The sequence below is a fragment of the Ochotona curzoniae genome, unplaced genomic scaffold, assembly GCF_017591425.1.
Source record: "Ochotona curzoniae isolate NIBS_2020 unplaced genomic scaffold, NIBS_Ocur_1.0 contig_2723, whole genome shotgun sequence".
Taxonomy (NCBI): domain Eukaryota; kingdom Metazoa; phylum Chordata; class Mammalia; order Lagomorpha; family Ochotonidae; genus Ochotona; species Ochotona curzoniae.
The window spans coordinates 4,981,855-5,270,212 of NW_024465573.1; the positions used below are offsets into that span (position 1 = coordinate 4,981,855).

Here is a 288,358-nt window from a genome sequence, read left to right on the forward strand (position 1 = left end):
TCCACTTCTGCCTCCAGCTCCCTGCTAATGCACCTGAGAAAACAGCAAAAGGTGGCCCAAGTGTTTGGCCAAGACTTTGGCCCAGACCAGCCCTGCCCATTGTGTCCATTTATGGAGTAAACCAAGTGGATGGAAGTGCATGTGGCCTGTTCTTCCCTTGTATTCTAACGTTTCCTTTCAAATAAATCTTTTTTTTTTTTTTTAAATTGGAAAGACATGTATACAGAGAGAATGAGAAACAGAGAGGAAGATTTTCTGTCCGATGATTCACTCCCCAAGTGACTGCAATGGCTGGTGCTATGCCGATCCGAAGCCAGGAGCCAGGAGTTCTTCCAGGTCTCCCATGCTTGTGCTGGGTCCCAAGGCTTTGAGCCGTCCTCGACTGCTTTCCTAGGCCACAAGCAGGAAGCTGGATGGGAAGCGGGGCTGCCAGGATTAGAACCAGTGCCCATATGGGATGCTGGCACATTCAAGGCGAGGACTTTAGCCGCTAGGCCACTGCACTGGGCCCTCAAATAAACCAATCTTTAAAATAATGCAACACAGGTAGTCATGGCTGAGTCGTTAAGGTGGTGGACTTGAAAAATAGTGAAACACAAACCTTTAGTGAACAATCACAATTCCTTTTTTTAGGAAGTATTTACAGAGAGGAGAGACAAAGGTCTTCCATCCACTTGTTCACTCCCTAAATGGCCGCATTGTCTGGAGATGAGAGGACCCGAAGAAGCCAGTGGGTCTCCCACTCAGGCACAGGGCTCCAAAGCTTTTGGACATCCTCTACTGCTTTGTCAAGCCATAAGCAGGCAGTTGGATGGGAAGTGGAGCAGCCAGGACATGAACTAGTGCCTGCTGTTGGCACCTGCAACGTGAAGATTTATCCATTGAACCATTGTGCTGGGCCCCACACAATAATTTTTATTCACATTAATAATTAAACATTGAAGGTGTTTAAATGTGGTGATGAGGGTGGTGTATCGGTTAAAGCACTGCATACAACGCAGGCATCCCATATGGGCGCTGGTTGCAATCTCAGCTGCTTCACTTCCGATCCAGCTCCCTACTAATGTGCCTGGGAAAGCAGTGGAAGATGGTCCAAGTCCTTGGGCTCTGCACCCATATGGGAGACATGGATGAATCTCCTGGCTTCGGCATGGCCCAGTCCCAGCTGTTGTGGCTACTTAGGAAGTGAACCAGTGGATGGAAAATCTGTCTCTACCTCTCTGTAATTCTGCCTTTCAAATCATATATATGCAAATACAGTAAAGACACTAGTTAGCATGCTTGTATCCCACTCCTGGCTCTGATTGCCCCAACTCCCAGCTTCCTGCCAACGCAGAGCCTGGGAGGCAGTGGTGGTAGCTTAAATGATTGGGTCCCAGGCACCCAATTAAGAGTGTTGTTAGGTTCCTGGCTCCTGGCTTTGGTTTCCAGGCTGGTGTGAGTCTTTAGAGTGCAAACCAGCAAAATGAAGCTTGTTTTGTTTCAACTAAACCAAAAAAAAAAATTTTAAATGGGTTTGCCTGTGATGCCAGCATTCCATATGGCTGTTCCACTTCCAATGCAGCTCCTTGCTTATGGTCTGGTAAAGCAGTGCAGTATGGCTCAAGTCTTTGGGGTCCTGGAAGACCTGCAGGAAGCTCCTGGCTCATGGTTTCAGAATGGCTCAGCTCTGGTTATTTGCGGCCATCGGGATAGTGAACCAATGGACGGAAGATCTTTCCTCTTTCTGTAACTCCTGGTGTTTGCCATGTGAGCATTGAGCCATCACGCTGGACCCTATAACTCTGCCTTTCAAATAAAAATATATCTTTTAAAAAGTAAGCAACTTACACATTGGAAGAAAATAAAGGTATCTTACAACTGCCACAATTTAGTTTTAACTGGAAGATAAATCCAAGTAATATTGGCACACTGCATATGGAAGGACTCCTGGCAGTAAGAACACCCTGACCCTTCTACATGGGCGCTATAGTTTCTGGAACACCTGTTTGACTACCACATTCCACTGCCTGATAGAAGCAGCAGCAGAGTAGTGCAACTTCAACATACAGATTTCTCTAAAACCAAGGTTTTTATTGAATCAAATGTAAAGGTTATCTCCCCCCCCCCTTTTTTAACTTAAGGAGACAATCAGGTAACAAATATATCATTTTAGAGATGAACGACGTTTTTTTTTAAGATGACCACACATATCCCAAGAGTCTATGGCTTTCATGCGCAACACCATGTTCTATTACATGGCTGGAAGAATATCCACATAGTCTCAATTACTTGATCATCTTTCTTCTCTCCTACTTTCAAGACCCTAGAATGAAAAAGCAAAACCTCGGGGCGATAACAAGCAACTGCCTGATAACTGCTCCTTTAATCTTCACAACTCAGGTTAATTGCGGCTTACCTTGCTTACCACAACAGACGTATGAGAAAACATAAACTGAAGCAGTAGCCTGCTACTGGAAGTGCAAGAGTTGAAGCTGAATCCAGTCAAAGCTCAGGCTCTTTTCAGCACACTGGTTCTCACAGTGGCGTCCATGACCCGTTAGTGGACACCAGGACTCTCTCAGGGGTCAACATTATTATCAGAAGACCACTAAGGCTTTCGTTACCTTTTTCATGCTGACATTCACAGACGAGTCTAGCGCAACGGAGGGGGGAGCTGCCGGCAGCTGACCACCAACCGAAGCTGTGGTGCTGCATCATACGGTCACAGTGAGGACTGCCTCACTGCCGCTCACTGGCTATGAAACAACTGCCAGTTTCACCTGAGAATGCCCTTGGTGATACTGTAAACATGGTACCACATGCCAACCGCAGCCTCCAGCCCACGTTTAAACACTACATGTGGGAAGTACTCACACAGACCTCCTGCTGCACACAAAGGCAGCAACTACACAACTGCAATTGTTTTAAAGATTTATTTATTTTATTGGAAAGGCAAATAGGCACAGAGGAGGAGAGACAGAGAGGAAGATCTTCCGTCTGATGATCCACTCCCCAAGTGACCACAGCAGCAGGTGCTGCGCTGATCCGAAGCCAGGAGCTTCTTCTGAGTTTTCCATGCGGGTGCAGGGTCCCAAGGCCTTGGGCCATCCTCACTGCTTTCCCATGCTGCAAGCAGGGAGCTGGAGGGAAGCAGGGCCGCCGGTATCAGAACCAGTGCCCATATGGGATCCTGGCATGTTCAAGGTGAAGACTTTAACCACTACGCTATTGCACCAGGCCCACACTGCAATTGTTTGAGTTGACAGCTAAACTTTCTTTTTTTTCTTTTAAAGCAGAAGACCAGTTGGATGTGAAAGAATCAGTTAGCAATGACTATTCAGGCTTGGGCATTCCGCAAACAGTTTCTAAAAAATGATAAAAGCAAGTATGTTCTTTCATGGAAAATCACTGTATTTGTAACCAATTAAAACATTCAAGCTGTAAAAAAAAAAACACAAAGATTGGCATCGACAATCATGAGACTTTCCTGATGAGATTAGCTGTGGTGTGGTTTTTGGAAAACATTATATAAACAAATGTGCCAACGTTTAGAAGACTTGCAGATATAGCACACAATATTCCAAATGATCAACACAAGATAGTGCACCGCCACGCATGGACAGAAGTGTAAAGTGCAGCACTGATGGCTAGGGTGAGAGTAGGAAATCTACTGATAGGATTTCAGTCCACGCTGAAGTTCTTAAAAAAGACGACCACCCGTCAAGTTCTGGTGTAGTATCAAACAAAAACGTCTCTAATTATCTGCAAGGCTGTAAAACATTTTCCTTTGTAAAATGTGTGAGGGTGAGTTCTGTTGACATGCAACAGCTTACACGCAGAAGCACACGAGAGAGGCACCAGCACTGAGGAGCAGCGAGCATGTTGCCACCTGAGGACCAGCACTCCATATTAGCTGCTATACTCCCAGTCTAACTCCCTCCTGTATCTGGGAAGGCTGGGGCCCTGTCACATGCGTGCAAAACCCAGAGGGAGCTCTAGGCATCTTACTTCAGTTTGTACCAGCCCCAGCCAGTGTAGCCACTTGGGCAGTGAACACCTGCAATGGAAAATGTTTCTGCCTCATGCACTCTGCTTTTCAAGTAAACATTTCTAATGTGCACAATGCAGCTATCTTCTGTGTATCAAACATCAGACATTTTAAAACTATATGGAAACTCTCCATAAATGTCAGTGTGGCAAGCAGCAACTAAAAAGTCTTACCTTTTGTGATAAGCACTCTTATTTATATCAATATTTTTATTACCATTCTCATTTCTCACACTTTCGCTCATTTTAACGAACTCTAACTCTCCATCTTATTCCCTATGGACTTTATTTTTAAAAAGATTTATATAAAGAATTATTTACTTACTTGCCAGTCAGAGTTAAGAGACACAGATGTAGACACAGGGCTCTTCCATCGGCGGTTCACTCCCAGATGTCCACAACAGCCAGAGCTGAGCCAGGCCAGAGCCAGAGCTAGAGCTGAGCCAGGCCAGAGCCAGGCCAGGAGCTTCAATCCAGGACTCCCACATGGGTGACAGCCACCCCAACACTTGGGTCATCTTGGCTGCTTTCCCAGCCTATCAGCCAGACAGGAATTGGAGCAGCTGGGACTTGAATCCCTGTGTACGCATACTGCTGGTGCTGCCGACAGCGGCTTTACTTGCTAGGCCACAATGGTGTTCCTTCACTTACATTTCTAATACAGGAAATATCAATACATACAATTCCACAAGAATAGATGATCTTCTATGAAGTTCTCTAAAAGTATAATTTTTGAGACCAAAAGGACTGAAAACTGCTGCATCAGATAATGCTACCTGTATTTGATATTTAAAATGTTAGAAAACATCTCTGTAACAGATTCTTCTCTAAAACCAACTTTTAAAAAATCACAGCGATACTGATCAGGATCACTTAGGCAGCCTCAATCCCATGGTTGCAGGCTGCCCAAAATGAAATGCTTGCACACAAGTTTCAAATGAACAGGTATGTCCAAAAGCACCTTACCAACCTAGGGAAAAAGGCTAGGAAGAGAGCACAAGTCACCTTAAAGAAAAAACAAACAAACAAACTTCACTCCAGTGACGTTCAGGAATGCTAGTGCCTCCCTAGTTACCATAGAAGGCAGACAAACATACTCCCCGACAGGTAAAATCCAGGATATGGTTCTAATTAGTAGTAAGAATTATCCCTGACATTACAGGAAAAATGGAAAACGCCTACAACTAGCTAATTAGGTACAATGTTTTATGGCACTCATCATGAAGACATTATCCTATCTTTAATGCTAGAATGAAGAAAACTTTGGTGATCCAGGTATTAGACTTGAAAGGGAACAGTAAAAAGGAGAAGGAGCGACTTATATCCCTATGAGAAGATGCCTAAAAGTGAGTGCAGTATGGATGTTATTTGTTCTGGCAGACAGTTGAAGGCATCTTCAATAAATTTATGGGAAATGCATATTATGAAAAAAAAATAGTTTTCAAAAACATTTGAAAGTTTGGTACCAGCATGGTACTCTAGTGGCTAAAAGTTCTCGCCTTACATGTGCCAGAATCCCATATAGGTACTGGTTCACATCCTGGCTACTCCACTTCCCATCCAGCTCTGTTTGTGGCTTGGGAAGGCAGCAGAAGACTCAGGCCACTTGACCCATGTGGGAGGCCTGCAAGAAACTCCTGGCTTAGGATCAGCTCATCCTTCGCCCATTACAGCCATTTGGGGAGTAAACCAGTGGGTGGAGGATCTCTCTGTCTTTCCTTCTCTTTCTGTAAATCTGTTGTGTCTTAAAAGAAAGAAAAACGTTTATCTTTAAAAGCTAAATGTGTCTGAGAATTAAAACACCACATCAAGAAAAAGTCAAATTACATATTTTTGAACCTAGACTACCAAAAAACACTGAAAGCTGATGAGTCTTAGCAGTTGAAATGGTATCCATTAGAACACAGAACTGCTGGTACACTAAGGAAGCTCAGGCCTGGAGACAGGAATTATAATGAAGACATCATATGTCTTATTTAGGGTGGCATTAAATCAAACTTATCTTCAAGTAAGCTATAAAAGCTAGTCCATTAATCTCATTGGATTCTGTACTTGCAAACGGTCAAAATGGCAAATTTTACACTTTATATGTTTTATCACACTGTAAAAAATTAATATTATACTGTATACTTTAAAAAAGTGTATTTATTTGAAAGAAAAACAGAAAGAGAAAAGAGAACATGAGAGCGAGAGAAAGATCTCCTGTCTGCTGACTCACTCACAAAATGCCTGACACATGTAGGGTTGGGCCAGCTAGGAGCCAGAGACTCCATCCACGTGCCCCCTCTGGTGGCATGGACTCGGACAGTAGGGCCATCAATCTGCCAGGATGCACCGGCAGGAAGGAGTATAGGAAGTGGAGCAGCCAGGTCTCTAAGCAGTGCTGATATGGAATGTGTGTGTGCAAGCAGTCTTTGCTTTCAATCTAGCTTCCTGCTAACGCTCATCTTGAGCGCAGCAGCAGATGATGACGGAGTTCCTGGGCCAGCCTTGCCTGCTGCGGGGGTGAATCAGTGGATGGAACCTCTCTGTCACTCTGCCTTTCAAATTAATACAAACACACACACCCTCAACCTACAGAAGAAAAACCAACACCACCATACAAATAAAAAGTCGCATACTTGGTTTCTTTAAGCTTATTTAATATTTGAACTCTTATTTTCTATTTTCCCAGACCCCAGAAAACAGAAAGTTTTTAGATTACCAATATTTTGTTCCAGAAACATACAGCCTTATGAGCTAATTCATAAAAGAGCTATTTTACAAAGGTACATCTGGATAATTAGAACAATAAAGTCTTTTAGGCATTTCAAAATGTGATCAGTAAAAATACATGATTATTAATAAAGTTTTTAAAGATAGTTCCAGATTTTTCTTTAAAGCAATTTCTGTTAAAGAGTACATGATTGTATGGTGAACAAGGAAAATAAAATGTTCTAGTAGGAAGAGGCTTATTAAAAATAACCAACAATGTGCACATTACAGTCACTGTTTTTGCAGTACATCTGCTTAGCAGTTGGCACCTGGAAATGGTGGGGAAAGCTTCCTTCTAGGAGGTACGTTTTTTTTTCCTACCAATTTACTATCAAAATCCTTGGTACCAGTGGGGAAAACCTAAGGAATGACATGACACAAAAGCAACTCTTTTCTGAGGAAAGGACAGTTTTTCAGGTCTTTTTGAAAAGGGGGCAGGGAGGGGGAGATGTCAGAAAATACATGATTACAATACAAAAACTGTAATACAAGAGTGAAATTTTCCTAGCCAGCAGTAAGCTGACTGTAAATCCTGCTAAATTTGTATTTTGAAGTCCTCCTATGCACAGTTTTCAATGCTGCCCTCTGTAATATACTGGGAAGGAAACATTGACCAAAGCTCTAGTGACTCAAAGCAACATCATAACCAACTACAGATTGAAATATGGAAGTCCCGTGTAACACACACAATTCACTAACATCAAAGATGGGGGTTGGGGCGAGTGGAGAGTATGCAAGTAACATAACTCATAGCAAGCATAATCATTTTCTGTTGCTTTTAAAAACAAGGGGAAAAAAGCCCCAAACTTTTCTTATCACAATAGCTCCTCCTTCACCTCCCAGAGAATGAATAAATAACATTATAAAGGAGATTTGTCCTTTTGAACAGTCATTAGAAGCTGAAAAAAAGAAAACCAAAGGCTGAGGAAATGTAAGTTTACCTCCCATACAATATAGTATAATCAATTCCAATTTGAGTTCTAAAAGCCAACACAATTCAAGTAACCCAAGTCAGCTGATTTTAAAGCATGCAAAATACATGTCTCCTAGAGTAATGAGCATGATTTTAAATTATAGCACTTTGGTGGCTTGCTGATTTGCCTTGATTAACTTTGTTCTCTGAAAAGGAAGGAGACACTCCAAACGTAATTTGCCACTTAACAGCAGAGGCCCCAGCAGGATTGCAGTGCCACAGGGGATCCCTCAATGGCCGAGACACAGCATTCTTGCTCTGGGACAGCTGCTTTGCCCACTGCCCCTGCATTTTTTTAGACTCATATTTCTAGTCATAGAACTCTGAGAAAACTACTTTGATGGTAACCAGTCTCAAAGACAGGATGAATATCTAATCCCAGAATCCTGAAAGGGAGCTAATAATATGGAAGCCAAATGGACGTGACTAACAACCAAACTGAAATGGAAGGCATATGTGGCAAGGTTATGAGGGGAGAAAGGAAGAAGTGAGGCTAGTAAAATAAAAACAACTCCAAAAATTTTGGGAGTTTTTCAAAATAAGACTCATCTTGAGGCACCATTTGAAAATCTAGTTATGAACTTATTTGGAAGTACTAGAGCCATGGTCAAATATTTTTCCAGTTAGTCCTGTTAGAACTTTGAGGAAAGGTTAAACTGCAAGAAAAGAAAAGCAAGCAGCTGCTTAGGACAAGATACGGACTAATCTAGAATAGAATCCAAAACTTTACTAACCTACAAGCTTCTTAACTGAGTGTTAGAAAATTATGTAATTATCCTGTAGTGTCTGAAGTTAAGGTGAAAGTTCCATTTTATTCACCTTTCTCTAACTGCCACCTGATGGTCTTAGTGTTAAGTGGCCACAGTGTTAATTCTGGTGGGTGGGGAAACAGAACACTTTTTCCAGCAGCATAGGGTAAGCAGTTGGCTTCTACTTGCTTATCATAAGAGATATACAAGATTCCAACTTCCATGTTTCACATATATATTAGCTTCTAATTCTAAAACTTTTTATTTGATTCTGAATTAAATTATACTTTGGCCTATAACTTGAAATAGAATTTCAATGTATAGATGAGGTCCAAAGATCCCATCTATGGAAAAACACCAACTTTGAAAGGACAGAAACAGGAATCTGATGCAGACGGGTGAATCTGTTAAGTTGTAGTGGTGTTTATGAAAACAGTTAGGATTCCTTACCACTTATGGCAAGAACAACTTTTTTCCTCTTTTTACCTGCAGGAAAGAATAAAATTAGATCCTACTACCACGGACTTCAGAGGGCACTACTGAAAGTTGTGAACAATGGTGCACTCCTCATTCAACCACAAAATTGACAGATTTCATTTGACAAATGTTTTGAGTTGGAAAAATACTCAAAGAACATCTATGCTTAATGCGTGAAGAAAACCACAGAAAGCCAATATAAATGAAGGAGTCTCAAGTTACAATTCTGAGATATTTATTCTCTGTTGGACGCTGCCAATACTACCATTCATTCTACAGCAGGCAGTTGCCAACATCTTGCCTGCGGTGTCCAGTGTATGCTCTGGTCTGCAATTTGGAAGGTCAGTCAGGGCCCAGTGTGGAGAGCTACAGCAATGACGTCAGAGGAAGTGCTCTGGAGTTGGTGAGGCAGTCTGCCTGCTCCACCGTTATCTGTCCACTCTGTCCTGGGCTCTCCTCTTGATTCCAAGAGCCCTTTGGCACCATCAGTGCAAAAGTTAAGAGTCAAACCTCCAGGTACTAAAGTTTTACTGGCCTTATAATCAGCAGTACCCGCAGCTAACAATAGCCATGGTTCAACTCAGTAGTGATTCAGTTAGATAACCCCCAAACTTCACCCACTCCTATCCCACCCTTCCTTAGCAGCCCCCACCCCTGCTACCATATGAAGCATTTCCATTGGCTTGCTTACTTCCTGCTCAGTCTGCAGGGATAATTTTACACAAGTGCCAAAGTGTAATGTATAATTATAAAAATGAAACAATACCAAGAATAACAAATTTATAGTCAAGAAAATAAAATTTGCTTTCCTCTCCCTCCCAACTCCCAACCCTCAATAGAAAAGACAACAGAAGAAAACACATCCATTTTCAAGTGCCTGTTATTTAGTACATTGAGGATTCCTGTTAAGTGAGGGGTTGATCCCAGCTACAGGGAGGAGGTGCTTGCCTTAGAGTAGGATGGAAGCGCATCTGCTCTCGGACCACCTGGGCAGCACACAACTCAAGTCCTTTGCACAAACAAGTCACAGGGCATACTATGCAACCTGCAGAAAAGCAGCCTAGTGGCCAGCAGAGGGCATGGAATACAGTTCAGTGAAGGTAGGGTGTTCTTCCCTTCCTCTTCTCACCTTCTTTTCTTCCAACTCTTCACCCAAACTTCAAATACCCATTCCTGACCTCTTTGCTTCAGGAGCAACTGATCCTTGGGTGTACTAAATACAAAACTCACTACTCAATGAAAATAAAATGAGGCAAATAAAAATTAAAATGTGCTTTCAAATACGGAATGAAGTCAAATAAATACATCTGATTTACTTTCTTAAGTCTAAGTACAATTTCATATCCTACACCCAAAGCTCTATACATTTGGTTTTCGTTCTGAATCAAAATGAATTTCCAACAGTGAGGAGAGTGAGAGAATGGATGCCCTCTCCCTGACAGACTAGTGCAACTGCCAGACTGTGATGAACAGTCCAACTGTGGGCACCTTGGACATAGCCAACCCGTGGCTGTTAACAGGCAGATCCTCCGTCACACATTCTCTCTGCATCCACACTTGGAGTCAGGATGTGATGATACAAGGCTGGTGCTCAAAATCCAACAACCTGTGGTCATCTCCAGGACACGCAGCTCTAACTTTTATCTGAGAAGAATAAAGATATGTGGAAATCAGATTAAGAACAAATAAATCAACACTGCAAAGAGTCCCTATGAAATATGTGGGCATGGCTCCATGACTGTTATTGAATCAAAACAGCCCCTCTGGAAAGAATGCAAACAAATGACTACCATCTGCTGATGAGAGGAGATGCTGATCTCATGGTCAGGGGCAGCAGAGAAGCATGAGACCAGAAGATGATCCATCCTCTACTCTAGGGGTCACAGCAGCATGTCTACATCTCACGTGGCAACTGCCATCTACCAGGTTCCCCCAGCACTCTGCCTTCTGCTTCTAAGAAGGCTGGGAGACACAAGAGGGGTGGCATGGGAACTGATAGCTGCAGTTCCTCTTGGACAGGAAGAGCAGTCAGCAGTCAAGAGCCTCTACTTGACAGATGATGCTTAGAGACAGCAATTCTTTAAAAACGGAAAAGAAACATAATCTCAGAAAGTGTTCCCTTTAAGGAACAGTGAATATTCATGCAGTGGACTGTCAGGCAAGAGGAGTCTTAGCTTTCGGATCCCACACTTTCCACATACCTGAGTGTTTATCTGTGAGGGCTGATCCAGCCAGCCTTTGGCAAAGAATGGTGTAACTTTCCTCCACCTTCTGTAAAATAAAACCCATACATTTTTCAATTAAACACCATGGCAAAAAAAAGAGCTGAAAATACACCCCCCTCTTTTTAAAATTATAGGCACATGCTCCCAGATTTTGACATTAACAATGAGCATTTTAAGGGGGCAATAAATTTCATTTTGTTTATTTCCCCTCTGAGTGTATAAATGTCCAAGAGATGATCAGAAAAGGCGATTCTTACACTCTAACAATTACCCTAAAAATCACCCTAAATCATGTGACACAGACAGCCAGCCTGCCCACAATGACACTTTGGTTGTCTCTTCTCATCAGTCACTAGATGATGTTACACAGAGTCCTTCAAACAGAGGAGATGCTAGCATGCTAAGTTAAAAGGCTAAGAATACTTTAAAATCTGTCCCTAGAGGCAGGTATTTGGTCTGGAGGTTTAAACATCAGTTGAGATGCTCACATCCCACTCTCAAGTCACTGGGTTTGACACCTGACTCCAATTCTTAACTCCCAATGCAGAGCCTAAGAAGCAGCAGGTGATGGCTCAAGCACCAAGGTCTCCGCACCCACATGGTAAACCTGTATTGAGTTCCCAGCTCTCAGCTTTGCCACGGTCGGGCTGAGCTATTGCAGGCATTTGGGGAGTAAACCAGCAGAGGGGAACTCTCTGTTTCTGTCCCTCTCAAACAAACCAACCAACCAACCAATAAGTAAATCTGTTCCCAAACCTCTCAATTAAGTGACATTAAAAAAATGTTTTGAGCTGTAACAGCTGTGCCCATCAAGGCAACCTTGAACAAATGGTGCTTTTCTCAGAAACTGTTACATAAATAAGCTTTCAGGTAGTCAGACCTTTAATTATCAATTTATAAAAATTCCATCCATACTCAGGTTTTAGATTACAGGAACCACTGAAGCCCATTTCTGTCTGTCATAGCATCTGGGAAACTGCCAACTTTGCCTAATGAGTCACAGGTAATTAATAGATGATAGTAAGGTACAGCGTTTCCTAAGACTAGATTCTTAACTATACAAACCCCACTTATCCCGGTCTGATGTTTCTATCATCCCATGTAGGCCAGCCAACCACCCAGGGGCGTTTTTAGGTTCTTAAACTTATCAATTTACACAAACACACCATTTATAGAGCTACACCGTTTTCTGTCACAAGAAAAATTAATGCTGATCTGCCATTTTGTCCAAGCCTACTTATGGATATTAGTTACAGCAAACACAAAGATCTAAAACCTACACAAAGTCATGAACACTGGCATTTCGGGAACTCTGTACTTCCTCTCTGCTAAATGTACTTCATTATCAAGTCCTAACATGTTGACATGTGTGAGGTACCTTTAAGTGTTCAAGGTCAGCCTCTATTTTATGAATGTACTCCATGATCTGGCTGTGTGAATCTGTACAAGACAGAGGACTCTGGATCTCAAAGCAGGAATCCTCCATAGCTCCCCAGCGCTGCTGCATCAGGAATTCCGGGCTGAAGGGTGAAACAACCTCCTCAGAACGAGTATTCTGGGGAGAATCCTGCTGCGGGTAGGGGGAGTCCACAGAGGGCATGCCTGTGGTGGGCTGCAGGCCGAGTGAGGAGGCGACCTCCTCGTCTGTGGAGCTCTCCTGCATCAGTTCATAGCCATCAAGGAGCAGACAGGTTCCTGTCGACAGAGACAGAGCAACTTCAATGAGATCAGTGCTGCCCTCACAAAAAGAAGCAGGATGCTGAGACTTGGACAAGCTGGCAAACAAGAGGAAACATCATTAGTTCCCAAGTTTAAGTACATCAGAATTCTCTCACTTCAGATTAAAGATAAACTTAGCCAGTTTTTATGGCAATTTCTGAGTAATTTTGTGAATTTGCATTCTGAAAGTTTAAGGCTGGAAACAACAGTCTCTATATGATCCTGCTACCATTTCTCCTGCCAGTAACCTCCTCCACCTCAGAGAACTACAGAACCTAAATACAGAAACCTCGCTACTAATGCTCAGCCCACCCCGCTCTCCACACAAACTCTATGCTCAGGTATCCACACGGTTTTCTCTAAGGACTAAGAGCTCTACTGGAACACTACCTCAACAGAGGATCCTTATTGGCTTCCGTTCCCTTACTCTGACCCAGTCTTCCTCCTAGTTGCTATCTGATGTCAATTATTTATTTGTCTATTTACTACTACTCCTTTTCCTCCTAGTACTTAATCTTAATGAAAGTGGAAATGTTTTTCTCCGTTTTACTCACGGTCACGTATTATAGCAACAGGATGAAGTCTGATATACAGCAGAGTAAATATTTACTGAATGAAGGAATAAATACTACACACACACACACACACACACACACACTGCTTCAATACCAAAACACTGAATTCAGCACACAGGACATTTAACAAGCATCAAAATCAAGTTTAAATGTGAAAGAAACTTGCCTGAGATGTGTAAATTAACATCGCTCTCTTCCTTTTTAGCTGTGCCATCACCTTCTGATGGATTATCATCACTATGTGCTTCACGGGCATCAAAAAAGTGCTCTCCACTTTCATCCAGACCCCCTTCTGGCTCTGTGGTAGGTATCTCTGGGGTCATAATCATGTGGTCCATTACTAAAATGCTACTTGCCTGGCTCTCTTGGGATGCCAGTACCACTGAATCCCGTCGAACAGAAGATTCAGTTGAAGTCCGTGCACTGTAACAAGTTGCAATGTCACCAGTTCCAGTTCTAACAGGCACCTGTCCTTCACCAGCGTGACAGTCCTTAACAGTTTCAGAGTTCCTGGTTCCGCTGTCTGCCTGTACCCCCTGAGAGGCTGTCCTCTGTCTTGGGAAATGTTGCCAATCTTCCTGAGTGCTTTTCTCAGTCAAACCCAACTCTTGGACCAGCAGCTGCTTCAGTAAGTCCACTAAAGATTTAAGAATGGGGTAAGAAAAACAGAAAGCACATTTGCAACTAAAGTCTCAGACTGCCAAATTAAATTAGTTGAATTATGAATGATTTCTGAATTAGGTATCTTTTACAAACACATAGTAAAATATTAATTTTACACCATTTTTAAATTTTGCTTTGAAAAGCGGAATAAAGCACCACCTCCCAGAGAAGACACTGGACTAGAAAAAAGCTGGCATTTTGAATATAGAAATATTTCTGCTTAGAATTCCTAAAAATCCAGTAGTTGCCTCTATTTTCTCTGTGATTTAACTAAAATAATACTCCAAAAGTGCTTGGGGTGCTGAAATACCCCGAAAGGATGTTGGCATGTTGTCTTAAACTAGGTAAGGAAAGCTAGAAGTTCTATTCTAGTAGCAGACACCACAGGCTTGGGCTTATTTTTTCTAGTTGTATCAGACACTTAGAGCATTTACGATTTATAACAACCCAAAAACTTTCTCTAAATAGCGAGAAACAAAAAAAATTTTTTTATGAAATTTTAATTTGAACAATTGTGGTAACATTGTAATTTCAAGGACTAAGTCTTTTTTTTTTTTTAATTACCTTACTGCTAATTTCTTTAGCTCAGTGAAAATAAGAACCAGCTCAATTTTAATGGCCAAAGTGCATTCACACAGTGCTAGTTACGAGAGCAATGCTAATTAAACCACTTTAACTCACTCAAACTGCTACTTTTGGATGAAACAGAAGAAACTAGATTCAAACATTTGAGACAATCCCCCTCTCTTTATCACAGTTTTGGCTTCTACCTGTTTTTTGAAGTAGCAGTTTCTAACCAGGTCTGAGTGCCTGACCCTTTTGTCTTTCTGCTTTACATTCACTTACTGAGACATGCTCTAGGGTTTGACTTTGACACTCAAATCTATCTCTTAATCACTCTTCAACGTTCCGGTGCTAAAACTCTATTCCACTAATCACTTCCTCATGAAGGGTTTTCCATCCATTAACTTAATCCCAGCATGCTTTAAAACTGAGCCTATAATCTCTAAAAAAGGGGGAAAAAAATCAAGTGCATTTGCAGCAGGAGATGACAGAGGCACTGGTGGTCCTTCCTCTTATTTCTGGTGAGAACACTTAAATTACCTTAAACACGCCCTTTCCTTTACACTCACATCCATGGATGTCAATTGTGTTAAGTCATTGTTGATTTCTTACTTTGCATTTATTCCTTTAGACACCATTTTTGTTGAAACCCTTTTACTCTGAAGCCCAGATTATTACAATTATAGCCACAGTAAACATACCATTCCAAACCTTCTATTCAAATCCTTGCACAGCTCTTAGCCAAATTAATATTTTCTCATTAGCTACTTCCTAGCTTAAAAATTTCAAATGTTTTGGGCCAGTGCTGTGGCACAGTGAGCTCAGCTGCAGTGCCTGCATTCCCTATGGGAACCAGGTTGAGTCCTGGGTGCTCCACTTCTGACCCAACTCCCTCCTAAAGTGCTTGGGGAAGCACTAAAAGATGATCCACGTGCCAGGGCCCCCCGCCCATGTGGCAGAACCAGAAAAAGGTCTCAACTCCTGGCTTCAGCATCGCTTAGCACTGGCTGTTATGACCATTTAGGGAGCAAAGTAGCAAATGGAAGATCTCTCTCCCTTTGCTTCATCTCCCTCTCTATCTCTGCCTTTTAAACAAACTTTAAAAAAAAATTCATACAATTAGGGCAATTTTCCCCTATCTTGGTCCAGCTGAGAGATGTGCTGTCTTCCCATTTAAACAGTGATTCTCAACTAGACGTGGCAGTGAATGGGGCGGGGGGAGGAGGGTAGGAGGCAACTGTGCAATGTATACATACATAAACATGTACCTAGACACGTGTATGACATAAGCCATGTGGATAATACTATAAATCCACAACAAAGCCACAGGAATATGCATGCAGTTTGGGAAACTCCTCAAAACATTATGCAGTTCCATTTTTAAAGTTTAGAAGACCCAATTTCATATTTCAAGTTCATCTGAGCTAGAATCAAGAGCACATCTATATTCCCACCCCCATTACTCATACTCCTTTAACTTACATGGTCTATCATAGGCCACTGCCTCTGTGCTTCTAGTCCTATTACTATCTTTATCAGGATGGGTTCTATTCTACTATATATCCATTTGACTCTTCAAGGCATAATCCCGTCTCCATTCTTTCTGCAGTGTCTCACTTCTCTGGTTACCCTACTCAGATCAATTCTTACATACCCACATTGTTACTATTTGAGTGTCTGTATCAAAAGGCAGGAGTGGCAGAGATATGGGGCTGCAGGAGTAGGGTGGCGAGTAGAATTTCTATCATCTTTCCCAATTAGAATCTAAGTTTTTTAAAGGGGGAAGTCACACTTTATACTTCTTGAATTCTCCCTGAATGGCTGTACACTATCCATCGCCATACTTAATAACCACCCATAACAACTTATGTATAAAACTTACAATTCCTTAGTGCATCCGTAGCCCACCGTTCTTCTGAGACAGGCAAGTACGAATCTGGGATTGTGATCTGATAATTTACTCCAGCTTCCTTTAGTGTTCCATCTGAATTCTGCTCCTTTGCAAACTGTCTCTCAGTCACAAAGAGATCATCTACCTCCGATTTTCCAGAAGTACTCAGTGAATGAGACTGAGGTTTTGATGATATTAAGGGAGCTTCTAATCCCAAATCTCTATCTATTCAAAGGAACAGAAAAGGTAGAGCATATCGTAATATAACTTTTAATATAAAAAATAACCACATAAGCTAGAGAAGTCATCTGTTAAGTAAAAAAACACAGCATTAGTACAATGGCACTCAGAAATGACTTGTCAAATTTGTTAACCTAAACTCCAAATTTGCATGACTACAAAAGTTTCAAAGTTTCTTTGCATTTCAATAATCTAACAGACTACATTTTTCCTGGTAAACTTAACAGATAGGTTTACCTGGGCTTCGCAGGCCAGTGACTGAAATGCCATGATGTTCTCCTTTTAATTTTGAAGGTTCTTCTTCATCATTGTCTCCTCTGTAAAATAACAATTTAGCTTCATGAGGTGACTAAACATCACTGTAACAAAATGTAAGTTTTCCATTCCTTTAAAAATCAAGACCACAAACTAAGTCCTACTAAAGCCAAAAAACACTCACTCGCAAGATGGAGATTCTGATAATGGGATTGGCTTTGTGGATTGCTCCTTCACTGATGCAGCCATCCTACAGATAAGGTCCTGCCAGCTTCACAAAGTTACAGAAGAATCCAAAGCACAAAAAAGAAAGGAAAACAGAAACACCTTTGAACACATTCAGAAAGTAAAACTTAAACCAGAACAAATCAGAAACTGAGCCAATCAATCCAGAAACAAACGAACTTTAAAAAAACAAACAAAAATTCCTCCAATTATGGCATCTTGATTTCAGCAATATGCCATTAATTAGATATTCCAGAACCCTTTTAAAGAATAACTTAGCACCATTGTGGGTACATTGTCTACTACAAAACTCACTTAATGCTTCTGAAAAATTTCTTAGGAAATACATTTTCAACAAAATAGAACCAAAATAAATGATCTCAATCTAGAAAGAATAAATTCTTAGCGGAACATTGCTAGTATACAGAAAAAGTGGATGAATTCCATACAGTTTTGGTTTTTAGAGTCCTATTGTAAAAACAAAGGCTTTTGGAATATTATACTTTGAAGCAATGCTACAATACAACAAGCAAGCTATATATAATACATACACAGTCTTCTCTGAAACCGTCTGTGCCACTAGTTCATAAATTTGGGCTCCATTGTCTGACATGGAGATGACAAAAAAAGCTTTGTTATCTGGAAAAATAAGACAAAAATTACTCTACCATTTAAGAGAGGTCATGAGGGTTACTTCTAGGGCCTTGAAAACAGTCTCCACACTAATCTAGATAAAGATTATACATGTTTATTTTGTAAAAATGCATCAAATTGCATTTAAAATATGTGCAGTTTATTTCTATGTTGTACATATATTTCAATAACATAAATATTGTAAAATTAACAATGATTCCACAGTAACTTTTGTTTAATGTCAAAACTTAAAACTTCTGGGGCAGGCACTTGACCCAGCAATTAGGGCACTGGTTGGGAAAACTGCATCCCATATCAGTGTGCCTAAGTCTTAGCTTCCCTCTCCATTTCAGCTTCTTAAAGAATTTACTTGAAACGCAGAGTTACACAAAGAGAGGAAGAGACAGAGAGTGAGCAACAAGACAGAGCGAGCTTTCACTGCTGGCTTGTTCCACAAATGGCCACAGTGGTCAAGACTGGCCCAGGCTGAAGCCAGGAACCTCATCCAGATCTCCTGCAGAGATGACTTTCTGTTCATTTTTCAGGTCATTAGCAGCGAGCTAGACTGGAATTGGAGCGGCTTTGAAGCAAACCATGCCACTATGGGATGCTGGTACTGTAGGAGACAGTTTTCCTGCTACAATATCAATTGCTATTCCAGGTTCTTACTAATGCATTGCCTTAGAGGCAGCAGTGACAGCTTAAGTAACTGGGTTCCCATCACCCATATGGAGGGACCAAAACAGAGTTCAGTATTTCTGACTCTGGCCTGGCCTACCCCTGATCACTGTTGGCATTTGGGAAGGGACCAAATAGATGCTGGCTTTGTCTCTCAAATAAATAAGTAATTATAAAAATCTGAACTGCTAAACACTATTTACTGTATTTACTGTATTTATTTTAAACTACCCTTTTATTAGTTAATAAAACTTTGTCCTCATGGAACCGTAATGTTTAAGAGGGTCCTTCTAGTTAGTGCCATTAAAGTACTACTTCCCAATTTACACTGATTTTTTTCCTTTTTACTATTTTGTTTATAGGAGGGGAATAAATTTTATGCATTTTATAATACAGGTCTATCAGCATGATGGTACCACCTACCTTCTTACCTACATCCCACGCTACCTCCTTTTTTTTTAAATTAACTTTTATAATGACATACTTTCAGTTCATTTCATAATCACAGACTTAACCTTCCATTCCATAAACAAACAGCAAGCAGAAAGAGGCAAAATATACCTACTTCCTTCCATTTTACCAAGTCAAAAACATACCACCCTTCTTAATGCAGATTACCTCTCAAGGCACTATCTTTGCTGGAATAAAAGACTGAAGGGATTGAATAAAAACTTCAAAATACAGAAAATGACTCAGAGAAGCTAGACATCTGAAATAATTTTGAATTAAAATTTTGTGACTCACTTTCTAACCAGTGAATACATTTCATGTAAGTTGCCCAGGAATCTAAAAGAAAAACTGCATGCCAGTTGTGCTGTTTAAGCAATGACTATCTCTTACAAGCCTATAATGAAGCTGTAGGCTAGTACTCTGCGGTGAACATACTTACCTGTTGCCACCTGGCGAACCAGCACTGTATTCAACTTAATGACAGGGCTAAATGTGTGTTTGCTATCAGCTGTAGATGCCAGAATCTTACTATGACACCTTAACACCAATCTATCATCTTGCTTTTGTAACAATACAAGAATGTCTTCCAGCAGCAATGTATACAGATCTAGAAATAAAAATGCAGGAATGGTGTAAGTACATAATGTATTTAATAACTTTATTTTTGATCAACATAGTAAATTTTCCAAATTTACTTGTACAATGACTTTTCACAATTTCATATAATTGATGTTTATTTTATTTCACAAAGTGTCAGTCTATGACTAGCAGGAAATAAAAGCAGGATTTTCTCCTCACAGATTGTTTGAGATCTACTGTTCTAAAGAAAGTTTAAAAGACTTACTAGAACACAAGAATGATGGAGACAATTAAATTATTACAAAGCCTCCTACTAAATTCTTTAGCACCTTAAATGAATACTTAGCACACTTTGCATGTAACATTATAGGACAGCAAATCTTTCAAATTACTCTGACTGCATCACTTTGGGATATGGAACATTTCTTATTTTCCTTTCTCCATGCCATCTAAAATTAATGAACAACATCAGACCTACCAATAGTTTTATCTCTATTCACTTTCCAAACCAATGGCCCTTCATGAATCATCTTCCTTTTTGTTAAGTCCAAATTCTGCCAAAATAGAGAAAATCGTGTGCAAATTATACACAAGTACTTCATTAAATCAAATTGTATATTTTACTCTTTTCAATAAATCCTTGTATAAAAGATACCAATTGCATTCAATGATCATTACTGCTATCAGTTTTGTTTCTTTCTTTTTAATTGCAGAAGTAGACAGTGAAAAACAGCTCCCATTTCTTGGCTCACTCCTCAACCTGACAGAAACCAGGAACTCAATCTAGGCTCCCATGTGGGTGGCAGAAACAGCTGCTGAAGACATCAGCTCTGTTTCCTAGTGTTTGTATGAGCAGGAAGCTGGAATACAGATCTGGAGGCACAGACAGACAGGAATCTTAGCCTGCAACTTGACTTAAAGCTTAATGTCGGTCCCTGTGTTAATGTTGGAATAAATACTACATTAAACTGCATATATTTTTCTAAAAAGGAAAAGCAACCTCTGAGGTCTAAGGCTCTAATTCCAAAGAAAATTCTAAGAAACAGCACTCATCATTGCAGGACTGCTTTTAAGTAGTAACAACTTACTAGCAAGAAATTCATCGCTTAGTGTTAGTAGCTATACAAAAATCTCACTCTCTGGAAGTTAAGGACATGCTTTTTGATAAACTGTTACCTATATCTCAAAAGTTTATAGTAAACAGCTATTAAATAAATCAGCTGTAACAACCACATAGTTTGCTGAAAAATCAATTGCTGAAAAGTTAAAATAAATGCTCAAATAATGGAACTGGTAATTAGCAAATATTTTACCATTATTCTTGTAAAACAACTTCAAGTTTTATGCTTCTGAAGAGCTTCTTGGGGAAAAAACCCCAAGCTTACTTTTATTCAAGATCTGGGAAGATACTGTAGAAAGCAGTCTTACTTTTATTCAAACTACAGAAGGTAGTGAAATGAAATAGTAATTACTATTCCTTACTAGTGTACAAATTTCTGACATGTGAAGCTAAAATAATCTTTCACACCAATCAAACATTCAAAAGGCAGAAAAAAGTCATAACTACAGATAATCTATGACACAGAGACTCCCTGCTCAGGTTATACATATTCCCCCTGATATGTTAATTACCTGCCAGGTCTTTAGTACATTTTATTTTTTAATTATGATTAGACCATCTCTCACCCTGAGCTCTTCCACATTTGGGTACTCTGACAACTTCAGATTGGAAGTATCAAGACGACGCTGATAATCTTCTAAGCGCTGTAAATTAGACAGGATGGAGCTAAGATTACTACTTCAGTCATCAATAACATTTTTTTCTACATCAAATGGATGTTTTTAATCTGCATTTTGCTGAGCTCTCTGAAGCATTAGAAGTGACTGACAACGTACTCTCTTCAAACAATTCTTCCTTTGGCTTTGGAAATACACACTCCTAGTTTTCTTCCATCCTTTGGCTGTTCTTCCTCAAACTTTTTTTTCAAACTCATTAGCATCTAATGAGTTTATGTTTATTTTCTGAACATGCAAATCATGCACACAGTACCAAATTGAAGAAGGAATGTGAGGCACACAAAGAAATGCTAAGTTTCACTCCAACCTGTCCTTTCTTCATGACCCAATTTTCTCAAAACAAATAATCATTAACACTCCACCTGGGCGATCTTTCAGAAAAATCCTTCACACAAATAATCCATGTGGAAGTAACACATAAGCCTCTACCTGGTATATGTGTGGATCCTTTTAAAAAACTAGATATGACAGCATAATATACTCATATGTGGATTCCACTGTGTATAAAACTTAAACAATGTATCTTGGAAACTGTTTCACCTTACTACATACAGAAAGCAGACATTTTTCTAAAATAGCCACATGGTATTCAACTACAAGAATGAACTGTAATTTATTTAACTATACCTTACTGATAGATATTATGGTTGCTGCTAATCTCCCATAGTAAATACTTTAACTGCATGGCCTTAAGCACTTGACCTGTACACCTACATAGTTTTATTTGTAGAACACATTTCTAGAGCTGTTGGATCAAAGTTATGCACATTTTCCTTGAAAACTGTAAAAATTCTCAAAGAAAGGTCTGAATCAATATACTGAACATCCATATACCCTCACCTACACTCTGCAAGTAATATTCACTATATCTGTTTTATTATTTATCTATGCATTTAATTCATCCTTCTACCTACCTATCAGTCCATTTATTGGATGCATTTCAAAACAAACCTTATATAGAAATATAACTTAGTTCTAAACATTTCGATATGCATATCATTAACAAAGGTTTAACATTTGTTTACAAATTTTTCAAAAGTAAGTTTTACACAATGAAGCACACACTTTTCCATGAATTTTGACAGGTATATACATTTATGCAAATCTGTATCAAGATACAAAACACTATCAGTACTCCAGAAAGTTTCCTCATACCTGTCCACAGGTAATGTTTACCCCAAGTTTCCAGTCCCAATCATTTTTCTGATAACATTAGTTTTACTTCTTAAAATTTCAAAAAAAAAAAAAGAGTTACATGCATATAAGTCTTTCAGGTCTGGTTCAACTCAGCATAATGCTTATGAGCTTTATCTGCATATCAGCAATTTATTCTTTTTTATCACAAGTAGTATTCTATATAATGACCAAACTATAGCTGGTTTCTCTCCTCTCCTGCAAATGAATTCTTGAGCTGTCCCCAGTTTCTTGTTACTGTGAATAAGGTTGCAGTAAACATCCCTATGTAAGTTTGTTGGTGGGCATTTATCTATTTATTTTTCTTCTCCTGGGTAAATCACAAAAGTACAGAATTTGGGTAAGGGGCAGATTTAGATAAGTATGGTCAAGTTTCCCTCTGTGGTTTTATTGTTTCACATCCAATACAATATTTGTTGTACTTCTGTTACCACATCCTTACCAAGATTCTGAATTCCTAGAAATTCACACCTATGTTCATGGACTAAATTATTCTTTGCATGCTCACCATCTTAAATTCCTCTTCCTCCATTTTTTTTTAAAAGATTTATTTATTTTTAAAGAAAGGCAGATATAAAGAGAGAAGGAGAGACAGAAAGATCTTCCATCTGCTGTTCACTCTCCTAGTGGCTACAATGGCCGGAACAGAGCTAATCCAAAACCAGGAGCCAGGAGCTTTCACCAGGTCTCCCACACGGGTGCAGGGTCCCACGGCTTTGGGCCTTTCTCAACTGCCTTGCTAGGCGCAAGCAGAGAGCTGGATGGGAAGCAGCCTATTCATGTTGTCTTGAAATTGTACTGCACAGTGGCTATCAACACATACATAAAATATAGGCACTATCTATAATCAGTTAAATACCTTTTTATATTGTTAAGACACTAAATCAGTATGGACAGTTATTGTGTTCATTTCCCAACCATTCTATATACCCTGTGCCTAGCAGATAGTGCATGCTCTATAAATCTTTATTTAAAGTTATTGAGCAAACAAGCAATAACAGACGCTCAAAAAAAAAATTATTCAAATACAACTCCGTATACCACTGCAAAATTGATCTGGACTCATTTTACATGAATAGCTAATAAATGTCCCCTCTATCAATTATGTGACTAGTTCCAATTATTATTTTATAGATTCCATGTAATACTAATACTCTCCCAACTTCATTCTGCATCTTTTTGCTTTCTTTTTTTACCTGCTTGTTTTCTGCCTCCTTGACAGCTTGATTTACATAATTTAAGATCTGACGACAGTGATCTGCAGCTTTCTTCACCTTCTCCTTCTCTGTGGGCCATTCTAAACACAGGGAAAAATTCAAAACGCAAAATGGAGGAGATTAGAAAAAACACATAAGTCATACAAGTGAAATGTAACTTATGGCAACATTTATAGGAATACATTTTTAACGCTGAGTTTTTAAATCAGGTCAAACCTATTCAGATTCTCTAATCATTAACAGTTGATACTTCTTATGATAGCACATTAAAGCATAAACTCTAATTTTTAAGAAAGAAATCATAGTATAGAACCTCCAATCTGAGGGTGATGCTTTAGATAACGTATCAGGTCACACTGCAGGGTGCAGGTCTCATTCATTTTTTTTTAAAGACTTATTTTTATTATTTTTTTATTGGAAAGGCAGATATACAGAGAGGAAGATCTTCTGTCCGATGATTCACACCCCAAGTGAGCAAAACGGCCGATACTATGCCGTTCCGAAGCCAGGAGCCTCTTCCGGGTCTCCGACGCGGGTGCAGGGTCCCAAAGCTTTGGACCGTCCTCGACTGCTTTCCCGGGCCACAGGCAGGGAGCTGGAAGGGAAGCAGGGCTGCCAGGATAGAACTGGCGCCCATATGGGATCGCGGGCGTGCAAGGCGAGGACCTTAACCACTGCGCCACCGTGCTTGGCCCAATCATTCATTTTTATAAGCTGTGCAAGTTGGACCGATCTCTCTGCCTATAATTTCAGTGCAGAGCTTATGTAAAATTATGTCCAGTAAGCAGTATTTTAAATAACATAATAAAAAAACCCTGAGATTTATTTAAAGCAAATGTATTACAACATTTCAACCAATAAAATTAATGAAAATGCATTATATCTACAAATATAAAGAGTAACAAATGATTAGAACACTCAAAATTGGAGCTGGGGTTGTAGCAGACTACCAGTTAAAATCGTGGCTGCTTTTTCTGATCCAGCTTTCTGCTAACACACTCAAGAAAGCAACAAAAGAAGGTCCATGTGCATGGGCCCCTGTCTCCCACACAGGAAACACAGATGGAATTCCAGGATCCTGGCTTTGGTCTGGCTTAGTCCTGATCACTGTAGCTATTTAGGGGTGAACCAGCAGGTGGAAGTTCAACTTGTCTCTCTCTCTTTTTTTTTTCTTACACCCTCTCTGACTGTCTGCCATTCAAACAGATAAATACATTCTTTAACAACAGAACATTCAAAATTATAACCCTATAAATATAGCCCCAACTATAATGGACATGCACACAGATTTTTAAATTATTTATTCATCTATTTTGTTTAAAAGGCAGAGAAAAGGAGAGAAGGGAGTGGAGGAGAGCAGGGAACAAACACATGTGCTCCTATCCACTGATTCATCCCCCAAATGCCCACAAAAGCCATGGTTGGTCCAGTTCAAAGACTGGAGCCAGGAACTCAACCACTTGGCCATCACCTGCTACCCACCAGGGTCTGGATTAGCTGGAAGCTAATTTTAACCACTCCAACAGACACCTGCCCCCAAATATGCATGTTAAAGTGTAAATATAAAGATGTACGAATGTAAAATCACTTCTGTTACCAAGTACCAAAAGTCAGAATTTTCCAATTATGAATTGAAATTCCTGAACGTAAGAAACAGGAGTTAGGCTCAGCACAGTAGCCTAGTGGCTAAAGTCCTCGCCTTGCACACACTGGGATCCCATATGGGCACCTGTTCGTATTCTGGTTGTTCCACTTCCCATCCAGCTCCCGATCTGTGGTCTGGGAAGGCAATATAGGATGACCCAAAGCTTTGGGACCCAAGCAGGAGACCCAGAAAAAGCTCCGGACTCCAGATTGGCTCAGCTCCGGCCGTTGTGGCCCACTTGGGGAATAAATCAGCAGACGGAAGATTTTTCTGTCTCCTTCTCTTTGTAAATCTGCCTTTTCAATAAAATCAATAAATCTTAAAAAAAAAACACAGGAGTCTGATTGTATGAAATTATTAACAAGCTTTAACATCAACAGAGAAACTCAAATCCATGTTTTAGAACAGCAGAGTGTGGAAATAACAAATTAGTTCAGCTACATAAAAATATAGATAGAAGCCATCTCTTCAACTCAAAACAAGCTTCTTCAAGGCAAATGTAACATATAATAAAAATCAGCAAACTTTTTCTATAAAGGGCCATATAACAAGCATTTTTCAGGCCAGATAGTCTGTGTTATGTTTACTCAATTCCACTGTCATAGTGAAAAAGCAGAGATAATGCACAAACACAGGATGTGTGATTGTATTCCAATATAATTTTATTTATAAAAACAGGAAGGTTGGTTTGGTCAACAACCCATAGTCTGTCAAACTCTGTATTAGAGCCACCAACACAATACATTGCACCAAACCATGTGAAGAGTGGATGCTAGAAAAGCTTGCTATTGTATTTGAAAATCTGATTTCAGACATCAGATCATTGCGAAAGGTGATGTACCAGGACATTTTTGTTCCTGAACATTTTTGGAAAAACAAATTATTTGACATGCAGAAACACAGAGGCTAAACAAGTGAGTGAGAGAAAGGGAAAGGGCTAGAGAGAGTCTCTCATCTATTGGTTGATTCTACAAATGCCCAGAATAACCAGGGCTGGGTCAGGCTGAAGCCAGGAACCAAGAACTCAGTCTAAGTCTCTCATTTGGGTCGAAGGAACCTGGGTATTTGAGCATCACTTGCTTTCACCTCAGGTGTGCATTAGCACACAGTGGGAACTGGGAGCAGAGCTGGTACTCAAACCCAGGCACTCCAGTAAAGGGTGCAGCATATCAAGCAGCATTTTAACCACTGTACGAAACATCTACCCCTATCCTCAGATGTCAAGCTTGACTTCAGTGAGCAGCTGTACCTGTATACTTGGCAATGTTATCCAACAGAAGTGGATATTTTGTAAGCCTCTGCATTTGAGTGGGAATGATATCCTTTAGCTGAAGACGACGACACAGAGGATTACTCTCAGCATCCTAAAATGAAAGTAAAATAAATTAATCTATAATTCTTATTAGGACTATGATTATCCAAATACAAACTATCTGCTCACTATAAAGTTTCAGCAACATTAGAATTCTAATTAATAAAACAAGATGTTTTTAAAAATGCTAACACATATCACTGTCACACCATACTTGGTCCTTTCACTGCATAATGGGGGAAGGAAGGAAATCTCTATCATAAGCCAAAGGCTTCTATGTTTTCGGTTTAAGCAAGGACTGATGGTATCCATGAAAGACTCTGAGAATAGCTCTTTTGAATTAACAATTTATTCAGAAAATCTAGGTACACTTTCCTGTGATTTGCATTCCCATCAAAAGGTAGCTGAACTGCTATCTACCCATTCACAAGTATACACAACAGACCACCAGGCTAATATGCTGGCTCAACTACATCAGAGGTCAGCAAACTTTTCAGTGAAGTAACACTTGGCAAATATTTTAGCCTTCACAGGCCACAGTCTCTCTCACAAGTATTCTCACACAAATAAAAGGGCTTTGGGTAATAAAGAAGTCTCAGAAAACTTGAAGGATTCCCCGTTCTCTGGTGTACCTACCCTATAAACTACCACTCCCTTGGGTGGGGATGGATCATGGGACAATGATGGCTATCACTTTTAACAGGTTAGGTTACTGCCAGTTGACTCTAGGTTGATTAAAAAGCAGATCACATGGGTGTGACTTAATCAGGTGAGCCTTAAAAAAAAATCCATGTCAAAGAGATGTATTCCTAGTGTCTAGAAGAAAGTAAATATGCCTCAGAGCCAGAGGGCAGACACAGGCACTTTCCAGGAGCCTACAGAGCTCTCAGCCATCAACTAGGAGGGAGTGGGAATTTTGGTCACATCTTTATAAGGATACATTTTTATTAAAAACCAGTTCGCTCAGAAGAGGAACTCTGAACCTCAGATGAGAGCTGCAACTCAATAGACAATTCAATGTGTAAAGAAATCCTGAAGAGAGAATTCACATAAATTATATCTGTTTTCCTAAAGCACAAAACTATGAGATAATAAATGATTAAGTGGCCTATGCACAGCAAAAGAAAACAACTACACTGTTTTGGAACAATACTCAACAAATAAGGCAATGGACAAGACATGTCCTGTGGATCACAGTTCATTGATCTTTGAGCCCTATCAAAGTATACCCCAGTGAGTACAATTGTACTTATATTCTTCTCCAGTGTAAAACCATTCTCACATTCTGACTTTAATTCTGCTTATCAATAACTTCAAGATAAAATCCTATAGCGATGTGAATTTGGCATTTACATTATTCCTGATACCATTCAAAAATTATTTTTATACCTTTCAGTAATTTAAGAGAAAACATTCAGCTTCTGAAAATGTTGGGGCAGATATAATCCTTGCAAAAGACTTTCATGAAGTTCTATAATTGATAAACTTGCGTAATAGTTTTCATGACATGACTCATTCAACTTACCTGCACAAAAGTCTGGAATCGAGAATCCTTTTTCTGACGAGCCTTGATCATTTCCAGGGCAAAAGGCTGGTTACTGCAGAAGGTGGCAGCAGCGTGTTTCAGTCTCTCTTCCCCCGGTCCACTGAACTGTGCCAAAAGTGCAAAGAAAACAACAGGGAAGGAACACTGAGCTTCTTGAAGGTCCAGGAAAACAGGAGACAAGTGCAATCTTTTCACAGTAAGTATTCTCAAGTAACTGGCAACACAAAACTACATATCTACAGGGATTACTGATTCTTCATGAAAAAGGTATGCCTCTGATACATTCAGAACTTTTCAATGTTTTCTTGCCTATCATAACTTACTACCTTTCTATTCTTTATCACTTCTAAATTAGATAGAAACATTGACATTTGGGAAATACAACACATTAAATGCCAGGAGAATGAAACTGAATTACATTTTTGTGGATACTAACATTTTTACAAGAATTATTTCACACTGCTCCAGGAAGCAAATCTTTTTACTCCAGCTTTTTTTCCTACTTACTACAAAATTACAGGTGATAACTTCTCTGGGTCAAAACAAATTAAATCACTTCTACTCATCTGTGCAGAAACTGGACATGGTTTGTAAGGGGTAGGGTTTGTGAAGCTATGAATCTCTTTTTGCCAACATTGTACTTCATGCTAATATTTTAAAATTTAATTTTGTATATGTATGGTCATAATTTTAAAGTTTCTAATAAAATACCTAACAACTGCTTCACTCATAATGCATGTGCCCTTAAAGTGTAAGTCAAATAAGCTGCTTTCTAATGCCATCTCTATATTTGTAAGTAACTGCTTTATGTTTTACAATTAGATGTTCTATACACTCTTCCATTTAAAGCCATATTTTTAATAGTTTGCACATGAAGACACTTTATAAAAAGTCATTTTGCAACGCATTTGTAGACAAATTCAGAGTATTTTTTTCTTTGAGCAGGACACACACAAGTGATGTTCTAACAGCCCTATAGTTAAATCTGAGAGCAAATTTAAAGATGAAACTGACAGCATTTTTTGATGTTAGTCAAAACACATAAATAAAAAACTAGCTGGGTTTACAGAATGTAATGTTCTCGATTTTAAGAAATTCTACTTGCACTTTTAGAAAAAGACTATATTTATAAGACGATTCTTAAATTTTTAAAGAAAGATTTCAGGGTTGGCATTATAGATAACAGAAAAAGCTGGTGCCTGCAATACTAGCATACTCTATCACTCAGCCCTGGCTGATGTGGCCATCTGGGGAGTGAACTATCAGATGGAAGCTCTGTCTCTCCCCTCTCTTTAAGGGCCAGGCTGAAGCCAGGAGCCAGGAGCTCATTTGGATCTCCCACATGAGTAGCAGGGGTCCAAGTATTTGGGCCATCTTCGTTTTTTTTCCTAGGGCAATAACAGGGAGCCAAAATGGAACTGGAGCATTTGGGATTTGAAGCAGTGCTTATATGGGATGCTGGCATCGCAAGCAGTAGCTTTACCCACCATACCACAATGTTAGCCCCTGATAAAGTAAAATTAACAGACAAAAACTAGAAACATACCCCAAAACTACTGTTTCAAAAAAGCACAAGTCAATCTACTGCTTGATCTGACAATGGTTTATGCTTAATTTATCTTTCATATTTAATAGCTTCAAACTCAAACAGTTACTATTCATTCTATTTTCTTCAACTTTTTATAAATATATCATGCTGTTCAAGAACACACTTTTCTCCCAGCTACAGGCAACTGCCTGTGTGTCTTGTACCTAGGCAAGTGTTACACTACTGGGAGAAAAGTAGCCAACAGCTAGCTGGCAGGCATTCTGAGGCTGGTTAATGCAACTTTGTGTTAACTATACCAGTGTGCCAGCAGAGTTGTCTGGTCTTTTTATTTATTTATCTTAAAGATCTGGGGCAACTAGATGCAGTACACCTATTGCAACACTGGGTGCACACCAGCATCATGTGTGTGATGGGGGTAGGTGAAGGTTGCTGTGCATTACCAGGGGCCAGGAAATGGGGATGGGTCTGAATGGGGGCTATTTCATCTATCTGAAATACATAAATGATTTCTGGGGTGTCCACAGACCAGGCCACGGCACCTGCAGGTAACTGAGGGAGGGAGCTGAGACAGGGACAATCAGAAGTGGGAATCTGAAGGGCCTCCTTGGGTCAAGCCAAAGCACCTGTCCACATGCAGAAGAGTCAGGGCTGGGGTGAGGTAGGCCAGGATAGGTTGCATTATCTGCAGGTGCTTGTCAGAGACATGTTTGGGGGTAAGTCTAGTAAGGGTACTTTGAGGTTGCCTCACCAAGACTGTAGCACCCACCAGTGCATGCAAAAGCTACAGTTCAAGCAGGCCACACCGAGTTGGGCTGTAGCACCCACTGGCTACATAAGAGCTGGGGCTGGGAGATGGGACAGCTAGGCTGCAGCACCCAACGGCATATGCAAAAACTGGGGCTGAGGGCAGGCAAACTAGGGATTTCTAGAGGTTGTCCAGACTAGGCTGCAGCACCTGCCATAGAACTGGGCTTAGGGGCAGGATAAGCCAGGTTAGACTGTAGTACCTACCACAGCTGAAGGCTATACTATGTCATAGCATAAAATGAAATGATAGGGCCTGGCATGGTAGCCTAGTGGCTGCAGTACTTGCCTTGCATGTGCCAGGATCCCATATGGGTGCCAGTTCATGCCCTGGTAGCCCCACTTCCTGTCCAGCTCCCTGCTTGTGGCCTGGAAAAGCAGCTGAGGAAAGCCCAAAACATTGGGGCCATTCACCTGTGTGGGAGACCTGGAGGAGGTTTCTGGCTCTTGGGTTTGGATTGGTGCAGCTCTGGCCATTGCAGCTGCTTGGGGAGTGAATTAATAGAGGGAAGATCTTCCTCTCTATCTCTCCTCCTTTTTGTATAACTGATTTCCCAATAAAAATAAAATAAATATTTAAAAAATAATAAAATGATAGTCTTACTCTGCAATAGAGCCAGTGCTGTAACATAGTGCATAAAGCCGCCCCCTGTGGTGCCAACATTCCAACATGAGCAGTGGTTTGAGTGTTGGCTCCTCCATTTGCAACCCAGCTCCTTTTTAATGCAACCAGTGAGAGCAACAGAGCATAGCACTAGTGACTGGCCCCTGCCACTCACGAACCCCAGAAAGTTCTTCGTTCTTGTTGTTGAACCAAATCTGCTTTGAACATTTGTAGCCATTTGGGGAATAAACCAGTGATGAAAAAATTTGTCTTCCTTTTATCTGAAACTCTGCCTTTTAAGTAAAATCAAAATCTTCTAAAAAAATCTTCTAAAAAAAAATCTCTAAAATAATATCAAAGTATGTCTACAAAAAAACAGAACAAAACAAAACAAAAAAGCTGTGGGGCCCAGCACAGTGGCGTAACGGCTAAGATCCTCGCCTTGAAAGAATCAGGATCCCATATGGTCACCGGTTCTGGTCCTGGCGGCCCCACTTCCCATCTAGCTCCCTGCTTGTGGCCTGGGAGGGCAGTTGAGGATGGCCCAAATCTTTGGAGGAGGCTCCTGGCTTTGGATCGGCACAGCTCCAGCCATTGTGGCTGCTTCAGGAGTGAATCATCGAACAGAGGATCTTCCTCTCTGTCTCTCCTCCTCTCTGTATCTATGACTGTGCAATAAAAATAAATCTTAAAATAAACACTTTGGTAAGGGCAATACACGTCATGACATGACAGTAGGTATGATTTCTTGTACCTATTCTGTGAGTCAGAGGTTAAGAAGTGATCCACAGTCAGTGAAAGAAAAAAGATGGTTGTTCCAGTCTTTAGTCTTCTAAAAAGTTACTATAGAACTACCAAAACCTTGAGTCATTTTCCCAAGCAGTGCATAAAAGGAAGAACTTTCTGTGAGCATACCAGTAAAATTTTGAGAATGTTATCTTAGGCTTTACTATTATTCAGAGTCTTTACTAAACAGTACTACTGTAAAAAAAATTAACTCAAACAACATCTCCTTAAAAAGGCTTTCTGTATGTTTTACGTTAGGTATCTGCTACATATTCCTGTTAACAATTTGTGTTCTCCTCTTTTTGTCACATTTATCATGCCTGAAATAACTAAAGCACTGACTTTACATTGATCATAAGCAGTACAAGTATGGGAGCCATGTATACCAGGATTGTCACTACATTCTCATGCCTACACACAGCACTGTCAAACCTGAAAGGCAGACAGAAAAACAGAATTTGAAAACAATGGTTTCAGTCTCTGAATTCTTATCCTTAGATAATAAACAAGATTAAATAACTCGCTTCTCCACTGTTGTAGTAATAGCTCTAGATTTATGTTTTGCAACTGTCTAACATTACACAGTAAGATTCTGAAATCTAAACAACTAATAACTAAACTTCTACATTAAATTATTTTCATCAAAATCCACTATATATTGTTTAAAACACAAATATCCAGTGTCAGTAATTTACGCAAAAAGAGGACTTAGGTAATTATCAGGAACTAGGAGTTCACACTTGGAATCTTTTTTCAGCTCTATCTTAGCTTGACAAAACAGATGAGTCTTCATATTTTGAAAGCTTAATTATTTCACCTTAAATCTGATCAGTTAGTGTCTAGAAAAGTAATACAAAAAACAAAAAAATTTTCTTACCCAGGTCAACAAATCTTCCCCAATTTGATCAATAACAGAAGTCTCATTCCTCTTTCGAACAGCCTTCATTTGTTCATTCAGCCCAACTAAAGCAAAAGATTACAATAATTAAGTTTACACTCATTTTAGGTTGAGCAACTGGCAGCACAAGTAGCTACATTTTTTAAAAAGGATTTTCAGAATAGTATACCTGCTTCTAATTTTCTCAATTATAACATATAGATATTGCAAGCTTTACCAGAAAAACAGGTGTTAAAAAAAAGTTTTGCAAACTAATATATTACATAGACTGTAGTTACATCAAATATGCATCTAACCTCAAGACTCCCATTTTAACCATGCTCAAAAACAAATTTCAACAGTGCCAAGTGATTCTGCTCACTGTTCCTCTCAAAACTGGTGTGTTCACAGGCAATGGATACAATCAATCATGCAATCAGTGAATGCCTGTGAACCCTAAAATTACCCACAAAGGCATAAAAGGCCTCAATTTGGTTGGCAGGAATTGGTAGGTGATAATGACATTTTTGATAAAGAAAAACTGAAAACAGAAAAATAGTGATCTACAAAGAGAGAGAATCCTACTGTCAATGAAGGCCCAAGATGACTACAATAAGGGAAAGCCAACAAGGTGAAAATTTTCATTACTTACTCAAGTGTTCCAAGCAACAAAATATTTCTGAAAATGGTCTCACCATGAGATAATATACAGTATATTATCATTTATAAAATACATGTATGCATACGTAATTACATGATACAAATTATATATCACATTGTAATTGATAGGAAAGCCTCAGGGTGATCTTGAGGATTCACGTTTTTCACAAGCACTAACTGTAAACTTAAATTTCTATGCTAACATTCTGTACATGAAAGCTGATTGTGGGAACAAAGGATAGAGGCAACATTTCAATCATTTATTTATACTCTATGCTCACAAAGAACTTCCAGAATGCTGTCATGGATACATTTATAAAATCCAATAAAGGTATCTCCCATAGTTTCTTTATATGTTCACAACTTTTCTGTACTGGAAATGCTAAGGGCAAAGATCAGAATAAATTTTTCTTACTATGAAGCTGAAGAATATCTTCCAAGTTAGAAAAAATCTTCCGTAGTTCTGACGGTGACAAAATTCCTTCTCTAGACACTCGCTGATAAAACACTTGATCAAGAACTTTCAGTGTTCGAACATGAGCTCTTTCCGTGTAGAACAATTCTAAACAGAAGAAAGGAGATGTGAAATGTTGTCTTAGAATGATTCCATAGGACCAAACATAATCGTCAGCTGGAATTAGATAGTGAGGGAGTTATAAACTAAGTTATGTATCATTCATGAAGTATAAAATGGCCCAAAAAATGCTTTGATTCCATGAAATTTCCCAACGGTTTGACTCTGAGAGATAAATATTAAAAATGAAAACTATCATTCAAAGCTATTTTGTACTATTTTGTACTTAAAAGTTAACACTACACTGCTGAACTCATTGTTCTGTTTATAGTAATAACCACCCACCGCAACAAGAACATTTGAGACTGTAAAGCCCCATGATCATATCTATAGCCTTAAGTCCTTTTCTGAATGTTATTTTTGTTTTTCTAAATTATGTGTAAGCCATCAAGTTTGGAGCCACACTTGTAATTTCACTATGTCTCATTATGTTGTGAGAGTGTCTATTCAGGACAGTAGAGCATACAGTGTCTATGTCACATATGTCACATACATGCTAACGTCATAATGAGCACCCAATAGGGTACAGGAAACCCTGATTCGTAGCTTTCCCATTATTAGTTATATCAGCTTAATTAACCAGTCTTTCTGGGCTTTGGCCTCCTCACTCACAACTTATCCATAAAAATAACTAAGCCTGATATTAAAATGAGGTGCAAATGCTGTAAGGTTTTTCACTTTTAAGAACTAAGATGCTAAGAATCTTTTTTAAAAATATATTTTTATCTTGAATTTTGCATTATGTGTTACAATTTCATATATGCCGGGAGTCCCCTTCAAACTCCCACCCTCCGACAGATTTTCCCCATTTTACTACAATGATGTAGTCCTTCATAAGGAATCATAATTCTATCAGTCTCTATTTAAGTGTACCCCGACACTGTTGGTACACAGTCAGAGTCCAGCACTCCATTGAATACACATATCCAACAGTTTCATTGGGAATCCATCTTTCATCTGGAAGCAGGGATGCATGTACCCCCAAGCCTGTATAAGATAGACCCCCAGTATTCCAGATGATGCTAAGAATCTTACTTACACTGAGGGTTCAATACTTTATCCTTTTGAATTATTAATAAGAATAGGAGAATTATTTCCAATTTTTGAGTTGAAGAGTTCAAGAATCACCTACCTGATTTAATATCCTTTTTATATTCCTCAAAAGGAAAAAAAAAAAAAGGCTATGCAGAAATCTAAAAATCTGAAGCAAACTCCAAGGGTTTGCTTTACTTTGATACAACTCAGTATATGTTAACAACAAATTGATTACACTCACCATTAATTACTTCTTGCCTTTTGATTTCAGAAGGTTTCAGTCCCAGTAACACTTCTCGACTAACAAGCTGCTGCCAATTAGGTGGATCTGTTTCTAAGTCATTTTCAAATTGTTCATCTTCACTTTGACTTTCTCCAAAAGCTAAGCTGTCAAACCTAATGAAAAAAAGTTAATGAGTTCTAGTTAAGGACTCAGGTGGACAATGTGAAACAGCCCAGTTTTTACATTACAGTGTATAAAGATCTATGTCTGATTTACCACAGAGCCTGACACAGTATCCTCCTGTTTGTTAAAAATATTTCAATATACATCTTTAGAATACTTATTAAGAATGTTCTTTTATGCTTTTAACAGATTTGTGTATGGAGCTTCTTTTAAAACAGACTTTAGAGAAAAAAATTGCTAAGTTTCTTAAAATGTGCCTTTATTGAAAGTTACTGCAGATTTACTTACTTTCGAAAGGGCTTTGGTGTTCCATGTTCAATCACCCTAAAATAATGGAGAAACATAAGTCAACATTAAAACAAAATAGTGATCAAGTATCTTTGTACTAAATACATTTGAAACTGGGTTTATCCCCAGCAGCCTAATAAATAATTTTATTGGATATACTGATGATTTCATATAAAGCAAACTGAAGAAAGCTTCAAATTCTAGTTAATACTAACAAGTAATAGTTCTTTCTCAAAACATTACGTAAGGGGAAAAACAAAGTTGTAAAGTTTAAGAACAGTAATGAACTTTAAAAACATGGGTGAATACAAGTTAAATAACCTCTTGGGATACCTGCACCTCCTACTGGAATGCTTGAGTTACACCTCCATTTCTGACCAGGCTTCTTATTAAGGTGCCTGGTAGGCAGCAAGTGACTTCCCAAGTACTTAGGTTCCTGTGCTGCATTTGGGAGACCAGATGGAGTCCCCTACCTCCTGGTCCAGCCCTAACTGCTGCAGGCATTTGAGGAGTGAATCAGCAGATGGAAAATTTCTTTCTGTGTGCTTCTTTACCCTCTAACCATGTCACTCTTTTAACTAAACAAATCAATGAAACTTAAAACAAAAACCAAAGATAAGCAAGTCTCCTGAGCTTCTCGAAGGAGTCACTGAATTACCTTTCTACTTCACATTCCTCCTCCTGCACTTGGTCTAATGGAGGAGGTGGAAAATCAAAGGCAGTATTGGGAGTGCGAGGTGGGCCATCCAAGGAGTCTCCAGATGCTGGGGTTTCTCCAATTTGCTTTGACCCTGAAAAATAAAACATTTCAAGAGCATTAATCCTTAATGAAATCACTGACTGGCAAAACAAAGTTAGTCCCCATAAGAGCTTCAACCTCATTAACAAGCCAGACATTCACACAGTTACAAGTTAACTAAAAATTTTTATATGTAAGAACTTTAACTGTACTAAAAAAATTATCTTTAAAATGGCATATTGAAACCCATATAAAACATGACAATAATGCAAACAGTTTAAAAGAGCACATGATAAAGGAGAAACCTTCCCCTGCTTTTATCTTTTCTACTACCTCCAGTAAACTTTTTTCGTGTTTTCAAGTTTTAGTTATTATGCGGTCCAACCCTAAATAGTAATCCCTTACTTGTTTCACTTAACTGATTTTCTTAAAATGCTGCTATGGAGAGAATTTTAAAGTTAATGTTGACCCAATAGTAGGTACCATAACATTAAATAACTTTCTTTTAAAGCTTTGTTTATTTTTATTCGAAAGACAGATATATAGAGAGGAGGAGAGACAGAGAGGAAGATCTTCTGTCCAAATTTCTTTCTCCAAGTGACTGCAACGGCCAGCGCTGTGCTGATCCAAAGCCAGGAGCCAGGAGCCAGGAGCCAGGAGCCAGGAACCTCCTCCAGATTTCCCACACAGGTGCAGGATCCCAAGGCTTTGGGCCGTCCCTGACTGCTTTCCCAGGCCACAAGCAGGGAGCTGGATGGGAAGTGGAGCTGCTGGGATTAGAACTGGCGACTATGTGGGATCCCAGTTTGTTCAAGGCGAGGACTTTAGCCACTAGGCCATTGTGCTGGGCCAAAGAATCATTTTTCCTTATACATAGAGTTTTTCTGTTTATATTCTTTATGTCAACTAGTATGTTTGGCAACTTGTATTTACTTAGGCCTTGACTCTAACAAGCAAATTTTTCTAAGAGTTGGTGGGGTTGTATTAATTTAAGATGAAAGACCAGCAGCTGACTTGGCTTTCTTTTGCTATATGAAAATAGGTCCACTCCAGTTGAGATCTCTCTTGAGCTGGGTGAGTCCCTGGCATATTCATACTCACTGTCTCCAAATTGTCAAGTGTCAGAACTCCAGGTATTGCAACGAAGAACCAAACTCTCCCTACACAATTAACTCTACCTCCCTAAAATAGAGCAAATTTTCTTCTGGTTCTTATCACAGACTGCAGGTCCAGTGCAGTAGCCTAGTGGCAGAAGTCCTCATCTTGCATGTGCTGAGATCCCATGTGGGTGCTGTTTCATTTCCTGGCACCTCCACTTAGCATCTAGCTTCCTGCTTGTGGCCTGGGAAAGCCGTAGAGGATGGCCCAAGCCTTGGGACCCTGTAACCACATGGAAGACCAGGAAGAAGCTCCTGGCTCCGGCTCAGTTTAACTCTGGCCATTGTAGCCACTTGGGGTGTGAACCAGCAGATGGAAGATCTTCCTCTCTGTCTCTCCTCCTCTCTGTAGATCTGACTTTCCAATAAAAATACATAAATCTTAAAAAAACACACAGTATGCTTATACACATACTCTATAATGCAAGGATTAGAAGCATAGCTAATAGAGCTGTTTTGTTATAAACCTTCAATTAGTTCATCCTTTTCAGCTGTATCTCTTATTCATAACCCCCTCATGTAAAGTTGCATCACAAAGTCTCCGCAGGCAAAGTGCGTTCCTCCTTCAACTACTTACAAAAATTACAGGCTCTGCTTCCTTAGGTTGTTTTGCCCATCAAATAACTTGTCTACTTTTAATTTCCTGGATAAATATCTGTTGGAACATCTTATATGCTGGTAACATACTCTATTCTTCTAGCTCCTTTCTTTTTATGATTCCTGTTTATTCACTTATCAAGTAAGTTTTTTATTTCAATGAATCCTGAGGAGCCCTGAAATACCAATGCAAATTTATCTGACATCTTCAGAATTCCACTATTTGAAAAAAAATCCCCAGACTTTTCTCAAAATGTTGGCTTTCTTCTTTAACAAAAACCTGTTGATTCTGATGGTTACCTCCTCCAGTAAAGGTCTGTCAAACAGAAGTTAACATTTCTGCCATATACTGTGCACTTATAAAAGTACTTGCTCCACTGAAACTCTCAGAATACTATCACATGTTCTCCCATTCCCAATAGTCATCCAATAACATTAAGCCTTTGGTTGCAGTCACATTGTTTTTGTCTCTGTGACATAAATCATATTAGGTGATCTCAAAATCATTTATGCTAAACTGTTTCAACCCCTGGCTCTTCACTTTTATACCTAAGACCTTCCTTTATGTTGCCTTAGTGATCACTGCATAGTCTCAGACTTTGTGGTCACCAGACCTTGAACCGCCTCCAGAACCAGTGATATAGACAGAAGTCCTCTGAATTCTCCAAATAAAACCAATTCTCTCAGCTCACTTGCTTAAGAGATCCCTTATAACAAACATGAAAAATATGGTATTGAGCTTCCAACAGTACTCTTCAAATTGTCTTGCTCTTTGCAACAGAGTCTCATTTTCAGGTAATAAATCCTGACATTCACGTATACTCTGCATCTTACGAAATTTCTCTTCCCTATTTTGTTGTTTAGACCACGGGTGGGTAATGTCCAGACTCAGGGCTATACAACACCCTCTCAATCATTTGGTGTAGCCCTGTCAAGGCCACTGCAGGCAGGACTTGAACTCAGCAAGTCTGAAGCAGCCTAATTTTTAAATTGCAAATTAGCATAGCCTGCCAGTGATGCTACAAATATCCAAACAGCCCTTGGCAGAAAATGGTTCCCACCTCAGGCTCAGATAAATTCAAATTTCTCTCAGCTGGTTTCCTATCAAGAGTCAAATAAAATAAAAACCTCTAATATTCAGATTTTTTATAAGTCTTCTTTAAAACTCCTACAACTGCTCTAGCTACTGACCAATCCCATTAATGCTTCCTTACCTTTCCCTATTGGATTTAACACAATGTTTGTGTCTGTGTAAATATACACTCCCTGAAACTTAAGCTGGTAGAGGACAAGCATCTGTGAATAGATATTTCATGTTAACATCTGCAACAAAGTCAATGCATAAAAGACAGCTTCAGAAATATATTTTTGATGTAAGAGAACTAGAAATTATTACTCAGCATAGATCGTTACTGGCTATAGAATATAAAAATGTGCAAATTAAACTAAACTGTGATACGTTCTTGATTAAAATAATCTACAAACTATTTAGATTGCAGTGGTGTTCTTGCAAGCTATTGGCTCACCCGTATCATTCTCTTTTCCTCCTTCCTGGGAAAGAGCAGCCCCTGAAGCAACAGATGACACGGAATTGGCAGGTGGATAGCCAATGTCTGCTGCTTCACTTGCTAACCCGCTCTGGCGCAACTTTGTAGAGTCTTGAGGTTCAGGACTCACAGATGAGGGTGTGGATAAGTGCTTAGGGTGGCGCACCTTCTGCAGCTCCATGGCTCTGCCAACTGAACAGAGAAAGTAATGGTTAATAAATGCTAAATTGCAAAAATGCTAAAAGGAAGATACTGTAAAATAGCCTGTGAAAAGTCCTATGGCATAGTGGGCCTCCTCAAAGTACAAAAATAAACTGTGACACAGAGCAAAGGAACAGCAAAGCAAAAAAGGATAGAGGGAAGGCGAGGGGAAGGCAGAAGAGTAAGATGAGGTTAAGGCATCAGAAGTTGTGGCTAAGGCAGAGGAAAAGAAGGTGCAAAAGATAAGGATATGACAGCAATGGTGGACCTGAGGACTTGAGCAGGAAATGACACAGGAAATTTTTGAACTGTATGCGTTTGTATGTAGCTATGAAAAGGCCTTTATCTTTGCAACCATTTAGTAAGCCCCGTGCCAATTCTCCAACTCTCAGAACTTCATCACCATAAATCCACCAGAGAATACTCAGACTAATCCCTGTCCTGCTCATACCCATAATCCCCCACAGTACTCTACAGCATCTTTACTGCTGATACAATCCCACCACCCCAAATTCAAAACATCTTATTCTGTATCTCCTAGAACTTATGAAATATTCCAGCACCCCAAACACCTCTCTCAGGACTTCACTTTCTGTTTTTCAACAAGGGATACACTTGTCACAGAATTGCTCAGTGTATGGAATATTCAGTGTCACAGCATGACCATTTTCTCCCACCCCAACTATGTTAATATTTTCACATGTGGCCCTGCCTAAGATGAGAACCACTCCCATGGCCTAGTTACTTTTCCCATCCCTGCTTTTCCTGCAGCATCTCTAGTAGGCTGCTCAGGGGCTGAAAGGAGATCAGAAAATAAAGCACAACAGAATGATGGAGATATTCTAGAAGAATGGGGAGAGTAACATATGGATAAAAAGATTAAACCGAGTATGGGACAGAGAATTCACGTTTGCACTTTGTTCCACTTTAATAAGCTCAGCTTGTATGCAAACATAATTTAAAGAATCAACTGGTAGAATATACATCTGACAGAATAGCACTGATAAAGAAAAATGTTGATGACATGACAAATTTATGGCAAGATGGGTGGATTTCAATTCAGAAATAATAACATTACAAATTCAGAAAACCTGTCTGAAGGACACCTTGCTCCAGTAATTCATTCCAGCCAAACGAGCCTCTGGTGTAAACATGGCACACAGAGGCACACAGCATTTCAAACTACAACGTACTTGCACTGTTGTCATGACGACTTGGTCTCCTTGGAGGTCCCAAGATGCTAGGAAATCCTCTTCGCTTCCCTTTGTCTTCGCCTTCTCTATCTTTCTTCATACTTTGCTAGAATTCAAATACAATAAACAAGATAAGATTCACCTAACAGATTCTTTTTGCTGCTTTCAAACATAGAAATGTGAATTCAATGGTTAGTTGAAAGAAACTGGATTAAATGTTTATGAATATACACATGCACACACATACAGAGTGCAGCACTATATTATATACACCTCAAATTCAGGAAGTTTTTTAAAGATTTATTTATTTATTGGAAAGTCAGATCTACAGAGAGGAGGAGGAGACAGAGAGGAAGATCTCCCATCCGATGATTCACTCCCCACGTGAGCGCAACGGCCGATGCTGTGCCAATCCGAAGCCAGGAGCCAGGAACTTCTTCCAGGTCTCCCACACGGGTGCAGGGTCCCAAAGCTTTGGGCCGTCCTCGACTGCTTTCCCGGGCCCAAGCAGGGAGCTGGATGGGAAGCTGGGCTGCCGGGATAGAACAGGCGCCCATATGGGATCCCGGGGTGTTCAAGGCGAGGACTTTAGTCACTATGCCATTGCGCTGGGCCCAAATTCAGGAAGTTTTTTCAAATTCTTTAATGCTGACAATTTTGAAATATAAAAAGGCAGTTGTAGAACACATTTACCAGGAGCTTGCTCTAATTCATTCATTCATTCAAATTCATAATGTGCAAAGGCACTGTGTTACTAGCCAACAAATGAAGAATAATGGCTTTACAGAGCTTTACAACATTGCAAACATTAGACAAAAACACAAATAATTACACAATATAACAGGCACTACTAAAAGTATGTAAGGGTACTAACAGTTGAAGCAAGCAACATATAAACTGACATTTTCATTTTTCACATTCTGGACTTCTCTCAACACACTGAGCTTTTCGAGATCACATACTGTATCTTTTAATTCCTAATACGTTGAGCACTGACTGACTAATGAATTTTTTTTTAAGATTTATTTACTTTTCTTTCAAAGTCACAACTGCAGAGAGAGAGAGGGAGAAGGAAAGGCCTTCCATCTGTTGGTTCATTCCCCAAATGGCTACCACAGCTAGAGCTGGGCTGGTCTGAAACTGGGAGTCAAGAGCTTCTTCCAGATCTTCCATGTGGGTGCAGGACCTGGATCACTTTCTACTGCTTTCCCACACCATTACCAGGGAACTAGATGAGAAGTGGAACAGCTGGGACACGAACTGATGTCCATATGAGAAGCTGGCACTCAAGGTAGAGGATTAAGCCTGCTACAGCATTGCGCTGGACCCTGATCAACTGAATTCTAACAAGAAAAACAGCTGTCAAGTGTAAAGAAGCATGTAGACCTGAATGCTGTTATATTCCAGGTTTACCTTGATTTTTGGAAGGAATCCAATCCGACCCCGCTTATGCTCCAAATTTCGAGGTTCTTTCACTTTTACTCCCAAATGTTTCATATACATGAGAATAACATACTGCATTGTGGAACTGGATGGGAAAATTAAAAAATAAACAAACAGAAAAGAAGACAATAAATACAGAAATTAAACACTACTTCTAAGAAAGGAGTCAGTAGAATAAAAATAGCAAACAATTTCCAAAATCTCAATACTAGAATTTTAAATTAATTATGCAGAAAAATTTTAACAATCTAATCACAGCACAAAGAAAAAAAAATTCTATTCAACATGCAAAAATTAGTTCAATAAAACAGAGGCCACCAGAGGGAGACCACAGTCTATATTTCTAAGTTAAAAGAAATTATAATCTGGAGGTGGCAAGAAAAAACAGGCTATTTTGCTAAAATTCTAGGAATAAAATTCTATTACCTCTTTTCTTCTTCAACAGCCTGAGCAGTCATCCTAAAAATATAAACATTTATAAATCAAATATTAAGGTTTGACAAGTTATTAAGTTTATACAACTAAAACAGAACATAATAGGACAAAATATTTTTGGTCTTAGGTGACTGTCATTTGGAATAAAACACATGAAAGAACCCTATATTCTCAAAGAACCTACATACTTTACATGTTCTTGTCTTCTGCTTTACATGTTTTATAGCAAATATTTCCAAAGTGTATGAATTGAAACCAATAAAGACATTCACCAGTTTATCAGTAATTACAAATTTTGGCTATTCATTTACCGGCACTCAGAAAAAGAAGCAATTATCTAAAATATCACAAATTCCAGTTTACAAATTATTATGACAAAATAAGCATCCCTACACCTACAATCTAACTGTCCTAAATTTTTTTCAAAGAGTTCTTCAAGCATAATTAGCATGTCAGCAGATAGGGCATTTCCACATTTACTTCCACTACTTACAACACTTCTTCAATTTTGGCAACAATCTGCTCTGCACACGCCCGCTCCTTCTCCAGAGTGATGCGGTCCTTGTCTCGCTCTGCATCAAGTTTAGTCAATTCACTTTCTGCCAAGGTCAGTCCCATGCTACGTTTCTGCCTAAAGGGAGTAAGAGAAACTTCCTGAGGTGGCCTAGAGCAAAGCTATCCCGCTCCAGAGATGCCCCACCAGTCTCCATATAACTATGCATCTCTAGGGACAGGCAAAATGCCAGTTTTCTACTTATGGGGCTATGTCACCTGGATACCAAAAGAAAAACATCCCACAGGCAATCACTGACAAAACACCCAGCCCGAAGGATCATGGTACAGAACACAGCACTGAGCTTGAATCCTCAAAGTATATGGTTAGAATACAAGCTTTCAATTCCACTCTGGCAATTCTGATGGCCACTATTGTTTGTACAATGGGGCTAAAACAATATTGGTTTGCTTATACTAAACTAAGCATTTAATGTGTAATGTTTTGCCTCATAATGAATCTAGAATGACCACATTGGAGTTCGTTTTATCACCAAGCTTACCGAAAATCTTCTAAGTGCCTCTGAACTTCTGGGTGGACTCTTTCTTGCATAGTCTGGATATAATGGCGATGCAGCTCCTCGGGAATAAGTTCAGGTCGTCTCTTTTCTGTATAAAAAAAGAATTATTTGATACGACAGTCTATTCTGGGCAAACCTATAATTGGCAGCATGTCAATGCTATGTGGTCCAAATTTACTTAGAATATACCAAAGAGAAATCTCCACGTGCATGTCATATATTTCATCTCAGAATTTAGATTTCAATTATGCTTAAATGTGGTATAGGTTCTTCTCTTGCTGCCATTCAAGTGATCAATTAGTCATCATGTGATAGATACAACCTTTAGGGCTCAGCTGAGCTAAAATCTTTAGAGAAGTAATTCTCTCCAAGATACTGATGCTCCAAATCTTACCTAGATCCATAGAGATCTCATCAGGAACAGAAACTTTCAGATGCTAAAACAAGAGATAAACAAAGATGAAATAGCATTAAAGATTTTCCAAGATGTAGGTAAGTACTCACATAAAGTACAGATAGGATGTGGATACCCAGTATAACAAACATATCTACATACAAACTCAAGTATTCATTTAAGTTCCATAGTTATGTAATGGTCGACTGTTAAAAGCTGAAAATAAACCCTTTTCCCAATTATCACACTATAAAAGAAACATCTAGTTATTCCCATAGATGAATGAATGCTTATGTGTGACACTTTTCCAATGAATATACTAGCTTTGGTTTTGCAGATTCATTGATAATGCATTTAGTTACACATGTTTTGAGTCAATACAGGTAAAGCCCAAATGATGTGCACATTACCATGTGAAAAATTTACTGATAAAGATTTTTTATTTCATATATGTATGATGTTCACCAAAGAGACTACAATACTCCTAAATTATTGCCCTATGTAAACTCAAAGGAACTTCACAACAGTCACACTCCCAATGAGAAAGCACTGATTGATTTGGGGAGTCTTAAATCTCTAAACATCATCCATAGTCTTGCTCTTAAGGTGCCTTATAACTTAGTTCTCCTGAGCTATGATTTTTCTTTATAATAATTGCAGTTTTTGACTATACTGCTAGATTGTTGTATTTACCAGTTTTGGAAGAAAACATTTCTATTCTATACTTACAGGAATTAGCCTCGTGCTTATTTTACATTGTTTACCTATATGAACCATATGCTTCCACAATCTAAAAGATTCCTATAAGATATGAAGTTTTAAATTTGAAAATAAGTCACCATTAAAAAGTATGGGATCTCTTATATTAATTAGAATAACAGTGAAATACTTTAAAACCTTTTATCTTTAACTGAAGCCGTCAGGAAGTAAGACAAAATAACATTTTCTCCCCTTCAGACTGCTTTATTTATTTGAAATGAAGAGTGACAGATAGACACTAAGGGAATTATCTGCCATCTTGGGGTTTACAGCTCAAATGGTCACAACAGCCAGGCTGAATTCAGGAACTTGGACTCCCACGGGATTGCCCATGTGTATGCCAGGTTCTTAACACTTCAGTCATCTTAGACTAATTTCCCAGGTGCATTAACAAGGAGCTGCATTGCAACTAGAGCAGCCACAAACTAACAATAGCATGGCATTACAAGTGATAGCTCAATATACTGCACCCAATGCCAAAACCAAAATCAAATCAACTATCTAACAACAACAACAACAAAGGGCTTATTTATTTATTTATTTATTTGAAAGTCAGAGCTACAGAGAGGGAGGGAGGGAAAGACAGAGAGTGATCTTCTATCCACTGAGTCACTCAAAAGATAGCGGCAATATCTGAGATTGGACTTCATCCATGTCTTCAACATGGGCAGTAGAAGCCCAAGCACTTGAAGCTTTTCCTCCTGCTTTTTCCAGACCATTAGCAGGGAGCTGGATCAAAAGTGGAGCAAATGTACATGAACCAACACTCACAAACTACTATGTGACCCCAAAATTGAACTTTCTTAAAAGTGTTTCCAAGTATGAGAATAAAAACTATTTACAAAAAGTTCGTTTGTTATATGAGCATTATATGAAATAAATATGCCTTGTAGCATAAAAGAAAAATTAGATTATTCAGAATTCTCCTTAAGCCTTTATGCTGGCTGATACACACACACACACACACACACACACACACACACACACACACACATCGGTAGTTAAGATACAGATATGTATCACAAAAATAACAAGATATGAAGTTTTAGTTAGCCTGGTATTCTCTTAAGAAATGTGAAATTAAAATCTGCTTGAATTACTATTAAGTCTCTTAATTTTAAAAAATTTTTACTGGAAAGTCAGATTTACAGAGAGAAGGAGAGACAGAGAGAAAGATCTTCCGTGCGCTGGTTCACTCCCTAAATGTCTGCAACAGTCAGAACTGAGCCAACCTGAAGCCAGGAGTCTCTTCTGGGTCTCCTAAACATGCGGGGTCCTAAGGCTCTGGGCTTTTCCAGGCCCCAAGTATGGACTCAGAAGGGAAGTGAAGCAGCCAGGGAAGCCAAAGATTTTAGTTACTGGGTCATTGCACCAGACTCTATCAATTCTTCATGAATATAATTTTAATAAAAATGGGTAATATTTTAGACACTGGTTGCATAATCAGCCTCTTCATTAATTCAATTAATAGTGAAGTGATCACTATGTGCCAGGAACTATTCTATGCAGTGAACTAGAACAGAGATATCAGTCCTGAATGCTGAATGAATGAAGAACAGAGAAGCAAGATATAAGCAAAAATAAATAAACCAATAAAACAAAGCTCTATGGACAAAAATAACACAGAAGTGGTAACAGAAAGTGAAGAGGACAGGATTGTAAGTGTCTTGGTAAAACTTCATTGATGATAACTGCATTTAGCAATGTTAAAGTATGTAGCAAATTTTGTAAAGGAATACAAATAAAATAGGACAAAAGCTACAGGGGATAGTGAAGCCAAAACATTTGTGTATTTTTATTTTAAGGCAGTAGAGATAACAATGTTTGTGTCCCTATGTGAATGACTCAGTAGAAAAACAAAACAAAAACAGATGATATGGGAAGGTAATTGCCAAAATAAGGTATCTGAGTAAGTATGAAGAAAAATAATCTTATGTAAATGGAAGAAGAGTTGTTTTTGAATAAAGAATCGACATTTCCTCCATAGTAACCAGGGAAAGCGGTGTACCGCATATGATAAGAGTAGGTGACATACATATACCTCAAACGTCTCAGAGAAAAGGCAAGGCTGTCAGCTGAAAAAAGGTTAAGAAAGAAGTGATGGAAGTTTCAGGAAAAAGTATGAAGCAGGCATTTAGGAGAATTGCCAATGAGAAAGGACTACAAACCTGCAGCAAGATTATCCAGGAAACATTAAGGGCAATAGTCCACTCCCCACGCAAGGCTCATAAGAAAACGTACTAATTTAAAAACCTTGTTAGGACTACTATTGGCAAAATAAAACACTACTATTGTTCTTTCTGTCAGTGTGAGATCTTTTTGACTACTTTTTAAAGATTTATTTATTTTTACTGGAAAGTCAGATATACAGACAGGTTACAACACTTTTTAAACCGGTCCCTCTAAATTTCACAGTGAGTACCGACAATTCAATTATGAAACTATCAGCCCTTGGATCCCTTTACATTTATTTTTTTAAAAGATTTATTTATTTTTATTGGAAAGTCAAATATACAGAGAGGAGAGACAGAAATTGACTGCTGAGTCACTCCCCAAGTTACTGCAACAACCAGAGCTGAGCCAATCCGAAGCTAGGAACCAGGAGCCTCCCCCAGGTCTCCCACGCGGGTGCAGGGTCCCAAGGCTTTGGGCCGTCTTCCACTGCTTTCCCAGACCACAGGCAGGGAGCTGGATGGGAAGCAGGGCTGTCAGGACTAGAACCAGTACCCTTTATGAGATCTCAGTGTGCGCAAGGCGAGGAGTTTAACTGCTAGACTATTACACCTGGCCTTCCTTTTACATTTATATATTATGTATGTATACATATTCTTCTTCATTTCTTCATTCTAATTATGTACATGTAAAACTCATACATTTAAATAAATACATAAACAAACAAACAAATAAATACAGAAATTTGGGACCAGTAGTGGGTAGGGGATGCAATCTTGCAGGAATCTCATGTGGGTGCCAGTTCAAATCTTGGCTGCTCCATATTAAGTTCCGCTGCCTGCTGATGTACTTGGGAAGGGATTAAAAGATGGCCCAAGTGCTTGGACCCCTGCATCCATGTGGGAGATCCAGAGGAGGCATCAGGTTCCTGCTCCTGGCTTCAGTCTCTCCGAGCCCTAGGTGCAGCACGGTTTGGCAGGGTGGTGACCAATAGGTGGAGGGTCTCTCCTTCTCTGTCTTTTCCTCACTCTGTAACTCTAACTTCGAAATAAACATATAAATCTTAAATAATAAAGAACTGTGGGAATTCATGTGCCTAAAACTAATATAGAAATGATTTTTTAAAATAATAATCAATAATTGAGATATAACAGACATTAGAAAAACAGTAGAGTCCAAACACATGAGGGGGAGAATTGGAAGTAGGAAGACAGTAATTCAATGTACTGCAGCAAAAATAATTAACTTGGTAACTTACTGCCGATCGATCCAGGAAGAACTGATGAAACTCCAGGAAGATGCGGCGAGTTTCCTTGGAATTGGTCTGTTTATACAAGTCTGAATAGAGATAACAGAGCTGTAGTGGAGAAAAAGATGGTTAAGACAAAGTAAGAAACCAAAAAAAGATGTAATATGCTACTGCTTTTTGATTAGGAATATCTGCAAAAGGTGGATCATGATCAACAATGTAGTCATGACCATGTAATCATATTTGCATATTAAAAAAATCAACAATAAACAATGTTTTTCCCTGAAAAAAAAATCTAGTAACTAGATTTATTTTCTAGTAACATTTTACATATTTCACAGCTATCCCTTTATGTTTGGAAAACTGAAAGAAGTCTGTTCACTAACCTTATAGATACAAAACATTCTAAGGTATACACATCAATAAAAGAACTTTAAGTCAGCTAAATTATAAAATATATTACCAATGTTGCAGGGTCAAATTGTGAAACTACATGGTGTAAGAAAACAGCCAAGTGAGCAGGGCGAGATTTTAGCAGTTCAATGCTCTGGAAACAGCTGCACTGCCCATTAATCTAGAGGAAGAAATAATTACACATCAGTAACTCCAATTCATATATACAAAATGCAGTGTGGCTCAACTGAACATAGCTATCAAAACTATACTGACTTCTTTATATAAAAAACTCAGCATTTTGAAAATTTCACTAAATGAAATAGTAACAAAGCTATGGCTAACTCTGCCTCTAAAAATCAATCCTCTTCTCCCTCCCCCTCAAAAAAAATCAATCCTCTTTTGGGAACACTTTAGAAGAAGTTCATATTGGAAAAATGGAAGCAAAGGAGATGATTATCAAGGCTCAAATGCCTATAAATAGTACAGGAAAAATAGTGTTAATAATTCTTACAGATAGAGATGGCTGTATGGTCAACCACAAAAGAACTGTTTCTTTTTCTTTTGGGCTAATCATAGACATGACAGTGGAAAGTTCACTTATATGCTATTTAAAAAGACCACTCCTTGACTATTTGTATAAAACCTAAGTACACTGAACACAGCAAATATTAAGTTGGGGCCAGCACTGTAGTGGGGTGGGTTAAGCAGCCACTGCTGAAGTCAGCATCCCACATGAACAGCAGTCTGAGACAGAGCTGTTCCACTTGTGATCCAGCTCCTTTGGAACAGGCCTGGGAAAGCAGAAGATGCTGCCCTCTACATGGGAGTCTCACATGATGTTCCAGACTCCTGGTTTTGGCCTGACACAGCTCCAGCTGCTGCAGCCATCTGGAGAATGAACAGCATATAAATGGTTGATCCATCTTTCCCCTCCTTGCTCTATCTCTCTGCAACTCTACCTTTCAAATAATCTTTATTTTTTAAAAAATTAAAATAGTGAATTAACATTACAATTTCCATTTAAATCTTTCATTTAAATAAGAGAAGAAAATTAACCTAAAATGTTAACATTAATTTGCAACACTACAGGCCAGAAAAAATGCATGGGCATTTCTTAAATCATTCCAAAGGCCATCATTACCACATTGTCAAAACTAGTCAAAGATATTACAAAACATAAAAACCAATATCCGGGACCCAGTGTGATAGCCTAGCAGCTAATGTCCTCGTCTTACATGCCCAGAATCTCTTATGGGCACCAGTTCTAATTCCAGAGGCCTGCTTCCCATCCAGCTCCCTGCTTGTGGCCTGGGAAAGCAGTCAAGGATGACACAAAGCCTTGGGACCCTGCATCCATGTGGGAGATCTGGAAGCGGCTCCAGGCTCCTGGCTTCAGATCGGCCATTGCAGCTGCTTTGGGAATGAATCAACGGATGGAAGCTCTTCCTTTCTGTCTCTCCTCCTCTCTGTATATCAGCCTTGCCAATAAAAATAAAATAAATTAAAAAAAAAAAAACAGTATCCCTCACGTACATGAATACAAATTCTATAGCAAAGGACTAGTACATTAAATTCAACAGCATATAAAAGGGATAGTATGTCAAGACCAATTGGAAATAATTCTAAGAATGCAAAGCTGGTTCTACATTATAATACCAATGTAATTTATTACTAAGAGTGAGAAAAGCCATATGATCTCAAGAATTCAACAAAATTCAAAATGTATTCATGATAAAAATCTCTTAATGAACTAAAATTTTTCTTTAACCTAATGATCCTTAACCTAATAAAGCGTATTAGCAAAAATCCAAGAGATATTATACATAATAAATTAAGACTGAGTGCTTCGTCCCTCAAGTTAGGAAGAAGGCAAGGATGTCTGGCAACCTCCATTCAACCTCACACTGAAAGTCCTAGCTAGTGAAGAAAGAAAGAAGACATAAGTCAATCAGGAACAAGGAAATAGGACTTCTCTTCAAAGGCAACAAGCTCTCTACTAGAAAATTCCAATTGTTATTTCTAAAAACTACTTGACATAAGTAATTTAAGGAAGATTACAACATACAAGGAACCAAACTAATCATCTTTTATGATCAATGAGTACAGCTTGAAATAACTTTAAAATGACTACTTCAAATTAACAGCTTCTTCCTCCCCAAACCATCACTGATATTATTTTAATATTTAGTAAACAATAAATCAAGTATCTGAAAGTTAGTAATTTAGGGGTGAAAATGCCCTCACCTGTTCGTGCTCAGTTCCAAAATCATCATCCTCTGCTCCAATAATATGAGGTGTCATACGGGTTGAGGGACTCCCAATGAGTGCCTGAGTGTCCTGGTAGCATGCAAAGATAAAGAACACACCAACAGAAAAGTTATCTGGTGGCAGAATCCAGAGGGAGAATAAAGCCTAAGTATGCAAAAGACATGAGTCACTTAATCATGGAATTTCTGTTTATTTTCTTTGAAGGAATTTATTTTCAAATGAATAGTTGTCAAATTTTCAAGGCGAAGAAGCACTTCAGCACAAAAAATAATCACATTATCAACTGTTCTTATGAGAAAAACATTTCCCCTGAAAACAGTAAATATTCTTTGCTCACTACACTCTTGATTATGATTTTAATTACTTCACGTACCTAGACACTGTTACCAAAAGAGATGAAATGATCTTTACTTGAATAGTTAGAATGACTAATATTTTTTTAAAAAGTGAATGAAAACAGTAGAGCACAGGAAAGATGAGAGTAATGCCAAATTTACTAAAAAGATGAATGTTTCTGGGAAGTACTAACCAAAGGTTTCCACTACTCACAGAGGACTAAAAACAAAGAATTCTATTTTTTCATTTTTAATTATTTTTCTAAATGCATAATCCCAATTTTTCAAATTTTGACACCACTGGTATCTGGGCTATACAAGTCTTTGTAGAGTGAGTTATTTAGCAGCACCCCGCTCTCTAATCATTAAATGATAGTAGCCATTTGACTGTAAAGACAATCAAAATGACTCTAGACAATGGCAAATGTCCCTTCTAAAAGACAAAATCATTTCTGGTCAAAAATAATTTGCATAACACAAAAGAATTTTCAAGTTGTCTCACAAACACTGCTTAGAAACAGTTAACAAAATTGTGAAAGAAAAGTCACAATTTGCGGGAAAAAAAAAGTAATTATATCCCATGTAATATCTCATTCACTTGTGATGCAGGGGCATGGATATATAACTCAATAAGCATGAGATGTATGCAGATCACAAATACTAAATCAAAGGTCACACAAAACTGGCAGAAATAAAAATGGGGAAGACACAGGCAAAAAGGATTTGACCTCAGTTCAACAGCAGCTGAATAGTAACATCTAGAATTCAACAAAGTGGGGAGAGGCTATCAGGCCTTGGATGTCTTCTGTGCAATAATTGTGGTTGAAAACATGTAAAGAGATGCATAATCCATAAGCCAGGAGAATAATAAAATGTATCTTCAGGTTTTCTTTCTTAAGTATGTTGCAATATCAGGTATTCACTTCCTAAATTATACTAAAAACAAATAATTTTAAAACTCCCCGAAAAAAGTCAGGTGAAGGAGCGGATACATTGCCACTATGACCACTTGGATCTTATAATTATCTAATGGCTCCAATTTCTCAGTAGTCCTTATGATCTTAATAATATAGCAATACACTGTTTTATTATAAAACTGAACAGATTTAACTTTAAAATAGAATGCTAAAATCATTCTACTTAGAAAATATAATTTCAGCAACCACGCTTCTAGGTATACAACCTACAAAAGAACTGAAAAGTTGAAAAACAATAACTGAAAACAGGGCAGTATTATTAACAGTATACAGGGGATAGAAGCAACCCAAGTGTGTCCTTTGACAGATAAGCAGATTAACAAACTGTGGTATACATCACAAAATATTCAGTCTTTTAAAAGAAAGGAAATTTTGACACGTACAACTGAGACAATCTTAAAAACAGTAAGCAAGTTACAAAAGGAAAAATATTATATGATTTCATTTTTTCTGCACCTGAAGTAATCAAAATTACAGAAAAAAAGAATGCCATTAGGAGCTGGACAAAGGCAGAAATGCAGACTTAGTGTTTAATGGTACTGAGTGTCACCTGTGGAAAACAGGTTGTACAAGTGACAACATATGTAACAACACTGTACAATTAAAAATGGCCCAAACACTAAATCCCAGGATATGCATGCTTTGCTACCACAGCAAAAATTGTGCCAAGCAACCTAGAAATGCTAAGTAACCAGGCAATGTGTATCATTTATTAGAATTTTGGAGTTCCTTTAAGAAACTTTAGCTTTTTTCTTCTTCAAAAATTAAATATGCAAACATAAGATCTATCTTACTGTGATGAAAAACTAAACACAGTGGTAACAGTGCCTGGGCATCATACTCACAGTGTCCTGAACTGCTTCGGTTTTCTCTGGGTTTTCTTCCAGAGAAATCCTCTCTCTGAGGCCACTCCTGGGACTCTGATGAGAAAGAATTAGAGAGAGGGTGGGAAGGAGGAAAGAGGGAGGGAAGGAGAGGGGTGGGAGAAAACAGGGAGAGGAGTGGGAGGAGAGGAGAGGCCTTTCAGTACATTTCAATGGACTCACTAAAACAAGCAATGGCAAAATGTGAAAAAATAACATTCTGACTTTCACATTGAATCTAAAACTAGTAGTTTTTTTTTTTTTTGTATAATATTTGGATCTGCTACTTTTATCCTGGCTTTTCAAAGCTCTTACTCTATTAGTTTTACAGCTTTGTGTGGGTAAACAACATAGTACTAACTACTTTGCCTTCAGGTCTGGCAATTAATTTTCGAAGCATTTTGCCTTATTAATTAAGACTTAAATTTAACCCTTTGGGTTATTTATGTGTGTATGTATTTATTTTTTGGTCAAGATTTCACATAAAAGCTGCTACATGGACTTTCATATGGTAAGTCTGGGATAACCTAATATAAAATACATAGTATAGGACATGAAGAAAATTCGGTTTTGGCGGATGAGGAACACCCAAAAAGTAAGGAGTCATTCTTCAGAGCTAACTGAAAATGAAGAGTAGAGGCACTATCTATGCATACAATTAGATATGAGAAAACAGTAGTTTCTGGTGATTGCGTCTAGGTTTTAGATAAAAGATACAAAAGACAGAACTACACTATTTCTGTCAGAGAAAACAAAGGAAGCTTTCAAAGATATTAGAGTTACAACAAAAACAACAAGGCAAAATGGGAGGTTCAATCAACCAACAGGGTAACACCTTAAAATATGAATTCACAATGTTTCACACACATAAACGTTTCACTAATCACCAGTAAGGTTTGTTAAGGTAAAGACTTTTCTTAAAAGAAGATTCCTTTCAAATTCTTCCTTGCCAAGAGTCAACCGAGTTATCCTGTGTTACCTGTATAAGGTATATTTTAGGGTTACCTGATAACTATTAATGGAAAACTCTTTTATAGGATAATTCCCTCTAAAAAACACAAGAGTAAAAAAATTCTAACACCATCCTTTTGAAACTCATAATTAAAATAATACACCCAGACATTTTGATCATCAACAGCACACAAACATTTATATATATAAAAGATTTATGTGGCAGGCATTGTGGCACAGCCTGGGACACTCCACCATATGTTAGAATGCCTGTTCAAGACTGGGTAGTCTGCTTCTGGTCCAACTTCCTGCTAATACATCCTGGAAAGCAGTAAATGATGTCATAAGAGCTTGGGCCCCTGCGACTCACCTGGGAGATCAAAATGGAATTCCAGGTTCCTGGGTTTGAATTGAACTAACTATGGCTATTGTAGCCATTTGGGGAGTGAACTAAAGAATAAAAAATTTTGTGGGCCCGGTGGCATGAACGCCTTGAATGTGCCAGGATCCCATATGAGTGGCTGGTTCTAATCCCGGCAGCTCCACTTCCCATCCAGCTCCCTCTGCTTGTGGCCTGGGAAAGCAGTCAAGGACGGCCCACAGCTTTGGGACCCTGCACCCGCGTGGGAGACCTGGAGAAAGTTCCTGGCTCCTGGCTTTGGATCGCCACAGCACGGGCCGCTGCAGTCACTTGGGGAGTGAACCATCGGATGGAAGATCTCTCTCTCTATCTCTCTTCCTCTCTGTATATCTGACTTTGTAATAAAAATAAATAAATCTTTAAAAAAAAAAGGAATGGAAAGTTTTCTTCCATTCTTTGTGCCATTTAATCACATGAAAATAAAATTATTGAGCATCAACCAAAAAAGACTGATGAGGAATTTATGATGAAGGAATCATACTGACATCACCATTAAAAAAACGTAAAACCACAGTAAGACAACGGGTCACCTGATGTGAGATGAGATGTGCTACGATCTGTGAATTCCTACTAAACAACAATTGCCATCTAATTCAGGACCCACAACTAGCTATCAGTTTTCAGGTATCACAGACAGAGCAACAGGTTACATAACATCATAAAAATACAATTAAGAAGTAGTTGTTTGACTGGACATCTGACTCCACTTAACAAAACATAAAGTTAATGAAAAAAAATCAAGGAAGCTATCAAAAATTATGATATAAAATGCCTTAACAAGGCCTGGTGTAGTAGCCTAGAAGCTAAATCCTTACATTGCATGCACTGGGATCTCCTATAGGTGTCAGTTTGTGTCCAGTTCCAATCCAGTTTCCCACTTGTGGCCTGGGAAAACAATCGAGGACGTCCCTAAGTCTTGGGACCCTGCACCCGCATGGGAGACCCAGAAGAAGCTCCTGGCTCCTGGCTTCAGACTGGCTCAGCTCCAGCTGTTGCAGCCACTTGGGGAGTGAACCAGCGGATGGAAGGTATTTCTACCAATGTCTCCTTCTCTGTAAAATCTGCCTTTCCAATAAAAAAATATATATGTATTACAAAAAAAATTTTTAAATACCTAGTTTTTTTAAAAAAGTCTTAACAATCAAAGTTGACTTGAATATACTGAACAAATTCTGATTCAAATAAACAAAGTGCAAATGTATTCTGAGACAATTAGGGCATATGAAGTTATACTAAGAAAAAGATTAAAAGGAACAAAAACAAAAAAGAAACAAAAATTAAAAACAAAGTTACAATAAGAAATTTTTTTTAATACATCTGAAAGGCAGAGAGAGATCCAGGACAGTCTCTTTCATCTGCTGGCTCATTCTCATTCAGCAAAGGCCTTTAATAACCAGGACTAGGCCAAGATGAAGCCAGAGGCCCAGAACCCCATCTGGGTCTTCCAACTCTGTGTGTCAGCACTCAGTTACTTAAAGCATCACTGGCTATGCAGTAGCAGGAATCTGAAGATCCTCAGACTCTCCGATCCAGCATGCAGGCACCCTAAACATTATCTTACAGGCTCTGCCAATATGCACTCCAGAAAATATTAATTTTTTTTAAGATTTATTTATTTTTATTGAAAGGTGGATATACATAGATGAGGAGAGACAGAGAGGAATGTCTTCCGTCCAACGGTTCACCCCTCAAGTGAATGCAACAGCTGAAGCAGAGCCAATCCAAAGCCAGGAGACAGGAGCCAGGAACCTCCTCCAGATTTCCCACACAAGTGCAGGATCCCAAGGCTTTGGGCCGTCCTTAACTGCTTTCCCAGGCCACAAGCAGGGAGCTGGATGGGAAGCGGGGCTGCCAGGATTAGAACCGGAGACCATATGGGAACCCGGGCGTGCAAGGCGAGGACCTTAACCACTAAGCTATTGTGCTGGGTCCTGAAAATATTAATTCTTAAGGTTTTTTTTAAAGGCTTATTTTATTTTTATTGGAAAATCAGATACACAGAGAGAAGGAGACTCAGAGAGGAAGATCTCCCATTCGTTGATTCACTCCCCTAGCGACCACAATGGCCAGAGCTGACCCCATTCAAAGCCAGGAGCCAGGAGCTTCGTCTAGGTCTCCCATGTGGGTGCAGGGTCCCAAGGCCTTGGACTGTCCTCAACTGCTTTCCCAGGCCATAGGCACAGAACTGGGTGGGAAGTAGGGCCGTTGGGATAAGAACTGGTAGTCATTATGGAATCTCAGTACATTTTAAGCGAGGACTTTAGCTGCTAGATTACGTGCTGGGTCCTAAATCTTAAAGTTTGATAAGGACATAAATAGTTATATTTTGACAACACCTTTCTATTTATTACATATATCTTAATGAAATGTCTTGTATTTATATTTCTTTTGAGTGTTCAAAGAATATGAAGAAGTATGAACTTGTGTTAATGCATGTTGAGGCTCCTTTAGCAGGAACATGGAGATCCATATTAGCTCATCTGCTTTTGAATGCTTAAGAAATTTCCAACTTTTCAAAATATCCAAACAGCATCCTCACATGTTCTTAAAATGGTATACACAAAATACATGAAATGTACTCCCTTCATATAAATTTCTTAAAACTGTAAGAATATAACGTATTTAGTGAACGAGATCTTTCTCCAGAGCCATCAGAGAAAAGAGTCCTGTTAACATCTCAATTTTAGAGTTCTAGGCTCCAGAATCCAAAAAGAATAAATTTCTGCTGTTTTCAAGAGAAAAAATTTTTTCCAAAATGAGTAAAGCAGGGAATATTTTTTAAAGCATTTTTTTCCCCAATGGGCCCAGCACTAGACAGTGGCTAAATCCTTGCCTTGCATGTACCATGATCCCGTGTGGGCACTGGTTCATATCCTGGCTACTCCACTTGCCATTCAGCTCCCTGCTTATGGCCTGGGAAAGCCACAAGCCTGGGAACCCTGCACAAATGTGGGAGACTCGAAAGAAGCTCCTGGATCCTGGATTAGGATTGGCTCAGGTCTGGCCATTGCAGCCACTTGGGGAGTAAACCAATGGATAGAAGATCTTTCTGTCTCTCCTTCTCTGTATACATCTGCCTTTCCAAAATAAACAAACAAATAAAATCTTAAAATGGTGAAATATTGTAAAAAGATTTTATTTATTTGAAAGTCAGAGTTAGAGAGAGAGAGAGAGAGAGAGAGAGAGAGAGAGAGAGAGATATCTTCCATCTGCTGTCTGACTCCCCAGATGGCCATAAAGGCCAGGACTGGGCCGGCCAAAGCCTGGAGCCAGGAGCATCATCCACGTCTCCCACATGGGTCATCTTCCACTATTTTTCCCAAACCATTAGTAGAGAGCTGGTTCTGCAATGCAGCAGTCAGGACTCATTCTGGCTCCCACACAGGATGTCAACTTCACAGGTCCCATATTTATTTTCTATGTATGCCTCAACACAGGCTCCAAGCAGAGATTACATTTTTACTTACTTACTTTTAAAGATTTATTTTATTTGAAAGGCACAGTTACAGAGACAAAGAAGGAGAGACAGGTATCTTTAATCCACTGGTTCACTCCCCTGAATGGCCTTAACAGCAGGAGCTGGGCCAGTCCAAACCAAGGGGCCAGTAAATTCCTCTGAGTCTCATAGTTGGGTTCAGGGACCCAAGGCTTTGGGCCATCTTTCACTGCTTTCACAGGCACATTAACGGGAACCTGTAACAGAAATGAAGCAGGCAGAACTCGAACAAGCGCATATATGGAATGCCAGTGCAGGTTTATCCTGTTAAGTCATAGCCCTGACCCCGTATTTTTAAAGTGATAATAAGAAACAACCATGAGAACACTATTTTGTAAAAATTTGAAGAAAACAAAAATATTTTTAAAATAGTTAAGCCTGGTTTTCTAAAACTAACTGCAGTAAAACTGAAATAAAAGAAAATCCACAAGTAAAAAGCAGTATAGTTTTTGCCTCAAAATTTGTGGTAAATTAGTTGTTACGAGTTCAGTAAATGTTCTAATACACATTAGTAATTTTTTTTTCTTTTTATTTTTATTGCTTTTTAAAATTAATTATTTATTTATTCCCTTTTATTTCCCCTGCCCTCTCCTCAGATACCCTCCCCACACTGAATTCCCCTATATTATTACTACAGCATAGCTCTTCATAAACAGTCACATGTTCATCATCACAAGCATGGACAATGGCAGAGTCCTGCTTTCCATTGTCAAGAAACAGCTAACAGTTTCATTGGAAGTCCATCTTCGATCTGGAAGTAGAGACACACGCTGCACTGCATCTTTACATCTGGATATGATAGTCTCCACTACAGCACCACACATCCCCCTTAAATGAAAAGCCACAATACAAAAATCAACAACAGGATCCTCACTTTCACATACAGTGTCCGTATCCATGGATGCCCCTAGGCAATATTTTGTTACCCCAATTCTCCAGGGCTCATTGGTGGGTGGCCTGCAGGCAAAGCCTGGCACGCAAAAGGTGCATTGGCTGCCTGCCAAGACGGCGCTGGCTGCTTAAAAAGCAGGTAGGGGGTGGGCTGCTTCCTTACTTCATCAGCTGATGAAGTTCGGCTCCGTGTGCCCAACCCCCATGTTAATCATTTCTGACCTGGGATTTTCAAAATATTCATTTACTTGTTTGGCTTTGGTTTTCATACCTCTGAAATGGTGAAACAGTCTAAGATTATTATGAGTGTTTAAACTCTAGTACAAAGTAGATATTCAGGAAGCGATAACTACTGAGGACATTTGTTGCCCAACCTCACACATGGGAGCATCTGGTTTTGATATTTATCTCTTCCTATGTATTTTTAAAACATTTTATTTATTTGCAAGGGAGTAGTACACTGAAAAAGGAAGAGACAGACAGATTCCATCTACTGGCTCATTCCTCAAATGGTTACCAATAGCTGGGGCTGGGCCAGGCAGAAAGACAAGAGAATGGAGCTCCATCAGCTCTCCCACGTAGGTGGCAGGGGCCCAAGCACAAACAACAGAAGGTTCACCTTCAGTTGCTTTTCGAGGCGGACTAGCAGGGAGCTATATATAAAGTATAACAGCTGGGACAGGTAGTGACGATTATATTAACCGTAGTGGAAGACCTGCAGTGAATTTCCGAGATCATGGGCTTCAGATCTGACCAAGTCGTGGATATAATGGGTATATGTGGGGTGAACCAGAAGATGCGTGCTTTCTCTCTAATAAATAAATATGAGTAATCTGATAGTAACATCCATTTGTCAAGCAGTTGTCTTATCTGGCAAATCTCTCTCCCTGTCTTTTTCTCTAATTCATCCTGGATGCTGTCCTGTTTTTCATGGTGCCTTTTCCTTCATTCTTTCTTTCTTTAAAAACATATTTATTATGGGCCTGGTGCAATGGCCTAGCGGATAAAGTCCTTGCCGGGAACGCCCCGGGATCCCACACAGGCGCCGGTTCTAATCCCAGCAGCCCAGCTTCCCAACCAGCTCCCTGCTTGTACATGGGAAAGCAGTCAAGGACGGCTCAAAGCTTTGGGACCCTGCACCCGTGTGGGAGACCCAGAAGTTGTTCCTGGATCCTGCTTTCGGATCGGCATAGCATCAGCCGTTGCGGCAGCTTGGGGAGTGAATCATCGGACGGGAGATCTTCCTCTCTGTCTCCTCCTCCTCTCTGTAGATCTGACTTTCCAATAAATAAATAAATCTTTAAAATAAAATAAATTAAAAATAAAAATAAAAACATATTTATTGGGCCCGGCATGATAGCGTAGCCGTTGAAGTCCTTGCCTTGAGTGTGCCAGAATCCCATATGTCTGCCAGTTCGTATCCAGGCAGCTCTGCTTCCTATCTAGCTTCCCACTGTGGCCTGGGAATGCAGTGGAGGACAGCCCAAAGCCTTGGGACCCTGTACCCGTGTAGGAAACCTGAAGGAGGCTCCTGGCTCCAGGCTCCTGGCTTTGGATTGGCTCAGCTTCAGCACTGTGGCCGCTTGGGGAATGAACCATCAGATGGAAGATCTTCCCCCTCTGTCTCTCCTCATCTCTGTATATCCGCCTTGCCAATAAAAATAAATAAATCTTTTAAAAATGTATTTATTTTGGAAATTAGATTATACACACGCAGAAAGGAAGAGAATCAGATAGAGATCTTCTACCTGCTGTTCCACTCAGATGGCTACATAGGCTGGGGCTGTACCAGCCTCAAAGCCAGGAACCAGGAGCTTGATCCACATCTCCCAAGTGGGTGCAGGGATCCAGGTACTTGGACCAAGCTTCCACTACTTTTCTCAGTCATTAAGAGAGAGTTGCATGGGAAATAGAGTAGCTAGGATTCGAACCCGAGTCCACCACATCCCTCTCCTCCTACAAGATAGACTACTCATTATTTCTGTTCATTCAGTACTGCTATTTTTCAACTATATGCCAGTCTTCAATCAATGGAATGTCAACATCTATACTCAACAATGCATTTCATTTTTTAAAAAGTTTTTATTTCTGGAGTCAGCACTGTGGTATTAGCAAGTTAAAGTGCCACCTGCAGTGCTAGCATCCCATAGAGGTGTTGAATGGAGACCTGGAAGCTCCACTTCCAACCCAGCTACATGCTAATATGCCTGACAGCAGAAGCTGGCCCAAATGACTGGGCCCCTGCACCCATGTGGGAAACCCACATGAAGCTCCTGGATTCAGCATGGCCCTGCCCAGACCACTGTAACCATTTGGGAATGAACTAGTAGATGGATGCTCACCTTCTCTGTAATTCTGTCTTTAAAAAAAAACCCACTTTTGTTTCTATTCTTGTTTTTTTAAGTTATAGTCCTAAGTCACATATATACTTTAATATAACCTTTATCTAAATATAAGGCAAATCCAAATTTCTCATTTGCTCAGAATGCCTATGGTTATGAAATATCAAGTCAGATAAGAAGAGTCCCTGGGCTTCCAAGGAACTTGATACGCACTAGCAGAGACAAGTCATTAAAAAACCTTATAGAGGGCCCGGCACGGTGTCGCAAGTGGTTAAAGTCCTCGCCTTGCAGACCCAGGATCCCATATGGGCACCGGTTCTATCCCAGCAGCCACACTTCCCTTCCAGCTCCCTGCCTGTGGCCCGGGAAAGCAGTCGAGGACGGCCCAAAGCTTTGGGACCCTGCACCCGTGTGGGAGACCGGGAAGAGTTTCCTGGCTTCAGATCTGCATAGTATCGGCCGTTGCACTCACTTGGGCAGTGAATCATCGGATGGAAGATCTTCCTCTCTGTCTCTCCTCTCTGTATATCTGCCCTTCCAATAAAAAAATAATAAAAAAATAAATCTTTTAAAAACCTTATAGAAGTAAAACCTAATCAAAAAGAATATGACAACAACTTCCAAAAGTAATACTACTTGATCAAATTGAAGGCATCTGGACTAAAGACTCTCTAAAATAATCTGTGTTATAGATTTCATTCATAATCCTAATTTGCCATGATGCCCTACTAACATTTTTCACGCTTTCCCAAAATGTTATGTTTTCACACCTCCATGCCTCTGTTCATATTTAAGTACTAATACTTTGGATCTAGGTAGAGATACATTACGTATTGCTTGGGTAAGCAAGCACTATTAAATTTGGTCACTTTGGTTATTTCTCTTTGGCATCGGTATTTGCTTTTGTAAATTCACAACAACACCAGGCCATTCAGAGAAGTAACTAAGACCACAACACACTTATCACACTGTATAGTACATATCCTTGGCAAATGGTAGGTATTATAATTTTTTTCCTTGAGTCAAAATTGAAAATTTTTCCACTAAAACCTTTAGCAAAGCAAATTCACATGACTCCTTTAAAAGGGTTTCATACAAAAAAAATTTTTTTTCCTCACATGAGAGAGTGAGTCACTGGGCCCAAGCCTCAAAAGATAGCTTGATAGCTCAGACTGTAGTTTTTTCTTTTTAAAGCACAATGTTCAGTAAGAACTTTTATATTAATCAGCATGAAGATATACAATAAAAGTCACAAAAAGTATTACCTGGTTCTACACAAAAAATATCTTTATTTCCTACTCCAGTCTTCAAAAAAAGTCACAACCCATCAAACTGATTTCATGATCCACAGTGACAAATACACTGGCTTAATCTACTTTGCCTATCACTTTTAAAGAGGGTGACCTATTTTTAAACCATTATTCTTACCATTGTACAAACCTTAAAATTATTGTAGCACTAGCTCTGCTTTTAAATTTTCATATCATCATGACAAAACATCACAATTCAAGTTAAAATATTTTATTATTAACATCACCTTAATAAACACCAATGTTTATCTGATAGTCTCTTTGTTAACTGAGAAAGTGTTATTGCTAAACCTGAGCTTTTAACTAAAGTCTAGCTAACAGGACGAAAGCTTTTACTCTTTGTAATGGCAAAGTGTCCCATGATTCAAGACTGAGTCACTCTTGTCCACAAATAGAATATTAACATGCTCTTAAAAGATATCAACAGTTGGCCTCTTGGTTCATAAGAAACAACTGGCATTATTAATTTCTCTACCCACAAGTAAGACCATGCTGCCGGGAAATTCCACTCAAACAAAAGAAACATTTGGTAATGGATGTGTAAGGAAAAAAGTGACCTGTGGGGACCTGGCACGGTGGCGCAAGTGGTTAAGGTCCTCACCTTGCATGCCCGGGATCCCATATGGGTGCCGGTTCTATCCCAGCAGCCCCACTTCCCTTCCAGCTCCCTGCCTGTGGCCCGGGAAAGCAGTCGAGGACGGCCCAAAGCTTTGGAACCCTGCACCCATGTGGGAGACCGGGAAGAGTCTCCTGGCTTTGGACCAGCATAGCATCGGCCGTTGCACTCACTTAGGGAGTGAATCATTGGACGGAAAATCTTCCTCTCTGTCTCTCCTCTCTGTATATCCGCCTTTCCAACAAAAAAGTAATAAAAATAAATCTTTGGAAAAAAAAAAAAGTGACCTGTGAATTGAAACACTTATTTACAACAATATCCATGATTTAAAATTGACATATGGAAGACTGGGATGAGGGCTAATGCTATAAAACAGCCAAGTTGGACCACTGCCTGTAACATGAGCATCCTATGTGGGTGCCACTTCATGTCCTATCTGTTTCACTCCAGCAGTCCTGCTAATGTGCCAGACCAGGAGGAAGGCCTTGGCTTCTGGCTTTGGCCTGGCCCAGTCACAGCCTTTATGGCTATTTGTGGAATGAACCAGAGGTGGAAGAGCTCTCCTTCCCTATCTCTACCTCTCATCCCCACCTCTCTCTTTTACTCTGCCTTTTAAATAAATAAATATACCTTATAAAAAATGAAAACTGGGATGGAAAAAAGTGACCAGTAAGGCAGTATCTCTAGTGCACATAACTTCAAATTAAGAAAAGGGCTGTAAGAAATACTCCAAGAAGACACTGATTTAAGAAATGTCATGCTTACATCTGCACTGTCACTGTTCGGCCGAGAAGTATCTCCAGAGCTGCAATCAGCCCTGCCTGGGATATCTCCAGGATCTACTTCTGCCTCACTGACTGTTAAGGTGTCACCTAGAGGCCTGGAGGGTGTAACTAGAGCTCCATCCTAAAAGAGATCAAAGGAACACACACACATAAAAGAAAACTTTGATTAATGACTGTGTAAACAAAGTGGCACAACAATCTACATTGAGAATGCAAAAAGTTGGACATTCTGATGTGATCAAGAATGTTTTACGCAATATCAGTAAAAAGAACAAGTAATTACTAAATTCTATCATTTTAAAATGCCATAACCAAAGATAAGAATATTACAGACAAGAAGTGATATTTTAATAAAAAGAGAAGTTTCCATTTCCAAATATAGCAAAAAGGTAAAACAGTCAAATAATTTATGGTATCTGCTCGCTGTTTACGATTATTACACTATAACTTTTGGTTAACTATCTTCCAATACTTCAGAGTTAGGGTTATAAATTGCCAATTTTGGCACATAATGAATTCTTATAAACTTTTAAATCAGAAACTCCTTCTTTACTTTTGGATCAGAATGAGAATTTTATCTTTCTCAGGGGTAAAAACATAAGGCTTACAATACTACTGAAGCATAACACTCAAAAAAATGTGACATGAGAAGTGGGGCTGAAAGCAGCAAAAATAATGTGTAATGGAAAGTATACTAAATAGAATATAGGAGACCTTTACACACTGTGTATGAGTGATCTTGTATAATCATTCAGTTTAGGCCTAGTTTTTCCAAACACAAAACATGACTTTTCCATTAAAAAAAAAATATTAGGCTATCTGATTTCCAAGATCCTTTACTGCTCTGAAAATGTGGTTTCTACTTCAGATCTAACTCAGAGATACTGACAAATAAACAGCCTTCACCCATTTTAAACACACAGGCAATTTGTCTATTTTGTTTTAAGATGTAATGCAAAAAGCTTTAATTATCAAAAAAAGGAATATTAAAAAATATAAACTTGGCTGACTAAAAAAGTTTAACATTTTTTTTCTGATGAGACCATTATCCCTATCACTAACATCTATATAGAGAATTCTATTGAACTACATTTAAAATTACAAAAAATAAAATTATTAAGAGAATGAATGTGCTCTAAGTCCTCAGACTGGATCTAAATTCCATTTCTACCACTGCTAAGCTCCATGGTCTGAGACCCTAACCTCTCTTTTTGTTCGAGTACGTAAAATGGGAGAACCACAGGATTTACCTAAACTCAGAAGGTTACTGTGCACATTAAACAATAAGAGAATGTCTGTATATGCATTCAGCACAATGCTTGTCAATCTATAAAATCAATATCCTCCTGGAAAGCATAAACTGTCATTCTGTATACAGATAGCAGAATGAACCACAAAAATTAAAATGTTATCTGAATATATTTTAGTAGTTTGTCACATCAAAGCAAAAGCAGTCTTTTTTGAAGTTATTATGGAACAAAGAAAAGTGACATGAGCAAGCAAACAAGCAGAAGCCAACATTTATTTTTGTTAATTATTACTTCTGTAACATCCTACACAGGACATCCTGTTGCCCTATACTAGAAAAATAACGTTTTAAAAAGGTGACTGCAACATTCTCTGACACATTCCCAGAAGAAAACTCTCCTGCAAAAAGTTGGGTAGCATGTGTAAAGTGATGCTACCTGAGCAGAGCCTGTGGCTTTGGATAGCTGCTCTTGCAGCTGAGGAATGTGTTTCTTGGCCTCTTGGATCTCTTTTAGCAATCTTTGGGCAGGTGTTCGGTTGTAATCTTCCTGCAATAACTGAAAAGTTATAAAAATATTTTGAGAATTAATTATGTATGTCAAGAAAATATAGAAAAAGTCTATTCTTAATCATTAAAATAGCTGATAGCATTGATTATAATACTTCTTGACTGTGATTATGACAAACACCAATTCAGCTATGCCCACTCACATTTTTACTGGTTTATAAACAGTCCTAGTTCCAATTTAGTACCTGTAGCCGTTCCTGTTCTTTCTGTAACATTTTTCTCAGAATTTCTACTTTCTGGTTATGAACCACATTGTTTTCCTCCTAGGAAAAGATAAACAACCAACATAGGGAAATGAGGTTAAAACAAATGCTGAAAGCAACATATACAATATTCTAAGCTCTAAATACAAGTACCTATGAGAATTTTCTTTATTCCCAGTGGCTCAGAAGACAGGCATTTTAACCTGACTTCTACCAAAATTAAAGGCTCCAGGGAAATGCTCACCACTCTATTTCACTTTTACTACACTGGGTTCAAAAGAACATTAAATATTTATACGTTAGCTGAACTTGTAGGTACAAAAATAATACACTTTTCCCTCCTTTGAATCTTTGTGTGGCTCATATTCTCAGTACTTTCCCCTGAAATATGAAGAGTTTTCTAACTCATGTTTTATCACCTCTCCTTGTTTCACAACCGTATCCTTTCCAAATTAGCCTTCTTACAATCTTATTATAAACAAGTAACTCTTTTGCTCACAGAAATAGTTAATGCATTCCTACAGTGTGCTCTATTACATAAAATTAGTCTCACAGTTGTGATATTTCTCAAGATACAATCTACTTTTTTCAAGCTCATCTCCCCAAATGTATATTAACAAGGCCCTAGCCAAACAGAAGCTCTGGCTATTTCCCAAAAATATTTCATGCTTTCTTGACTGCCTATTCCGCTTCTAACTGGGCTGCCTTCCTTCCCATTCTACCAATGTTAGTAACACCTGTATTTTAAGCATCAATTAAAATAAAGGCTTTCTTTAAAGGCTTTCCTTGTCACAATCAGATGTGCTTTCTCTGAATCCTCAAACAATGTAGTTCTTACTACTTGCATAAACTTTGACCTAATTTTTGTCAACAATAGTTTATTAAACACCTACCAAATGCCAAGTAGTATTTCAAGCACTAGGAAGACAACAGGAAATAAACAGAAAACCCTTATTCTTCTAAAGTGTACATTCTAAGATGACTGAAGACCTTGAACAAAGGATCGTTATATTTTTTGTGGGTAACACGTTGTTTTGTATTTGATAAGTGATAAATATTGGTTAATTAGATCTGCTAAGACAAAATGTGATCACTCTCAATTATTATGTGATTTTTAGATTAGGAAGTCTGCTTCTAGAATCTTTAATTTGTTTTACAGCCCCAAACATCAAACTACTAATATAATGCATAGGTATCCTTAGTCAACAGGGCATTTACTTGGCAATTTCCTACTCTTACCCCCATTAGCACAGGGCTGGTGATTCTCTCCATATTCCCAGATGCTCCAGGTGAATGAGGGGATGTCATGATAGGAGACATATGTCCAAGGACTGATGGTTCTACTTCAGAATCAGCAAGCGGAATCTGGGGCGACCCAGGTGGGCGTCCCTGAACAGTGAGAGCTACATAGGAACCGGCTTAGGGTAAGAAGATAGAAGAATGGAAGGAAAAGGAAAATAATATTGTCAAGAAACATTTTACAGCATTTTACTATTTAATCTTTGACACTTTTAAAAGACCCACCTATATGACAAAGTCCCATCATTTACCAATGTTTCCACAAAAAAGGAATCCATTCTGTTATTTCCATTTAATTACTGCTCTAAAAACCTACATAAATAGTACAGCTTTCAGGTAGCAATTTATTACTCACAGGTATTACACAAAGCAAATAAAATTTCTAATATCAATAATATACTTTCATAAATCAAATAATACCAGCCATGTATTAACTACTATGTTCAACTAATTTTCCAAATGTAAATTTTAAAATCTACATATTTTAAGGTAATACTAATTAACCAGGGCTTAAAAATACTTAATACTCTGGCATATTAGAATATAAGCTGTTAGTGCTAGTGTTGTGGCATAATTGGTATAAAGCCATTGCCTGCAAGGCTGGACCTGTATGGGCACTGGTTTGAGTCTCAGCTAATCCACTTCTGATCCAGCCAGTTCCCTGCTTGTGTGCCTGGGAAGGCAGCAGAAGAAGGCACAATTCCTTGGGCCTCTACACCCAATTGGGAGACTTAGAAGAAGCTCCCAGCTCCTGGCTAAACCTACAAATAGAGGATCTCTCTGTTTCTCCCTTGCTCGCTCGCTCTCTCTCTCTCTGAAACTCTGTCTTTAAAATAAAATACATCGTCTTTAAAAAATAATATAAGCTGTAACTTTAGCTTTACAAAAAACACAATGAAATAATTTTTAAAATACTAATAAGCAGTGACTTTAAAGTCAAAATTTTTGGAGAAGCTGATATAAATCTTCTAAGAGTGATAAAATCATGAAAGCTAAATTTATTAGAATCAGAAAGATTCAAGGAGTATTCATTAATTGTCTAACATCAAAAAGATCATCCAAATAAATGACTTTTCTAGGCAAAAGGACAAAACAATATGTAAATGCCAAATCCTTTCTCTTAGAATTTTCATTAGAACTTTTAAACTTATTTCAAAGTTGTCTTAAGAATTAACTCTCGAGGAATTCACACCCAATATTTCACAGTATTCTGAGATCCCCAAAATAAATATTTTTGTTACACTAATAGTCATAAGCACTGTGATTTGAGGGAACTGTAAACATAACTTTTTTGAGGGTTTTCAATCTTACTGAGCTCTGTCAGAAAGTCATCTGAAATGTCTTCAAAAAGTTCATGAAAAGGGACCAGTGTTATGGCGATATGCCTAAGCTGCTGCCTGTGAGGCTAACACTCTATATGGGCATCTGTTCATGCTGGATGCTCCACTTCTGATCCAGCTCTTTGCTACTGCATTTGGGAAAGCACTGGAAAATGGCCAGGTCTTTGGGTTCCTGCACCCTTAGAAGAGACACAAGAGAAGCTCTGAGCTCTTGGTTTCAGCGTGGCCCAGTCCTGCCCACTGCAGCTATTTCGGAGTGAACTAGCGGATATAAGATTTCTGTCTCTCCTTTTCTCTCTCATCATAATTCTGCCTTTCCAATAAACAATCTTCTTAAAAAGCTGACATGGTACTTCAAATGAGTTTATGAAAAACACACGTGTGAATAAATTCCATATGCATTAAATAAACATAAGTCTAACAAGTCTCTAAGTCTCCCACAAGGATAACAGTAGCTTATCTACTTTTAGGTAACATTAGCAAGAAGCTGGATAAGAAGCAAGGTAACAGGGACTCAAATCAGGCACTCTAAAATAGAATGTGGATATTCCAAACGGCAGCCTACCCAGAATTCAAAGTTGTTTCACTTAATCAGTAACAGGACCAAGAAAGAATTCATTTACTGAATTTATTCTAAAAATGCCCATCCACTCAATGAAAAGAAAATTAAATACAACAGTGATTCTGTTTGACCATAATTCTTTTACTTATAATTTACTGTGAAATAATCAGATGCAGAAGATCAAATTTTAACTTTTTAGAATTTCATTCAGTTTAAGCTATCTCATTATCCTTACCTTTCAGAAATAAAATAAATGCATAAACCAAAGCCAAGCCAGAACAAAAAAAAGTGAAGTGCTGGTACTTTAATGTGACTTATTTTATTTAAATGTCTAACCCATTACAACCTGCAAGCGTAGCTTACACCACCCCTGAGTTTTCTCCTGTCCCTGTGCAGATGGAAAAATTGAGGACCTGCCTGGAGCTTGGGGCCTGGCCTGCCCGTGTCTCATGGCAAATCTGGACAGCAGAGTTTTAGTTCCGCCCCTGTAATGATGAGAAGTAGCCCGCTGCAGACCCATCATTTTGAACCTCTTTCTCCATGGAGAATGAATCCCAGGTGGGCTACTCATCTGAGCCTGAAGACTCATAGATTTTTTTGTTTAAAAACAAAAGATTTTCTAATTGAAAAGTCCAAAGAGAGAGAATTTTCTATTTGCTGATTCAATGCCCAGATGACCTCAATGTCCCATGCTGGGCTAGGCTAAAGCCAGGAGCTTCAATCCAGGTCTCCCACATGGGTGGCCAAGGCCCAAACACATCAGCCATCTTCCACTCCCCTTCTCAAGCCACTGACAGGGAGAACTTGAAGTGGAAGTAAATCAGCCAAGACATGAGCCAGTATGGGATGTTGGGATTGCAGCAAGCAGTAGCTTTACCTGATGTATCATAATGCTGACCATAACCACCCCCCCCCAAAAAAATTGCTTTTAAAGATTCATGATTGGGACCTGGTGGTATGGCCTAGCAGCTAAAGTCCTTGCCTTGCACACGCCGGGAACCCATATGGGCGCCAGTTCTAATTCCGGCAGCTCCACTTCCCACCCAGCTCTCTGCTTGTGGCCTGGGAAGGCAACAGAGCAATGGCCCAATGCTTTGGGACCCTGCACCCGTGTGGGAGACCTGGAAGAGGTTCCTGGATCCTGGCTTCGGATTGGCACAGCACTGACTGTTGCAGTCACTTGGGGACTGAATCATCGCATGGAAGATCTTCCTCTCTGTCTCTCCTCCTCTCTGTAGATCTGACTTTGTAATAAAAATAAATAAATCTTTAAAAAAAAAGATTCATGATTTATTTGAAAGGCAGAGTTATGGAGATAGAAGAAGCAGAAAGAGAGAGAAAGAGAAAGCGAGAGAGAAAGAGAGAGAGAAATCTTCCATCCACTGGTTCACTCTCCAAATGTCCACAACAACAGCTTGTGTGGGTCAGTCCGGGCCAGGAGCAAGAAGTATCATATGAGTGCACGGGCCCAAGCACTTGGGCCATCTTCCACTATTTTCCCAGATGCATTTTCAAAGAGCTGGATTGGAAGTGAGTAAAGTGATGTATCGGCTAATACCAATTGCAGTTTAATCCACTATGCCAGACCACAAGCCTGATCATAAATTTTTTAACCCTGAAGTCTTTCAAAGGAGAAGACTGTTACCCCCAATTTATGCAATGATTTACATATTGGGGGAAAGCAATCCTACAACGTGATTTCCAAAGTTCCATTTAAGTTCAATAAGTCAATGGGTCCGATTCCTCAGCCTCTTTCCTCTCAGCGGACTCATGCATCTTTTTAACATGTATCTATTCTATATTGCCAAGGATGACTAGAATATTATAGTCAAGCAAATATGTACAGTTGATAGACTATAACTTATTCTATTTGGGAGTTTTCATTTCAGATTTTATTTCAACGTAGGAGTTAGCAAAGTCCAGCTAAGTGGCTAAATTTGGCCCACTGCCTGTTTTGGTAAACAAAGTTGTACTGAAACACAGCTACATCCATTCCTTTACATTTTGTCTATACTCTCATGCTGCAATGACTATCTGGCATGGCCCACAAAGCATAGAATATTTACTACTTGGCCTATCACAAAAAATGCTTGCTAATTTCTGTTTTAAAGGTTTCAAAAACACCTAAAAATGAGAAATACATTAACCTACATTTGATTAGCTTCACCACTTCCAAATGGTTTGAGTGAGTCACCAGAGTTCCATTCACCTATAAGAAAATGAAAGCAGTATATATCAGACATATTTTCTTCAAAGGATAAACTGATTTAAGAAATTGCCATATGTAATATAACCAATAACAATATAACAAGCAGAGTTGCATTAAAACACACATATTTGGGCCCAGTGCAATAGCCTAGCCGTTAAGGTCCTCGCCTTGCATGCTCAGGATCCCATATGGGCATTGGTTCATGTCCCAGTGGCCCCACTTCCAGTTTAGCTCCCTGACTGTGGTCTGAGAAAGCAGTCCAGGACAGCCCAAAGCCTTGGGACCCTGCACCCACGTGGGAGACCCAGAAGGGGCTCCAGGCTTCTTGCTTCAGATCAGCTCATCTCCAGCCATTGCAGCCACTTGGGGAGTGAATCAACAGACAGCAGATCTTCCTCTCTGTCTCTCCTCCTCACTATATATCTTTCAATAAAAATAAATCTTTAAAAAAGGCCATATTCATATTTGCTTCAATATTTTTATCACTACTCTAGGAGATTCAACCACAAAATCAACATAAACATAAAATAGGCCCTTGATTTAAAGGAGATGTACCATGATAAAAATGTACCATGAACACATTTAAAGACATTTTTCTAGAATAAAACAAAGGTCCCTACTGTATTAGGAATTCACGGATTTGTCAATATAAGTCAAAAAAAGATTTTAAAAAATCAATATTTCAATAGTATTCAATTTATTTTTAGTTTCCCAGGGGTACTGAATCTTTACAAAGAAATTTAAATTTTCAGACTTGTTAAGTGAAGGAAATGTCACCCAAAGTCTCTAACAAATTAAGATAAAGCTATCATGGATTTCATGATAACTTTACCTTTGTCGGGAAAACACTGTTAACCATGACATTTATCTTAAGACTTTTTTTATTTTTACCAGAAACACACAACAGAGGCATTTAATATCACTGCCTTTTTCCCCACCAAAAATACTTGTTTCCATGACATTGCTGGTAAATCTCCATATAGGTACATGAAGACCTAACCTATTCTTTATAAAAGCTATGGACAGAATTTCTTTCTTTAGTCCTCACTTCATAAATCTTTGGATTCTTTAGAAGTTTCAGGATGATAAAGGTGAAATTAGTCTTCCAGTATACACATCACTTCACACTTATATATTCAATTCCTTAGAAAAGCTCCTACAAACGGACTGCTGCTCGAGGTTATGTACTTTCTCTCCAAGGTTTTGACACATATTCACAACGCTGTAACAGCCACATTTCAACCCAGGTTTCTTCCAATGTGTACTATTACGAGATGAGTTACTTACCAAACTTAAACAACGCTATATGTGTTACTAATCTTTAAATTTTTTGACAATCCAATATGTTTTTCAGTAATCATTTTAATTTCTACTTCCTTGTTATCAATTAGCTTGAACATATGTTCTCATTAACATGTTTATCTAGTAAGATTTTTACCCATTTTCTATTAGAATATTCTTTCCTTAGTACTTTAAAGGCGCTCTGTATTGTGTTGTCTGATACACGAGTATTTTTTTCAAATTATTTTGGTAAAATATGCTCATGGTATCCTTTTTCGTACAGTAGTTTAATTTTAAGTAATCTTATTAATCAACTATTTCAAACTGTTTCAAGAGCAATTACTACTAACTAACTTATTTTTTCTCCACTGACCAGAATTCAAGGTCTGTTTTCCAGATTCTATTTTGTTCCACTGGTAGATAAATGAGTACATCTAAATTAGTCGGATGCTTTAAGTTAGTCCATCCCATCTCTTCTCATACCTAGCCCCACACATTACATACTTTTCCTTTGGATAAATCTTACACCTTCATAAAGTTCATTAGGAAAAATAGTCAGTTTGACCAGAATATACCACTATGATTCTATTTGATATTTTGATGAGAATTTCTAACAATGACTTGGAGAAAAATAATCTTTAACACAGTAAGTCAGTCTCCTACTCGAAAATGCTTATGGTTCCATTAATCAAGCCTTTTATTATGCACTTCAACAAAAAGAATATGGATTTGAAAACAAATGAGTAATTTTTTTAAAGACTCACTTGTTTATCTAAAAGGTAAAGTTACACGAATGGCAGGCAGAGAAAGATATGTTTCACCTATTGGTTCATTCTCCAAACGGGCAGGCAGCAGCAGCCAGGGGCCCCAGCACCATATCTTGGTCTTACAGGTGGCTGGCAGGGTCCCAAGCACTTGGACCTTTCCAAGGCACATTAGCAGGGAGCTGGAACAGAGCTGGAATAGTTGGGACTGGAGCCCATACAGGATGCTGGTGTGCTAGGAGGCAGCTTAACTTGCTGTGCCACAATGCCAGTCTCACAAATCAGTAACTTTTTAGTCAACAGGCCAATCAAATGTTATGTTATTGTTTTCACAAAAACATGAATGGAAAAAAACATATTCCTGCTAACACAAGCTGGTTTCCAGTTACCTTGATGATTCGATCACCTGTCTGTACTCCAGCCCGCATGGCTGCTCCATCTGTAAGAAAAATTAACCACTTAAAATACAACTCATTTGTATTTACTGATAATCAAAGACAGGCAGTATTACTGAGTGATTCAAAACATGGGTTGTAAAGTCAAATTGGCAAGTTCAAATTCTGCCTTTGCCATTCATTAACTGTCTGACCTCAGACTGATTTTAGTTGTTTTTTGCTTGTTTTACTGAAAGTCTCAATTTGATCTATAAAATGAAGAATCAAAGTACTTGCCTCAAACTACAATAGTCAAGAAAACATAATTAATACATGGTAATAGCTGGAGGAATTACCATTTTAGGAAAATATCTGACATTTTTGTAGCTATAACTTTTTTTCATTTTTGTACCTACCATTTTTAATCCATCTCTACCAAAAAATTATTTCTATTAATATGGAAAAAAATCTCAGAAATTTCTGCAATAAATTATTAAGTTCAAGGAATACACCAATCTTAAAACTACGCGAATTGGTTTCTTCTATCAAGTCAGAAGAAAATATACAAGAATAAATTCATTCCTACCCTATGACACTATAAACAAATCCTAACATAATAGTGCATGTAACCTGCAACCTATACAATTCTGTTTTGGGCAAGACATTATTGTATCTTTTCTATTCTTATTCTATTTGCTAACAAGAGACAAAACTGAAAAAATGGCTTGCCTTCTTTCACAGACTGTACGAAGACGGGATTGTCTCCACTGACTGTCAACCCAAATCCATTGTCATCTTTCTGGATGATCACACAACGCTGAACAAGACCTGTGTAAGTACAAGCCACAGAGTAAAGACACAGGGAAGAGAAAACAAAGAAAAAGAACATAATTATATAATTAACGGTATTCTATCTAGAGAACACAAAGCAGTATATGAAAATGATAGATAAAATAAAAGCACTAACCCCCCCAAAACAAAGGAACAGAATACCACAATCACATACACTGATGTCCACAGGAAAGAAAGAAAGTAGTGATCCCAAGATTAAAACATCCAAACAACACTGGAAAAGAAATACTAGAGAGGAGACAGTTAAAACGAAAGCCTATTCACGTCTATTGTAGCTATTTGTGACACAAGCTATTTTCTTACCAACCTGCGTTCAATTCAAGAAAGCCTAAAGTAGGCTTCCTATGTTGAAACTTAATCTCTGTTGTAAGATACAAAGATGATGGGGGCTTGGCTGGACGTAAGACACTGAGGAAGTAGTTAGGATTAAACACAAGTTCCCACTGAATTCTGCTGCTTTACGAGAAGAGGGAGAAATAAAGACATTTCCTCCCCACTGCCATATGATGAGGCTGTGTACTCCTACAGGGCTCTGCCAGCATGAAGGTCATCACTAGACAATGGGCCTAAATCTTGGACTTCCAGAACACAAAGCAAAAACAAAACAAGACAAAACAAAAAACCCTCCCCCTCAAGCAAAAACAAAGACAACTTCTTGCTTTTTTAAAGCAGCCTGCTTCAACTATGCCATTACAGTAATGAAAAACAGTAATACAGGCTAGGAGCATCCCACAGAAAATTCTAGACATATTCAGTTTTTTCTCAGGAAGAAAGGATATCAAAGGAAAAGATATTGGCAGGGTACATGTAACTATTCTTCCAAGAGGAAAAGAGAATGGGAAGAATTCAAAGGGAAGGAAAAATCTCAATAAAAAAATTAAAGGAAGAAAAATAGTAGAAACAATGTGAGAACTTGTGAGCTCAATCATATATTTCACCTATTTTATATACTAACTTCGATTCTTAGAGGGGAATGTTTCTCCTTCTATTAAAATAGCAAATAAAAACTATTACAGCAAAGAGAAAGTGGATTCCAACCACAGGGACAGGAAATGTTCTGGAACCCTGGTTTGTCCTGTTTTATCAAAGATCAGGTCTGATGATCTTAAACTCTTTGCTAGTCAGACATTCAATATACTTTCAGTTCACAGAATCTAAACATTTCATCAAAACATCAGCATGTAAAACACATAAAATAGCATAATTATTTCAAAATAAAAGTTAAATACAGACTTTCATGTGATGAGCCACAATCTTAATAAGACTGAGGTACAAATTAAAGCATATGTGATACATATTAATGTATCTGTGGACAACACCACAAAATGAAAATGTGAACCTTACAAACTACGAGAAACTGGAATAATTTGATCTCCACTGAAGAAAACATGAACCTTAAACTCGTACTCTGCACAAAAACTAACTTAAATGAGATCACAGGACCCAAAACCAACAACTAAAATTTTTCAGAAATCTAAGAGGAAATCTTTGAGATCTTAGATGGGCATAGGTCTCTTATGATTCAAAATGCAGCAACTAGTAAAGAAAAAAAAATTGGGCAAAGTGGAGTCAGATTTTGTAGCATATGCTCTTCTAGAGACAATGATAATAAAATAAAAAGACAAAGTCACAGATCAAGAGAAAATATAAAAGATTTGCGTACACATTTGTGTACTATTTGAAACAAACAGAGACAGATTTTAAGACACAGGCAAACTGAGAAGCACACAAGAGGTCTCCCATCAATTGGTTCATTCTCAAATGTCTACAAAAGCTGTGTTAAGTCAAAACAGGTGCCAAGAACTCAATCCAGGTCTCCCAGGAAAGCGGCAGGAATCCAACCATTTGATTCAGCATGTGCTGCCACCCAGGATCTGCACAGGAGGAAGCTGGTATCAGGGACTGCAGGTGGACTTGAACCCAGGTAATCTGTTTCAGGTTGTGAGCATCTTAATCACCAGTTTATTGCAGATTTTATACACACACAAATATATGTATATAATTACACAATTCAACAAGAAGGACAAATTTTAAGGGCTGGAGATTTATATAAGCACATCACAAAGAATGCACACCAACAGTCAATAAGCATGCAAAAAAGTGCTTAGCCTCTGTCACCATCAGAAATGCAAATTAAAATCACAGCAGATACAACTAAACATCAAACAGAATGTCAAAAATTAGAAGGCTGATAATATCAAGTGTTGACAAGCACATGGAGCAACCGAAACTCTCATATTATTGCTAAAAACAGTTTGGAGATTTCTTATAAGAGTAAGCAAGTATTTACAATATGACTCAACAATTTCACTCCCAAGAGCCATGAAAACTCATGTTTACAGAAATCACAGCATTGTTATTCATGAAAGCGAAAAGCAAAAAACAATTCAAAACATGAAGGTATAAATAAATTGTGGTATGCTCATTTAATGAATTACTACTTAAGAAAAGAAAAAAATAAAGGACTACCATACATACAAGAAGCATGGACTAATCACAAAAACATTACCCCAGGCAAAAGAAACCAGACACAAAGAAGAGTATGTATCATAATGACTCCAATGTAAAACAGGGAAAACTAAACTATAGCAACAAACACAGAACAGCAGCCGCCCAGGAGCAGAGTGGGAAAGAAGAATGAGAACAACTCAAAAGAAAAGGAAACTTTCTGGGGTGCTTGAAATGTCCTGTACCTTACCTATAATCATCATTCTTTGAAGATACTGCTTATCAAAAATATCAAACTGTAAATTTCAAGTTTCTCTTATTTGACTTTTCTCTATATTTGAATTGATTTTCCACATTCCAATGGGTTATCCCTTAATTCTAGAGCTACTAAATACTAAACAGGATTTATATTCACTGATTAATACTTATAAATAAGAGCAGAAAGAAGGCAACTCATCAGAATTCAATCTTTTTCTTCTGTTCTTCAAGATACTAGAAAACTACAAATATGATGAATATGAACTCACAAAATCGAGTAAAAAGTATCCCTTTGGCCTAGTAAGTGAGACTGCAGTTATGAAGCTACACCCCTCCCAGAGAGAGCCTGGATCTAAGCTCCAGTTCCACTCCCCAGTGTTAGCTTTTTGCTCACACTCACCATGAGAGGCAGCAGGTACTGACAAAAGCACTTCAGTTTCTGCCATCCATATGGGCTATATGGATTGAGACACTCTCATTCCTAACTTCAACTGGACCAGTCCAAATTGCAGAATGAACTAGCACATGGGAAATCTCTCTGTATTTATCCATGTGTCTGTATCTTATCGCCTCTCAAGTAAATACACTTTCAAATACTCCTCATAAATCTCCAGTACCTCATCAAATAAGTGAACAGGCAACCTCAAAAACAAGCACCAGATCTTTACAACTTTTTAAATCTATGCTTAATTTCTACTTTTTCTAAGTTTTATTTATTTTTATTGGGAAGGCAGATTTACAGAGGAGAGACAGAAAGATCTTCCATCTGCTGGTTCACTCCCCAAATGGCTGCAATGGCTACAGCTGACCGATCTGAAGTTAGGATCTGGAGTTAGGATCTTCTTCCCAGTCTCCCATGTGCAGTTGCAAGGTCCCATTTGAACTGTCCTCGACTGCTTTCCCAGCCACAAGCAGGGAGCTAAATGGGAAATGGAACAGTTGGAACATGAATTCATACTCATATGGGATCCCAGCACTTGTAGTTGGAGGATTAGCCAATTGACCCATCACGCTGAGCCCAAAATACATGCTTATTTTAAAAAACATACACATCCTAAAACTTAATATTATCTGAAATTTCAAAACAAAGTATATATTGCATTTAAAAATAAAAAATCAGAGTGAGAGCATGGCACAGTAGTTAAGATGCCACTTGGGATATCTTACATCTCATACCAGAGTGCTTAGTTTGAGTCCTAGTTTACTTTGACTTATTATTAGCTTTGTGCTAATATGTATACTGGGAGGCAACAGGTAACATCTCAAGTACTTGGGTCCCTGTCACCCACGAGGGAGACTCAGATGGGGTTCACAACTCCTGGATTGAGCCTGGCCACTGCACATATTTTGGAGAATGAACCAGCAAATAAGAGATTCCTGTCCATATTCCTTTCTGTCTCTTCCAAGTAAGCACGTAGTTTTTAAAAATAAACAAAAAAGGCAAATGTAACATTGGATATATTTTTTCAAACTGTATTTATGCTTTTTAGTTTTCCTGTTCCCATCTTTTATTTTTAAGATTTATTCTTTTTTTTTTTTTTTAATTGGGAAGGGCAGATTCAGAGACAGAGAAAAAGGTCTTCCATCCACAGGTTCACTCCCCATGTGGCTAAAATGGCCAGAGCTGAGCTGACCCCAAACCAGGAGCCAGGAGCTTTTTTCAGGTCTCCCAAGTGGGTGCAGGGTCCCAAGGCCTTGAGCCATCCTCTACTGCATTCCCAGGCCACAAGCAGGCAGCTGAATGGCAAGTGCAGCAGCTGGGACACAAACTAGTGCCCATATGGGATCCAGGCACACTTGCAAGATAAGATGGGTATTTATTCACCGAGCCTTCACACCCAGGCACGTAGTTCCATCTTTTAAGAGCTGAAAAATCAATGCACTAAAGGTTGCTGTGTAAGCCCCTGAGTTACAGAAACAGTCTGTTTCTGATGCCTGGTGGGGAAACGGCTGCCTGACAAATCTTAAAGGTCCATGACGTTAAGTAACCTTTTACTATGATCAGAGTACTCTTGGATTTTCCTGTTCAGAAATGTATCACTCATATAACCATGCCATCATTAAAAATCAACTGCAACTCTTTTTATGTTAATAAACACCTGTCATTAACGTAAATTATTCTTAGGTGACCAACTCCATTTGCGTCTTTTAAGTTTTTGCTTGACGAGATCAAGAAATTAGCTTCAGATGAGGAAGAGAGAGGTAAATTTTAAAGGACAGGATTTCTTGTTACAAGTGGATTCAGAAGATGAGAGTCAGCAAGCAATTCTCAATAAACAAATCACATCTTCATGTAAGCTTTTCATAAGTAGTCTGGAGTTATGTGTCTCCCTCTTATAAACTACTGTATCCTGTTTGCTCCTGTCATATCATTATGAGTCACACTGATTCGCATTTGTTGTCACTTCCTCATTAGATTATATGCCTCAAGGGTGCAGGAGCTGTATCTTGTTACAATATTATTTTAGGACCTCGTGTGTATTCTGGCACAGAAGTAAATTTTTACAAAAATCACCAATGAATTAACAAAATTCATTAAAGTAAGGGAGTCTAAAGATGTATGGAAGCTCAAAAACAGGTAATTAGAGACAGACAAATTACTGAAAAGCACAGCTAATTTTACAAATATGTTGGGGTGGGCGCAATGCCATAGTCCAACAGGCTAATCCTCTACCTGCAAGTGCTGGTATTCCATAAGGGTACCAGTTCATTTGCTGGCTGCTTTTCTTCAGATCCAACTCCCTCCTTACAGCCTGGGAAAATAGCGGAAAATGACCCAAGAGTCGGGGACACAGCACCCACATGAGAAACGTGGAAGAGGCTCCAGCCTCTTGTCTTCAGACTGGCTCAGCTCTACTCATTGTGGCCATTTGAGGAGTGAGCCAAGAAATGAAAGATCTTTCCCTCTGTGTCTGTCCTTTTCTCTGTAAATTTGCCTTTGAAATAAATTATTTTTAAAATTTTAAAAAAGATTTATTTATTTTTATTGGAAACACAGGTCTACAGAGAAAAAGGGAGACAGAAAGATCTATACACTGGTTCCAAAGCTGAGCTGATCTGTACACAGGAGCTGGGAGTTTCTCCTGATTCCTCATGTGGGTACAGGGACCCAGGAACATGGGCCATCCTCTACTGCTTTTCCAAGCCATAAGCAGGGGCTGGGTGGGAAGCACAGTAGGCAGGACACAAACTGGCACCCATATGGGATCCCAGTGCTTGGAAATGGAGGATTGGCCAGTAGAGCTATCTAACTGGCCCGCAAAATAAATCTTTAAAAAATTAAAAACAAATATGCCTGGGTCCTGACTGAACACTAACAACTGAGTATATATATCAGGGTTATGTAAATATTTTAGAATTAGCTAAAAATATTACGAATTATTTTCTCCAATTCATAACATGTTAGCAGGATAACCTTGCCTAGCACTATATCAAAAGGAAATGATGAGGAACAAAGGAGAGAGGGAAAGAGCTATGTACAAATACTGAATTCATCTTTCTCAGCTCCATTATAGATTCCTTTTACTATTCTAAGTCTACTTGCTAATCTGAGATTCTGATATACTTTAACACATAAGAATTACAAAACCATTACAAAAAGAATACACATCTTACACATACAGATAACTTAGATTCTACTGAAATTTAACATTTTTCTACCCCATCAACCTGTGACATCTGATTATCTTAGATTTATACTCAAAACTAGCTCAAAAACAAACATTCTAACACCCCCAAATCAGAAATCCAGTCTTCTGAAACACTGAAATCTATTGCAGTTCCTCTCCTTCAAGATCAGATGTTTCACATTATACTGAGAAAAATAGTCGGCTTGCTGCTTTAATCTACCACAGAAGGAGAAATTCCACCCTCTGTAACACTGAAATCACCAATACTAGCTTATCATATCTTTGGACTGTCCATTTTGGAAAAAAAAAAAAAAGTTTAATTACATCTGCAGTGAGTTTCTTGCTCCTAAATTTACACTTCATTCTGTAGATACTGTAATTCATACAAAATTATGCAGTTTACAGTCTTTGTTGTCAAAAACTTAAAGAGTTTTGGTAGAAAAAGAAAACATTAAAATAGAGAGTGGCAAACTAAGAATCAGAGTACGCTACAGATAGGAGTTACAAAACAAGGAAAAGATAAAAATGGACTCTTATTTGGAAATTAGCCATTTTCAAATTCCTCAATCAAAAGCAAGCTGAGTTTTCACCATTTTTTCTCCTTTTTCTGGTGTTTACACCACACAGTTCATGGTTCTACTTTGTTGTTACCTCTCTTACTTAATATTATTTCCATATTACTATGTTTCTAGTATATAATAGCAGCTCAGTGAATAGTTATTAAAAATTTGATTTTATAAAAGGAAGATAAGTAAATCAGCCTCAACTACTTCTAAACAAAAAGAAAAGTAGTTCTAAAAACTATGCAGATAAATATTTCTATAAGAACACTAATTTAACTCAGTCAAATTTTAGCTGAAATAATTTGAATGCTCATTTTCCCCAAACTCATCCTTTATAAAATCTCATTTATTTCCAATCTTTACAGGATTACACTCTACCTGGAAATTGATGAATCAATATAATGATCCATTAGATATAAAGATATTTTACCAAATGTATTTAAATACTATTTTCTAAATTTTATTTCCTCTTCAAAACAAAAGAGAATTTTTGCTATAACAAGGTGTCTTTGGAAACTAACATAAAGACTGCTTCCTATTCAAGAGATAATTATCAAAGATTGCATTCTGAAAGAGAAAAAAATCAAGTTATCTGTAATGCTTTGGAGGGGGATAGAAAGAATGGAGAGAGAGATTCTGGAAAAAGTAAGAAGATACTATTGAGCTTCAATTATGATATATTGCTAAAACAAGGCCACAACTATAAATCTAAATGGCAAATACATGAAAATGGAGTGTTCAACATGTATGGCAAAATGCTAAACCTTCCCTGTAACACTTAACTTCTAGAACATTGGTCTTCTTCACTTTGTATTTTACTGCATGACCAAACTTTTCTTAGTCTCACCTCTTAAGAATTAGCTGCAAGGATGGGTGTGGCAAGAGACCATGTGCAACCTCATAAAAACAGCCCAATTTTAAACTGCTGCCAGACATGCATGTTTTATGAGTAAGACCTCAGATAATCCTTTGATTAAGAAGCTTCTTGATTCTAAGTGCAAAATGTTGCCAGGCAGAGGAGACTTAAGTTCCAAGTATGCGACTGTATTCTATTAGATCACTACCAGGAATAAGTCCAGTCTCTCCTTGTGTGTATATCTGTCTCTATCACTCTAACATTTATTTATTTATTTGTTTGAAGGTCAACATTACAGAAAAGGAGACAAAGAGGGAAACTTTCCATCAGCAGTTTCATTCCCCAAATGGCCCCAGTGCCTATAGCTGAGTCAGGCTGTAGAAGAGCTTCATCTAGATCTTCCATGTGGGTAGACAGGTTCTTGTTTTCCCAGGATACTAGCAGGAAACTGAGTCAAAAGCAAAGCAGCTGGGACTCAAACAAGTACCCGTATGGGATGCTGGCATCAAAGGCAGTAACCTTTCCCACTACACCACTTTGGCCCCCAGGAATAAGTTTCTAAATTGTAATTACAGTGAGTGAAAATCTTATTTCAACTATTTTCTCTGATAAGAATTTTTTATTTATTTATTTGACTTTTATTGGAAAGGTGGATATACAGAGAGGAGAGACAGAGAGGAAGATCTTCCGTCTGATGTTTCACTCCCCAAGCTGCCGCAACGGCTGGAGCTGAGCCAATCTGAAGCCAGGAGCCTCTTCCGAGTCTCCCACGTGGGTGCAGGGTCCCAACACTTGGGCCATCGCTCTGTTGCCTTCCCAAGCCACAAGCAGGGAGCTGGATGGGAAGCTGGGCTGCCGGGATTAGAACCGGCGCCCATATGGGATCCCGGGTGTGTAAGGCGAGGACCTTAACCACTACACCATCGCACTGGGCCCTCTGATGGGTCCTCTGATAAGAATTTTTATCTCAATAACCATTCATTCATGGCTTGCATTTATGAGGCATTATCTTCATGGTATGTACGATAAAATGTACAGTTAATAAACCAACTCCATATTTAGACTTGGATCCTTCTCCCAAAATAATTCATTATATACAAGAAAATATTCCAATATTTGGGAAACTTCAAAATTGTAATTACTTCTTGTAGCAACAAATCTGGGTAAGGGACACACAATCTATACTAACACTTTCCTTCTGTTAAATAAACTAAAAGTTTGTGTTGTCCCTCACCCCCTACAAAAAATATTCATTTGTCAACACCCCCAATATGATGGTATTTGCAGAGGGACCTTGGAGACAGTTGGGGCTGGATGAGGTCAAAAAGGTGAGACTCTCATAGCAGGGCTTGGAGGGACACCACAGAGCAAGCACATTTACTCAGGCACTCTCACATTCTCTCCCTGGTTCTGTCTTCTATCTCTTACTGCTTCCCATTCCCTTCTCTCTTAAACACAGCAAGAATGCAACTATCTGTAATCCACGAAGAGAACTCTCATAAAAAAATCAGCTAACACTGGCACCCCGATATCAGACTTCCAATCCCCCAGGACTATGAGAAAATCAAGTTTTGTTATTTAAATTACACAGTCTACAGTTATTTTGTTAAGGCAGCCCAGACACACTAAAGCAGCTCAAAAGATGTGGCTTACTTTCTTGCACATGATACCATCAATAGGAATCTCTTTATCATACTATGACAGAAGTTGGGAAAAAAATTGTAGGGTAACTCAAAATTCTCTTGCTGAATCATTTGCCACAGTAATCTACAAAAGTTCTAAGTAAGAAAAATAGCACAGTTGAGTTTTATTAAAATTACCAATCAAAAAATGCATCCACACATGTCTAAAGGACTCTAAAATGCACAGAACACAAACATGGGGAAATGGAATAAATATTGACTGCACTGGGCAGAGACTTAGCAAAAGCAGTCAATATAAAACAAACACTTGGTTTCCTTTTAAAATAAGCAATGTTAACCAATCAAGACAAGCAGCTCCAAAAATGGCTCTGATTGTTGAAAAGAATTTGTAACTATATTTGTGGTAAGTACCTAGCTAACAAATTCTACCCCAAGAGAAGACATCTCAACACAAAGGGCTCGTAATGTGAGCCCCCTCCACTGAAACTAAATGTCACAGTGTTTGCAAGCTCTTGAGTCCTTTTTAACTTATGCAACTGCAGTCTAAAGCAGTCTATTCACACAGGCGCTAAAATATTTGTATTGTCAAAGAGATTGATGTTAGCACACTAACTCTATTCTGATCAACTCATCTTTCTGATGAACAATTTTTGGATCCATGGCTCACTTCCTCCCAAAAAAAGGTATTTGAAGAGTTCTCAGGGGAGAAACCACACCTTACTGCCCAATTACCACTTAAACTCTTTCTATTATAGTCAAATCAACAGCATGAATCAACTAGTCATGTTCCTATCACTGGTAAGAAAAAATATTAGCACACTATTTCTAGTCAGATTCCCAAATTGCTAATTTTCATCCAAAGCAATTAGCAAACTTCTGCATACGTACCGCAGGCCTAGGAAACCAGTTAAGGGGGATGAAATATAACACTTCAAAGGCTATTGGAAAATAACAGAGCTATAATGCTAATGTTAATATTCCTCAGGAAAGGATAAGCTATAGGAAACTATTCAAATAGAACAGAGAGCTGGAGTCCTGAGGAAGTTTGGTTTTTTTAAAATTATTTTTCATGATACAGTTCCTCAGGCTCAGGGATTTCCCCCTCCATCTCCTCCTCTTCACTTTTTCCCCTTATACTGTAACAATAGTTTAGTCCCTGGCCTGGCGTGGTGGCCTAGCAGCTAAAGTCCTCACCTTGAATGCGCCAGTTCTAATCCCAGCAGCCCCACTTCCCATCCAGCTCCCTGCTTGTGGCCTGGGAAAGCAGTCAAGGACGGCCCAAAGCTTTAGGACCCTGCACCCGTGTAGGATACCCGGGAGAAGTTCCTGGATGCTGGCTTTGGATCGGCATAGCATCAGCCGTTGCGGCATCTTGGGGAGTGAATCATAAGACGGAAGATCTTCCTCTCTGTCTCTCCTCCTCTCTGTATATCTGACTTTCCAATAAATAAATAAATATTTAAAAAACAAACAAACAAAAAACCAATAGTTTAGTCCGTAAAGTCCAACATTCTCTTTAAGTGTATCCTAACACTGTAGGTACAGAGAAGTCCAACATTATAGTGCCGAGATCTATTTAACAGTTTGAGAGTCCATCTTTTATTCAGAAGTAGACGTGCATACTGCAAAGTTATTTTTATATGGAGTTAAAATATTTTGGAGGGAAGAGAAAGCATAATCATGATGCACAAGGTATAGTACACATTTCCTGTTGACTTACTGTAAAAAGTTTAACTCCAGAGAAAAAGCACATGCACCAAAATCCAAGCAAAAGGCTATGAGTATGTGTCTAACACAGAAGCATTAACTGTTTTTAAATCAGAGAATTTTAATAAAAACCGTTACTGGTATTATAGCCTCAAGTGCCAGTAGATGTAAACTGTCAAATGTCTTAAAAATGGTAACAGGGACTTCCATCTTTTTTTCTTCTGTTTATGGAGAAAGGAACCTCCCCTGCCTGGGGCAAACTTCCACCTGATAAGACTTGGCTTTCTTTGAAACTATCTTTTTAATTTAAGTGAAAGTAACTCACTGCTTATTAGAGGTTATTTTGTGTCTTGATTCCAAGCAATGCCTATCTTATTCATTTTTCTTAAAAATTTTATTAGAAGGGAAGAGGACTGGTAAAACAGCAAATGGAAAAGAGAAATGTGTACAAACTTCATAAACATTGTTGACTTTAACTTTAGTGATACAGGATACAGTTTACAGTACAGGATACAGGATACAGTTTGAAAATAATCCATTTCAAAAGATGACTATTTGGGTTAAACTTGCTCCTTGTGAAGAGTATTTCTAATAGGTGCCATTCTGAAATGGTCCCATTCAAAAGAAGTTTCAGGGAAACTTCTGAAAAGTGGATACAAATGTTTCAAGCAGTAAAGTAAAATACTTACATATTTTTGCTATTGTGGATAAAGTATACAACAAAAACTTTTCCAGCTGATGAGGCAATTAAAAATAAATAAACAAGCAAAATAAAAATTCCAAAGAACTGCTAATATATCTGCATTACACCAGAACAGACGGGAAGAAGATACTAAGTATTCAAAAGCCCATTCATGTTTGGAAGAACCTGACCAAATCTATTGGAACAACACTTTCCTAGCATAAACAAGATGGGTAATGTGGCCTATTCTTAATCTACAATGTTAGTTTCTAGCAACCTTAAGCTTCCACATCACAGCCACACCCCAGGCTCCCTTTCCCTGCAGTAGATCATGCCATGCAGAGCACACACAAGAGACTGTAGTTATTTAAAAAAAAAAAAAATCAAACAGCATGAAGCAAGCTCCAAAGGTGCAAGGCTGTATTAGCTACATCAGCTTACCATAAATCTCGGATCTACTCTCCTCTGAACTAGACTTTGTCTTCTTGGAGGAGCTATCTGCACAAGAGCGGGAAAAAAGGAGAGAGATATAGAAAATATGGAGACCAATGTAAGGGGGAAATTCATGGGGGGAAAAAAGGATGGATCATGATCAAGTTAAATCGTGCAAACACAAAGTATGAACATCACAGATGATAGCACTTAGAACAGTCATGAATACAGCACAGGTAATGACATATTGTAAAGATTTATTGAAGAAAAGATAGCGTAATAAAAAATACATACAAACAATCTATGAATTGTCAACAAAAACTGTCTACTCTATCTGATCACTGTAGAGATGAACAAAGCACTGAAAGCTGTAATAAACTCATGATGACCTACTGCATAACCTTTTACTAAATCTGTCTTTGGAGGTGGGCACATCATAGAAGAGCAATAATACAGAGTAAACATGACAACAATGATATTTCAATGAACGGGGGGCAGAAATGTGACCATACTAGCAAGATAATCACAAATCATATGAATGACAGGCTATGAGCCCCCATGGCTTCAAAATTAGGTGTTAGAAATAGAGAATTCTTTCTTTACAGTATTTACAAGTTATCTACTACATACTCTCACCACCAATGTCTCATAAAATGATTGGCACTTCATCTCATCTGTCACCCAAAATGCAAATAATTAACCATACATTCCCGAGAACTCTCTTTCTTGATAGTGTTAATATTTTTTTTTTCAAAATTGAGGGCAACTTTATCAAATATTATAGATACATAAGATATGTTACCCTCAATTAAATAGTCAAAAATAGCCTGCTAAATTAAAATACATGAATTAATTTATGTATCTGAGATGATGGTAGTTATTTTTGTCATAGGGACATATAACTGAATATGAATTAAAATTGAATAAAGCAATATGTACATCAAGAACATATATGAGCTTCAAAAAACAAAAGCAAGCTTATTAAGTAATTTTTTTTAAGTCAAATGCTGGGTTTGCAGGAGGCAGCAATATAGAAAAATTCATGTTTTACAGGAGGTCAATGCATATACATAAAAAATTAAGACTATTCATCATTAAAAGTCCATCAACATGAAAATTCTAAGAAAAAAATTAATACTACTGAGGTTGAAACAGTTCTGAGCTCATAACAATTAGAAAAAAGACTTCTACACATTTGCTTACCCTAAGATGTGACAACATAAATTCTCAAAATTGCATTTTATCCAACACTCCAATTCATAATATACACAAATCAGTTTTTAAATCACAAAATAACTATATACATGTTCTTAAAGACTCTGACATACTACTGCTCATGTTATAATTTATCTCTAAGTCCTTGGTCTGACATATAGTAGTTATAACTATAACTGTGATTAAGATTTCAAAATGTAATTCACTCTAAATGATGCTTCTAGAGTAGGATCTGTAAATGTCAAATTGTAAATATGTTTGTGTTGCTGCCAAAGCCAAAGGCTATTTTATACGAGTAAGTGGAGGGGACACAGAGTCCTAAGGCTGACCAAACTATGCCGCGCCAACCTTTCTGGTGACTCACGCTATAGTTTTCTGAACCCAGCTATTTTCAATGCTCTGTCAAAGAACAAACAAAATTTTACCTGTTGGATCAAAATCATGTGATGCACTGCGTTCGACTTTCTGCTTCTTATCTGTGGGTGACTCTCGATTCAGAATACTTCCATGCCTAAATTTAACCAAAGCAATCTAAGTTTACTACAAAATAATTATTAAGTTGAAAAGCTTAATTTTGAAATCCCAAAACTGTGTCCTATAATTAGAAATCAGGACACCTTATACAGTATCATGAAGCTAACTTACTTTCCAGGAAGTTTTAAAATTCAAACTGTGATATCTATATGTGATACACAGTCTCCTTACCTCATAAAAAATGCTTAAGATAATAGTATTAAACTCTATTTTGTTCTTAGGAATAACTGATTACAGTTTTTTCCAACAGGTAAATCATTATTATTTCCATTTAATGCATTAAAAACAACAGTGTCGGGCCCGGCGCGGTGGCGCAGTGGTTAAGGTCCTCGCCTTGCACGCCCGGGATCCCATATGGGCACCGGTTCTAATCCCGGCAGCCCCGCTTCCCATCCAGCTCCCTGCCTGTGGCCTGGGAAAGCAGTCGAGGACAGCCCAAAGCTTTGGGACCCTGCACCCACGTCGGAGACCCGGAAGAGGCTCCTGGCTCCGGACCGGCATAGCATCGGTCATTGCGCTCACTTAGGGAGTGAATCATTGGACGGAAGATCTTCCTCTCTGTCTCTCCTCTCTGTATATCCGTCTTTCCAATAAAAAAAAATAATAAAAATAAATCTTAAAAAAAAAACAACAGTGTCAAAAAAGAATTAAACACATTCCCCAACCCATAGAACTATGGTCAAGTTCTAAATCACTGCATTAGTATGCTTCAGAACAGTTAAAAAAAAAAACAGGGCCCAGTGCAGTAGCCTTTTGGATAAAATCCTCGCTTTGCATGCACCAGGACCCCACATGGGTGCCAGTTCATAGCCCAGCTGCTCCACTTCCCTTCCAGCTCCCTGCCGTGGCCTGGGAAAGCAGAAAAGGACAGCCCAAAACCTTGGGACCAAGCACCCATGTGGGAGACACAGAAGCAGCTCTGGCTCCTAACTTTGGATCGGCTCAGCTTCGGGGAGTAAACCACTGGATGGAAGAGCTTTCTCTCTCGTCTCTCTTTCTCTCTGTAAATCTACCTTTCCAATAAAAATAAATAAATCTTAAAAAAAAAAAAAAGACAATCAACCTTTAAAATAACTTTTTATCTGAATATGTAATTTTAGCCAGCCACCTCTAAGTTTAGATGAGAGCAGGATTTTTCCCCCCTATGGCCTAATCCTCTACTGGATACACATCTTGGCGAAAAATAAAATTGTAACACAGATATTACCAAAAAATAAAAATGTCTATGCTAGCACTGGTATTCTGGATAATGCTGGAATAATAAAAGCATTTGATATGTGTGAGCATTTATGACAAGAAAAAGACACTGAAGCATAAAACTAAGGAAAATATCTTTAATCTCACAAAATGAGCAAGTATATATGTAGATGTAGACATACACATTATTTAAGCAGTTTAAATTATTTTCTATCTTTACATATTTATGATTAATGGTAGTTTCAGTCATGCAAGTGACAAAATACATCAAAAACTAACAATCTATTTTCACTTCCCAACCTGTTTACAACAGTTAAAAATAGGTTTTATAATTAATCTTTTCTCAGGGAGTGATCTTAAGCATGAATTTGAACTCTTAAAATGTTAATTTTAAAACCAATGAAAACATTATCAAAATAATGCTATAGTCTAGAAGAAATATGTAACACCTGTATGCTTTAAAACTGAGATACTTTCAAATTCTGAACTACTATGTTCTGAAATCTATGTTCTCAAAAGGCACAAAACCTTCAATAATTTCAAAGAAATACTTATCCTTAAAATTTAGCCTGAACTTTAGTATAAAATTAAATTGAACAACTTACCTTATAGGTTTTTTGAGGGGAAACCTGAAACAAAAATAAGAAGGAATAAGTGTAGTTATTTTACTTTAAGATACTGTTGTTATATTATTCTACAAAGCCAAAACTAAGGATTTAAATCTTACGTTATCTTTCCCAAAACAAGATTCAAGAAACACGAACAATCACTTTTTTTTTTTGCAATAACTTAGCTATTTTCTTTAATTTTAAATTTCAGCTAAATTTACCCTGAGTTTGGCTCTTTTTTAAAAACCTTTCACATGTATTTTTTTCATTTAACCTTTAAATAAAAACTTCAAGAAGAGCTGTTATTTAATCTTTAAAGATTTTTTAAACTAAAGCAAAAGGAAATATTTTATCACTGAAATATTACACTGAAGTTTCCACAGCATGGAACATTCTTTCTTGTCCATCACCTACTGCCAATTCACAAAGTACCTCACTACTGATTACTGCATTTTTGATATCTACCTACTTTTGAATCAAATAAAATAATTTCAAACATTAATCTAAGCTTTAATAACAGAAGAAAAAATACTTTTGAGGAACTATCAATTACTAAAAACACATTGCAAAAGTAGAAAACAAAACGTACATTCATTTCATTTTACTATGGTTCTATAAAGTGGAAGAATCACAGCATTTCCTCCTCATCTTTCTTTCCAAGGAGACATACTCTAGTTAAGAATGCAAGAAGGGACAAGTGTGATGGCTCAACTGGCTATCACCCCCTTGGAAGCACCAGGACCCCATATGAGCGCTGGTTAGTGGCTGCTCCACTTCCCATCCAGCTCCCAGCTTGCAGTCTGGGGAAGCAGTGAAGGGCAGCCTAAAGTCTTGAAACCCTGCACCCCCTAGGGAGACCCAGAGAAGGATGCTTCAGGCTCCTGGCTTCAAATTGGCTCAGTTCTGACCACTGTGGACATTGAAGTAGTGAGTAAGCAGACAGAGGATCTCTTTCTGTCTCTCCTTCTCTTTGTATATCTGCCTTTCAATTAAAATAAATCTCAAAAAAAAAATCCAGGAAGTTCATAAACTGTAATTGTAAGCCCATTTCCTGAGCTTCTTTCGCTTCTATGGGTCTGGAAAAGTCAGAAAAAGATGAAAAATCTGAAACAAGATGAAAGCCAAGAATCATCACTTTAAATGTATTTTTTAAAACAAATACTTATATGTGTGCACACATATAATATCAAGAACTTTCCTATTTCAGTAGTTCATGCTGCTTTAGCTAGGAGATTCACCACAATAATACTAGTTTTTAATATCCCTATTATGTACTGAATACTGAAATGCAGATTAATCAAAGAGCTGGAAATAGGAAAATAGAATCCTATCTGCAGATAAGTCATCAACCTACTGGTAGTCTATTTTCAGATGTTTGACAAAGTTAAACCACCACTATGAAAAACCATAATATGTCCAGGCACGGTGGCCTAGTGGCTAAAGTCCTCGCCTTGAAAGCGCCAGGATCCCATATGGGCACCGGTTCTAATCCCGGCAGTTCCACTTTCCATTCAGCTCCCTGCTTGTGGCCTGGGAAAGCAGTCGAGGGCGGACCCTGCACCCACGTGAGAGACCTGGAAGAGCTCCTGGCTCCTGGCTTTGGATTGGCTCAGAACCAGCTGTTGCCGTCTCTTGAGGAGTGAATCATCGGATGGAAGATCTTCCTCTCTGTATATCTGATTTTGCAATAAAAATAAATAAATCTTAAAAAGAAAAACCATAATAAACAAAGGCTTATCAGAAATCGGAGTCACTGAGATGACAAGACTAGATGCCCTTCTTTATTTCCTAAATGAAACAGAAGTAAATTCCAGAAATCCAAATCAAAAGCTCAAGCAGGGTCTGGCACAGGAGCCTAGTCGCTAAAGTCCTCACTTTGCAAGCACCAGGATCCCATAATGGCACCAGTTCCTGTTCCAGCTGCTCCATTTCTCATCTAGCTCCCCGCCTATGGCCTGGGAAAGCAGTCGAGAACAGCCCAAAGCCTTAGGACACTGCATCCACGTGGGAGACTTGGAAGAAGATCCTGACTTCAGATCATCTCAGTTCTGGCCATTGTGGCCACTTGGGGAGTGAACCAGTGGATGGGAGATCTTTCTCTCTCGTCTCTCCTTCTCTCTGTAAATTGCCTTTCCAATAAAAATAAATAAATCTTAAAAGAAAAAGACCCAAACATCCATATTTAACTGCCTCACAATATCTTTTCCTTGTCAGTTCAAATAATGTTATTAAGGCTTAAGTTTGTAACATACAGAGACTTCCTCAATTTTTCTGTTTTCACACCTCTCCCAATGCTGCTACACTGTAGAGGAGAATGTGACTTGATAATTAAATACTAAAATAAAACTTTATCTTGGTCAGGTTTAACTAATAAGATTACCACAAAGAATTTCTTCTAGATTTAAAAAATGCAAATGACAGAGTGGTGCCATGGCAGTGTAGGCTGAGCCTTCATCTGGGGTGGCAACATCCCATATGGAGGCTGGTTCCTGCCCCGATTGTTAGACTTCCAAACCAACTCCCTGTTTATGGCCTGGGAAAGCACCTTTGTGGGACACCCTGAGGAAACTCCTAGGTGGCTCCAGATCAGCTCAACTTTAGTCATATGAGACCACTTGGGGAGATGGCCAGAAGATGGAGGATTTCTTTGTCTCCTCTCTGTAATTCTGCCTTACAAATAGAGATAAATATGTTTTCAAAAAATGCAAATTATGACCAAAGTTTTGTGATATTAGCTGTTCACTTACAACAAAAAGTTCACAGGAAAAAAAGTTATATTTTTATTTTACTGATTAGTGAGAAAACACTAGTCATGACAATATTCAGGGACAAATGTTTTGCAATCATATGAAGGATACAGGATATCACATTCAAATCTTAATTACTGGGACAGGTTTTAGGTACAGTGACCAAGTCCCATTTTGAACATTCACATCCCATGACCTAATGCCTGGTTCCAGTCTCAATTTTGCTTCCCATTTCAACTTCCTGCTAAAAACACATGTAGAAAACAGCAAATGATAACTGTTTGGCCCCCTGTCACCCATATGGGGGATCCAATGGAGTTCCAAGATCCTACTGTTACCAAGCATTTAGAGGATAGGTCAGCAGATGGATAATCTCAATATGTTTCTGATCTCCTCTCCTTTCTTCTCTCTCTCCCTCAATTTCAGATATATAAGAAATTTTTAAAAACTTTAATTACTATACATCTCCCCCCTCCACTTTCGGGAATCAGGTATCTTTTTTCTTCCCTAGGTTTAGTAATAATAAGAAGTCTGAGACTCTAGATGGTATTTATTTCTTAGTAAGGGATGGCTGAAATGAAGGGAAAGAAGTTACAAGAAACATCAACTACAAAAGACAGCAGTCAAGATTTTTATTAGCAGTCAAACAATAAGAGCAGGTAAATTAATTACTACCAAGAATTCCATTTGGAAAGTGTATCTTGATTTTAGCAATGCTATAATGTGGAGTTAGGACATAATGGGACTCCATCATCTTGGAATTCAAGAAACGGAGTTATCATTTTATGTAATGGACCCTAGTGACAAACTACTAACAAAGAACTCTCCAAATAACAATTAAAGATACTCACTGCTTTATAAATTGTTGATAAATAACAGAAATGGGAATGGTATAATGGAAATAGCTTCAATGATTACTAATAAAAATTCCAAGTAATTTCAAGTCCTTGAGGGAAGGGAACTCCTCAGGCAAAATAAAAAACAAAGCAAAACCAAGTTCACAATTTAATACATCCCTGAACTTGGGTAAGTTACTCTACCTCTTGAAGTGCTCACATTCTATAAAACAGACATCTTGGGATGAGCGTGGCAGCTCAACAGACTAATCCCCTTCCTTGCAGTGCTGGCATCCCATACTGGCACTGACTCATATCCTGGTTGCTCCAATTCTGATCCAGTTCCCTGCTTAAGACCTAGGAAAGCAGCAGAGGATGGCTCAAATCCTCAGGCTCCTGCACCCTCATGGGAGATCTGGAAGAAGCTCCTGGCTGTCAGTTCACCTCTGGCTGTTTTGTTTTATCTTTTGGGGAATGAACCCGAGAATAGGAGAGTTCTCTCTCATTCTCTCTCCCTCTCCTGCAATCTTTGCAACCTACTAAATACCAGTACCACTTAACTATTATTGCCTATTAGATAAAAAACAAATAAACCTGAACATTAGAGGCACAAATTTTATCTAAACAGGAAAAAAAAAATGCAGAGACTAACAACCTTCATGAGTTAGGCATTCAATGTAGAGATGAAGACAGACAAATCTCACAGTAGGGTGTCTGGGCTCAACTTTCAACTCCACTATGAATTCTGGCTGCCTGCTAACAAAGACCCTGGAAGGCAGCAGGTAGCTGCATACCTGCCACCCCAAATGGAAGACCTGAGTAATGCCCTGGCTTTGGGGTTTGGCCTAATCTGATCCCAGCTGTTGCAGGCATCTGAGGAGTTATTTCTCTTTCTGTTTCTCTACCTCTGAAACAATTAAGTAAATAAATTTTTAAAGCGGTTGGTGTGGTGACTCAACATACTAATCCTCCACTTGCAGTGTCAGCATCCCTAGGATACTGGTTCTAGTCAGTGTTGGCACCACTTCCAGTTCGGCTCCTTGTTTATGGACTGGGAAAGTAGCAGAAGGTGGCTCAAGTCCTTATGCCTCTGTACCCATGCGGGAGACCCAGAAGAATTTCCTGGCTTCTGATTTTGGCTCAACTCCAGCCTTTGAAGCCAGTTGGGGAGTGAACCAGGATCGAAAAATCCTTTGTCTCTCCTTCTGTCTGTAAATTTGCCTTTCAAATAAATAAATCTTTAAAAAAAATTTTTTTAAGGACAGTAATGTTCAGAGTAAAGTTTTTAAAATGTTATTGAGAGGCATACACAGATACAGAGAAAGGGAGCTCCCACCCACTGGCTCACTTTCCATATACTCATAATGGCGAGGGCTGGGCCCAAGGCCAAAACCAAGAGTCAAGAACTCAATCCACAGCTGTCAGACAGGTGCAGGAGCCCAATTACGTGAGCCATCACTACTGCATCCTAAGACTTCTAGTAAGTAGCAGGAAGTTGGAGCCAGAGGAGGACACTGAACTCAAATACTCCACATGAAACAACTACACCCTAACCATTAGGGCTAAATGTCCACCCAAATAGCAAGCTATTTAGTTCAGTAAAACACATAGAAAATCAATAATTCAAAGCCAATGGTAAAACCAGATCTAACTCAACAAGCTATACCACATTAAATACTCAAATTAGCAAACTTCCCAGCTGCTGCAATAAGAAAAAACATAAGCTTACAACCTACATTTCCAGTTTTCCTAACAAATTATTTTCTCCAAACCTAGTGCAACTGTATTGATCATACCTATCACTTATTAGACAAAAAAGTTCATTGTTTCCTCATTACCTTTAAAATATTATTAAGGTATTCTGTATGTTGGATGGCAAATCAAGTTTTTTTTATTTACCCATTTCCACAAAATAATTTAAATGGACTATAATACTAGGAATTTGAAATGAGTATGAATTTTAACCAGCTTGCATTGTATTCAGAACATTTTTCACAAACTAACAAACATAATACAAGAGAAATAACACAAAAGGATTAAAATTATGGAAATGGAAAAAATAATATAAAAAGCAGTCTGAACATGACCTAGAATACCAAAGTCTCTCCAGTGTATGCTGTCACTAGTACACAGATGCTAATGAAGCACGGTTGCCAGAGCTGGCAATGAAACTCTAGTTGCAGCAGAAGGCCTCTCAAGTAGAAGCTGCAGCTGACACACTGACTCACGGAGAATTTTTCATGGCATTATTAGTCTTAAACCTCCAAATATTTTAATACAAACCACAGAACAGCAAGAACCAAGGAGCTCATTTCTAGCATCAAATCCAAAACTGATTCTGTAAGACAAGATCTCAAATTACCTTCTTAAATATAGCTTAGTATACCACCACTTTCACTGAGGAGTTTAAACACATGACCAACTAGGTTCTCTAATTTGCCACATTCTGGCAAATCAAATGGCAAATTTCTTCTAAATTATTTTAATTTCTTCTGCCAGAGCTATTATACATTGAATATGGGTTGCAGCTGAACTAGGAAAAGCAGTCCACAATTAATATAACCTATTAATGGCTTTTCATTTCCTGGTTGACAAAATGTCATCTTTGTGATTATTTCTGTGAAGGTTTCTTTCCTTTGAGAATATGAATATCACTATTAGCTTATACAGTTTCTTTTTAGACTCTACCCATTTCAGACAACTTGTTAAAAGAAACTGCCACAAAAAAGCATGAAGCCCTCAAAATACTCAATCAGGAATCCTCATCCTATCAGAAACCACTCAAACCATCAAATCCATGCTCATAGAAGAAATACTGGCATCATTAAATAAATATAAGTAATAAGTGCTACAAAATGGGCTCATGATTTATAAAAAGTATGAACAGTACATGTTTTTTTTAATAGTAATTCAAACCTTAATCTCATTTCACATGTCCCTGTTTCAGGATACATGGCTAAAAATAATACTATAGAGAGGGGGTTTTCTTAATCAGAGATGAGTATTTTTCCACCAACATTTCATACAAAATATATTAAGATCAAATGTTCATATTTTCTGAAGTGAAGTAAGAAAAACTGAAGAGTATGTGTTAGAACAACCTGCTGACTACAAATCTGCCAAAGCATACAGCTGTGCTTTTCCTCTATGGGGCACAGAAAGCAAAGCCAACATCTATAACACCAGCAGGCAAGTGCTGGCTGCTCCACTGTGATACAGCTCCCTGCTAATGCACCCTGGGAAACAATGAAAGAGGGCCCAAGTATTTGGGTCCCTGTACTCACATGAGGCTCCTGGCTTCAGCCTGGCCCAGCCACAGCGATTGTACTCATTTAGGGAGTGAGCCAGTAAGTGAAAGATAGTTATCTCTGCCCTCTCAACCTATCCCCCCCAACACTAACTTTTTCCCTCCTTGTAATTAAAATAAATAAGTAAATCCTAAAAAATTAAAAGAGAAAAGGAACAGTAGGAAATTTCAGTTTTTATCTTTGTTATTTAACTTTATTAGTCTGAAAAACTGGATCTTACTAAATACTTACAGAAAGAATTAAATTAATGAAGCTGTGACAACACAGAGGCACTCTAGCTTTCAAGGATATTAAGACCAATTTTTAAAAAAAGTTCCTCTCCAAAGCATATCATACTCAAAGTATCAGAAACACAAGACCAACAATTCTAAAAATAGCAAGAGATAACGATCAAATCCCTTCAATTCATTTATAAGCAAATCCTCATTAGACCAATGGCAGGTTTCTTGGTAGAAACCTCACAGTCCAGGAGAGAACAGGATGAACATTCAAAGCACTGAAAGAAAAAACAACAAAACCCTGCTAGCTGAGAATAGCTACAGACACCAAAGTATCCTTCAGAGAGGAAGAGAAAATAAATTCTGTCAATTTAAAAAATGAACAAATGGCCAGTGCTGCGGCTAAGCCTCCACCTGTGACACTGGCGTCCATATGGGCACTGGTTCCTGTCCTGGATGCTCCCTTCTGATTTGCTGGGTCTTGTACCAATGTGGGAGACCGGGAAGAAGTTCCTGGTTCCTGACTTTGGATCTGCTCTGTTCCAGCCACTTAAGCCATTTAGAGAGCGGACTAGTGGATGGAAGATCTCTCAGTCTCTCCTCTCTCCAACTCTGCCTTTCAAATAAAAAAATAAATCTTAAAAAACAATAACAAACAAACAAAACACCTAAAAGAATACACCATCCCCAGTCCAGCCCTACAAGAAATGATTAAGGGAGCCCCTACATTAAAAGCAAAATATAACTATGTCATCATGAAAACACAAAAGTTCAAATCTCAACAACAGATACACAGAAAAGACAAGAAAATACTAATGTGAATTCATATTTCAATTTTACTTCTTATTCAAATTGATATATATTTAAGGTATGTTATGCCTATACTAACTGGGATAGTAATTTCAAAATTTGGGGGTACTTAGGATTTGATACCAGAGTTGTGCTGGTCTTTTATTTTCACTTGAACATCAGAGTTATAGAGAGAGCGAGATACAGAGAAAGAGAGCTTCCATTCTCTGATTCACTCCCCAAATGGCCAAAATAGCCAGAGCTGAGCTGCTCTAAAGCCAGACACCAGAAGCTTCTTCCGTGTCTCTCATGTGGTGCGGGGGACCAAGCTCTTGGACAATTCTCCACTACTTTCCCAGGTCATTAGTAGGGAGCTGGATCAGAAGTAGAGCAGCTGGAACTAGAACCAATGCCTATATGGGATGCCAGAGCTACAGGTGAAGGATTAGCCTACTATTTCACTGTGCCAGCCTCTGAATAGGCCTAACTTTTAAACCGTCATATAGAAAGGAAAAGAAATTCTGATTTTATGTGAGAAAATTAATCTTATATATGCTGTTTCTATAAAAGTTTTTCTCAATCCAAAACAAAAGAATCAGAACTGGGGTGTGTACATTCTTAGTGATAATAACAGCTGACAGCAGCACTGAATCTGGAAGACAAGAAGGAAGGGATTATTTTAAATAGTCTGACATCCTTCTTACATACTCCCAGAACTGGGAATCCCTGTCTACAAAGTTTAATACATTTTATGACTCACTGACACTCACTTCCACTTTCTCCCCTAGAGCCTAAAGTGTACTTAACACATGAAGCTGCCTGGTGCTAATATTTTTTAAATTAAAAATTTAACAGCAGATGAAAAGCATCCTGTGATAAGTTATTTCATTATTTTAACCTGTCCTCCTTTTTATAAGTATCTGGAATGGTCTAAATTTTCATCACATTAAATGTTGCCACAAACACCCTTGTAACTCCTTGTAACTCAGCACCTACACTTCCCCTGATTTCTTCATTGGGCTTTTATTTATTTATTTATTTTTAAAGATTTATTTCTATTATTTTTTTATTGGAAAGGTGGATATACAGAGAGGAGAGACAGAGAGGAAGATCTTCCGTCCGATGATTCACTGCCCCAAGTGAGCGCAACGGTCGATGCTATGCCGCTCCTAAGCCAGGAGCCTCTTCCGGGTCTCCGACGCGGGTGCAGGGTCCCAAAGCTTTGGGCCGTCCTCGACTGCTTTCCCAGGCCACAGGCAGGAGCTGGAAGGGAAGCTGGGAAGCTGGGCTGCCGGGATAGAACCGGCACCCATATGGGATCCTGGGCGTGCAAGGCGAGGACCTTAACCACTGTGCCACCGCGCCGGCCGGGCCCCATTGGGCTTCTATTTACAGTAAGAAATCCACACAGGAGTTTGGACTAGAACTATGACAAGTTGTGTGGGCACTCAGTAAACACAAGAGAGAGCACACTGGTTCCTGGCTCAATTCTCAGGACTTATGTCTAACCTTAATAAAAAGAGACAACAGCAGAAGCTGGTTGGAATATTTTGGCAACAGACTTTCTAAGACAAAGTAGAGCACAACATGAATAACAAAGCTTTTCTCCCATAGTCCTGCTCAAAGTAAAAACAAAACAAAGAAAATCAGATATCTCCATTTTAGCAGTTACAGGTATAATATCCACAAGCTGAATAAATGTCAAAAAGTGACAACAAATTCAGAATATTTTCAGATGAATTTTTATTAATCACATCAATACATGTGAAGACAGTCAATATGAATATGAAAGATGCATTTCTTACACAATATGTAAAAAACACTATGTGCATATAAGTCGACCATTTCCTGTAAACACAAAGCATCCTAACTTGTGAACCACTCCCTTAGTCAAGGGTTGAACTGCGTCTCCCTCAAGCATATCTGAAAGCCTAATTCCCAGAACTTGTGTGTGCTCTCACTTAGAAATTGAGTCTTCACGAACATTTTTGGTGTTGAAAGAAATCTTTCCCCAACCCAAAATCACAAAAACTTTCTTCCCTATATTTTCTTGTAAAAGTTTTATGATTTCTACTACATTTTTAGGTCTATAATATATCATACTAATTTTTACAAAAGGCATAAGGTGCATTCACTTCTTTGCATGTGAACATTTAACCATTCCTGACCATTTGTTGAAAAGGCCATTCTGTCCTTGGCTAAAGTGTATTGCACTTTAAAAAAAAAATAATAACCTCTCCATATTTATCAATCTATTTTGAGAATACTATAGTCCCTGCTATGGGAAGCAAGCACCTTAGCCACCAGTCCCAACACCATAATGGCCCCTTATGCCTTCAGTGTGGTTAGTGATGTGGCAGGTTTAAGTATATCATCCGGCAATTTTCTTATTTTTTGTCTCCTCTGTTTATCTTTCTTTTTTCTTTTTTAGCTGCCTACTTTTGGATTAAGTAACTTCAATCAGGTCACTGACTTTAAAAACAATTTTAATATTCTGTTAACTTGTCTGACTCATTATAAATCATCTGAAGTCAAGGACCATATTCCACTTGAGTCTATATTCTCATTCAAATAGTACTGTTTAGCACAAACTTGATATATCAATATGTTTACTAAATGAATTCATTCAATAAACACTTACTGAAAATGAAAAAGGATATGAGCTACTCCATATCTAGAAACAGCTTTTCTTTAAAAACAAACAAAAAGAAAAACCTCTATGCTTTCATTCAATTATCTACTATTTTCCAAGAGCCCAAAATGATTCAGGGGAAGTGGATCCAATCTGTAATGATAGTCAGGAAACTTTCTGGCCTAATGACAATTCATTCTTGGATAAATGGTTTAGAAAGAAGCAACGAGAATACAAATTAAGTTCACTGGAAGCACATGTGAAACGATTTCCTTACTTTAAAAAAAAAACGATTTATTTACTTTTTATTGAAAATCTAGACCTAAGAGAGAAGAAACAGACAGATCATCCACCAGTACATTCTCCAAGTGGCCACAAAAGCTGGAGCTGAGCTGATCTAAAGCCAGGAGCCAGAAGTCTTCTCCAGATCTCCCATGCAGGCACAAAGTCCCAAGGCTTTGGGGCCATTCTCCACTGTTTTCTTTTCCCAAGCCATAAGCAGGGAGCTGGATGGGAAGTGGAACAGCCAGGACAAACCAGCACCTATAGGAGATCCTAATGTTTTAAGGGAGAGGATCAGCCAATTGAGCCACTGCAGTGGGTCCTATGTCCTTACTCTTAAGAAACAGCCTTGGGCCAGCGCCATGGCCTAGCGGCTCAAGTCCTTGCCTTGAATGCGCCAGGATCCCACATAGGCGCCGGTTCTAATCCCGGCAGCTCCACTTCCCATCCAGCTCCTTGCTTGTGGCCTGGGAAAGCAGTCATGGACGGCCCAAAGCTTTGGGATCCTGCACCCACGTGGGAGACCTGGAGGAAGTTCCTGGCTCCTGGCTCCGTATCGGCACAGCACAGGCCTTTGAGCTCACTTGCGGAGTGAATCATCGGACAGAAGATCTTCCTCTCTGTCTCGCCTCCTCTTTGTATATCTGACTTTGTAATAAAAGTATATAAATCTTAAAAAAAAAAAAACTGATTAACAATTAAGCTTAAGATTACTTTTCAATAAAAATAAAAATAAATCTTAAAAAAAAAGAGAGAAAGGAACAGCCTAATTGGGACAAGTGATTCAACAGGTTAATCCTCTGCCTGCAGTGCCAGCACTCCATACAGGTGTCAGATCTAATCCTGGCTGCTTCACTTCCCATCCAGCTCCCTGCCTACGGACTGAGAAAGCACAGCACAATTCAGGTTCCTTGGGACCCTATACCCATTTGGGAGACCAGGAAGAAGCTTCTAGCTCCTGGCTTCAGATTGGCTCAGTTCCAGCCATTGTGGCCATTTGGGGGAGAGAGCCAACAGATTAAAGATCTATATATCTGTCTCTCCTCTCTATAATAATCTGCCTTTCAAACATAAACAAATTGTTAAAAAGAGAATGAGAAACAGCCATATGAAATTTCTTCCTCTTCTACTGCATATGAAGTAGAAGTCAGGCAGTCTTGACTGTTATTTAGCAATTTACCCCTATAGGACTGCTTTCAGATGAAGCTAAGCTTAATGACAAATGTGGAGAGCTGTGAACATCTGAGTCCTTCACATACTTAAACCACAAAACCAAAAACCCTATCACCTACCTCCAGATTTCCTACGTGAACCAGCAAACGTGTTACTGCCAAAATCAATTTGACACAGGTTTCTTGCTACAGGCAGCCAAATACATATCAAGTTATAGGAATACCAAATTTTCCAAAGAGTGTCGATTATATCAGTGAACAGACACTGCCATTGCCTGCAAGATGCTTACACTCTTCAGGAAGACAACAGATTCTCTGCAGACAAGTAGTCCTACTAAAGAATTTCAAACAGTGATATGTGCTATGAGAAAAGTAAAAGTAACTAACCGGGTTAAGTGAGCAAGCCCGTGAAGATCTGGAACCAGAGAGTTAAGGCAAATGAGACAGCTAGCACCAGGGACAAAGAGCATGAGTAGCTTGGCTTATCTGAGAAACAGAAAATGCATGGGAACCCAATTCTAGAGTGAACCACAGGAGGGTAGAACTGAGATGAGATCAACAGAAGTTCATAAGGGCTTCTGAATTTCAGAATGCAAGCCATGGTAATTTGTAAATAATGCAAAACCACTGGAGAGTTTTGTACCATCATCTGATTTGTGTTTGAAAGGAGCCACAGCCCAGTCACATTTAGAGGCCTAGAAGTCGTGTTTTGACTTAGGTAACTGTGCTGAGATGTGATTTGAGATTCTGTCCAGAGTCACCATCATTGCTTTGTGGTTGAACATTACTGGAATGGCAAGTGCATACAGTCTCAAGTTCAGTAACGGGCACAAGAAAAAAGAATTGCCCATTTATATTATTAATGGAGTTTGATGGAAAAAGAAAGACACCCTCTGGAGTTAATCGTCACTGTGTGGGCATAGTCTGATAGCTCAATGGCTAAATTTTTACCTTGCATTTGCCAGGATCCCCTAAGGATGGCAGTTCATGTCCCAGCTGCTCCACTTCCCTTCCTGCTCCTTGCGTGTGGTCTGGGAAGCAGTAAAAGATGGTCCAAAGTCTTGGGACCCTGCACTCGTGTGGCAGACCTAAAGAGTCTCCTTTGGATCAGCTCAGCTCTAGTCATTGTTGCCATTTGGGGAGTTAGTTAGCAGACAGAAGATCTTTCTCTATCCTTCTCTCCGTAAATCTGATTTGCTTCTCCAATAAAAATAAATCTTAAAAAAAAAAAAATAAAGTCATCATGGGCCCAGCACAACAGCCTATTGGCTAAAGTCCTCACCTTGAATGTGCCAGGATCCCATATGGGTGCCAGTTTGTGTCCCACTGGCCCTGCTTTCCATCTGGCTTCCAGGTTGTAGTCTGGGAAAGCAGTGGAGGATGGCCCAAAGCTTTGGGACCCTACACACGTGTGCGAGACCTGGAAGACCTGGCTTCGGATTGGCTCATCTCGAGCCATTGTGGCCACTTGGGGAGTGAACCATCAGATGGGGAAGATCTTCCTATCTCTCCTCCTGTCCGTATAGCTGCCTTTCCAATAAAGCAATAAATAAATCTCTTTTTTAAAAATTGTCACAATTTCACAAAGGATTTGAAGAACACTCATTAAAGAAGCATTTTCCCAACTATTGAAATTCAACTCAATTAGGGTCCTCTACCCCTGCTAGAAGGCTATGTAATGTATTATGTAATGTGTTATATAGTGCTTAATAAAAATACATTGAAAGAAAAAAAACATGTTGATGAATGAATAACTTCACACTCCAGGTATATGAACATTGGTAAGTCAAGTTCCATCTGTGCTTGCAATAACAGTGCATTTTACACCAAATATAAAATATTCATGACACATCTACTATGCAGAGAACACTATGTACACTTGGTAAATATTGAGTCTCTCTCCCCCTCAGCTCTCAAGCCATTATTCCTCACTATGAAAAAGAATAGAGAGAAACTGGTAAAATGGGAGATAGCTGCTAAGGTGTCCTTCCCATGCTAATTTCTTCAGATAATGTTTGAAACTCAAAGATTTTGTATTATTTTCAGCGTAACTTCACTGAAACATTTGGTAAACGCAACCACAGTTCAAGCATTAGACTCTGCCCAGGCAAGTGTTTAGCCCTGTTCTGACACAAGCATTTGGATTTTTCCAAGAGCTGATGTCAGGGCTTTTCAGAGACAGAACAGCATTTACAGGCCAGAGAAGGAGAAAGGGTTTCCCCCAGCAGTTCTGCTCAATGTGGCCTTTGTACTGTTCCACTGCTAGAAGCAGGAAGACCCTGCTAGATAGAGCTATTTAGTTGCTGAAAAAGTTTTACCCTGGCAATGTAGAGGATGGTGAACAGCCAGCTTCCCCATTCAGACAACCCAGATTAAGTTTCTATCAGTGTTTTAACCCAAATTTAATTGGGCTCGTCATCAGAACAAAGATTCCTTAATGTTTTTTAAAGATTTAAGTATTTTTATTGAAAAAGCAGATGTACAGAGAGGAGGAGAGACAGAGAGGAAGATCTTCCCTCTGATGGATTCACTCCCTAAGTTGCCGTAATGGCTGGTGCTGTGCCAATCCAAAGCCAGGAGCCAGAAACTTCTTTCCAAGTATCCCACACGGGTGCAGGGTCCCAAGGCTTTGGGCTGTCCTCCACCGCTTTCCCAGGCCACAGGCAGGGAGCTGGATGGGAAGCAGGGTTGCCAGGACTAGAACCAACGCCATATGGGATCCTGGCACATTCAAGGTGTGGACCTTAACCACTATACTATCATGCCACACCCAGATTCCTTAACTCTTATGAGAAAATGCATTCTGCTGAATTCATATATAGAGATGTACTGCTAAGATAAACAAACTACAGATGTGAAGAAACAATATGGAAAGTTGTTCCATATTTCCTAGGGTTTGCCTCACTGAAAAACACTCATTTTGGGAAAAGAGGTTAGATGAAGAAAATTCAAAAGCTTCCAGTTGCATTTACTAGTCAAAAATTATATTGGGCAAATTGTTCCAAATATATGCAGTTCATTATAGAAACAATGAGTAGGACCAGTGCCATGGCCTAGCGGCTCAAGTCCTTGCCTTGAACGCACCCCAGGATCCCATATGGCACCAGTTCTGGTCCCGGTAGCTCCACTTCCCATCCAGCTCCTTGCTTGTGGCCTGGGAAAGCAGTCGAGGCCTGGGAGACCTGGAGGAAGTTCCTGGCTCCTGGCTCCGTATCGGCACAGCACAGGCCTTTGAGCTCACTTGCGGAGTGAATCATCGGACAGAAGATCTTCCTCTCTGTCTCGCCTCCTCTCTGTATATCTGACTTTGTAATAAAAGTATATAAATCTTAAAAAAAAAAAAAAAAAGATTAACAATTAAGCTTAAGATTCCAGTGGCTAAAATTTCAGTTGTTTTACTAGCATACTTACAGTCTCTGTTTTAAGTATTTTATATGTATTGGCTCATTTATCAAACAGCAATTGAGAGATATTTTTAAGCTTAATTTTATAAAAGAGAAATGTGAGGTTGAGGGAAGTAACTACAAGTTACCCAACGAAGGAGCTTAGATACAAAAACCTCATAGTCTAACTACAGCCCGTGCTCTCAAACCTCTAGGTTATTACCTTTCAACAACATTGCATGACTTTTTTACGTTTAATCAAAAGTTTTCCTATGAGTGACACTCAAAAAAACTAGACTTAATGTAACTACAAAGGTTTAATAGTTTTAAAAAAAGACATTCATAACCTTTTTATAATTTCAGGAACAGATGTGTCAATATAAACTAATTATAGAAGATCTTCAATCCTACAGAAAACACCTCCAAATTGAATTTGAAGAATTCAGTTAACACATCTAAGCAAGAACATGTTTCCCTCTGAAAAGTAAATCCTTCATTCTTTCAATTACAGGTAGAGATGGAAGAAAATTAATTTTACTTCCTCAACATTAAAGACAAAAACAAAAAATGGAAAATCCATCTCCCCTCACAGTGATTATGACTATAAACCACTAACAAAAAATAATACTTACCAAATCTGTTCAATTCTGGATAGATACCAAGAAAAGTTGTGGTAGACTGAACAGGAAATGGTTTCTTGTAGTAAGGATCACAGACACAAAATGCAGATCCGACTACCCACAATTTGGAGGGGAAATGTCCAGGTGTGTGGACAAAGCAAGGGAGTAGGGGATGCTACAGAGTCCAGAATAGCAAGAGGAGATGAAAACTAAAAAGCATTAAAAGCATTAAAAGCAAAAAAACAAAAGAAACAAAAACATACTGATAAATTCCAGACTTAGGATACAGCTAGAGGTAAAGTAGAGATGACAAAAACAGCAACTATCATTTCCCAATACAGAAAATAATGTGACCTCACACTCTGCCATAAAACACACAGGTTTCCGGAACACTGGCAAAAGTAACAGCAACAGAAAAAAAGAAATGCTAACAGTTAACTCTGTGCACTTAACATATGCCACTATTTTAAGTGCATTACATACATGGACTACATGAACTCCTTTAATACTCAGTAACCATTATTATTCCTATTATACTTGTACAGTTGGGAGGACTAAGACAGAAAAAAATCAAGAAATTTTCACAAGATCTGACACTAAGCAGAGACATTAGATTACGAAACCAGACCATACAGCTCTAGAATCTTGTTCTTAACTCCTATGTCTTACAAAAATAAAAACACTCAAAACACGCTAGAGAAGTATTTAAAAAGATAAACATTAAACTGTGTCAGATAAAATGTTAGAGAAATGTTTAAAAATGTTAAAATTGAAAGTGCACTGTACCCTACAAAAGTTGGCACAATGCAATCATCACTAGCACATACACTGCTAACATTGTAACTTTTAAAATTTGAAAATAAGCTACAAAGTCAGCACAGTGGCTCAACAGGCTAATCCTCCACCTGCAAGTGTGGGCATCCCAAATGGCCACTGGTTAGTGTCCTGGCTGCTCCGCTTTTGATCTGGTTTCAGCCTGAGAAAGCAGCAGAGGATGACCCAAGCCCTTGGGACCCAGTACTAGCCTGAAAGACCCTGAGGAAGCTCCTGGCTCCTCACTTCAGACCAGGTCAGTTTCTGCCATTGCAGCCATTTGGAAAAGTGAACCAGTGGACAGATCTTTCTGTCTTTTCATCGTTGTAAACATACCTTTCCAATAAATAAAATCTTCTTAAAAATCCATGTTATAAAAAGACTATTATATCAAAATTTTCTGTGCCAAAATAAACCTGTATCTTAATTCCATTTTAACAAGTTTTTCAACAAAATCCATTTAACAAATGCTACTCCCATCTCATTCAATAATACTAGTGTTTCCTTAGAGGAAAACTAGTCTTTTTTTTTTTTTAAGATTTATTTATTTTTATTGTAAGGCAGGTTTAGAGAGAAGGAGAGGCAGACAGAAAGGTCTTCTGTCTGCTGGTTCACTCCCCAAGTGGCCAAAATGACCAGAGCTGAGCCGATTCAAAGCCAGAATCCAGGAGCTTCTTCCGAGTCTCCCACATGGGTACAAAAGGGTCCCAAAGTTTTGGGCCATCCTCTACTGCTTTCCTAGGCCACAAGCCGGGAGCTGGATGGAAAGCGGGGTTGCTGAGATAGGAACCAGCATCCGTATGGGATCCCGGTGCATGCAAGATGTGGACTAAGCCACTAGGTTATCACACAGGGCTCTAGTCTTATTTTTGTGTCCCCAACAGACACAATCTGAAATTTTTGCATACAGTACTCAATAAACAGTTTACTTTGTAATAAAATTAATTTACTTATTAAGTTAATAAAATTAATTCACTTATTTTTGAGACAAGTATCTTTTATCCCTTGGTTCACACACTATATACTAACTCATTACCTTTTTCCTTTATATAGTTGTTTTTTGTTTGTTTATTTTGACTGGAAAGGCAGATTTTCAGAGAGGAGAGAAGAGAAAGGAAAAGGAAAGAAAAAAAAACCTAACTGTTTCCTCACTGAGGACAGAAGCAGGACGGGGCTGCCTCTGACAATCACTTTTACTCAACACTATACTAGGCTAGCCAGGGCAACAAGGAAAGAAAAATAAATAGAAGTATGCAGGTTAGAAAAAAAAGAATACACTGTCTTTATTTACAGACTGTATAAGGATTTATGCAAAAAAAAAAATCCTATGGATGCAACAAAAAAGCCATTCGAAATCAATAAAGTTTTATTTCTACAGTTTGTACTGGCAATAATCAAGCAGACATTAAAAATTTAAAAATACTTTTTATTGCATCAAAAATATTAAATGCTTAGATAAATATGACTAACTATGTGCAAGATTTGTAAAATGAAAAACAAAACATATGGCTGAAAGGCAAGAGGTTAGTCTAACAGTTAGGATGTTGATTAAGAAAACTACAATCCGGCCCAGCACAATAGCCTAGCGGCTCAAGTCCTCGCCTTGAACGCACCCCAGGATCCCATATGACCACTGGTTCTAATCCCGGCAGCCCCATATCCCATCCAGCTCCCTGCTTGTGGCCTGGGAAAGCAGCTGAGGACAGCCCAAAGCCTTTGGGCCCTGCACCCTCGTGGGAGACCTGGAAACAAGTTCCTGGCTCCTGGCTTCGGATTGGCGCAGCACCGGCCTTTGAGCTCTCTTGTGGAGTGAATCATCGGACAGAAGATCTTCCTCTCTGTCTCTCCTCCTCTCTATATCTACCTTTCCAATTAAAACAAATAAATCTTTAAAAAAAAAAAAAAAAGACAACTATACTATAACCATGTTGGCATCCTAGGCTCCAGCTCCAGACTCCAACTTCTTGGTAATGAAGATCCTGGAAGGCAACTACGATGGTTCAGAGAAGGGTTTGTGCCACATTCGTGGGAGCCCTGGATCAAGTTCCTAGTTCCCACCTTCAGCCCAGTTCAGTCCAGCCCTGGCTCTGGCAGGCATTTTGTAATGAATCATACAGCAGCACTCTTGCTCTCCAACACTCTGTCCCTCTTTGCTGGCTCTGTCTCCCTCATAAGTAAATAAACAATAGCTAAAAGGTACTAATCCTAACTAGAAAGACACAACCTGTTCACAGCGATTCAGTATTACTAAGATTCCACTTATACCCAAACTGATTTACAGATTCAAAAGTCCAACAAAAATTTCAAAGAACTTTCAACAAAAACTGACAAACTACTGAAAATACATACATAAATACAAAAGAGCATCATTTTTGGGGAAAAAAATGGAAAAAGTTGCAAGATAAACACTACCTGATTTTAAGACTTACTATAAAGCTACAGTAGTCAGATAATGTGACATTTGGTATGTATTTGTGATATAAATAACAGATAACCAGAACAAAGACCGCCCTCTCTCCTTGCCACCACACACACACACACACACACACACACTTCAAAAAGTTCATGGAAGGGGAGGCATTTTGTCTTGTGGTTCACATGCTTAACACAGCCAGAGCACCCGGGGTTTGTCAGTCTACCCCTGACTACAGAGTTCTGCTAATGAAGACTCTGAGAGACAGCAACAAAAGCTGAAAGGACTGCCACTCACATGGGGCTCAGACTGGCCCGGGCCACTGCAGGTATTAGTGCAGGGAATCAGCAGTTGATAGGTCTCTGTCACTTCCTCTTCACCTCTTAAGCAAATTCATTTAAAGTCTATGAGAAAACTGACTGACATGGAGTTAAAGCAGTTGGTATAAAAATATTTTGAAATCCATGCATAGTTTTTACATGATATGTATTTTCTGTAAACTTTTAAATATTTCATTATAGGCATGGTTGAAAACTTTTGTATAAAAAATAACTTCTTTCCATTTTCTGCAAATTTGTTGAAGTATTACAATATGCACAAATGCTTTTTGCACAGTTGTTGAAAATCAATTCAATAGAAAAAAATGAGTTTTTTTTTTCAACAAATCGTGCATCTGGAGATCCATATGTTAAAAAAATGCCTCAATATATACCTGTACTAATTATAAAACTACATCAATAACTATAACATGCTTAAAAGTAAAATGTGAAATCATAAAATTCTAGAAGCAAATATAGGAAGCAGAGAAGATGGCTCAAGAACCCCATTCCTTACCACCCACACCGGAGACACAAACTGAATCGCCTACTCCCAGTTTTGGCCTCAGTCCAGCTATTTCTGGCATTTGGGGAGTTAATCAGCGTATGGGAGCTCTATCTGCCTCTCAGAAAAACAAAATTTCAGGTGAATAATTCTAGTCCCATGATAATCTTTCGGTGTCAGAAAGTATGAAGATACTAGGGCTAGCACTGTGACAGTGGTAAAGTGCTGCCTGTGATGCTGGCATGATGAGATGCCAGTCTGAGTCCTGGCTGTTCACTTCTGATCCTCGTCCCCACAAACATGCCTGAGAATGCAACACATCTCTAAAGCCCTTGAGCCCCTGCACCTATGTGGCAGATCCAGAAGAATCTCCTGGCCCTGGAACAGTCCAACTCTGGCCAATGGGGCCACTAAACCAACAAATAAAAACCTTTCACCTCCTCTTCCTCCTCCATTCTCTCTCGTTCTGTGAAACTCTTTCAGATAAGTAAATAAAACTTAAACAACAACAACAAAAACATTATGAAGTTAGGGGCCAACATGATGGCTCAACTGGCTAATCCTCCATCTCCAAGCACCAGAATCCCACATGGTGCCATTCATGCCCTGGCTTTTCCCCTTCCAATCTAGTTCCCTTTTTATGGCGTGGGAGGGCAGTGGAGGACAGTCCAAGGCCGTGGGACCCTACATCCATGCATGAGACCTTGAAGAAGCTCCTTGCTCCTGGCTTTCAGATCAGCTCAGTTCCAGCCACTGTGGCTACTTGGGGGTGAGCCAGCAGACGGAAATTTTTCTGTGTCTCTCATTCTCTCTACAAATTAGCCTTTCCAATTAAAAAAATAATTAAAAATGGAAGTTAAAACATAAAAAAGTATGAAGTTACATATGTATTTTACCAATGCATCATGTAAATCTTTTACCTATTCAATCTTCTGAAAAAATGACTTCTAGTTGCCTATTGTGTAGCTGGACCCCAGCTGAATTTCTGTACACGGCAATGAGGAGGAAAGAATTTTGAGGATTAACAATTATCTTAATAAATAAATGTAAACTAGGCCCGGCGCGGTGGCGCAAGTGGTTAAAGGTCCTCGCCTAGCACGCCCGGGATCCCATATGGGCACCGGTTCTAATCCCGGCAGCCCCGCTTCCCTTCCAGCTCCCTGCCTGTGGCCCGGGAAAGCAGTCGAGGACAGCCCAAAGCTTTGGGAACCTGCACCCTGTGGGAGACCCGCAAGAGGCTCCTGGCTTAGGAGCGGCATGGTATCGGCCCGTTGCGCTCACTTGGGGAGTGAATCATCGGACGGAAGATCTTCCTCTCTGTCTCTCCTCTCTGTATAACCGCCTTTCCAATGAAAAAATAATAAAAATAAATCTTTAAAAAAAAATAAATAAATGTAAACTGGATGCAATATTAGCAGGAGTTGCACACTGTAGTTATTGCCCACTCCAGGAAAAAGTACAGCAAGTTATGAAGGGTCATTAATGGAAACTAAATATGTTTATAATAATAATTTTTTAAAACTAGAGTAAAGTGATTTATTTTCATAAATCACACATTCGAACTCTTATACTGAACAGAATTATATGCATCAGAACTGAACTTTAGATTAGCTATTACATCCCGCACACTTTGGCGCCTCCTGTTCACTCCCATTGGCATGCCGGCATCCCTTTTCGTAACCTCAAGTAACTGGTAAAATGTTTTCATCTCAGCTACTAAGGCAGCAGCAGAAAGAGCTCTGCAGTCTGACTGGCCTGCGCTTCATCACTTTGTTAGTTTGTTACTAATGGCAAACCTCAAAATGTAAACTTCCTCACCTATAAAAGAAGATGAAGATAATTCTGTGACTGAGTAGTTATAAAGATTAAATGTGGCAGTTTATGTAAAACAACTATACTTCAGTACACAAAAATACAGACATGTTTACATGCTTATATAATAGCCCCAAAAAGAATATCTTGTATGTGTAAAACTTCTATATCCTCTACTAGACTATAAACCTCACATACATCACAATATAAATAATCAGCATTTCTGAATTTTGTTAACACTTGTAAGGGGCTAACCAGATTTCCAAACATGACAAACAGTAGAACTGTGATGGAGATCATCACATTGGTAAAAGGTGCACAGTATGCTTTAAAATGCTTTCCCTCTGCGTTTTCTAAACAGACAAGTCTGCAACGCTAAACACTTTTTAATGTCATAAATTACACACCCTGTTTTCTCTGTATACAAAGAAAAAACTTATCATGAAAATACCTTTAGGAGAGAAAACAAAATTCCTTCAACATTTTATATGGCTTGTATTTTTCATATCTATGTCTCTGCTGCTGTATTCAGTTACAATTGGGGGGAAAGCACAAACCAACCGCAATGCCATCACAGCAGTTCAGCCAGCTACTTCATATTTATAACCAGCATTTTAGCTGACAAGAACAAAAACATCACAAACTGAACAAAGGGACAAAGCAATTGAAATAGATAAGAACACTTGGTACCAGAGACATGACCTTTCCAAGGATTACAGAAGTATATCTCAACTGATTATCAAACGCAAAAACAATCAGGAACATTACTCTGAAAACACTCCCTTCCCGTACTGTAAGATGAATCCCTGCCCCCACACCTCATCCATAGTCTGTCTCCTGGGTATCAAAGAGAAGCAACCATCCTGAAGATTGAGATAATTAAATCACAATTCACAGAATAACTCAAGATCCCCAGCTAGGATTGAAGAGAGGTTATGCCAATTCAGTTCTAAAAAGGTAACAGAAGGATGCTTTTGAATAAAGATAGCCCTGCTATGCTGGATGTTAAAACCTTTGTTCTCAACCTAAGCATTAATTAAGGCACAGGTTTTCAAAACTAAAAATTTTCCTTAGGTCAAATTAAGGTTTCCAAAACATGAAAACAAAACAAAAACCCTTAAGAGCTGTCATAAGAATTATGAGAAACGTAAAAATAAGATCCTTTTCTCTGTTAATATTATTCCTGTTGTAGGTAACATCCCTTGCACTGAAGCTATTTTTCTACCATTTTGCAACATTTCATACACGACTGAGAAAACAAAGACTGCTATAGATTACCTGGATCACCAGACAAATCAGCAGACATGTAAAACCTCCAAAGCCCCGTTGCCATGGTGCAAAGGAGAATGAAATCCTCACCAAAACACCACTCCCTCAGCCATTCTACGCTTTGCCTTTATACATATATTCCACATCCTGGAAAGGCATTTGTTGGATGATTTTACTGACCACAAGGGGATGATAAGAAGAAACTCCACCTCTTCTCCCACCCCCAATCATCTACCATCATCATGTGGAGCCCAACACTGTGCAGCTATTGGAAAGGCAGAAAAGCATTCACATACATTCCCTTAGACTACACCATGCAATGCATACTTACGATAAAGAAGGCAGTAATTTAGCTGAATTTTTTTAAAAACAGTAAGCCAAACAACTCTCACAAAATTACAAATATCTGTAAAAGATATAATCATAGAGTCACAAAACACCTGATTTTCTAAACACAGTATGATTTTTCAAAATGGCAATTCCATGAACACAGCACCAAAAATGAGAATCTCTTAAATATTTTCAAATTTTGCTATTATCATTCCTTTCCCTAATGTCCAAACAAATAACTAACAAAAATAAGTTTTTAAATCTCCTTTTGTTGGCAGTATGACTCCTTCACACAGAATCTAGGGCAGAAGATGATTGTGGAAGAGAAACGGATAGCAGGGGGAGGAAAAATATTTTCTGCCCCAATAAGTCCAATTAAGTCAGTAGGCAAGGCAGGGAGGATTGAAATTTCTTCATGCTACTCTGTCTGCTTGTGTTTGATTATTGTAAATCTCTCCAGGTCTCCAACTACGTTCCAGGCATTATGATGTCTAGCACTCAGCTAACTAGCATCCTTATCACTTACAGCATAATGAGAGCGGGACAAGAGACACACTCATTCAATTTAATCCTTAGAAGCCATGGAATTTTGTTAAAACAGTAATTTGCCTCATTCTCTAACAAATGTACTATCGTACAAAAGACAGGATAGCCTCAACTTCCTATCTTTTTTTCTTTTAAAGATTTATTTATTTTTATTGGAAAGTCAGGTATACAGAGAAGGAGAAACACAAAGATCTTTCAACCACTGGTTCACACCCCAAGTGACCACGGTAGCCAGAGCTGAGCCAATCTCTGGCTTTTTTATATAAAGCCAGGAACCAGAAGCCAGAAACTTGTTTCGGGTCTCCTATGCAGGTGCAGGGTCCCAAGGCGTGGGCCTTCCTCGACCACTTTCCCAGGCCACAAGCAGGGCGCTGGAAGGGAAGTGGAGCAGCTGGGATACAAACTGATATCCATATGGAATCCCGGTGCATGTACAGCAAAGACTTTAGTTACTAGGCTACCATACCAGGCCCTCAACTTTCTTGAACCATCAATTCTACTCAACAATTCAGATGCACATAATTTGCGGATCAATATATCAATAATGAATAAAAAATATGATATTTTATAAGACATATTTCTTTAAAAATCTGAATCTATTTAATTTTAAGTAAGATCCTAATGATTTCACCCACATCTATATTCCAGCCCAGGGGAGAAATGACAAAGGAATTCACAGAACCTCAGACCCATAATTAGTGGGAGATGAAGAATTAGCTTCCAGGGAACCCACCCCTTGGCAAATGTAATCCATAAAAAGTTAATAAGAATTATATGTACATATATTTATAACAATATATTTGAGATTTTGTAGATCTTCTAAACTACAGGCCAGTGATTTTACACACTCCTTGGACAATACACAAGAACAATTTATATTTCATTTTATAGTTTATAAGTACTTTAAAAAGTATTAGTGACCAGTGGAAAGTCTAGATCTGCTAAAAGCAAGTTAGAACAAACTCTTAGATTTCCTCCACCTACACGAGAGTCTCACAGGGCTCAGCATTTTCTGGCCAGTCCATTATCTTCTAAAAATCACAAAGCTCCCAGGAGATCAAAGCCTGCGTTGGCCTATGCTAATGAAACAATTCATGCCATAGGTCAACTCAAAACCTGAAGCCAACTAATTTCATGTCTCAGCATCTCTATCATGTAGATCAGTACACATTAAATAACTACCTATTAATCACGTAACAGCTCTTCTAGCAACATTTCCCACTGTTCCTCTATCGGTTTATTGGGTACTCCAGAACTCTATCTACAGGAAACCTAACACCTCTAAATCCTCCACAGAATGCACTTCAACCTTCATATCTTAACTAAAACTTGACTCATCTCCAACAGCTTCCTTTACTGCCTTTTCTAATGAAAGTCACTCCCTACTCCTAACACCAACACTGAGTCCAGAAGGAAGTTTTTAATATTCTCAATTTCCCTAACCCAAATAATCTACCTATACATGTTAAATACTGCTCAAGTTTAGAGAACTGCAAGTTAAAGCCACAGTGAGAAAAATACGACTAACGAATATGTATATTACTTATGAAAACATGGAGCCACTGGAATCTACAGATTGCTGGTGAGAATGTAAGCTGTTAACAACTCTCTAAGAGATTGTTTGGCAGTATCAACTGAAACTGAACCAGCAGTTCCACACCCAGGAGAAATATAAACGCATGTTCACAGAAAGTACATGAGTATTCCTGAATACCATTATTACTAATATTCCCAAATTAGAAACGACCTGAATGCCCATCTGCTGAACAGAAAAAAAGCACTGTGGTATGTTCACATATTAGAACTAATCAACAAGAAGAATGAACTGTGACCACCCACAATAATACAGAACAATGCCACAAATCATTCAAAAGAAAAAAAGGAAGGCAGTCAAAAGGAAAGCACAAAATACCTGCAAACATACCTTACCTTTACTGATGTGAAAATTTACGGTTACATAAAAATCTGTCATGGACAAATAGTTATATTTGTTAAAAACCAGAAGCAACCAGAAAGTTCTTTAGTGAGGAAACATAAAGACAAACTACAGATCACCCATACAATGGAATATTATTCAACAATTTTAAAAGCATTAACTACTAATTCATATAACATGGATGAACCTTACATACATTAACTACATTAAAAAAGCCAGACACAAAATTCAAAGACTGTATCATTCTATTTATGTGATACTGTGGAAATGCAAAAGAACACATTAGTCATCTCTATGAATAGTAGGGAAGGGTGGCTGACTACGAGGAGGAGGCACAGCAGAACATTTAGGGTGCAGAATCTGTGCTGTACGGTACAAGAGCAGTTGACACATGATTCTACCTATTTGTAAAATCACAGAACTGCACCTTATGAAGAACGTCAAGAAATGTTAACGAAACAGAAACAAAACCAGGATGCCGAAACATCGCAGAAAACAGGTGAGTCATGACAAATGATTCTAACTACATCACAAACATTTACTGCTTTTAAGGCTTGATGGGAAAGGAGCTGACCTAAAATCACTCTGGAAAATGAAGACTTTGCTTGAAATTTTAAGGCTAACAGCAAAAGAAATGTACACTATGTAGAAAATTTACATACTGGGGGGTTACAGGTAAAATAACTGTTAAATTTTTTCATATATATTGAGATTAAGTGAATGAATAGGAGGTAGTTGGAGCCATTTCTCAACGGAGGGAGAAGTCACAGATAAAGAAGACTAGAGTCAAATTAAAATCAAGGATATCAGTACAAATTCATGTTTAACTTGTTTACAAAGGGATAAATACAGAGACAATTATGGAGACATGTGTATACATACATAAGTTTACACACACACACAGAGCCTAGCTCTGTCACCTATGTCAGTTTAAAGCAATGGCATCACAACAGCAATAAGCACACCTAGCAATCATACTCTAGTTTCTAAATTAAAAACTCCTAGGGCCTGGAGGCGTGGCCTAGTGGCTAAAGTCCTCACCTTGAATGCCTGGGATCCCATTGGGCTAAAGTCCTCACCTTGAATGCCCGGGATCCTGGCAGCCCCACTTCCCATCCAGCTCCCTGCTTGTGACCTGAGAAAGCAGTCAAGGACGGCCCAACCTTGGGATCCTGCACCTGTGCATGCAGGAGACCCGGAAGAAGTTCCTGGATCCTGGCTTTGGATCGGCATAGCATCGGCCTTTGCGCTCACTTGGGGAGTGAATCATCTGATGGAAGATCTTCCTCTGTCTCTCCTCCTCTCTGTATATCTGACTTAGAAATAAATAAATCTTTAAAAAAAAAAAAAAAGAAAGAGAAGAAAAAAATAATAATATAAAACTCCAATAAAAGGGAACTACAGATCCTTGGAGAAACAACTGATTCGACAGCTAGGGCAAAGAAAATACAAGATTAGCCTGAACCATCTTATAGTCCCACAAAGGAGTTCTCAATAAAAATAAAAGGCGGGCCTGGCGCGATGGTGTAGTGGTTAAGGTCCTCGCCTTGCACGCCCGGGATCCCATATGGGCGCTGGTTCTAACCCCAGCAGCCCCGCTTCCCATCCAGCTCCCTGCTTGTGGCCCGGGAAAGCAGTCAAGAACAGCCCAAAGTCTTGTGACCCTGCACCCCTGTGGGAGACCCGGAAGAAGCTCCTGGCTTCGGATTGGCTCAGCTCCAGCTGTTGCGGCTGTTTCGGGAGTGAATCATTGGACGGAAGATCTTTCTCTCTGTATATCCGCCTTTCCAATAAAAATAAATCTTAAAATAAATAAATAAATAAAAATAAATAAATAAAAGGCTGGGAGCATATGGAAGGGGCAAAAGCACCGAGGAAACCTTCCAGAAACACTGTGTTCTATCAGAACTTTAAAAATAAATGGTGTTCAGTTCACAGACTGAATACATACATAAACACGAGAAAAATAAAACAAAACAAAAAAATCCCATTCAGAAGAATTTTAAACCACTTAAAGTGTGGACTACACTGTGTGATACCTAAAGACCAGAGAATGGAAAGAGTAATCACACAGAGAAGAAAGGTAACAAGCACTACCTTAACCAAGTGGTCAGTGGTAAAACCCTTAGGATCACATCAACATCACGAATCCCTAATCAAATGAGGTGAAAAGCGTTATTCAACTCTGAATTTTTTTCCAGATATCAATGATCCCGAGCTAATACTGAAAAGTAACAGCTGGAAAATAGCAAATCTGGAATCGGATTCAACAAAAAAAAATCTGCCAACATCATAAAAAATAAAAAAAAATTAGAAACTCCCACAAATCAGAAAAAGGCTTAGGAAATATCAAAAATAAATGTTATGTGACATCCTGCATTTGATTCTGGAAGAGAAAAAGGCCATTAACGGAAATGCTGAAGAAATCCAAATAAAGTCTGGAGGTGAGCTAACAGTATTACACCAACATTAGTTTCACAGCTTTGACAGATATATCATAATAACACAAGATGTTAAACAACCAGGAAAACTAGATTGAAAATATGGGAATTCCCTGTACTGTCTTTGCTAACTTTCTGTAAATCCAGTTTTTCCAACACTTTTAAAGTTCATTAAGCTAATTAGTTTATGGTGTTAAAGTCAGAATTAGTAGTTGCATTCAGGGGATGATAAATTCAACTGTTGGTTAACACGTGCACAAAGAAAACACTACACTTAAATAATTTCATTGATGAATTCTCACAAGTTTTTGAAGGAAGAACTAGTAACAATTTTATGCATACTCTTCTAATAGCAGGAGATATTTCCCAATTAAGTTAGAAACCAATGTTAATCTGACATCAAAACAAGGTAATGATTTGACACAACACACAAACAGACCCCTAAAAGATCAACATTCCTTGTCGACACAAATGTGAAAATCTTAGCCAAATATGAGCAAACCAATTCTATCAATATATAAAAGGATACATGTTGACCAATGAAGTTTCCCAAAGAATGACAGGTTGGTTAAACATGAAAAAGAAATCATGCATTCACCAAATCACCAGTAGAAAGGAAAAAAATCGTATCATCATCTCCAAAGATGGAGAAATTGGATACCAGTTAATAATAAAAAAATAAACCTGGAATACTAGGTAATTTTCCTAAACTAATAAAGAATGGCTACCAAAAACATCTAACATCATACTTAATGATACAATGTTCAACACTTTCCCCTTGAGACAAAGTAAGGACATCTATCTATCCACTTAAACTGCTTTCTTTTCAAAATTTGAGAAGCAGTGAGGGACAGCAGGCTCCCATTTGCTGGTTCACTTCCCAAATGCCTGCAACATTTGCAGCTAGGGTAAAATTGGAGCCAAGAGTAGAAAATATAATCCACGTCTACCACATGGGAGGCAGAAACCTAATTATTTGAGCCACCATAACTATCTCCCAAGATGTGCACCAACAGGAAACTGGAGTCAAAAGCCAGAAGATTCAAACCCAGGAATCAAATCCAGGCCCACCAATGTGGGCAGACAGGTATCTTAACCACCGAGCTATGTACACTATCCTTCAACAAAAAATCAGCCAAATAATTAAGGCAATAAAAATAAATATTTAGGGGCTGGTGCCTTGGTACAGCAAGCTGACCCTCTGCCTGTGGTGCCTGCATACCATCTGGGTGTGGCTTCAAGTCCTGCCTCCTTCACTGCCCATCCAGCTCCCTGTTTATAGCCTGGGAAAGCAGCCAAAGATGGCCTATGGCCTGGGACGGTGCACACAAATCCCAGCTTCATACCATTCCAGCTCTAACCACTGCAACCATTTGGGGAGTGAAATAGCAGATGGAAGATTTCTCTGATTCTCCTTTTCTAAATCTTTCAAATAAAAATAAATCAATCTTTAAAATAAGTTTAGAATACAAATCCTCAAGAAGTAAAATTACCTCTAATTACAAATGACAAGCACTTCTTTAAAAAAAAAAAATCTAAAAAGACAAAAATACTTGTAGAACCTGGGGCAGAGGTTTGGCTTAACGGTTAAGTCATCACTTGGCATCAGTTCGCATCCTGTATCAGAGTAACTGGTTCAGGTTCCAGCTCCTCTAGCTTCCTGCTAATGTATATGCTACACTACAGCGATGATAATCCCAAAGTATTTGGGTCTCTGGCACCATACAGCAGACCCAGATGAAGTTTGGGGCTCCTGGCAGCATCCTGGCATCATCCTTGCACAGCCTAGGTATCTGGGAATTGATCCAGCAATTAAAAAAAAATATATATATATATAGATATATATATCTGCTTCTCTGCTTTTCAAATAAAATGAAATTTGTGAGAAGAAAAAAAAGATCAAACACGAAAAGCTATAAAATCTTTTGAGAGAAATTACAGAAGAATATTCAAATGGAAAAAGATACCACTGCACTTCAAAATTTCACATTTCAGAAGCTGTCATTTAGGCATGCAGGGATAAAGCCTATAATACCAGCATGCCATATGAGCACCAGTTATATAGTCCCATATGCTCAACTTTTGATCCAGTTCTTCGCTAATGGCCTGGTAACAGCAGCAAAGGATGTCCCAAAGGTCTAGGCACCTGACACCCAAGTGAGAAACATGGAAGCTACCGGCTTCAGACTGACCAAGCCCTGGCCATTGCAGCCACCTGGCGAGTGAACTAGAATATGAAGATTGATCTTTCTGTTTCTCTATCTCTGCAAATCTTTGAGAATAAATATATAAACCCCTTAGAAGGTTAGGTTTAATTTGGTACCGAAATATTGAAATTTAGAATGTCAGGCCTCACAGGTAAGAAATAGGTGAAGCCAGCTGCATCCCGCATCAGGGTACTTGAATTAGATTCCTGGCTTCAGCTCCTAATTTCAGGTTCTTGCTAATATATATTCTGGGCTGCAGCAGTGATGGCTCAAGCACTGGGACCCTGTTGTTCACATAGACCCAGACTGAGTTCTCAGCTACTGACTCTTGCTCCAGCCACTGTGGCTCTGAGTTTTTGGGAAGTAAAACAAGAGATGAAAAATCTTCGCTTATCTGGCAATGTCTGTCTGTCTTTTTCCCTCTCTCTTTCCCTCATCCTAATCAAATAAAATGTTCTTCAAAAAAGCAAACAAATCAAAATTTAACTCTTAGATCTGAACATATTATTTGTAAAAATATCTGACATTTCAACAAGTCTCACTTCAACATATAAAGCCCAAATAGCAGAACAATTCAGCTGAGGGCACATGGGTGGCAGGGGCTAGGGACTTAGCCTATCCTCCATGACTTTCCCAGGCATATCAGCAAGGGAAGTAGATCAGAACGTGAGAAGCAGGGATTTGAACCAACACCTATCTGGGATGCCAGCAATGCAGTCAGCAGTCTGCCAACTGCACCACAGATATCTTCACTTATCCTCAGAAAAAGATGTAGCAGGTAAATCAATCTTCATTTTGCTTTTTTCTGTTGTTTTATATTTACAATATTTCACAATAAAGTAAACTGAGAGGAAAAAGGCTGAATGTCAGATACTACAGATAAACTGAGACTTCTGTTTAATAACACTGTGAAAGCATAGTTCTTCAGATATTTTTCCTTTAAAAAAAATTTCAAATCAAGTAGCTTAAAAAATAAAATATTCCAGCATATTCTACTCCAACTAATCTCATAAGTGTAATGTTTACATGGCTTATACCACCAGTTCACTGACTTAACATTCTAAAATTTTCAAGAACGCACCAGTTCTGAACTATTGCTCCCTTAATTCAGAACTGTTTTTAGAATTTTCTATTAAAAACAAAAACTGTGAGTTATATTCCTTTGGTTATTAGTGACCATAAAAGACACTGCTGCTATTACAGAAAGCTAGACACTTAGTACAAAACCAAGTCTCCTTTTCCATCAACTAAAGAATGACCACTTATACTCAATAAAAATAATTTAAGGACCACTTGACATTTGGTTATAAAACATTACTAAAAGGCCCAGGGCAATGGCTCAGTAGTTAAATTCTCTCACTTTGAATGTGCCGGGACCCAACATGGGTGCGGGTTCCTTGTCCCAGCTGCTCCACTTCCCATTTAGCTCCCTGCTTGTGGCCTAGAAAACAGAAGACAGTCCAAAACCTTGGGACCCTGCACCTATGTGGGGAACCCTAAAAGAGGCTCCTGACTCCTGGCTTCAGATCAGCTCAGCTTCAGTTGTTGTGGCCACTTGAGGAGTAAACCAGCAGATGGATGATATAAAAGATCTTTCTGTCTCTCCTTCTCTCTGTAAATCTATCTTTCCAATAAAAATAAAATAAATCTTTTTTTTTTTTTTTAAAAAAAAAAAAGCCTTTTCTAAAAACTTTTAAGACATACAGAGTCTGTATTGCAGACTGAGAGGTCAAAACCTGGCACAACCCCTCAATGCTTGTATGATCCTGAGTAGGTTTCTAAGTTTCACAAAATCTCCCAAGTATTCCCAAATACGACTGTAAAAGAATGTTGTCAAAATTTAAAAAGGGAAGTGCATGGTCCATTATTTAGGGTATACATTAAGTTAATAAATATTGATTGTTCTTTAACTTAAAAGCTTCTCAATCTCACACAAGTTTTCTCTTTCAGTTCACAGAGGAATCCAGTGGAATCATGAAAAAAAAGTGGGGCCCAGCATAGTAGTCTAGCAGCTAAAGTCCTCTACTTGAATGTGGGCACCGGTTCTAATCCCAGCAGCCCTATTTCCCACCAAGCTCTCTGCTTGTGGCCTGGAAAAGCAGTCAAGGATGGCCCAAAGCCTTGGGATTCTGCACCCATGTAGGGAGACACAGAAGATCCTGGCTCCTGCCTTCGAATTGGATCAGCTCCAGCCATCGCAGCCACTTGGGGAGTGAAACATTGGACAGAAGAATTTCCTTTCTGTGTCTCTTCCTCTCTATATATCTACCTTTCTAATAAAAATAGATCTTTACCCCCCAAAAAAGTGTAAGTGTGAGTCTACATGAAGTTTTTTACTACTGAAGATACCTAACAGCAGAAATTTTTTTTTATACTATGATATAATCCTTTGAGCAAATCTCAGTAACACAGTCATCCCGAAACTCTCGGAAAATGTTCAAAGCCATGCACGTATCACAACAGTTCTGAGCTATAAACTGCAGAACCACACATCATTTACACTTTCCTTTCTGTCAGCAAGACTGTAAGTTGCTTAAAGCTATGAAACATTTCTTGGCTAGTAGAGCAGAAACAAGTTTAAAATTTGTTTCCTTTCTATTTACTTCTATTCACCTATGCTATATAGAAACATGCTGCCATGTGACCTTGGAGAGCGGCAGTTGAGCAAATCCAGAATTAGGAAACTTAAATCAGGATGCTGGAGTCAGAATGTGGTTGTATTAATTTACATGTTGCTCAGACAAAAAGACTGGCCAAAATTTTATCGAAAAACAAAAAACTCTTCACCTGAATTCTAACAGAGCACTTATAGCATTATTTTATTGCAAACATAATAGCTTGAAAAAAATCAAGAAGGGGGCCTGGCGGCATGACCTAGCGGCTTGAGTCCTCACCTTGAACGCACCAGGATCCCATATGGGTGCCGGTTCTAATCCCGGCAGCTCCACTTCCCATCCAGCTCCCTGCTTGCGGCCTGGGAAAGCAGTCGAGGACGGCCCAAAGCCTTGGGATCCTGCACTCGCGTGGGACACCCGAAAGAAGTTCCTGGATCCTGGCTTCGGATTGGCATAGCATCGGCCGTTGCGCTCACTGGGGGAGTGAATCATCGGACGGAAGATCTTCCTCTCTGTCTCTCCTCCTCTCTGTATACCTGACTTTCCAATAAATAAATAAATCCTTAAAAGAAAAAGTGAACTGAAGTTTCTTTTGGAAATGGATTTTAAATTTAAAAAGTAATGCTAATACGTCAGGAAAAACTAACTGTTCCGTGGTTACAGGACTATCACAAACCATTAAGGTAATTTAGGTATGGGAAACAGTTTAATGCATTAAGGTAAGTTCCTAACATGCACTTAAGATGTTTTAAAATGGCTTCCACTCTCTCTTCTTTTCACTTTCCCTCATCACAATCGTTTTGCCCTAGCAATATCCCACACATAATATGCTGTTGTTCCAGTATGGCTATTTTAGTATCCATACCACCATCACCAGCCCACACATCCTTAAGTACCAACTTAATCATTGCTGATCCTTTAAAGACTATACTAGGATGCTGCCTTTCCCTCAAGAAGGCTTTCCAAACCTGTCTCCTAAGACAGCATTATGAATTATTAAAGACTTTTACTCCTATTCTGTATATTTTTCTAGTTCCCAGTATAGGTATTCAAGTGAATAATATACAGACAACAAGAAAAAACTCTCAATTTTTACTCTAAGTTGGCTATTTGGCAATGTTAATTATAGTCTACTTTCAACTGGAATTCCTTTATATTTCCTTTATAATACATTCTCCTGGTTCTCTTCTTAGTCCTCCATAACTTTCTCAAAAACACTCCTGTCCTCCCCTACATGTGACCCTAGAGACTACACTGCTTATACTTCTGACGTATTCTCGGTGATCTCACTTACTCAGATTACTTAAAACTACCATCACAAAATACAACAGCAGTAGCCACACCTCACTTGCACCTGGATATCCCCCAGTGACTCCTGCCTCGTAGTGTTCATGCCCTACCACAGTGAATAGAGTTGATTGGGTACAACCAACAGATTATTACAGGAATCATAAAGTATGATTTCTGAAGTCAGCTCCCAAGTTGTCACAGCTTCCAGTTGGTGCTCTATGATCACTGGGCAAAGCCAGCTGCCTCAAACACGCCTGGTCCACCCACCAACAGATGAGCCAAGGCTCCTGCTAACAATCAGCACTGCCCTGCCCAGCACAAGTGAGTCACCCTGGAAGAGAGCCAAGCAACTCTAGCCAAGCTGCCAGATGACTGAAGCCCTTGCTTATAACAGCATGTATCTTCACTGCAACCTCAGGAGAAAACTTAAACCAGAACTACCCAGCAAAACTGCTCCCAGATTCCTGATCATATACAATGTTTGATAGTACTGTTCAAAAACACTTTTTGTAATGATTAGTTTTCTGTAGCTACCAAATACTTGAAATGTGGCTAGTGTGACTATTTTTTATCTTCGTTATTCGTTCAACTTATTTTATTAGTGTGACTTGTTTTTCAATTTTATTTAATTTTAACCAATTTTAATGTAAACAGTCACAACTGTCTGTAGCTTTCATACTGAATAGACCAAGGTTATATTTGGGGATAATCTATTACATGGCAACGAAAAACTAACAATATACTATGTTAAATTAAATCTACCCCTTACTATACTGTTTTCCATCTGTATTAACACAAACAACAAAACCTTGCATTCTTACTCATATATATGGCACCAAAACCAACCCAAGCACACGAGTCAGAAGGACACATATTGCCACTCACCCTTTCCATCTTACTCTTGCCCTTAATATCTTCCTAACAGCTCTATTTATCTGTTGACTTTTAAACATTAATAGCATATATTTAAAAGAGAATTCCAGCTTAGGACCTCATCATTTTTCATTTGAATCATTGAAAAATATGTCCTTACTGATTTCTCTGCTGCTGACTCTGCTTCTCAAGACAGATCTGTTCTTTACCACATCACTTCAATGACCATTGACAAGGATGTTATTTCACCCAGATTGAAAGCATTCAGAGGCTCCTTACAATCCAACAGTTAAAACTCAAATTCCTTAGAATTAAATAAACAACCTTTCACACTCTTAGTGCCAATTTCTATGTTAACTTTACCAATCACTGTGCCCATCCATTAAGCTCCATGCTTTAGCCACACAAAACCACATGCAGTTCCTAGAAAATGTGAGCTATTTCACCCTACATCTTTATTCATACTGTTCCTTCATTTCCCCTATGAAACTGTTGCTGATTCATCCAAGAGGTATCAATCGCTATTCTCCTTTGAGTCCCCACTGTATGCTATGTAACGTCTGCTCCTCACTTTCACAACTGTTAGTGAATTACAAACTCCCAGAAGACAGAAACAGCACATCTCATTGAACTCTGACTGTACCTGGAAGTACACAGCATATTAAGAGTATAGGTTGGAAGTCAAACTCAGGGTAAAATCCAAAAGCTATCCAATCCAAAGTCCAGTCAATATGCATGCTACTTAAAATTTCTCAATTTTACTTTCTCAGAGATTATACAATAAAACCCATAACCTCACAACATCAGAGAAAGTAAGACTGAACATATAAAATATTACAGTGCCTAGCATAGAATATGTACTCTACAAATTTACTTTTGGATGGAGAAAATATTAATTAGATTACTACCTTCTGAAGCTATAAACGGTAAGAGGCAAAAATAGAAAGTGTCATCTTTGAAACAAGTTTTATTTGTTAGGCTATTCTAAAGAAAAGTAGTAAGTAATCCAGAGAGTTTACTGGATCTCTACTTATACAGTCAAAACATTTCAGGAAATGTCAAAAGGATTTAACCAGAAGTAAAAGGTAAACAAAGAGCAGAGGACCTAGACAGATTAAAAGAGGAGGGCTGTGAAGCCTGGTAACAACAATGAAGGCAAAGAGAGTACACATACAAGGGAATTGGGGATAAGAAATGATGACAAAAAGGAGATAAAAACACAACTTCAAAGCAGAATCATCACAAGTAACAATCAGATCTAAGACTCAGTCATGTTGATAGATAGCTTTTAGGCCAAATCACTTCAAATTGCACATTTGGGAGCTGGTTGACATTATGAAAATGACTGAAGAATAAATTGAATTTTTCACTAATAAAACCAAAATCTAATAGTTCCACATAAATTCCATTTTGTAATTTATCTTGTGCAGTGCCTAATGTGAGCCTCATAAGACTAGGCGGATGGGAGAATCTATTAACACATCCTGGAAGCTACCTGGATGGAGTACATTTAGCAACTGTTACTGTAATTTACATTAAAGGACAATACATTAAACATATATCCTTTGGTTTATTCTTCTGATTTAAATTTCATTTTCTATTTATGTTGATATCAAACTTGAAAAAATAGTAACAAACACGGTGAACTAGAAGTCATAAGACCTGGATTTTAAATCTGCTTCCAAACATGTCCTATATGAAAAACAGTAGTCAAGAAAGTTTGTGAATCTGTATTTTTTTATTAAAGTGGAGATAACATCTGTCTTGTGTCATTATATGCATTCACCATAGTATTTGTAACCATCACAGAATGCTGCTGTGAAAGTGAATCTATTATTGTTACTAAACAAGAAAACAGCAAAAGCATCAAGACAAATGTAAACTAATCATTTTATATAAACATATAAGAGACAATAATTTGTTAGATGTGACAAAATTATGCTGCTTCTGCGATAACCACACTTTAAAAAAACATGGGAAACAGGCAATGAGCAAATATTTCTGTACTCAAATTACTGACTGTGAATTGCTCTACCCTCTCACCACTGTTTTCAATCTAATTTTTAGCTTCGTCAAACCTCAAAGATGACAGAACATTCACCAGATTAGTCATATCATCAACAGTAAATTTCTAAAGCTGGATAAGCAAAGTTCTTACTGCTAACAGTGTGAGGAAGCAATGCTAGCTAAAATGAGATATGGTAAATATTTATGCAAAATGAACAGACCTTTACCCCACAGGGAGGCTGCAAGCATGGGAAAAGGCAGCTTCCCAGAACCCAACTTGCGGATGTCTGCAGACCTCTCTAAGGGCTATAAAGCCTCCGCTTTGCTCTTGCATGTAGCCTGAGTCTTAAAAACAGAAAGATTCTCAAATTACAATACTCTCAGTGTTTCCCTACCTAGAAACAGTACTTAATTAAAGACCTGGTAAGTAGGCTTCTTTTTTAAACCAATAATCTGTCAATCTTGCAGATTTTCTGAGGTTATTGAGAAAAATTAAGGAAAGAGTTAATTGCTATCAAACAAAATGACACATTGAAATATACATGAGGCAAATTTTCTGCACTTGTTAGTGCATAAAATATAGCTAACCTAAAATAATCAATCTGTGCCACAACAGTCAGCCATGGAGAGAAAAAATCATTTACAAAGACAAAGACTAAAAATAACAACACTTGTGGCTACATCTAAAACTAATAATTATTTCTATAAACTGAAAATTACAATAAGGGAAGATCATTACGCTAAAGAGCCATCTTTAAAAAGAAAATAACAGTTTCATTGAAACCTAACCATAGAATATTGTTAACTACAACCCAATTTGCTTATGTAATTTATACTTCACATAAAAAAAAAAAGGTGTTAGCATCATCTCTTATTAAAAGGCATTTGCGGTCTTATTTTCCCTCCATATTTAGTGTAACAATTTTGGGAGTCATTTCTTACAGCTTAGTGCTCCAATAACACCAAAAATACATACATTTAATTTATTACTAGATAGTCCTTAAAAGAACTACAGAATAATTCTGACAGAAAATGATATGTAAGCAAAACAGAACGGGCTTCAAAAACTTCAACATTTACAGATGTGTGTACATTCAAAGCAGTGAATAACAAACCTAAATATAATCTGGCACTTTAGATGAAATGAGACAAAAAACTGTCACAGCAAAGACCTGAAAAAAGGAATAGGTGATTAACAGGTGATTAACAAAAAGAATAAACTAATTAATAAAAAGTAGAAAAGAACAGAAAGAATAAACTAATTAATAGAAAGAATAAAAGGTGATTAATAGAAAGAACAAACTATAACTATAAAATTATGACATGAGTATAACACTTAATGGTGTTAAAAACCAAATCCATTTTCTGGTTTTCATCCAATTGATGCAACTGATACAGATGAGTAACTCTGTATATGCAAGACTGAAATCAGTAGTCCCCAAGGACTCATGCGAGGGAGGACACACTGAAGTCACAACCCAAACACTTCTAAACTCTGCAACCTTAAGGAAGTTAATGGACCTCGTAGAGCCTTGGGATTTTTTCATTTTTAAAATGGGAACAGTAATATTTAACTTCCACAGTTGAGAAAATTAAAAATGCAGTGGTACTGTGGTTTAACAGATAAATGCTCTGTCTGTGTCACCAGCCTCCCAAACGAGCTTGAGTTCAAGACCTGACTGACTGCTCCACTTCTTATTTAGGGAAAGCACTTTAAGATGGTCCAAGTGCTTCAGCCCCTGCAACCACACTGGAGACCTGAAGTAGTTCATAGCTCCTGGCTTCAGCCTGGCCTAGCCCCAGCTATTGCAGCCATTTGGGGAGTGAACCAAAGGAAGATCTCCCTCACTCTCTCACTGTGTCGCTCTTTCTCTGTAACTCTGGTTTTTAAATAAATGAAATAAATTTTAAAAAAGAAAAGACTAAAAATGGCAATGCATAAAAAGCACCTCCATGCCCAAGTGTACTCATTATAAGATCCTTATAGTCCAGAGTTATAAAGGCTAAGTTTCATCTGCTTTTGTAAAATGCTCATTTTCATCTATATCACATTTTGAGAACTTTATTCTACAAATTAATTAAGATTTAACCATTGCTTTTTACTCAAGTTACTACAGTTTCCACAGCCCTGATCAAATAGTGATTGTGTTATCACATTTTCAAACGCAAAGTATAACCTTTAACAAGTTGCTATCTTCAAGGATGTCAATGAGTAACTAAAGCAATGCCTAATCCATAAAATCCGTCAATTTAAAACCAATGAACATCTAAAGCTTCTTAAACTTCAACACTAATGTCCTTTCCACTTCAGTTTTTGGTAACTCACTAAGATATAATTAAACTGAAAAAGAAAACATAAGGATAGTATGTGATTGGAAATAATCATGTTTTTTAAATTTGGAAAATATGATGCACTTAATCTTTAATTATGATTTTATATTTTATACTGCTATTTCTCCCAAATACAAAGCATTGCACCTTAATCCTCACACTAATCAACAATCACTAACATATAAGTGTCTTATGTCTCAATGTAACTCCCCAGAAAACCACGTATAAAAAAGAGGTGTCAATGTTAACTGAATAAACAAATAAGCCATTTAATTCATGTTGACAACTGGACAAATTCTGAATGATCAAAGGCAACTTTCAAGGCTGACTACCAATCCTAAATGTCTTACCCATTTTATGATCAGAGATGTTACTGTTAGAAAAGAACAGAAATAACCGTATCTTAAATCCATTCCTCATTTCCAGAAAGAATTCTTTTTTTTTTCTAAGATTTGCTCATTTTTATTGGAAAGGCAGATTTACAGACAAAAAGAGAAACAAAGATCTTCCATCCACTGAGCTAGAACTGAGCCAATTGATACAAGGCTAGGAGCCAGGAGTTTCTTCTGGGTCTCTCACACGGGTGCAGGGTCTTAAGGGTGTGAACCATCTTCTACTGCCTTCCCAGGACATAAGCAGGGAGCTGGAAGAGAAGTGGAACAGCAGGGACACAAGCAAGCACATATATGGGGTCATGGTGCAAGCAAGGAGAGGATGTAACCACTGAGCCATCACAACAGGTCCAAAGAACTTAATTCTAAAAATAGCCTAAACATAAGAAAAATTTTTATAGCAAGGGGAAAAAAATCTTAGCAACAGTTACAAAAAAAAAACCATGAATTTAAAATCACTGAGGCTTAAACAGTCACAGCCATTATAGCTTTCTGACATCTTACTATGTGCTGCATAAATATGAAATATATTTTCATATAATTGTCATAATTCCTATTAGTGTTACTGCCTCTATACAGACTAGGAAACTAAACTGGCCAGAAAGGAAAACTTGCATAAGTTCTCCCAGTTAACAAGTAGCAAAACAAGTTGGACACACCCAAACCCAGGCTTTTTTCTTCAAATCATTCTCATTCACTTCCCATCTCCAGCTCTTCTCTTACAAGGGCAAACAAACAAACAAAAAATACTAAGTTAAGAGCAAATGGCTTTTTTCTTTTAAAGATATTTTACTATTGTTACCGCATTTATTTCAGAAGCTGAGAAAGATAGAGCCAATCCCAGCCACTGGTTCACTCCCCAAATGCCTGTGTCAGGCAGGGAGCTAGGAACTCAAGTCAAATCTCTCACACAGGTGACAGGGACTCAAGCACTTGAAGAATCACCTGTTGCTTCCCAGGTGTGAGTTGGCAAGAAGCTAAAACTGGGAATGCAACTGGGACTTGAACTTGAGCACCCCAATATAGGATTTAGGCATCTTAATCAATGAGCCAAACAGCTGCCCTTCAATGATACCTTTTAACATTAACAAAGGATATCATCCAAAAAAAAAAAAAAGATCTACCAGAGGATTGAGTATTGTATACTTCTTATTTTACTGTTCATATCCAAGTAACATGCCCAACTTTACCTTTGAACGCTGTTTCAAGAATTCTAATCCTGTAGGAATCTTGTGTATAAACAGAAACTAGAAACCACAAACCTTTCTCCAAATGAGACAAATAACAAGCACAACTACAACACAACTGAAGTGTGGATATATTATCCAGAAAATGGTGCTGACAAACTATGAACTCTAAAAATTAATGTTTTCACTCATGATATAATAGAAAACTAACAGATAACATGAGTCAAAAACTTATTCTCCATGGAAAAAATTTATTTATTTTTTTAAATGGACGACTGATCAAGCAACCAAAGCCAGAATGCCAGGAACACAAATCCAAACGCAAACCAATACCAAGAACACAAACACAAAGCATTTTATTTATAAGCCAACAACATCCATTATTTTCTACTACAGTACCAGTGCAAATTCTTTTTTTTTTTTTAAGATGCATTTATCTTTATTGGAAAGGCAGATTCTCAGAGAGGGCAAACAGATAAAAACTTTCAGATGCTGGTTCACTCCCCAGATAGCCACAACAGCTGGAGTTGAGCTTCTTCTGTGTCTGCCACATGGGTGCAGGATCCCAAGGCTTTGGATCACCCTACACTGCTTTCCCAGGTCATAAAAGAAGGATGAGAAATGGAGCAGCCAGTCCATGAACCAGCACCCAAATGAGATGCCAGCACTTGCAGGCAGCAGATTAGCCAACTGAACCATCATGCTGGTCCCTAAAATAATTTTTAAAAGTTTTTTCAAAAGCAAAAAGAAATATGAAACATGATTTTGTCAACTTGACCCATCTCACACTTTCAGAAGAAACAGCTTTTAGTCAGAATGAATTACATGTCAAGTTTTTATGGGAGCTGTTTCTTCTTTCTTTTTTTTTTTTTAAGGATTTGTTTATTTATTATTGGAAAATCAGATTCACAGAGTGGAGGAGAAACAGAGAGAAAGATCTTCTATCCACTGGTTCACTTCCCAAGTAACTGTAATGGCCAAAGCTGAGTCATCTGAAGCCAGAAGCCAGGAGCTTCTTCTGGGTTCCCATGGAGGTGCAGGGTCCTAAGGCTTTGAAAGCCTGTCCTTGACTGCTTTCCCAGGCCAAGATATCCCTCTAACAACGTCTATCCAATAAATCAACAACAATAGTTAAGGAGGTCTGTACAAAAATTACATGGTTAATCAGTGGTACTTTGTTAAAAGTATTTCTACTATTATATATCATAAAGCATACACTAAACTATAATAATTCTCTCTAACCACATCATGATTACCTGCCAATCTATAGAATAAAGGGATTAAATCTGTTTAATTAGCTTCTGTTTACTATATAACTACTCCCCAAAACAGTGTCCGGAGAAAGTGGTAATTCTAGACCCATAACATAACGTTACATATTACTCATAACCATAGAAATGGCAAAATATTTATTACATGAAACACTAATAAAATCTGCGACATCTTGAGTTAAAATGGAGACTTTACAACTTTCAAACCTACCTGAGCAACTGAAAATGGCTTTAATGATTTCTGAAATATTAGACATTCTCATTTCCTTACTCTGTACCATCTAAGGGATCACCTTAAAGACACGACAGATCCCTTTTTCATGCAACAAGTAGAATAGGTGAATATACTTATAAATGATTCTGATGCTTTTCCCAAGAGTAAATAACATCATTGCCTGAGAGTTCCCAGAAGACCTGGAGCCATTAGGGCTGGGATTCCTTTCAATTGGCATCATTCCAACAGAGGCTCAGTGAGAAATGAAACCTCCTGCAAATCAAATCTGCTGCAATGTTATTTTTTCCAGAGGTTAATTACCTGCTTCTGACACACACACACACACACACACACACACACACACACACACACACACACACACACACACTTCTCCGGATCTCTCTGTTTTAAGCCTCCTCCAGAAATACTCAAAATGAAATCAAAGTAAGCTGTCAAAAATCCTAGACACACCATGAATACCCTCTGCTATATGATACCAGTCAGGATACAGCACCATTGCCTCAAATAATGTTAGAACTTAATGTAAGAAGTCACACTTTCCCTACAAAACTGCATCATTGAAAATCATAATAAAACAGGGGGGAGCAGCTTTCAGGGGCCAGCACAGTGGTGCCCATATCCCGTATGAGCACTGGTTCTAATCCTGTCTGCTCCATTTCCAATTCAACTCTACCTATGGCCTGAAAACACAGCCAGGATGGCCCTGCAGTCACTTGGGAGACTCAGAGTAAGCTCCTGGCTCCCAGCTTTCAATCAGCTCAGCTCTGGCTGTGGCAGCCATTTGGGAAGTGAACCAGCAGACAGCACTTAACTTCCTCTCCTCTTAGTAAAATCTGCCTTTAAAAACAAACAAGGGCCCTGCGCAGTGGCCTGCTTGTGCCTGGGAAAGCAGTCAAGGACAGGCCAAAGTCTTGGGACCCTGCACCTGCCTGAGAGCCCTGGAAGAAGTTCCTGACTCCGGGCCTCAGATCGGCTCAGCTCCAGTCATTGCAGTTACTTGGGCAGTGAATCATCGGACAGAAGATGTTCCTCTCCGTCTCTTCTCCTTACTCTATATCTGACTTTGCAATAAAAATAAATAAATCTTTAAAAAATGTTTTAAACAAATAAAAATCTTTAAAAAACACACACACTTTCAGGTTTCAGTTTTCAAAACCACATACTAAAACATCTGTGAATTAAATTAGAATATCCAGAAACTGCTACAAAACAGATGAACCAAGACAGTTCATGTACGGTTGGCCTTAGGCTGTAGCAGTCAAAGGCACTGCCTGGATAGTGTCCAGGCTGCTCCACTCCGGACCATCTCCTGCCGATGGCTAGGGAAAAGCTGCGCAACTTGGGCCCCTTGCCACCCATGTGGAGGATGCACGTGAAGCCCCAGCACTGGCCGCTGCAGCCATCTGGGGAGTGAAACAGTAGATGAAGTTTCAGTTCCTCCCATCTCTCTGCAACTCATTCAAATAAACAAATGAATCTTAAAAAAAAAAAAAACCTGTGCATACACTGATAATTATTGAATGATGAGAACAGGGAGATTCATCATACCCTTTTCTGTGTTGATACTTCTAACATTTGTTTCAAACATACACAACTGTGTGTCTGAAATTTCCAATTAAAAAGTTTTCATAAATTCAAAAGTATCTTTCTAAATTATTTTATTTATTTGAAAGACAAATTGATACAGATGGAAAGGCAGAGTAGAGATCTTCTACCTGCTCATCAACTGCCCAAATAACCACAACAGTCAAGACCAGGCCAGACCAAAGACAGGCACCACACTGGGTCTCCCATGTAGGAGACAAGAGTCTAAGCACCTGAACCTTTGATTTCCCAGGCACATTAGCAGGGAGCTGGGTTAGTAGCAGAGCAGCCAGGCCTTCCACTGGTACACTGATGTGGAATACTAAAGTCACAGGCAGCGCCTTAACCTACTGTGACACAATACCAGATCCAAAATAATTCACTTAACAACCATTTAGTGAGCACTTCTGATGGTAGACTGTACTATTATTCCTAATTATTCAAACACTCCCTTTCTTGCCTTGATAGGATTATACAGCCTTACCCATTTATCCTATGACTTGCATTGCAAACCATGAATGAGTCAGTTTCAAGAGCCATTACATGTTTGCATCAATTTTCTTGCTGTTTCCTTCCCTCACAACAATGCCATATTCCAGAGATGCTCCTACAGCCAGCATTCCAAACTAAGCAGACAAGCCATGGTTCGCAAGATATAACAAAAAATGCAAGGGTACTGTAAGTCACTGTTACTATGGCAGCAAAATCTAGCAAAAGCTGAGAGATAAACTATGGAGTCATTGCACAGAATATTAAAACAATAGGCTTCTACATTTTATAAATATTTTAGCAGACAACAACAACAACAAACAAAAAAACCCAACCTGTGGTTATCCATGAGAAGAATAGCTGAAACTAACAAGTGCTTAGGGACAGAGGTATCAGAGGCAAGTTACACTGCATACCATTTTATGATTGTACTTCAAAATAGTCACTGAAAATGGAACTAAAAGATAAGTTATTTTTGTACAAAAATTTTGAAGTCATGTATATAAGGGGTCCTCAAAAATTCATGGAAAAGACAATTATGAAAAAATCTACGCAGAGCTTTCAATTTTTACATCAGTATCACGTATCTTAATTCTACTTCCCATGAACTTCTTGAAGTACTCCATATATAGTTTGAATTTTCCTTTTTTAAAAAAAACTATAGTAATATAGGAGTGGGGCACTGCAGCACAGAGGATTAATCCAGCACTAGGGACACACATACTGTATACCAGAATACAGCTCAAACCCCAGCACTATAGCATCTCTGCTCCAGCGCCCTGCCAGTGCACCTGGGAAGCAGCAGATGATGGCTGTGAACCTAACACCCACACGGCAGCCCTGACAGAGTTTCAGGCTCCAACTTCCTGGCTTCAGTACTGCCTCCACCCTGGCTGACATGACTTTTAAGGAGTGAACCAGCAGAAGGTGGATATGTTTCTCTTTCTTTCCCCTCTCCTCTCATATTAATAAATCTGAAAAAAAAACATATATTTATTTAAGAAACAGAGAGGGAAAGAGACCAACACAGAGCTCTCACTTGACAGTTTACTTCCCAAATGCCCACAACAGCTAGGGCTGGGTCACACCTGAAACCAGGAGCCAGAAACTCAAGCAAAATCTCCCCCTGGGTAGCAGAAGCCAATTGCTTGAGCCATCACCACCATGTCCCAGGGTCTGCATCAACAGGCAGCTGGAGTCAGGAGTTACAGTTGGAAACAGAACCCAAGAACTTCACTGTAGGACGCCTGGTTTTAAATGACAGACCAAACACTGGTCTCTAGTGTGAATTTTCTGTGTCCACATTCAATCTGAGCAACAGCAGCAGAGTAGCTGGATTTTGTATGTTTTTTAGTACCGAAAAAGAGCAAAATATAATCAAGCAAATAAAAAAACTTCAAAGTGAGTAAGAACTATTTTTCTACCCTTGAGGAACTGAAAAATTAATTAATAACTTAGTCTTAAATAAAATCTCTCACCTCACAATGCAACATGCATCCCTACTTCCAAACAAAAGATGGACTCCCAGTGAAAGTGTTGGACAATATCTAGACAATGGACTGATGGACTGTCTGACACTGTATCAATGTTGGGGCACACTTAAATAGCAGAATGATGGAATTGTAACTATGAAGAAATGAACTGTTGCAACAATATGGGAAAAATCCGTTGGGAGTGGAAATTAGGGGCAGGAGAGTCCCAGACTGTACAGAATTGTACAACAAAATTCAAAATTTAAAATAAAAATAACATTTGTGGGGCCCAGTGGCGTGGCCTAGTGGCTAAGGTCCTGGCCTTGAATGCGCCAGGATCCCATATGGTCGCCAGTTCTAATCCTGGCAGCTCCACTTCCTCTCTATCTCTCCTCCTCTCTGTATCTGACTTTGTAATAAAAATAAATCTTTTAAAAAATAATAATAATAACATTTGTGGCCCCCGTGCAGTAGCCTAGTGGCTAAGTTCCTTGCTTGCTAGTGCTGCAATCCCATGTGGGTACTGGTTCCAATCCCTGTGGCCCTGGTTCCCATCCAGTTCCCTGCTTGTGGTAAGGGTGGGGGGCGAGGGGAAGGAAGGGGGGAAGGGTAGAGGAGACTGGGGGGCTGGGGGATGGGAAATTGAGGATGGCCTGGGGCCTTGAGACCCTATGCCCACATGGGCTCCTGGCTTTGGATCCGCTAGGCTTTGATTGTTGTGGCTGCTTGGGGAGTGGATCATCAGATGGAGGATCTTCCTCTTTGTCTCTCCTCCTCTCTGTAGATCTGACTTTCCAAGAAAAAGTAAATAAATGCTAGAAAAAAATTTTTTTAATCTACTAAAAAATGATGTTTGTATACTTTCGGAAAATAAGGTGCATGTGAGCATGACATTTCATTGCCAAGTCCTCCCAACGTGTTTTTCTTTTCTTTTCTTTTCTTTTTAAGATTTGTTTATTTTTCTTGGAGAGTCAGATATGCAGAGAGGAGAGAAAGACAGGAAGATCTTTCGTCTGATTCATTCCCCGGCTGGCCACAGCTGAGTCGATCCAAAGCCCGGAGGCAGGAGCCTCTTTCAGGTCTCCCACGTGGGTGCAGGGTCCCAAAGCTTTGGGCCATCCTCAACTGATTTCCCAGGCCACAAGTGGGGAGCTGGATGGGAACTGGGACTGCCAGGATGGGAACAAGCACTCATACGGGATCCCGACACACTCAAGGCAAGGACTTTAGCTGCTAGGTTTACTGTGCAGGGCCTCAGACATGTTATTCCCAAGAACAAGCGCATTCTACCATAAACACAATCCCTTTATCAGTTCAAGAAATATAATCTCTCACCTCAAAATATCTAGGAAATACTTTTAAATGTGAAAGGATAAATAAAAAACTAGGAGTATAAAAAATGCAACTCAGCTTGTTCACTTTGAAGCTTCAGCAAAGCAAATACAATTATTGATCTCAAAAAGAAAGTCATTATATCAGTATGCCAGTTAGGAAAAACAGCTTGTTCTAGGTGTTAAATTTTCTGAAAAAGCCTTAGTCAGTAGTATAGCCATGTTTTCTACACCACAGGGTTAACTCACACAGGGAAAAACTAAAAGGGGAAGTTGAAAGAAGAAAAAAAAGAAAGAATTCTAACTATAACTCTTGTGGTAACTAAACAATGCCTGAAGTTAGAATGCAAGTTTAGTACAAAAGCACTTAACATGTTTTTACTTCAATGGAAGATTACCTCAGCATAGCATAATCTGCAGGCACTATAAACATTCCTGTCCTTTTCAGAATCTAGGATCTCAAAGTACTTTACAAACATTAAATTAACCCTATATTATCACAGAGGTAAGCAAAATACAACACTGCAACTTTCTATCCTGACTACAAAATATTTAAATACTCCTTCAGCAGTACTTGCTTTGAGAAGGTCTTACCCAAACAGTCAATAAAACAGGAAATAAGCTGACAGTGCATGTGCCACCAACAATCTCCAAAAAGATCAAACATTTGCCCACAAGAACCACTTCCTCTGAGTAAACCACAGAGACTATTGGGCAAACCACAACATATCAGGCTGTATCTGGAACATAAGCAGATAACCCATCTAAAAGTCTATGGAAGGACATGTCTAAGTGCCGTCACAGGATTTCCTGTGTGTGTTTAATTAAGAATATTTGGGAGGGGGACTCTGTTACTCTTCTATATTGGTTTCTGCATAACATGGTCAATTTCACAGTAATTGCTTCATATTGATGCAAGTGTCCAGTTTTTGATCAAGTCCAATTGTTGATCAAGTGTCCAGTTTTTATACAACCTAATTATCAACATTTTCTGAACCCAAAGAAGAGTCACAAATCCACTCCAATCTTCTGAATGTGAAAAATCAGCATTAAATGTGGCATCATGGCACACTGGTTGTCACTGTGTGGACATGGGTATCCAGTATCCAAATGTCTGTGCTCCAAATCCCTACTAATGTACTTGGGACGGCTCAGAAAGATGACCTCACTACTGAGACCCCCGACACCCACCAGGGTAGAGTAGCAGGCTCCTGGCAGCAGCCTGGCCCAGTCCTGAGGGGTACAGTCATTTGAGGAGTAAACCAGTGGATAGAATATCTTTGTCTTCCAGTCTATCCTTTCCAATAAATAATTTTTTAAAATGTTGTATTTACAGCATAAAAGGAGTGCATTTATAGGACTACAATACACTTTACAACATCAAAAGAAAAGGTGGTATGTCAGCTGTTAATTGTAAGTAGTTATTACACCAGGTTTTTCTTCTGAACTTGCATATCTTACATACTTTGAATTTTCATTCACAGTCTCAGTACAGAACAAATTTTCATTAGCCATTAGATCTGTTTGTCCAGGAAGCCACCCAGCCATGTCCTGTAAGTATAATTTCAAAAACCAGGACTCCACATTTCATTTAGAAAAAGATTCTATTTTGCCATCAATCTAAACTACCAGCTGTATGGGTACATGCTAACTCAATGAAGTAACAGGGTGTATTTCTGCTCTTACTAAAAGTCAACAATATGTGCTTATGTAATTGGGGTACAACCTCTGACCTTTAGTACCATTATGTATTTCCACTGCAGAATAAAAAGCTGACAGGGCCCGGCGCGGTGGCGCAAGTGGTTGAGTCCTCGCCTTGCACGCTCGGGATCCCATATGGGCGCCAGTTCTATCCCGGCAGCCCTGCTTCCCTTCCAGCTCCCTGCCTGTGGCCCGGGAAAGCAGTCGAGGACAGCCCAAAGCTTTGGGACCCTGCACCCGCGTGGGAGACCCGGAAGAGGCTCCTGGCTTCAGATCGGCATAGCATCGGCCGTTGAGCTCACTTGGGGAGTGAATCATTGGACGGAAGATCTTCCTCTCGGTCTCTCCTCTTTGTATATCTGCCTTTCCAATAAAAAAGTAATAAAAAATAAATCTTTAATAAATAAATAAAATAAAATAAAATAAAAAGCTGACAATGACACCAGGCATTGGCCTCATGAGTTTCTCTCGGAGCTGAGATGCTGCTTACAAACATCTCTCACATACAGCTATCTGGGTACTCTAGGCAGTCTAAGCTGCAAGACTAAAATGCTCTGAATCTGGAATGTTTCCAAAGTCTTCAAACTACACACCCCCCACCCAAAATAAATAATACGAAGTTCTACTTAAGTAATTTTACACTAAACAAGCATCACATCACTTTTCAGTCTTTTAGCTAAGATCAACTGTAACCCGTATCACAGACAACAGTTTACTAGTAAGATATTCAAGAAGCCTACAATCCTGTATACTTTAGAATAATTTAAATATGCACTTTTTTCTATTGCTATCCACTGTCATTGTGAACAATTCTGATAAATACCAGTGCAGTGTCAAGAAAATAAAACATTATTTCAATCTTAAGGGCAGTCCAGGGACCAGAGTAATGGCTCAACAGGCTAATCCTCCACCCTCAAGCACTAGCATCCCTTATGGGCACTGGTGTATGTTCTGGCTTCTTAACTTCCCATCTAACTCCCTGTTTGTGGCCTGGGAAAGTAGTGGAGGACGACCCAAGTGGTTGGGACCCTGCATCCTTATGTGAGACCCAGAAGAGACACCTGGGTTCAATCTTGGCTCGGCTCCAGATGTTCTGGCAGCCTGGGGAGTGAACCAGCGGATGAAACATCTTTCCCTCTATGTAGATCTGCCTTTTCAGTAGCAATGAATCAATCTTAGAGGGGGTGGGGAAGGCAAGTCCATTTTACTAGGAAAAAATGCTGCCAACCATGTGGGTCTTTCTGTTACTAATATGGAAAATTAAATAGAGACCAAAAAAAAAAATTAAAGGTAATACCAACAACAACAACAACAAAAAAAAAGAAAAATGATATGACAGAATTTAGAATTTAAAGTAACAGACCAACAAGCCAACGTGGGGTGGAACAGGGATATAACAACTTCCAGACACTTCTCACCCTGTTACAGCAGATACTTAACAATCTCACCTCCTCACTTCCTTCAGAGATGTTTTATCCTAGTTTCTGACTGATTTTCACTAACAATGGCTTCCAACTCAGTATTTACCACCCTACCCTTCTGTCATACAACTGATAACATTTCTTACATTAGGGGAACTCATACTGAGGAGAATCACTTTGTAAAGAATCCTTTTGTAACAAGAGTAACTGCATAATTAGCCAATTTGATAATTATGTTGTTTGTATAAATTTGTTTGTTTCCTTTGATTGTGACATCTCTAAAATCCATTCTAAAATCTACCCAAAATGAAAGCGTATTAAGATGATCTTGAGAATCTACTTGTAATTTGGGTTATGCCTGAAGAATATCAGACTCCTTGAGTTACAGTAAAACTAAAGAGGGAGCTTGTTTCTCTAGAATTTGGGTCAAGATAAAACAGAGTGTCACCTTTTGTGTTAGCAGAGCAGCTAAGGAAAACAACCATTTTGCACTAGGAGAGCAATTAAACAAGGGTAATAATACATTAGGAGAGGTTGATTTTTAGATAATGCATCAACATAAAAAAAAATACAACTGGGCTAGAGCACAGAATAAGTAAGGATAAGGAGATGGATAGGATGGCAGACAGCCCTCAGAACTAGTGTCCTATAAATATAAAACGGGAGGAAAGCGTCATTTAGTTCCATACTGCAAGTATACACAAGTAACAGAACAATTTAAAAGCTTGAGGTAACCATCAGGAAAAACTTCCTGACTCAAGATCTATTAGAGTATTTATTGTTCAGTCTCCTGAGGAAGTGACAAAAGCTGTATCCTCTACAGAAATTTAAAATTAGAATGAATAAGGTAGTAGAAAGTATCCTGTAAGAGGAAAATGCAACTATAATTTGGTCAGGTTGAAAAGTTATTAAAGGAAACTTAGAAAAACATGCATGCATTAAAAGACAACAATTCAAAGAGAAAAAAGTGAAAGAATTCAGAACCAAAAAATGTAGTTTAAAATCTGGGATCTACCTGGTTTTCTACTCATGACTTAAACTCTGAGGTCTTAAAGTATAAATAATAGAAACACACTCTGCCCCACACTGAAGTGAAAGCACTGTAAATGCAAAAGAACACATGCATACAGGATTACTAACCTAGAATATCATCATATACAGACTCAACAGGGAGATACATGTCTATAATTCTGATTTAAAATCTTCAATTCAGTGGCACACATTTGGCATAGCATTCTATTCCATACTGTGGTGCCTCACTCAAGCCCTGCTTCCCCCACTTCCAATCCCAACATCCAGGGAGATGGCAGCACTTGGGACCTTGCTACTCCCAGGAGAGATGTAGAGTTCTCAGCTCCTGGCTTTGGCCTGGATCAATCAGCCCTGGCTGATGCAGGAATTTGGAAATTGAACCAGCAGACAGAAAATTCTCTTTCTCTCTTCCAAAAAAATGAAAAAATTTAAATTAAAAACCAAAATTTCCAGACCAGCACTATGGAGCTTCCTGCTACTGTAACTGGGAGACAGCAGAAGACAGCCAAAGGGCGGGGGACTCTATCACCCATTAGGGAATAAACCTAGAGATGGAATCTCTTTCCTCTCAATCCCTGTCTCTCTCCCCTCAATCTTTGTGTAATCCTTTCAAACAAATCAGCAAACCTTTTTAATTAAAACTTTAAAAAATAAATAAAATTTCAATTCAAATTTTAAGATTCCCAATTATTTAAAGGAAGAAAAGGAAAGGAAAATGGCTTCAAATAGTCTCAAAGCATCATCAAAACAAAGTTTTAACAGAGAAAATCAAAACGTTAAGCTTGCTGTTCATGAAAATGTGACATGGCAATTTCCAAGAGACAAAAAATTATACAGTAAGAAGCATTTATATTAACTTCTGCCAACCAAGATGTAAAAGAGTACCTGCAATTACTTCTAGAGAGCCATGCAAATATCCTTTTTCTGTAACCCATGTCAGCTGGGAGGCAATTCAGACTCATTTCTTGCAAGGTATCTGCATATGTATATTTAAAAGATTTTTCTAACTGCTTTCCCCCCCGAAATCACAGTGCTCCAAAGAAAAATACATAAAATAGACCACTGCAATGTTTGCCTCAAATTTTATTTAAAAACTTTAAATTTACATTGGTTAAAAAAAAACATGCTAACTCACAAGATTCACATATTTATGTAACTATTTGAAATAAAGTTTCTCTTATCAGTTCATTGAATAAATATGCACGTTTCACGAGCATACCATTAATCAAGTCTACAGCTCTGCACTTTGACTCTACATAAAACTGCACAAGTGAGTGCACTATTGCACAACTATGTGAATGACTATGAACTAAATGAAACGACAAAATTTTTAAAAAACTGAACAGAAGTAATCACCATGATCCTTATCCCCAATTTAAATTTTGCATTTATTAATTGACTTCACAAAAAAATGTAACAAATAAATTTCTCCTTGCAACTAACCAGACTCATGCAACCCTGAAAGGGGCAAACATATTTTTTAATCAAGCATACTAAATGATAACTTGTGAAAGAACCATGAATAAACATGCTAATAGCGGATTAAAGGCATATAGCTACACATTACCAAGACTTAAAAATTATGCTAAAGTTGGGGCCAGCACTGTGGTACAGGGGATACTGTGGCATTGGCATTCTATATGGGCAATGGTTCAAGTCCTGGCTGCTCCATTTCCAATCCAACTCCCTGCTGTATGTACCTAGGAAACTGACGGATGTGCCTCAGTATCCACAAGGGAGAAGCAGCTCCCAGCTTTGAAATGACTCAGCTCCAGCTGTTGTAGCCATTTGGGCAGTGTACTGGTAGATAGAAATCGATTTCTTTCTCTCCCCAACTCTGCCTTTCAGACAATAAATAAATATTTTAAAATTTGCTTAAGTTAACAAGTTTAAGACGATTCAATGCTAATCAAATTTTATTACATCCAAAACCTTTATTTACAAATAAAAAAAAATTAAATCTACCAGCCCCAGACAAAACAAAGATCCATTTAGTTCAGAGAAGACCTTTGTAACTTTCCAACCTGTAATGTGCCTGAAAATTCACTGCTGTACTATCTAGGCTGAAATCATTTACTGAGCCCACTGAGAGAATATTCTCGGTCTTTTCTACCTATTACAAGAAACAGCAATTACCACAGGACTCCTAAAAGCTCAGGGATAGAAGAAAAGCATCCAGGAGGATTGGAAACAATTCAGATATATTTTAGAACTTAAAAGCAGCAATCACACATTTGTATGATTTTTCAAGGGCTCATTCTAAATGTTTAAGATCACAGTCTCCTGATTTTAGAGGAACTACAAAGAGACTGAAGGCATTCATTTCACAAACTACACAGACTTTTCTAATACCTGTTCAGCTATTCTATATAAAAATAACAGCTACTAGGAACATAGTCTCAATTTGAAGTTTTAAAAAAGTTTTAATGTTTTAAAAATTAAAAATGCCACGGAACCTGGGGCATAGACAATGAAGAAAAACAGAAAGGAACAAATTAGTGTGTTAATTTAACTGCAGAATAATGACAGGATATTCGCAGAGTTCTGAGTATCTGAAGTGACCAATCAGAGCCTAAACATAGCTGAATTCCATCCCAGCCCCGGCACGTCCCTAGCACAAGAATAAAACCCTTCTTATCTTGTTCAGCCATGTGTCGCCTGCCACAAACTGCAAAACAGAACAACGCCCAAAACCAGCTAGTCTGATTTCAACTGAGGACAGACGGACTCTGTAGTCAGAAGCACCACAATGAAAGAACTCCAACTCACACAGCTGGCCTGGTGGTTCTGCACTCTCTGCAGAACAAAGCCGTACCACATTCAGTACTTCAAACTTGAAAAGATTGCTAAAAAGCTACAATGGCTAAAAAGCTTACTTGGCCAATAGTTCTAGAATCAGCAAAACAGACCTGTTGTACTCTGGAGTTGGACAAGAGGATGAAGTAGGTAGGCTCACAGGAAGCTAGAAATTATTCTGTACTCACAACTTTGTTAAGGCATTAGAACAGAGAAATACCACTGAACTAGTACTTCCAAATTTCACCCAACATATACTCAAATGAGGAATAACTACTACCTTGAAGAGAGAAAATGGATGCTTTATACTTACAAAATAAGTTGCTGAAAGAAAAACTGGTAGTGACATAATTCACACTAAGACACAAGTCTCACCAGTGCTTATTAAATTACACATGATTTTAATTTTTCTTTTAAACATGTAAAAATAAATAGAATGAAATAAAATAAAAAACCAACAACTACAACAACAAAAAAATACAAAAAGAAAAAGATGTATATAAAATCAGCCAAGACCAGAATCAGTTCAAGCATACAAATGCCCAGGCCCAGCACTATGCCTCAACTGGCTAAATCCTCATCTTACAAGTGCTAGGATCCCATGTGGGCACTGTTTGAGTCATGGCTGCTCCACTTCCCTTCCAGCTCCCTGTTTGGGGCCTGGGAAAGCAGCAGAAAACTTCTCAGATCTGTGGGAGACCAGGAAGAAGCTCCTGGCTTCACACCTGCTCAGCTCTGGTCATTGTGACCATTTGGGGAGTGAACTGGCAGATAGATCTTTCTCTCTGTGTTTCTTCTCTCTGTAAATCTGATCTTCCTTTCCAACTGAAAAACAAAAACATGCGAATGTCCAAACCATGCTTGTGCCCAACACAGTGCCTGCCAAAGAACAGGCTTTCAATAACTGCATGCTCTTTGAATGGCAATATGCCATCTAAGTTATAAAAAGGACAGATCCTAACATTTTACTTCCAAGATAACAGAGAAAAATAAAACCCTTGAAGAGCAAAGCTGGGGCCTTTCAGTGGATGAACTGGTGACTCCAAGCTTCTACAACAGCCTTGTAGCATCACAAGGAAAACCAACACGGCCACGTCAATGCCTAGAAAGATCACTTGTCTATGAGAGCAACAGAAAGACAAGAACTAAACATATTCTGAGAAAAATTTAACACTACTTCGCTGAAAATGGAAACCCATTTAATAAAACACACACAGGATGAACATAAATAGCTTAAACATTTAATGGAATCTTTTAGGTGAACATTCATGTGACACTGGAAAGCATCAACAGGAAGAGGAAGTTCTGTTTCTGGAGTAGCTGTTATGGTATGATAATGGAATTTGGCTCTTTTAAAATCAACAAATGAGCTTCACAATTGGGTAAAAACTCTTATTAGAAAACCAGTCTACTTCTGCAGAAGCACTGTTGTTGAACTTTCCATCACATAGCTTTGAACCTCAAATTCAGTTATTTGATCTATTTTTTTAGACTTAACAGTTTGAAAGTTAACGTAATAAACTGAAATTGCAACTACCATGACATACTAGCATTATGCCATAATTAAGAAATAAAATGTGGTAAAAATATCAACCGTGTAAATTGTGCAAAAGAATGACTACTGAGAGGAAAAGGAAACTTCACATCAACCACTTACAGTCCAGTTCAATACACCGACATACCTCAGTTACACATACATATAGAGGAGAAACAGAATTCAACACATCCACCTGCCACACTTGCATTATGCTTAGGGCTTCCACCCCTTAAACAAGTGTCTCTGAAAGATGAAATATTAAAATCCAATAATTAAGAGCAAGCCCTATGATTTTCCCTCATTTCTTCTGGCTCCTGGATATTGCCTCCAGCAAGACCTTGTGATTTACTGACAAAGACAACATTCTGGAAAATTATTATATAATGAATAATGAAACACTGTGTGGATCAACACCTAAAACAGATCAAGTTCACAAACCACCAAGAAGGCGGCTTCAGATTCAGTTCACAGACAGAAATCCTCCAAATCAAAACTTCACAGAACCTCTTCTATGGGATGGGAGTCAAACCGGAGATACCCCAACACCCAGCCGTCTAGAGGCACTGACCTTCACCCAACATGACCTTCCTTTGCTTCCAAAGAATGGCACCGAATTCAAATGCACACTACAGCCAAAATCAGAAACCAAAACCCCCAGGATCACGGTGGTGCTCGCCCAGAGGAAGCTGTATTCCCAATCCAATCAACCGGGAACTTTGGCAGCAACCATTAGTTAAACGTACAGCTCCGAAACAACCCTCTTTTCCTGTGCCTGTCAACTTCATCGGCCCAAGGCAATGTGCGAACTCGGACACTTGCCGGGCCGGCCGGGACGCAGAAGGGCTAAGGAGAGAACAGCTGCATACCAACCTGTCGGTGATAGTCGACTGTGTGCCACTCATTGGGGCCCTTGGCGAGAGGTCCTCCTTTTATCCAACTTGCATTTTACAGTAACACCTCCACCCCACCCCCAGTGCACTGGGATCAGGCCCAACTCCGTCCGGAACACAGAAGTCCAACTCAAAACTCCATGCAGTCATCTAGAACATCCGATTGGAAGGGGGTCAAGGAAAGGGGATGCGGGTCGCAGCAAAGTAAGTTAGCTTCCGAAACCAACGAACCAAGTCAGCCAGAAAAGGCGAGTCCTAGCGCCAGCGATAAATCCTCCAGGACGCACAGGGGAAGAAGTCGCCGAAGCCAGTCCGTGGGAAGGGGACACCCGGTCTCCCTCCCGGGGCCGGGGCGGGATCGGCTCCTCCTCCCGAGTCTCGGGGCCGGGGAACTCCGTCCGCTCCCGCAGGGCCGAACCCTCTCGTCACCGCTTCTCTAACTGGGGCTGCCGGTCGCGCGTGGCCGCAGCCTCGGTCGCGTCTCGGGCCGTCCCGCGCCGGGCTCGCGCGGCCCCATGTCCCCCGCGGCCCGGGGACCCCCTGGGCGTCCTCCTCGCCGCCCCCCACCGGGCTCCGGACACCGGGACGAGCTGCGGGGTGCCGGGCGGAGAAGAGGGGACCTCGCAACCTGAGGTGACAGGGACCAGGGTCTGTCTCAGCGCCGCGAGCAGCGCCCCATCCCTTGGAGGCCCGGACTCTTCCGCAGTCAGCACGGGCGGCGGCTCCTCCCCGAAGCTCCGGTCATGGGGCGCGGGATGTTTTCCCGTCCGGCCCGGGGCCTGGTGGAAGCCCCGACCCCGGGAGGCGACAGGCGGCGGTGGTGGCGGCCGCGACTGCCCGCGCACAGCCGGCTCGCCGAGTGCCGGGGACCCTGGCGGGAGCGCGCGTGGAGGGCGGAGGAGGCCGCCGGCCGCGGGGGTGAGGGGAGGGAAGCCACCGACAATTGCGGGTGCGCGCGCGCGCGGGTTCCGGTTCCGGTTCTGTCTTCCCGGTCGCGTCCAGCGCTGGCTCGCGCTTCCCCTCCCCCGCCGACTTTTTGGTCCTCCTCCCCGCTGACTTCGGGAAGCCGCCTCACCCGGGATCCCTCCGCCGCGTCGCGCCCTCCGCCGCGGCCTCCTCTGGGGGAGCGGAAAAGTAGTCCCGCGGGGCACGCCGCCGCCAGGGGCCCGCCGCCTGCCCGCCCCGGAGCCCCGCAGGGCGCGAGAGGGCGGCCGTGGGGGTGATGCCTGTCCTGGGTCGGTGTTAGCCAGAGGTGGCCCTCGAGCCCTCCGTAAACTCTGAGGATTTCAGGAGGCGAGGCTCTTCGGGCAATTACCCGCACCCCTAAGTCCTGGAAACTTTTATTCCCTGAGGGACTGGACTCGTTCTCCCTATTTTCCGATCCTCTGTGTCGAATGCTTTCGAGCGAGGGTCGCGAGCTGGGGTTCCGGCGCCCAGACAGCGTCCTTCACCCCTGTGAAGAAAGCTTTTGGCGTGGGCTGCCCACCTGGGGCACCTGCTGGCCTCCACCCGGATGAGAGGCCGCCGTCCATGAGCCGCGACGAAAGAGAATTTCGGAAGCAGAATCAGCGTTTCTTTAGGATAAATACGGCTTTTAGGCTTTCTCTGGCTTGGCAAAAATGTATTATTTACCTGAGAAAAAGTGGTGCTTCCCACAGCGACTTCACGAGCTTGTGGATAGAAGTGGGAACAAAGTATATACCGAGTAAATAGCATTACTGACTCTCTCTGAAAAGTTGTTCTTTGGGGTGGGGGGGTCTCTCCACCCCATCCTAGTTGGTGGAGAGATATACACCCGCCTAGTTTTATGATTTGAGTAGCTCAGTGTGGCGGCATGTCCTACATGTAGTCTAGTCCTGGATGCTGCCAGCAAGCGTTTGAAGTTGTAGCTATTACTTTTACCCAACTCAGTCAGGCTTAGGAGCTTTAACTGGTACCGGAAGGAGACTTCAGCCATTTTGTGGAAATCAAGTGGCAAATCGAGTCTAATAAACAGTGGCTGTGAAGAGGGGAAACGATTACCTCTTAACAATGCCGTTTCAAAAGTCATTCCCCACTGTTCATGAAAGAATCATTATCCCTAAATAGACTCATGAGCTCACACTTGACGTTAGAACTGGGGTAAAAAAAGGAAAAGATAAACAGAGGCCAAAGATGACTCGTTATTACTTGATTTTTTTAAATTCGACACAGCCAGCTAATTTTGTAATATTTATTTTTAGAAAGAATAGAAGCGGATTAAGATTCCAAGCCACTTTCCTAACCATCAGACCTGGATACATTGCCACCTGCTGGTGCATCCCAGCATGGCAAGTCTAGCCAGAACAGTTTCCCAAGAAGGCTCTTTCCTGTATTTAACGGGAGAGAAGTTCCATCCATCTATATATACAGTGACCCAAATTTAGACCTTATCTCAAGCCTTCAAAATCATTCTTACAAATACGAAATGTCTTCTTTTCCTCTACTAATAAGGTTATAGGTCCGGCACAGTAGCCTAGTAGCTAAAGTCTTTGCCTTGCGTGCACCAGGATCCCATGTGGGCACCGGTTCTAATCCTAGCAGCTCCACTTCCCATCAGCTCCCTGCTTGTGGCCTGGGAAAGCAGTCAAGGACGGCCCAGAGCTTTGGGACCCTGCACCTGTGTGCAGGGGAAGCTCCTAGCTCCTGGCTTCAGGTAGGCTCAGTTTCAGCCATTGCAGTCACTTGGGGAATGAATCAATGGAGGGAAGATCTTCCTCTCTGTCTCTCCTCCTCTCTATAAATCTGACGTTCCAATTAAAAAAATAAATCTTTTTTAAAAAAATAAGGTATGATGTAAACATCTAATTAATTAAACCCATTGATTGATCAAATCATTGATTAAAAAAATAACTTCTTTTTTTCTTTCAAGAATGCCTCAACTCTTGGGCTTCAGGGATAAAACAAACTGGGAAATTTTCCTAATTTACCTTCTCTCCCTTGCATACAAAACCTCTTGGCAAGCTGCTTTCAAGATCTTTCCAAACTGCAGCTGACCCAAGGTTCTAGCTGTGAGCAAAGAAGGCATTTGGCTGTGGGAAAACTTCAGAAGATGGTCAGCAAAGGACTGAATTAAGCCAGTGATTTTATTCATCCCAGAACTAAGTTTCCTCAATGATGAAAATCCCTGTAATCACCCACAACGCACTAAACATAAAAACAACTCTAAGAGCCTTGTAGAGCTATTGGCTGCCTGACTGTTGTACAGGCAGTATTTACAGAAGGCCTTCAAAAAGGGGGACAGTACTCACTCAGTGTCCTCTCCTTTACATAGAAACGACACCGTGTACTGGCACTGTTGCGTAGCACACTGGCCTTCTGCCTACGGCACCAAAATCCCTTAGGGAGACAGTTCTACTGCTGGAGGCTCCAAGTCCAATCCAGCTCCCTGCTGGTGGTCTGGGAGCACAATAGTGGAGGCCTGAAACCTTCGGCCCCTGCACCCTGCACATGGAAGATCTAGAGGAAGCTCCTGGCTCCTGGCTTTAGACTGGTACAGTCCCGGTAATTGGGTCCATTTGAGGAATTAACCAGCAGGTGGGAGATCTGTTTTGCCTCTCTGTAATTGTTTCAAATAAAAAATATTTTCTAAAGATTTATTTATTTTCATTGGAAAGGCAGATCCACAGAGGGAAAGAAAGTGCTTCCATCCACTGGTTCACTCACCAAATAACCACAACAGCTGGACTTTCGCCAGTCTGAAGCTTCTGGGTCTCCCACAGGTGTACAGGCTCCCAAAGCATTGGGCCATATTCCACTGCTTCCTCAGGCCACCAGTAGGGAGCTGTATGGGCAATGAAGCAGCCAGAGCACAAATTGGCACCCATATGGGGTGCTGGCCATTAGCCATTGCACCAGCCCTAATAAAAAATAAAGCTTAATTTAAAAAAAAAAAGTAACAACAGCAACCCAATCTACTAGACCCATTCTTTGGAGTGGCTCATAATCAGGGTTATTCTAAGACACATTCCGTTCCACTCTTTCACTTTACTCATTAAGTATCTACTGGTGTCCAAGGCTGTGTTAGCCATTGAGAATGTTATCCTCAAGACAACCCAAAGAGATGGCAGAGCCAAAAAGAAAGTACATTCTCCTTGTCTGACAATTTTCTGTGTATCTATTGTTACCCACCTCCAAACTAAAAAAAAAAAAAAAAAAAGATTGATAATAAACAGAAGATTACAGTCATTTCAGAACTTTTAGAAGCCACAAGGCTTTTTTTGAAGTTCAAGGCAAAAATCACAAGAACATGAAAACAGACTCAGGGTTTATAAAAAGTTCTTTTTATTTGTATAAAATTTAGTAAAATCTTATTGAAATATAAAATCCTTCTTGAGCACTATTAGTATTTATTACATAGTAATCCAGATGCAAGTAAGTATTCTGTCAACCTTCCCACATGTTAATTAGCCTTCATTGACCTAGCATCCTAACTGCTGAGTCGTCTGCATTTCACGTTTTCTTTCTGAGTGGTTTCTTCTTAGTTGCTAAATGACAACATTCAGAAAAGCTAAATTATTCTTTTCCCTTTATCAATAATTCAGGTTTCACAATGGTTAAAAAAAATAAATAAGCCAAATCCATACATTCCCATGAGGGTGCTCTCAGACCATGAAATCTGTAGTCCCTTCATTTCTGAGGGGCAAGGGAGAAAAGAAGTGGTACCAGATTAGGCCTATTCATTTGTCTGGTATGGAACAGGTTGCACTGTGCCAAAATTCAAGAGCCAGCAAAATTCAAGAGCCAGCTTTTTTTTTTTTTTTGTAAGTTTATGGGCCAAGCCACTCTTTTCTACTAAGCTTTTGCTAAAATCAGCATTCCCCTGCATCCTACTTTGACCACAACTTTGTGGGACAGAAGCTGCACCGGCCTTTTTAAGAAAAGAGTGATGAGAGGGAGAGAAAGACAGAGATGTGTTGTCAGCTTGCTTCTGTTTCCAGCAACACCCTTGAAAAGGATGACAATGCTTTTAGAAGAAGCGCTGTTAGCTTGCCTTTAGAGTTGCTGTATGCCTAACAGGGAGGGTTTTCCCCGGCTCTAACCACTCTATTATGTCTGGTTTCTGTGACCAACGACATCCATTTTCACGACCGCACATTAGGTTACTATCACCAGCGACCACAGGATGAACACTTCCTACTGCCCTTCAGCCGTGACTTTGGTACCACCATTTGCTTGCTCTCACACTGAGAAAATGACTTTCCATGGGTTTAAGTAGCATGGTAACAATCAATAAATAGTAAGTACATAAATAAACAAGACTTCATTCCCTCCTCCCCTCTCCCACCAAGAGCCCCTATCTTAAAAGGCCTCCATTGATAAAACATCACACAGCTCTAAGAAACACATAGCCATCATTCACAAAAGGTTTAAAAGGAGGCCAAGGGCAAATAAGGGACCTGCCTCAAAGATCTGGTGAGTAGCAAAATTAAATAAAAAAACTGAGAAAGTCTTCCTCCTCAAGCCCCTATTCTAAGCTTATATTCTTCTTTCTCCTACATGAAGTTAGAGATAACTGCACTGGCATTTTATTTTATTTTTTTCCAAAACTTGCCTTGCCAGATTAGGTTATTCAGAAAGGGGCACCTCCTTAAAAGAAAGAAGAAAGGGCAGTGAGAGTACTAAAAGGGAATGTATCTTACTTACATGGGGAAAAAAGAGGGGGTGGGGGACAGGCAAGGAGAGATGGGGAAACGAGCCACATCACCCTGAGGCCAGTGCACAGACTCAAGTCTTTGGTTTTTTTATGCAGAGCATACAGCAGCGCTGAAACCTGAACTGCCATCCCAAACACAGTGGAATCCGCATGGCAAATCCCGATGGAATTTAGTCATAGCCACTCATGCCTAGGAGATTAATGCACAAAAGCCCTGAGAACTGGCATCATTTTCCTGTTAGGCAGAACCCGTACAACAGGACTGGGTAAAACCATCTGCCCACACCTAATTCATCTTACACTGTATGGTTTCTCTGCAGAAAGGGGTTAACAGCACGCCTGAACTGCTATCCTTGGACAGGCTTGCTCCAAGGCTGGCCCTTGGCAGGCATCTGGGAATTTGATATTGGGGAGGGCTCCCACCAGAAACTGATAAGACTGGCTCACTGTGCCTCAACTGTCAGTGCAAATATGGCTTATGCTGAATGTCTTGAAGTTTCCCACGGTGCTAGGCATAGGCTGCCCAAATGAGCTGTCCCCAGCCTCATCTGTAATGACCTCCTTGCCTGGTAGACAACACTTCATATAGCCTGTCACAAATCATTGCTGGAGGAATTCAGCCCAACCTGCATGATCCAACTGGGAAAGGATTGTACCTAGGGGCCTCTGAACTCTGCTTAAGGTGCTTCTTCCTTCGGCTGATTGCTCATTTGTATCCTGCCACTACAAGAAATCAAAGGCTACATTTTTAGCCGTCTGGTGTCCTCCAGTGAATCGCAGACCTGGGGGTGGCCTTAGGAATGTCCATCAGTGAGTAAAAGGAAGGTTCATTAAGTAACACCCAATTACTGCCAGTTTTTTGCCCAACTGCTTATGCAGATCCAACCCCAATCCAACCCCTAACACCAAAGATATCTCCTCCTAGGAACCCTTTTGTTTAGAGTCAGCAGAGCAAAATTACATACATTACCACACGGAAGGCGGAGCTAAGTGCTGAAGGAATTACTTCTCAAAGGAACAAGACATAGCACTGATCTCTTTCGAGTTCTTTCTAAGCCATCTGAACATGGAGCCATCCAGGGTCAAAAGGACCCACTGATCACCACAAACTACAGCAAATGCCAGTAGCCCTCACCTCACAGTTCTGACTCAACTACCAGCACGATCTTACTTTCTACACCTGTGCCACTGCAGACCATGATATATTAATCCTGGCTTATGCTTGGCTTGAAGACTGACCAAACTGATCAATATATTTTAGCCCTTTTTGGAAACTTAGGTTTACCATAAGCACAATTACTTAACAGCCATATCTCCACCCATGTGTTCTCAGCTGACTCAGCTCAATCCATCATGTGTAGTGAGCCTGTTAGTGTGCCTTGAAATGTCCGTTATGTTTTCGCAGCCACTCCTCACTCCATCTACTTCTCCAGGCATGGTACTTCTTGATGCTTTTCTTCCACGCAAAGCGCCAGATGCTAAACATAAAACACCATGATACAGCATACATGGCCACTCCCCCAGCCTTCACAAACCACTTGGGCGTGGGTGAGACCAGTTCACAGAAAAGGAGGCGAGCTCCTAGGCCAATCCTCACGCCTGTGAAGAGAGCCACAAAAAGGAAGTCCACCACGTCGCCAGTGAAACTGTGGTAGTGCCCTGTTTCTCGGAGAAACCAGCGCATCTGCAGCAAGGGGTTGGTGATCTCACTTCCAAAGAGGACAGCATTGACCTCTGTGCCTGACTCCCCAAGCACCAGGGCCATGATGATCCCCAGGATGCTCAGTGTGTGGTGGGCCAGCATCAGGGCACCCTCAGATTGGAAATAGATGCACCAACCCAGATCGAAGATGAAGTAGCCCAAGGTGAGACAGAGAACGTGCACTTGGAGAGGTGTATTGGGGGAGCCTGAAATAAAGCAAGACAGAGCACATTGAGTGACGGTAATCTGTCACCTTGGAAAGGGAATGCCACATTGTTGTCTTTCAGATCTTACAGCATTGCTGAGGAAGACACAAACAGTGGCAGGCACCTGTTTTCAAACAGTAACCATGGGCAGACTAAGATCTAAAACAGTAGTCTCACCAAAGCACATGATATTCAGGTCCCAGCAAATGCTGGTCCGATGAATCAGACTGCGATGAGTGATTTGATCATAATGTTCTCTCAATAGTACAACATACATGGAGTTACTTAGTCCTTTTAATTAAAATCCTAAACTTATTAAAAAACTAGTTATGCTCTTTTCATAGACTTGAATCTTCTATCCTGAACATCAGGTTAATTCCTTAGCTTAATTAAGAGTAGGTTATTGAACACTGGTGGCCCTAATTCTGGAAAGAACCCCAAAGCTGGTATATTTTAAGAACATTGGGTGCAAGGACCTGACATGAATGAAACCATTAAGAACTTTGACATAAGACATAAAGTTTAAAACTGCCTTCATCCCAGTTTGGAAGTTTTAGGGGGGGGAAACATTGAAGCTTGATACAAAGTGTTTAAAAAAATTCAAAAAAATTTTAAAGCTTTAAAAAAATATATTCCAGGAGAGCTATGGGTGGAATTCTGTCCTCACCAAAAGTGCCTATATTGATGTACTAAATCCCAGGACATCAAAATGTGACTGCATTGAGAGAACCTTCAAGGAGGCCACTCGGCTATAATGGGGCCTGGGAGTATGACTGATGTCCTTTTAAGAAGGTGGTAGAATACACTGCTCCCAATCCCCCACCACACACACTCACAAGGAAGGCAAAATGAGAGGCCACAGAGAAAACCTGACTACCCCTTGATGTTGGACTGTAGCTTCCAGAACTGAGAAAACAAATCTGTGTGGTTGAAGCCACCCAGTCTGTGGTATGTTTATATGTCAGCCCAAGCCAGTAGATATAAGGTAGAATAATTTCTGTATATGAAAGAAGGAAAAAAACTTGTACCACTTAATACAGCTACACAATATATAATGAAGCTAGTGAAATCATTAATCATTGATGGCAAATTCACACAACATAATATTATGTGACAATTAAAAAGGATAGTGAGGATCCATATGTGAAAAGTAACGTCCTTTGGATATGCAATTGAGTAGAAATGACAAAATATGCAGTACAGGGCCCGGTGTGATAGCTTACTGACTAAATCCTCACCTTGCATATGCTAGCATCCCATATGGATGTTGGTTGTGTCCTGGCTGCTACACTTCTCTTCCAGCTCCCTGCTTGTGGCCTGGAAAGTAGCAGAGGAAGGCTCAAAGCCTTGGGATCCTGCACCCGCATGGGAGAATGGAAGAAGCTCCTGGCTCTAGGCTTCAGATCAGCTCAGCTCTGGCTGTTGCAGCCACCTGGGGAATAAATCAATGGATGGAAGATCTTTATCTCTGCCTTTCCTTCTCTCTGTAAATCTGACCTTCCAAGAAAAATAAAAAAATAAATCCTTTTTAAAAAAATTATTTATTTTTATTGCAAAGTCAGATATACAGAGAGGAGGAGAGACAGAGAGGAAGATCTTCCATCAGATGATTCACTCCCCAAGTGACCGCAATGGTTGGAACTGAGCTGATCCAAAGCCAGAAGCCAGGAGCTTTTCTAGGTCTCCCACACTGGTACAGGATCCCAAAACTTTGGGCTGTTCTCAACTGCTTTCCCAGGCCAGAAGCAGGGAGCTGGAAGGGAAGTGGAGCTGCCAGGCTTAAAATCGGTGCACTATGGGATCTCGGCGCGTTCAAGATAAGGACTTTAGCTGCTAGGCCATTGTACCAGACCCGAAAAATAATCTATCTTAAAAAAATATGCAGTACAGTTTTATTTGTGTCTGGGGTTGGTGATGGAAAATAATGATACTTGCTTTATGTTTCATATGTTTCTTTTTTTAAAATTTTTACTTATCATTTTATTTGAAAGACAGAGAGATGGAGACAGTTATTCCATTCACTGGTTCACTCTGTTGCAGCCTACAATAGCCAGAACTTCCAGGCAGGTACTGGAAGTCAATCCAGGTCTTTCATATGGATGGCAGCAAAACAACTATTTGAGCCATACCTGCTCCCAGGATGTGCTTTAGCAGGAAGATGGATTAGAAGTGGAGAGGCCAGGGCTTGAACTAGGAACTCCACCAATATAAGATGCAGGTCTCTCAGGTCATGTCCTAGCTAGTACATTATATGACTTGTATATTTGTATATGGTCTTACATATTTCTGATTCACTTATAACAAGCAATTTCAAATACATGACACAGAGAGTATCAATGTTAACAATGAAGACTCTAATAGAAACTGTAATGAGAATTATTCTTCCATATTGCACCAGTTGTGTTTTTAGATTCCTCGTTCTAAGACAACCTCCCCTAAATCATCAATCCCTGAGGGGAAAACCCCTAAGGTCCCTTACCTACCTGGGTGAGTAAAAGGCCAAGGACCATCAATGAAGCCAATGTAAGCTGAAAGGCCAATAGAGAGGACTCCATGGGTGAATGTAACCAGCCGGCAGCTCCACTCATAGCTTCGGTGTTTATTCAGGCGGCAGAGAGAAGTATAGAGCGAGAGCCAGCCACACAGGCTGCAGAGCACCTGCAGACACAGAGCTAATGCCATCCTATGACAAAAAGACCAATAGCAGAAAAACACAGGATGCACCCTAAGAAAACAGCGGCAGGTTGTTTTTGTGCACATTGTCATGCTACTATAGAACAGTACAAAACATTGCCTTTACTCTCAACATGTCTTCCTCATTGACACAGCCAAGAATCTTCTAAGTATAGCTGTGTTTATAACTCCATCTTCCGTAGGGATAACATGCTGGCAACAGGTGAAAGCTTTAAATGGGAACTGAAAACTGCATTCTGAGTTAGCAGGCTAACATCAAGCTTTGATGGGTAAGTGTCAATCATGACCTTCCTACAAGGACTGGCCTTGGACAATATTACATGGATAAGAAAACACGCATTAGATAATGTCTTCACGTTGCAAAAGCAAAATCCCAGTAAGAAGCCCTCATTAGAAAATAAAATTGCTGTTTTGATCTCTGCTGGAAGACACATGCCATTGGCATAAAATGTGGTATTAAGCTGATACTAAACTCAGCTGGAGTTTGGATTTGGCATATCAGTCAAAACTGAAACTTGGGTTAACCTCCATATGGAAGCAAACTGAAAAGTCCAGACATCTTGGAAGATAGGAGGAACACTTCCCAGCCCTATTCAGTTATGAAATCCAACTCCACGATCGAGCAGGCAAAGCAGCATTTTGAGGCAGCAGAGGGGAGTCTGTGGAAATCTAAAAATACCTTTTGAGGCAATTATTGAATAAAAAAGTGAAAGTGAGAATCCTATACTGGGTGACAAACAGGTTTAATCAAGAACAACTAGAACCTAATCCATGTAGTCACACAGAACTCAAACTTAAGAATGACTAAGACATGGTTAATCATATTCTTTCCCTCTCCCCACTGAAAATGCAAACAAACAAGCAAAGAAAACTCCCGAACAGGTCAGGTATCTGTCTCATGTCAGTAGGAATTTTCTGCATGGCTAGGCTTATTGCTTAACCCCACTCAGGCTAGTGAAACAGTATCTGGATGCCAGCACAGTTCAATACACAAGCCACTCCCAAGAATGCTATCCGGAGAGGGCTCTGTGAAGGTCAAATTCTGTACAGCTTGCATCTAAAATCAGATTTGCTCTGGAGCAAACGGGAACTGTCCATCATAGACTCAAGTCCCAGACTCTCTCTGCTCCTACCTAGCAGAATATGGCCAAGTCACTTACACCTCTATAGCCACAGAATTTTTTTTTTCCAAAATAAAAAGCATGAAAGGAAAGAAGGAAAAGGGCAACAAAGGGAGAAAGACAAAAGGACTGAAGGATTCTGGGTTCCCGTGCGGTTCTGACATGGAGTTGTCATCAATTTCGCAAACGCTTCCAGGCCAGTTTTCCAGACCAAGGATTAGAAACTCAAAGCCCCCAAAACGAAAAGCACCGTCTTCTCTTACTTGCTTTGCTCTAAAAGGCCAGGGTCACTGGCCCATAATGCGGATCAGCGTACTGGGATATGCCGATTAGTATTTTTAGAGTCCTCCTTTCTGTATCCTAAGTACCCCAGCCGAACAAGGAGCCCATTTGCAAACACTGAAAGAAAACATCAGACACGTATAAAAAGCCAGACACAACTCTGCGACCTTGGGAACTCCCGGTCTGGCGTCCAGCTCTATACTCTTAGCTTTGTAAAAGAAACGGAAATGGCATTTCGGTGGGCCCAGCAGCTTAAGTCGCGGTCCAAGGGCCAGGCGGCCTCCGAGAAGCGCTGGGCGGGCCCAGCTGGCTCCCGGCCCCCGGGGCAGGCGTGGCTGGCGGGGAGAGCTGCAGCTTCCCCCGCGGGACTGCGATGGGACTGCGGGCCACGCCCAGCCCTGAGTCCCTGGGGCCCAGAAGGACCGTTATCCTCGCATCCCGCCGGGCGCTGGGGGCCTGGCGCCGGTAGGCAGCGAGAGGCCTTTTCCCACTTGGGAGGCCAGGCCAGGACATCTGCCTTCCGGCCCCATCACTGAGCCGGGACCCCTGAAGGCAGCCCCTGTACCCACCCGGGCCCGGAGCACGCATGCTGTTACCTGGCGGAGCGCACGGAGGTGCCTCGGGCACGGAGGCGGCGGGGATCGCGGCAACAGGAAGCGCACAGCGGGGGGATGAGGACGAGGCTGTGACGGCGGCGGAGGAGGAGCCGGGGGTCTGGGGGCACCTGCTGGCCGGGAGGACGGAGCGCAGAGCCCGGGCAGGCCAGGGAGGTGCAAATCCTGTGGTAAAGTCCTCCGACGTCGGACGGGGGTAGGGTGGGGAGGGGAAGGGAGGAGAGGGGATGGCGATCTGGCGGTGACGTGAGGCCTGCTGGACGACGCTCTTATTTGTTTATTGACTGTTTAATTAAATCTCTACCCAACTCCTTCCCTATGATGGGGCAGCCCCTCCAACAATTGATCGCTGAGCACCTGATAAATGCTTGCATCCCTAAGTACCGAGGCAGGTGGAAGACAAACTTACTGTTTTTGTCTGTGTTAAGAAGCACCGAAAGAACCGAGTACCAGGAAAGTGCTCCGGCCTGGGAATTAGGTGTGTTCTCATTCAAGCCTTGCCCTTTTAGAAGACGTTGCTGAATGTGTCTTTCGAAAACTTCCAAGCTTCTTTCTTGAGCCTCCCTGGTTTCACCTGCAGAATGGGCATGCTAACACACACCTCAACAGTTACAGTGACAAAATTTGTAGATTGCATGTGAGAAATATTAAAACAATGGCTGGCACATGGAAGGCACGGTAAATGCCAGCTCTCATTTTATTTCCTTTCGGGGTAAATGCTTTCTTCTTTCTGGGTCTTTCTTCTTTTCTTTTCTTCTGTTTTCTTTTTTTTTTTTTAAGATTTATTTATTTTTATTGCAAGATCAAATATACAGAGAAGAGGAGAGACAGAGAGGAAGATCTGCTGTCTGTTGATTCACTCCCCAAGTGACTGCAATGGTTGGAACTGAGCTGATCCAAAGCCAGGAATCAGGAGCTTCTTCTGGGTCTCCCACGCAGGTGCAGGGTCCCAAAGCTTTGGGCTGTTCTCAAGTGCTTTCCCAGGCCAGAAGGAGAGAGCTGGATGGGAAGCAGGGCTGCTGGAATTGGAGCCAGCACTCATACAGGATCCCGTGCCTTCAAGGTAAGGACTTTAGGTGCTAGGCCACCACGGTAGGCTCATTTTCTTTCTCTTTCTTTCTTTCTTTCTTTCTTTCTTTCTTTCTTTCTTTCTTTCTTTCTTTCTTTCTTTCTTTCTTTCTTTCTTTCCTTCTTTCTTTCTTTCTTTCTTTCTTTCTTTCTTTCTTTCTTTCTTTCTTTCTTCCTTCCTTCCTTCCTTCCTTTCTTTCTTTCTTTCTTTCTTTCTCTCTCTCTCTCTCTCTTCCTTCCTTCCTTCCTTCCTTTTCTTTCCATACATTTGTTTGAAAGGCAGAGTTATCCAGACAGAAGGAGAGTGAAAGGGAGATCCTCCATTCACTTGTTCACACAAATGGCCAGTGCTGAGTCTGAAGTTCAAAGCCAGGAGCCAGGAGTTTCTTCTCGATCTTCCATGTGGGGTTCAGGGGTCTAGTGAGTTGAGCCACCTTCTGCTGCTTTCTCAGGTGCATCAGCTGGAAGCCGTAGGGAACAGCAGGGACTCAAACCAGTGCCAAAATGGGATGCCAGGACTTCAGGCAGCAGCTCTACCCACTTTGTTACAGAGCCAGACTCCCTGGGTCTACTTTCTGATACCCAGGAGACAAGTTTGAAGAGAGAAGTACAGGTGCCCAAATGGGATAAAGGAGGTATCTAGCATGACCAAAATAGACAATGGTGGGATATCGAAAAGTTCAGACAGCCTTAAAAAGAGAAGATATTTGGCAGGGATGTGAGTGCTTGGACTCTGTGTGGAAATGGGAGGAACAGGAAATATCTCATTTGGGTTGTTAATCTTGCCTGCTCCCAAAGGACACAGATGGCACTGCTTGTATCCCTGTCTCCCCTGTATAATTGTGACACCAGTGCAGTGCAGGTTTGCTGGTTGAGGTACTAGAACACAAGGCTGGAAAACTAACTTGGAAGCATATTGCACTTCCTTACAGTTTATCATCTGTGCTACTTAGGAAGTTCAGGCTATACCCTGCAGATTGTGAAGTATTGTGTAGGGTCTGGGGACTATGGTTTTTAAATCCTACCCAGGGAGTCATTCAGGTGACCTGTCGCATTTGAGAACCACAGTGGTTAGAGTGCCTGAGATGCCAGCCCAAGAAGCCAAGCTGTGCCACCTTTTGTGCATAACAGGGAGTCTACGACAATACTGAGTAAGGAAATATCATGTCATCATGCTCTCCAAGCCTTGCTGCTCAAAATGTGGTCTTATGCATTACCTGAGTGTTCCTTAGCAACAATGGCTCTCAGGCCCTAACCTGTGCCTACTACAACAGAATCTGTTTCACAAGGCCCCAGGGGTTTGCATGCACATTTGAGCAGCAGTTATCAACCCTGAGAGCATAGTAAGATTGCTTGAAGAGCCTTTTTTTAAACCTCAATGGCCAGGCTGCATTGCAAAGAAAATCAACATTTCCACAGTTTTTAAACTGCACCCCCCTATGCCAAGGTGATTTTTAAATTATTATTATTTTAGATATTGCATAGTTGATCTGGGTGGGAAGGATCTAGGATTAGGGAGAAGTAGGTGTGATATTGTTTCCAAAATTTCTGTTACTTCTTCCCATTGCTAGGATGGTTGGGAGGCTGGGTAGGGCCTATCCTCTTATCTCCTCCATCCCCTCCTAGCACCCAAGGATGGGGAAAGGCCACCTGATATCAACCCAGGGTCACAATGTGGTGCATGCGCTGAGGGCTCTGCCCAGGTGGATGCAATTAGTTCTGAAATGCTGTCGATTTTGCCAATCTGTGGATGAGAAATCCCTTCCAATGTCTATTGGCTGACACAGTCAACCTTGGAGTCTCCATTTGCCCAGATATTTGCTGTCATCGTTTGACTGGAGTAGTTGTCCATATGTTCTGTTCTCATTCTCTGCTATGGTACCATATGTCCTCTGCAGGTCTCAATGGGCTACCATGTCCTCTATGAGCACCATTGTCGGCCGTCCTGCAGTTCATCCTTTACACCAAGGAGGCCAGTTCTCCTAGGTGGACTTATGGACATGAGCCAGGTGACCTGAGCCAAGCTGGATCCCCTCCCTCTGGGGCTCACAGACCCAACACCTATTGTGCAGGTGGACCCAATGACTTGGGCCAGGAAACCCAGGCCCCTCCGGACCCCACATCCCCACTCAGGTGATTCTAATGTGTAATCAAAGTTAAGAACCCCTGCTGCTCTAGGAACATTCAAATAAAATCAGAAGATGAATTGGAGACAACTTGTTATGTGTTTTGCAATAGAAGTAATGATAGTTTAAAGGAATAAAACATGGAAAGACCCATTACAGATCCCAACTTTTTCTCTAACTGCTTCTGTTGCAACATTTTTTCTTGTGTCTGAATCGTCTTGCTGCCACCATTTCCCATGAAAGAGCAGGAGCTTAGCGGCTGAGGAGCAAAGGGTAGGTGCCCATTGTTCCTAGCCTACCGGTTTTTGCCCTGGCATGCTGGGATTTCAGCTGCGAGCTTAATTGTCTGGGATTCAATTTTACTAATGTACATCTTTGGCCACAATCCCTGTTCCATCAAACCAGGTCTTTGTCAATAGGGACATCTTCCACAAAAGTTCTAGGCCTTAGACAGCACCAAAGACTGGTAGTTCTCTCTGCCAACTTAGTGAAAATCATCATCATAGACAATACTTACATTGCTTAGTTAACACAACAAGCATTATTGCAAGCACTCTTTCTGTATTAGCTTGTTTAATCTTCACGGCACTAAAGTTTGGGACCTAAAATTGTACTAAACAGCACTAAAGTTGCACCCATTTTACACATGAGAAACTGAGGCCCCAAGCAGTCAAGAACTTTCCCATAGTGGTGACACAGTCAATTGGGAGACAAGTTGGTTATGAACACAGGCAGGAAGACACTGGACACTGGAGGACAAGTTGTTGTTTTTGTTGTTAAGATTTTATTTATTTTTATTGGAAAGGCAGATTTATAAAGAGAAGGAGACAGAGAACAGTCTTCCTCCTGCTGGTTCACTCCCTAAGTGGCTGCAATAGTCAGAGTTGAGCCGATCTAAAGCCAGAAGCCAGGAGCTTCTTCGGGGTCTTCCACATGAGTAAATGGTCCCAAGGCTTTGGGCCATCCCTGACTGCTTTCCCAGGCCACAAGCAGGGAGCTGGATGGGAAATGGAGCATCTAGAATACAACCAGGTGCCCACAAGGGATGCTAGTGCATACAAGACAAGGATTAATTCACTGAGTCATCATGCCGGGCCTGGGGATAGACCCTGGCTTTTTTGTTTGTTTGTTTGTTTTGTTTTTTTGTTGGAAAGGCAGATATACAGAAAGGGAGACAGAGAGGAAGCTCTTCTGTCCGATGATTCATTCCCCAAACGGCTGCAACGGCTGGAGCAGAACCAATCCGAAGCCAGGAGCCTCTTCCGGGCCTCCAAAGCGGGTGCAGGGTCCCAAAGCTTTGGGCTGCCCTTGGCTGCTTTCCCGGGCCACAGGCAGGGAGCTGGAAGGGAAACAGGGCTGCCGGGGGATTATAACTGGCGCCCATATGGGATCCCAGACGTGCAAGGCAAAGACCTTAACCACTACACCATTGCGCCGGGCCCCGGGATAGACCCTTAATCAAAATCTGCTGTCTCCAAGTAACTAGAACTTTCTGCAAATACATACTGTATGCAGGACACTGGGTGTTGTTTAGAGATGGTGAGAAAGGAATTCAATTCTAGAATATCTTAATTGCAGTTGGGCATTTAACCTGCCACTTAAGATGACCATGACTCACAGTGGGGTATCTGGGTTCAATTCCCAACTCCATTCCTGACTCAGCTCCCAGTGCACATGCTGGGAGGGAGTAGTGGTGGCTTGGGTGCTTGGGCTTCTGCCACTCACATGGGAAGCCTGGATGGAGTTCCAAGCTTCTAGCTTCAGCTAGGTCCACTCTCAGTCAGGGGGACTTTTGCAGAGAGAACTAGCAGAGAAGAGCGTTCTCAGCCTCTCAAAAATAAAATCTTAATTACCTATTTTGTGTTAATCACAATGTTAGGCCTAGGGATATAGAGAAACAGAGACAACTTTGGTGACAAGGAGGTCATCTTACAGTCTGGGGGGGGGGAAGTGGAAATATAAAAAACAAACAAACAAACAAACAAAACAAATGATGGGACCAGCGCCATGGCACAGCAAGCTAAGCCTCTTCCTGTGGGGCCAGTATCCTGTATGGGTGCCAGTTTGTGTCCTGGTTGTTCTACCTCTAGTTCAACTTTCTGCTAACATTCCTGGGAAAGCAGTGGAAAATGGTCCAAGCCCTTGGGCCGCTAGGCCTATGTGGGAAACCCAGAAGTAGCTCCAGGCTCCTGGCTTTGGACCAACTCAACTCTGGCCATTTAGGCCATCTGGGGAATGAACCACTAAATGGAAGCTCTCTGTCTCTCTGTTCTATTCCTCTGTCTGTAATTCTGTATTTCAAATAAAGAGTAAATACATTAAAAAAAAAAAAAGAAGAAAAAGAATGACATGTACATGCAGAGTACACAGAGGGGAGGAGCACTGAGCTTGGAAAATTTTGTGGGCAGGGTCACTGATGTGAATCCTGGGATTAAACAGTGCACTTTTCTGTGTTGGACCTTTCTTCTTTGTAGGAGTACAACAGCTCAGCCCACCATTTTTGAGTCAACTAAAGATCAGAGTGAAATAAAACTTGAAAAGCAGGCATAGAATTCCTTCCCTTTTTTTCCTTCCCCCTGAACAATGACTGGTTGTGACCCTTAGATCCTCTTGTCCCTAATTAGATGCTGGAGATGCTAACCAACCTTCCAATAAACTTCCCTGGAATTATGGCTTTTATGGGATCATGCAGACATGAAAGAGGGTCGACTCTGTCCAGTGACTATACAGGTCAAAGAACAACAGAGGCTGCTGGAGACTAATACATTGAACTACAGTTCTGTTTATTTATTTATTTTTTTTACTAAAAAAAGAAAAAAAGATCAAATGGGTGAAAACCCAGAATTTTATAGAGTGCAGGAGATCAGCTTTTAGCGTTCACCTGAGCGGGATGGCGAAGCAACCAGGATTGCTTCAAGAGAGGGTGAACTCTGACCTCTAGGAGTATGAAAGGTAGAGTGGACTCCACGCGTGAGTCTGAGAGACATGCAAAAATGGCCTGCGGGTGATGGAGCAGTCCCCTCCCCATAACCAAGAATTACTGCTGAAGACTCTGCTTGATGTCTCTTTGCTCTATTCCCAGCCCTTAAGAACTGCTGGATCTTTCCTTGACAGAGCAGTCATCACCAGTAAGCCTTCTAGCCCATAGTATGAAATAGAAGTCTTCATGTATGGCCCCATTCAAGTGTCAGAAGTTAACTATTACTGATATTTAAGGGGATTTCAAAAGGTTCATGGTAAATGGCATTAAAAGACAAAGTGAAGTTTCTAGGAACTTGTTGACAGTCCCTCTTGTGTTTAGGTTTCTTATATGGAAGTTATCAGCAACAAATGTCCAACTCCAATTTTAGTCTTTCCTTGTAGCCATTACATTCATGAAGCACTCCCTTTCCTACCATTCAACGTTCACTCTAGCAACGGCAACTATTTTTTTTATTAAGCTAAGAAAAAATGCAATGATAGATAACTGTCCTTCAATCTCCTCACCCAAAGTGGTAACATATACTAAAAGCATATATATGTGTGTGTGAATATATATATATATATTAAATTATCTTTGGGGGCTGTCATTGTGGAGGAGAGTTAACCCACCACCAGTAATGTCAGCATCCTATTTAGGAGCACCAGTTTAAGTCCCAGGTGCTCCACTTCCCATCAAACTCCCTGCTGATGTGTCTGGGAAAGCAGTGAGAGATGACCTAAGTGGCTGGTCCTCTACCATTTACATAGAATGGAGTTTCAGGTTCCTTGCTTCAGCCTGGCAGGGTCCAATTCATTGTAGACACTGGGAGAATGAACCACTGGATGGAAGCTTTATCTTTCTGTCTTTCCCTCTTTCTTTGTAACTGTGCCTTTCAAATAAACACATTTTTAAAAACAAATTATATTTTGCCTTAAATGTTTTTCATTCCTCATTGTTCATAATCAGTAGTTGATATTTAGAATAGTAGAGTCTTCAGAAAGTTCATGGAAATGCATATTATGAAAAACTGTGTCTGGATTTTAAAAAATTTGTTTTGCACCAAGGTGAACGTATTCTTCAATTCCATTTTCCCAGGATTCTTTGAAGTATTGTCATGTTAACTTCAGAGTCCACTTTTTTTTTTTAAGATTTCTTTATTTTTATTGAAAAGTCAGATTTACAGAGAAAGATCTTTCATCCGTCGGTTCATTCCCCAAATGGCCACAACGGTCAAAGCTGAGCTGATCCGAAGCCAGGAGCCAGGAACTTCTTCTGGGTTTCCCACGTTGTAGGGTCCCAAAGGCCAACCTCTACTGCTTTCCCAGGCCACAAGCAGGGAGCTAGAAAAGAAGTGGAGCTTAAGGCTCTGAATGACTTGAACTTAAACATACACCCATCCTTGCCTATTTTGTCTTCCAAACAGTTTTGTCCTCTTCAGGACGCCATACTAACGGATAGCATCTTCAGCACTGGTTTGGAGAGTGATACGCTTGTACCAATGTGAACTATTTTTCTTCCTTTTTTTTTATTTCTCATTTTATTTGAAAGATAGAGAAACACAGGATTTCCATCCCAATTCACTCCCCAAATGCCTGCAATAACCAAGGCTGGGCTGGAGCTGGAGCCAGTAGCCAATAACTCTATTCAGTTCTCCCGTATGAATGTCAGGAACCCAAGTTGAGTGATTCCCCCGCTGCCTCCCGGGGTCTGCATTAGTAGAAAACTGAAGTGATGAGCCAGAACCATGGTGAGTCTGACTCATGTACTCTGATGTGGGATGTAGGCCAAACATTCATTTCCCGTCCTATTTCATTATATGCCCTCACATTCCTCCACAAGGAAAAGACCCAGCACAAAACAATTATCTATTCTTATCAACAGTGGAATACTTTCTATCCTCATTACACAAATTCCTTAGGAACAGAGACACTCCTTTAAATCTCAACAGCTTCCTAGATATGTAATTTTTTTTTAACGAAAGTTACCATTTCTGGAATCAATTCATATTACATCTTTGCACACTGGTCCACACAGGAGATTCTAGAGATCATTCCCAATAAAGTCAACCAAGAGTCCCAGCCCACCCTGGGAGCTCTGTGGCAGCTAGCACAGTAATTCACGCTTTGGTAATTCTTTCCTTTATAAAGAAGATAGAATATTACAGAAACAGCTTCAAAATTCACACCTGAGTTAAACATTTTGCTGGAACTTAATGCAATACCAGAAGGGGCTATATACAGTTGCTTTTTTTTTTTTTGCCAGCATAATGGTTGTGTGGTCCTCCTTTGTATTCAAGAGAAAGTGTAGAGAAAGGGAAAAGGAAGCAGCCAGGGAGGAAGTGGAAGAACAAAACTCCTGGACCCTGGGAAGATGAGAGCAGAGATAGGAGCACCTGTGGCAGAGCAGCGTGTCTAGTACTGAGGGCCACTCAGCCTTCTGCAAAGAGAAGAAAAACAGAAAGATTTGGGTACAGAAAAGGGGGTGAAGTCAGACAGGAAATGGGGCAGAGCAAAGCTTCAGCCAGAAAATTCTGCTGAAGAACAGAGAAACCACCAAGACTTGGGTGAACACATTAGCTGCAGCTCTTCTTGCGGATCTCATAAAATTAGTTCAGAATTATGACTAAGTTCAGAGTGAAGGCCACTCTCTCCCCTTCTGGTCATTTGGCTCACCAGACTAGTGGCTGTCCCCATAAGCCAACAGAAGAGTCAGAGAATGCAAGAAGTTCTTTCTCTGGAAGATGTCTGCCACATTGAAGCCATCTGAAGTATTCTGGGTTAGAAGGTGCTGGCCCAGGCAAGGAAGGTAACAATTGCAAGCTCCCAGGACAGCAGTGTGCATGCTTCAGGAGCTTTAGGCATCAGCACAGGGTTCTATCACAGTTTGGCTCTCCAGACCCCTTGTTCCTGAAGAAGACAAGAGCGTGGGTTCACCAATGATGGGCTCTTCTTCCACTTCTCTGAAAGTAATCTGTACATACAGAGATGGTACGGCCCCCATTTTCCTTGGGGAAACACAGGGTCAGGTGGCACGGGAGGAGTTTTAGGTCTCAGTGGAGGTAGGTGGGGTGATTCCATCGGTACCAAGATCTGAAAGGAAGAATGGGACAAGTGCATTCTTAGCTTACTAATGCAATAGGGGAAGTTGGGAACAGGGTAAAGGGTATTGGAGCTCCTTGGGGGATAATGAAAATGTCTGAAAGTAAACCATGGCAAAGATTGCCCAACCTTGTGAAAACAAACAAACAAACAAACAAACCATAATTATGTACTTTAAAATGGTACATTTTGGGGTGTTTATCCTAGCAGCTAAGGTCTGCATCCTCTATTGAGATAATCAGCTGCAGCAACTATATCCAGCTTCCTTTCATCATAGAACTTCGGAGGCAACAGTGATGGCTTAAGCAGTCGGGTCTTGCCACTGACCTAAAAACATGTGGATATACTTCTCAGCTCCTGGCTTCAGCTTGGTTCAGACCCAGCCACTCCAGGCACTAGGGCAGTGAAAATGTGATTGGAAGCTCCATCTCTATATCTCTGCTTCTCAAATAAATAAATGTATATTTAATGATTAAATATTCTGGTCAGTGTAGTACACAACATAACAATTGTTGAAAAACTTCAAATATCAATGATACGGTTCTTTCTCCCCTCCTTCCCTCCATCTCTCTCTCATTGGCGGGGTCGGGGGGAGTTGGTGAGGAACTCTAACATTTGTGCTTTGCCACAACTGGCCAATTAAGAGCAGGGTGGCTGCCTTGCTGAACTGCTGGGTTTTGAACACACAGATTCACATGCGCTGACAAACTCAGGTCTAACTTTCTGATTTGTTTTGCTTTGACTGGGGAAGAACTTCTCAAAGCACTGGCTTTGAGAATTTCTTTTCTAAGTAGTTTCCTTGACCCAGGGGACAGCTTTCCTGTCTGCACTGCACCCCCAGTGGGTGCAGGAGGCAGTGATCAATTTCACATGACTCTTCCCTACATCAACTACACCCATAGCCTGGGCTTTTTTTCTTTGCCCCTCAGCTTGAGGCTCATGTCAGAGCATTCTGAGAACTGGGATTCTGACTTGGATTGGAGCTGAAGCCCAGCAGAGCCCTGGCGCTTCCCAACAGGAGCATCTGGAAATTTCCACCCTCCAAGAGGGGATAGAAATGCTGGCTTTGTTGACACCAGCTCCTTGCCAGCTTCACTCACTGGCTGAGGCTTCTTTTGGCAATTCCCACTCCACGGGGATAAAGTCCCGCATGGCTTTCCACTCTGCCCCTCCCAGTTACCCATTCCCCATTTTCTCCCTGTAAATCCTGTGACCAACTGTCTGACCCAACAGCTGCTCATGTGGCCTTCAGCCCTGCAGGAACCTCTCTGCACTCTGCACCACCCTATCTTACCCTGAAGAGTTAAAGTTGGAGGAGGAGTTCACTGCAGCTTTGGAGTTATTTTGAGACGCAGTGGGGCTGTTGGCGTGGAGTCCTACACCGGGAGACGAAGGCCTGCTGTTGTTCCCAGGGGAACAGGATGACGTTACTGAGGACAAGAAGAGGCACAAACAAGAGGAAAACAATGCTGTTAGGTCCTGGGACCTTGTGACATGGCCCTCCAGACACTGGACCTCCTGGTGCATCCCCAAGGGAAATTCACCCTCTTTCTACCCACCCCACACCCATCTGTCTGCCTCCATTCAACTTAGCAGCAATCCTGCCCCCACCCCCACCCGCAGCAACCATTTATCCCCAGAAGGCATCCCATCATGAATGTGAATGCAGCCCAGGCCCTTGGAGAGCAGTGTGGCTGGTTCTACCAGTCTAAGACTTGCCAAACACAAGAAAGACAGATGCCAAGATCATCCTACTCAAGGACACACCCTGGGCTGGGCATATGCAGTCCTAGCCCAAGAGGTAAGAAGAGAAAAATGAAAAAGAAGCCTAGGAAAGGGAAGAGAAGAGGAAGGAAAGAAAGGTGTGTCAAGGAGAAACAGACCCAGGGAACACAAAGGCTGCTGGCTCATCAGCAACAGGTTCATGCACCACTCGAGAGAGGGCGCTGCAGTGGAAGGGAAGGGACCTGGGCCCTGACTTGGTCCTGGGCCATTTACCCCAGAGTGCTGTCACCTGCACGGACTTGCTACACCTTCTGAAATTCATTTTCATCTTTTGTGAAACAGCAGGGAATTCTTGTGTTTGGGTTCCCCAGACTATGTAGCAAAACATACTTATCCATCCAAACTAAAACTTCTGACATGTAGCAGAGACTATACATTAAGAACTATGTCAGGGTGTGGGGCTGACACTGGGACCACCCTGGATACCCTTGGACAGAGGATCACTTTTTTAGTTTTTTGAAATGCTATTGGTACATTTTGAAAAACAGTTCTGAGGCAAGCATGGTGGTACAGCAGCCTGTGACACTGGCATCGATATGGGCACTGCTTGAGTTTTGGCTGCTCCACTTCCGATCCAGCTCATTGTTAATGGCCTGGGAAAAGCAGTGGAAGACTCAAGTACTTGAGCCCCTGCAACCTTGTGAGAGAGTCTGAAGGCGTCTGTCTGGCTTAGCCCTAGCCATTGTGCCCATGTGGGAAGTATACCAGCAGGTAGAAGATTTCTCTGTCTCTCCCTTTCTCTCTCTGAAAGTCTGACTCTCAAAATAAATTATTTAAATTAATATTAAACATTTGAATAGTAATAAAAATATCCCATAGAAAATAAGTTTGGATAATTTTATCTCCTTCAGCCCTTCCACACAACTCGTTTTAGAATCTAGAAGCCTTGGAGTACTGAGAGCTAAGCACTGTAATGTGAACCAAAACAACAAACAAAAAACCACATACACTTGCTTAAATTTTGATTACTTGACATTTCCCAAACCTAATCCAATACGGAAACTAATTTTTCGTAGGACAGATTTTAGAGTCCTTTGCAATATACTTGGGGACTGCTGACTGGGGCAGGACTCTTTCAGAAACCATTATCTAAAACAGTTCTAATTCAAAGCTTACCTGTTCCAGGCATGGTGCTATGCACGGGAGGGACAGAGAGGGGACCCAAAGACCCTGAGGGAGAGACCTAAAAGGCAAGAGAAACTTATGAATATCCATTCCTACCGCCTTCTCCAGTTTTGGGTCCTTCTCCAGGGCTGCCAAGCTGCAGACTTAGCGGGCTTAGCTCCCTTGATGCTTTCCCAGACCCTTGGGAAAAGCCTACACTTGGCCCTTCTTTACAATGGAAGACCTCTAGGCCACCCACAGGTATCCAGCTCCCTGCATCTTGCCTGTTCTAGAAGCTCCCTAGTGCTCCCAGGGTCCTCTTCTCCTCTCCCTATCCTTGGCTGCCTTGCCTGAATATCCTGGCCATGAGAGGGCATGGGCTTCTGAGATTGTGTTGTGGCAGACACGGCTGGTGGGCTACCTCATTTCCAGTTTTGTTTCTCCCTTGCTAAAAAAAAAACTGAAACAAACAAACAAACAAAAAACCCTGCTTGTGTTCAGGGCAGTCAAGTGCCCTGGCAAGTGCCCTGGCAAGATGCTCCAAGTTTTCCAGGCATGATGGATGAAAGAATGGACCATGGATTCTCTGGAGATATAACTGAAGAACTTCAGTCTCTGATATGCTTCATGTTGCCTGGGAGACGGCATTGCATCGCCAAGTCTGAGATTAGAAAGGGACCTAAGATAATTGAGTTTAACCTTCTGTGCAATCCAGGAAGCACACACGCTCTCTGTGGCTATGCTACAGGCACAGAGAGAACAGACTTTAAACCCAACAGACCTGGGTGTGAGCCCTGGCTCTATCATTCAACCATCTGCGTGACTTAGGGCAAGTTGCCTCCTCCTGTGAGATCTTTCTTCCTTACTTGAAAAATACAGCCTTTATCGTCTCTTTGAATTAAGATTTAATAGGCTAATGCGCACAGTGCTTCCACCCCAGTGACTACCAAACAGAGTGTTAGTTTCCTTCTACCAGTGTCTGTGTATCTCCAGATACCCTTGACACCTGCTTCAGACTGAAATCTGCAAGTTTCTCATGCTGGTGAGGGATGCTCCCGAGAACACTGGCAGGCAGTTGTGCCTGGGGAGCTGTGGTTTCATTGTTCTCCCCTCCGTGCGCTGGAAGATCCCCTGCGACAGGATGCAGCATGTCCTCATTTTCTAATTAATCAGCAGTGGTCTGGCTGCTTCGTTTTACCATGAGCATCCTCAGCAGGCTGGAGGCCCATGATGGGTGGAGACAGGGGTGGGGCATAGGTGTTGGGAGGGGTGGCAGAGCGGGAAGAGATATTATCAATAATTTCTCCTCCTCCCTTCTCTTCCTCCCCACCCTGTTGGTCACACCCAAGAAGTTGGTTGTTGTTTGAAAATAAAGAATAACACATTTAGTCGCTGTGACCTGCTTCTTCCATTTCCTTCTTCTGGAGCCAGGCAGTCCCCACACAAGCATATGCAAGTGATGGAGCCCCTTCTGCTGTTCAGATGAGATCGGGCGTGTTCAGGTGGTATGGCCGTAGTCCTTCTACTGTTCAAACACCGGGTTAGCATTCTGCTCACACTGGTCCACAGGATTCTGATTTCTTGTCTTTGAATTAATGATAAGTCTAGGAGATCATTTCACATCAGCAGTGGAAGAAATGATGTTCTAGTCCAGAGAAACTGTGCTACTGAGACCTGAGTTGGAGATGGGTTGAGAAACTTTTTCCATCTTCCTGCTTCATAGTATCATCCCAGAATAACAATTTCTTTAACACCTTTCTTTTCCAGTTGGCTGACAATGTCACATTGCACCTCCCATGCCTTCTTTGGTGTCTGGGTCCTTGCAGTAAGTGTGCCAGTTGAATACTGATAACCACAGAGGCATCTTCATGGCTCCTCTATGCCTCTTACCATTCCTCTCAATGTTGGTGTCTTTGGTCTGAACCAAAGCAAGAACCTATCTTTTTTTTTTTCTGCTCTAACCAAAACCCCATTTTTATGCTTCCTAAAGTTTTTAGAACATGGGCCAAGTTCATTACCATGGCATACAACACCCTATGTAATCCACCCCCTGCCTATTGTTCTGGTCTCTTTATCCACTCTGGCCTCTGCTCCCTGGCATTCAGTCCTCTTCAGCTTCTCCATGCTTCCTCTCCGCTCACCTTCATGCCTCCCTCCCCAAGCCTCAAAGCTTTTGTACAGACTTCCTTCTCCATCTAGAATGTTCTTCCTTACATTTGCTCCTCCCCGCACCTTCCCAGCTCAAATACTTTCTCCACCAATGTCAACTGTGACAGTCATCATTCTGATATTTGTTTAAACATTCCTGAAAGAACTCTGACACTGTGAACCAAGTTAGATCTCTCAAACCCCTGTCTGTGTTCTCCAAAAGATAATTAAAAAAAAAAACCCATGCATTCAGTGTTTGTTTTTCCCATTAAACTTTAATCAGGGCCTCTACATGTGTCATACACCACCTCTAATGTCAAACATGTATGGATGAATACCATGCTGCCTCCAATTCAAATCTTTAGCATACATAACCCATCACTACCCAGCACTCCCCAACCTCTCAAAGCTGTAACCTCCAATCCTTGACTCCCATCAGACTCTCCAAAGCTATCATGTTGCCTTATGATTCCATGACTTCTCCCATGTTAGCCCTTCTGTCTCAAAAGCTACTCATACTAATTTCTCATCTGCTCTTCAAACAAGTTAGAGGTCTACCCTGTGAATCCCATTAGGGTTTGGGTATCCTTCATCCGTGTCCTGAGACACTACCATTTGGCTGTAGTCCAACACCTCTCATACCTATTTGGTTACAGTTCTTTGCCTTTCCCAGCTCCTTGCCAGTTTCTCCCCTTCATCTTTTTCCTTTGCTTATCCTGCCGAATGCTGATAGCACCCAGGGGTTTGGACAGATTTTTTTCTTTGCTTCCTCTATTCAAACTCCACAGCAGAGCCTCTCCTAACCCAGGATCCCAACCATGGCCTGCATGTTCTTGACTCCCCAATCCATGTCTCCAACTTGGACTACTCTCCTCACCTCCAGACTTGTAAGTCCACATATTTGAGGGCATTGCCACTTGGGTATCATACAGGCCTCCCTGTATATCATAATGTTTTAAATCTTTCAGATTATCACTTTATAGGATGGTGTACAGTGCTTCAAGTTAAACTGTCTACATCCCATGTTGGAATCTTGGCTGGAGTCCCAGTTGCTCTACTTCCAATCTAGCTTCCTGAAGAAGAAGGTACTTGGGCCTCTGTCACTCTGTGGGAAACCCAGGTGAAACCCAGGCTACTGACTTCAGCATGGCCTAGATCTACCTGTAGCAGCCATTTAAGGAGTGAATCAGTGGAAAATTTCTCTCTTTCTCTCTCCCTTCAATAATAGTAAAATAAGTAAATCTTTAAAGAAGAAAAAGGCATCATCACTTTTGTCTACTTCCAAACAAATTTCATTCCTTTGCTTGTTCCAAAATTCATACCACTGTCTATCTCATTCATTCAGTCTGAACACAGAGGTTCATCTCAAAGGATTCTCTTTCTTTCACCTCCCAAATTAACCAAGAGTTTCTAATGATCTATTGTTCTCTCCCATCCCCCTTAATCTTTTTGTCTTAAGATTTATTTATTTATATTGGAGAGTCAGATATACAAAAAGGAGGAGAGACACAGAGAAAGATCTTTTGCTAATGATTCACTTCCCAAGTGGCTGCAACGGCTGAAACTGGACGGATCTGAAGCCTCTTCTGGGTCCCAAGGCCTTGGGCTATCCTTGACTGCTTTCCCAGACCTTAGGCAGGGAGCTGGATGGGAAGCAGGGCTACTGGGATTAGAACCGGTGCCCATATGGGATCCTGGAGTATGCAAGGTGAGGACTATGCCAGGATCCCATCTCTCTTATTCTTGCCATGCAGGTTTGCTTTATCCTCATTCTTCCTCTTTTGGGAACCTATAGTTGCATCTTAACTGTCTCCCTGGAACCAATCCTGTGTCTCTTATGCCATTCATAATCATCCAGTCAGAGTGCTCATCATAAAAAGCACCCACGTGGGAGACCCGGAAGAAGCTCCTGGCTCTTGACTCCTGGCTTTGGGCTGGCTCAACCCTAGTCACTTCAGCCTTTTGGGGAGTGAACCAAATAGGTGGAAGAATTCTCTCTCTACAGCCTCTCTTTCTGCAACTCATTTGAATAAAAAAATAAATTTTTAAAAAGGAGAACTAAATCTGATCACACCAGTGCCCTGCCGAACATCCCTCTTTAATGTCCCAGCCCTTCAGTTTTCACATAATCCCGGACCATCTGCCTCATCTCTCGGCATTCCTCCACATAGCCCCTTGTAGTTCCCCGCATGTGACATGTGTGTTCTCCAGCTCCAGCTCGCTCTTCTCCTCTTTTCCCTTGGTGAGAGCTCCATTCCACGCTTGTTTGTCTCTGTTCCTTCCTGTCATTTGGACTATGTGCAGGCATTAATTACCTCCCTGGGGAAGCCTTCCCTAACCACCACCTCCCAAGGTTTGCCAGCTCTTGCTTCCAGTGTCTTCTAGAGAAACAATCATGGTGTTTATCATTTGTTTATTCATCTGTATCCTCTGCTAGGCAGTCAAGTTCAAGGAAGAAAAAATATTGATCTTTGCATCCATAGCACATGGTCAAAGGGCCCATATACTGTAGATGGCCAATAGATGCTTAGGGGACGAATCTACACTGGTGTCATTTTGATGAGGCTCAACAGCATGCAGTCCTGGGTACTGAAAGAATTCAGGGAAATGTTTCCCAAACCTCCTCAACCTCCAGCCTGCCACTGTCTCCAGAGATAGAGAACAGCCCCACCCTTCAGGTACCCTTGCTGCCTGTGTGCAGGAGATGCTTCCAGCTCTACAAACTTCTGCTTCTAACTTCAGATGATCTCCATTCTGGGATTCTCCTTTGAACACCAGAGAGTCACAGGCATCACTCCATGCTGGAGACCTCCTCTTGGGTGCCCAAGAGACATCCAGCTTATTAGGATTGTCCTCAGATTCTTCCTCTGTTTCCCTTGATCCTTCTTCCTACTGTCTTCATCATTTACACACACATACACACACACACACACACACACACACACACACACACACACACACACACACACACACACACACACACACACACACACACACACACACACACACACACACACACACACACACACACACACACTGGCAATGCCTTCTAGCCAGTTGCTGGGGGACAAACCCTTCAAGCTCTCTTTGCCTGGTTTCTCATATTCCACACCTGAATTCTTAGCACATTTGCTGCTTGTGTGGCTGAAGCACACACTGCCTCCTACTCCTCAAATTTCTGAGTCCTTTCACTTGCTGGTCCCTCTGCCTGGAACATCCTTTCTCTTGAATACTCATATGTGTCATTTCCATGCAACACAGAGGTCTCTGGCCCCAGGTTACCTTATTGGAGAAATCTTTTCTGGCTTCCCCAGCTGAAAAAGCATCACTGTCTCCCTTCTTTGTGCTCTCTTAAGTGTCTTCGTGTTCCACATATTTTATGTATGCCACCTGTTTGCTTATTCTATGAACCACTCCCTTCCTGGATGGAGAAGACTCTGCCTCTAAGTGCAATGTCCGCCTCACATATCCAGCAGGCAACTGGGTCTCTGACCACTCACCAGCCGGGAATTGTAGATGGGTGGTTTGATGGGTGTGGCCACGGGGCAGTTGATTCGCTTCTCCTTTTGGCGTCGGTTGCAGAACCAGACCCTCACCACCTCCTTCTCCATGGATAGCTGCTCAGCGATCATGGAGATCTCTTCTGAGCTGGGCTTGGGGTTCTATAGAGACCAAGGGCACAGAGTGTGGTCAGGAAGAGGAAAGAGGGTCAAGTCAAAAGTTAGAGGCAAGGGACAGGTGCTCCAAAGCAACAGGACTGAACAACACATGGATAAAAAAATGTTCATGTCGAACCTGGATGGAGTACAGGCTTTCTCACTTACTATGTGTCCTCAGGGAACTTTTTAACTTCTTAGACTTTTTGACTATGAGAATAGTAGTATCTAGTGTGAGGACTACTGTTAAGGATTAACCAGGAAAATGTGTGTGATCTGCCGAACATAAGGCATGATGTGGAACAGGTGCCCCAGATCTGTGAGATTTCTTCTTCAACTCCTTCAGGTGAGCCAGGTAGAGCACCCCAGAATCCATGTGTCCTGGTGTTCTTTCCTCACAGCCCGATCTCTTCCCCTTGTCATTTCTTCCTGTCTTCCTACTTCACAATGGGAACCAAGAAGGGTAAATCACCGTGGTCCCATTGAAACCGTGGGAAAGACAGACTGACTCAAGGTTGTCACTCCCTCATTCTGACCTCACCCACACAGCCTTTGATCTCAGCGCCTTCCCTTGATTCCTACACCTCCCTTAAACTTACAGCTTTGAGGAACCCGGCAGGAAGGAGTGCTTGGTTTAAGTGCCTGGCCCTCTTATTGACTGCAGCGTCCAGGGTCCTGTTAATGCAGACCCTGGGAGGCAGCAGAGATGGCTCTAGGAATGAGCTCCCGCAGAGCAGGTAGGAGATCTGGGTTGAGGTCCCAGGTCCTTGTTCAGCCCCAGCCAGGGGCACAGCAGGGACTTGGGCAGTAAATCAGCAGATAGGAGCTCTCTGCCACTATCTGTCTCTCTGCCTCTTGAATAAATAGCTTTTATTTATTTTTTTTTTTAAGAAAAGAGGGGCTGAGCCTGGTGTGATAGCGTAGTGGTTAAAGTCCTTGCCTTGCACGTGCCAGGATCCCATATGGTCGCTGGTTCTAATCCTGGTGGCCCTGCTTCTCATCCAGCTCCCTGCTTATGGCCTGGGAAAGCAGTCGAGGACGGCCCAAGGCCTTGGGACCCTGCACCCGTGTGGGAGACAAGATGAGCTCCTGGCTCCTGGCTTTGGATTGGCTCAGCTCTGGCCGTTGTGGTCACTTGAGGAGTGAGCCATCAAATGGAAGAGCTTCCTCTCTATCTCTCCTCCTCTCTGTATATCCACCTTACCGGAAAAAAAAAAAAAAAAGAAAAGAGGTGCTGGCGTTGTTCCATAGTGCATTAAACCACTTCCTGTGACACCAGCATTCCACATGGGAGCTGCCTTGAAACCTGGATCCTCCACTTCCAATCCAACTTCCTGCTAATGCACCTGAGTAAGCAGCAGCAGATGACCCATTGTGCTTGGCCGCTGCCACCCAAGTGAGAGACCTGGAAGAACTCCTGGGAGCCTGGCCTTTGTCTTTGTACAAGTCTGACCACTGTGGACATTTGGGACAATTAGCCAGCAGATGAAGACCTCTCTCTCTCTCTCTCTCTCTCTCTATCTATCTCTGTTACTTTGCCTTTCAAATAAATAGAAATCATTTTCAGTAGGATATAGCTATGAAGTCCCTGAGCCAGGGACACTAGGACATGGCTCAGGGACTTGCTGTAGGACTGCAAATTTAGAGGCCTGGGGCCTGCAAAGGCCGGACAAGGCCAAGGGCCCTTTAAAGCTTCAGAGGTTGGTATCTGACAGACCATGTCTAGAAGCTATTTTGACCACACCTCTTTTCCCTTCATCTCTGTCCCAATTTCCTTGGGGTTCAAAGCTTCCATATATGGGCTTGAGAATATGCTCTAGCCACAAGTTAAAAAACATGTGGGTAAGTGAAATTATTAAATATATCTCAAAAATAGGATTGCTGGATTCTCTGTCATTGTTTATATCTACAATATCATGATATACTTGAATAGCAGAATGATGGACTTATGACTATTTTTGAAGAACTATACTATTATAAAAGCATATAGGAAATTAGTAGGGGTAGAGGAATTGGGGGGAGGGGAAAATCCCTGATCCTATTGGAACTGTGTCTTAAAAAAAGTATGGGTATAGGAGAGAAATGTGTGTGGAAAGAAGGACTAGGAGGAAATGCCTTTGGGTGGCCTTTAGTGGTAAAATCATGTTCTTTTCTCTGTATTTTCCAAATTGCTCACCATGAGCATTCACTACACTGGTCATTTGAAAGAGACAAAACATGGAAATTAGAGAGTTCATACAAAATGCTTTGGCCTTGCTCCACTCAGCTCAGCTGGATATAGAGATACAACTTTTGAGACTCCACACCCCATGCTTTAAACCTTCCAGGGAGAGGGATGACAGGTCTAATAGGGCCAGGACAAGGAGGTTCAGTAAGAGAAGAAATTCCTGGGGCCCCAGATGAAGGGTATCCTCCCACTCATATCCCTGGTACCCAGAGAGGGAGGGTGTCTGCTTTCCCATCATCTCCTAGCACAAGGTATGGGCGTGGGGATTGCTATCCAGGTGCCTGTGTGGTTCTCAGTCCCAGGCAGGTGTATACTTGCTGGCATGCCTGTGCAAGCTAACCCACCTGCTCCCACCTGCCACAACTACTCACATCTTGAAATCTCTTCTCCAGAGTCAGGCGGATGTTGGTCTCGATGCTGGTCCGCTTCTTCCTCTTCCTCCCAAACACTTCGCTGAGACTGGGGTAAGAACTGGGCGTGCTCACTGAGGGGTCTGATGGAGAAGACTCTGTAGGGAAGTGAGGGAGCAAGGGGAGCTTAGAGGAGGCCATGAAAGGCCAGTTCAAGCCCAGCCTTGCTGGACTGTGAGATCCAAGAGACCTTCTCAGCAGCATAGTCAAGGACCAGCCCCGCCCCAGCTGGAGACCCAGAACCCTAATTCTCCTTGTTGCTCTGGGCAGAGGTCCTCAGGGCTCACCCTGCAGAGTCTTCACTGTTTGCAGTCACAGTTGAGGGAAGCCAAGACATTGCTGGCATGTATGGGTGTGAGTGGGTGCAAGCAGAGCTCCGAAAAGTGACATGGGTAGGTCTGCGTTTTACAAATATGCCTGCTTGTGAATACTAGGTAAAATGTGAAATGCCCTTGTAATCCCAATGCCATGGCTCTCAGTGCAGAGTGTTGGTGCTGCAGTTAGTGCAACTGTTAGTGCTTCAGTGTGTGACAAGAGAGGGATGGCCCTTGGGAAGGAGTCAGGCAATATGATTTGGGGTTGGGAGTGAAATCACATTAAGAATGATCTATCAGACCCTCTCCCAAAGATGCAAAAACTTTCTGCATATTTCTTTGCACAGTGCTATCCTCAGGTACCCCATTGTGGGGAGCGGTTTCATTGTCCTCCCCACTCATTCCCCCATGCCTCTGGCTGGGTAGATTCTCCTGGCTTCCCACTCTGTCTTGAATGCACTTGCCATAGTAACTGCTAATCCATAGGCATTCCCTGGCTACAGTCCAGCCCTGGGTCCTGCCTCACTTCCTTGTTCCCTACCCAGATCTGTTTGCTCAGTCAGGTGGACCACTGGGCACCACCACCTCTACCACTTGCCATCAGGACACTGAGCATTGTCTGGAGACATTTTTTGGGTAGTACCAGATTGGGGGAAGTGCTGCTGGCAACTGCTGAGTAGGGACCAGGGATGCTGTCCTACAACATATTTGCCAATTTCCTACAGCAGAAAAGGATACGGCCCTAAATGTGCAGAAACCCAGGCCAGGAACTCCTGGCCTGTGCTCGTCCTGGACATTCAACTCTTGGCTTAATTGCTTTATCCCTTAGCGAATGCCCTTGACCTCCTGGATTATCTCCTACCACTAGCACATGCAAACCCTGCTCCTGCTGCAAAATCTCTCGCTGGCAAGTGTGGCTCACAGGCCTTCCTGATCCCTGAGAACTAAGCAGGTGAAGACTTTGTGTTGTACCTACAACCTCCCTTTCCCACCAAGACCTGAAAGCACCCTGCCTCCCTCACTTAGACGGAAAAGAGTATGGCTAAGCATGTGTACCTGGCATACCCAAACCTTGCCTCATCCAGGGAGCGGTCCTAAGGCCTACATTGGGTGGCTGTGGGGTAGGAAATGGAACAAGACAAGTCTTCTTGGCCAGAGAACTAAAGCTGGATCCTGTAAAGGGGCTCTCTTGGTAACTACTGTGTCCTGTCTCTTAACTGGCTCTGGATTCAGGAGGGGAAGAAAGGTGTGTTCCATTTGGACTCCCTCTAGCCCCAGCATGGACACATCTCCAGTTTCTTCCCACAGAATCCTGTCTAGGGTCCCATCTGTTCCTACCCTGCAAGGCCCACCTGCGTCATTCAGCCACTTCTCCAGCAGCGGCTTGAGCTTGCACATGTTCTTGAAGCTCAAGTTGAGGGCTTCAAAGCGCGAGATGGTCGTCTGGCTGAAGTCATTGCCATACAGCTTTCCCATGGCCAGGCCCACATCTCCCTGGACAGCAGGGTGGACAGGCAAAGACATGAGAGACAGGTCCCCTCTTCTACCTGGCCTTCACCATCCTATCACCCAGCACACAACCAGACCCTTGCAGCACCTGCCTAACACCCTTAGCACTGGCTTACTTCTTCATACCCTTACCTGGACCCCATTCCATTCCCCTCCACCACCAATGTTCTATTTCCCTCCTGACACCAACTACACCCTATGTTCAGGCTGCCTGAGACATGATGAGCTTGTCCCAAACATGTCAAGCCTTGGGTTGCTCTTGGAGTCCATACTTGGGAAGCCCTGAACCCACTTACTCACTCACTCAGCTCACTTCCTTTCATCTCCTTCTCTCAGGAGCCAAACCTGTGTGAAGCCCAGTTTAATGCGCCTTTGCTTGAAGGTCTTGGCAAACCTCTCCAGTTCCTCAAGGTCACTGGGCTCATCGGGCCCTGCAGAGCTGGTCAAGTGCTTGGGCCCTGGCAGGTGCTGGGATGCTTCCAGGTGTGGTTCTAAGGTGGATCCTGGCAGCCCGGGACGGCCGACTGCCTAATAGAGAACACAGGACAAGTGGGACCTCAGAGATTCTACAGAGCCAGCAGCACTGCCTGGCAGTCTTTACAAGCAGGACACTGAGAGGATGGCCAAGCCCCGTGCCCACTGGGATTCCACTGCTTGGTGGCATGAAAGTGGAAACTGGCTTTCTGAGAAGGTACGAACACACTGGCTTGTCTGTGGCAGAACCAGCAGGGCTGCCAAGCGGGAGGGAGGTGGCCTTGCTAGGTTTTTGCTCATGACTCACTGTTTGAACAAGCTACTTCCTTCTTTCAGTCTTCCACCGTACAAGGAACTAACAAGGTTGTTGAGAAAGATTCCCCCAAACAAATCTCAGAATGGGACAAAGGAGAAGATTGTTTGCCTGGCCTGTTCTTTTCCACAAAGTGTTGAAATTGAGATGCCCACCAGACACCACTGGAGATACAGAGAACTCACTATGAGAAGTCCCTGCAGCTCCAAATGCTTGCGAGCATCACTGAACTGCCTGCACCACTGCTTTCTTCTATAGAGTGTTTTGCTTTCATCAGGACATTTTTTTAAAAAGATGTATTTTATTTGAAAATCAGAGTTACAGAGAGAGAAAGAGAGACAAAGAAAGATCTCCCATCCACTGCTTCACTCTTCAAATGGCCACAATAACCAGAACTAAGATGATCCGAAGCTGGAAGCAGGAAATTCTTCCAGGATTCCCACGTGGGTACAGGGGCCCAAGGACTTGCACCATCCTTTGATGTGTTCTTGGGTACATTAGAAGAGGGCTGCATCAGAAGTGGAGCAGCTGGGACTTGAGCCAACACCCATATAGGATGCCAGCACCACTGACAGAGGCTTGACCTACTCTATTATGCACCTTGCTCTCATTTGTGGTTGCCAGGAGATTGTCTTTCTTTAGCTTATTCTCATAACAAAATGTGCCTTTAAACTTGGAACCATGCTGAACCCATTTAGGGTTCCATTCCATCGGTAAGGGAGTGAAGTCCAGACCTTGGGGTCCAGGCACTGGGTCTAGGGCATAGTTCCTGCCTACATGGGTAATTCAAGCTAACTCCATCTTTCCACTGCTTTACTTGTCTACTCTTTCCTCAGATCCAAGTTAGCGCCTGTCTTCAAAGACACCTAGGCTAACCATTTAGATGGGTCTCCTTGTAGAGAAACAGGAAAAAGGACTAAGTAGATGGTATTCTGAAGAGTCTTTCATCACAAAAGGGCTGGAGAGCATCACGGACTCACTCCTGTTTGCTTTTGCCATTTGCCAGATCTTCCCTTAGGTCTCTGCAAGGCCTTCCCCCCTCACTCCGCTTCACATCCGGTCAGCTATCAAATTGCACCTGACACGACTTTCCTCATTTCAGTCTTCCAAACATTATCTCTCCCCCCAGTGACTTCATACTTGGCTCTAAAACATGAGAGCTGATTTCGAGTTCTCTTTAGAATATCTTTTCCGGGTCTGTGATGAAGCATTTTAGGCGAGAGCCACCAAGAGGAGGTAGAGAGAAGCGTCTGACTCTGGCGTCCCACTTTCTTTCAACCACCAGGTGGCATCTTCTCCCTGCCAGGCAGCCTTCCGAGAACTCTGGCAAGCCAGAACTCTGAGTTGCTGGTTGTTGGCACAGGGCAGGGACCATAGCACCTCTGCAGCCGACTCCGACTAGAGTTCCAGACATCTGCGTGGGCAGCGCCATCCCACGGAGCTCTGTAGCAGGGTCCCCCGGGGTGCAGACAGGAGGGGCAGCTAAGTTCCTGTGCGGCTGTGATCGCCCAACCCTTGACCATGGCATGAGGTTGCTGCTGGTAGAGAAAGTGTTGCTTTCTCCCTAGTAGGCAGACCTCCTCATCTGGTCAGATAGCCCTCACAGCTGTCACTGGTCACTGTGCCCCAGTCTTAGATATTACTTGGGGAAGGACTTCAGGAGCTGGTGAGAGAACAACAAAGGGTTAACAGCAAGTGTTTTGTTGAGAAAGCAGAGGTGCTCCTTCCACAGAGTGGGGGGTGTCCTTGGAGGGGAGTGACCAGGCTCTGAACTGCCTTGCTATGGGTGGTATCATGAAGGGGAACAGGTATGTTCTAATGAATGAGGGAGAGGAAGTCACTTTTTTTCCCCCCTGGAAGTAGGTGGAAAGTTCTTGGAATCCAGCTACCTCTTCTGGCTCATCACGTGATCCTGTGCACCTTGTCATAGTGGCTGGTGGGTGTGTGCCATTAAGCCCGAAGGGGATTGTACCGAGCAGAGAACAGGCTGTCAACTACTCTAGGTTAGAGTAAACTGGGATGAACCATCTCCAGACGGGAGCTTGGTTTGTCTTCGGAGCAAGGGAGGATCAAATTGATACTCCATGGGTTTTGAGAGAAGAGGAACTTTTCTCTTCTTTGGCTTCAACTGCAAGGGGAAGCCTGGAATGGTGGCCCACAGGTGTGCTAAGACATCTGGTCCCCTTGGGGCTTGAAAGCACTTGGGCATCCCTGGCAGCCTGCATCATGGAGCAGGTGGGGCTAGGAGTTGCAAAATCCGGCTTTTGGTTCTGGCTCACATGGGCAAATTGTCTGCCCCAGTTATCACTTGGCTTTCCCCATATGCCAACAAGAAGAATGCCTAGCCATTTCCACTTCCCGAGGGGGGAAGTGGAAAAGAGAGAGCTTAACTGTCCTCAAAGAAGGGATCTTACAGGATTGGGATGGGAGACCAGAGGTGGGGAGTGGCAGGAGATGCAGTTGTTTACCTGGGATGCGAGGCCAGGCCCCGTCTGTGGGAGGAGGAGACTGCTTTGCTGCTGCGGAAAGGGGAGAAGATTTGGCTGCAGACCTGGGTGAAAGGGTAGGGACAAAGGAACAAGAGAATAAAACCCAGGCCTTGTGAAAGATATGCTCTGCAACTGATAATGCCCCCTCCCCGCTCCTTCAAATCCTGTCCCTCAGCCCACCCCGGGCCCCATGGAAAGGCCCCTGTGGGCAAGGCTGGGCATTGCCACATACAGGTGGAGACAAATCGAAGCCAAGGATAAACAGAGATGTAAACAACAGCTCCCCAACCAGTCCTGCTAGACTGGCCTCCTAGAGAGGCCAAGGAGGGTCAGGTCTACCCTGGAATCTCATGTCCATGGCTGCAGAAACTCAGTGAGGGATGGAGAGGGAGTGAGAGAGAGGAAATGGGGGGAATGAGGTGGTATGTGGGCTATTATTAGAATTCCAGCTGGGAAGGAGGGGGCTCAAGGGGCTGTAAATGTCAAGCTGAATTTGCAAGAACATCTGGCCAGACTTGGGGGCCACACAGCTGTAGGGGGCAGGGCCACAGAGAATGTCTTGCCCTTAGGAAGAAGAGCTGAGAGAGAAGAGAGGAACAGGGCCAAGCTTCTGGACACTCCACTTGGCGGTGTGGGTACACCTGCTTCCTGCACTACATGGGCCCTGCCATCCTTCCTCCCCAGGAAACTCGTCTGTATAGGGCACTGTCTACTTGGCAGCCATGATGGCTGGCCTCCCTCTTGGGATGGCCTCAGCCAGGACCTTAATCTTACTGTGGGAGTGAAACCAGCTACTCAATGAGGCAGACACTGAGCACACAAGGTGTTTCCCAGAAACACCTAGGGGTCCCTGTTGGGATCACTGATGTAGGGTATGTGCTGATGTTAAGCTTTATGTTCCACAGGCTCAGAAACATAGGGCTTAATTGGTCCTTATTAAAATAAGTGGGCAGGGACCAGCATAACTTGTTAAGCCTCCACTGAGATGCCAGGATGCTAATATTGGAGTACACTGTCAACTCCTGGCTACCCTGCTTCTGATCCAGCTTCCTGCTAATGCACTCGCTATTAATAAACTTAAGTACTTGGATTGCTGCCACCCACATGGGAGACCTGGATAAAGTTCTAGTATTGGTTTTTAAAACAATCTGGGAAGTAAATCACAAGAAGGAAGCTCAACCTCTTTCTCCTCTGTCACTCAGGCTTTTGAATAAATAAGTCTTAAAAACTACAACAAAATAGTGGCTTGTGCCATGGCTCAACAGGCTAATCTTCTGCCTGCAGTACCAGCATTCATATAGGTACTAGTTCGTGTCTTGGCTGTTCCACTTCCCATCCAGCTCCCTGCTTGTGGCCTGGGAAAGCAGTGGAGAATGGCCCAAAGCCTTGGGACCCTGTACCCATATAGGAGACCTGGAAGAAGCTCCTGGTTCCTGGTTTCAGATCAGATTGGCTCAGCTCCAGCTATTGCGGCATTTGGGAAGTGAACCAGCAGATGGAAGATCTGTCTTTCCTTTTCTCTGTATATCTGTCTTTTCAATAAATCTTTAAAAACTATAATAAAATCAATATGCAAGAAAGGTTCCAGAAAGAACTGGGAGTCCAGAGGCTTGAGTGTTAACAGTGATTCTAATACTTCTTTTGCATTTTGAAATGGACAAAGCATTTTGACATGCATCATTTCAACTAACCCTTATTGTGTGAGGTTTTACTGTAATCCTATTTGTATAGAACAGGGAACAGAAGCCCATAGGAGCTTGGTAAGTTTCCCAAGGACACACAGCTAGGAAGTGCTTTTCTTTTATTACTGGCTCCAATTTTTTAACTTTTCCCTCTTCACTGTCCGCATCTCGGGCTCCATGGGTGGGCCATTTTCACTTTATTCTCTAGTCTTTTGCAAACGAACTGAACAAACTGCTATCTTTCCTTTCCTAATCCAGGAAAGGGAACAAGAAAGTGTTCTTGTTCACACCAACACTGTTTTGAGGGTCTTGGGGACCAAGGCTGTGGACTGCAAGGAGCACAAGTGCCGGGGCGGGGCAGGAGGTGGGGTGGCTGCAGTGGGAGAGGCATCTAGGGTGCTGGCCAAGAGTATGGGAGTTTGTCATACTGTCCAGGAACTTTATTTTTTTTTAAAGCTTTCTTTATTTCCTGGAAGATGGTTGTGGGGAACTGGGGGTGGGAGCAGGAAGAGAAATCTTCCATATGTGGGTCCACTCCCTCAATGGCTGCAATAGCTGCGGCTGGGCCAGGCTGAAGCCAGGAGTCCAGAACGCCATCCAGGCCTCCCATGTGGGTGGCAGCAGCCCAAGCACTAGGGCATCCTCTGCTGCCTTCCCAGGCATATTAGCAGGGAGCTGGGCTGGAAGTGGAGCAAACTTCCACTGGTGATCTGATACAGGATGCTGGTGTGGCAGGTGGCAGCTGAGCTTGTAGTGTTGCAACATTGGCTTGGTGTTTTACAACCTTATAGTATAATACTCCTATGACTACCTACCACACAGTGTTATTATAAGGAATGAGTTGAAAACGGCATCATTTGCTAGGAAGTATGGCCTGCTGTTAGGAATAGTTGAATCTACAACTGTTCTGGGGACCACTTCCTCGCTAAATAAAAAACCTTGTCTCCAGCCTGTAGGTGGCACTGCTGCTCTAACCCAGCACAGTCCCAGCCAGGCTTCCAGGAAGAAAAGCTTTGAGATTTCCAAGGAATTAGGTCTTGTCTGCACTGTATGTTGCAGGGGCTGTTTCTCTCTTGTCCTGCAACCCCACACCCCACTCTATCCCCGCCCACTATCACTGTGGAAAGGGCCGGCAGGAGGCTTCACACCAAAGGGGTGAGCCAGGCACCCTGCTCTGCTCTCTGCTCCCTCACCCCAGCAATGATGAGCCTTTGCTGTCCCTGGGCTCCAGGGAACTGCCAGATTTCTTACCTTGCTGCCCAGGCTGGGTCTGAGAGAGTAGGAACTGGGACACAGACTGCAAGTGGCCAGGCACCAGCACGAGCTGCTGGAGTGGGTGGAGGGAAGCCATGTCCTGCACACATGGAGGAGATAGGCACACATCACAGGGTTTACAAGCTGAGGACACTGGCTGCACCTGCTGCCACCCATCTGGCCCGTGGGTCTCCAAGGCTGGGAGAGTCTGCTGCCTACGTCCCCAGCGTCTGGCCTCTAGTAGTTGCTCCCTTTACACTGCTGTACTAACAGCACTGCACCCAGTGCTGAGTCTTTGCAACAACATATTGTTACTTAACTCTGGCTGCACAATTTAATTGGAGCGTGTCAGTCCTGTCTCCCAACTAGACTATAAATGCCCTGAGGGCTGAGACCGGCTATTACCCAGGGCTCAAAGCTCGATCCTAGAAATGGCAGGCACTCTCAGTTCTTCTTTTTAAAAAAATCACATGCCACTAATTTATGCTAAAAGCCATGCTTTGGTCATTTCCAGTGCCTAACTCTTTCCCTGGAGAGGAAACTGGGGTGTGGGAGTTGGGGGTGGGTGAGCTATCAGTCCTTAATAAAACCAGTTTAGTGAATCAGCAAGTCCATTGCCTGTGAGTTCTTCCCTCCAGCCCAGGATGCAGGGATACGGAATACAGACACCCAGTATGTGGGTGGGGTGGGGGCTGGTGGTCCTCTGTGGTGCAGAGCTCACTTAGCTTAGTTCTGTGCCCAGGGAGATGTGGGGATCCCTGCTGTGGTGGGGAGGAGGGACAGGGATTCTCACAGGCTACAGTAAACATTTCTGGAACAGGAGGGGGTTCTTGCTTCCCCAGCATCCTTGCTAGGTTCAAGCCACATGTACTTGAACTTAGGCTGTGTGCACTGGTCACTGTGTCAGCATCTTCTGCCTTCCTACCCCTGACTCCTGCAATCCCAGAGCACTGCATTCTCCACTAAGGACCCCACTGATACTCCTTCGGGAATATGGCTGGTGGACACCTGCTATTCAGTGCCAGGCCCCTGGCCCAGCTCTGCCTGTGGGAGGAGAGCTTGGTAACCCCATTTCCTCTCCCACATCTCCCTGAATCTCTTCCTCCTGTGGCCTGCAGGAAGCTCCTTGGGAAAGTTTATACTCATAGATTGCCAGGTCAGAAGGCCCAGCCGCTGGCAAAGGGATGGCACAAACCCTACCCCAAGCACACCCCAAGCACAAGGGCCCCATGGCATGGTGTGGAGAGGGCCAGGGGGCGCTTACCCCAGACATTTGGTTTCCAGACATCATGGCAGGTGCCTGACTCAGGTGACATGGCCGATGGGGGAGGGTCTGCTGTAGAGAGTCACTGAGGTCTTCCGTCTTAATCTGCAGTTGGAGGCAGGAGGAGAGTGTCAGCCCTGGGCACCTCAGGCTGACAGAAGTACTAAAGTGGAGAAGGCCAAGGCTGGCGACGAAGATGCCAGCCCCATGCCCACCTAGATACAGTTGGATTATCTTGCACCTGCACGTGTTGTATGGCCAGGACTGGTCAGATACATGTGGGCATGGTACGCTGGAGGATCCCTCTGCAAGATGGGGGATCTCTTTTGGCTGACGGTTCCCAAAAGTTATGCTGGGGCTGTGCCAGGACCTGGTGCCGTGCAAGCTCTTTCACGTTGAAATGAAAAATACTATGACATTTCTGTGACTTTAAAAATAATACTTAACAGACTAAATTCTTTGAAGTTCTAAGACAAATTCTTTTTTCCCTCAGGGAAGGAGAAGTGAGAATTTCTTTTATGAAATGATGATGATCCCAAGTGATATTTTTTTTAAGTTTATTTACTTATTTTATTTGAAAGAACAACAGAGAGAAAGAAAGATCTTCCAACTGGTGGTTCACTCCCCAAATGTCCCAGGAACTAGGAGCTCCATCTGGGTAACCCACATGGGTGGCAGGGGCCTAAGTACCTGAGCCATCTTCCACTGCCTTCCCAGGTACATCAACAGGAAGCTGGATTGGAAATAGTGCAGCTGGGAGAGTAACCGGCACTCCAGTCTGTGATACCAGTGTCACAAGTGGAGGCTTACTTTGCTGAGCCACCACACTGAACTTGTTCTAGAGATTGGGAGACAGAGAGACAGACACACAGATGCCTATCTAGAGATATAATCCTCTGTTTTACTCCCAAATGCCCACAAATGTTCTGTTTATTTATTTGAAAGGCAGTGAGACAGAAATAGAGCAAGAGCGAGAATGAGAGGGAGTGAGAGAGGGAAAGAGAAAGAGAGAGAATCCACTGGTTCACTGGTTTACTCCACAAATGCCCACAGTAGCTGGTGCTCACCTGGACTGAAGCCGGGAGCCAGGAATTCCATCTGGGTCTCTCATGTGGGTAGCAGGGACCCACCTTCTTGAGCCACCACCACTGCCTCCCAGAATTTGCACTAGCAGGAAGCTGGAGTCAAGAGCCAGAGCTAGGGATCTAACTCAGGCACTGTTAATCCATGTCAACCCGTGGGCCAAAACCCTGCCCCTGTTTCTGCTTTTGCTGCATGGAAACCCATCCACGAAGCCACCAGAGGTGGGAATCCCTTGTTTGGAGGACTCTTTCTCCATGCCTGCCTTCCGTTGCGCTCAGCCGCCTCTGGGGGCCTCCTGACCTGTGTGGCTCTGGTGGCAATCTTTGCTTGTCTCCCTACAGGTTTGAGCATGTCTGCCCCAGAACCACTGCTGTAGTTACAGTCTGAGGAGCCCCTGGGGCTCTCTACACTCTCCAGTGGCTACCATCCCCCCACTGGCAGCTCAAACTGGCCACTTGTGGGCTTCCCAGGTGTCCCAGGGCAGGAAGCCCCGTCTGTGTCCACCTCTCCTTCTAGCCCAAGGATGACAACCCTCTCACAGTTTTTTTTTTTTTCAAAATTTATTTGTGTTTATTGGAAAGACAGATTCAAAGAGAGGAGAGACAGAAAGATCTTCCATGCACTGGTTCACTCATTAGGTGGCTGCCACAGCCAGAGCTGAGCTGATCTGAAGGCAGAAGCCAGGAGCTTCCTCCAGGTCTCCCACATGGGTGCAGGGTCCCAAGATTTTGAATCTTTCTCAACTGCTTTCCCAGGCCACAGCAGGGGGCTGGATGGGAAATGAAGTCAGAACATGAACTGGCACCCATATGGGATCATTGTGTATGCAAGGTAAGGATTTAGCCACTAGGCTATATCGCACCAGGCCCATCTGAACTTTTTAGGAAGCTCCTGGGAGCACAGGATCTAGACCACACCTTAAAATAAGACATGGCCAAGGTACTCTCATTGGGACATCTGGTTGATCCCATCCCAGACAGAAGCTCTTGGCTATAAAGAGTCTGTGAGAGAACCTTTTCTTGGTCTATGCTGTCAAAACCACTGGTATCCGAATCTTGGAACCTGAGTTCAGCACTGCAGACTAACAGCTGTACTTGCACTTGGTCCCCCTGGAGAACAACGTCTCCAGTCAGCAGGGAAGAACTCAGCCAGACAGTTCAGAAGCTTCTACCAAGTGACATTTGGGAAGGAGGGAAGGATCAGGGTGCTCCATGGGGTGTCTTGCTCCCAGCAGGAACCAGTGGGCCTCGGTTGAAGAAAGAACATACACGAACACATCTCTACACTTGCAATTAGGCAAAGTACAGACAGACCGGAGCTGAGGTGCCCTTGCTTTCAGGCTTGCCTCTACTTCCTCTGTTATCTCAAGCAATTGCTCAGGCTCTGTGGGACTCAGTTTCCCCATCTGCTGCCTGTGTGCGTGGTGATGGGGGGTGGGAGTTGGGTGGGTAGGGGGTGTTCTCCCTTTTGGTCCTGACATGGAATTGACAAGTATAGTCACTAACACGCATGGAAGACCTGGCTAGTTCAGGGTGTTGCAGAGTTCTCACAAATCCAACTTAGGTGACTCTGGACAACCCCAGTCATGAGGAGCTGGGAGTGGAGGGGAAATGGCTCTTAGAGGGACAGTCTTAACAAACCACTCCTCTCTCTTGAGGAAACCCTTTTGGAGCCTGGGAAGCAAAGAGGAAGAAGGAAAAGAGATAAGGAATAGCACTACAAAGAGTTGGACTTTGTGAATATGTGGAAGGCATAGTAGTCTCTAGGCATCCTGCCTTCCCTCCATCCTAGACTTCCCTCCTCTGCTGCTCCAGGCTTGGCACAGCTATTTAAGAAGCTCTGGTGTCTTACAAGGATCTTCAAACGGCTTTCCAAAGGAACAGGTTGAAAAGCTAGTGCATCTTGAGATAAGCGCCATATCCAGTACCCTGAGTTCGAGAGCCAGCGTTGCTCCCAATTCCAGCTTCCTGTTAGTGTACATCCTAGCAACAGTTGATGGCCCAAGTACTCGGGTCCTGACCACCTGCCTGAGAGATCTGGATTACATTCCTGCCTTTTGGCTTCAGCCTGGCTCAACCCCGGCAGCTGCCTCCATTTGAGGAGTGTTTGCAGACAGATCTCTTTCCACTCATTCCCTTCTCTCTGTTGCTCTACCTGTCAAATAAATAGATAAGAATAAAATGTTCCATGGAAAACGCACCTTCTCTTTCTCTTTGAATTCCATTTTCCAGGAATGTTTTGGGGGTAACTTCATAGTTCTGCCCCTAGAAATGAGAGTTTTCACAGCCTAAACTCTGGGTAAACATTTGTAAGCAGCTTGCAAAAATGAGAGACAGATGATAAACTACTTATTGGAGAGCAGCAACAACACACAGCTGTACTGTGAGAGGAGAGTCAATGGTGCCTGCTTTCCCATCCCTTGCTTCCCATCCCCACCTCAGCAGCCTGGGTCCCCCTGGGCCCCCAGGGCAGCCAACCCAAACCCCAACCCCCCCAGAGAGAGGAGAGGGGCTGGGGAGGCTGGCAGGGGGAAAGCCTGGAAGCAGAGGTGAGATTGTGCTGGCGGAGCCGCCCAGGACTGCCTGGCATGGCTCCAGCTCAGAGGCAAGTGGCCGGGTTCCTTTATAGACTCATTATGCACACTAGGCAGATAAGGAGATGCAACTATGACAGAGCTCAAAAACATGTGCTCTGCCTCCAACCTGGGTGCTATCTGTTAGAATCCATGCCAGGTCTGCCTGCAACACTTAATTTCAGAAACCAGTACCACCATGAAAGAAATGCACCCTTTCATCTGCTTCCGGGATCGATTGCCTTCCCAGCTGTTTTGGGGGAGGCTCTCTCGACCCCTGGTCCTGAATACCAACTGTCCAGAACTTTCAGATATGGGTTTGGAGCCTCTGTGTCGTATTCTCTGATCTTCTTCTGATCTCCACCATTCTGTCCTGCGCTCTCTCTCTCAGTTTTCAGAATTCACCACCCCTCCCCACCCCCAAGGTGTGAGGTACAGACAGGAGCCCCAGAAGATGCACCTGGGCAGACTCCAGCTAAGATACAGTAAGGAGGCTTCTTTCTCGAGCACAGCAGAATGAAGGGCTCTGCTGAAAGACTGGAAAAAAGCAGTTGGGGAGATCTGCAGACAACTCCCACCTCCCCCAGCATCCTTCTCGAACACTCTCAGGGGGCAAAGAACCCAAGAGATAAAGTCCCTCTCAGTACAAAAAAAAAAATCCCTTTGCACAGCTGTGAGTGGTGAAGGTTGGAAGCTTTCCAGGCAACTGGGTGTTGGCTGTGGATCGGGGAGATGAGATAGAGACTTCTGTTGGATCCTATTGACTTCTAAGGTGAGAACCTCGGGCGAATTGGACGAAAACCCAATTTCTCCCGTGCTTGTGAAAACCTAACCAAACCCACAGCCTGCCTGGAACCCTAACAGTTGTCGCCGGGGTCTCTTTGGTGTTCCTTCTCAGACAAGGGGCTCATTTCTCCAGGTTGCCACTTGGGATGGCTAATCCTGCGGGGAAAGGAGCTACCATGGCATGCTCTTTCCGCCAGGACCCTGAACGTGCCAACTCCACCTGGGACGTTAGGTCTGTTGGTTTAGGATCCTCTCCATCCATTGCACTGTGCAAAGGTATCACACGGAGTCTTGGGCAGTGACCAGGGAGGTAAAAAGGTATCACGGGCGATGATCTTTTCTAATCCCAGTGAACTCCCTGACATCACTTGGGTTAGAAAGCAGTAGCTCACACTGGAGGTGGAAGCCCTTTACATACTTCTTACTTGGCCTTCTGTCCCAGCTGGAGGGGTGAGGACCAGCGTTGATCTTCCCATTTCACAGAAGCCCAGAGAGACAGACAAGAAGCTGCACAGCAGGACGCTAGCCAACCCGTGAGAAGACCCCCTCCCTAGGTGCTTGCTCCCAAGCAAAACTACAAACATCTAGGGAATACAGGGTGAGGGGTAGGGGAATACTAGAACGGGGCCTCTTCATTGACCACCTGTTTTGGAGTTGTCAGATGGGGCCCAATGGAGCTGGGGGACTCATTCACAGCCCCTCTTCCCAGCACACATTCACATGGCCCTTTCGGGGAGGGGGAAAATAGTCCAGCCCTAATGAATATATCACTGGTGATGAAAATGATCAAAGCTGTTGTCCCGGTTGCATAACTCGTTTGTGGAAAGTGTTTCATAAACATTTCACAAGAAGGAGCATTTCAAAGCGTGAACGTCTCCCAACCTGCCTTCAATTACAGGCAGGACTTTTTTTTTTCTAACCACCCCCCCTTCCCACCCCCTTTTACGCTTCTCCCTAGCAGTGAGGAAGGGTTTCTGTTTTGTAACTGATGAAGAGCTGGCAAACGTGCTCCTAATGCAAACATTCTAAAAATGTACATAAGTGGTAGAACAGGGCAAATGGGCAGCTTGTAGTAGGTGGGCAGGACTGTGAGGAACCCCCCTCTTAGGACATGGAGATTCTCTTCTCTTGGGGGCTCAGGTTGCCTTCCTCACAGCCCAGGGCTCCTGATTTCTTCGATGCCTTTGGAAATCAGCCTCTTTCAGTCCCTGGTCTCTGTCAGGCCAGCCTGGGTGTGCCTGTGCGCATGCACACTGGGACTCCATCCAGCCCAGGAGTCTCGACCTTGCACACAAAGGAGGGACGGGAAAGAGGAAACCTGCACAGGTGTGCCAGCTCTGGCTTGTCCCACTGCACCGCAGCATGCTCTATCATCTCTTTCACTCCTCTGGCTCCTGTGATAACGCCCTAATCCCGTTGTCCCAATGAGGCGTGGAGCCTGGGAGCAACTGTTCTGAAGGGGAGCTTTCCCAAGGGATGAAGATCCCAAGGATCTGCTGGCCCCCCTCTAGCAGATCCTTGGGAAACGGAACACATCCCTCTGAGGCGGCGTTTAATGCTTTGGCTTCAGTTCTTAGTGGTGCTAGTGCTGACACAAGCAGGCAAAACCCCATCATTTTGAACCCATAAAAGATTTTTCACCCTCTGGGTTAGAAGCCCCCAAACTCAGGTTTAGAAACCCCCAGGGAGGGGCTGTGCCCTCTGGGAGGACTAACCCTCAGATATACACAGTCACAATGCCAGGATGAACTTGAACTGGCTTGCTGCCATTCAGCCCTCCAGGATGCTTGCTGCAGTGGGCGCTCCTGGGGAGTCTCTTCCCTGATAGGGGCCGGGGTTACCCTCTCTGGTTTTTTGGGGGAGGAGAACCACACAGCACTTCTGATTTGTCCCCCCTTTGAGTGACATTCTGTGCCCCCAATCAATGAAATGGCAATGAATAAGGTGTGGAGTAGGGGCAGATGATTTGGATTTGTTGCCAAGCTCAGGGTCGATTTTTGGAGACTTATCTCATCAGCTTAGGGTATTTTCCACCTGCCAGGGTTGTGCTGTCCTTTTTGGAACAGTAATGTTTTTGTTTGTTTGTTTGTTTGTTTGTTTTTTGTAAAGCTCAAGGAAACAAGCTTAAGACCAAGGATCAGTCTGGAGGCCTGACTTTAAGTCTCACCCCTGCCTTGAACTAATTGCATGATATAAAATAAAATTACTTCACTCATCTTTCTAGGCCCAGATTATCCCTCCACAAAAAGAAGAAAGTAGCCTCGATGAAATTTAAATAAGAAATTTATAATGTACAAAAGAGAGAGTGGGAGTAGGCTTGTAAACATATAAGTATGCTTATGTTACTAGACCCATTACACAGATGAAAAAGACTGAGGCTTACTTCAAGTTACACTGCTGGTAATAACAGAGCTGAGATGTCCATCCACGTCTCTCTGACTCCATAGCTCTTCTGCATAGTCCCGACTCTCATTTGCTGTGTGTGATGGAATCATCAAATTATAGCCTCTTCAAGGTAGCTTGGTACAGGCTGTGCCAGGTGAATGGCAGGTAGTTGAAAGTGTTGATTATTATTATTATTATATTCTGTCCATGAGGACTAGCGTGAAATGTAGCAATCTCCTGGTTTGTTTTACAGATGTGACTTCTCAAGCCCAGAGAGGGACATTAACTCGAACGGAGAGATAGAGCCAAAGCTGCAGCCAGGTAAAACCTGGAGACTAGGACTGGCCAGGATGCCTCTCCTAACTCCTGTGCTGCACTGTGCCATGGCTCTGTCATTTACCTTCTGCCTCTCTGGTTCCTGTGATGGCTCAGTAGTTATCTTAACCCCACTGCCCTGATGAAACCTGGTCAGCATTGAAAGAAAGGCCCCTCCTTGGAGCTCTCCAGCAGCATGCAGCAAAGGGTCAGATGCAGATCAAGCCTACAGCTGCTGCATTTGGTCACATCGTGTGCTTGCCTTTGATGCCTGCACTCTGTATTTCTTTGCCTCTCAGGCACACATGGACTCCAGGGATTTTACACTGACTCTATCCCTCACCGTAGGGAAGAGAGGTGGAGCAGGAAATGCAGAGGGTCTATGTGACCTGAAGTTTCTCTGCTGAGTGTTGTCTGCCCCGGGGTTCCATCTGGGATCAGTAAGGGGCCACGCAGGTGCCCTGCCTGTCTTGGGCATACACACACACGTGTGCAGGTGTGTGCAGCTGCATCAGCAGATGATTGAGATACAGCACACGTATTCAACCATGAGCACCAGCTCCAGATAGGAGAGTACCACCTTCTTAATAGTACTTTAAAGATCACAACCCCTTTCAGGCATCTCACCATTCACTCTGAACGACAAGTCCACCGAGGGAGTGATTTTACCAGCCAGTGTGGGGATGGAAGCTTAGAATACGTAAACAGCATGTCTGATGCCACACGGCTGGGAAGAACAGCATCTGATTTTACACCTAGGTCCTTGGCCTACATCCCTACTGCCCTCCACTGTGGTCCGCAGTGTGGCAGCTCCCCTCACCCTAACCAGAACCCCCTGGAGGTTTCCTAGATGTGCTTGTTCCTTTTGCTCATGCTGAGTGCCGTGTGGCATTAGGCATGGAGTTGGGGGTCAACATGTCCACATGCTTTGCCTGAGACTTATACGCATTTATGTGGCCTACAGAGTGACCACAGGTGACATTTTCAACAAGTCTGAAGGAGATTTTCAGTGGTATTTTCTGGGTGAGCCTGTGACTGGAAAGCTGACCCCAAAGTATGTGCTTCCAGCAAACTTCATCTGTCAGACTCCTCTTCTGGTAAAGCTGAGGACCCTGTCACTTGAGTTTCCACCAGCACAGCAAGGCATCACCATCAGGCTTGCTCCGACTGTGGGGGTATAGTGTAGATGGTGTGTGTTGCACATGCAGGTTTCCTGCCCCATCAAGCTTGTATTCCCAGTTCAGTTTAACTGAGCAAGCACTGATTAAGTGTCTACTGTCTACCAAGAGGCACTAGGGACACGAAGATGAATAGGGAATTCCCAGAGTGATCAGGAGGCCTTACTGAATCAGAGAGTCACACCCCCTCCTACAAGGCAGTCCTAACAAGCAGAAATGGGTGGAGGGGCAGAATGAACTCTGGAGAAAGCAAGCCAAGGAGGGCTTCTGGGAGAAATGTCATCCGAGCAAGTTAAAGAAGAGTCCAGCAGACAGAGTAAGGAAAGGAGGATGCCTGGAAGTGCAAGCAGCATTCCAGATTCACAGCAGGTGGACAGTGCTTCCTGTGCAGGGGTTCCAAGCAGTCCAGGATGGCTGGCCGGGGCTGGGAGAGGTACCGTAGCTGCCATGGCAATGGGATATTTGCATTGCACAGGAGTGGAGATGGGACTTGGGACTTAGTATACTAGGAAAGAAGGTGGTGACATGGTGAGACTTTGGCTTGAATCCAATTATCCTGTGTTGGAAAGTGAGTTGGAACAAAATGAATGAGTAGGTAAGAAGCTACTGACTGTAGAAGTCAAAATGAGAACTGCTACCCAAAGCAGTGGGCATGGAGCAGGGGAGACAGAACAGAGAGCTGGTGGGAGAGACATTGGGTTTCCACCTTGCAAGTTTATCTTTGACCATAAAGGATGGTTAATTTCAGGGATTCTTTGTTGGATGCCTGCAAACTGAAAAGACCCAGCACAGAAACAATTCCAAAGGACCCTGAAGCCAATGCCCTGAGGGCAGCCATGGGGCTCAAGGGAGTTTTCACTTTCAAGTCTCAGATTTATGTGTAGCTTCGCTTCTAAAAGCTATTTGTGAATTTCATGTGAGAAAAAATTAAGAGAATAATAACCACTCAAGATTTTAGGTGTTTGTATGTAGCATATGGTTTACAGTGGTTAGAGTTAGCCATGCAGTTTGCTCTTTGGCTGTGCACAAAGGATGTCTTGAGAGGATTGAAAGGCACATGGCTCAAATAAATAAAAAACATTCACTAAACAAATATGCATACACAATGGAGCTTCAAAAAGTTCTTGGAGGGGGCTGGTGTTGAGGCATAGCAAATAAAGCTGGCGCTTGTGACGCTGGCATCTCGTATGGGTGCTGGTTAGAGTCCTGGCTGTTCCACTTTTGATCCCACTCACTGATAATGCACCTGGGAAAAGCAACAGAAGATGGCCCAAGTGCTGGGTCACTCCATGCACTTGGGAGACCCAGAAGAAGCTCATGGCTCCTGGCTTCAGCCAGGGATCCTTACCATTGAGGCCATCTGGGGAGTGAACCAGCAGGTGGAAGAAGCTCTCTCTCACACACACACACACTCTCACTTTCACATAAATAAGTCTTTTTTTTTTTAAGTTTGTGGACAAATTGTCTTATCTTTAAGACATTCTTTTGTTTATTTGTTTATTTGGAAGACACAGAATCAGAGTTCCCCTCTGCTTGTTCACTCCACAAAGGCCTACAACGTCCCTGTGGGGGTGGACGCTTGTGCTGGGCATGCAGTTGAGATCGCCACATGAGTTGCAGGGGCCCAATCACTCAAGCAATCAGCACTGCCTCCTAGGGTCTACATTGGCAGGAAGTTACAATCAGGAGCTGGACCAGGAACTGAACCTAGGCAGTCCAATGCAGGACACAGGTGTCATAACCCATATTTTAACCACTAAGCTGTGCACCTGCCTCTCACATGATGTTTAAATTTCCTTTTCCACAGGCTTTTTGAAACCTTCTCACATATGCATGTGTTATATAATACATGCATGTGGTTACACAAGGAGGATCTCAAAGAATGGGCAAAATGTGTATTATCAAAACACATAGATTTGATATTTTATCAAAATAAAGTTCTTTTAATCCCATTTTTCTTAAAATTTTAACGTACCCTTTTGTATGTATGCATATATGTACAAATATAATTTCTGTTGATATTCCAAACACTCCCAAAAGGTTGAAAAGGAAAGTAACACTGTTTTATTTCACAAGGGGTAGAAAACAAGGACCATGAAGGTAAGAGATTTGTTCCCAGTATGTGGCTGACCTGCAGGAAACTTAAGATTCAAACTCAAGCCATCTGAAGGAAATTTCAACACACTTTCCAACCACCTAGGATTTCTGCAAACAACTGCCTCACTCAGTGGTTTTTTAAAGCCAGTGAAATCTGAGCCTTGATGCTCTGAATCTTTTTAAAACAATAGATTGACTGATTTGAAAGGCTGAGTTACAAAGATTTGGGACAGGTTGTAGCCGACTGCTTTCTGAATGGAGATCTTGCAGGAAAGCATTACATAAGTCCTTGTCCTCCCTTAAACGGCACCTGGAAGACCATTTAGTTGGTGACTCAGTCATGATGTCTAGCTCCTGTGAAAACAATTGTGCCTCCAGGGATGCTGAGATGTTTGGCCTCTGTTGGCCAATGCACCAGGACCCCAGGCTGCTTCATAGCAGCTTTTCTTCATGTTCTTTCCCTCCTTCCCACCCAGTTGTTTCTCTGCTCCTGTTAACAGACTTGCTTTTAGGAGTTCTCTATTCCAGCTTGAATTTGCAATGTTGTTTGCTAAGGAATGGGAAAGATACATTCTTAAACTTATTATCACAGTTTTAACCTAAGGGTTTAAGGCTCCGAGGAAGGGCCTGGCCAGAGGGCTCTGCATCTTTCTTACTCTTAAGTGAATTCTAAATAGGCAAGGCTGCTGGATTTCTGGATAACTGAGGCAGTGCAGTGCCTCTGTGAAGCTCCCTTTAACGTGGGACATGCCCTTCAGTTTAATTTTTAGTGAGTATAGCTAGTCCTATTACTCTTATCAGCCTGAGAAAGCTCTGTGGCACAAGTTGATTCAACCTACACAAGTGATAGCTTAAGGTAAATTCTCTTAAGCCTGTTCCCAAATGTATTCCCCAAAAGGCTGAGTGAACTTGAACCAAGAGACTCTGTAAATGTTATGCAAGTTGAGTATCCCTCCTGGATTTTGGCATAATTGTATTAATAGAAGGGCATGTCTTATGGCAGGGAGGCTCAAGGCTAAACACAAAATTTGTTTCATACATGGGGAATCTTCAACAGTTCATGGAGAAGCGGGTGTTTGTCCCTTGGGACATCTGCATCCCCTACCAAAGGGCTTGGATTGAATCCTTTCTCTCCTACCAATTCCAGCTTCCTGTTGTGGCATGCTGTTGGAAGCAGCAGATGATGAATCAAGCACTTGGGTTCCTGAAACCCTGAAAGACCTGGATTGAGTGCTAGTTCCTAGGTTTGACCTGGTCCAGACATGGCTATTGCAGGCCTTTGGGGAGTTAACTAGCTGACAACAGATGTCTCTAGCTCTGTCAGTCTCCCTGCCTGTCAAATGAAGTACTGAAAAGAAAGAAAACAACTTACAGTTTAATTATATTATCAAAAACTATGCAAGTATTTTAATTTTTGCAGTAAAATCAACTTATCTTTTAATTTTACTTTTCTGTGAGCTTTTTAGGTACCCTCATATACCTAATGCCCATAAACTAAAAGTAATTTGTACAATATTTCTAATATAACTTCCCTTTGTGACCTCTCATGTGAGGTCAAGCATGGAATCTGCCACCTGTGGCAACATGTTGGTACTCAGAAAGTTTCAGACTTTGAGCATTTCCGATTTTGGATTTTCAGATTAAAGAGGCCCAATCTATATCTCACTGGTTGTTGATATCTCCCATGTCTCAGGGGTTAGAGCTAAATGTCTCTTAAGCCCATTTTAGGGAAGGCTTTCCTCATTTTTCTCATCAAAGCCATAGGAAGGTAATGATTTTGCACCCAGTACCTGGGAGACGTATTTTTCTTACTACAGTGTGCCCAGCACAGAGTTTCAAGTTCATCACTTAGTAAGTGCTTGTTAAATAGATGGGGCATTGCCAAGACAGCTCCTGGAGAATACTCCTGGGTAGGCAGTAAATGTTGGCCCAATTACTTGGGCCCCTGCCATCCATGTGGGAGATGAGAATGGAGCTCCTGGCTTCTGAGTTCAGCTTGGTCCAGATCTAGCTGTAGTAGACATTGGGGCACAAAACAGTGGATAAAGGATCTCTCTCTGAGGCCAACATTGTGGCAAGCCAGCTCCTGCAACACTGGAATCGCAAATGGGCTCTGACTTGTATATTAGGTGCTCTATTTCCCATCCAGCGCCCTGCTAATGCACCTGGGAAAACAGTGGATAGCCCAAGTACTTGGATCCCTGCAACCATGTAGGATCCAGATGAAGGTCCTGTCTTATTCCAATTCTGGTCACTTAAGGAGTAAACTAACAGATAGAATCTCTCTGGCTTTCAAATAAATAAATAGATCTAAAAACAAACAAAAACAAAAACAAAACCCTCTCTTTCTCCATTCCCTGTAGTTTTTCCTTTCAAATAAGTAAGTTAAAAAATACATATACATTGAATTGATGCATCATAAATATTTCTAACAATCCTAGGATATAGAAAACTGGATCTCAGAGAAGTCAAATGATTTCCCCGATTGGCACCTAAGTCTTAGTGAATCCAAAATCAACCCATCATAGCACATGATTTTAGAAGTTATGCTGCACCAGGCTCATTTCTTTTCAAGTCAGTTTGCTAGCATAAGGACTCAGAGCCTGTGATAACACCATGTATGTATGTGTGCACATGTATATGTGTGTATTGCCACCGGAGGACAAAATGGGTTAAATAAGCTGAGAAAGCACTGACCAACAATGGGTCACTGTCACTCAGGAGGCAAGTCTCAATGACATACTCCAAGACTCTCCTTGTGGTCCAGTCTTGCTGAGAATGCTGTTCCTAAGGTGGATGAAGATGTCTATATGGAAAGCACAGCCTGACAGAACTCTGCACAAAGAACTCAAAGACTGATGCTGGATTGGGAGAAGGAAGCTCCAACATATGCTAGGGAGGAAAGAAAGTAGTAAAACATAACAGCTCATGCAAAAATTCTTTGAGTATGAAAATTGTACCAATTGAGACGATGGTTTTTATTTTAAAAGGCCTGCAAGGCATTAAGTGACAGGAAGAAAGCTGACATTGTGACATAATTATCTGTAAAACATCAGTAGGCACCTCTGTCCTCACAGGAGTGAGTATCCAAATCAAAGGAGGTTCATTCCATAAGGGCAGGCCCCATTAATGCCTGAATTGTGGCTGGCATGATGCAGGTCAAGGGACAAAAAAGAAGTAGTGCCTGCTCCATAAAAATGTGTTGAATGAGGAAATGGATGACTGCATGAACAAATGGTCTCACTGCACTCTGGCCTCCCATACTTAAAGAGGGTGACTGACAGACCAAAGCAGGTGCATACAAGAACAATAAGGTACAAATGAATGCAAGGAATTAATCAGAACACTCAAATAACAAACTTGGGATGGCTACATGGAAGGGGAAAGTGAATTTCCCCAAATGTTGAAAAGGCTGTCACTAGAAGGGTCTGCAGCTGTTTGCCAAGTGATGGCCTGGGGGTGGGAGGGTGGGTAGGGATGAAGTAGGGGGTTGGGGTGGAGGCAGCCTCATGGCTTCCGGCCTCATGAGAGTAGGAGCGCCTGACATTTTCAGGCCACCATTGAGGCAGAGAACTTGGGGCAGGGACATGGAGCTCTGAACACCTGGTGGAGGTGAATGGTGGATCTCTTGCCCCAAGGCTAGGCTGGGCTGGGCTGGATGATTGCCTATTAGGCTCTTAGAGTCCATAGCTGGTAAGACCTTCCTCCTCTAACAGCATGCTCAAGTAGGGCTGTTTCACCTTGTGAAGTAAGAACATGACAGTAACAAATATCATCTACTCTGACCATCATTTCCACTACACACAATAAATATTTTAATACCAAAAAGGGCAACATCTCAGATTGTCAAAATGGAATTGATTGAGTGTTATAAAAATTCACGTCATTATCCCCCTTTTAAAGTTCAAGGAAGAAGTCTGTCACAGTAGCGTCTAGAGCTCCCGCACCTGTGAGGGAATGTGGAGTTTTACCCATCTAAGTGAGTTTGGAGGATGGTGTTTGCCTCCAGAGAGCAACATCTACATGGAGGGATTGGGGTCTTAAAGTAAGCAAAGAGATGTTGGAAGAATCCACAACTGTGCATTCCTAGCACTCTTGACCCTGAACCTGTTGAAGGACAATGGATCAACAGACCACCTGCTGTTCAAGGACTGTGTGACACTCCTTTAAAACATATGTGCACATATATGTCCTAAAAAGCAGGTTTCTTTTGGCCTGGAGAGCTTGCGCCACTCCAGTTAGCCATCTGGGGTAGTAATTAGCTGTGGGACTTGTGTGTAGGTTTTGACATGACCCAATCGTAGCTGCTACAGCCATTTGGAGAGTGAATCAATGAATGCAGGTGTTTTTTCTCTCTCATTCTCTTTCTTTCAAATAAATAAAAATCAAGTTTTAAAAAGGAAAAATTATTCTGTTTAATATTTCTTTAAATGCAGGCTCTCTTGAGGAAGAAAAGAACTTTTATACAAAACTCTGATTTGCCTACAGTGTTTCAAACTCCATCCTCTCAGGTACAGTGAGACAGGTTTGTGATGGACTGGCACAGACAAAATCTGGCACACTTTCCTTTCTTCTCTTTTTAAAAAATATTTATTTTTATTGGAAAGTCAGATTTACAGAGAGAAGGAGAGACAGAGAGAAAAATCTTTCATTCACTGGTTCACTCCCCAAATGGTTGCAATGACCAGAGCTGAACCAATCTGAAGCCAGGAGCCAGGAGCTTCTTCCAGGTCTTCCACGTGGATGCAGGGTCCCAAGGCCTTGGGCCATTCTCTACTGCTTTCTCAGGCCACAATCAGGGAGCTGTACCAGAAGTGGAGCAGCTGGGACACAAACTGCCACCCACATGGGCCCACAGTTTCTTACTGTTCTAGCAGCGGGCTTGGTCAGGCACGAGGCAAACGTAGGTGCACTCCAGAGGAAAGCCAGCAGCTGGAGGTCCTGAGCAGACTGGCCAACTAGTCTCCAGAGCCTCCCAAGGGCATGGCCAAGAAGAGGCAAACTGGAATCAGGCTGATATGAAATGTGGCGGGTGGAACCAATAGTGCTGCTAAAGGTTTCAAGGGCAACCACAACTCACATTTATCCAACATTTATTATGTCCCAGACTGCTTTTATTTTTAAATTATCATTTATTTATTTGAGATAGACTGCTTCACGCCCCCAGTGCCTACAATATCCAGGATTGAACCAGGCTGAAGCTAGGAGTCAGGGCTCAACCTGTGTATCACAGGTGGATGGCAAGGACCCAAGGACTTGAGCCATTATCTCCTGCTTCCCAGTGTGCACTGGCAAGAAGCTGAAGTTAGGAGTGGAACTGGGATTCAAACCCAGCCACTGTGATATGGAATGAAGGTGTCAAATGTCTGCAGCTCTCATATACTTTACACTCTAGATCTCATTCAATCCTCCTTAACAATCTTTTCGGTCCAATTCATTGCTTTCCCTGTCTCATAGAGGGGGGTCTGAGCCTTGGAGAGCCTTTCAGCTCCTGTTGGCTGTTGGGATTTGAATCCAAGTGCGTGATGCCAATGCTAGACCTACAGCTACCAGGCTGTCCTCTGCAGGGTTGGAACAAGGGACACCCGGCAGCATTTGTGTCATCTGAGTCTATGGCAGGAAGTGTCTAAAAAAAGAGAACTAAGGGTCCTCACAGGTGAGAAGGAAGCAGGGCGTGGTGGTCACTCCCAGGAGAAAGAAGGAAGTCTTGACTTTGATCTGGACACAGCAGCTGAGGTCTGGGCAATGGTTGACCCAGGTAATTGAGGAGGCACTTAATGGAGGGGGACAAGGTCCTGGCTCTGTCACCTGAAAGTCACTCCCCTAGCCTGAGCCTCAGTTCCCTGATGTGGTGAAGCTGCACAACAAGATTCCTTCTGTGCTATTCTGCAAGGAAAAAAAGCATGGTGTAGAGAAATCCTTGGTCCATGGTCAAGCAAAAGCGCAGGAAGTGAAGAGCAACTCAGCCTGAGCTAGGGAGTTGAACAGGGGCACAGGAGCAGCAGCCCAGGGATGGCCTCCAGAGCCATTCAGGCAGCACGGGAGGAGGGCTTTGGGGGTGGAGAAGATTAATTTGCAGCTGAAGCTGGGATTCTCGTGGTTACCCCTGCTGCCTCAACGGCCCAGTCTGACTTGGGGGCAGAGAGAAAGCCGGGCACCGCCCTTGGCCTGCAGGCACACACACCAGCACCCGCCACTCTCCGCCCTGCACCCTTCTCACGCACAGGCCCAGGGAGGCGGCTGCTCTCTGGGCCAGGGAAACCCTCTCTGGGTGGGAAGCCTTCTCAGCTCCACCCTTCACCTGGCAGCCTCCTCGAGCCTGCAGATCCTATCTCTGCCTCCCCAGTTGGCAAGGCCCAGCCAGGAGTGAGCTACGGGAGCTGGTGTGAATAAGAAGTCTGGAAATGTGGAAAAATACTGGACGTATGACAAATGAGAGACTCTGGGCAACTTGAGGGCATGTCTCACACCTTTCTCCTGTCTCAAAAGCAGTCAGGTATGGTGGAAAGTCAGACAGGCCTGCCTTACATCTGAGCTCCACCTTCAGCAATTACTTCACCTCTCTGAGCCACCGTTTCTCCAGCTATATAATGGGAATAATAATGCTTACCTCACTGGGCTGTTGTAAGAATTAAGCAATATAAAATAAGATAAAGCCCATATAAAGTTCCTGGCATATCACACCAACTATGGTCAGAACCCAGGCCCTGAGTAAGTCGTCTGACCTCTTCTTGCCTCCATGTCCTCATCTGTACAATGGGAATTCTAAAATCTGCCCTGTCCAGTGCCTACAACAAACCAAAGGCCCAATCAGTGGTGAAATTTTTTCCTGTTATTATGTGGGACCAAATCCAGCTCTTCTCTGCCAAGACCTCTCCTCCAAGGGAATCTGGCCTGAGAACAGAAAGAGCTAATCCAACATCTCAGCTCACAAGAGTCAGCTTTGGCCAGAGACAACTCAATTGAATCCCCAAGGAGTACATATTCCCTGCTGCCCACAGAATCTGGGAGGGGCCCTGGATGCCCTCCTCCCTCTGCCATCCTCACTGCTCTTCCTCCCATTCCTGGACTGAGAAGAACATTCTAGACCGCAGCCACCTGCTTGGGGCAGAACTGGAAACATGCAGCCAGACCCCAATGCAGGAGCACTTGTTGGTGATATTGGAGGTTATCTGGTAAACTAGCAGGTCCTAGGGCCTGTCCTCCACAGAATCCAGACAGCTGTTCCTCCTCCTGCTCTTCTCTTCCTTGCCCCCTGCAAAGCTTGGTCCACCCTGCACTGTGGTTGCTGCTCAGCTTACAGAAAACAGTTATTACTGGGGCCTAGGGCTACATATTGTGCATGGCTGGCAAAGGAGAACACATTTCTACTCCAAAAGCCAGCATCTTTATCATGCCTTCCTTGTTGCATTTGAGAAAGGTGATGAAGCTTAGGGAGAAAGATGATGGATCTCAGAATTCAATGGCCTTTTCAATAGCATCTGCTGCCCATCTGACCTGGGGCCAACCCAGTTAAGTGAGTACCCAGCCAGAACAGAGGAAGAGAAAATTAAGGTCTCTCATTCATCAAAAAGTAACAAGAGCTAATGGTCCTGGGTCATAATTGTATTCAGCGACTGATACAAGCACTATAGAGATCTTAACTCTGCTACTTCTTACAACACTAGGTCCTGTTACTGTTTCCATTTCAGATAAGAAATCTGAGCCCCAGGGGGACTGACCAATACAGAGGATCTAACTTAGCTCTGTGTCACACACTTCCTCCCTAGGCAAGCAGGGCAGGTGGAAAGGGGGTTCCAGGGAATCCTGAGACTAGCAGGCTTGGCTGAAAGTCCAGAATTCTCCATGCACAGTGTAATTGTGAAGAATTTCCTCAACATCTCTATGTCTCAGTTTCCTCATCTATGGAACAGAATGATACTAATCACCCTACAGGCTTACACTAAGTATGAAATGAGATAATGCACACAGGGGCCAGAGTTGTGGCACATCATGTTAAGCCTTTGCCTAGGATGCTGACATCCCACATACGTGCCGGTTGGAGTCTCAGCAGCTCCACTTTCCATCCAGTTCTCTGTTAACGTGCCTGGGGAACAAGCAGAGGATGGCCCAAGCATTTGGGCCCCAGTAACCCACATGGGAGACCTGGATGGAGGTCTAGGCTCCTGGTTTTCTTGTGGCCCAGTACTTGTTGTTGAGACCATTTTTTCAAAGTGAACCAGTGAATGGAGAATGTTTCTCTTTTTCTTTCTCTCTGCCTCTGTCTCTCTCTCAGCTTGCTTTTCAAATAAATCAATCGTTTTCTCTTGCTTTGTCAGGTGCACTAGCAGGAGGCTGGATAGAAAGTGTATCAGTCAGGACTTGAAAGGACACTGATATGGAATGCCAACATTGCAGGGAGCACAAAACCAGCCCCCCAACTATATCTTTTTAAAAAAGAGAAATAAATACTGTATGTAAAACACTCTGTACATGGCAGGTGTTTGGCACAGCAGTGTGGATGCTATTTACGGTGTCCAAGTCCTTTTTCAGAGTGCCTGGGCCCAAGCCTGAGCGAATGCACACCCTGGGTGCAGCAGATGGTCATTCAAGTGCTTGGGTCCCTGCCACCCTCATGGGATACTCAGATTGAACTTTAGTCTCCTGGCTCTAGTCTGGCCCTGTCCCAGCTGCTGTGGGCATTTGGAGAGTGACCCAGAGCTTGGATGACTTCACTCACTCCTACCCTGCCACCACCACCACTTCTCTCTATATATACCTGCCAAACACCCTGAAAACAACTGAACAACAAGAAGTCTTCTTTATAAAAATAAATGTATATAAATGAAACGTGTTGCACTCAGTGCTCTATACACAGAGTTTAATATACTGTATTATTAATAAATCAACTTGACTCTAATGGGGAACTCACTTCAGAGAAAAGAGACACATAATCTTGCCAATGATCTGTTTCCTCACACCTTGGCTGGATATGCCCCTAGTCACTCCATTGTCACAGGTGGTACTGGCATGGGCACACCTCGCTCTGATGTTCTGGGGAGCTCTTCAGACACCTTCCCTCTCACTGTGTGGTGATCGAGTTCTCTGAGAGCACAGGCTGTGCATATTATTTTTGGGGTGCTTTTTCTAGAGTCTCACTGCCTGACTTACCAGCCCTTTTTGATTGATTTAGCTTAAGTGGTGGAGGCTAGACTAGGTTGACACTGGGAATTCAATCCAGGTCTGCCATGTGAGTGGTAGGGACCCAACTAATTGAGCTACCACCTGTTGCCTCCCAAACCCTGCATGAGCAGAAAGCTGCAATCAGGAACAGAGCCAGGAGCTGAATCCAGGCATCTGTAGGTAAGATGCAGGTGTTTTAACCCCCAGTGCACTTCCAGGCTCCAGATTCCACAATAGATGCCCTAAAGTAGCTGACTATCACCACCTTCACAATCATCTCTGCCTTGGGGGTGTGGCTTTCCTCTGACCTCTCTCAGTGTCCTCTTTTAGTCCTATCTACAGACCTTAGCCCTTAGCCCATCCTCTCTATGTTCCCTCTCTCTGTCTCTTTTCCCATTCTGTAACACTCCCTTAGTAACCTTTCTTCCTATCACTTCATTGAACATGATTCAGTGGTGACTACACATGACACACACTGTCATTCCCGAGTCATCTCCTGGGTTCTGGAGCCAAAGTTCTCACTACAGAGTGAGCACCTGCAATTCGTTATCTAACCTTCCTCCTCTTCCCAGCATCTAAACACATTTGCTCTACCTTTTGTCCTTTTGGTTTTCTAGTCAGAGTCTCAACACATGCTCTGCTGCATTGCAAGGTAGAAATCCCAACAGTGCGCTGGATTCACCTCTCTCCTTTGCTGTCTAGTCTGTTGCCCAAATCCTCCTGATCTTTTCTCATACATTCTCTCTAGTCGGGGTCTCTCCATGCCTGCTGTCACAGTAACAACAGAGGAAACTTCGTGTGTGCATTCTAGATACTTGTCTAAGAAGTTCTCTTTCTCTCTCTCTCTCCTCAGTCTCACTCTCATTTAACATTCACAAGAGCCCCATGAGAGAGGTACCATTCTCCCCATCTCATAGTTGAGAACGTTTGGACACACAGAGGTGGAAAATCACAGTCAGGGAATGCCACGTCTGGCTCTTGTTTATAGACTTCATGCCTTTACTATAACTCCTGTCCTTAGGGTTGCCCACGTCTCTACTTCAACTGCATATCATGGGGCCTCTCTTGCATCAGTTCTTCATTCATCGTTCCCTCCCTTCTCACCCACCTCCCTCCAAAGCTCTTTCAGCCCATGAAACCAGCCACCCTCAAAGCTGCCTAGTGGTCCCCTGCTGCCTGGAGCAGAAACCACAGACTTCTTGGCTGGGCACTCACAGGTATCACAATCTGCTACACCCATGGCTCCAGCTGACTCATTCCATGTTGGTCTTCTCACGGGCCCCCCAGAGCTATGACCTTTCACACTTACTGTCTCTTAAGCCTGCACAGCCCTTGCTGACCCTTCCAGCCAAAGTCCTGCTAGCCTCTTGCCACACCTGATTCTCACACTCTCCTGGGACTTCCTTTGCAGTCTCCTAGAATTCTGCATTCTCATGCCTCTACAGGATCCATTGCTTAACAGTATGAGTCATCTTCTCACAAGCCTTCTATGCCTCTATGGGGCATGGAAAAATGGTAAACATTCAAAGAAGGAGTACCTGACTGTGGACTTCTTCCTGTCTCTCCCTCAATTTCAAATGATACTCATTGCTGGCTCTCACTGGATCACCAAAGCCAGATCATGCAGTTTACTTCCCCTAACTTTTCCAAAGCCCAGGGTGATTTTTTTTTTTTTTTTTTTTTTTGCTTTCTAAAGAGAAAGGGTGACCATGAAAAGTCAAGGAGTCCAGTGAACCAATCAGAAAATAGTACAAGGAAAATGTCAGCACAGATGTAAGGGATCTCGGAGATGGATACACCCACTCTTGGTTTCATTCATGAGGAAATTGAGACCCAGAAAGAGGTTTACGTAAGGGTAGTAACAGACAGATAGCACTGGAGCCCAGGAGTTCCGAGATCCAACCCAGGAGTTTTTGTATCCCCTTGGTGTCTCTCAACTCTGTCCTATCTCTCCTAACAAGCACAGTGTGGCCCTGCCTCTGGCTCCTTTGGCCTTCTCACCATTATATCCTGGATATGTTCAGAATGTTTCTGTGGGACCAGAAAGTTAGGTGCATGGCTCAGCATGGAGGCACTGGCTGAGCCTACATCCCTGGCTCATGTAACAGCCAGGGCTACAACTTATCCAACCCCTGCTGCGGCTTCCAGCTGCACTAACTGGCTTGGAGCCTTCTAGCTGAAGCTGAGCTTTCCCTTTGCCCCTGGGTCTGCCAGCTCCTTTCCCCTCCCGGCTGTCTCTATCTTCCCTTTACTCCCAAGGTAGCCACCTGAGCTTGTGCTCAGTGCTGGCCCCCAGACATCTCCCTGGGGATGATGCAGCAAGGCATCATGGGAAAAGCAGGCCCTAGAGTCCAAGATGTCAGTTTCTGGCTTAGCCATTTGGCCAATTGTGTGGTCTTTGTCAAAAGCCTTAATCTCTTAAATCCTTGCTGAAAAAAGGCAGGGCTGCTGGGAGGCAATTCCCTGAGCCTCATGACCTCATTGCTTTAAGTGGCGAGTAAAATGAGGTAAAGAAAGGCATGGCTGCAGAGTAGGGGCCCTGCGGCAAAGCCTGGTGGTAGCAATGGTGGTGGTGACAGGGTGATGTTCTTTCTAGATGTGTGGGAGGTGGGAAGGGGGAGAAAAAGGGGGAAGGAAGGCAGGAAGGCGCTCCCCAGCTCCCCACATGCATGTGTTGGGGCTGCTTCCAGCTCCTCCTTCAGAAGCCCCTCCCAACCTCCCGCCCCCAAGCAAAAGCTGTCCAGGTCTGCTCTGATTGCCAGGACGAAATCTGAACCCTTGCCAGTGAGGGAGGGAGGCACCCCTGCCACAAGGCTCAAGTGGGGTCCACTCCCTGCAGAAGCAAACAGGTGGGGAAACCAGACCCCAACAAGATACTTAAAGGCTCAGGGGCCTCCCTGCAGGCTACCTAGGACCAGAGGGGCTGCCCCAGCCTTGTCCCCAGCACACAGCCTGTGGGAGGGGGCAGTGGGCCGTGCAGCTGGCTGGGCTGGCAGTCTTGCTTGGTGTGGGGGATGGGCTCCCCACCATGCAGCTCATCCCGGGGTCTGGGGCAGTGAGAGGAGGATCCATGTCCTCGAGCAGAATGCACAGGCCCAGGCCTCATCCCTGCTCAGGATGCTCCTTCAGGATCACAGAACCTAGCAGCTCTCCTTCCCTCGAAGCAAATCTGGCCAAACCATCTGCTGGGTAAGATCTGCCTCATCTTTAAAGACCAGAGTAAGAAGCTGATTCTCCCATCTTCCTCACCTGGAGCTGTTCCAGGGTTTAAGCAGCAGCACTGACTGAAGGTCCTTCCTTACAGCTAACCTAGATCTCTTCACTGAAGCCTTTCTCTCTGTTGTAGGCCTCCGGCGTGGGGAAGGCGGCGGGGGTGGGGGCGGGGGGTTAGCATCCATTTGTGGGCAAATGACCCAGGTTTTCTAACCAAGTTGCAGAAGTGGCTTGCCTGGGAAGTTTGGGCTCAGGACTGACCGTGAAGGAGGTAGCCAGGTCCTTTTGGGAAACACTCCTGGTGCCTTCAAACTACTCTACAGATACAGAAGGACAAGGGCAAGAATGCAGCCCCATCCGAGACATTCATTGCCACTGCACACAGAGGAAGGCCCAGTGGCTACCCAGCTGGGTCAGCTGCCCTTCCCCCAAGCTATTGCCTCCCATCCTGCTCATCCTTCAAATGGTGCAAATATCACCATCTCTAAGAAGCCTACCCTGAGCTCCATGGAAGATTATTTTTGTAAGATTTATTTGAAAGGCAAAGTTACACACAGAGAGATGGTCCATTCACTGTTTCACTCTCCAAATAGCTGTAATAAGGCCCAATGTCAAAGCCAGGATCTAAGAACTTCATTTAGGTTTCCCATGTGGGTGGCAGGGACACAAGTACTAGGGACATTTTCCATTGATTTCTCAGCAGTATTAGGGAGGTGGATTGGAAGTGGAATAGCCAAGACTTGAACTGGGGCTCATGTGAGGTGTTAGTGTTGCAGGCAGAGGTTTAACCAGCTATGCCATAACACTGGCCCTTCAGGAAAAAATTAAGTATTCTGATTTTCTGATTGCTTTATTATACTATACTTACTATATTTGGAAAAGAGAGAGAACAACAACAACAACAATAACAACAACAAGAAATAGAGAATCTTTCATTTGCTTGCTTACTTCCCAAATGCCCGTAGCAGCCAGGGCTGGGTCAGGTCAAATCCAAGAGCCTGAAGCTCAGTCAAGTCTCCCATGTGGGTGACAGAAACCCAAGCACTTAAGCTTTCACCTGCTGCTTCACAGGGTACGCACTGGCAGGAAAATGGAGAGGACATGTAGGGGCCAGGACTTGAACCAGGCACTCTGACAGGCAATGTGAGAGTCCCTAGCAGTGACTCATCTATTGCACCAAACACCCCATCCTCTCATTTCAGCTTGATACTCCGCTTTCTACACACCAAACTAGGCTGTCTGTCTGCAGGTGATTTTTGTCCCTCTGCCTCTCTCCAGGGCCTGCCAGTGTAGCTTTCTGCTGGTCTCCAGCTCAATCCTCCTCCCAGCAGCTGCCCCAATGCCCCATCAGCCTCTGCCATCACAGCCTGTCCCAGGCTTCCAATCAGCTTCCAATGGCAAAGGGGACACCTTCTCTCGCAGCTTCAGCCTTTGCTTTACACACGTATGTCCATCCATCCAGCAATCTGCTCACTGCCACCTGCCATGCCCAAGGTCCTCCCTGCCACCTGCCCTTCCCCAGTTTGGCTCCCTCCCAGGGCACCAAATAGTGCCTTCACTCACCACAAACCCGCACCCCCCACCAACTCACCCATCCCCAGGGACTGGCTCCATGCTTGTTTTAGAGTTCTCTAGTTTCCCTAGCTGCAACCCCCCCATCAATGTCTTCTAGATGTAGGGTTTCTTGGGGAAACTCAGGCACTTCATGACTGGCTCCACAAATCCCTCTGTATTCAGTCAATCCTCATAAACACACTCACCCCAAATACAATACTAACTGAACTTCTGTACCTCTTAGCCTGTTCACAGCTGAGACTTCTGGTATATCTCGGGCTTGTGACTTCTGCTGAATACGTATGACCTACCAAAATTCTTGGAAGGGGGTGCTAAAGTGGAGGTTCCCAACATGGGTCGAGGGCTAGAGTGGGAGATTAGACTTGAGGGCCTTTCATCTTGAAAGCTAAGGGTTCTATCAATAGATGATTCAAGCTGTACTTAATCTCCTTTGTCACTCCCAACCAGACTGGGCATACATGACCCTCTCCATTAAAAAACAGAATTAAAAGAAAAAAGAACTAAAAACTTATGAAATAACCATTTTCTTCTGGCCCGAGTTCTTACCTGTCTGTTGAAATCTAGCCCATTTCGATCATTTCCTAGAAGAGATTAAAAAAAGCAATGAGTTGCCAGCAGGATTGGAAGAGGCTGAAGGTTAGAGGAAGACAAGGCTGCGGAGAAGAGCAGGTCTCTATTTAGGAAAAGGGCACCTGCTTCCCCCGGAGCCAGCATCCTCCTACTCATGCTGTTTCTTAGAAACACCTTTGGAAAGACTCCTCTGGGGAGAAGGGGAAGCAGGGAGTCAGGCAAAGAGGTCCCTTGGAGGAGGGCCCATTGCTAGTCAGAGGCATGGCTCTAGTTTCTGGGCCACAGGCACAAGCAGAGCCCAGCCTTGAAGTTTGAAGGAACCACCCTAAGGCCAGGAGTCCTCCCACCAGCTCAGTCCTGCAGGGATGCTGTCAGACAGGTGTCTTGTTCCACCCTTCCCCAACCCAACCCCACCACCAGCATTTACTTCTTCACTTAGTCCGTCTACTTCCTGTTATAATCAATACTGACCTAAACATGATCTCCTATAATAAAGAAACTTTTTGATATCCAAGTCTTGAAGTAGCAGGAAAAAAATCATGACTGGGAGACAGCCACCATGAATAGTCTATTTTATGCTTGTGTGCGCTGTCCTTCTTGGCTGTACAAAGGGGTCTTCATAAAGTTCCCGGCAAACACATATGAAAAAGTCGTGTGTGCATTTCAAAATTTTTTGCACCTAAATAAACCTTTTGGAAAAGAGAGAGAGAGAGATGTTTCTGGATTGGAAGTGAAGCAGTTGGGACTTGAGCCGGTACCCATATGGGATGCTGGTGTCACAGGCAGCAAGTTTATCACACTATGCCAGAATTCTGGGCCATCCATGAGATTTTTAGAAAGATTTATTTCTTTAGAAGACAGAATGACAGAAAACAAGGAAAAGACAAAGGCATCTTCATTCCCCTAAAGGGCTGTAAGAGCCAGGCTTGACCAAAGTCAGGAGTCAGGAACTCCATGGATAGAGTCTTCCACCTGGGATACAAGGACTCAAGCACTTGGGCTGTCTTCCATTGCCTTTCCAGGAGCATTAGCAGGGACTGGGATCAGAAGTAGAGCAGCTGGGACTTAGAACAGCCCTGCAATATGGGATGTTCACATCACAGGCAGTAGTTTAATCTGCTGGGTCACAAGGCCAGTCTCCTGAGCAATCTTGCATTCAGCAACAGCCAGAGCTGAGCCAGGCTAGAACCTGGAACCTGGAACTCCATCTGAGTGACAGGTACTCAAGACATGGGGCTATATCTGCTACCTCTCAGGCTTATTAGCAGGAGCTGGATCACAGGAGGGGGATGTGGGATTTGAACCTTCATTGCAGTAGGGATTCAGGCATCTTCAGAGGCAGCTTAACCTGCAGTGCCACAGAACTCAACCTCTGTGAGCTTTTAGAAGTCCTAGAGATCCTGGCTTCTGTTAACCTTTCCTACTTGGAATTTTGTCACTCATGATCCCCTCTTCCTTGTTCCCTCCCTGCCAATTATTTAAGCTCGGATCACATGGAATTCTTGCTGAAGTCCAAACAAGCCACACTCCTCCCAGTCACCTGCCCCTACACCTTGTTCTCTTACACAGCAAGGTAGTGCCTCCCTGCTCAGGACCTGGGAGGCCTGTCTCCTGGCCACACGGCATTCACTGTGAAACTCTTTACTTGCCTGTGGAATTCTCTCTGTCTCTTGAGTCTCTGACTGTTTTGAAAGCACTGGACAGGAACATGATCTACATGCCAGCAGGTGCCATAGAATGAGCAGGGGATACAACATGGATTGGAGGCTCAGGAACCACTTGTGAGAGCAGGGATGGGGAGCTAAGAGATCCTCTGTAGCTTGACTTAAGCTCATTTCCTTTCTACTCTGCTTCAAAGGACGCCTGAGAAATGGGTCCTTCCTTATGTGGCTGTGAGGCTCCGAGAGCAATGGGACCAGCACAATGAGAGCAGAATCAAAGGGATTATGAGATCCCAGGCCAAATATCGTGAGAAACAAAGCAAGCTCTACGGAGAAGCCTGACTTTGACATGCGCTGAGAGGGTATATAGAAACCTGCAAAGGAGCTCAAGGCGCAAAGAGTCCACAGGCTAAACAACTTGAACTTAAAGGGGTGGGGAAAGACTGTAAGACGATTTTTTTTTTTAATTTGGTAAATAGACACAGAGTCCCATCTTCTGATGCACAATCCAACTCCAAAAGCCCACAACAGCCAGCACCGGGCTAGGCCAAAGTCAGGAGCCAGGAACTCAATTCAGGTCTCCCATAGCGCATGCACCTTCACTTGCTGCCTCCAAGGGTCTGCATTATTCAGAAGCTGGACTTAGGAGTGGAGTCGGATGTTGAATCCAAGCCCTCTGATGTGGGACATGGGCATATCAAACACATACTCTACCTTTTCTTTTTAAAATGGCCCTTGAAGCAGTGATTTTAAAATACGTGGTAGGGCCCGGCGCGGTGGCGCAAGTGGTTAAGGTCCTCACCTAGCACGCCCGGGATCCCATATGGGTGCCGGTTCTAATCCCGGCAGCCCTGCTTCCCTTCCAGCTCCCTGCCTGTGGCCTGGGAAAGCAATCAAGGACGGCCCAAAGCTTTGGGACCCTGCACCAGTGTGGGAGACCCGGAAGAGGCTCCTGGCTTCGGATCGGCATAGCATCGGCCGTTGCGCTCACTTGGGGAGTGAATCATCGGATGGAAGATCTTCCTTTCTGTCTCTCCTCCTCTCTGTATATCTGCCTTTCCAATAAAAACATAATAAAAATAAATCTTTAAAAAAAATACGTGGTAAAAGAGCAAATTCATTAACTCAACAATAGTACTAAACACACGCTGGGTTCCAGGCACCATTCAGGCACTGAGGAAGGAATGTTGGAGGAGCCAGAGTGTGCAGGCTGGCTTCATGAGATTTCTTCTCTAGAAGAGATGCAGCAAGGCTGAGCAAAACATGTTTGCAGCGTTTCATGTAGAGAGCAGCACTGTGTAGAACATCGAGGTGCAAGCAGGACTGCCTGGGCAAGTCCTTGAAGGTGGTGCCAGGCTGGACCTGTCTGAGGTCAAGGCAAAGATCTCTCTAGTTGACAAGATCATGGCCAGAGACAGTATGAAGTTTGCCAACTGGCCTACTGCAGAACAAGCTGAGATGCAGGTGGGGGCAGCAGGGTGCGATGACGCCAGCCAGATGGGATTGCAGGCAGGTCATGGGGGAGTGCACTGGGGAAGCGAAGCAGATGGGCAAGACATGAGCCGATGTCCCATCTTATATCTACAGTGATCCACAAGAGGTGGGAAGGGGACTGACTGGGAGGCCGTGCCAAGGCTCTGGTGCAGGGAAGGCATAGAGAAGGGCCTAGATTCTGGACTGGCCAATGGAAGGTGTGGTCAGTGCAAAGGGAAACCAGAGTACTGAGGAGGAGGAGGAGGCCTTTTCCTTGGGAGGAAGTGGCAGTGCTCTTCACAGAGGAGGAGGAGGACTCCAGGAGAAGCAGGCTGGTGGCAGAAAAAATCCAAAATTGCATTCTGGACATGTTCCTTTTGAGGTGGAGAGGTGGGGAAGTGAGCCTGCACCCTGGGGAAATGTAAGATCAGGAAGTAGCCCTCAGCAGCTATCAGCTCCCAAGGGATATTTATTCCTTTATCTTAAAGCATTCGTGCATTTGTTTTGAAAGGCAGAGAAATGGAGATCATGACCTTCCATTTGCTTCACTCTCCCAATGCCCACAATGACCTGGCCTGGCCAGGCAGTGACAGCCAGGAGCCTGAACTCCATCCAGGGTTCCCACGTGGGTGGCAGGGACCCAAGGATTTGAGCCGTTACCTCTGCTGCCTCCCAGGCATTGACAGGAAGGTAGAACAGGAGAAGAGCCAGGGCTTGAACTCAGGGAACCTGATATGGGATACAGGCTTTCCAAGAGGCAGCTTAACCTGCTGCATCAAACACCCACCTCAAGTTCATGTTTAAAGCCTCATGACTAAGATCACGAGAGAACTGAATTCAGATTTTTTTTTTTTTAAGGAAAAGAGGTCAAAGAGGAGGATAGGGAGGGGTAGCTAGCTAAAGAGACTGAAAGAGAGTGGGCACTCAGGTAGAAGTTTGGTCGGATAAGCTTGGGAGGTAAGAGCAGCCGGTGCCTCCAGAGAAGGTAATAATACACACATGAATGAGACCCAGAAACAACAGAACAATAGGGGCTAACAAACCAGTGTGGTTTGGAGAAAGCTCTCAGGTTTGTGGATAATTAAAAAATGTCTTCACTTTTGATTCCTGCATATCCATTGTTACTGTTGCATGTGAAAACTGAGCAATGAACAGGCCAGCCAGCAGAATTCAGAGTCTGAACTGAAACCCACCAAGTGCTCTTACCCAGGGCTCATCCCAAGGTCCATCTCAAGAGGCCTCTCCCGTGAGGATGCACCTGCTGCCCTCTCAGCCCTGTGGTGGAGTTACTGCTTCTCATCCAATTCCCTCTTTACCTGCATCAGGCTCCCTGCCTCAGTGTCCTTGTTCCCTGGGCTAACTGAATGGGTGAACTGGAGGTGTCAGGGCTAGGAGATGCCCCAGGATGATGCCCTAGGAGATCAGGGAGAAGAATAACCCACAGCTGTCAGCATCGAAAGGACGGCTGAGTTTCCCAGAGTGGTTGCCACTCAATTCAAATTCCATGACAAAGCAGGCAAGAGTGTTCCCTGGGAACATGATATTTTCCATGGCTTCCAACCTAAGCAAAGGAGTGTGGGGTATCTGGAGGGGAGGGGTCCAGGCTAAGGAAGGTGGCATAGTGTAATGGAAGCATTAGGTGAACATCTGATTATAGAGTTGATTCTCCCTCCAGATCTGACCTCCTCAGGTCTCATTGTACAGCCACACTTGTTCCTGCTTCTCTCCATTTGTCTGCTGGATTTGTTCCATGTGGTGTCTCTCACCTACCCAGCCTGTGGGAAGGCCAGGGAGGTAGCACCTGCAAATCATGGGCCACAGTCTGGCTTGCTGGGGACAGCTGTTCCCCGGAAACTAAGAGCAAGCAAGGTGGGGTGCAGCTACCATATTGTGTGCAATACTGGCCTGCTAGCACCAGGAACTTTTTTTTCCAATCCCATTAAAGTGCTGTGTGAATGACATGCTAAGAAAGAGCCCTGGACTTACAGTCAGAGGACTCAGGTTCAAGCTTGAGCTCCATTGTCCATAAGCTGTGGGATCTTGGTCAAAGCAGGGTCCTCTTAAAGCCTCAGGCCTTTCAGTGGTGAAAGCAGCTCATCTTCCTCATTCCCCTGCTTTCCCAGGAACACAGTGATGCCCCAGGGAGCTGTGCATTGTGACCTGAATAGCACCATGCAGGAGCATAGCTGAATCCCACGCCTGCAAAGCCATTCGCCAAGCAGGTGCAGTCTGGTCCTGTGCTGGGGTCTTTGCACACTCTCAAATGCCTTTCTCTGTCTGGAAAAGACCATCTCAATCTTCAAGAGCCAACTTAAACATCACATCCCCACCAAGCTTACCTATGACAAATGAAAGGATTTCCTCCTCTTTGTTTCCTCATCTCTCATTTACATCTCTGACAGCATACGCTGTACTTTTTAGGAGTTAATGGTGTGTGTGTGTCTCCCTTGTGAGATTATGAGCTCCCAGATGCCAGGTTATTACCTAGTATTCATCTTTGTAGCTCCAGGGTCTGCACATGACAGGTGTGGGATGACTATGGATGGAACTGATCCAAACTACTGAGAAACTGCTGCAAAGACTGCCTTTCTCTTCAAACCCCAGCAGCCATGGGCATGGCCGTGCATTGGTAGAAAGCTGGGCACACTCTTTGAAAGCCCTGGTTTCCTCTTGGGAATCTGGCTGACTCCTTCAGGGAACCTGGATCAGGACAGAACCCTTACAGTCAGACACTTCTTTAGAGTCCAGCACTGAAGCTCCAACCTAGAATGGAAACGCTTCTTCTTGGGGTCATGCAGCCTCAGAGAACCTGAACTAGGACAAGCACTGGAATCTTGTGACTCATATCATCTTCCCAGTAAGTCTCCAGCCTGCAGTGTCTGACAGACTGGTCGGCTTTCACCAACAGCTTAGGCAAACAAACAGGAGGGATGCTGATCCCATTCAGAAGTGATTTGAAGTGTGGTGAAAAAGGAACTCGTCACAGTGGCTGATGGGGCAGGCACTTAGCCTGGTAGTCAGGACGTTGGCTGAGACTTCCGTGTCTTTCATGCAACCCCCAACTCTGGCTCCTGACTCCAACTTCCTGCCAATGCAGCCCTGACAGGCAGTGGTGATGGCTCGGGTTCCTGACATCCAGGTGGGGGACCTGGATGGAGTTTCTGGCTGCTAGTCACTGTGGACATTCAGGGAGTGAATCAGTGACAGAGAGCAGACTCATTCAACCTCACTTTATGTCCCCCATCCCCCAAAAAATAACTTTTTTAAAAAATAAAAATCATAGGCCCGGCGTGATGGCGCAGTGGTTAAGGTCCTTGCCTTTCATGCCCGGGATCCCATATGGGCGCCAGTTCTAATCCCAGCAGCTCCACTTCCCATCCAGCTCCCTGCTTGTGGCCTGAGAAAGCAGTCAAGGATGGACCAGAGCCTTGGGACCCTGCACCTGTGTGGGAGACCCGGAAGAAGTTCCTGGATTCTGGCTTCGGATTGGCATAGCATCGGCCGTTGTGCTCACTTGGGGAGTGAATCATCGGATGGAAGATCTTCCTCTCTGTCTCTCCTCCTCTCTGTATATCTGACTTTCCAATAAATAAATAAAAATAAAAAATAAATCTTTTAAAAAAATAAAAATCGTATAAGTAAATGACAGAGTCAGGATTAGGAAACACTTTCATAGACACTTACTGGAGGTAAAGACAAGAGAAAATACAAAGAAATACATGAAAATCCTGAACTTTCATTGAAAAAATATCAATTCTGTAAGTTTGATAGGTTAGGCTGAACTGTACATTTAGAAATGGTTAAGATGCGGCCCAACACGGTAGCCAGGAGCTTCTGGGTCTCACACACAGGTGCAGAATCCCAAGGCCTTGAACCACCCTCAACTGCTTTCCCAGGCCACAAGCAGGGAGCTGAATGAGGAGCGGGACCACTGGGACATAACCTGGTGCCCACATGCTAGGCGAGGACTTAAACTGCTAGGCTACTGTGCTGGGCCCAGGACATTTTTTTTTTTAAGTAAACCAATGATTTTTTTTTTAAGGGATTTTGTTTTGAGAAATAAACTTGAAAATTGACTTTTCAATCTCATGCTAGAGAGTTGGCTAAAATTGTAACATTAAGACCTGCCCAATTCTTTTCTTTTTTCTTATTTTTCATAATGCAAATTCAATAGACTCAGAGATAACCCCTTCCACCCTCCCCGACTATTCTCCCCACCAGTGTTTTCTTCTGCATTATAGAATAGTCCTTCAGCAACAGTCACAAATCCATCATTCCTCTATTTAAGCGCAGAATAAAAGATGGGTTTGCCTCACTTTTACAGACATCTGCTCCAATGTGAAGCCTTTCTCCCAGTAAAGACTTTCTTCAGTAAAACCAGCAGCCACGCTCAAACAGACCAAGAACTGAAATACTCACAGCTGCTACATGGAGTGATCCAAAGTTTTTAAAATACTTGACCATCCAAACTCTCATGAGAATTAAAAGAGGGCCTGGCTGTGTTAGGTATAAGCATGATGTTGTGCTCAAGAAGGCAGCACCAACAGGTGTGGGTGACAGGTGTGTCTAGCTGGAAGTGTCACCCACTGAGGTCTCTCTAGTTCTCTGTTAAAGTCCTTGTGGACTTCCTGGCAATAAAGCAGGAAATGGGAGAACATCTTGGAGCCCTGCCGGTTGGTGGGGCTGGGAGGCAAGCTCCAGGCCACAGGGAGAATGAGGTACTAGTATCCATTGGTTTTTACAGGTGAGGGAAGGAGGCCATGTGATTTACATGAAGTAGGAGGTTTTACAGGCTGGCTGAGTGTTGGGGAAGGACCCTTAGTGAAGAGGTGGGGTGTGTGTGACAAAAGCCCATGTCTCCAGACCTCCAGCACACTTATTTTTCCTTCCCCAGCATGACTACTGCATTACTAGCAGCCCTTTTTCCCCTTTTTAAAAAGATTTATTTATTTAGTTTTATTGGAAAGTCAGATATACAGAGAGGAGGAGAGACAGAGAGCAAGATCTTCTGTCCATTGAATAACTCCCCAAGTGGTTACAATGGCAGGAGCTGTGCCGATCTGAAGCCAGGAGCCAGAACACTCCTCTGGGTCTCCTGCACAGGTGCAGGGTCCCAAGGCTTTGGGCCATCCCATATTGCTTTCCCGGGCTACAAACAGAGAGCTGGATGGGAAGCAGGGCTACCGGGATTAGAACCGATGCCCATTTTGGATCCTGGCAAGACAAGGACTTCAGCTGTTAGGCTACTATGCCAGGTCCCTAAATAGCTTTTAAAATTGGAGAAGGTCTGAAGTCTCCTCCAAGGCCCCTGTTGAGCTCCTCCAAACTCAACACCCTCCCTGGTCCCACAGGACACCCAGGACTGCTCATTCCACCCAAGAGCTTTCTGTCAGGTCAGGGACCAGGGCTGAAGTTGGAAGAGTTCAGGTTAAAGGTAAGGACAATTTCTGGGTCTGCAGGATTTGGCAGTGGCAGAAAGAAAGAGAAAGGCACACTGAATTCTTAGGGAGCCCCAGAACCCTCTTAAACAGGGATTGGTCACTATGCCCAAGTGGGAACATCCAAGGATTAGCCTGTACTCCCCAATGCTAGGAGTGGGCATGGGCACCCAGGAGGGAGGCCTGCTCTCCTGCCTCTCAGTTGGGAGGCCTGCTCTCCCGCCTCTCAGTTGGGCCAATAGCCTTGCCTTCTTGCAGGCCTGGCTGATTTGCATAGCTTTGGCAGCTCTGGGATGTGAGTTTGCCTGGGGAGCAATTCTCTGGGTGAGGGAGGTGGAAGTGCAAGAACTGTTCGAGCAGGATTTTTCACTTTTGCTGGGTAAACAAGGCGCAGGCATTCCGCAAGAAGGCTGGGCCTCTCCCGTTTCTGGACTGCTCTCTTCTCACCAACTCTGTCATCCAGTAAAGCCAAGAAAGTCTTCCAGGCACACTTTATTACCACTTCGCAAACTTGCCACCACTTCTGGGCACAGCACTTATGAAGGTCCTGGGATCCTGGAGGCATTGCTGAACATCCAGACATCAGAGCAAACCAAATGGCTCCCAGTGTGAGCACCAAGGCCAGTCAAGCTTGGTCTTTTCTGGGACCCCAAGGGCAAGTGTGCCGTGTGGCCCAATAGTCAGGACTCTGGACAGAGAACACCAGATAAACTGGGCTCTAGCATTCTCTCATAGGCTTGCCAACTGAGGGCAAATAACAAAGCCATCAATTTCCCAGAAAGATCAAAATGGAAAGTTCCTTTCCCTCTTCTTTCCACCTCTTTCTTAGGAGCAGGAGGAGCCCAAGTTTGCTCCTTGAAGGTACTCAAAGAATAGGCTATAGAAGGACCTGGCAGACTGTGGGGACAGCACTGGTTTAGCAGCTACAAGGACTGAGTTTCAGTTGAGTATCCTTGGTTAGGTCAGGGTGTGGATAGCAATTGCAAACTTGTATGCATACAAGCATACAAGTACCTTGGACAGACATCACTGGCAGATTCTTGCACTCTTTTGCTTTCAACTCAGGGTTCAGCCATCCATCAACTGACATCAAAATTAGCTCACCTGAATATATCCACTTATTAGATTTCTCTGCTTCTTCCATCTCTGACAGTCTGTGAAGTTTGAGGTCTGTATCATTTAGTTTCTCTCTGTCTAGTCCAAGGGAGAGAACCAAAGATTCAACAAGATCAACCACTGGGCATCCTTGGGGCAGTCCCATTGAATGTGATGATGGCTTTCCTCTTGCATTCAGTCATGAGATTGAACCCCACAGTCTGCTCTCTAGTCCCTTTCCACAGATGCCAAGAGCCTAGTCCCAGACCATGTGAGGTGCAGGAGTCCTGCTGCACCCTTAACCGAACAGCAGGCCAGCATCCTCTGGCAGTTGTCCACGTCATTGTAAAGGAAAGGCTCCCTTACCAGGGTCTCCTAACAGGCCAGGACACAGAGTTCACACTTCATCTCTTGTTGAGATACTGCCTATATCATCCCAGGGGTCCAAAGTAGGCTGCAGGGGCCCAGTGGAAGAAACATCCTAGGCAAATCAGCATCAGGTTCCAGAAGATTCTTGGACCTGAGCCCTATGTGGACTCATAGTCTCCTGACCCTGGAAAAACAATAAAAACCCAACTTCAAAGGAACTTCAATAAGCATGGCTAACAGCTCTGTTTCATTCACACCCAAAGAGCACATCTCCCCAAGACATTATTAGCTGCCTTTTTGTTCTATCAGAGTTCTAAAGGGGACCACAGAAAACTTTTATTCCAGAGCCCATTTGTTGATAAGCAAAGGCTGAGGAGGGCAGCCCAGCTACCTGGTCTGCACACTGCACCACATGGTCTTCAGAGGAACCCTCACACAGAGCGGCTGACAAACTCAAAAATGAAAGAGGATTGCAAGATTGCCTCGAACTACAAATGCCATCCAGACTTGGGGAATCTCCTCTGTCTCTTAGCACTGTGGCCTGGAAGGAAGGACTCTTCTCACTGGCTCCCTCTCTTTCTTTCTGCTTATGTTCATACTTCAGGGGTGGAAGGCAAGCTTGAGTTAACGTCAACACCAGCCCATACTGTGTGGGAAAGCTTCCACTTAGATTTGGTAGCTGCTAGAAGGGGCTGTCATCAAACTCTTGGACACCTGTGGATGCAGCAAGGGACTGGCCAGGAGTGAACTTACAAGTAAACTTGCTCAGGGGAAGGGGTAAGGGGTCATGTCATGCCCATCTCCCAACCCAGGCTCCCTGGACTGGCTGTTGGGTGGCTTGCACAAGGGTACACCATCTGGATGCTTTTCTTCCCAATGTACTCCTCTAGCAGGCGCTGTTGGAGAGTGTTTCATAAACGTTGACTCACTTAATCCTCACAGCAGCCCTATAGTGCATGCACTATCATTATCCCTATTTTATAGATGAAGAGGCTGAGCCGACAATCTTTAAGGAACAACCCCAAGGTCAGAGGAGCAGGGGAGCACACGTTAGAGAAATTTAGGGTGTAGCCACTCACATCATTCAAAGTACCTTATAAAAACTAACTGGTGTATGTGGAAAGGATTCGGTGGTTGGGGGGGGGGGTGAAGTGGGTGCTCACAGGCCCAAGCTTCATGGAGTACAAGTTCAGACTCTTCATCTGATGCAGCACCTCAGGGCCCAGAGAGGGGCAGCAACTTGTCTAAGGTGACGACAGGTGGGTAGTAAAGAAGAGTACAGAATCCATCTGTCCTCACACCTGCTCTGCCCAGCCCGAAAGTGCAGAGATGGCTCAGAAGCCAGGGTCTGGAGGAGCTCTCTCACCTAAGGTAGATGCAAAAGACTCCTAGGAGGTGGGATGGTAGAGGAACCCAGTCAAGGGCATGCCTCCCTTTGATAACCTGGAGCCCCCGGAGCCCACATTTGCCAGCTGGCTTAACCCCTTTTGTCCACGCTTCCCTCCACAAGAAAACCTTAATCATCCTCATTTGAATTTCAAATGACCCATCCCCTCTCCCCATTCCCCACCCCAGCAAGCTTTGAGGCAGGGATATGGAAATTCACCCTACAGTATGGAAATCATTGCCTTATGCAAATTGGACGCCAGGACCCCATCGTCATAGCAACCACCCGGTTTCCTCTCTTTTCTGCACTTCTCTGGGCTCCCAGGCTTAAGTTCCCCATTCCTCTTCCCAGCCTAAGCAGAAAGAGGTGGCGCTTGCACAAGCCCTCTCCCAGGGTCCCCACTGCAACCAATAGTAAACTGGTGGGGTGTTGTGGGCCATCTCTAACTGAGCTGCTTGGTGGGGTGAGGCCTGTGCTTCCTTCTCCTACACTTGTGAGCCCAGTACACCCAGGTGTGGTCAACCCAAAAAGGAAGTTGACTGGTGGGATTGGGGGGACCTGGCCCCTGGTAGGGGGCAGGTGGGTACAGAGAAGTCCCCAGACTAATGGCAGGAGATTGAAAAAGGGAGACTTGGGAGGCTACAGTGGTGCCAGTGGTATGAGATGAAAGGCAGTGCATCAAACCTGTATGTAAAGTGTCATGCAAATGAACCCCTATTATTTTTTGAGTCAACAACAGCACTGGTGCCTTTTGGGAGATGCTCACAGCTTTGTTTCCCATGCTCCTGGTTTGGCACACAAGCTTGGGTTATCCCAAACCTCCAAAGGCAACAGTGGGGCCCTGGGAGCACCCACCAGTGAGCTCAGCAGTCCATTGAGAACCCAGTTGGATACTTTGAACTCTTGGTGATGGAAGCCTCCAGCTGCATTTGAGGGCTCTGGTCATGCTGAACCCTGCCCTGCTCCACCCTGCTGTGATCCTCAGGCTCAAAGGAGAGTGACCCTACCCTCAGCAGGGAGGACCCTTAGCTGGGAACCTAACCCTCTTCAACCAAACCAGACTGCAGGAATGGAAATGAGAGGGTAGATGGGCCTATTGTCCACTCTTGTCTGTGGCCATCTTGGGGCATCTCAGACAAGCCTGGCCATGGGAGAACGGCCTAAACACAGCAACAATGCCAGCCTCAGATACCAGCTGCTCAGCTCCCCAACACCTCTTGTAGTCCACCAGACCCCTGGGGGACAGATTGGAGGCATGCCCAGACCAGATTTCAGAGAAGAGATTTCTTGGGAGGGTGGGGTGCATGAGAATTTGTGTATATCCGTCTGTGGGTACAGGGCATGGGACAGGACAGACAGTAACCACATGTTAGTTGCCTGATCTGGCTGCTGCCCCTCAAGCCCCCAAGACATGTCTTAGTTGGGTTGCTCATCCCTCTTTAAATGCGCTTTCCACGTGTTCAGCACTTTTCCATACCAGGGTGCTCATTGCCCTAATTGTGTCTGGAGGAGGAGGGTGGCTTGTGAGAGACCACAAGCCTTTACTCACTGCTTGGATTGGGGAGTGAGGGAACTGAAATTTGGATGCCAGGGAGTGGTGGAAGCTTACATCTCTGACGCCCAGGACGCAGTTTGTCAGGTAGCACCTGCCAGCCAGTGATAGACTGAGGCCTCTTTCCTGCTGGGGTCCCCACTGCAACCCTGTGCCATCTCTAGAGTGGGAATGAGAAGACTACTAAGGGAGTCATGAGAAGATGCACCCAGGTCAGGTGCACCTGTTGCTTATGGGATACAAAAGAAGGACTTTCTAATGTACAACATAAACTCCTCTTGGGCAGGACCCTTCAAGAGCTTGCCAGCAAGGCCCATTCATGAACTGTATGTTAAGATCCATGGCCAGAGATGAACTGTGAGGAAAGCATGGATTCAGAAATATTAACAGCATGTCCAAGCATGCAGTCAGTGGGATCCTCCTATCAAACTAGGTGCAGACAAGTTTGGGTGCTGGTGACAGATAGCTCCAACGCAGCAGGGCTGGCACTGGTCTGTGGCAGATGGGAAGCAGACTCTGGTTCCCTTCCCAGACTGAGAAAAGAATTTCATGTACAGTCATATGTGAACTAGGGGTTAAACATACATGCTCATATATGCACCACCACTGAGCTCCCTCACTTTAAAAAAAAATTGTTTATTTATTGAATATCAGAGTCAGAAGGAGAAGGAGGCAGGGGGAGGGGGAGAGAGAGAGAGAGAGGGAGAGAGAGAAATATTCTAGCTGCTGGTTTCTTCCCCAAATGGCTATAATAGCTACAGCTGGGCCAGGCCAGAACCAGGAGCCAGGAGCTTTTTCCAGGTCTCCAACATGGGTGCCATCTTCTACATCTTATACTGCCTTCTCAGGTGCATTAGCAGGGAGCTAGATTGAAGCGGAACAGCTGGGACTTGAACTGGTACTCATATGGGATTCCAGCATCACAGATGGCTCCTGGGATCTCTCAATTTTATCCTCTCTTAGGTGGGAGAGAAATTGAACCTATGTTCTTCTGAACACAGCCGGGGTTGTGGGAGGGGACATTTTTTTCAAAAAGACTTTTGAGAGCCACAAGAGGGTGTCAGGCAGGACTGTCCCGCCACACATGACTCATCTGCCCACTTTGATCTGCTGGTTGAGAATGTGTGAGCAGCTGGAAGTCTTAGCACAAATGCAGGCTACTGTGGCAGCTGCTTTATTGTTGGGGTTCTCTGGATGCTTGGAGGCAAAGAAACAATTCCTTGTACCATAGGCTTCTCACCCAAGATCTGTGGACAGGGTCACAGTCTAAAGCCTGGATGTTGAGTTAGAATATTCTACTTTTTTTTTAATATTTAGTTTTTTGAAAGGCACAGTGGCAGAGAGAGCCAGGATTAAGCCAAGACTGAAGCCAGGAGCTAGAATTCCATCTGGGTCTCCCAGATGGGTGACAGGGGCTCAAGTACTTGAGCCAATAGCTGCTGTCCTCCCAGGAGCATTAGCAGGGAGCTGAATTGTAAGCAGAGCAGTCAGACTTGAATCAGTACTGCAACAGGAGATACCACTGTTACAAGTGGCAGTAGCTTAACTTACTGTGCCACAACATCAGCCCCTGCCCCCCCCCCTTTTTTTTGAAAGGCAGAGTAATAAGAGAGAGAGAGAGAGAGAGAAGAGAGTGTGTCTTTCATCTGCTGGTTCATTCTCCAAATGTCCATAACAGCTAGGGTTGGGCCAGTCCAAAACCAGGAACTACAAACTCAGATTGGGTATCCCATGTAGGTGGCATGGACCCACATGCTCCATGGGTGCCTGCATCTGTTACCTCCCAGGGTACACATTAGCAGGAAGGTGGAATTGGGAACAGAGCCAGACCTCAAACCCAGGTACTTTGATACGGGATGCAGGCAGCTGCCGTGCCAAATGCCCACCCCTGAGCCAGTAGCTTCTAATTTCCCTGTCACAGAAACTAGAAACCAGAAACCAAGGCAGATGGAAACTGTGTTCTGGTGCAAGGAGGGCAAACCCAAGGAAATGGGCTTGGGCTACAGTGTGAAGGCTTTAGGTGACAGAGGACTTGAATGTGTTGGGGATGGTATCCTAGGAGGGTAGGCAGCCTAGAAAAATTGTGGGGTTGGATCTTCTTAAGGATGGAAGGCAAGCGGAGAAAGAAAGTTCTAAGGATAGTTGATTCTCTCACTTTGCAGCGATGGTTCATCTTCAAAGGATGAGAGAGAGGTTCAGATGCAAGGTTCTGAGAATCTTGACAAGGGTCTTCAAAGGTTCAAGGAAAATGCCTGCTATGGGAAAGCCTGAGCATGGACTTTAACAATATTTTGCACTGGAAGTAATTCACCTTAAAATGTTTTGGTGTATCTTATTTATTTAAAAGGTAAAGGGGCAGAGAGAGAGAGAGATTGATAGAACTCGCATTTGTTGATTCACTCCAAACTCCTTGCAACAGCCAAGGCTGGACCAAGGCAAAATCCGAAGCTGAAATTCAATCCAGGTCTGTAACAACTGATTGAACCATCATCTCTTGCCTCTTAAGGCTTTCATTAGCAGGAAACTGGAGGCAACAGCAGAACCAGGGGTTGTTATAGGTGATGTGGGCATCTATACCAAATGTCTGCTCCATAAGCTTGTCTTAATCGCATATTCCACAAACTTCTTGGAGTGTCCTTGTGTCGCCTCAGGAATCCATATCTGTTCTTCCTCTGGACACAGAGAGGATGCTAAGTTCACATAGCAACTCCAGGGTGGTGAGGGATGGGTGGGGCAGGGGCGGGGAGGAACAGACTGGGGCTTAGACCTGGGGACCACCTAGGCTGTCCCTTCATTTAATTCCCCCAGGACTTCCTCCCCTACTGTGATGAAACTCAAGCACCAGGTACAAGAGGGCTTGTGCCACTTTTCCAGTGGCAGAGCTTGTCTTAGTCTTCCCCCTGTCAACCCCCATATTTCCAGTAATGTTCAACCTTACAGTGGACTCTATTTGTATGGTGCTGGACACTTGTCAGATTAACTTCACCCCACGTTCATTTATCCATAATAAGAGCAGTTGCATGTGTGGGGTACATGTACATGTGAGCATGTGTGGCCTCATTTGGAAATGGCTGTCAATACAACTTGACTCTTGGGGACTATCTCGACTTCTGTCCTATCTGCCATTTGCAGAATAGTTGACTGGACTGAAAATCATCTTCATCTCTTAATGTCTTCCATGTGTGCTATAACCAGAACCCTCAGTTTGGTAGGGACTCTGTCAGGTAGAGACAGTGAGGGCTGGGAATGAACTGATTGTAAGAGAGAGCTTCAAGCCTTGGATCTTTCCTCGGGACACTGGCAGAGCCACACTAACCTCCTTGTGCCTCAGTGATACTTCCCACAGAAATTTTGTCCACTTCTCCTTATTGCTATGCTGAAAGCCCTGGGTGAAGGATCCAGCTTTTCTCCTGACTCACCTTGGAACACTTTTGAAATGGGACAATTGAGGCTGGGCAGGATGGGGCAAAGGCAGCGGGGACTGTCTAAGCCCAGTTCCTCCCTCATCTTTAGCTTCCCCTTATGTGCCTGGGACTCCCTTCTTAGGGGGTGCCCTTCCCAGATCTCTGAGAGGACAGTAGCATTGTGTACCTTCGCCGGGGTCATGTTGGCTGGGAAGTCTACAGACAATAATTGCACCTGCAGAGCCACAGGAGGTGGATGGTGGGGCTGGGACCTTGACAGGGGCTGCTGCAGGCCTAGGGTAGGAGGCAGAGTTCACTCCAAGCATAAAGTTTACCCTCCACTGTGCGCAGAGGCTTAGAATAGACCACAGGCTTCCCGCACTTCCCCAGTCATGGCCTCACACAGAGCTTCTGCTTCCTGCACAACATTCATCTGTTTGTGGTGGGTTTGACTCCCCCAACCCTGCTAAGCCATCCTCCAAAATGGGAGGCATCTCCCTAGAAGCTGCCACACATTCTGTCCTCCATCCCTGGTTCTCCTTGTTGGCTCCTGTTTTTCCACTCCCATCCTGAGGCGGAAAATCATTAGAAAGACAAAGCCTGAATTGCTGGGTATTGAACCCTGGGAGTGACCTTCAGCTAACATTCCTTCCCGTCATGTTTGTGTTGACACTGACTTCTCTTAAAGTTGTTGTAAAGACCAAATGCGTGTCCCCATGGGTCTTGCCATCACTGTATCCACACAATCTTGACCTCTTGCCCTAGAAGGGAGGCTTCTTGAGGAGGCACAGATGGTCAGGGATGCCTCCTTACTATCAGTAAGGACACTGCCAGCCAGCTCACAGAGGACTGGAGAATAAATGGGGCAAGACAGCTAGAGATGCAGGGAAAGCAAGGGCTGAGAGGGGAAGACTGGAGATAAGGTTACAGGGCAGGGAGACAGGATCATTCAGAGGAAAGCAACACACAGACACAGGTGGGAGCATGGGAAAGCAGAGCCCTGTGCATGACTCTAACAATGGAGCCCTCAGAGATGATCTGGTTTGAACTCCCATTTTTCAGTAGGGAAAATCAAAGCCCATGTGGAACAATGATTGCTGGGACAAGGTGCTGGGAGTGAACAGCAGTCAAGGTCAGTAACCTGATGGGGTCACACAGGCCTGAGTTAGACACATGGTCCTAAAATGCCAAATCCAGGGAGGGTGCTCAGCACAGCCCATATTCCACATCTGGATGGAGGCCCAACTGTGCTTCTGATTGTAGCTTCATGCTCAGGTGCACCTGGAGAAACAGCATCAGCATCTGGGTCCCTGCCACTTCTGCCTTGTCCAACTGTGTATATTGGGGATCGGGGGGGAGGCAAGTTAGTAGTTAGGGGATCTGTCTCTGTCATTGTCTTTTCTCTGCCTTTTAGAAAAATAAGATGCATGATCCTGGATACATTCATTTCTCACTCTCAGATACAGTTGTTCTTTGCTGGGACTAGAGGTGACGATGCCTATGGGGGGCCATGAGTGGAGGAGATTCTATAGCTGTGCTTCGTCTTTCCTTCCTTCCTCTTGGAGCTGCACCATTCCTCTCTTGTCACTGAGGCTGCAATGTGACCAACATGGTTCACAGACCTGAGGTTAGTGGCTCTGGTGCTGCGGTGGGTCTTGGGGTTTATGCAATGAGGGGAAAGTTGTATTACTAAGCTGCTTAGCTGGGAGCAGAAAACAGTTGCTGCCAGCCTCTGGAGCAAAGGAAAAGCAAGTGCAGGCACGGAAGTAACGGTGGGTGCAGGAAGTTAGAGAAGCTGGGTGTTTGTCTTCTGTGCACAAGTATTCACTGTGTGGGGTCAAGCTCAGGGCAGGGCATCACAACCTACCCCCAGCCCTTGGTGGTGCCACAGAGACATTCCTAGGTGGGGTGGGGTCTTGGGTTGTTCATACTTTCTCTCCTGCCCCCCAAGAGAAGGTAGGAAGGGGGAGCCCACAGGAGGTCTGCTGGTACCAGTCTGTGCACTTTGACCTCTGTGTGGCTGGCCAGAGTATGTGTGTGTGGTGTGTGTTGTACTTGCTCCCGCTTTCCCAGCTCTTACCCCATGTGCCCCTTGGGGGATTTCACACAGCACAGGGGGTACTCTCAGGGAGCAGGGCTTTCTAGGTCACCTTTGTTTATAGCTCCTTTTAAAACCTGGAGACAAACCACCTATTAATTTATATACCGCTGGGAAGGCAAACCTGTCTTTTAAAAATCCAAAGGAAGCCATTAAAGCAGGTTGGTAACTATTGTAACTCATAATAAGCTCTTCTGTGTAAAAAAATGAGTCAGAATGACTTTCCAGGAAGTTTGGTTACTTTAATTAGCTACCTCTTTTTTCTCGCTCTTTACAACATGCAGTAATTTAAGGATCACCTAAGTATTGATGCTACCAGCCCCGGAGTAAGAAAGATCTAGGGTGCGCAAGTCCCGGACAGCAGAGGCATTCTGAACAGATGTCTCTGGCTCCTAGGATGGAGAAGAAGCTGTGAAAAATCCTTTCCCAAAAGGCACAGCCAGAAAAGCCAGCCCCAGGGCCTGGCTCACTGGTCTGAATGAAGGGGAGTAGCAGGCTCCAGCCACTTTCAGCCCCAGAGCACTCAGCAGTGAAGATGGCCTACTTGGTGTCTCTCACAATCCCACAATCTCATGGCTGCCTGCAGCGGTAGAAACGGGTGTAAATTGTGCTGCTGCAGGCACAGCTGCCACTCAGTATGCTCTCATCCCATATCATAGACTAGTTTGAGTTACAGTTACTCTGTTTCTGATCCAACTTCCTGCTAATGTGCTTGGCAGGCAACAGATGATGGCCCAAGTTCCCCAGGGTTCCTGTAATCCATGTGGGAGACCTGGATGGAGTCCTGGCTCTTGGCTCCAGCCTGACCCAACCCTGGCTGTTTATTACATTTGGGGAGTGAACCAGCAGATGGAAGACTGTTTTTTATCTTTCCTTCTCTGTGTTACTCTGTCTTTCTAATGAATGAATGAATTAATGAATAAATAAATATCTTTTAAAAATCATTAAGATGTTAAATTTAGGGGCCAGTGTTGTACCTGTGATGTCAGCATTCCATATGGGTACCAGTTCATGTCCCAGATGCTCCACTTATAAGCTAGTTCCCTGTTTATAGTCTAGGAAAGTGACAAAGGATGACCCAAAGCCTTGAGGCACCTGTACCTGAGTGGGACATCCAGAAGCTCCTGGCTCCTGGCTTTGGATCAGCCCGGTACTGGTCATTACAACTTTTTGGGGAGTGAAACAGCAGATGGAAGATCTCTCTCTCTCTGTCTCTCCCTTTCTCTCTGTAAATTTCAAAGTAAATAAATAAAAAGGTACCATATTGATAGAGAGAGAATAAAGATAATGGTGATCACGGAGCCATGCGCCAGCACTGTGCCAAGGGCCTTAGCTATCACTTCTAATAACTTAGTCCATCGTTACTGTAACTGATGTTACTTCTCCCCCTCTCAATGGTGGAGAAGATGAATTATCAGGTCATAAAGCCAGTAAGCAGTAGAACTGTGGATCTCATCCCAGGCCCGTTCAATTCTAAATCCACAGTCTTAGAAGGTCATGAGCTCCTGCCTCCTAGGGAAACAACCTGGCTGGTTGAGGGCCACAGATCAGATGGGCATGATCTTGCATGACCTGTGTCATGGCCTGTGACTGGATGGTTTTCTTCTTCACCCTCCCTATGCACAACTCCCATGATCTCAGATCTGAGTGGAATTTGCTGTGGTTGTCCAGAAAACACCATTCTCCCCAGTCCTGGGGTCTGAGCCCCGTTTCTCCCCATCACCTTCCCAGGTTTTGTGTGACTCCTTCTTGCTCCCAACGCTTTCCCCTGGCTTGGTCATAGCAGCAGTGCCAGCACTAAGTGTGTTCTTCCTATTAGGAATGGGTCTTGGCTGTGGGATCCACTGAAAGTGGGCTCCAGCCAGTCTGTGTCTAGGAAGAGGTCACCAGGCTTCTCAGGGATTGCAGCTCCCTGCTCTGCTAGTTCTCTAGGGAATGGTGTTGCTACTGGGACTATACCCATAACTCTCCAGTTGACCTGATTTTAAAGTCTTGCTCGAGCTCTTGAGATCAAAAGAAAATTTCTTCTCAACTGGGAAAAACAAGTGTTCCCTTCCCCTCGATAGACTCATATTAAAAAGGCACACTCAGCTCATACAACAGTTGGAAACGGGTACAACAAGCCCACAAGATCTTCAGTCCAGCTGTTCATATATACAAGCAAAACACAAGGGTATTTCCAAAAGTGAGTGGAAAGATGAGCTCAAAAGATAAAGGGCCTGCCATTTATCCAGCCGTTAGAACACCGGCTTCAATGCCTGCACTGCACATCAAAGTACCCAGCTCCAGTATATTGTCTCTACCTCTGGCTTTTGGCTCCAGCTTCCTGATAATGCAGACCCTGGGAGACAGCAGTTGATGCTCATGAAACTGGGCTCTTGCTACCAAAATGAAAGACCTGGATTCACTTCCCATTCGTGGCTTCGGCCCCAGCCAAGGCCTAGCTGTTTCTAGCAGCTGGGCAGTGAACTATCAGAATAGATCCCTGTATCTCTCTCTGATTCTCTTTATCTGTCTTTCAAATTAAAAATGTGCTTTAAGAAGGAAAGTCTAAGGGCCAGCATGATAGTGTTAAGCTAATTCTCTGCCTGCCAGTGCCAGCATCCTATATGGGATGTCTAGGCTGCTCCACTTCCCCATCCAGTTCTCTATTTATTACATGAGAAGGCAGCAGAGGATGGCTCAAGTCCTTGGAGACCCTGTATCCATGTGGGAGACCTAGAGGAGGCTCCAGGCTTCCAGCTTCAGACTGGCCTAACTCTGACCACTGCAGCCATCTGGGAAGTGAACCAGCAGATGGAAGATGTCTCTATTTTTCCCTCTTTCTCTGTAATTCTGATCTTCCAAGTCAAATAAATAAATCTTTTTTTTTTAAGATAAGTCTAGGGAGTGGCATGACATTGGATTAAGCTGCTGCCTGCGATGTCAGCAACCTATATTATAATATTAGTTTTAGTTTCAGCTGTTCTGCTTCCCATCCAGCTTCCTGCTAATGTGCCTAGGAAGGCAGTAGAAGATGTTCTGAGTACTTTGATGCTGCCACCTACATAGGAAAGCCTGATGCAGTTGTGGCCAATGGGGAGTAAACTAGTTATTGGAAGAGTGCTCTCTCTCTCTCTGATTCTCCCTCTTTGTAACTCTGTCTTTCAAATAAACAAAATAATTTGTTAAAAAAAAAAGTCTGTTTTGGTGCCCCAAATTTTGAAGTTCACGCTTAATATTTTCACACTAGGCATTTTCCACAAACTCCTTGAAGTACCCTTGTTGAAAGCATAGGAGACACTGCTTCAGACATTGAACAGGAGAGCAGCAGAGTTTATGGCAAATGTCTCCTGCAGATGCCCATCCCCCCACCAAGACCCCTAATTATCTTGTGCCTGATCCCGAGTCTTTTAACCTCAAGAATGGCACTAGACTGCTCCAGAAGACTTGAAAAAGAGCTTAGCTCTAGGGGACATCGATTCTCTTCCACTACTAATTTCTATGTCTCTAATGATCCAGATGAAAGACTAATTGAGGTCTTGTTGGGATGCTATTAAAGTTATTTGGTGGTGTTACAATTTCTACTCATCTTTCTTTAAGTTCTTTTTAATTATATGGCGCTTTCAAAGCAAGGCTCGGGCTATGGAGGTATGCATAGGGAGCTGTGAAACCTTCTTGGTTCTCTTCGGTCCTCTTTTCCTTCTTTACAGAGCAAAGCCACCTGTGGGCACTCCACCTTCCTCTCCCAGCATGTCCAATACCTACATGCTTATCTGGAAGGGGATCATTTGCACACAGCTCTTTTCAGTTAGTTCCTTGAGTAAGACTGTTGGGAAATTTGAGCTCAGAAGATCCTTGTTCCATCTACTAGAGACAGGATTGGCCTTCTGTCCTCCAGGGAACACAGCCTGCTGTGTCCAGGAACACAAGAGTGAATGGGGCAGCATTGGGGTACACAGGAAAAGCCTTCCTATGCTATGCTGCCATTCAACACAGGCCCCAGTTCTTGCCCAGCTGTTTCACTTCCCATCCAGCTCCCTGCTAATAGCTTGGGAAAAGCAGCAGAAAAAGATGGCTCAAGTGTTTGGACTGCTGACACCCACATGAGCGACCTGGATGAAAAAGCTCCTAGGCCCACAGTCAGTCACTGCAGTCATATGGGGAGTGAAATAGCGGATGGAAGATCATTCTCCTTTCTGTCCTCTATAATTCCAAATTTTTAAAATAAACAAATCTTTAAAAAAAGTTTCTTGCATAACTTATTGGTTTTATTCTGTTCCTTAGGAGCTAGCTCCTTCTGAACCATTGTAGCCCAATAGCCATTGCTGGAAGTCTCCAGGGCCCTGATCTGTATTTTCAGAGACTTCTCTCGGCCCAAGTTCCAGCTTTTGTCTGATTTGCTGAAAGGTCCAGCAAGTAGAAAAAAACACACAGTTTGATGATTTCCACCTATCTCCAATCCCCCTGCTTTCCGTCCCATTGCCCTTACCTGGCTCCACCTGGCTGAGCGAGCCACGCGTGTCCGTGGAGTCTGCCACATCCCCACTCATCTTGAGGTCTGCAGGGAAAACACAACTGATTTTAACAGCAGGTCACAATTTTCTTGCTATGACATATGTGGCTTTAACTAAACAGCAAAGATGAATGTGTAATTACAACAACCATCAGACTTTCAAATTCCTGATTCCTGAACATACAACTATTAGAATATTCATAAGCCCGGGCATTCATCCCCTCCTCTCCAGCTTGCCTCCTCCCTCGCCTGCCTTCCCCCTTTCTCCAGTCCCCGTGCAGCTCTCACCTTCTGCATCATTCTTTACCACTTCCTCCCACCATCAGGACTGGGTTGGCAACAATTAACCAGGGGAGCGGTACCAGGCAGGGATGGAATGGGGGACCCTTCCTCTGGAATATATTTTACTTTAGTTTTTAAGGAATAGAAGAACTACCCCTCACTTCTCCTCACTCTATGTCCGCTCCTACCTGGAAGAGTAGCCTTAAACCACAGCTGGCTCTCTTCCGTCTTTTGGGGCCTTTGTGGGGGGGCTCAAACCCTGCTCCCCTGGGGCCCTCCCTGGGGAATCTTGTCCTCCCGGGAGTCTTACCTTACCTCCTCTCTGATTTGCTCACGGAGTGAGGGAGAAAGAGACAACACCTACACCAGCCCCCAACCTCGGCCCCCAAGTGCTGCTACCCCAGCCTTTCTGCTTGGCTTCATTTCAGTAAATTAAGCATTTATCCATAACAGTCAAAAGCCATCACCTACGAGGCCCCTAAATCTGCTTCGGGGTCAGCAGAGGAAAGGAAAAACATGCAACTTTTAACTAACTCCTCTCTCTCTCTCTCTTCTCTTCCCCTTGCTAAATCACTCAAAAGCTGAAGCCGTTAAAGACAGAAGAATATTTTATTCAAATCATGCTGACCCCCACCCCCTCTTCTCTGGGGCAGCACTTTAACTCTTTCAAACCAGATAAAGTCGTGGTGAGTCTATTTGCATACTTGGCTCCCCAACCAATCCCAGTCAAGCAGACAGACTTCATTTGCATCAGGTAATCAGGCAGTTGGCAGTCTGGAGGCCCAGGTCTGGAGATGGTCAGGTTGAAGGGTAAAAGGGAGGACCTGGAGTCCAGGAGAAGAGAGGAGGGGGCCTATTTTTAATAAGGATAATGCTGTCTGTGGCTCTGGCAGAGGGTCACACCTCTGTGGTGCAGCCAAGCCAGACACAGGTGGAGATTTCAGAGACCTCAGCACCCCCGTGGGAGGGGGCAAGCCAGCCGTAGCACTCACTGTGGTCTGAGGGATCTTTGGAGCCCCATCAACCGTGCAGCTCTCCTTCTGGGACATCCCCCGTGTGGGGCACGGCCTCCCTACCCAGCAGTTCCGCCAGCACGCCGCCTTCGGGAAGGCACTGCCTGAGCATGACCTCAGACTTTCCTGCTGCACTTGCAGACTTTCTGTATCATCTGCCATGCGTGACTATGCAGAGCAGCCAGAGTAGGCCACCTGGACACCTCCGCAGAGGGCTCTGCCGCCGCTGCCTCTGCTCGGCTGGGGAACCGGGCTGTTCTCCTCCCACCCACGAAAGCGCTGGCCTGGATCGGCAGCTCACCCTTCACCGCAGTGATTCTCCAACAGCCTGCTGAGGGAGAGGCGCAGGTGCAGGAGGTGCGTTCAGCCTTTGAGTGGCTCCAGAATTCAGTGCCTGGGTTTTGGTATCCGACAAATCTCGGGGACTTAGCCCCAGTGACGTCGCTGGAAAGCTACAGCGGCCCTAGCCACATATTCAGACATGGATTTTTCTCATCTTAAAACATGGGGACAGTGATGCACATGCCTGTCAGAGGCTGAATGCCAACTGCCTGGCTGGGTTCCAGGTATAAAGTACCTGGCAAAGGACCTGATTTAACTGCCACTGTGGGGGAGACACTAGGCCCCTCACTCTTTGCCCCTCTTCTCACACCTCTACCTTAACTCCTGCCCCTACAAGTGACTACCCTTGGTTTTGTTTTGGTCTCACTGATTTTTTGGTCTACCTGGGAAGTTGTAGGCATTCTCCAAATTCTGACTTCCCAGGGAAAAGCATTCAGGTAAAAAGGGTATGGGCAGTGGGGCTGGGATGCTGCCCAGACTGAATTAACTGCTTCCAAACACCTGTCATTTCAGCGGGTACTTCTTCAGAGAAACCATCCATCACTTTACACCTGTTAACACCGACACCCCTCCAACATCCACCCTCCTCATCACCTTTAGATAGACCCAGAAACCATATCATTCTTCCTTGAAAGTAGCTGTGACTTTCATCTTGGCCATGTCTCAGAGGAAGTTGAGAAGGAGTCCCCCTCTCTGGCCACCCCTGTGTCCTGCCATGAAAGAGCCACACTGCAACACTCGCAGCACAGTCCCAGTGCAGGGGCAGGGTGAGATGGCCTGTGACACCTCCCTCTCCCCAAGTTCTGGAGAATGCTAAGACACTGAGAACCTGTTCCTATCGGGTAGGAGGCTGGGGCTGATGGGTGGAACGAGCTCTTGGGTCTCAGCCTAAAAATGGGCCAATACCGAAACTGCCCAAGATGAGACGCTGTAACCCTTCCCCCGTGGGACAGTGCTTGCCGGGCCCAGGCTGCACCAGAGCCGTGTGGGGTGTGGCCCGGCTTCTTGGCCTTCTTATCTCTGCAGTGACTGAGTGGGCTTCTTGCCACCACTCCCTTTCCTAGGGAGGCTCATCTGCTCTGGGACAGAACCCAGATACCAGCTGCAGACCCTCCCCTGCCTGTCACGGTCACCCCTGGAAACCTTTGTGAGCAGGGGTCAGTTCCAGGACTTGAAGTCAGACACATCAATGTAAGTTGCAGATACCCTACACAGTGATATAAATACTACACCTCAGCTGTTGGGGATGTTTCCACCAGGAATGCCCAGCAGTCCACCAGTCTTACTTCCAAGCCCTTCAGAGCTCTAGAGCTTCCAGAACAGACTTCTTCCCTTCCTGTAATGGGGCTTTACAACCCCAGAGGTATTCCTGAGCTCAGCCTCTGCCTCCTGACACTTGGGGTAGTGGTGGGGGTGGGGTAGATGGGGAGCCAAACAGATGTCCACTTCTTCTCTCCCCTGTCTCCATCTCCAGCTTGCTGGCTGCCTCATTTGCCATTTGCCCTTTCACCTGCTTTTTGCTGGGGGACAAGGAGCTCCTCTTGGGCTAGGGAACTCCCATGTCTGGTCACGTCCTGCCTTCTCTATCTAGATCTGCAGGCTCCCTCCACACCCCAACCCCTCTGCAAGGGATGCTCTATAAAGCCCAAAGCATCAAGGTTCCAGGCAAACCCAAATCATGGTCTATACCCATGGCCTATTCCCATGTTGTTAGAGTGTGGTGGCTGATCAGGGGCCCTGGTACTGATGGGGTCATTGAAATAGGGGGCATGGGAGCAGCCTGTGGAATAGAGTTTGTGGGCTCCATTTTTCCTCCTTCTTGCCTCCAAGCTGTTCCAGTAAATCAATGTGAGGAGGAGCCCCCAAGGGCCCAGCGTAGGAGACTCACGGGAAAAATGCTGTTTATCAAGAAGCAGAAGAATACAGGATTCATGTGGGGGGAAATAAGACTCAAAGGAGAGCAGGTCTCCACAGAGAGGATCCAGAAGTTAAAGAGGACCCCAGAGCAGGGTCCCTGGTGAAACTGCATAGCAGGAGGAAGGTACCCCCACAGCACCCTCCCCAGCACTACCAGAAAAGGCACAAGACCCCAGCAAAGAGCGCCCCCTCCCAGTGGACAGTCAATATACTCCCCAGAAGGCCACAGAGACCCCATGGAAGTGCCCCAAAAGAGAACCAGCCCCTCAAGGGGAAGCCCCTACAGCCCGAGAAATGGGCTGTGGAGGGGCTGCCAGGACATGCAGAGAGATGAATCAGGACTGCACACCAAGGTAGACAGAGACCCCCATGTTGGGTTTTGCTGTTCCCTCTTTTGTTTCTGGAACCTCTCTGCCCAAGGGAATGGAGGTGGAAAAGGCATCTGGAACTCTGAGAGGCATTGGCTGGGAATTGGCTGTAGTAGGAAGCATGGGCAGTGGGGGGTCCTTGGTGGGGGGGACCTTTCTTAACCTCACTTCTCCTCTAGTCACCTTGGGGACTCTCCTCAGTCTTTGGGCTGCTGGGTCCTAGCTGGCTCGTGTTCTCCTCCCACTTCCCCAGATCCGGAGCCTCCAGGAGACAAGGAGGTGGAAAACCCCAGGAAGTCTCTGATCTTGATCCTTAAAGAACTTCCCACCCATTGCTGGGCTACCCTTCTCTTGCAAGGAAGTAGAGGCAGAAGAGCCTGTGCCCCCCAGCTATGCCCAGCCCTGTGTCTGGGCCTGGAAACAGACTTTTCCAGACACTGGATGACTCCCAGGTGGATGGGCCCTCCAGCCTCGCCCAGCCCTTCCTGGTTCAGCACCTTTCTGCCAGCCAGCCTGCCTCCCTCTCACTCAACTCTGCCGGGAAATAGCACCTGTGAATCTGGGCTCCAGGCCCCGTGTACCCCCACTGCTGCTGCCTGGCAGGATGAGTAGGCCCACAGAAGTCCAAAGCCTGCTCAGTTCAAGGAGATGGGTCAGGAGAACGGCCTCATCTCCCACCCTCACTCTCTACTCTTCCAGAAGGAGAGCAAATAGAAAAACTCCCCTCAATAGCCCTGACTACTGGGTCCTGCCCACTCAGAGAGACAGGGTGCCCCGTTTCCAGCGACCGAGTCTGGCCCAGCTCACTTCAGCTCCAGTTTATTTTTCACTCAGGCCCGCAGACATCAAGAAAGCCCACCTTAACACCACTCTGGCCCAAGCCCAGCCCTTCAGCTCCACAGCTCCACTTCACCCTGCTGCTGGAGGAGGGATCATGGGCCATCCCTTCAGGCCCACCCATCTTCCACCACCCATTCATTCACGGGAAGCTCACTCCCGCTAAATGCATTTCCATCTCCTGGATTCCTGCCCAGGATAAGGGGGACTCAGAAATGTGTCAGAGGATACCCCTTCTTAGATACACAGGAGGAGGTACCCACCATGCACTGAACATACAGCAGTTCCAGGGGCCACAGGACACCCCCCACACCCATACACCAGGAACACCTGTGTAGGTATCTATTCCCCACAAAATGTCACCTCTGGGGTCTGTTCCATCACCTTTCCCAACTCACACGTGGTGACGTGTGACATAGCTGTGACACAAGCAGAGGCTGGCTTGCACAAGTCCCAATCAATACAATGGGTGGCATAGCACCTGCCCCAGGTGTGTGCCTCTTAATAGCTCACTGGGCTCACCTCTCCTAAGGAACCCCTTCAAAACCAAATGCTCATCTAGTCTCTCGTTCACACATGTGCTGGGACACCTAACACATAACATGTGGGTGCAGGAATTTCCCTCACTGACGCACTCCTGGGTCCACACCCCTGGCTGGGTGAGTCTTGAGACGGGAAAAAGTACACCCCCTCCCCACGCAAGGATTGCAGGAGCGCCCCCGCCCCAGTCCCTACCCTCGCTCTTTTCCAAGGTTTCTTGTCCCAGATTCCGAAATCTTTCGTCCCCTTGGACACCTCCCCACACTGGCCCCAGGACAAACCCGCTATCTATACCGTCCCCTCATGGCTGCTGGGAAACAGCTTCCACCCCCACCCCACGTTCCTGTCCCGCGCCCCTTCCCGTGCGCACAGTGCCACCTGTCTGAGCTTACTCCCCTCGCCCCTCACCTGTGTGCATAGGTTCCAGATTCACCATCCTGCCCCAGGCGGGGCCAAAGCCAGCGCCCCCCCAGGTCCCTCGCGTCTGCCCCAGCCGGGCCCCCTGGGAAGCCAGGGTCTCCTCCCTCCAGCCCCCGGCTGCCACCGCCGCGGTCGCCGCCACCGCTTCTGCCGCCGCTGCCGTGGCGCGCTCCGCTGCTCCGGCCCCGGCAGCGCTCGGCGCGGCCAGGATTGCCACACTCCCCAGGTGAGCACGCGGCTCGCGGGGCGGGGGCCGCCGGCCACGCCCCCTGGCAGGGCCCCCGCGCCTGGCCCCGGGCCCATGCAAAGCAGCAATTTGCATGCGGAGAGCCGGGGCCCGGGGGAGGGGGTCGGGGTGCTGCCGGGGCGGGTCCCGACCCCGAGGAACACCTGTCTGCCCGAGCCGAGTCCCGCCGCCTCTCCCCACCACAGTCCTGCCCAGCTGGCCCTTTTGAGGAACCCCTGGCGCGGTGTGGCGCGGGCTGGAGCTGCCGCCTGAACAGACTCCCGCACTTAAGCGCTCCCGTAGTGTAGGTGACAGCTGGAGCGCTGGGCGAACCCGTGGGGTGCAATGGGAATTAGGTCCTGGAATCTTTGCTCCCAGAGGCTCCCCGCTGTGTGACAGGGGACAGGGTTCTTCACCTCCCTGAACCTGGCTTGGCTGTGCAGCCGACCAGGTGCTCAGGCACCACCTGCGGCTATGTGGGGCTGAGCAGGTGGCCAGGCTTCCCACCCCTGTGTGGGAGCCTAGATAGCGCCCAGCTGTGATCTCAGGCTAGGTATCCCCTGGCCTCCGGGCCCCCAGGACACAAGGCTGCCCTGAGGCTTTTGCTCCAGGAGGGGTGGGAAGTTGAGAGCTGGGGGCTCAGCTGATTTCCAGACTGAAAAGAGATTGATTTAAGCTTCTCAGGTTCCCAGTGACAGCCTGGCTGAAACACAGTCTCTGGACTTCCACTCCAGTGCTCTTTGTAGCACTGTCAAACCATCATGGTCCAAGCCTGGCTCACCCCGTCCTCCTCTCCCACCTCCTCTCTGCAGGTCCTGGTTGGTGATGTGAATGGAAACCAAGGGGCCACTGCAAGGAAGCCCGGAAAGCCACGCCAAGACAGCGGAGGGCAGGGCATCCCCACCAACCTGGCTTCATCCTGGTCCCAAATTCTGGTTTCTGCTCTCAGACCAGATTCTGTGCTTTCTCCCTCCACGTCCCGTTCACGATGTTTTTTCCTACCTGCTGTGTCCACCCCACTGTCCATCCCAAGGATTCTTTAGTAACACCCTACTTTGACTGGATATCTCATGGAGTCCTCCTGACAACTTAGACCATTATTAGGTCCATTTTACAGATGAGGAGAATGAGGCTTGGAGCCAGTGTGCCATTGGGGCTGTTGTCCTGAAGTCCTGTGTCCTACTCCCTCTGGAATCAGTTCTTTCACTCAGTTAACAGGACACAACCAACGTTAAAGTCTCCGCTGGGGATTATGTGGCCCTTTGCTTAGCCTCGGTCCTCATTGCTAATTGACGGGCTCCTATGTTCTATTGGTACTCAGCCCTCAGTGCTGGCACACCACAGCTGTAGATTGCGTTGTCCATGGGTGCCTCAATGGCTTAGTGCTTCGGTCCCCACAGAACCCACTCCCCAGTCACCTGCACCTCTCCTTTCCCTACCCTGGGCCAGAAGGCAGGGGTTCTCAAAGGCTGCTCAGTGACCTGGCAAACTCCCCTCCTTCCCTCTTCGCCCTCCTTTCCCTCCCCTTCCCTACTCAGGTTTGGTCCCTTCCCTGAGGCTCATTTCTTAATCTGCAGCTGCACTCCCCTGCCGTCCTGCCAGCAGAATGCCTGCATACCACATATATACCCGCATGTGCCTATGATGTCCATATCATCATTACATGTCATTTGCATGGCCTTGGGCACTGAGGGTCCGCTGCTCTAAACACCGTATTTGGTCACTGACACTGATGTACTTTTTTTTTTCTTCGTCTGGGCTTCAGCTTTCCGGAAGCCAGAGGAGCTTTTTCTCTGCCATCTTCCAGGTGGCCTGGGACTCTGCAGTGGGGGAGGAGGTGGAGGCTGATCTGGGCAGTGGGCACTGCGACATTGATAAGATGCTGGGAGGTCACTGCCTGGCTGCACAATCTGGGGCTGCACACAGCGTGCGTGGGGGCAGTTAGGGAAGTGAGGGGCAGGTGCTACCTTGCTCATTCATTGCATAAGCGTTGCCTTTGTGCAAAGAACTGGGCAAAACACATGCTATTTAATCAATCAACATGACTTTAGATGAATTATTAGCCCCTTTTGCACATTGGAAAACGGAGGTCCATGGAAGTTAACACTACTAGCTCATAGGTGGGAGAGTAGGGAGTAAGACTCAGGTCTGCTGGAACCCTGCCTCTGGTCTCTGAATAGATTCCCTTTGACCCCCCCCACACACATTTTAAAAGTTTATTTATTTGTATTGGAAAGTCAGGTTCAAAGAGAGAGACAGAGCAAAATCTTCCATCCACTGGCTTACTCCCCAAGTGGCAGTAATGGCTAAAGCTGAGCTGATTCAAAGCCAGGAACTAGGAGCTTCTTCCAGGTCTCCCATGCAGGTGCAGGGTTCCAAGGCTTTGGGCCATCCTTGACTGCTTTCCCAGGCCACAAGCAGGGAGCTGGATGGGAAGTGGAACAGCTGGGACCCAACCTTGCAAGGTGAGGAGTTAACCACTGAACTATTGCGCCAGGTCCAGAGTAGATCCGATCCGTTCATGCCAAGAACATATAATCCTCCTGTGTTCCCTAGATGTAGGAAGCTGGGGTGGATCCCCGTGCTTACAGGAACCTGGGGAAGGGTAACTTCCGCTGGATGCTCTCTGGGCTGCACCCCATTCATTGCAGTTAAATAAAGCAGAGTGGGAAAGTGAAGCATCCCTTGCTGGCTCCCTAGTCTCACAGCGGACTTGAAACCAGCTTTCTGAATTCTAGGCAGTAGGACATGGTGGGGAAGGTGCCAACCCCAACCCATGGCCTAATACTGCTATGTCTGTTTAGCTTGTGAGGGGAAAAACTAAGAGAGTGGGGTGGGAGGAGAGAGAGAGAGAAAGAGAGAGAGGAGAGTGCTGCCTGGAGGTTAGAAGGGAACAGAGGAAAAGAAGGGGGAAAGAAACAAGGACAGGATATTTTAGTGCCTTTGGACATCAAAAGAGCTATATGCAAATGAATGCAAATATGATGCAAATGAACTCTCCCTCCTGCCCTCCCTCTCTACCCCCACCCATTCTTCACAGCTAGAGGACTTTTTCAGTCACCAAAGCCTCAAGCCAGGATGCTGGAGTTTGGAACTTGTGACCAATTCTGAGCCCTCCCTAAGTACCTCCCCCATGGCTGTGCCCCGCAGGAAGTCACTAGCTGCTTCTCCTGCTTCCAGGATGGATGGCTTTCTGAGTCTGATCTGCCTACCATGACCTACAGCCGGGTGGGAGTGCTAGGTATCCCCCTCAGTAGAGAAGGAGCACCATCTTGGCTGTATGCCGCCTGCCTCACTTTCATTTCCTGTCATGTCAGCTAGATTGAGTTGTCAGGGCCTGGAGGAAGGCAGAGAGCAAGGAGTCCTGGAAGGCCACCAAGCAACAAGTCCCTTCTAGTCCTTTGCATCTGCCAGATGCGGCTGTGGGGCCAGAGTGTGGGGGTGAGGGTGGGGGTCGCTCCCTGCCTTGGGGCTAGCAAAGGGAGTGGATCCAAATTCAGTTTGAAAAAAAAAATCAGATGGGAGGAAGGTAGAGGCCAGCCAGGAGGGCCTTGCTTGCAGACCTGTTTGGAATGACACCTCTGTGTCAATCTGATGGCACCACTGCCAGAGGCAAGTTGCGAAGATGGGTGGAGGGGGTGAGTGTCAGGATGACAAAGAGAGAGGTGTCCTGGGAATCAGGAGAAAGCAAGTGTGCCTGGGGGTTGGACAGGAGAGGCTGCACAGGTTGAGATCCAGAGCTATCCCTTACCCTGATGCTGCTGATGCTAACCCCTCCTCTTCCTCGTACCCCAGTTCCCAGTCTTCATCTGTGGTGTTGGGAGGGGAACATGCACCCTTGGGTTATCGCCCTTGTGCACTTGAAGCTTCAGAACACTAAAGCATTCAAAAAGAGCTTAATAGCAGCTCTACCTTCCATTCAGTGTTGTTGACTTTGAAACCAGCGCTGGATCTGGCCTGGACCTTTTCCATTTGCAAACAGAACCTGTCCAGGCCAGCTCTTTCTTGGCTCTCCCAGCCCACCCCAGTCCAGGTAACCTCTGAGTCCACCTGCACTTTCAGGGCAAGTCTGGACCCAGGCCGCCCTCTGGTGGTAGGCATCTTGTGACTGCGGCTTTTGTATACTACCTGGACAGGGCCTGGCTATGGCTGAGGGAATTCCAGGTGCTGGCCCCAGGTTTGGGCAAGGAGGAGAGCTTGAATTTTAGTTTAGGGGCTAGATAGAGGCCCAGCGGCCTTAGCACAGAACTGCAGATGGAGTCAACCAGCTTGGTTAAGTTTAATCAATACAGCCGCACTGGACTGTCCATCCTGAGCTGGACAGCTCCGCCCTCCCACCACTGTCCTAAGGAGCTGCTGAGTTGGAAGCCAGCTCAGCACTCATACCAGCCGTCATTCACTCATTCATTCTGTGTGCTGTGGTGTGAGCTCTCACAGGCAAGCAGGGGGTGCTGTGGCATCTGCTCTGGGGTACACCCTGCCCGAGGCTTGGGGAGGGTGTCAGGAAAGGCTCTTCAAGAAAGGAACGTACATCCAAGCTGAGCCACCAGGCCGAGAGGGGTGGCCATGCTGCCAGCAGAGAGATGAACTGAGCGACAACCCAGGAGAGCGCCTGAACCCTTTGGGCAGCCCTGAGCAGCACAGGCAGGGCCTGCGGGGCAGAGAGGCGGGGGTTGGGGGGGTGGGGAACATGCAGGGCCTATGGGGCAGAGAGGGGGAAGCACGCACAGAGAGGGTGATGACATTCTTCAGGGAGGCCTGAGAAGGCCCGAGTCACTGGTTTCGACAACAGCCAGCTTGTGACACACATGGCAGCCGATTGCAGCACACTGCCTGTGGTGCCGAGGCTGGAAACTGCTGGGGAGGAAGACTCTGGCATGGAGTCAGTCTGAAGCAGGACAGGAGGACATGCAGGGGGCTCAGCTTTGGGGATGGATTTGGTGTTGGTTCTTCAGTGTGAAGGGGCTAAGGGACAGAAGCGGGAAGGTCAGGGAGAGGTATAAGGGGAAGCCCCATCTTCCTAGAGAGGCAGTCCAGAGGAAGGGATGCAGAGCCCTGGGGTGGGGTGGGGGTGAGTGGAGAGGTCTCCCCCATTGCGGGTGCAGGTGCAGGTTGGGCTGGGGTATGTTGGTTCCATCTCAGGGCTGGTTCCCTGCTGCTTAACTCTGTGATGTAGGGGAGGAAGGCATTGGGAGTGGAATGGCACTTCATCCTACCTCTCCCTGCTTAGGAATCAGGGCCTAGTCACAGCATGACCCGCCCAACAGGGACCCAGGCAAGGCAGGGTCACGTAGGCACCATGCAGGCTGCATGTGACTCGCTGTTATTTCTTGAGTCCCTGGAAGCCCCTGAGGTTGGTACCTGTCCCACAGAAAGTTGTGGACCTATGCTTTCTGCCTTACTTCCTTCTGTCCCCTTTCCTTCCACATCCATCATTTCAAGTGCCCCATTAGGACCACTGTTGTTACCTGTCAGTGGGGAAGCAGTACTGAGAGTGAAGGCTGACTGGGAAAGAGCGAGAAATAGTGGCATGGGAGGGGGTTGTCTAGGGAGATCTGCAACCTTGGAGGAAAGCAGAGCATACGTGGGTTAAGCCGCTGTAGGCAACACTGGCATCCCATGTGAGTCCTTGCAGCTTCCAATCCAGCTCCCTGCTGTGCACCTACAGCATCAGGGGAAGGTGGCTTGAGTACTTGCACTCACATGGGAGATCAAGGTAGTTTTAGGATTGATGCTTACACTTGGCCTAGCCCAGGCTGACTGCAACCATTCAGAGAGAGAACCAGCAGATGGAAGATCTCTCTCTCTCTCCCTGACTCTGCCTTTCAAATAAATCAGTCAGTCTTAAGAAAAGAAGCTGATGCCACGTGCAGCAGGCCTGGGTTTTCTCTCTCCTACCCTCCAGTGGGGGAGGGTTCTTATTGGCAGAGTTTTGAGATAGTGCCAGTCCAGAGGTAGCCTACTGGGGCACACACCAGGGCAGAGTAGGGTGGATGGGAACAGCCAGCTTAGTGTCACCTAACCACAGACAACACTGGACAGTACTGCCATGCCGTCACATTGCTCACTGGCCAAATGGCCAATGTTTTGTGGCAATAGCAAGTGATGGCTGGTGGGAGAGGTCATTTCTTGTGTTGGCTTGGCTCAGCTCTGGGGCCGAACTGTTTTGGTGGGGCTGTTTTGCAGATAGGACTTGGAGGCAATAGGATTATCCTTGCCATGTGGGTGAGCCATTTCCAATCAGTCGAAGGTTGTCAGAGCAAAATGGCTGCTTCCTGAAGAAATAATTTTGTCTCAAGAACAACACAGGGGGCCTGGTGCGGTAGCCTAGTGGCTTAAAGTCTTTGCCTTGCATGTGCTGGGATCCCATATGGGTGCCGGTTTGTGTCCTGGCCGCTCTATTTTTCTTCCAGCTCCCTGCTTGTGGCCTAGGAAAGCAGTCGAGGACAGCCCAAAGCCTTGGGACCCTGTACCCATGTGGGAGACCCGGAAAAGCTCCTAGCTTCAGATTGGCTTGGTTCTAGCTGTTGCGGCCACTTGGGGTGTGAACCATCGGACGGAAGATCTTCAGTCTCTCCTCTCTGTAAATTTGCCTTTCCAATAAAAAAAAAATCTTAGAAAAAAAGAATAACACAGGAATTCAGTGTGTGATCACGGGTTGAGTCTCTGCCTGCAAAAGTTATATCTCATATCAGAGTGTCGGTTTAAGTCCTAGCTGCTCTGCTTCCCATCCAGCTTCCTGCTAATGCGCTTGGGAAGATGGCCTTGAGTGCTTGGGCCTCCATTACCCACGCAGGAAACCTAGATGGAGTTTGAGCCTTCTGGCTTTGATCTGGCCAAGCCCTGGCTGTTGAAGAAATTTGGGGAGTGGACCAGCAAATGGAAGATCTCTCTGTCACTCTGCCTTTCAATGAAGCCCGTACATCTTAAAGGTAAACAGGTAAAAACTAAGTCTTGTCTGAGCATCGTGCCTGCTGCCCTGCTTTGCAGATTTCAGATTACAGCGACAGCTGTTCCCTGCAGGGCCACTCATACCATGAACCTGGCAGGATTTGGGGGGGCACATCAGACTCCATGATTGAGGGAGCTTATCCCTTAAAACAAATCCCTCTGTACATACAACATTATTTCAAAAAGTTTGTGGGGGAAAAAAAAAGAGAATGAGCATTTTCTGTGAGCTTGTGTAAGTTCCCCTGGTCGGTGTCCTGTCACCTGTTTCCCTGGAGAACCCTGGCATGTGGGTAGCAGAGATTTCCAGTGTGAGCATGCATACCAGGACAGCTCCTCCTGAGGGCAGCCAGTCAGTGTCAGCCACACGTGCATGCCCACGTCCAGGGATTCCTGGACCATTAGTTTCCTTTTAAGATTTCTTTTTTATTTATTTGAAAGGCAGGGAGAGAAAAGAGATCTTCCTTCTAGGGCCTGATATGCTAGCTTAGTGGCTGAAGTTCTTGTCTTGGATGTGCTAGGATTCTAAATGGGCGCTGGTTTGTATCCCAGCTGCTCCACTTCCCATTCAGCTCCCTGCTTGTGGCCTGGGAATGCAGCCAAGAATGGCCCAAAGCCTTGAGACCCTGCACCCATATGGGAGACCTGGAAGAGACTCCTGGTTCCTGGCTTCATCTCAGCTCATTTCTGGCCACTTTGGCCACCTAAGCAGTGAACCAGCAGATGGAAGATCTTTCTCTCTGTCCTTCCTTCTGTGACTCTGACTTTCCAGTAAAAATAAATAAATCATTTTTTTTAAAAAATTCTTCTATTAATTGCTTCACTGTCACAATGGCCAGCGCTAGGCCAGGTTATAGCCAAGAGCCTGGAACTTCTGGGCCTCCCACGTCAGTACAGGGGCTCAAGGACTTGGGAATGCTTCTCCAGATATATTGGCAGAGAGCTGGATTGGAAGTGGAGCAGCCAGGCCTTGAACCAGCATCCACATGGTTGCCAGCATCACAAGCAGTGGCTTTACTGCCTATTCCACCATGTTGGCCCAAACTTTGACTTTTTTTTCCCAAAGATTTATGCATTTATTTGAAAGGCAGAGTGACAAAGAGAAACAGAAAAAAAATAATCTTCCATCTGCTATTTCACTCTCCAAATGGCCACAGCAGCCAGCACAAGGCCAGGGTGAAGCTAGGAGCTTGGAATGCCATTTGGGTTTCCTTTGCAGATATTAGGGGTCTCAAGCACCTGGACCGCCATCTGCCGCTTCTCCAGTCCCATCCACTGGGAGCTGGGTCAGAGGCAGGGCAGTCAGGACTGGAAGCAGTGCTCTGACATGGGTTGCCAGCATTTGCAAGCACCAGCTTAAATTGCAGTACCTCAGCACAGGCCCCTCTTTGCCTTCATAACTTCTGCCTCCAGTCTGGCCCATAAGAGCAAGTCCCAGCAGGTGATGTAGCTGTTGCAACCTGTGGCTGAGGATGAGGTCAATACTGATTGGGAGACCTGAGCAATAACCCAGTGAGGTTCCCTCTTACAGGAGGGAGAGGGGGCATGCAAAGGGGCCAGTCCAGGCCACCTGGGGGTAGGACCAGCCTGTACCCACATCCTTCATGCTGGGGTTATAGAGTGATCCTACAGTTTCTTTATCTAGGGTGTCTTCAGGTTAACAAGACAAGATGCATCCCCACGAAGAGTCCATGGCAGGGTGCAGCCCAAGGCGCCTGCTAAAGGGGTACCTGATATTCCTCCCCTGCTCTCTGCTCTGAACAGGTGCAGGGGAGGTCTGGGCTGCTGGTCTCTATCCAGGGCACCTTGTTCACCTTGGCCAAGGGGACCAAACAGGAGTCCTATTCCTGCCCATTCTGGTTCCAGGGGAGCTCTGGAACTTCTCTCTTCCCTGGTGTTTGGGATCCAGTCAGCAACACCCACCCCCTCAAACCTGTGTCCCCCCTCCTATAGGTGAGCTGTTCTCTGAGGTTCTCACTAGCCAATCCACTAAGACTGTTTGGGTCAGGCGCCACAGAGTAAAGTGGTCAGGGTTGGGTTGGAGCCTGGCTTGGCTCTGGCTGCAAATCTGATCTTGGCCAAGTGCCACAGTTTTATAGGAAAGCCACACCTATAAAAGGTGGCGGATTGCCTAGAGTAACCCATGACTGGTTTCTCTAAAGGCACTTTGGAAACCCCCAAATACTCAGAGAAGTGCAAACCTCTCCCAGGTGCTTCTATCAGTCCCCAAAGGCCGCAGGTACGTGCCCCAAACAGCCAACTACTTATATGCAGGGGTGGGGGAAGCCTTTCACTGCCAAATGACATTATATTTATCACATCAGTGGTAGGCCATACAAAACGATCAGCCTAAACATCAGTCTGCTGTAGATGTATTGAATTCGGAGTCCCATCTTCAGTTGCCTTGGCGGGGCCAGGCCAAATGACTTCATAGGCCTTAGGCAGGCTGCAGGCCTGGGCTGGATGTGCTCTACTGCTGGCAACTCTTACGCATGTGGGCCTGGGACTCTGGGTAGAGAGAAGTCATTGTCAAGTTACCACTGCAAGCCCTGTGGCCCAGGGGGTCTGAGAGGGAGGTTTGTGGTCAGGGGCTCTGGCTTGGCTCCCAGGAGAGGCCTCTCCTATGTTGGATGTCAGGTCAGCCTTAGGGATCCTAGGTCCCTGAGAACTGAGGGTCACTGCCCAGTGACTGCCCAGGTGGGGGGGGGCTGCTTGGCTAGAAAACTGAGAAAAACACTTCCAGCCTCATAAACAGTAATTAAACAAAACGAAACTGTGCTTTTTGGTTCACTGGAAGTCATTAGGGAAGTGATAAGGATTTGGAGAGCCTGCCTCCCACACATACAGTGAGAGGTGCCCACACTTGGCAGGCAGTCAGTGGGCTCAGTGGTGAGGCCCGGGCTGGGCAGGAGTGGTGTGGGGGTGGCATCCCTCCCCACCCGCTGCCTCCTCCCCCAGCAGGACTGAAGCTGCACCCTGAAGGCAGGTGTAGAAGATACACTCACAGCAAAGGGCATCTTCCCTGGTCCAACTTCAACCTGACTGTGGCCATCTAACCTGCTCTGCATGGGTTCAAACAGTGGCCTATTCTGGGGATGCTGGGGAGTGGAGTTAGCGGGGACTGTTTTGCAAACCTCTGCCTTCTCCCCATTGGCCTCCTTTCTACACAGCAGGCCTTCCCCCACCACTGTGAGACCCACAGAACTTTCTCAACATCCCCCCAACTCCTTCACCGTCCCCTCCCCACTCTGTTCCCATTCTACAGCCTTCACCCATATCCCCTCCCTCTCAGGAAGTCTTCCCCCAAAAGTGCAGTGTTTACATTCCCCTTCTGGAAGCTTCCAGCCCCTTGAAGTGCTGGCAGCCGCAGCCTCGGTCCATTGGAAGGCGCTGTGGCAGGTGTCTGGCTTGCTTGTCTCACTCCCAACGGGAGGCCTGCTCTTGTCACCAACAGGTTCTGTATGCTGGACCCTGCATACCAGTCTCATACTTCCACCCACCAGGGAGCAGAGACGGAGTGGGGTGTCAGGGGCAGAGACAGAGGCAGTGGGGTGTGAGGGGCAGAGACAGAGGGAGTGGGTGTCTCTAGGAGTTGGTCCATGTCTGCAAGCAGGCATGTAGCAGAGCCTGGGCCTCTGCCCAACAAGTCTGGTCTGCTGAGCTGGTCCGCAGAATCTTCCTCAAGCAACCCTGCTCCCTGGAGCCCAACCTCTTAATGATCTAAGTACTTAAGAAGCTGCAGTTCCAACCTTAGTCACTCTTGGGGACGCTCCTGACACCAGGTGGCAGCATTGGCCCAAAGTTCTGTCTCAAGCGTCAGCTCTGAGGCTGTCAGCCAAGTACAAACTTAAAACTTTTACTTCTGGTACAAACGATAAATACTTTGCATTAAAAATCTGGAAATCAAGTGTTCCACATACTTCACTCTCCCTCCCTGCCCCAGAGCCTTAAAAAATATCTCGGCGTGGAGGGGACAGAGCTGGCATGGACTCTTAGTGGCCAAGTCCAGGTCTGGGAAAGGCACGCGGTTAGTCTGAGTCTGTGGTGGGGCAGGGGCTCTGCCCACCACCACACAGGAGGCCCTGGGGTGGGGCCGAAATGAGAAGACTCTGCAGTTTGCCCCCTTTGTTGGGGAGGGGAGGGTGTGCGGCAGCCCACCCCTCCCAGCTGTGTGCAGGGGTGGGCGGAGCAGGAAGAGGCTCCCTTAGGACAGGAACCCTGAAAGTGTTCCAGAGAAGATACTTAGACTGTCACATTTCGGTTGCTTCAAAGGAACCACTTCAGGGGAGATGGAGAAGGGATGGGGAAGGGATGGGGTGCAAGCTTGGAGGACCCCACCTGTCCCTCTCTGTCCCCAGCAAGACACAGGCTGGGAGCAGGGTGAGGAGTGGGGCAGGAGGCTGCTTTCTGATGTGGCCCTCTGAGCTGCCACACCAACCCCTTCACAGTCACAGAAGATAGGGCCAGGGGTGCCAGGGTTAGGCCAGTGGGGGAACGGAAGAGCAACCCAGCCTCAGGGGCTGGGGCAGCACCCACGGTGGCCCCTTCCCTAGGCCTACTCTGTCTGGCCAGTCCGGCTAGGGGTCTTCGTCCCAGAGACACAGCTGCCTCTGAGGCACGTAGAAGTGGAAGCTGTAGTTCTTGCGGCAGCTGCGGATGCCGCACTTGTAGGGCGCTGGCCGGTCACGGCTGTGGCAGTACTTGAGCATGCAGGGGTACCAAGCCAGGCTCAGGCTGTAGCGGCACATGCAGGCCTTCCCACGGTCGCCCAGCTGCCCGCAGCGAGGCAGCGACATCTGCTCGGAGGTCTTGGGCAGAGCCTCGAACACAGAGCTGTCCACACCTGGAGGAGAGAGGCCAAAGATGGGAGACGGATGTTGACACACCCCTGCCTGGCTGGGTATTCTGTTGCCCAGTGGGCATTTGCAGACACTGCCTGCCTAAGGCTGCTGCACCAGGCTTTCTGCAGGGCTGGTATGTGAGTGTAGAATGCCACATAGTAATGACACCACCCTCATCTATTGGGTCCCCACTCCAAGCCAGAAACTCTATGCTTCATTCCAACACCCCATGGGCTGGGTTTTGTTGTGGCTGTTTTCTAGACAAGAAAACTGGCTCAGAGATGTTTAACCACCTGGCTGAGGCCACACAGCAAGAGTGGAGGCAGGACAGGAACCCAGTAGCCATCTGTTACTCCACCTGTTACTCCTTCGTGCTGCGCAGAAGGATAGGCTTGGAGAGGTTGGGCAACACTTTAAAGAGACTTGTTAAACAAGGGACAATCTGATGGGTCCAGGCCGGACAGTGTTTGCACAAAGGAGTCTGCAGAGAAAGCATGCATAGGAAGGGCGCTGGGGGAACGGCAGGGTCTGGCTCCTAGGCCATGGGAGGAACCAGTTTCCCGGGGATGCCAGAATCAGGCTTGACCCCTGGCATGGAGTACAGCTGCTGAGAAGAGAGGACAAGGCCACGGCTCTAGGGGGCAGCTGTCTAGTGCTCAGCCGGCTGGACTTGGAATAATCTCCCTGTCCCATTGACACAGATGACTTCAGGGCAGTCCTGGGAAAGGTATGTGGAGAGAGGCCAACACTGTGGGCATGCAGGTACCAGGGTGGCGCAAGGCAGGTTTCTGACAGGTGGCAGCCCAGGTGGGCAGGGAGGATGGGTCAGTGTCTCCCTCCCATGCCTAGGGGTAGGGATGAGGGGGAATGTCTCGGGATCTCTCCACGGCGGAGTGCTGCCCGGAACAGGTCCCTCTCTTCTACTGATACTCCTCACTGCACAGTTACATACATACTGCCTCTTCCAGGAAGCCTTCTTGGCTAGCTAGCCATTATCACAGTGACTTCCCTATGGGTTTCCTCGCAAGGAGGTTCTTGGATGGGAACAGGGGTGTCTACACCTCTGATACCTGTGTTGTTCTGTCTCTGCATGTGCAGATGAAACAGCCACTCAGCTCTGGACCATGCCCCCTGCCCAGCTCTGGGCTATCCTGTCCTCCAAGGCTCCTCCTACCCCCACCAGGAGCCAACCTTGCTCCAGCCAGAACCGTGCATCCTCCTGGCGGGTGTAGATGGCATCAGCAGCCTCGGCACACACGTTGTGCAGGTGGGGGCTCAGCAGGCTCCCCTGGCTGAAGTTGACGGCCACGTCCATGTGCAGCTGCTCCAAGCCCCGGACTTCCTCTGCCTGCCGCACGGCCCGTGGGTTTTTCTGTATGTGCAAGAGTGGGGTTTGGTGTAGGTTATGAGGTTATGGGGTTATGGGGTCAGGTTCAGGACTCTGGGGTGAATGATGTACCAGAGGAAAGCCCTGGGTGACCTGGGGTAGGGATGCTGGGTAAGGAGTTGGGCAGGGCAGACCTGGGGTGGGTACTCACTTGCCGGAGCTTGGCCATGGCATCGCTCGGGATGATCTCATTGTGCTGCAGCCGAGTGACAAAGCACAGTGCCTGGAACTGACTCTGCCCCTTCTCCAGCTCCCCCAGGATCAGGGCCCGGAAGATCTTCACGTCCTAAGGTGGGAGGGCAGGAGAATGGGAAACCAGCCTGGTGGTGATGGTGGGGCTCTCCCTGTTAGCCCAGCCCTGGGGCCAGCTCAGCCCTAGACTCCACCCCACAGCACATACCTCCCTTCTGCTAGCCTAGCAATCTACTTTTTGCTTTGCTTTTAAGATGTACTTATTTATTTGAAAGTCAGAGTTAGAGAGAGAATGCTTCCATCTTCTGGTTCACTCCCCAGATGACCACAACAGCCGAGTTGAGCCAGTCTGAAGCCAAGAGCCAGGACCTTTTTCTGGGGCACCCACATGGGTGCAGTGGCCCAAATACTTGGGCCATTCTCTGCTGCCTTTCCCAGGTGCTCTAGCAGGAAGTTGGATCAGAAGCAGAGCAACTGGAATTTGAAGTAGCACCTGTATGGGATGCTATCATTACATACCATAACACTAGTTCCAGGTCTACAGATTTTAAAATAATTTAAGAAAATGAGAGAGAGAAAGAGAAAGACCAACTTATGAGAGAGTTCCCACACAATGGCTCATTGCTGAAGGCCCACAGTGGCTGGGACCTGGGGAGCAGACATGGAGAAGCTGGGAACTCAACCAGATCTCTCCCAGGGTCAGCATGAGCGGGAAGTGGAGCCAGGAATCAAACCCAGGAGCACTCAGGTGGGATGAAGTCCAAATGCCCCCATTTAAACTCACAGCTTACAAGAGCACGCTCCAGTGTTCCCAAGTCTCTGGGAAACTGGGAATAAACTACTGGGCAAACTACAGAGAATCCTTCCCAAGCACCAGCCTCCCCTGGCGGCCCACAGCGCCCCCTTCTGGCATCTGGCTTACTCACAGCTGATGCTTTCCCTAGTGCGGCCCTCAATCCCCAGCCACCTGACCAGAGCATCCTGGGCAACGGGCTGCAGCTTTCCAGAGCGTTTCTGACCTATGATTCAGGTCTAACGAGGGGTCTCAGAATGCACTCAGCACAGCTCCTTGTCATGGCCTTGGGCTGGGATAGTTCGGAGCACAAGGCAGAAGCTGCAGTTTGGCTGCAGCTGCTGTCGACTTCCAGGCTCAGGGAGCAGGGCCAGTTCAGCTCTCCCTATGTCCTCTTCCCCCAGGGAGTTACTAAAGTACTGCCAGCTCTTTCCTGTACCTGCCTCACTGGATGAATGGGACAGTCACGGTGGGTGGAGGGAGACAGACCACAGGATAGCATGGGATCTCCTCAACCTGGCTTCCGGGACCCCATTCTCATTGGGGTTCTGTGCTTTGGGTGTCTGTCCCACAAGAAGCTTGCAGGTCCTGGCGAGACAAGGCCTCAGTTTGTCAGGATCGCCACCCCTGACCCATCTCCACGGTACTCAGCATATACAGTCGGGTGGGGGGAACTAATGAACTGTAACAATAGCACATGGGTCCAGCCCTCTCTCACCTTAGGACCTGACGTTCCTGTGGATTGAGAGTCAATTCTGCACCTGCTAGGGTATAAGTGTTACTTGGCTTCTGGGTACAAACCGCAAGGGGACTGGATTTCACCCCAAAGCTGCCACGTTGTCCTGCTTCCGGGGTCACAATGCTGGAATCTTCTTGTTCTGCCAGCCCGGGCCACCTGATCTTGCCTTCACTCAAGTCAGCTCTAGGGAGGTGGGGAGGCTGGCCCACTTGGGGCACATTCCACTCTGAGCTCAACTCCTGCCAGAGGAGACTTGACACCGCACTTCCCCTCCCAGGGCTCCAGCCACAAAGATGCCCCCGGGCAGGATTCAGAATCCACTGCCCTGGAACAAAGCTCTGGCCTCTGCGGCTGATACACACAACCTCTTCTCTGATACCGTGGGCATGTGCAGTCAACACCCCCATGGTGTGAGAAGCTGCCTTCTGCCCACATGCCCGGCAGAAAGTGCTTGGATTTTAAACCAGCCCAGAGAGTGAGAGAAATCTGTGTGAGCTTCTTTCCGGCCTGCAGATGAAGTAACAGTATCATTGACAATAACCAAATGTTACTTCCAAAATGCAACCTGGCTAGGGCACAAGAGAGGGAGTGAGAGCCTCTCACAGTCACAGAGGATTTCTTCTGCAGCTCCTACTGGTGTAGCACACAGATTTGCTGCAGTTTCTAGCTTGAAGGGATACACTGTTGTCATCATGGGTCAACAAGGATGCACCATGCTATTTAAAGGCACTGCAACAACAGGAGGTGGGAACTATGATTATTACCCAGTTTGAACTGGGAAGCTTGCTCAAGGTCATGGGACTAAGAGGAAACATAACTGGAATTTTAACCCTGCCGAAGTGCTCATATCCAGAAAACACAACTGCCTCATGGATCTACAAGTTCAATGTTTTTGGTGTCCAACTAGAGACACTGCAACATAGTGTGGCCTGCCCTCGGTTACACAGCTAGCAACAGATGGAGGTAAGATTAGAACTCTGGTCCCTCTTCTCATCATGCCTGTCCAGGAGCAGCTGGTAAACCTTCCATACACCTGCTTGGCCATGTAGCAGCTCCTGCTGATGGCCAGGGTAACAGGAGGAATAAAATAAGAGGAGATGACAGGGCAGACCCCACCTGCCCAGACCTTCTTTTTCACTTTTTAAAAAGATTTATTTATTTTATTGGAAAGACAGAATTACAGATTTACAGAGAGGAGAGAGAAAGAAGGATCTTTCATCTGCTGCTTCACTCCCCAAGTGGCTGCAACGGCCAGAGTTGAGTTGATCCAAAGCCAGGAGCCGGGAAGTTCTTCTGAGTCTCCCACATGAGTGTGGGTTCCCAAGGCTTTGGGTCATCCTCTGCTGCTTTCCTAGGCCACAGGCAGGGAGCTGGAAGGGAAGTGGAACAGCCAGGACATGAACTGGTATTCACATGGAATCCTACTGCTTTGAGGGGGAGCATTAGCCACTTAAGCCATCACACTGCTGCTTTGAACTTCTTACACCCTCAAATCTCCAATCTTCTCAGCCCTGTTTCTAGAAAACAACCCTTCCTGTTCTAGACCCCTAGGAAGGCATGGACAGCCCTGATTACTGTATCCATCTACTTGGTCACAGAACTCTGTCATTCTGACAGGTGGCCCTTCTGCCTTCTACTTCCTGCACCTGCAACCTCACTAGCAAGGTTCTAGGGCTTCCCTCTTCCTCTGCACAGAGGGAGAGGTGGGGTAAAGAAGCCCCCAGCTTCGGGAAACATCTGGTCAGACAGATGTCTGGTTTCTGACCTTCTCGCTCCCCATCACCCCCTCCTGGGAGTTCCCCAGAATGATTCACCCGGATGTGGCCCAAAGCCCAAGGCCAATGGCATAACTGGGTAAGAGCCCATAACAGGGGCTGGAGGCAGGCTCCTTGGGATTAGGATTCCCAAGATGTTTTCAGAAGGCTTCTCCTTCACCTGTGGTTTCCCAGACCACTCCAGTCCAACAGAAGCAGCAGGCACCAGGAAGAGGTGGACGCTCACTGCAGCCAGGACCAGCACATGGGCTGAGCAGGAGTGCAGAGCAGGCATGCCACGGAGAGAAGGCTGGCTGAAGTCCTTTCTGTAGTTATAAGTGAGGGGTAGGCAGTCCTGGGACTGCACAGTGGTTAAGAACAAATTCTGGAGCCAGAGCCAGCTGTGTTCAGGCCCTGGGTTTGGCGCTACCAGCCACATAACCATAACCATGGGGGCACTGACAGACCAATGTAGAGGGATTTCAAGGAATAAATGAGTGGGTCTCTGAGTGATGGGTCAGTCGCTAAATCCTCACTTTTCATGCACTAGGTTCCCATATGGCACCAGCTCGTATCCTGGCTGCTCCACTTCCCATTCAGCTCCTTGCTTGTGGCCTGGGAAAGCAGTGGATGACAGTTTAAAGCCTTGGGACCCTGTACTCATGTGGAAGACCTCGAAGAAGCTCCTGGCTTCAGATTGGCTAAGCTCAGCTTTGGCCATTGTGGCCACTTGGGGAGTGAACCAGGAGACAGAAGATCTTTCTGTACCTCCTTTTCTTTGTAAATCTACCTTTCCAACAAAAATAAATAAATCTCAAAAAGAAAAAAAAAAGGGGGGGGGGAAGGAATGATAAGTGACAGATCCCAAATACAGCAGGATGAACTCCCCCGGGTTCTCTCTCATCGCTGCAATCCTTGGTTCTGTGTCTGCCTCACTCCACTGGAATCTGCTCCAATGGGAAGAAGTAAAGGTTTTTCTCCTATGGATGCACCTGTGCTCTAAACAGGTCAGGTGACTCCTCTGGGGCTTGTGGGTGATCAGCACATTGATGGGACAGCAGTGCCCTACACGACCTCTGGCAGGCACCAGGCCAGGTGGAGGTGTGGTCCTTGTTTAGGGCAATTCAGAAAGGAGGCTGACATCTGGCCACCCTAGTCAGTGCCCCTTGGTGAAGCCTAGGGTTGAGGTACCCCTACAGCTGCTCTTTCAGCCTCTTGGAGTTTAGGAGAACATCTCTCTCTAGGGTATGGTTGCAGTGTGAGGTTCCAGCAGGGGAGGTGAGCTTCACCAGCCACAGTAGCTGAGCCAGATTGCTGAGTGCTAGGGAGGCCAATGATGGATGCCGGGGCAATGGGTTTTCCCTTAGAGGAAGGGTCTGGGAGGGAGGATTCTCAGAGTCAGGTGCATCCAGAGGCTCTCGGCAGTATCGCCCCTTTGCAGCAGAGACACTGATGGGAGAGAGGGGGCACTGAGGGTCTCCCAAAGCCCCCACTCAACCACTTCCTCAAGGTGCCCTCTGTCCTCACCCCAGAGAACAACTCCCAAGGCTGACAGCCCCTGTCCACAGCACCTCTTGCATGCCCCCATGTACCAAACTGGAAAGCTTGCAGTTTCCAGAACGGGTGGTACCATGTCACCCTTGTGCCCTCTTGGGAATGAACTCTTTGCCAGGACAGCTGCAGCCCATGCTTCAGGACTGTCCACAGGGCCACCTCTCTGGGCACCACGTCACCTTCAATGCCCCTGTGGTAGTAGCCCCTACAATGCTAACCCCATGGTGACTCTGATCTTGTTACCTGTCTCCCCTTGCAGACTTAACTTCTAGGGGCTCAGCAAATCTTTAATAACATAAACACAGGCCAAATGAGAGCATGGCAAGGTGCTGGGAAGAGAGGTGATGATGAACCAGAGGTGGGGGAGGGAAGCAGTGAGGGCAAAGGTGATGACACTACAGCTGGCATGGCATGGGGTCTGGAAGGCCCAGGTGAAGGACTCGGAGCTTCATCTGAAGGATCACAGCAACCTACTGGTGGGTTCTGAGCCCAAACGTGGCACCTGTGGGTCTGCAGCTTGGAGCTCAAGCAGACACAACCTGAGACCAGCGAGTACTGGATCCAAGCAGAGGGTCCCTGTTGTCACTTGGCAATGAGCCACATGGGCCTGCGGTGAGCCAACCCTGGTGCCAGGGCAGCTACTCCCAGCTATTTATGCTACAACCTCAGCATCTGACACAGTGAGAAGGCTTAACGCCTGGTAGCTGGGTGAATGAAGGAGAACGGTTGGTCATCCAAGTCCCAGGCTCTCTCTTCCTGGTCTGGCTTGGCACTGGGCTACTTGGCAAACTGGCACCCCTACAGCTGCTGTTTTGGCTTCTAGAAGGTTTAGGGATCATCTCTCTAGGACATGGTGCAGTGAGGTTCCAACAGGGGAAGTGACCTTTACTAGCCACAGTGGCTGAGCCAGGACTTGGAGCCTAGTCCTTCCGACTACCAGCCTGGTAATCTCCAAGCTCCCCTTGGCCCCCAGGCTCAGCCACCAACTACAGACTGGAAGCCTCTGTGCCCACTCCCTGCCACTTGGCTGCCCATCTGCCCCAAAGGGGGATGCCCCAGGTCAGAGCCCAGGAGGTACCTGTCTGTGCAGAGAAGTCATGGGAAGTGTGGTGCTGAAACCCCTGTGAGCAGGAAGGTGTCACGCCAACCCTCTCTGGTCAGCTTCCAGGGCCAACAAGGGGGTGTGGGGGTGGGGAACCATGCTGTTTTACTTCAGCATCAGTCCTTGGGGTTTTGTGTTACTCGCAGCCATGTCTAATCTGAACTGATGCACACAGACTGACACCTGCTGTCTGCATTCACAGGGACCGAGTCCAGAAGGCCTTACCCTCCCCACCGCTTGTTCTCTAACTTTTTTTTGTTCCCACCAAGTCTCATATGGGGCCTCCTGCTGCCCAGCCCCACGTGCCCCTGACCTCATGTCCTCCCTTGCAGTCTTTCTCTACAGGGGCCACTCTCCCTAACTTCCACCCTCTTTTTTCCCAATCCTTTAAAGTGTTTCGCCCAGCTTCAGCACCACCCCGCCCCCACCCAGCCTCCTCTTGACCACCCTGGTCCTTCCTCCCCAATCCTCCCACCCCACCCTGGCAACTTGGGGGTTGCCCTTAACTCTCAGGATGCACTTCCCGCAGGTGCCTCCTTCAGAAAGCCTTCTGGGGCACAGGTGATGAGGTGCCCCAGCCTCACGCCTTACTGTCAACCTCTTCCCACTGCAGGGAAAAATGCAAAACCAAGCCTGCCTCCTCCCAGCGTACCCCCGCCCCCCCGCCCCTGTGGTGGCGGTCCAGTGCCTCACTGCCTCTCCAATGCACCACTCACCACAGCAGCAGTCACAGCCTGGGCCCGGCCAGTGCCTTGGGACCCATAGGCCCAGTTTGCTCCCACCCCCTTGCTCCTGGACAGCTGGCGCTCACTCTCCCCTTGGGAATATCCTCAGCTATCTTGCTTTCCTTTCCACCACCAGAGCTCATGATTCTGGGGCCTAGGCTGAGCCAATCTAAATATTTATTCCTCTGCTCCTGCCTGGGGCTGCTTGCTTGATGGCTATAGAAAAGGGTCCAGCTTTAGTGGGGGCTGGGGAGGGTTAACAGGGAGGGAGAGGGCTGTCCGAGAGCTGGCCTAACCTCACACAGGCAGCCGGCACCTTGGTTGGTGGGATCAACCTTTCCCAGATTCAACACGGGAACCAGGTGAGCACATGCCAAGGAAGGAGCCCAGGAGCTGCATGCACACCCTCCGGGTCAGGCCCCGGACAGAGGCTTCTTGTTCCGAGGCAGTGGTGCAACGGCTAGACAGGGGCAGTGCCCCCAACCACCAGCCCCCTGAGCGCTGTCAGCCAATCGCAAAGGTCACGGTTGTCCTGACTGCCCCTGGGGAACAATGCAAGGCTTTATGCGGATCAACTGCGCCCCACTGTCCTGCTGACTCAGGGCTCCCAAGAAAGGGGCTGCACTGCACGTCTGCCTTTCACCCGCAACCCCCAGCCCCGAGGATCCTCTCACTCCCTGCCCTGGATGCAAATTCCCAGCCCATGATGCTTTAGTTTTGGAGCAGAAAGAAAGAAGTAGGATCCAGCCACCCCTGGTGGACTCATCAGGTGAGCAAGGAAGCAGAGGCCACAGGAGCCTGCTCCGGAGTGCCTGGCTACAGGCGTTTCGCCTCTCACAAGTGGCCACAGCCTCAACTACACTGGCCTTCTTGGTGACGTCTCGTGCAAGCTCTAAGCATCACATCATTGTCGTCGAGCTGAAATGTATACAGGGAGCAGTACCTGTGTCCACTTTCTGTGACTTAGAAACCATTCTCCCTTGGCCATACTCTCTGTCATCCACTCTCCCCACCCCCATCTTAGCTAGGGCCAATTCTCTCTCCACTGGGAGCTGGGAGCCAGAGAAGGGCCTGTTACACTGAGGCCATGAGCCAAGGCACTCTTTTTCAGTGTCCTGCCAGGAGCCCACCCACAATGCTTCGGGGGCAGAGCAGCTGGGATTCCTGGAGTCTTATCGCGGATCACCAGCTAGCTTGGTCCTGTCAAAGTCACATGGGAACTCTGGGTCTTAGTGAGTATGACTGAAAGCAAAGCTCTGGGTTCCAGAAAGTTCTGTTCCTCTCCTGAAAGTACTCTGCTCCCCCAAGAAGACTCCTTGTCTATCACATGTCCCATGCCAAGGTGGAAGGGGTTTTACAGGGGGAGAGAGGGTGTCTAGATCCTCAAAGCTTATCTGTGTGACAGGATCGCCCCTTGGGAGGGCTCCCTGGTGTACCCCACACAGTGTCCCTGACTCCTGCACCCCCACTCTCAGGGCAGGGACTCACTCAGGCACCTTCTGGAAGCGTCTCTCCTCTGATCCCATTCACCTTCAGTCTCCAGGGCCAGGCTCTCCAAGGGATTTTGCAATGTGGCTTCCCTGACCTTCTTCCCACCAAGGCTCCAGCCCACGGGCCCTTATGACTGCCTTCTCCTGGCCTTTCCAAGTCTGTCCCCTTCCCTTCCCTCACATCCCCAGCTCTCATATAGCCACACATGACTGTCTTCACCTCTTTCACCCCACCCTCTCCATCTGGCCAGCATGAACCCAGGCTGCCTGGAACATGACTCATCCCTTCCCCAGCTTTTGGACACTCAGACAAGGGGGTGGGGGAAGACAGGACACCAGCCCAAGGAAAAGGAGAACCAAGAGGGCTGTCAGACAGACAGCCAGGTAAGAGGCTGGCGATAGGGAACAGCCTTGTGGTCACCCATGCCCAGGGATCTTGGACAAGAAGAGCTAATTTTCTTTAAGGGACTGGGCTTATAAATGAGAGCATGAACCTAATGATGGCGTGTTATGCAGACAGTGCCTGTCCTGAAGCGCAGGTGGAATCCACCCTTAAATATGTATGCTGCCTAAACCCCATTTAGGATTCCTATGGGTGGATGATAGGCTGCAAATACGTGACAAATCTGGGTCCTACCTTCTTCAACAGTCTGACCTGGGTCCTGCTCCTGGCACCCCACCGCACCCTGGAGCACCCACTGCCTGTGGTGATAACCTTTGCTGCACATTGGAATCACCTGACATTGTTTAGCAGCTCTGGTTGCTGGCTCTTGCTGTTAAACTACAAGGTAGTGGAACCAGGAATGGATATGGTCCAAAGCTCCCAGATGACTGCCATGTACAGCTGTGAGCCACCGAGCTGCTACAGGTCAGCCCAAAGGAAAACTGCCTTTGGGCAGAGCTAGTCAAGATGCGGGAGGACCTCTGGAGAGAGTTCCAGGCTTCTCCTGTGTTACCTAGGCTGCAGGCTGGGCCCCACAGCGGCTGAGGGCTGGATCTAGCATGAGACTGTGCCGGAGGTTCAGGGACAGAGGTGGAAACCTTCCTGGGCAGAGCCAACACGGCCAGTGGGAGGGGCCAGACAGAGGGAGGTAGGTTGGTGGTGGAGGTGAGGGGTGGGAATCATTGGATAGAGACTGTGCTCCTCCCAGCCTCAGGATAGACCACCAGGACATGGATGGGCCAAGAGATTCTGAGGCTTTAAGGAGAAGGGGACAAGCTTGGGAATGGCTCAACCAGCTAATCCTCCCCACTCAAGTGCCAGGATCCCACATGGGCACCTGTTCGTGTTCCGGCTGCTCCACTTCCTAGCTAGCTCCTCTGCACTCACTCGCATGGGAGACCCGGAAGAAGTTGCTGGCTCCTGGCTTTGGATCAGCTCAGTAGATGGAAGATCTTTCTTTCCTTCTTTTTGTAAATCTGATCTGCCTTTCCAACAAAAATAAATAAATCTTAAAAACAAAACAACAAAAACCCAGAAGGGGATGATGGTGGATTCCAGGCAGGAGGCTCAGCTTGTGTCCCAAGTTGAAGCTTAGCAGGGAGAATCTCACTGACATGTGACATGAGCTGCAGTGGGACGCTAATGGCTTCCAGCTCTTGAATGTTGCACACAGTAACTGGTACAGAGTAGCCGAGTCGCTACTTGAACTTCTCTAGTACTTCCAGCAACCACGGGGTAGGTATTCTCACCCCCAATTTTACAAATGAAGAAATGAAGGCTTGGGGAGACGGAAGAGCTTGCCCTGGGGTCAGCCCAGCTAATGAGGGGGTACACCAGGTTTGTCTCAGTCCAGACTCTCTCCCCAGAGGTGATCAACAACAAACCTCACTCTTCCCAAATGGAGGAGGGGCTGTTCCCAAACCACCCCCAAATGGGTTTGGTACAGAAACATAAAAACACAATGTCCAGGCTTAAAAAAAGAAAAGAAAAGAAAAGAAAAGAAAAGAAAAGAAAGGAAAAGAAAAGAAAAGAAAAGAAAAGAAAAGAAAAGAAAAGAAAAGAAAAGAAAAGAAAAGAAAAACGGGGAAAAAAATCCATACTTCTAAACAGGACTTTCTTGGAGGAACTGACTCAATACAGAAAAGCATAATGTCTTGAGAACTGAGAAATGTCCATCCCCGGGCACCTGCTTGGGCTCATGGCAGATTGGCGGGTACTGAGGGGTGGGAGGGAGGCACACTAATTGGTCCCCACCCAGGCCAACCAGCAAAGCTTGGTGTTACAGGCCCCTGTGGAGCTGGTTCCTCTCCTGTGACTTCCCCTCTCCATGCCCGTTCTCACCAATGAAACTGGAGATGCGAGGGGCGGGTGTGAAATGCCAGCCTCTGGGCCAGAGGCTAACCTGAAAAGCAGATGTGGAGATGTGGGCGGAGGGCTGGGAACCTGTAACCAGCTCTGAGGACGTTCTCTCACTAGGCAGTGGAGATCCACTACACCCTCAGCCCCTGTCCCCTACCTCCACTGCTGGCCACCACTTCATCCTAACTGTTCCAGCCACAGCCACTGTCACCTGGGCTCTCCCTCTTCCACCAGCGCAGAGCAATAAAATATAAACATGCAGCTGAAGCCCGAGGCTGTAAATACTCAGCCTTGCCCACCATGGTGGACGGCTGTAGCTGGAGCCTCCTCCTGGGTGCCTGGGGAAGACCTGGGGAGGGGACATGATGACACATAAGGCACCAGCAGTGGGCTGAAAACCAGGAGACTCCCGGCCTGGCCCGAGGCTCACTTCTCAGGACAAAGGGCTGATGAAGATCCAGCCACACTCCCTTGGATTTTCCAGGAATGGAACAGCACAGGCAAAATTCCTCCTCCCTGAAACTCAGGCCAGGGGTACTGCTGTCCCATCAACTTCCCTCTCTCCACCCACACACTGCTTAGGCCTCTGTCCGCATCTTACAGACCTAGTGGGGGCCTCGTGAATAAGAACGAGCATAAAGTCTTCCATCTGTGACTGCTGCCCAGCTCCCCTGTGTCCTCATGCATCTGCCAGCCACAGCTCAAGCTCCCCCAACCCCCGGCCCCAGCCCAGTGGTCCCTGCTGTCAGCAGCAATTTGTCTGGGTCCAGACTTATCCAGTTCTGACCCATCTTCTCTCCAGTTCCCAGTCTCTGCAAGGGTCCCTGACTTGCCCGGGCTGCCCCACCTCTGCAAGCCCTCCTCCCCTGGCCTGGGAGGGCAGAAGAATCCCTTCGGGTACCTACAACTCAGTCTTTCCCAGCAGCAGTCTAGGTCACTCCCAGACATTTCACAGACCGCCCCCCCCAGGTCCTCTTACCTGCTTGGGGGGGGGGGGGTCATGGCGGACCTTCTGGTCCCCTACACACACACACACATACACACACACACACACACACACACACAGAGGCAGCTCCTCTCCCCAAAGACCTCGCCCCCTTCTGGTGTGCTTAACCTCACTGGAATCCCCCCAGGAGCTCCCGGCTACAAGACTGCCCGCCTCCCAGGCCAAACCAGGGCAGCCAACTCTGCCCTGGGGAAAGTGCAACAGTTAGAGGTAGTTCAGGGACAACTCCCCTCATCCCCCCAAAAAAAGTGTCAGCGCTGAGCTGGGAGGCATCCAGGCATGTCACTGCTCTGCACACAGGTGACAAATGAGGCCCTGGGGGCGCTGAGCACAAAAACCACTAGCAGTCGGTCAGGCGGTGGTCTGTCTTGGTTGGGTCGGTTAAGGACCGGTAGGTAGCCTCTGGAAAGCTCTGGGAGCGCTGGGGAACAAGTGAGAAAGAGTGTGGGTGCCCAGGGGATGGACGCCTGGACGGAGGGGTGAAAGGTGAAAGAGTTGACTGAGAAGGAAGGAAGGTGGGCACAGCAAGGGTTTACTGTGGCCTCCCGTGCCTCTGTTGGTCGGAGTCTACCCTGTCTGCGGGCTCCAAGGTGCCATCCTGTGCCTCACCTTCTTGAAGTCGGCAGTGAAGGAGACCAGGGTGCCGTCCGGCTGGTGCAGCTCGAGGCTGATGCTGTCGGCGTCGCTGTCCGCTTGCAGGCTCTCCTCGGTTACCTGGCCGTCGGGCAGCCGCACGCGGACCCGCAGCTCGGCCAACGCGCCCGCCTCTGCGCCTCGGGGTGCTCCCAACAGCGGTACGAGCAGCAGCGGCAGCAGCAACTGGAGCAGCTGCGCAGGGCGCACGTTGGGGACCCCGCGATAGCCGGGGGCGCGCATCCCCGGGGGCCGCCGTGGGCCTCCGCGGCCCCGGCGCGCCGCGTGGGGGCGGGGAGAGACGCTGGCAAACTTCGCCCGAAGTTGGGGGCTAGTTCGGGGCGCCCGGCCGCTGATCCCCGCGACGTGGCGCGGACGCACGTGGACTGCGCTGCACCGCGCAGCGCGCCCCCAGCGGAGACGGCGCTCCCCGACGAACCCACCGGCTCTCCCGCTCCGCGCCGAGGTCCGGCGCCCCCGGCTTCGGCGCTCACGGACTCTGTTTTGCACTTTTCATTCAATCCCACCCCCCGTCACTTCCTTCAGAAAACAGAAACCACCAGGACCTGCCTTAAAGAGACCGCGCACCTCTCGGCCTTAAAGGGCCCGCAGCGGCTCCGAGCGCTACGGCGGCGTGGCACGGCCCGGGAGAAAGCTTGAGAGGGGGCCGCGGGCGGCCGGGTGGAAAAGGCTTTTTCTGGTCCGCCCCCGCCCAGCCTACCCCTTCCTTCGGCCGGGGCGGGACGACTGACTAGTCCTGCCCCGTCTTTCTTATTTGGCCGATTCTTGTGCCACGCGGATGAAATAATCGGGCTAGGGTTTTTAGGGATTTTGCTTGGTCTATGAGTTTTTCTGACACAGCAGATTTCCAGAAACTATCTGCAAAATCCGACCTCACCTCACTCTTTGCTTCTTGGTGCTGGACCTTGGCAGAGCGGAACCTGGGTTGTGGCCCACCGTTGGCAGGCGTCAGCCCGCTAACTTGGACAGGGTCCATTAACTTCCCACCAGGCATCCTCACTCCAGTTCTTCCCCCACCTCTCTCGTGGAAGTCTTTCCCCAGAGTCTCTCCAGGTAAAAGAGGAGCAAATCGAGGGAAATGTTCAATTCCAGGCCCCTGGTGGGCATTGAGGATGCTGGCCTTCCATCATCGCTCCCCCTCCCCCCCCCATGACAAGGAGTTGGGTATGGCCTGCCAATCACCTGGCGCTCCAACCCGAGTAAGAACACCGGGCCATCAACATTTGTGCCTCCTTATTCTCTGGACCTCTTGGGCATACATACAGAGTTTTGTGGGCTCAGGAGCCCACTCAAGGGTAGTTGGGGGAGGGGGCTATTGCCAGTCCCAGGCCAGAGAAAGCCCTGGGGCAGACTCAGGACTTGTTGTTCCTTGCTGTCCATCTTTGCTTCCATTTGTTCTAGATGCCCACTGTGGGGTGATAGCTCCCCTTTGCCCTGCCACCTCTTTCTCTTCCAAGGTCGCTCCAAGCAGGAGCTTGGGAAGGGCAAAGTCAATAGAATCTGCCTCTCACCACCAACCCAGGGCCTTACTTGTTGCAAATTCTGCCCCAAGGCGAGACTGAAGGTAAGAGATGCGACTTAGCTCAGGGTATTGTAAGATTGGACTTTAGGGGGAAAAAAAATCAGCCAGTTACTTACAAACACAGAACCCTGGTGGGAGATCCCTAAGCTGTGGGGTGAGGCTCCCCAGGGAGAGGGGACAAAGGACTGATGGTTGCTGCTGGACAGGGTGCTAAGTATAAAGGATCTGATCCCAGTAGCTCTGAGTTGGGGAGCCACCTGTCCCTGAGGGCTTTTATGGTCACATTAGGGAGACCAGGCAGGCTGTGTGCTGGTTGGATACACGCTAGGCTTGCACCCCTTAGCTGGCGGGACTGAAGATGAAAGATAGGCAGTCTCAGAGCTGGCTTCCTCCTGGACAGGGCACTGGCTCCCTGCAGCCCTCCAGCAAGGTCTTCCCTCTGAGTCAGCCCACAGAGCTATTTAAAAGGGCCTCGCCCACACTTCCTAACTTCTTGCTTTAGGTTCTGTCCCATCCATCATTGGCACTGTCCCGCCCCCACTTTGCAAGAACCCAGAAGTAGCAAAAGCAGCCCCCAAGGCCTGATTTTTTTTGCTTCAGGTCTCAGAGGCTGCCTTTGTCTCTATGCCAGGGTCTGGGTATGGAAACAAGGATGCAAGATGGCATCTCTTTCCTGTTCCCATCCCTGCCACACCACTTCCCCATCATCAACTTTCATCTCGACTTTGCATTTTGAGTCAGATTTTCCTTTTTAAAACAATGGACAGTTTGGACCACCGATTAAGCCACAGCCTGAAGTGCCAGCATCCCATAGGGATGCTGGTTCAAGTCCCAACTGCTCCCTTCTGATTTAGCTCCCTGCTAACGTGCCTGAGAAAGTACTGGAAGATGGAGCAAGTCCTTGGACCCTGCATCCACATGGGAGACATTGAAAGAAGCTCCTGGCTTCAGTCTGACCCAGCTCTAGCCATTGAGGTCAACTGGGAATGAACCAGGAGATGGAAGACCTCTGTCTCTGTCTCTTCTTCACCCCCCATAACTCTGCCTTTCAAATAAATAAAAATAAATCTTCAAAAATGAAAGCAATGGACAATTTGCTATCTCCTGCCACTCCAGAGGCCCACCTGCCTCTGTCCCTCTTTCTCTCTTTGGATTTCAGCGGGCCAAACTCTCCCAGATCTGGATAAAACTCCCACTCCCCAGGAAGACATTCTCAGCCGTCTGTTGACCTGCAGCTCCAGTCTGGACGTAGCTCTCTCCTGCCCCCTGGATCACCACAATAACAATCATTATTGTGGCTGCCCCCATGCATTATGTTCTTAGCATGCCCGAGTTCTGTGCCAGGCACTTTACGTGGCTCATCTTAGGTTAATTCTTATGGCAGCCCTGCCCAGGAGGTCCTATTCTTAGCCTCTTCTTTTACTGCATGGGGGGAACTAGAGCTTGCAGAGGTGAAGTAACGTATGCAAGGTCATGTGGGCAGCAGAGCCAGCAGGAAACTCACCCAGGAGTTCGCCTGACCGCAAGGCCCCTGCTTTTAACCACAGTTAACATCTGCCTGTCTGTCTCCTTCGCTTTCTCCCAGCGCCTTGCGGGCACACACAGCCGTGCTATCTCTTCCTCTTATCTAACGGTTTCTTGTGTGGTGATCTGGTATCCCCAGTGACGCTGTCAGTTAGTTCAAACAGGCCAGACCCGTGCTGGGAGCAGAGAGAGAGCTCCCTTCATCCACCCAGCATAGAAGCACTCATTCATCTTCCCTGTAAAGGCTGTCCAGAAAAGAGCTCTAACAAGCCTAATTACCCTGACTACAACCAAACAGCCCTCATTGTCAGAGAGCCCTTTATGTTGACTTGCAAGCCCTGTGCCACACCATAGACCAATTTCCCTTCCTTTCTTGTCTCCAGTCCTGGGAGAGCAGTTGACAGTGGTGGTTCAGAGCAAGGGTAGCAGGATTGCAGTCCTAGACACTACCTGCTCTTGGGCTGTGTAACTCGGTGAACCCATTTCTTCACCTGTAAAGTGGGCACATCACTGCTTCCCTCACTAGGTTACTTTAAAAAGGAACTATTGTGTCTTAAGCACTTTGTTGCATGCTTGGCATGTAGTAAGGCTCAGTAAATGATAATTATTATGTAATGCTGTCGATTCTTTCCCATTATACTATATCCGTGTCTGATTGATTATATTCCAGAACACATATGTGTGTTCGTGCTTGTTATTTTTTTTTTCTCTCAATCCTCTTTAGGTCTTTTGAGGACCCCTGAAACTGGGAAGTGAGTAGCAAGAGCTTTGAGAGGGGACCTCCCCTTTGTTTTTTGAGCTGAATGCCTGATTGGGCAGGAAGAGAAATGGCTGTGTTATTTTCCAGTCTGTGACCAAGAGCAGAGGTGCTGCCCAGACCACCGTGGAAGGTGAGAAAGGGAACTGGAACCAAAGTCCTCCATGGGTTCCTGGGTTGAGGAGGGGACAGCAGTGAACTTGCCTTTTTTTTGGCCTTCCTTTCTGGACCCTTGCAGGTAGGGCTGGTGAGTTGGACTTTTAGTCTGAGGGGGGAACCGTGGGCGGTGGGTGGGGGCAGGATGGGAGGGGGCACTCCCAAGGCCAGCTGCAAAGCTCCAGACCCTTCATTACCAGAGTAGAAGCACAGGTCAGGTTTACGGCATCACATGATTGTGCAGTTACATCCACTGAGGGTGCAGTGGAAAAGTGAAGTAGAGAGACAAGCAGGCCAGGACAGAGGGGAGAAGGAAAAAGAAAGCTGGACGGCCGGGGGATGGAGAGGGAACAGCTTTTCTTCCCAGGCATGGGAGACATTTTGATCAAGTTGGACTGAATCAACTGCAAGGGAAGGCCACTCTCAAGTCACTGATTCCAAGCCCATGACTCTTTAAGATCCTGAATGCAAACATCTTCTGCACCCATGATGATTCCTCCATGAGGCTTTTCCTGTCCCTTGCCTGGACATTTATTTGTTTGGTCATCTTGTGTACACACACACACACACACTGCTGCAATTGGGACCACAGAAAATTCCAGGAGACTCCAGCTTAGAACAGGAATTCTTACCAGGAGGCTTTCCTGGGTCCAGCCTGCACTTGAAAGATGACTCCAGGTTGATGCACAAAGAGGATGCACCAGGACGTGAGCCTGGTGGGCTTTCCAGAAGTGTTAGTAGATAGCGAAAGCATGACAAGGGAGGAGTTACTCCACACCATGTGGTAGAGTAACAACGGCAGGGCCTTGCGGGCAACGTTAGCATTTCGGCTTGGCTCTGTTTTCTGGCTCTGTTTTTGCAGGAGCAATGGCAATCATTGGAAAGTGTTATGTAAAGGGGTGACATGATGGAACTTGTGCATTACAAAGATCAATTTGGCAGTAGATTAGAGTCATCTAGATGAGAAGCAGTGGTGGTGGCCCTGACCCTGGTGGTGGCAGTGGGGGAGGTGGGGTAGAGAGGTGCTGGACTTCCACTGCATTTTGCAAGTAGAATTCAATGTTTCTGAGAACTGAGGGCAATTGTGTTGGGGTCAAGGACAGCTCCCAGTTCTGGCTTGGGCCAATGGGTGTCATCATAAATAGAGACTGGGAAACCTGGTAGAAAGATGACTGTTTTGGTAACTCTTCGGGTACTTCTATTGTCATGATTGCACAGCATTTATGTCTGAAATCAGAGGGCACAAAAGTGCCGAGGCCAGCTATTAGTGGCACTGTCCAGATCAGACACTCAGCATTCTGCAGCCAAGCCAAGCCTACTTCTTATATGACACACAGACTTGCCAAATGGTTGAAGCACATATGTCTCATATTTCAGAGTCTCTGGGTACTGGACCTGCTTCTTGGTTGTGTCCAACCCCAGCCTAGAGCTGTGCCTTGTATTCAACAGGTGCTCAACAATGCTGTCACCCAAAGCCCTGTGTGCCCGGCATCATACTATGAGCAAGAGGACCTCCAGCACAGTCTGGGCCCTTAAGACTCTTGCTGGCCATGCAGTCCACGGGGAATTGGGCCAGCTTACCATATAGGAAGTCCTTCAGCTGTTTCCAGGAGGTGGTATTGCTTCTGTCCCTGGCAAGGGGAGCAAGGCGTTGTGGATGAGTGTTACTGACAGCATCTGCTCTTCCTGCCTAATAGTTCCCCTTCTGGGACGCACCTGCGCAGGCCTTTGTGTGTCAACAGTGGGTGACTTGGGCAGGGCTTGTGTACCTTGGGCTGGTGACATTTGCAATGGATGAGTTCTCTGTCCTGTATGCCAAGCCTTGAAATTGGTTGGCTCTTTTAACCCCGTTTTCCACCACTCTGGCAAATGAGCAGAATGCACATGTCCTGGCTTAGGATGTGATGCTTGCATTTTCCTCTGGAGGCTGGGGAGGGGCAGCTGTACCCGGAGAGGGTCCCAAAGTTTTGGGCCATCCTTGACTGTTTTCCCAGGCCACAAGCAGGGAACTGGATGGGAAGCGAGGCTGCCAGGATTAGAACTGGTGCCCATATGGGATCCCAGCACATTCAAGACAAGGACTTTTAGCCACTAGGTCATCATGCCGGTTCCCAAATAACTAAGTCTTTAAAAAATTGTGTATGGATTTATTAGAATATTTGCTGGAAATGCACTAAATATATATGTGTGTTATAATCATCATGTGTCTACATCCTTAGATATGGTATATCGTTGTTGCATTTGTTCAGGGAAACAAATCTTTCCATAATGTCCTAAGTAATAACAGTGATACTGAGATTTGCAGTGTGGGAGATGGAGCCCTGCCTTGTTCATTAGATTAGGAGCTGGGTCCCCAGGTCCCCCTTGTCTGGGCAACATGAGGGCCTTCTTAGACCCTCTCACTTAAGCCCTCCTAATATCATCAGCCAGGTAGGAGTCCGAGATTCAGAGATGCTGGAGTGAACCATGGAGACTCTAACAGGAGGAGGGCAGGTTATGGCCAGAACTGGTCCCTCTCCGGGTGCATCGAATGGAAGATCTTCCTCTCTGTCTCTTCTCTCTATATATCTGACTTTGCAATAAAAATAAATAAATCTTAAAAAAGACTTAGTTATTTGAAATGCAAAGTTTTAGGGATATTTCATTCATTTGCTGGTTTATTCCTCAAATCACTTCAACAACCTGGGCTGAGCCAAGCTGAAGCTAGGAGCCTGAAACTCCATTTGATTTCTCACATGGGTGCCCAAGCACTTGGACCATCTCCCACAGCTTTTCCAGGTGCATTAGCAAGGAGCTGAATCAGAACTAGAGCACCTGCAGCCCAAACACTCATCCATATGGGATGTCAGTGTCTTTGGTGGTAGCTTGGAGCACCTGCAACCCAAACAGGCATCCACATGGGATGCCAGCATCTCAGGTGGTGGCTTTACCCACTTTTTATACCACAATGGTAGGTCTTCTTTACACTGTCATTTGAAATAGGCTATAGTTTGAACAGAAGTGTTAGGTCCATAGCAGAATGGGGCATGAAGTGTGGGGTTCCATGAACTCTGCCCCTATCTGCTCAGATGTTGCCATCCCGATCCCCAGCCAGGGTAGCTCATTGTCACGATGAACCAATGATGACACAGTATTATCATCCACAGCTGATTTAGTCGGGGTTCACTCTTTTACATATATACTTGATCAGGAATTTTATTCCAGAGCCACTGTTGGGGTACAGCAGGTTAAGCTGTTGCCTGTTTTTCTGGCATCCCATATGGGTACCAGTTTCAGTCTCAGTAACTCTGCTTCCCATTTAGTTCCCTGTGAATGTGCCTGGGAACACAGCAAAGGATGGCCTAAGAGCTTGGGTCCCTGTACCCATATGGGTGATCCAGATGGAGTTGCAGCTTCTGTCTTCTGCCTGGCCCAGACCTGGCCATTGTGGCTATTTGGAGAAGTAAACCAATAGCTGAATGTTATCTCTCTCTTCCTTTCTCTCTGTAACCTGCCTTTCAAATAGATAACATACATCTTTACAAATTTTTATTCCTAGAAAATAAGTATTAACTACAACTTTGCCGGCCAGATAACTCATTTACTGGATCTGGTAGCATTTACTCTGCCCCTGATGAGTGCCAGGTAGTGTTCTAAGTGGCTGGTGGAGTGTAATGTAAATAGACAAACACACCTACAAAAGCCCTGTTTTTAGGAAGCTTACCTGCCAGCCGAGAAAGAGAGACATAGGTAAACAATAGATAGAGCAAGCTGTGCTTTTGCTAGGTTATAGAAAGTGCTGTCGAGAAATATAAGTTGAATAGACAGCAAAAGAAGGTCTGGTTGTGGCCAACCAGAATTTTCATTCATGCCTGTGAAGATGCTCACCCTGCTGCTTTTTTGGGGTAAATGCTTTGTCTCTGAAGTTCTCACTGAGGTTATAACAGGCCTCTGCTATCATCCAGTCCTGTCCTGGTTACAGGGAACTAACTATTCAAATTCAGTTGCAGGTGATTCGTAAGAACTCTACTCCAACCTTAAACCGTCAGTGTTGGCTTGCTGTTGAATGAATGCCCTTTCCTCATGGTAGGTTGAGTTTTCAGTTGAACTTTTTTTTTTTTTCTGCCCTGAGTGGACAGACTCACCAATCCAGGCAAAATCACTCCAGCATTGAGTCAGTCACTTTGCTGTGGTCTTGCGGGGACCTAGGCTATATCTATTCTCTCCTTCCCCTTAACAGGATTCTTGGCTCTCGTAGCAGAAGAAAAATGCCCCATGGTTCAGAAGCTGAGCATGGCCCCACCCTTGGCACTGGTATAAACACAACGTGGACAAGGTACAAGACCTTTCCCCTCAGGTGTCCAAGCCCCTTTGGGAGTTGCCTCTCACTTCTATTGCTCAGCCTCTGAGTGCTGGGACCCAGCCTCTGAGAACTGGTCCCCATGGAGAGCCGGGGATGTCTGCCAATGAAGGGTTCTCACTCTTGGGGTTGAACCTCCTGAGTTTTGGCAAATGGAATTGTCTAAAACTCCTTATGCTCTTGCCATCCCAGTTTCAGTAAAACCTGATGAAAATCCACTTCAAACGATCTTTTGTGAAGTTGTCATTACATACACTATTGATTCTCTCTTTTGAAAGGCAGACTTTTACAGAGAGAGAAAGAGAGACAGAGTGAGAGGTCTTCCATTCATTGATGTACTCCCCAAATGTCTGCAATGGCCAGAGCTGAGCTGTTCTGAAGCTGGGAGCCAGGAGCTTTTTCTCAGCCTTCCATACAGATGCAGTGGCCCGACGCCATCTCCCATTGCTTTCTCAGGCAATAAGCAGGGAGCTGGACTGGAAGAAAAGCAACCAGGGCACGAACTGCTGCCCATAAGAGGTGCAGGCAGTAAAGAAGAGGGTAAGTCTGATATACCTCTGTGTGGTCCTATCATTTCTTACCTATTCTCTGTCCTGCACATGATGCTTAGCAGTTGCAGTATACATAATCCTTTAAGCTCACTCCAATCATGAGTTTGCAATGTTTTTTCTCCTATGGGAGAAAATATGTAAAGCGGTATCACGAAGCATGATTCTGCTGCTCTACGCAGCCATGGCAGCCTGTGGACAAAAGCTTTCATGCATAGCTCCGGGCAGTCTTATGACTAGCAACCCCTAAGACCAGGTGTCCCAATTCCCTTGTATTGAGGAGAGAGGAGCCCAGGGTGTTCTGACTCCGTTCCTCTCTTGCAAACCCAAGGTCTGAGTCAGCTATCAACTGGAAAGTTCTCTCACATACAACCCAAACCTGCTCTCTTACATGTGCGTGTTCTACCTTCCCCTCTTCCTCGGTGATGATGGCTTCTTGCAGCTGCCTATGGTGTGCTGACGGGTAAGGCACACCTAGTGGAACTTCTTTGGGTGTCCTGACAAACTGCCAAGAATGGCACAGGCTTTGTGTGAATGCTCATCGATTTTGCAGTCACTTTTAAAAAAAGATTTATTTTATTTGTATCGCAAAGTCAGATATACACAGAGGAGAAGAGACAGAGAAGAAGATCTTCCATCCAATGATTCACTCCCCAAATGAGCGCAACGGCCGGTGCTGTGCTGATCCGAAGCCAAGAGCCAGGAACCTCCTCCAGGTCTCCCAAGCAGGTGCAGGATCCCAAAGCTTTGGGCCGTCCTTGACTGCTTTCCCAGGCCACAAGCAGGGAGCTGGATGGGAAGTGGGGCTGCCAGGATTAGAACCGGCGCCCATATGGGATCTAGGCGCTTTCAAGGCGAGGACTTTAGCCGCTAGGCCACCACGTCAGGCCTGCAGTCATGTTTTTGAGGTAGCTCCTGTTAAGAATCCCATGTTAGGGATGTGATTAAGTGATGGGTTGGTCACCTTCCAGCTCTGAAGGATTATTTTTGGGGATGGTGCCATGATGTGGTAGACGAAACCTTCTGCTGTGCCTGCATCCCATATGGGCAATGGTTTGAGTTCCAGCTGATCCATTTCTGGTCCAGCTACCTACTAATGGCCTGGGAAAGCAGCAATGGCTAGTCCATGGCTTTTGGACCCTACACCCATGTAGGGGACCTGGAACAAACTCTTGGCTCCTGACTTTGGACTGTCTGAGTTCTGGCCATTGCTGTCATTTGGGAAATGAACTAACGGATGGAAGACCTCTCTCTCTCTAACCCTACCTTTCAAATAAAAACAAATGAATCTTGAAAAAAAAAGAGTATTATTTCTTGTAGTCTAGATCTCTTGCTTGGAATTTCAAATTAATTCCACATAGAGGTGGGACAGGCATCTGGCCTTGTACTTAAGAAGCTGGTTCCAATGTCCACATGCTCTACTGGAGTGCCTGGGTTAGATTGCTGGCTATGGCTCCTGACTGCAGCTTTCTGCCAATGCATACCCTGAGAGGCAGCAAGTGATGGCTCGTGTTAGATGGCTTCCTGAAACCAAGTCCCACTTCAAGGTCTTGGGCTCCAGGCTCTGCCTGCTATCCCCAATGTCCATCTCATCTGAACAGACTATGTCTCTACTTTTTTTTTTTAGAACTTGCTTCTTTCTAGAAGCTGGGGACCTTAAAGTTCTTCTCTGGGCTTCCAGCGGCTCCAGGTGTGCCTGCACAAGTCAAGGCCTTGCGTGGGATGAACTGTGTCTCCCTGCCAGGGGGCAGGGTCCTGGCAGCCTCTCCCTTCCAGCCAGGCCCTCTTCCTCATCCTCACTCACCTTTGTCCAACTGCCTGCCATTCACAGTGACTCACAGATCAAAGGCCACCCAGCAGAGGTCCTTAACCTTGGGGGAGTGTCAGGGGCCAGAACTCTGGGTGCTATGGGCAAACCTGTGTGTGTACTTCCTGCATTGTTCTGCAAATAGAATCCCCCTCTGGACAGATATGAGTGGGGAGGACTCTGTGGGGTTTCTTCTTCTCTCAGGTTTGGACTGTGACTTGCAACCTCAGCAGGGAGGGCCTAGCCCCCAGCACAAAGGGGAATGCTCTTCCCACCCTCTGTTCCAATCTTGTATTGTCTGTCCAAACCTGCTGACTCACTTATTCAATCTCTCAGCATTCATCACTGTGGGCCTAGCTTTGTACTAGCTAATGCCTCATATAGCTCTGAATTCTATAAAGTGTGCTCTTGCAGATTGCTCTCCTACAGGCTCCTAGACCTCAGCTTCTGAGGCCATGGCCTGTGACTGTGCATTTTGAACAGGATCCCCTGGGCTCCTGGAGTTAGGTGGAGAGCCATGGCTGGAGGCTTGGTCCAGGTAGGGGTAGCCCTTTGTCCTGCAGCCATGGTCCTGACCCTGTAGTGGCTTCCTCAGTTCACACACTGGGCTCCAAAGTGAGTATGGGAGGGAAGGAACTGTCTGCCTGTCCACTCTGCTGATGCCGCTGCTGCAGTGGGCGCATGGGCTTGGGCACATGGGTACCCTGAGGGCAGAGAGGCTGTCCTGGCATGTGCCATTCCATCCTGATGGGGCAAAGACCTGATGGTACCAATTATTGTTAACGAGGCTCCTTCTCCGCCTGGGCCTGTCTTGAGGCTTCGCTAATTAATACCTCCATGGTCCCTTGGGTCCCTCGAATGAGAGGTTTGGGGAGACCGAATGATTTCTTCCAAAAAAAAAAACCTTTCCTGTATTCAGTAAAGCATAGAAACCTCGGACTGGAAGTGAAGGCAAATGGGATCTAGGACAAAAGGAAGCTTTTCCTTGAAGTAGACTTCCTCTGTAGCAGGTACTGGTCCAGCTGCTTGGAACACAGCAATACATCCTACACCCACCTGACTCCAGCACGTAGGGTTGTGGGCTCTTTCGCTTTGCAGAAAAACTCAAGGCCCAATATTGAGGCCAAGGTCACACAGAGACTGTCACCCAGCTATGACCACCCTGACCAGAAAGTCTGAGTTTACTGCTCCCCAGAACCCCCTGTATCTACACTGCTTCAGCGGTTGGGTCGTGCTCAGGGCCAGGCCTTTGCTTCCACGTTGGGTGCCCCAGAGCTGCTGGCGAGCAGGAGACGCCCACAACCCTTGGCTCCCTCTCCTGGCTGTGCCTTTGGACTCAATCATGGACTTCCTGTTCCTAGGCAGGATGAGGCAACAGCGAGGCAGGGCAGGGCAGGGCCCATGTCCTTCCCCCTCCTGGGGTCACAGGCCCTGGGAGAACCTGTACCCATGCTCTGCTGCCTGGCACTGGTCACCTCTCCTGGAGACAGATGTCTCCCAGCCCAGGAAGGCCTGGTGGTGGTGGTGAGGCCAGAAGCAGCCGGGGTGTTAGGAACACTTAGCCAAGGACTGATTAGCAACCCAAGGCTCTGCTGTAAGTCTTGGAGCAATCCAGAAATCATCCGGGTCCCTTTGCGCCTGCTGTTTCGCCAGTTCCCCTGCTCTAGGCCCCTCCTCCCTCCAGGCCTCCAATGCACCCTCCCTCCTCCCCGCCCACCCTGCACATCTGGATTTAACTAGGGAACAGCAGGCTTTCTGTAAAGGGCCCCCACCTTCCTCTGCCCTGGGCCTTCCACTTCAGAACCTTCTTTCTCACTGAGTAGATGGGGGCGGGGTGAGAAGGAGGCGGGGCAAACTTTGAGTTCTCTTTTCCCAAACCCTCGGGGTCTGCACAGGCCTGTTCCTCCCACCCCTCCTTCTCCCTCCGCTGGCCTGATCCTCTGTGCTGGCTTGGGATCTCTCCATCCAGGAGCTTGCAGCTCAGTTCCCTGACTTGGGGCGGAGGCGGGCAAGGGGGATAGTTGCGGGTGGGGTTGGCGGGGAGTCTCCTGGTGGCTGGGAGGAGTCTGCAAGTTTTCTATCCACGCCAATCCCAGGCCAAGGAGTCCAGCCATCCCTCCTTCCCCCAACCTCCTTTCCCTGCCCGAGAGAAGCCCCGCTGGGCTCCCAGAGGCCAGGCAGTCAATTGGAATGCAGCAGTCACAGTGCAAGGCAGCTGTAAGTCTCATTAAAGTGACATCAAGCCCACCGCGGGAGGATGCTGTAAATCCAGGGAAAGGGGGCATTCATCCAGGGAGAACCGCAGAAGCAAAGAAAAAACCCATAAATAGAGGAGACGTGGTGTCTGGAAGTAGCGGTGGGCCCTCCCAGCCCAAGGCCAGCTGAGCAGGGCGGGGGAGAGTGGGGGTGGAGGCTACAGGAGGGGAGAGGGGATGAGGGCTCCCAGCCAGGCCCCAGCGCCTGCGGATTACATTGGGCCTGGCCATGGCCTTCCCCCAACCCCGGTGGTGGCGGCGGATTCTCCTCTCCTCTGCCCTTTTTGCACATTTTCTCTGCTGAGACTGGCACAGGGAGCAGGGTGACCTGGGGTCCCTGGGGGATGGGTTGGGGACCTGTCTGTGCTCCTGGGTTTTCCCAGAACTTTGGCCATTAGTTCTTCTGGGAGGAATTGGCCATGGAGTAAACTCTGGCTGGCCACATGGTTTCCCGTCTGGACTCAGCTGCTTGCCTCTACCTTTGGAAGTGTCCTCCAGTGCAAGAACAGGGACTCAACCCCCCTCCCAGACAGGCTTGGTGTGGAAACCCAGGTGGCTGTGACACAGTGTCTGGCCCTCTGCATGTGACTAAATAAGTCACCACACCGCTCCTATCCTAGAGGCTGAGGTCCTCTTCAGGTCCAGCCCCTGTGGCCAGAGTCTGGGCTCAGCCACTGATTAGCTGAGAGAGAGAGACCTAACCTTGCAGGACTTAACATTTGTTTTTGTTCTTCAGCGAGGAGGCTGCAAGCAGCAGAAGTGCCACCTCCTCCATTGGAGTATCTACACAGTGGCCTATCAACTCCAGGCAGGTTACATTCCAGAGTTTTCCCTGTGGCGTCATGTGGACTCCCTCCCCAGCACGTACACTGGGGGCCTCAGGATAGGCTGTGAGTTGACTCCACCTTTGCTCTCTGCCTTAGTGGCAGTGGGGCAAGTGATCAGTTTGTGCTGAGAAAGATTAAGACCAGTCTTGTGCTCCTGAAGGTGGGGATGAAGGAGGCCCGAGAATATGCATTCCAACAAGTTCTCCAGTGATGCCCAGGCTGCACTTGGCCAAACACTGCCCTGAAGTGACCGTGCCATAATTCCAGCTTCTTTGCCTCTTATGGGAAGTCTGTAGCTGAGCAAGTTGAGGGCTTAGGCATTCTCCAATTTACCTTCTGTATCATCTGGGACCCTCAGGGGCCATCACTCATGGCTGTGTGCACGCAGGGCTGGTGGTTGTTGGGTCAGGGGTATACACAGCCCCTTGGGCATTTAATAAACTCCCAAGTGATTGAAGCACACGTTTGGATTGGGGAATCTCTCTCATACACAGAACACACAATGGGAATTCAGCTTCCTGGGAGGGTCCCACTCCCAGAAGGCTTAGTGTGGGCCAGGGTTAGGGTGTAATGGTCTAGACTGAGAAGTTCATCACAATCATTTGAAAGCGATAGCAATCAAAGCTGCCTTGGAAACACTGGAAATAATTTCCAGGCGGCTAGCCTTGGGCAAGAACATGTAGCTCATCTGTGTGGAAGTCCAGATGACCACACATATGGGTGGGGCTGCCCCCACAGAGTGCCGGATATGCCCTGCAAGAGGGGCTGCTGTCGGGTGACTGTGGCCACTGAGACTTGGGAGGGACAGGAGCAGATCCTTGGCCTCAAGGAAAAGCTGTATGGCTGGCTTTGCATCTCATCCCAGCAGCTTCTTCCCCTTCAGAGAAGCCAGACCTGAGTCCAGGCCCCATCAAAGGGGTCATGGGGACACTTGGTGGGGTCAGTCCCTGCAGTCCTCACCCTTGCCCAGGTCTCCATGTGAGATACAGCATTCTCATCACTTCCAGAACATGGTTCAAGCCCTCAGGATGGACAACAACTGTGGCCACCTGCTGGCCTCACCTCACAGTGGGAAACACGCCCTGCAAGGAAGGAATGCACATGGTGGGCGGGAGGGGGCGTGTTGGGGGTGAACTAACTGGTGTAGGACTGCCTCAGGTACCATGGCCTGTGTGGACCCCATGTTACACTGTGTGGTAAGAATGCCAACGTTTTCTGAGCATGCCACAGCTTGCATTATAGCATCTATCCTCCCACAAGGAAAGCAGAGAAATTATGAGACCCCGCTGGAGGCCAGTGTTGCTGTGCAGAAGGTTAAGCCTCCAATTATGATTGCTGATTTGAATCCCAGCTATTGTGCTTTCAGCCCAGCTGCCTGCCAACATGTATGAGAAGGCAGTAGAGGATGGCCCAAGTATTTGGCCTCCTGCCACCCATGGGGGAGACCTGTATGGAGCTCCTGGCTTTGACCTGATCCAGCTCTGGCATCATAGCCATTTGAGGGAGTGAACCAACAGATGGAAGATCTCTTTCTTTGTCCCTGCCTCTCTCCATCATTCTGCCTTCCAAATAAGTAAGGTGAACCTGCAAACAGATGAGAAAGCTAAGGGCAGGCATTATGGCACTATGAGTTAAGCCTGTGCTTATGACTTTGGTATGCCATACCAGAAGGTTGGTTCAAGCCCTGGCTGCTCCGCTTCTGATTTAGTGGCTAATGTACCTGGAAAAGCAGCTGGTCCAATTACTTGGGCCCTTGTACCAGACAAAGAACAGCATGCAGCTCTGAGCTCTCGGTTCTGGTTTGACTTGCAGGTATTTGAGGAGTGAAACATTAGATGGAAGATTTCTCTCTCTGCTGCATCTTCTCTCTTGCATTCTGCCTTTCAAATAAATAAGTAAGTAAGTAAGTAAATAAATGCCTTTTTTTTTTTTTCAGAATAAGAGGATAAAAGGAATGAGCCAACCTGTTCGAATCACCCTTTTAAGTAAGAACTTGTGCCCCAATAGCAGCCAAGTCTTCTGGTCCCCTGTTGGCCTCTATGCTAAGGTCAATTTAACTCACTTGTGGAAAACTTGCACCACTTTTGAGTTTGGGGGTGAGAGACAAGAGAGCATAGTAGGTGCTTGGGTGCGTAGTCTGTGCCTACTTCAAGACAGAGACACACACTCTTCTAGCTCCCGTGTGTTAACTGGAAGATCAGAGTTCTATCCTTTCAGAAAGGCCTACGGCTGCCCAGAGCTTCAGTGCCCAAGGCTGGGCCCCTCTTACAGTGGGGATACACATGTACCTAGCGACAGGTCAATGGAAACAGACCTGGTCCCTGCCTTAATGTGGGCATCTCTGCAGGGACCACCTGCTCCAGAGCTTGCCATGAGGTTGGCTGAGAACTTGGTGGCAATGGCTTGGAGGGGGGTCCTCATCTCCCTGAACCCAAGCTTGCTCTCTAACAGCCCCCTTCAAGGGGCTTCATTCTAACATACCCCAGCAGATACAAATTGGGGCTCTTCATGCAGCAATTAAGATGGTTTGGGGGGACTTCTGTATCTCATATAGGAAACGCTGGCTTTGAGTCCAAGCTCCACTTCCAATTCCAGCTTCCAGCTGGGAGGCAGCAAGTGATGGCTCAAGCAGCTGCGTCCATGGTACCCAAATGAGAGAACTGAATTCCAGGTTCCTGTTTCAGCATGGCTCAGCTCTGCCTGGCTCTTGCAGGCCTTTGGAGAAGGTGGTGGGGAGAATGAATGGAAGATCTCTTGCTGTCTCTCTTTCTCTGCCTTTTTAAAAAAAGAAATAAAATATTATAGATCTTATACTTATCTAGATTGTCTAAGAAATTCACAGAAATTTCGTAGAGTTCAGAGTTTCCTGAATTAAGACAGGAGAGTGCTCAGATCAGCGCAGCTTGCTTTGTTGTTGTGGGGTTGTGAGGGGAATGATAGCCTCATGTAATGTCATAAATCTGTGAAATAAACATTTTTGGGGAAAGATTTTGACGTCTGGGCCTTGCCCTCTCCATTGTGCGGAATGTGGAGAAGCCCCTGACCTCAAGCTGTGAGTCACAGAGGAAAAGAACCTGCCAGACTTGCTGAGTTGTTCACCTAGCATGATAAGCACCTGTGAAGAGGGTGCTCACACCTGGCAAGCAAAAAGGAAGCGCAAGAATGGGAGAGGATGGTGGTCAAGCAGGAAGACCTCAGGATGACTGGAGGGGTAGGGGTGTGTGCAGGTAGGGGTGTGTGCAGCAGGTAGAGCCAGCCTGGCCAGCAACAGCTACAGAGACAAACTTGAACCTTCTCCCATCAGCCTGTGCTGAGAGGACTGTTGTCTCTACATCTGCCCTGGGCACACGAAGAAGGGTTACCCATACACATCCAAGAAACAGGGCCAGAACCAGGCTGGATCCCAAGGGAGCTGAGAGTTGGATCCTGTCTGGACTTTGGGGCCATGCTGGTTGTGCTCAGAACAGGTTCAAGGTCAGTAGCTTGGTGCTGCAATCACATGCCTGCCTTGTAGTTTCTGGAGATAGTCGTGGGAAGAGGACCTTCCAGGAGATCCATCTCCCGATGCCCCTGCCCATTTCTACCTTTGATGTATCCAATGCTAGAGGGAATCCCTAGGCCAGAGTCTTCCTGCTGAGTGCACTGTCCCTGAGCTCCCCCTGGGGAAGAGCCGCAGGTGGCAGACAAGCCCAGAGGGCAGCCTGTTGGTGCAGTGCATCTCTTTACCCCTAATGGGCAGCTCAGGGCAAACTTCTCCATCAAGTTGCAACATGTGGATTGTCCTGTCACTTGGGGAACCCAAACACGTGTTTACACAGAAGTAGAAATAAAAATGCACTTCTGGGCCCTGGCGTGTTAGCCTAGAGGCTTAAGTCCTTGCCTTGCACATGCCAGGATCCCATATGGGCACCGGTTTTAATCCCGGTGGCCTCGTTTCTCATCTAGTTCCCTGATGGTGGTCTGGGAAAGCAGTCGAGGAAGGCCGAAAGCCTTGGGATCCTGCACCCATGTGGGAGACCTGGAAGAAGCTCTAGGCTCCTGGCTTTGAATCAGTGCAGCTCTGGCCATTGCAGCTTGGGGAGTGAATCAGCAAATGGAAGATCTTTTTTTCTGTCTCTCATCCTCTCTGTATACCTGACTTTCCAGTAATAATAATAATAGTAGCAGTAATAATAATAAATGCACCTCTGTCTCTACTTGGGACAAGAAGATGAGACCACCCAGTGCAGGTGTCAGGAGTGACACTTATGGAATGCACTGCAACAAACTGCAAATCTCTTGTCCCTCAGGACTCCCAGCCAGTGTGTGTGTAAGCCTCTGGTCACTGGAGTCCAAGTTTGTGTGCCAGGGTGGCTGTTCATGCAGCAGGGAGTGACAGCGAGACCCCTTTTGAGCTGGTCCCTGGCTTCCTCATTCAGTGGGGAACATGCTGTCAGTTGTGGGAGAAGCGTCTATGACTGCTGTCTTTTTCTCCTCCTTCCTTCATTATTTTTTAATATTTAATCTTTGTGAGAAAAATCCTGAGCCTCCACTTGCTTTCTACAAGTTGTTTTGTTAGTTGAGGTGTTTGCATGCTGAGCCATGTACACTAGCATTTTCCTGCTTACCAAAACATTAATTATCCCACCCGGTTAACCTTTCTTTTGGGTCTTTTTTCCTTACCACCTCCTAAGCTACGGGGTACCATGCAATTTCTTTATTTTCCCATCGTCTCAGCAAGCTAACTGTCTAAGGAGAGCTCTGTCCCAGTGAGCTAGGGACAGGCTTTCTGCAGGTTCCACAGGCACCCATGGGGCTTATCATCTGTCAGGCTGTAGGGAGAACCACCTGTCGGCTCCCAGGAGACTGTGGACCCAGTCCTGCCTGTGTCGCCCACAGTGGTTGGGACACAGTGCTGGCTCTACATGCCAACAGCTGCTGCAAAAGCAGAAGAATGAATAAAAATGCAAGCCTGGATAAAGGGCATCTAGATGGAGGGCAGCAGGGCTTGGATCAGCTTCACTTCTCACTCACTTCATGTAA

The 288,358-nt window shown here is 44.1% G+C and overlaps 4 protein-coding genes across 13 annotated transcripts; all 4 read right to left on the reverse strand.

Moving 5' to 3' along the window:
- Positions 1–6,654: 6,654 nt before the first annotated feature.
- On the reverse strand, positions 6,655–148,978 carry ARHGEF12 (Rho guanine nucleotide exchange factor 12). 8 transcript variants are annotated; one of them, XM_040976815.1, is made up of 41 exons: positions 148,653–148,978; positions 91,053–91,076; positions 89,142–89,227; positions 87,511–87,567; positions 75,161–75,259; positions 74,447–74,496; positions 71,955–72,012; positions 67,842–68,020; positions 66,585–66,662; positions 66,269–66,388; positions 64,564–64,704; positions 53,754–53,828; positions 51,573–51,665; positions 49,396–49,506; positions 48,942–49,040; positions 44,753–44,795; positions 44,341–44,446; positions 43,779–43,916; positions 43,277–43,309; positions 42,821–42,935; positions 41,408–41,513; positions 39,993–40,205; positions 36,632–36,764; positions 35,974–36,009; positions 35,521–35,675; positions 34,086–34,232; positions 33,011–33,096; positions 28,370–28,495; positions 26,782–26,896; positions 23,867–23,967; positions 21,366–21,443; positions 20,158–20,233; positions 19,540–19,707; positions 17,891–17,978; positions 17,299–17,385; positions 17,097–17,176; positions 16,611–16,844; positions 13,668–14,138; positions 12,586–12,902; positions 11,184–11,253; positions 6,655–10,626 (listed from the first exon to the last, which is right to left on the reverse strand). In XM_040976815.1, the coding sequence occupies exons 6-41, from the start codon at positions 74,483–74,485 to the stop codon at positions 10,616–10,618; spliced, it is 4,326 nt and encodes a 1,441-aa protein (XP_040832749.1). In that variant the 5' UTR covers positions 74,486–74,496; positions 75,161–75,259; positions 87,511–87,567; positions 89,142–89,227; positions 91,053–91,076; positions 148,653–148,978; the 3' UTR covers positions 6,655–10,615. The 8 variants fall into 8 exon arrangements, with proteins under 8 accessions (XP_040832749.1, XP_040832742.1, XP_040832750.1 ...); XM_040976808.1 differs by having other exon boundaries at positions 148,066–148,716; XM_040976816.1 differs by lacking the exon at positions 148,653–148,978 and adding an exon at positions 107,055–107,079.
- A 6,150-nt stretch (positions 148,979–155,128) lies between these two features.
- Positions 155,129–158,397, reverse strand: TLCD5 (TLC domain containing 5). 2 transcript variants are annotated; one of them, XM_040977206.1, is made up of 3 exons: positions 158,151–158,397; positions 155,595–155,667; positions 155,129–155,237 (listed from the first exon to the last, which is right to left on the reverse strand). In XM_040977206.1, exons 1-3 carry the CDS (start codon positions 158,347–158,349, stop codon positions 155,129–155,131), a joined length of 381 nt encoding a protein of 126 aa, XP_040833140.1. In that variant the 5' UTR covers positions 158,350–158,397. The 2 variants fall into 2 exon arrangements, with proteins under 2 accessions (XP_040833140.1, XP_040833139.1); XM_040977205.1 differs by having other exon boundaries at positions 155,129–155,667.
- An 11,186-nt stretch (positions 158,398–169,583) lies between these two features.
- POU2F3 (POU class 2 homeobox 3) lies at positions 169,584–243,978 on the reverse strand. 2 transcript variants are annotated; one of them, XM_040977208.1, is made up of 13 exons: positions 243,877–243,978; positions 238,146–238,214; positions 215,174–215,208; positions 190,262–190,366; positions 188,995–189,097; positions 186,041–186,123; positions 183,131–183,313; positions 182,629–182,770; positions 180,924–181,060; positions 178,170–178,331; positions 172,534–172,600; positions 170,927–171,062; positions 169,584–169,623 (listed from the first exon to the last, which is right to left on the reverse strand). In XM_040977208.1, exons 1-13 carry the CDS (start codon positions 243,902–243,904, stop codon positions 169,584–169,586), a joined length of 1,290 nt encoding a protein of 429 aa, XP_040833142.1. In that variant the 5' UTR covers positions 243,905–243,978. The 2 variants fall into 2 exon arrangements, with proteins under 2 accessions (XP_040833142.1, XP_040833141.1); XM_040977207.1 differs by having other exon boundaries at positions 188,995–189,141; positions 190,258–190,366; positions 243,877–243,904.
- Positions 243,979–254,896: 10,918 nt separating this feature from the next.
- Positions 254,897–269,823, reverse strand: OAF (out at first homolog). Its single transcript, XM_040977209.1, has 4 exons — positions 269,557–269,823; positions 257,442–257,576; positions 257,095–257,275; positions 254,897–255,905 (listed from the first exon to the last, which is right to left on the reverse strand). The coding sequence occupies exons 1-4, from the start codon at positions 269,821–269,823 to the stop codon at positions 255,640–255,642; spliced, it is 849 nt and encodes a 282-aa protein (XP_040833143.1). The 3' UTR covers positions 254,897–255,639.
- Positions 269,824–288,358: the final 18,535 nt, after the last annotated feature.

What these genes read in the sequence shown, in the direction of transcription:
- ARHGEF12 (XM_040976808.1), bottom strand. Translation starts at nt 148,097, where the DNA reads ATGAGTGGCACACAGTCGACTATCACCGACAG. An exon ending in TTGGAACTGAGCACGAACAG is followed by an intron (nt 49,507 to 51,572) that starts GTGAGGGCATTT and finishes TTCTTCCTCTAG; the next exon opens with ATTAATGGGCAGTGCAGCTG. An exon ending in TGTTAATTTACACATCTCAG is followed by an intron (nt 12,903 to 13,667) that starts GCAAGTTTCTTT and finishes CTCTGTCGACAG; the next exon opens with GAACCTGTCTGCTCCTTGAT.
- TLCD5 (XM_040977205.1), bottom strand. Translation starts at nt 158,349, where the DNA reads ATGGCATTAGCTCTGTGTCTGCAGGTGCTCTGCAGCCTGTGTGGCTGG. An exon ending in TTGGCCTTTTACTCACCCAG is followed by an intron (nt 155,668 to 158,150) that starts GTAGGTAAGGGA and finishes GCTTTATTTCAG; the next exon opens with GCTCCCCCAATACACCTCTC.
- POU2F3 (XM_040977207.1), bottom strand. Translation starts at nt 243,904, where the DNA reads ATGGTGAATCTGGAACCTATGCACACAG. An exon ending in TTAAACTGGGCTTCACACAG is followed by an intron (nt 182,771 to 183,130) that starts GTTTGGCTCCTG and finishes CCTGCTGTCCAG; the next exon opens with GGAGATGTGGGCCTGGCCAT. An exon ending in TGGAGAAGAGATTTCAAGAT is followed by an intron (nt 178,332 to 180,923) that starts GTGAGTAGTTGT and finishes TGGTCTCTATAG; the next exon opens with AACCCCAAGCCCAGCTCAGA.
- OAF (XM_040977209.1), bottom strand. Translation starts at nt 269,823, where the DNA reads ATGCGCGCCCCCGGCTATCGCGGGGTCCCCAACGTGCGCCCTGCGCAG. An exon ending in TCACTGCCGACTTCAAGAAG is followed by an intron (nt 257,577 to 269,556) that starts GTGAGGCACAGG and finishes CTCCCACCTTAG; the next exon opens with GACGTGAAGATCTTCCGGGC. An exon ending in CCATGGCCAAGCTCCGGCAA is followed by an intron (nt 257,276 to 257,441) that starts GTGAGTACCCAC and finishes TTGCACATACAG; the next exon opens with AAAAACCCACGGGCCGTGCG.